At 48.9% G+C, this 243,793-nt stretch overlaps 5 protein-coding genes, 1 long non-coding RNA gene and 1 other non-coding gene across 16 annotated transcripts in view; 3 read left to right on the top strand and 4 right to left on the bottom strand.

Moving 5' to 3' along the window:
• The window catches only part of Odf4 (outer dense fiber of sperm tails 4), a 3,948-nt gene extending 3,288 nt beyond the window's left edge, over positions 1-660 (top strand). For both annotated transcript variants that reach the window (XM_060364997.1, XM_060364998.1), the window contains exon 4: positions 1-660. This exon is cut by the window's left edge and continues 238 nt beyond it. The gene's annotated coding sequence lies outside the window, so the exon portion shown is untranslated.
• A 10,194-nt stretch (positions 661-10,854) lies between these two features.
• Rpl26 (ribosomal protein L26) lies at positions 10,855-13,584 on the bottom strand. 2 transcript variants are annotated; one of them, XM_021642464.2, is made up of 4 exons: positions 13,448-13,584; positions 12,759-12,931; positions 12,223-12,363; positions 10,855-11,023 (listed from the first exon to the last, which is right to left on the bottom strand). In XM_021642464.2, the coding sequence occupies exons 2-4, from the start codon at positions 12,924-12,926 to the stop codon at positions 10,895-10,897; spliced, it is 438 nt and encodes a 145-aa protein (XP_021498139.1). In that variant the 5' UTR covers positions 12,927-12,931; positions 13,448-13,584; the 3' UTR covers positions 10,855-10,894. The 2 variants fall into 2 exon arrangements, with proteins under 2 accessions (XP_021498139.1, XP_060220983.1); XM_060365000.1 differs by having other exon boundaries at positions 13,395-13,465.
• Positions 13,585-19,322: 5,738 nt separating this feature from the next.
• Rnf222 (ring finger protein 222) lies at positions 19,323-25,243 on the bottom strand. The gene is made up of 3 exons (XM_021642513.2): positions 25,133-25,243; positions 21,901-22,083; positions 19,323-21,297 (listed from the first exon to the last, which is right to left on the bottom strand). The coding sequence occupies exon 3, from the start codon at positions 21,269-21,271 to the stop codon at positions 20,645-20,647; it is 627 nt and encodes a 208-aa protein (XP_021498188.1). The 5' UTR covers positions 21,272-21,297; positions 21,901-22,083; positions 25,133-25,243; the 3' UTR covers positions 19,323-20,644.
• A 14,577-nt stretch (positions 25,244-39,820) lies between these two features.
• Positions 39,821-93,601, top strand: Ndel1 (nudE neurodevelopment protein 1 like 1). 7 transcript variants are annotated; one of them, XM_021642484.2, is made up of 10 exons: positions 57,287-57,425; positions 63,877-63,982; positions 65,700-65,797; positions 67,233-67,386; positions 70,051-70,199; positions 71,733-71,869; positions 75,275-75,448; positions 78,032-78,123; positions 83,421-83,572; positions 90,182-93,601. In XM_021642484.2, exons 3-10 carry the CDS (start codon positions 65,712-65,714, stop codon positions 90,273-90,275), a joined length of 1,038 nt encoding a protein of 345 aa, XP_021498159.1. In that variant the 5' UTR covers positions 57,287-57,425; positions 63,877-63,982; positions 65,700-65,711; the 3' UTR covers positions 90,276-93,601. The 7 variants fall into 7 exon arrangements, with proteins under 7 accessions (XP_021498160.1, XP_060220975.1, XP_060220974.1 ...); XM_021642488.2 differs by lacking the exon at positions 63,877-63,982 and adding an exon at positions 86,931-86,965 and having other exon boundaries at positions 57,294-57,425; XM_021642485.2 differs by lacking the exons at positions 57,287-57,425; positions 63,877-63,982 and adding an exon at positions 39,821-40,124.
• A 2,305-nt stretch (positions 93,602-95,906) lies between these two features.
• On the bottom strand, positions 95,907-215,212 carry Myh10 (myosin heavy chain 10). Of its 2 annotated transcripts, XM_021642520.2 has the most exons (42): positions 214,944-215,149; positions 207,627-208,002; positions 187,997-188,153; positions 175,665-175,692; positions 167,040-167,142; positions 160,613-160,705; positions 149,012-149,075; positions 147,575-147,673; positions 146,168-146,311; positions 145,855-145,950; positions 144,537-144,655; positions 143,721-143,873; positions 140,392-140,565; positions 137,589-137,762; positions 136,493-136,607; positions 133,384-133,446; positions 127,152-127,345; positions 126,941-127,062; positions 125,344-125,413; positions 124,952-125,112; positions 124,607-124,715; positions 124,244-124,375; positions 123,022-123,228; positions 121,711-121,848; positions 121,192-121,315; positions 119,928-120,099; positions 118,466-118,678; positions 115,009-115,153; positions 114,023-114,229; positions 111,961-112,065; positions 111,110-111,262; positions 110,491-110,739; positions 109,968-110,180; positions 108,163-108,375; positions 106,007-106,168; positions 102,245-102,373; positions 101,000-101,088; positions 100,244-100,367; positions 99,962-100,170; positions 99,133-99,241; positions 98,030-98,202; positions 95,988-97,463 (listed from the first exon to the last, which is right to left on the bottom strand). In XM_021642520.2, exons 2-42 carry the CDS (start codon positions 207,969-207,971, stop codon positions 97,319-97,321), a joined length of 5,994 nt encoding a protein of 1,997 aa, XP_021498195.1. In that variant the 5' UTR covers positions 207,972-208,002; positions 214,944-215,149; the 3' UTR covers positions 95,988-97,318. The 2 variants fall into 2 exon arrangements, with proteins under 2 accessions (XP_021498196.1, XP_021498195.1); XM_021642521.2 differs by lacking the exon at positions 133,384-133,446 and having other exon boundaries at positions 95,907-97,463; positions 214,944-215,212.
• Positions 215,213-217,698: 2,486 nt separating this feature from the next.
• LOC132646448 (uncharacterized) lies at positions 217,699-243,567 on the bottom strand. The gene is made up of 3 exons (XR_009584746.1): positions 243,482-243,567; positions 243,173-243,314; positions 217,699-217,804 (listed from the first exon to the last, which is right to left on the bottom strand). It is a non-coding gene; the product is annotated as an uncharacterized LOC132646448 (long non-coding RNA).
• On the top strand, positions 223,611-223,752 carry LOC132646595 (small nucleolar RNA SNORA48). Its single transcript, XR_009584858.1, has one exon. It is a non-coding gene; the product is annotated as a small nucleolar RNA SNORA48 (small nucleolar RNA).
• Positions 243,568-243,793: the final 226 nt, after the last annotated feature.

Consider the following 243,793-nt stretch of genomic DNA (forward strand, 5'->3'; position numbering starts at 1 on the left):
GGCCCTGCCACCCCTCCTCCTCAGCTTGGCCTTGTGTGTCTCAGGTGTGTGGAATAAATTGTCCATCTCTTCTTCGTGTGTGACAGTCCTTGAGGAGAACTAGAGGAGGAGGGAGAGGATGGGAGAAAAACAAAAATTGTTGTGTTTGCTTGTTTTCCCTGACTCTTCGCGACCGTGAACTTTTGACACCCTTTGATCCCTGAACCTGCTGAGCAGCCTCTCCCATTGCAGAGCTGCTCGTAGGTGGGAGGGTTCATGAGAATTTGGGTTTGAAGCAACCGGACTGAAAACAGGAAAACAAAAGTAACCTTAGCCAGGCTTAGTGATGCATGCCTATAATCCCTGGACACTGCTGAGGCAGGAGGATGGCCAGCCTGAGCTCTATGAGACTATGGCCTCAAAAGCAGGAATAAAATGTAACAAGCCAAAACGTATATGTTATATGTATCTGACTGGAAAAAGCGACTGCAGTTTTTGAGGGATCACAAACAGATATGTTGAGGGCTGCAAAGGACACCATTCACCAAGTCTGTATATACTCTCTCCCTTTTAGTAAGACCAAGTTTATGAGCTATTCATTGTTGGATAAAAATTCATCCTCCCTCAACTGCCTCAAAGTAATAAACATTATTTTACATAGAGTCTAAAGGAGAGGAATCTGGAAGCACTTTAATTAAATAGTTCCTTTTTCAAAAATTGGATGTTATTTTTCAATTGACAAATCAAACTTGTGTATATGTGTATCATATATCATGGTGTTTGGAAGCATGTATATGATGTGGAATGGCTCAAGGAGATCATTAGCATATGCATTGCCTCAAATGCTTAACATTTTTAGTGGAGAGAGTACCTCATACGCCTCGGAATCGTTTCAATGGCCGGGCGGGCAGTGGTGGTACATGCCTTTAATTCCAGAGCCTGGGAGACAGAGGCAGGTGAATCCCTAGCTCACACGGAAGCTTGCCTTTCCAGAAAGCAAACTGCAAGTTACTCTCCTGTTCCGGTCTTCCGTGAGGCATGGTTGTTTCTTTTATATTTATTTCTTAGAAATTGCTTTTTAAGTTCTATGTGTTTGAACACACACATGTTATATGAGTGTGTGTGTACAGCTCTGCATGATTGTATGTGTTCACATAGAGACCACTGGATAGGGCATTGGAAAGATACGGATTGCTGGACCCTGCTGTTAAGGCCATTACCAGAAAGCCCCTGAGCCTGGTGCTAAGACGGACTCTGTACCTCATCTGGGTTCCCTCCTCTCCGCCTGATCTGTGGAGACCGCAGATCCTCTGCGGAGTGTCACACAGTCCTCGGAGATTACAGGCCAACCCTTTCCCGATAAGAAACCTGTTCAGTGTACACCTGGGATTCCTGGAAAAAACCTCCCCCCACGCTAATGAGATGTCTTGGTACCTTAGCTTTCAGCCAGTGCGCCGTTTCCATACCGTTTCTCCAGCACTGCGTTCCCCTTCTTCTAAAAGTACCACGTCTCTACAGTATATGAAGTATCCCTGGCACTCCTAGCCCCAGCCAATCAGACACATTCACCCCCAAAGCCCCGCCCACTGCCCAAGGTTTATAATGTCTCCGATTCACAAAATAAACACTCTCCTTCACTCACTCACTCACTCACTCACTCACACCATTCCTCCACCATGACCTTCTGAGACTCATCATTTATTCTGAGGAAAGAAGGGCTCCTCCTCCCCCGGGGAATTCACCCCTGGGCTTGACTGACTTCCAGGCTACCTCAGCGCTTCGAGCTGCTGACCGCAGTGGAGCAGTCGCCAGACCTTAATCCCAGCCGTGAACTGCCATGCTTCCGCCGTTCATGGCGTGGTCTCTGTGCATCACTACCACCATCTTTTCTTGCACTGTTCTGCCTACCACATCGCCCATCTTGGGCAGGCACATGGCTGTTTTTGCAGCATGTGGGTGCTGGGAATTGAACCCGGGTCCTTTGGAAGGGCAGACAGTGCTCTTAACTGCTGAGCCATCTCTCCAGCCCCCTCAGCCTGCTTTCTTAGACAACCCAGGACTCACTGGCCAGGGGTGGCACTGCTGACCATGGCTGGGCGCTCTCACGTCAATTATGGATGAAGAAAATGCCAGACAGACTTGTCCACAGGCCAGTCTGATGGAGGCAGCTCCTCAACTGAGGTTTCCTCTTCCCAGGTGTCGCTAGCTTCCCAGGTGTCAAGTTGACAACAAAACAAAACATCCTAACCCATGCATACAACAAACACTGCTAACCATCAAGCCATCTAGCTCTTTAGTCCCTATTTTCAAACTTATTTTTAGGCGGGCGCAGTGGTGCATGGCTGTAATCCTAGCAATCAGGGAGGTAGAGGCAGGTGGATCACTGTGAGTTCAAGGCCAGCCTGGTCTACAAAGCAAGTCCAGGACAACCAAGGTTACACTGAGAAACCCTGTCTCACAAAAAAAAAGTTAAATTTGTTTTTATTTTATGTGCATTGGTGTTTTGCTTGTATAAATATGTGTGTGGCAGTGTTAGGCCCCCTGGAACTGGAGTTATAGAGAGTGTGAGCTGCCATGTCGGTGCTGGGAATTGAGCCCGGGTCCTCTGGAAGAGCAGCCAGTGAGTGCTCTTAACCACTGAGCCCTCTCTCCAGCCCCAGGCCCTCTTTTCCCTTCTCTTCTTTTTTAACTATAACTCCTGACTTACAGATAAGTGTGGCAAGAACAGCACACACAATTCTCGTCTGTTTCCTCTGCACAATGGCTAACACTAACACTGGATGCCTTGGCTTCCTGCCATCCCCTTCCTTTCCACACAGTCTCACTGCCCTGTACCATCGGAGAGTAAGCTGCAGAAGCTCGCATGCTGCTCTTTACCCACTCCCCAGTATTTCAGCATGTGGTCTCTAAGCACAAGGCCATGCGCCCACGGAACCGGCACCTCACACTCTCTGGGGGTTAGGACGCCAACGCTGATGCAATCCTGCACAATCTTCAGACAGCACCGAGGTTTCCCCAGCGGTCCCACACTCCCGGGTGTGACAGAGGACCTCCCAGCTCCGCTCATGGCTGCCAGGTCTCTCTATCCTTCTTCGGTTGGAATAGTGTCTGTCTTTCAGGATGTTGAAGTGTTGTTTTGTAAAGAATACAGACCAGGTATTTTGTAGGATTTCTGAGTTTATCTCTTGTTTCTTTGTAATTAGACTCGAACGATGTATTTATGGAAGAATATCACAGAAACATTGCTGTGTTCTTCCCAGTGCCTCTAACTGAGTGCAGAGGTGAGCTTCCTAAGTGTGGCATGTTAACTTTGACGGCTGAATGATGAGTTTCTCCAAGTATATTCCCTCTGTTACAAAGCAGGCAGAAAGCAGGCTAGGGAAGTGGCTCAGCGGAGCCCAGAGGAAACGGTGCTGCAGGCACTGAGTAAGCCCTGAGCCACCCTGCTCCAGAAGCCAGATCATGGATTATTATCTGGGGTCTGTGGAGACGATTAAAGACATGCACTAGAAGAGAAAAACAACAACAAAAACCTCACAAATCTTGAGGCACTAGCCCAGGTCTCTTAGGCACCTGTGATGTCATCATTGGTGCACGCCTAGAGGAAAGGCACATACCCTCAGCAGAGCGGGAAGCGCTAACAGTGAAAAGGCAATCTTAGGCTAAGGCACGGAGAAGTTGTTCTGAAAACAGGGGCGGAGCACGGAGAAGTTGTTCTGAAAACAGGGGCGGAGGAATGCAGGCATCCCCGTGAAACAGAACAGTGAGGACTTGCAAAGGACAGGGCAAAGTATCAGCACCAAGTTTTAAAAGGAAAGGTTAAAATGCCCCCAACTATTCCCTCGAACCACAAACCGGTCGTGAAGAAGGGAAGTGGCAGCAGACACACAAGCTGGAAGGCAAAGCCCTGCTGGAAGGGCCGAGAGCTTCCTTTCTCAGGAAGCATCTATTTCCTGCCTGCTTTGTTTGCTTGGAAAAAACTCCAAGGAGTCAGGCATCTGGAGGAATTAATTGTAGGGTTAAAAAACAATAAAAACAGTCAAACAGTCAGAACCTGGGTAAACAAAGATTAGTACCAAGATAATAAAAAGGAGCAAGAAACAAACAAAGAAGAGAGAAAGAAAGAGAGCAAAGAAAAAAGAAACCAAGTTCAAAGGGATGAAACCTGAAACAAAAGCCTGAAGATTTCAGGCAAAACTTGCTCTGCAGTCAGGTAGCTTTCTGAGTGGGAGTTGGGACAAGACTCTAGTTTTTTGTTTTTTAATCTTTATTCTTATTTTATGTGCATGGACGCTTACGAATGTGTGCCTGGTGCCTTCAGGGACCAGCAGAGAGGGTCAGAGGGCCTGGAACCGAGTCCTAGATGCCATGAGCCACCGTGTGAGTGCTCATGAGTCTGAGAGGTCTGGGAATTGAGTCTGAGAGGTCTCTGGACGAGCAGCCAGTGTGCTTAACCACGGAGCCAAGGCTCCAGGCCCGTGTTTGGCTTTCCTTTTGTGGTGCTCATGGCAAGTCAGGACGGCTGGGATGCTGGGTGGTGATGTACCACCAAGCTACAGCCCACTCCTATATTTAACAGTATCTCAGGTTTCAAATCAATTTTTACAGAAGTTCAAAACCATTGGAAAGACCTATACACCGCACATTAAAATAATAACAGCAGAGCGGGGAGTGGTGGCACAGGCCTTTGACCCAGCGCTCTGTGAGTTCCATGCCAACCTGTTAATCCTGAGAGTCGCCCGAGAAAAGCCAATTCCACCATTTTGGGCTTTTTTTTTTTTTTTTTTTTCGAGGCAGGGTTTTTCTGTGTAACAGAGCCCTGGCTGTCCTGCACTCACTTTGTAGACCAGGCTGGACTTGAACTCTCAGAATTCTGCCTGCCTCTTATGAGGACAAATATATAGGCTACCATATTTCCCTGTGAGGCTTTGTTATTTTCTAACGATTGCAACTCCCAGCATTCCAGGAAGCTGCCTGGTCCTTGGGTAGGTGGGGTCTACAGGTTAATCTTAGGTATTTCAAGCCAAAGCTACAGGGGAGAAATTGCCTATAAACAAACAAACAAACAAACGAGCAAACCCCACAACAATAATAATAATGACAATTTTTAAATATGGCTTTTAAAATACAGTTATTTGAGCTGGCCTTTAATCCCAACACTTGGGAGGCTGAAACTGGATGATCTCTGAGTTCTAGGCCAGCCTGGTCTATAGAGTGAGTTCCAGGATATTTAAGGCCCACCTGGTCTACACAGCAAGTTTCAGGACAGCCAAGATTACACACAGAGATCTTGCCTCAAAAATAGATAGATAGGTAGATAGATGGAGGATAGATAGATGATATAGATAGATGATAAATAAATAGATAAATAGATGATAGATAGACAGACAGACAGACAGAGAAGGTATGTGTTGGGGGTGTGCAGCAAGAGAGTCACTACATCTGAAACAGTTAAGTGAGTGAGCAGAGGAGACCGTGTCTTCAGCCGCTGAACCCGACCTCTGCCATGGCCCGCTCTAGCCAGGTGCTGCACTGGTGTCCAGGGAGCATGCGCGATCTCTTGAAAGCAGCAGTGTGCCTCCTCTGCCCTTTCTCCTAAGTGCCAGCTGAGGGTGTCCCAGTCCTTAGTCTCAGGAAACTAGTGACAGTCGGACCTGAGAAGTGCCAGAGGAAAAGATTCTTTCTTTCCCATTGAGCTGCAGAAAAGCAGATTCAAGTCTCGATAAACAATGAAAGTGGCCAGGAGCGGTGGCTCGGTGCTTGGGGGCACCTGCTGCTGCTGCGTGGACCCGGGCAGCTTCCCAGCACCCACACGAGGCCTCTCTCAGCCGTCTGTAACTCCAGCTCCGGACAGCGGACAGTTCCCTTCGCCCTCCTGGGGTAATTGGACTCTACGAACATGTCCACACTCAGACTCACAAACTTGAACACAAATTAAACATAAAAATAACCAGGCATGGGGGCACACCTTTAATTCCAGCATTCATGAGGCAGAGGCAGGAGGATCTCTGTGAGTTCAAGGCCAGTCAGAGGTACACAGAGGGTAGTTGAACATGGTGTTGGGGAATGAACCCAGGGTCTCACCCATGCTGAGCGCTCTTCCAGGTATTTTTGTTTCACACAGAGAAGTCTTGTTTGGAAAGTGTCTAAACTAGCTGACAGCGTTTCTACCATGTCACACAAAAGAATTGGAGCAGGTGAAAATGCACGGCTTCGATTGGATGCCGCAAATCTAAAGCTGTGAGCTTACTGGGACTGAATTATCCCAACAGGGCTGCCAAGTTTAACCGTCTTCGTGTGAACAGGAGTGCACTGAAGATTCCTGGAAAATGTTTATAAGCACTGACAAATAAAAGGGTAAGTTACCTCACACACCTGTAACTCACTCCTACATATTAATCACACTTTGTAGGGTTTTGAAGCTTTAATTTCAAATATTAGTTTGAAGTGCTCCTTATTTCAGGTGACTCACGATATGGTCAATAATGGTGATTATTTATTCTAAGCTTCATTCAGTTCCAGAGATATGCTTATGAGAAAGCAACATTAATAGTGCTGTATGGGAGCTGGAGAGGTGACCTCAGTAGTTAAGAGCTACTCTTGGGGACCAGGGTCTGGGTCCCAGCACCCACAGGACAGCGCACAACCGCTTGTAAACTCCATTTCCAGGGGATCTTCTAGCCTTCTTGAGCACCAGGCCCTCACACATATATACATACAGACAAAACACTCATATTCATCAAGTCTCAAGAGATTAAAATTAAAAAAACAGACTATAGACTGCGTCATGATTCTGTGTGTCATCCCTGCACAGGGGTCACAGTAATCTCTTCTGCATCCTTCTGACTTTAGTGTTTTCTGCAGAAGCTAGCACTCTTACTGTCTTTTGAAACTTTCCCATTGATCCTCAGGCCTCCTCATGCCAGGATTGTAGGTGTCCACCACCAAGCCTGGCACAACAGTGATTTTTGTTTTGTTGTTGTTTTTTGAAAAACAAACAAAACCATGAGGACAAAATATATTGTCCATCTGGGAACAGCCTGTGGTGGGAGATTCCTGACCCTGAGATGGTAAAAGGGGAAGGCTGTTTGCGGGGGTGGGGGGTGGGAGGTGGGGGGGAGGGAGGGTCCACTTCCCACTCTGCTCAGCCAGCAGGAAGAAGCCAAGGAGAGAGGTGTCCACACCTGCACAGCTCCTGGGAAGAGAGCAGTGCTGACCCACGGTCCCGTCACTCCCCAGCACAGATGGTGGCCACATCTGCAGGGCTGTGCAGCAACCAGGAGGGGGGAGGTCCCGAGGGAGGGGACCTAGTTATCTTAGTAACCGGGCCTCCTAAACACCGCTAGACTATTACAAAGGACAATATCTTGGAAGGAGAACGGAATGTGAGCCCCTGGCCAGGGCCAGGACAAGCCCCTAGACCCTAGGACAAGCTGGGAAACGATGTCCTTTCCTGCCTCAAGATGATGCAGCTTCCTCTGATACAGTAACACTGGCTCATCAAAAAAAGTGATGGCTGGGGCTGGAGAGATACTCAGCCGTAAGAGCGTGTGTGTCACGCTTGCAGGGTGCTCACACACACCTGTCTCTCCATTTCTGGACCATCTGCTAACCCCTTCTGGCCTCCGTGGGCACCAGGCTCGTACGGTGTGCACACACAAGGGCAAGACATCCCTCAGTCCCTACCTGTTACAGGCATGGCTGGCGTATCCCACCCTCTACCCTGAACTTCCCAGCCCAGGCCTGGGCTTCCCCTCCCCCAGAGGCTCTTCCCTATATAACCCAGACCCCCCAAACCCTCGGTATTTCTCTCTCCCTATGTGCGCACACTCTCTCTCTGTCCCCCTCGCTCCCTGTCTGCATGCTGACTTCACTCACGCCTCCTGTGAGGTCAGTGAATCCTCCCAAGAGCTGCCCGCAATAAACCTGCCTTTATTCTTTAATTTGGCTTATTTCATCTGGGGAGAAAAACCTATTACAAGTTTCCAACTCTTTATTGAAGTTAAAGATCTGCCGGTAGCTGGCAGATCACGAGCCCCCACCGTTCATTGGTAACATCCGTTCACATGTGTGAACTTGTTTCTCAGGACTTGTCTGTCTTTGAGCATCAAGGCAGCATCAAGGCTGTTACTGGTCCCTGGAGAGGGGGGGCCCAGCATGAGGGATGCTCAGAATAGTGTTTAGTTAGCTCTGGAACACACAGGAAGACGGATGTGGGATGAGGGGGATGAACGGCTGTAAACCCTTCTTCCCCTGTGTACATCTCTGCAGAACCTTTTTTTTTTTTTTTTTTAAACACAGGTTTTTGTGTAGCCCTGGCTGTTCTGGAACTCACTCTGTAGACCAGGCTGTCCTCAAACTCAGAGATCCACCTGCCTCTGCCTCCCAAGCGCTGGGATTAAAGGCATGTGCCGCCATGCTTGGTTTGTAGAATCGTTTATTATTCTAGCTCAGGTGTTCCAGAAGCTACTTTCTTCTAGGCCTTGAGAAGGCAGTAGTACAAAGATCTTTTGCCTGGATCACAGTCATCCTGGTTCTGAATTGTGACCCACACTGTTGGCCTTTTCCCTCTCTAGCTAGAGCAGTGACCTCAAGCCAACTTTTATGTTTTGCTTCAGAGACCTGTGGTTTCCATGGTGACCACTCACCTCCTGGAATGCACTGACCTGTGCCAAGAACACAGCATGATTTTATATTCTTGAGGTGTACATGAGAGGCAGACTCAGGCCAAGATTCAGCCAGTTCTGGCCTACATCTAAGATGTTTCAAGCATCCCACACAGTTCTTCATGCATGTTACTAAGAGACACAGTTTCTTGAGTTAATGAGGTCGTGGGCTGCTGGGAACTCAGCTTGGGTCCTCTGTGTGTGCTCCTAGCTGCCAAGCCAACTGTCCAGCCTCCAATGTGCTTTTTTGTTTTTTATTTCTATGCATTTGTATTTTGCCTGTGTGCATGTGAATGCCCCTCATGCCCACAGAGGCCAGAAGATGGCATCAGGATCCTAGAAACTCAAGTTCAGACATTGGTGAGGTGTCAGCTGCCGTGTGGCGCTGGGAATTGAACCTGGGTCCTCTGGGTCCTGCTCCCACCCACACAGCTTTTTATTTATCAACAAATATCAAGTTCTGACCCATCTCTCCAGCCCCCATGCCCTTTTCACATGGGTGCCAGGGATTTGAGTGGTCTGTGCTGGTGGGGTAGGCGATCCAAGAGCTTGGTTCTCAGGTCATACTCACTTCCTGCTCACTCATTACCAGTTTTGGCTTTTTCTGATCTGGAATGTCATTCCACAGAGCTTTCTTTCTTGGTTTTTCGAGACGGTTTCTCTGAGTAGTCTTGGCTGTCCTGGACTCTGTAGACCAGGCTGCATGCTTCCATAGAGCTGTCAAATCAGCACCTTCCCCATGTGCTGAGCAACCCCAGCTGGATGCCACCCCTCCTTTACTGAACCTGCACCTCTCACTGAAGCCCTGGCCTTTATATTTTCTCAAGGGCTGAGCCGTGAAACAGCCTGAGGCTATGGAGCCGACTACAAAAGGAATTCAAGTCATTCAAGTCACAAAGGCATGACCTACTGCTCACTAGGCGACCAGGGCGAAGCTATCCGAGCATGGAGTGATGCAGCTGGCCATGCTGGATCTCTGAGGCCAGTCTGGTCTAAACAGTGAGGCCTTGTCTGAAGCAAGCAAAAACCAAACCAAATCAGACCGGGGAAAAACAAAACAAAACCCAAACAAACCAAACTGGGAAAAGCATTTGTCACCAAAGGCTTTGGTAAAGCTTTCCTACAGCAAACCCAGCTTATTCCTCAGGTCTGCTTTTGGCCTCACCTCCTCTCTGGGCCAGTTTATTCCAGGGTGGGTTCAGTGTCTCCCTGTGCACACCAGCCTTAAAATGAAGATGCAGGGCTTGGAAATCTGCTGAGCAGCAGCCATCTGACTTCTGGACCTGGCCAACCTTTGCCATAAGCTGGACTGACTGCATCAGCAAAGCCCTGGAGTGGGCTGTTCCACTCTCTCAGCTAGGCTGGCACTTGACACCCTCCTCCATGAACCTGATTCTTTTGGAAATTAATATTGCTAATATGACCCAGGCTTCTGGCCCCAGCTCAGCTGGCACCTCTGATCTACCCACTGCTGCTTACTATTCAAGCACCTCATACTACAGCCCAAAGGCTCGCACCCTGCCAACACCAGCACAGGAAAACAAAACCCTCATTGTGAGACCACAGCAGCCACTCTTGTCTAAGCCAGAGCTGGAGAGGCAGCTGCTCTTTCAGAGGAACTATGTTCAGTTCTGGGAACCCACAATTTGCCTCAAGGGCATCTGATGCCCTCTTCTGGCCTCTGTAGACACTGCAGGTATGTGGCACAGGCAGACATATAGCCTTAAACATAAATTTCAAGTTTCCCCAATGAATTTCAAATAGTTTAGGCCTGCAACATGGCACCAACCTCTGAGACTCACAGCTGGGAGAACAGGCACTTGAAGTTGTTCTGCCCTCCAGGGAGGGACCATGGTATGTCCCTATTCCAAAGGAAGATGCAATGAATAAAGTAAGGGCTCAGTCCAGACACCAGCCCATTAGGAGTACTTTCAACTGGCCATTCCTGTAAGACCCTCAGCATATGCTGAGACCAGCTATACATTCACTACCTCACAATTGTTCTGATTCCAGGACACCATTAGGAAACAGAAAAAAAAAAACCAAAACAAACAAACAAAACAAAGAACAGTTTCCGAAACATAAAAGACCAATTCTAGGTCCACAGACTGTCACAGTGCAAGTAAGCATGTGTGAGGATGGCTGTCCTTACGAGAGCCAAAGACTGCCAGAGCAGAACAAGCCACAGAAAACACCACAGAAGACAGAGGACTACGGAAACAGTCTTTAATGATAGCTGTGAGAGGCCTCTACTCCTGCATCTTCTCAATGGTTTCTTCCTTGTATTTGCCCTTCTCCTTTCCTACTTGCCGAGACTTGGCTTTCCTCTCCAGGATCTTCTTGCGGTCTTTGTCCAGCTTTAGCCTGGTGATAACCACCTGCAGAAAAAGGAACGGCCCATGTTGTAAGTAGCCACCCAGGCCCAACTCAAGGTCCCATCAGCCATTTCCTCACCAGTGGTGGATGCCTAAACATTACTTTCTAAAAGCCAACAAATGATCCTGTGTTTGGAGCAGAGGCCACTCAGGGACCAGTCTCACCAAGCGCTGTACTAAGGACAAAAAGACCAAGCCACTGTATGTGACCCTTGAAAACTGACCTAGTAGCAGGAGCCAAAGGCAGGCAGATCACCTTGAATTCCAGGCCAACCTCTACAGCTGCCTACAGAACAGCTAACCCACCTACACAAAGATAACCCACAGCTGGGCTTGCAGAATGCGCCTTTAATCCCAGGACAGGGGAGGCAGAGGCAGGCAGAACTCTGAGTTAGGGGCCAGCCTGGTCTACGGAGTTGCAGGACAGCCCCATTCAGAGAAACCCTGTCTGGAAATACCAGAGATCTCAGCTAGCCACAGCAGCAGGGATCTTTAACCCCAGCACCCAGGAGGCAGACCTGAACACCAGGACTATACAGAAACCCTGTGTTGAAAAACCTGAGCAATCTCCAGCTGGGTGGAGAGATGAGCAACAGATCTGAATATCTTTGACCTCCATGGACATTGCAATGTACTATGTGGTGGAGAAGGAAATCTTGACCTAATTTTAATATTGCCATTAAGTCCTTTGGCTTGTCTGTAGCTTGAAAATTACATTTTTAGCGCTAACACTTTTTAGTGCTGACCATGCGCCCTAACACCTGTTACTGGTCACCATGTACAGTGAACAATCCAGTAACAATCCAGGAGAGCGATGCTCTATCCTGGTTTAGTTTGTGGGATCACAACCCCAGCTTTGCCTTAACCCACTCCATAAGGGTGCTACAATGGGCCCACTGCTCACTCAACAGGCTTGAAGCTCTACCCCTTCTCAGACAGTTTCTCTCTCTGTAGCGTTGGCTGTTCTGCAGACTACACTGGCCTTGAAACCAGAGGCCTACCTCTGCCTTCCAAGAGCTGGAATTTTAGGTATGCACTACCTTGCAAGAAAAAGTTACTTCAAGGGCACACTAAGGACACAGATCTCAGAAAGTCTCTGCAGTACTGCCTTAAGATATGGGCCACTGTCAGGATGTCCTGCAGACAGGCAATCACACTGTCAAAGCCAAGCATAGTGGTTTCCTTCTCTCAAAGATACCCACCTTGCTGGGGTGGATGCCCACGTGGACTGTTGTGCCGTTGGCCTTTTCCCGCTGTACTCGCTCAATGTAGATGACGTACTTCTTCCGGTACACCTGGACCACTTTGCCAATCTGCTGGCCTTTGTAGTGTCCTCGGACAACCTGAACGCAAATTAAGGAAGGCAAGGCACGTAAGTTAGAATGTCTAAGCTATGCACACACCACTTACTTGGAACAGCTCCATACAGTTGAGGGGACTGGAGTATTACTAGGTCTCAAATCCAGGACTTGTACATACAGGGTAGAACAGAACCCCAAACACAGATCAAGCCGTTAGCTGCCAGAACAGTCAGAGTTGAGGCAGGGAACAAAAGGCAGACCGCTTTTCAGTTCTTTAATCCAAAGGTAAAGCAACCCTTTCAAACACCAAAAGCAGGCATTATTAAGTGAAAGGCAGGGAATGCATTTGGTCAGTGGAGAACTAGTAAAGAGAAGAGTTGAGTTTCCCCCCTGTAACTGCAAAGTTCTATTTAGACCCACCAAGCGGGGACACACACCTGAACTTCATCATCCTTTCGAATGGGCATGGAGCGAACATTATACTTCTGTCTCAGCTCTTTGGAAAGAGGGGAAGACATGATCTTCCTCCGGATGTGAGAAGGCGCGTTGAAGTGCCGCTTGCGGTTTTTGCTTCGGTCAGAGGTCACGAAGGGATTGAACTTCATCTTGGCTGAAAACAAAAACCAAAAAACCCTAAAGACCCTGGAAAGCCTCAGGTCTCAGCCAGTTCCCCGAACAGCAACAATTTCACTTCGCAGGCACAAAACGTTCCACTGGAAGAGGTCACGCTCAAGTCTATGCTTTTCTTCAGAGTGGAGCCTCAAGCTCCCGCTCCCAAGCATGCGGGCAAATGAACTGTTTTTGGAGGAGTCAGCCACCGGGGCTCCCCGCTGGAGCCTGGGAGCTAGGGCAGATCTCCAAAGCCTTCCAATTGGCGAGCAGAAGACTCGAGACTGACTAACGCCGTCTCCACAGGCCCCGCCGGCCTTCCAGTCCACGAATCTGCTCCCCACCCCTCTCCAGGCCCGCGGTCCCTGCCTAGAAAAGACGCAGGCCAAGCCCATCCCAGCATGGCTTGCGGCTGCCATCGGGACAGCAGGCCAGCCTCGCGGCCCCGGGACAGGAAGCCTCACCGCCTAGGTTCGGATGGCTGCGGATTGCCCGCGACAGGCCGCCGAACACTCACCGGCTGCGATCCAGCGATGGCCGCAGAAGGAAAGAGGTCTCCTCGCCACTTCCGGTTCCGTAAGTTGACGCGAGATCTCGCGAGAGTCTCGGCGCGCGAGAAGGGAGAGCGACAAGAAGTTGGGAGTGGACGACTGGCGTCACCTACCGGCCCGGAGGGGAACTGCGCGTAGACGCTAGGCCGAATCCTCTGGGGAAGGCAGTGCTCCCGTGGGGATGAAGAGGACCGTTTAGGGACCGTAGGCCGGGAAACGGAGGAGTGGGAGAAGATGGAGAGGACCCGGGGGACCCACCCTTCCACTCCTGGGCGTCGAGCGTCCCTCTAGCCGGGAAAACGCGAGCCCTGCTTTTAGCCGCCAGTGCCTCTGGGACATGGCCCTCACCACCCCAAAGGCGTGCCTTAGAGCTAGTCCCCAGCCATCTGCCTCCACATCCGGGTAGGTTCTGACTGCTCTGGGTCCTTCTCCAGTGAGAGCGTCCCCCACCAGGACGTTGGAGCTAGATCTTGGCTCCCTCGTGATGCCTTAAAGATCATGCGTAAAGGAGCAGACGTGGGCCTGGCCTGTAATCCTAGCACTCTGGGCGGATCTCTATGAGTTCGAGGTCAGCCTGGTCAGCTAGGGTTACTACACAGAGAAGCCCTGTATCAAATTGAATGAATGAATGAATGAGAAAGAAAGAGGGAGAGGGGGGCCTCTCAGCGCAGACTGGTGTACCCTTAAAACCACAACTACAAAACGCCTCCCCTGTTACCGGTTACAGATCTGACGAGGCTGGGCAAGGGAGCCCACCTCTGCGAAAGGACTCTGCTGAATGAATAACGTAGGAGTCATGCCGAGAGGAGACGCGTATTTCATAAGACACGGGGAGCGTCCTGAATGCTCAGCTCACTCCTCCATGGCCTTCCCATTACGTTTCCCATTAGGCTGACGTGGGCGTGTGGTCCTCACGGATTGGGCGACTGAGCCACACAACAGTGAGGGGAGGAGCAAGGACACACAGGTGCTATCACTCGGAGCGGAACCCACGAGGCTGACTCCAGTTCCCCTGAGAACTATATGGCTGGGTTGGTAGGGGCCTACTGTCAAGTGGACGAGGGTGAGACCAGCCCTCTGAGGGTTCAGACAGACTCTTGTGCTTTCATGATTTTAAAATCGTTGTGCTACGAAATATTCCGTAAAGGAAAGAGCCCCAATGTTATGTGTAATTGAAACATTGAAAGCCGGGCATGCCCTTAATTCCGGCGCTCAGGGAGGCAGAGGCAGGTGGATCTCTGTGAGCTTGAGCCAGCTTGGTCCACAAACCGAGTCCAGGACAGCCAGGGCTACACAGAAAAACCTTGTCTGGGGTCGGGGTGGGGAAGAGAGAGAAAAAAGAAAAAGAAGACTGGAGAGATGGCTCAGAGGGTAAGAGCACTGGCTGCCCTTCCAAAGATCCTGAGTTCAATTCCCAGCAACTACATGGTGGCTCACAGCCATCTACAGTGAGATCTGGCGCCCTCTTCTGGCGTGCAGGGGTACAAGAAGGCAAACTACTGTATACATAATAAATAAAACGTTTTTTAAAAAGAGAGAAATTGAACAAAATCTGCAGCAAACCTATTCAACGAATGCTTATGAAGCATCCTTCATGGGCCAGCCTTGAACACTAGAGTGACAAAATAACTCCAGGTTCATTCTTGCAGAACCTCATGCAAGAGCGGGGATAGAGAAGGGAAGCAACAAGCTCAGGGTCCCAGGAAACCTGAGCCTTTAGCTTTAGGGTCAGAGAGGTCACCCTTGACTGGGTTTTGAAGAATGTTAAAATTAGATCCACAAGGCATAACTCGAGGGAAAGGATGGAGGCGAGAAGCAGATGAAGTTCTCCGGGAACTAGGTTCTGTGGCTAAACAAAGACGAAAAGCCAAAGGGTTCTACCTTCCTTCCTCCTGACAGACTCACTAGCTTGCTTTCTAGAGGAGCTTTTTTAGTTTTCCCAACAGCCCCTCCTCCTAGAAAGGCCCTCATCACCTTCCTCTCTTCCTACTCCTCCTCTAGGGCTCCCATCATTCTCTGTGGACACCCTGCCCTGTCTGGGCTTCCCTGCTTCCCTCGGTCATTCTGAGTCATCCATCAGGATGAAACCTTAGCTCAAGGTTTGGACAGCACGGCCACCTTATGCAGCAGGGAGGTTGCTGTACAAATTGCCAGTAGCCTAGTTATGGTCTGTGAATCTTGCCAGTGTGCATTGGGTATCTGGCTCCTCCTCCTCCTCCTCCTTTTCTGCCTTCTTATCCAACTGAAAAGATCCTTCAATTATTTTGGCTTTGAAAGACAAGGTTTCTCTGTGTATCCCTGTCTGTCCTGGAACTTGCTCTGTAGACCAGGCTGGCCTCAAACTCACAGAGATCCACCTGCCTCTGCCTCCCGAGTGCTGGGATTAAAGTCGTGCGCCACCACCACCTGGCTAAAAAAGATCCTTTAAAGTTACCCGCCGGGATCACTCTGAAGCAGGCATTTGTAAAGCCGAGGTGTATCAAAGCCAGGATTTTTTTAAAAATATTTTTTAAATCTTTATTTCTATTTTTACGTGCATTGGTGCTTTGCCTATGTGTATGTCTGCGTGAGGGTGTCAGGTCTTGGAGTTATAGACAGTTGTGAACTGCCGTGTGGGAACTGAACCTGGGCTGTCTAGAAGAGCAGTCAGCGCTCCTAACCACGGAGCCATCCCTCCAGCCCCAGGATTTTTTTTTAAATCCGGATTTCACATCTAAATTGAACACTACATGCGTTTCCAGACACCGAGGCATCATATTCACTCGTGCATACATGTGTGCAGGTGTGCACTACACAGATTTTGGTGTCACGCTCACTACTAAACTCCTCCCCTGAAGGAGCACTTTCCTGGAAGAAGGAGACACAGGCAACAGAGGAGCATGGCATGCTATCCCCAGAAATGAGACGGGATGTGTGGATAGGATGCGGTGTGCACAGAAGACAGAGCAGCAGTCAGTTCACGCGACGGGGAGGCCCGGGGAAGTCTCTGTCCAGCACCTTTCCACTGTTTCTGGAAAGTCAATCCAGGGACGTTGGTTCCAGAATCCGGCCAGATGCGAAGCTTCCTAAGCTTGCCCGGGAAGGGGGCGGCGGCGGCCACCCTGGGGACCGTGTAGCGTTACAGGATCCAGTGACAGTGGGAGAGAACATCCGGTGCATGTTTCACGTATTCATGTGCAGGCGCCTCTGAAGAGAGGGAGAGAAAAGCAGTCCACGACTGGCTTTGCTGCTGTTTGGTAAGGTCTCGCTCTGCGGTCCAGGCCGCTCTGCTCTGGCCTCCCGCCTTTGCGCACCGCGTGCTGGGATTCCAGGCATGTGCCACCGTGTCCAGTTTTGTGTTCACCCTTCTGCTCATGTGCCTGGTCTCTTTCCATTCGCCCAGCTATGTGGCAAATTTGATCTTCCTGTGCTACCTTGGGAAAGGTAGTTGCTTCGATGATAGTTTTAGGAAAATAAAGGCAAGGTAGAGAAAGCAAAGCAAACACATTGAATGGTGGGACCCAAAAAAAATCCACAAGAGGGCTGGAGAGATGGCTCAGAGGCTAAGAGCACTGGCTGTTCTTCCAGAGGTCCTGAGTTCAATTCCCAGCAACCACATGGTGGCTCAAACCATCTATAATGAGATCTGATGCCCTCTTCTGACCTGTAGGCATACATGCATAAATAATAAATAAATAATTTTTAAAAAATCCACAAGAATTTTAGGAACACCACCAAGATGAAACATTTTTCTGTGCTTCTTGGTGCCAGCTATGCTCTGCACAGGACAGACCAGCCCCACACAGCCAGTAGCTGACGCTCTTGGACCACAGAACCAGTGCTTTGGCTGTTCACAATCGTTCTTTTAAAATTTATTTGTAATATTAAAATTATGTATTTATGTGCGTAGGTGTTTTGCCTGTACACATACATGTCTATGTAACATGTGCATTGCATGCCTGGTGCCTGTGGAGACCAGAAGAGGGCGCCAGGTGCCCTGAGACTGAAGTTCCACATTGCAGACGGTTGTGAGTCGCCTTTGGGTGCCGGGAGCTAAGTCTTCCGGAAAAGAGCCAGTGCTCTTAACCGCGTTGCCATCTCTAGCTACACTTTTAAATTATTATTTTACATGTATGAGGGTTTTGGCTGCATGTATCCGGTGAGCACCGCATTGCGTGCCTAGTGCTCATGGAGGCCAGAAGGGGGCATCAGGTGCTCTGCAATGGAGTTACAGATGGTTGTGAGCCACCGAGTGGGTCGGGGACTTGAACCCACAGTGTGCTGACTATCTTACATCAACGTGACACATAAACTAGAGTTACCTGAAAGGAGGGAACTAATTGAGGAAATCCCTCGGGATCAGTGGGGGAGGGCCCAGCCCACGGTGGGTGGGGCCACCCCGGGCTAGCGGTCCTGGGTTCTATAAGAAAGCAGGCTGCGCCAGCCATGAGCAGCACCTCTGTGGGCTCTGCATCAGCTCCCGCCTCCAGGTCCTGCCTGTCTGAGATCCTGTCACTGTTCCTTTGGTATTGAACAGTGATGAGGCCGTGTCGTCGGAATAAGCCCTTTTCTTCCCGTCGCTTTTCGGCCATGGTGTTTCACTAAGGTGATAGGAACCCCAACAATGACAAACACTAAGAGCCTCAAGTATTCTTGGGGGGCATTCCCATCTGGGCAAGAGGAGTCTACACTAAAAATTATCTTTAGTGTTGACTATTTTTCAATTTCATTTTGTTTACTTTTCTTTCTTTTTGGTGCTGGAAATTGAGCCCACCGTCTCTCTCCTGCTGAACGCTTTCTCGCAGCTCTGTACTTCCTTTTACAATAAACATTTTCTTGACTTAAAAAGAATATATTTATTATTCCCCATCCCACACAAATCGCTGTGTTCAGGACTCAGTGTTCTGGGTCGGCTCCTTCCCATGGTTGCTGCATCATTTGGTTCTTTTCTGGACCGTAGGCCCTGTACCTCAAGGTTAATAACAGTTGTCTGTTGGTTATCATTTAGGGGTTTTCTGATCCTTTGTTATTATAAACACAGCCTCAATTATATAATATTGTGTGTGTGTCACCATCCACCTAGACAGCTGCACCAAGAAAACACATTTCTAGAACACAAATTTCTGGGCCAAAGTGGAAACTTTGAGAAGAATATGTGTCCAATTTTATTTGAAGGCTTTTACAAATATGCATTTCTAGCTGGGTGATAGTGACACACGCCTTTAATCTCAGCACTCTGGAGGCAGAGGCAGGTGGGTCTCTGTGAGTTCGAGGCCAGCCTGGTCTACACAGTGAGTTCCAGGACAGCCAGGGCTACACAGAGAAACCCTGTTTTGAACAAAACCAAAACCCAGCAGGACATGGTGGTGCACACCTGTAATCCCAGCACCCTAGGAGGTAGAGGCAGGCGGATCTCTGTGAGTTCAAGTCCAGCCTGGTCTACAAAGTGGTTCCAGGACAGCCAAGGCTACACAGGGAAACCCTGTCTCAACCCAAAAACAAAATAACCCCCCAAAATGCATTCCCCCAACAATTCACCTGACACCCCAACCTCACTGGCAGAGCAGGATTTAATAAGTTAACTGGTAAAGGATACCAGAAATGCTTTGCATTTCTTCTACAAATGAGTCTCTGGGGCTGTGGGATCTGTGTATTCAGTCTGGAGAATCACTTTAAGAGTCTACACACGCTGCAAGATTTCTGGACTCTTTGAGAAAATATATACTTTTATTTTAAAAATGGCTTTCGACCTTTCTACAAGTTTCAGCTGAGCAATATGAAAACATCACAGGTGTGTTTAGAGAGCCTCAGCAAACACAACAGCATCTGAAAGGTCTGGAATCAGCTCCCCAGAAACTCAGGACACCGATTAATGCGGTCCGGCCGGGGTGGACTCGGACTCCTGAGTCTGGGAAGCTGACTCAAACTTTTGTTTCTATAATAAATATCACCCTTTGCCCACAGTCTCCCTGTTCCCTCCTGGTGCTATAAAGCAGCTGGTGAGTTCTTTAAAGCAATCCCTCTGACGCAAACATCCTCTCTGGTGGTCCCCGGATGTCAACCACTGGAGATGTAACTAAGATGCAGACCCCCAAGAAGTAGCTAAGAGGCCCAGTGTTCTCTCCACAGAGAGTGAACTTCTGTGGCGAAGGGTGCCAAAGCCCTTCTGTTTGTGACAGGAGCTGGAAAGGCCCTGTTGTTTTCAGTCACCAGGGACTAGCTTCCTTGAAGTCTTCCTCAAGAGAGACCCACTCTGGGGCTTTCCTCAGAGGTTTCATCATGAGGGGAGCGGCGCCGGCTCTGCACTGTTGAGACAGCAGTGTCGCTGACAAGCACATCTTCCCCACCCTTCCTCACCCAGCTCAGCCCTGGAGAATCCACCCGGGGAACTGGCCCGGCTGGTGCGGCCTCTAATGAGTGGTTGGCTCATGAGGAGGTGGACTTGGCAGGAAGGGGGGTGGGAGCCCCCGAGGGTTAATTGCTCACATAGCTCCCAGCTGACTCGCCTCACCTGTAGGGCACCCCCCTCCACCCCTTGTCTTCCAGTTCACCCTTGAGAACCCCAACACTCAAAATCGGGCCTGCTCCTTGGCCTGGAGGTTCACAGAAACCTCCGCTTCTTGGGGCGATCCTGCCAACTGTGGCCTCTTTGACAACAGGGTTTCCTGCTGGGATCGTGACTCTCCAGAAAACCCTTTCTGTTGTCTCCCCCCACCTCATCCCGGGCCACAGCCTCAGACCATCTTCTCCCTCTTTCAAGATGGCGGCCCAGCAGCACTACCTCGTGTCTTGGCTTCAGGTTGGTTACTGGGCAGGTCTGTGACCCTACAGGAGGGCGGTAGCCTCCCAGCTTCTAGCTTGCTCAGTTCCAGCCCAGAGGAGGGGGTTCGCTGGGGACACTCATGGGGCCACTGAGAGGGAGGACGCTGCTCAGTGCTAGCCGCAGAGGATCTTAGGCCGCAGCCTCTCCTCATGCCAAAGCCCCCACTGGCAAGGGACGGAGAGGGTGGAGACAAAGCCCTTAAGCTCCCGGCCTGGCCCCATCCTCTCCGAGCCTAGGACCTCCTTTGGAGCCTCATCATTCCGGGTCTGCAGCGGGACCCTCTGTCCCCTCCCAAGCCAAGGCCGGCAGGGCACGGGCACGGCCTAAACGCTGAGCCTCGCTCCCCTCTGCGTGCTGCTGCTCATGCCTGCTTCCTCACCAGCAGCACCCAGGGCAGGATGGCAGCCACCACAGCCACTACGGCGATGAGGGTGATGAGCAGGAGGGCCCGCGAGCGGCAGCAGAAGGAGCGGCTGGCGCTGGGCGCCGGGGAGGCCTCCGACAGCTCGGCCAGGCTGCGCCGGGGCAGCACGCTGTCCTGCTCCCCCAGCGGCATCCCGTGGCGGCTGATGATGAAGATCTGTGACTCTCGGGGCAGGGCGGGCAGCAGGTCCAGAGCCCCCTGGCCGGGCGACTGTCTCCAGACCGGCTGGGAGACAGCCAGGGGGTTTGTGTGGCCCCCGCGGTCCGGGGAGGCCACCGAGGGCAGGCCCACGGGCACAGCCAGGGTCTGCGAGCTCTTGTCCAGCACGGAGGGCCAGCGGGAGCTCTTCTTGCTGAGGAAGGTGACGTAGCGGCAGATGGGGCAGACGATCATCCGCTGCACCTGCCCGTCCACCCGCGTGCAGAGCAGGTACTTGACCAGACAGTCATGGCAGAACATGTGGCCGCAGCTCAGGGTCCGGCTGGCGCCCTCCAGGTCTCGGAACTTCTCGTAGCACACGGGGCACTCGCTGCCCGAGCTGTCCTTACTCTCTCCTTCTGACATGGCCCCTCAGAGGTAGCAGGCCTTACCTGGGGACGGCGGAGTGCAGGGCTGTGAACATCTCGGCGTGTTTCCTTCTCTCCCTGTTCTTCCCTGACTCCCACTCACTCCACACGGCCACCTGTCCTCTCTCCGCCTCTCCTTCCTCCTACCCTTTCCCGTTCTGGCTCTCCTCAGAGGCCTACCTGGATCAAACTAAGACGGAAAGCCTAGGACCCAGAGAGGAGCTGCAAGGCTCTCCCGGGCCGGCATCAGGAAATGGGTAAGAGATCCCAACAGTGTGAGGCTTGGGTAGGAAGTGTGTGGAGTGGGTCGATTACCTGAGGCTCCTGGTGCCTCCCCACAGCTATGACAAACACTGTTGATGTCACTGCCTCACCTCTTCCTGCTTCAGTGCTGGACTGGACTCCCAGGGCAAACAGGAGCTTGGCCAGACATAGGCAGCCTGGTCAGTGTCTAGTTTGGGTTTACTGTATAGTGCATGGACTGTTTTGCAAACCTCCCCTTGGCTGATCTGTGGCTGAGCCAGGCAGGAGCCCATGCCTCATGTCAACACGTCCAAGACTCTGTTCCCAGTGGCAGCCATAACTATAAAGTGATTTGAAAATAAATAAATAAAGCTTGGAACTTACCCATGCAAATGCCTGCTGGGCTCTGAGTAGTCACACACCAGCCATGTGCAAGCATCCTTAGATTCTCCTTATGTGGTGGCCGAGCCTGTCAGAGGGTCTGATTCACCTCAGTAAAAGCAGGTTTTCATTCTGGGAGGATGCGCCTGGTATTTTGGGAATGGACAAAGCCACTGAGATCCGAGTCTGGTGAGAAACCAGATGAGTGGTCAAAGTCCTAATATTGTTTGAAATCAAAGCTGTGGGTGCCTGAAGCCCACAGCGGGGTTCAGACTGATCTGAGAGGTAATGAAGGGCCAGGCCATCCTCTCACAGGACTGCGGATGACCTTGAAGGAAGCACCGGCTTGGATGACTGGCGAGGCCTCGCCTTTTCGTGCACAAGTCTCCAGAATCACAAGTGTGTAGCCTAAACTTACCCAGAATAACCAAAATCCCCACAGTTGATATGTGATGGATGACAGAGACCAAGGACCCCAAGATCCACTAGGGACTGCAGAGTTGCCGTGAGAGCTGGCAGGTGAGGTGGCAGGAGCAGGATCAGCTACCAGGAGGAGGGATCTAGTAAGATCACAGATCTCTTGGAACCACCCCCACCCCCTTCTTGTTTAGTCAAAAATCCCCTTTGCTGAGTTGAAAATGTCCTAACATTAAAAAATTTTAAAAGATGATGATGGGACACAGGACCATGGCAGCAGCCCAAAACCTCTGTGGAGGTTTCTTTGGTGTCTGACGTGACTAATACGGCCTCCGAGCTGGGAGATGGGGGCCTCAGGTGGTAGAACTGTGCTGAATACCTTATCTGCATATCCATATCCGCAGCAGCCATTGCTGCCTGTTACCTTGGAGGAGCTGTTTCGCCCTCTAAGCCTCTGTAGAAGGAGACCGAGAGCTGGGCATGGTGGTCCATGCCTCTTTACAGTTAGTTCCTGGACAGCCAGGGCTACATAGTGAGGCCCTGTCTCAACAAAACAAAACAAACGAAAACAAGGAGGTTGTCAATAGTACTATGTCCCAGAACTGGTGGTGGCATTAGTGACCAAGTGGACACAGCAAATGCCCAGTAACAAGGACATCACTGTCAAGGCAGGCTAACTCTTTTCCTGTCTTTTCTCCTGGAGGGGACTTGGAGATCCCCGTCAGGCATCTTGTCTACAGAGTCTCGCCTCTAGCCAAAGGGAGCTCTTCTCAAATTAGAGCAACCAGGCAGGATGACGCCTGGTAAACGCCAGGCGCTGGATTGGGACAGCTACCAAATTCTCAGCTTTGTTTTCTAACAGACCAGCAAAATCTTAACCGAATGGGCTGCTATCGGGATTTTTTTTTTTAAGACAACCAACAACCAAACTGTTCCTCTGCATTGTACAGTTCCCCAAGAGACACAGTGGCAATTCCTTCCATCTGTCCATTCATCCGTCTGTCCATCCATCAGATTTCGGCAGCTATTTGCCAAATACTGAGATTGTCCACTAGGGATAAAGACTAGTCATAGAATCCTTCCTAAAGCCTAATGGACATTTATGAGCTTTCTTTTTCTTTTTCTGCTATTTCTTGGAGACAGGCTCTCATGTAGCCCAGGTTGGCCTAGAACCAGGCTATATATGTATGAGTACCATGAACACTTAGTCCTCCTGCCTCTACTCACCACATGCTGGGATACAGGCTTGCGCCACCATGCTTGGACACAAGGTTTTTGTTTTGTTTTTAAATAGATTTATTTTAAAGGAGAATTGATGACCAGGAGCATAAGCCATCTGGATAACTGAGAAATGACACTTCAGGCGGGCAGGAAAACAAGTGCAAATAAAGAAAACAGGGCTTCCACATAGTTTAGTCAGCACTTCTAGCTTTATAAATGAGTATATCAGGCTTTAGAGATGGGGAGGTGTGTGTGTGTGTGTGTGAGAGAGAGAGAGAGAGAGAGAGAGAGAGAGAGAGAGAGTGTGTGACTCAAGGTCACCTGGCCGTGATGGAAAGAGAAGAGGAGAGATTCCTTGGGTGATGCTGAGAGCAGGATTAGACCGTGTTGATGGACTGGGTGAGCCTTTAGCCAGGTCAGGAAGTCATGAAAGGGCTGAGCAGGGGAGGAGCTGTTCCCCTGCTCCGGGTTCTAGGCAGAGTCAGAAGGCAGTCCAGGGAGTGTCAAAGACACCGGGTCACTCAGCAGAACCTCCCCTGGTGCCTCGGGAGAGCCGCACCATTCGGGCTTGGGCAACACGCCCCACCTTCTACCTCCTTTTCTCAGGGTTTTCCTGACCCTCCTTTCTCTCCACTCTGCTAAGTGCCTCTAGGGGGCCTGACTCTGTCTTGGGATCTGGGGTGTGGGAGCCCAGCGGACAGAACCCTGAGAGCGTGCTGTAGCCGGGGCACAGTCTGGACAAGTAACGCTGCAAAGCATTCTATACCAAAGATGTTCACGTTGGTGCCTTTAGGGAACCGGGGAGAGGAGGGCTGGGAAGCCTTCCCTGCTGAAGTGAGACCAGTGTTGCGCTAATAATAAATAATTATAACAGCGGCCGTTTATTGAGCACTAATTACGTGTTTGGCATTTCAAATCCCTTCCTCACCGGATCCTGACAAGTCAGGGAGGTAGGTATTATCTCCATTTTACAGACTTTACAGACGAGGGACCCGAGGCGTAGGGCTTAAGTAGAGTAACTTTGTCCAAGTCATAATGCCAGTGTAGGGATGACCTAGGACTCGAACTCAGGACAGCCTTGCTTGACAGCCCACAATAGCTTTACTTGGATTGAGATGGGCCTCCATGGAGATGCTTTCAGGCTTTAGTGAAAGGAGTAGATGGTACAGCCCCAGCAGGAAAGAGACTAGATCGGTTTCTCAAGTGCTCCTAAGCAGGGCTGTCTCTCTGTCCGTTTATGAATGGAGAAGACAGTGGGTAGCTGAATGGAGCCAACCTCACGAAGCTCCTGGACCCATGATCCTTCATAGGAGCATCGTATCTCCAGGACAGGGATGAGGAACAGATGCGGCCCACCCAAGGCTCCCCTGACCCCACAAGACAGAGTGCTGCATCTGAACCCCTGGGGTTCCCTCCCAGAGCCCTAGTGCAAGCTGGGCAGCTTCAGCCACAGCTGCCTCCCCACCCACAAGCAGCACACGCATCTGCTTCCTTTCTCCTTCCTGTCCCATCACTCCCAGCTTCAGCTCACAGCATCGCCCCAGCCCTTCCCGACCCCAGCCAGCAGCCCCTCCCCCACACAAACTTTGGTTGGTACCTGAGAGAGAGGGGTGTCAGTCTTCTCTGCCCAGGGCCTCCACAGAGCCGATGGGAGCCGCCCAGAGGTGCTGGGGCTGACAGCTGCTGTCACTGTACCAGCTGTGGAGGCATTTCCTAATGACTGAGCAGGTTCGGAGGACAGCGCAGGGAAGTGAATGCTGCCCAACCCGTTTGAGGCCAGGAGGCTCACGGTGCTGCCCAGGGGTTGGGCAGCTGCTCGCATCAGGTGATCCCAGCCAGGATGCGAGCTGAGGAGCCCTGGCCTGAATCAGAAGGTCCCACTACAAAAGCGTAACCCGGGGCCCCTTTGGCTGAGGCTCACCTGGCCATGGGCTTCCCTGTCCACCCTTGGGAAAATTACACATAGGGATCCCCACCTCTGCCCCCACGCAGAGAAAAGGGGCCAATAGGTCAGACCCTAAGTGGGCTGGGACACCCAGAGTCCTGCTCGAAGTTTGGTGTGACATGCCCATGTGCCCACTGTTTTTCATTAAATAATGGGCTTAGTGTGCCAACGGGCCAACCACTACCCATATGAGCAGCCATAAGTTGGTCTGGGGAATGACTCTGAATGTTCTAAAGTACATTTGGACAACTTTCACTGACCCTATTAGTTATGTATTTCAAAATAGCTGGTACAGGATTTTGAATGTTCTCACACAGAGAAATGGTTTATCATTTATATAGGAGTTTATGGACAGGCCAGCTGAGCTGGTGTACATTAAAGATTGTATGCGTGCTGAAATGCCATGCTCCACACTCCTACATGGGCACAATTATACATTAATTAAAGATTTAAAAATTAGCTGGCGCACTGGCACACACCAGTAATCCCAGCACTCGGGGACACAGAGGCAGGCAGATTTCTGTGAGTTCAAGGCCAGCCTGGTCTTCAAAGTGAGTCCAGGACAGCTAGGGCTACACAGAGAAACCCTGTCTGGAAAAACCACACACAAAGAAATAATAAAAATAGAAAAGAGAAAATTTAAAAAATTATTGAAATAATATTGAGGGCCCAGGGATGTCCATAAATTGGTAGGCAAAGTGCTTGGTCTTTGTAAGCCAACTTTGGTTGCACCTGCTCAGAGGGCAGAGCTGGAAGCTCAGGATCAGCCGGGAGGTGGTGGTGCACGCCTTTAATCCCAGCTCCAGGGAGGCAGAATTTGATGCCAGACTGATCCGCATAGCAAGTTCCAGGACAGCCAGGGCAGCACAGAGAAACCCTGTTTGGAAGCTTGCGTGCTACAACTGGCGAGGGCCGGGGGTCAGAGGGCAGGACAACTTTCAGGTTCTCTCCTTGCATCAGGTGGGACCAGAGGGTCCCTCAGGTGACCGGCCTGGTGGGTGACAAGTGCTTTCATCTGCTGAGCCAGCTCACTGCTTCTCTCTTTTCAAAACCTTCTTATTTTGTGTACATGTGTGCTGTGGTGGGGTCACACGTGTCATGGCTTGTGGGGGGGGGTCCGAGGAGAACTTTGTGGAGTCCCTGCTTGCCTTTCATTTTTACCTGGCACGGGGGTGGAATTCAGGGGTGGGCGTGTGTGGCAGACATCTTTCCTCAGCAACCCATCTGGCCAGCATGTGAACGTGTGTTTCTTTCTGTGATCACAAGCCATCAGGAATGAGGAGAATGGAAGGTGAGGGCACTGGAAAGTATTTTGGGGGAGGTTTCCTCTCAGTTCTCTCAGGAGGTTCCCCCAAAGCAATTTATTTTTTTTTCCTAGAAGGAAAAAAAAAAAGTTCCTGGGACGGGTGCGGTGGTGCACGCGTTTAATCCCAGCACTCAGGAGGCAGAGGCAGGCGGATCTCTGTGAGTTCAAGAACAGCCTGGTTTACAGAAGAGTCCAAATAGTCAGGGCTACACAGAGAAACAGTTTCGAGAAACCAAACAGAGAAAAGAAAAGAGGTTACTAGATCCAAAGCACAGCTATTGTGTGTGGCCCACAGTCAAGCACAGTCCTGTCTCAAGGGGCAGCCTGCTCTCAGAGGAGGACATGCCAGGGCTCCCAGCCGCGTTAGCCAGGGACACATGTCCAGGCAGGTAAGCTGTCATGGCATGACCCGACCCCAGGAGCTCCCCAAAGCCCCAGATTTAGTAATAAAATCACAATATGCCTAGTTAAATCTGGTTTTCAGGTAGACACCAAATGCTTTTTGTCATAATCTGCCCGCTTGGGACACACCTACATTAGAAAACACACACACAGACAAAGAAATAAAAAATCTCTAAAACCTAAATTTAGTTGGGCCTGGAGGTACTTCCTTGAGAAGCTAAAGCAGAAGGATTTAAAATTCCAGGCCAACCGGGGAAAATCAATGAGAACTTATTTCAAGGTGAAAGGTCAAAATGTCTGGGGACAGAGTTCCATGGTAGAGGGTTTATTTAGCATGCATGAAGTCCTTGGTTCAAAGCCTGGTGCCACCACCAAAAAATAATAAGATAAAATTGCAAAGTTCTCAGATCCTTCAAAGCGTGGCTTAGACTCGGTGTAGGGATTTCGGGGGGGGGGGTTCCTAAAAAGGCCCGGTCCCCAGTGTGTTTCCCAGACAGAGGATTGAGGTGACCCTTGGACTCAGACATACCTGATTTTTAGAATGATTGGCAGGCCCTAAGTTTCTCTTCTGTCTTCCCACCTGGCCAGCCGTGGAGCCTGGCTTTGGACATGGCCCCTAACAGATGACTCCTTATTCCCACACCTTATCCCAGCGCACATGTGCCCGTACCTCGCAGTGACTAATGGGAAAATTCCCTGTCTCTTGGGAAACACACGCCATCTGCCTGTGCCTTGGTGGCTTCACTCATAAAATGGGGATAATGGCCCCTACTCTGTAGGATTGTTGTGGCCATAAAATGAGTGGTACGCATGATGTGGCTGAAACAACACTGGCTTGTCGGGGTCCTGTCGGTATTGTCATCCCCGTCACCATCCCCATGACCATGACCATCCCCATCCCTATCTCCATCCCCATCCACATCCCCATCATCCCCATCATCCCCATCGCCACAAGGCAGAAAGGGAAGCAAGGAGGACTTGAGTGTCTCCTGGTGCATCCAGCAGCTGGATGATCTGGTCCTGGATAAGCTCGAACACTGGCATTACACCTAGGTTATCTCTTCAGCTGCATGGACTGTGGGAGGAGAATTTCCAGCTCTGGAGGTGTGGGGCAGGCACCTCTTCTCTGGACAGCCGGGCTAGAGAGTTGCAGTCCTTCCTGGAGCCACACTGGCTGTGCTCTCCAGGGCTTCTGGGGAAGAGGTTGGCCAGGAGTGGGTGGGTCTGGAGACTCTGATGGTTCTTTGATAAGACCTTCCTGAGGAGCAGGGTGTGGAGGTTTCTGCAGCCCTGGTACTCAGGCAGCTGCAGGAGGATGGAAAGTTTGGGGCCAGATTGGGCTATGTGAGATCCTGACGCAAGCAACAAACACCTTTCCTTGAGAGACATTTTTGTGGAGGTAGATTCTTCCAGGCTGAGGAAGAATCCAGACAAGCTGGCTGGCCCCTGGCTAACTACAGGTACTGTGTCTACACAGGACAAACATCTGGACAAGACAGAAGTTCCCAAATGCCAAAATCCCTTGAAAAACTAGTTAAGAAAACAAAGCTTGAGACAAAGTTAAGAAAGTTAAGAAAACAAAGTTAAGAAAACAAGCCTTGGTGAACAACTCAGCAGATATTGGAGAGGTTCAGGCAGCTACATTCTGTATTTATTTTTTAAATGTTTGAAGGGCCTGGTGGGCAGGTTTATACTAATGGTTGAATCCAGGCCTGAGCTGTTGTTTGAGTCTTTCAGTTTTACTGTACCAAGGTTTTTAAAATAAATATTGACAAAGGAACACATCCAGAGGATTCAAAATTGAGGAAATATTAAGACTGCAGCTAGGGTCCCGTCCCAGGCGCCCCTGCTGCTCCTGCCTTGGCATCCCTCCACATATCCTCAGAAAATAACAAGTGTTCCTGAGCTGTGGGTAAGCAGAAGCTCTTGTGTCCTCCCGGAGGCCATGACGTGGTGTCTGTGGAAAGCAATACGGCGATTCCTCAAACACTCAAGCATAGAACAAGCATACGATCTAGCCATTCCACCCCTGGAATGGATACAGCCACCCCTGGGGATTCAGCCCAAATATGTGCTGGGGATGTAGCTTAGTTGGTTAGGAGTGCTTGCTTAGTGTGCAAGAGGCCCTGGGCTCAGTCCTCAACAGTGCACGGAACCAGGCCTGTTGGCACGCTTCTGTGACCCCAGGAAGAGGAAGCACGAGGCTCAAGGTCTCCCCAACATCTCCGAGCACAGTGGCGTGGTTGTTGGAACAGGGATGGTTCCCATTCCCAGTTCACCTCACCTGGATCCTAAGCCCACCCAGCCCAACCTGACAAAATGCAGTAACCAAAACAATTCCATTTCCTTCAGAGCGCCTTCTGGCAGGCATTCGGAAGCTTCACACTTGTGGGCTTCTTTTAAAACTGAGCCCCACAGGGTATGGTGGCATATGCCTGGATCTCTGTGAGTTCAAGGCCAGCCTGGTCTACAGAGGGAGTTCTAGGACAGCTGGGAAAACTCTGAAGCACAGAGAAACTCTGAAAACAAGCAAACAAAAATTGAACCCATCTTATACTTAAATATCTACTGTAGCCTCATCCCTAGCATCCACACTTTAACAATATATGTATTTTTCCAAACAGGTCCCCCAAATGCAGGCATCCATGCCTTAGACAAGCCTTCTGTTGGAGGCATCAGACCTTAGGCCAAGCCTGTGAGGTCAAGTTGCAATTCTAACTATGTTTTCAGTAAATGGTGAGAGTAACACATACTTTTAGGTTAAAAACAAATTCATGTGGCCACCACTTAAAGTCTACAGCAAACAGTGACCTGGACCTGTGACTGAACGCCGACAGCTTGAGACCTCTGAGATTAAGATGAAATTTGGTAGCCAGGCTGGGAGGCCCACGCCTGTAATCCCAGCACTTGGGAAGACAGAGGAAGGCAAAGCTCTGTGAGTTCAAGGCCAGCCTGGTCTACAAATCAGGTCCAAGAAAGCCAAGGCTACAATAGAGAAACCCTGTCGCAAAAAACCAAAACAAACAAAACAAAGCAAAATGGAAGGACAAAATTTGGCAGGGTCCTGGTGGCTCACATTTGTAATCCCAGCATTTGGGAGATGGCGACAGGAGGGACCAGGAATTCAAGGTCAGTCTGGGATACAAGATTAAGATCCTGTTTTGAACAACAAACAGGCAAGAAGGAAGAGTTGACTGCTGGACTCGACCACAGAGCCCAAGGTCAGCTTTACACACTTGACCCGAGAGCCCTTAGAGGAAAAAAACAGCTTGGGTGCCAGGAGGAACTAACAAGGAAGGCCTGTGTTGGCGAAGGAGGCCGATCCAAAGTCTGGGTCACAGAGGAGCAGCTTAATGGCTTGGCCGTCCCTCGGCCCACTTGCAGGGGTGCTGGCTCCCTGCCCTGGGATTCTCTCTGCAGGTGCAGGGACAGGTGCTGGAGCAAGGGCGATGAGGTTTGCTCTCAGGAACGCTGGGGTGGCCAGCCAGGAAGGGGAAACAGGGCTGGAGGTATGTTGCCTGCGGGGCGTGATTTAGAGAGTCCTGCTCTTCACCCTGGAACCTGAATGCTCTCTGACAGCAGGATACCTCAGCTTCTGAAGGGGTTGGGCCAGGTGAAGGACAGTGTCAATAGTTTAAAAAACAACTTTTTAAAGATAATAAAAATGCTACAACATTGACATAAATGTGGGAGATTCACAAAAACACAGGCACAAAATAAAAATGTGTTTCGCTTCTACAGATAACTAGTCTTACTATTTTGGTGTTTATTCTTTAAAGATAGAACAGAACCACACATGACATGTTGTAACGCTAAAATAACTATGCATTACACACCCACAGATAATATATAATTATTTCTAAGGTAGGTGGGATTATATTGTATAGATTCTTTTAAGACCTGATTTTTTTTCAACTCTTGTCATGTGATCCCAATAAACATTCCTTTGTACTCTTGTTTTGGGTTTCATTGTTTATTTATTTTTGTGGTACTGGGAAGCCAAGAGCCTGCTGGGTGCGTGTGTCAGCCAAGCCCTTTTCCCAATTTTCTAATTAAAAAAAAAAAAATGTATGTGTTTGGGAGCTTGGCTGTTTGTGCATGTATGTTTGTGCACCCTGTGTGTGCCTAGTGCCCATGGAGACTCTAAGAAGCCATCAGCTTCCCTGGGATTGGAGTCACAGATGGTTGTGAGCGGCCACGTGGGTGCTGGGAAGCAAACCTGGGTCCCCTGACAGAACAGCCAGTGCTCTCACCTTCTGAGCCATCGCGCCCCCTCTGAGGTGGGTGCTGAGATTTGAACTCTGGTTGGTCACTGAGAGCAGCAGGCACACTCTGCTGCTGAGCCATTACTCCAGCCCCCAGCCATGATTTTTAATGGACTGTTGTACTTAGTTAATCTGATGTTGATTGATGTTCATATTGTTTCCAATTAGTCCCTATTATAAAATTTCTCTGCAATAAATATTTCTATTAAAAATCTTGGTTTTGGGTGGGGTGTGGTGGCTCATGCCTGTGATCCCAGAGCTTTCGGGAGGCAGAAGCAGGTGGCTCTCTGAGTTGGAGACCAGCCTGATCTACAGAGCAAGTTCAGGGAAGCCAAGGCTACACAGAGAAACCCTGTCTTGAAAAAAATAAAAAATTGCTGTTTTGGAACTAGAGAGAGAGCTCAGTGGTTAAGAGCACTGGCTGCTCTTCCAAATGTCCTAAGTTCAATTCCTAGCAAGCACATGGTAGCTCACAGTCATCTATACTGGGGTCTGATGCCCTCTTCTGGCATGCAAGTGTACATGCAGTCAGAACACTCAGACATAAACAAATTTTAAAAATCTTGGTTTTATTATAATGTGTATTTATATGAAGCATGTAGAAAAACATTTGTGAAATTTTGGTGGTGGTTGTAGATCTTGTATGATGGCGATGGCGTTGCTTAACAGTGTTTTTCTTGCCAGGCATTGGTGGAGCACGCCTTTACTCCCAGCACTTGGGAGGCAGAGGCAGGTGGATCTCTGAGTTTGAGGCCAGCCTGGTCTACAGAGCAAGTCCAGGACAGTCAGGGCTACATAGAGTGAGGGACCACCTGGGAATGAGAAACAACTGTGATTCTTTGAATTAAAGCCAGGGGCAGAGAGCTCTTGAAGGGCGGGGTGAACCGTTCTGAGAAACAACCAGCTGTGAACTATCTACAACCAGCTGTAAACTATAGAGCAAAAGTGACCTGATTTTCAGGTATAAAAACCCTGTGCTTTCCATGTTCAGGGTCGTCTCCTGTCTTTGGAGGGGTGACCCTATTGCGATAGCAATAAAACCTCTTGCTTTTGCATCGAGCTGTGGTCTGTGAGGGTTCCTGGGAAGGGTGCGATCCTGAGCAGTGAGACTCCAGGTCTTACAAGAGAAACCTTGTTTCAAAAAAAAAAAAAAAAAATAAAATAAAATAAAAAGGATACTCTGTTTATAAACACCAGAAGGGGCCATCAGAGGCACTTGCTGTGACTTTCCCCGAAGCACTCTGAAGCAACAAGCCCTCTCGTCTTGTGTGGTACTTGACATTGGGCATTTGCATCAAATTGCTGAACAAAGTTAATACCTACATTAATCCACCGACTGTAAAAGACTGTTTGGGAAGGGCTGGGTATATAATTTTTAAGCCCCATTGATAGCTCAAGATAGAAATATTCCATTTATATTTACTAGAGCTATTCAAGAGGCACACCCTTCTGTTTTATAGAGAAGGGAAGAAAAAGAAATCACGCAGAGAACGAACATTTATGCTATTCTGTAAATAAAAACCAATTTCAGCTTCCTGCAGTGGTGGACGGCACTGCCTCTCGTCACCCTGTCAGCTGGTGTGTATGCCATCAGGACTTTGTCAGAGCCCTATCTGTGCTTGGCCAGCTCTATTTTTGTCAGCATCAATATCCATGCTCAGGGTACCATAGGCTGCTTATACGGAATTCTGAATACAGCCTTCTAACTTCCTTTCCTGACTTCCTTTCTCTCTTCACCCACCCCGTGTGGTCAGTCTCCCACTGAATACTCGGAATTAGCTTTTCAAGGAGTGTGCATTTGCCAGGTGGTGGAGGCACACATCTTTAATCCCAGCACTTAGGAGGCAGAGGAGGCAGAGGGAGACAAACTCTCTGAGTCTGAGGCCAGCCTGGTCTACAGAGTGAGTTCCAAGACAGCCAGGGCTACACAGAGAAACCCTGACTCGAAAACACACACGCGCGTGCATGCACGCACGCAAGCACACACACACACACACACACACACACACACACACACACCACGCACACACACCACGCACACATAGCTGCTTTAGTTCATCAGAACAGTCAACTTGGATAGTGCTGAAGTAAGCAATTGTGGAGGGAAATGAAACTCTTTGAAGTATGGGAGGTCACTTCCATTGTGTTCACCTTCAAGGAAGTTGTCCATTTGCTTAGGAGACACTGAGGCAAAGCATACAATGGCCTAATCATCTGGCAATGCAGCAGGGCTCCAACACTGGGGTCCATGGTAGGGCAAGACGGCTCAGTGAGGAGGGGTGCTGACCCAGGCCTGACCCGAGTTCCGTTCCTGGAGCAGATAGTTGCTCTCCCACAGGCATGCCCTGAGCTCCGCAGGCAGGCCATCCAAATACAGTTTTTACAACATAATTTAAAAATTGGAATCCAGGCTGGCTGCAGCGGTGCACACTGGCAGGAGGATTTCTGTGACTCTGAAGCCAGGTGGTCCTCACAGTGAGGACAGCCAGAGCTACACGGAGAGACCCTGTCTCAAAACCAACAAAAAACCAACTAGAACAACCAGCAAACCAAACCAAAAACGGAATCCAAAGCAATCAAAAGGTGAGGAACAAAGATTAGGGAAAGGGCGCCAGAGAAACAGCCCCACCTCCCAGGTAGTCTTTTCGTTCAGGTAACTCACTAGATCACATTTGATGTGCGTGGAAGACGAGCAAGGGTAAGAAACAAGCAGAGCGCCATTGTTAGGCGGAGTACGGCTTTTGGCTTCGGAGACTTGCTAGTTGGACAGCTGGAACCCAGCATTTGAAGACCAGGCTGGGCCTTGGAGCTGATGGAGTGAAAGCTCCTGAAATCCCAGCACTCGGGATAAAGAAAGGAGAGGACCTGAGTCGAAGGGCCAGCCTGGTCTGCATATTAAGAGCCTGGGAGGCAGAGACAGGCAGATCTCTGTGAGTTTGAGTCTAGCCTGGTCTACAAAGGGAATCCAGGGCTATTACACAGGGGTGTTGCCGGGGAAGAGCCTAGGGAATGCCTGGGGCAGGAGTGGGAGGGGAAGAAGCAGTTCCAAAAGAGAACAGGTTATTCATATCAACATGCAGCTGAGAAACACAGCAAGGGCTGGAGAGATGGCTCAGTGGATGAGAGTGCAGCTGGCTCCTCCAGAGGTCCTGGGTTCAATTCCCAGCAACCACATGGTGGCTGCCATCTATACTGGAGTCTGCTGCCCTCTTGTGGCATGCAGATGTACATGCAGATAGAGCATTCATACATTAAATAAAATACATAATTTTTTTCTTTAAGAGAGATAGATGGCTGGGCAGTGGTGGCACACACGCTTAATCCCAGCCCTCAGAAGCAGAGGTGGGTGGATCTCTGTGAGTTCAAGGCCAGCCTGGTCCACAGAGAGAGTTCCAGGACAGCCAAAAGGGACACAGAGAAACCTGTCTCAAAAAACAAACATGCAAACAAACTCAAATGTAAAACTAGAAGAGAGGACTGGTAAGCTTGAAGACAGGTCAGTAGGAAATATTCATTCTAAAGCCCAGAGTGGAGAAAAAAAAATGAACAAGCACATAGCTGCCTACAGAGCATCATGGAAAGTTTGAATACGGCAGCTAGAATCAAGTACGCAGTCAGGAGCACTAGGCGGGCTGTAGCTGGCTGGATTTTGCAACACTGGTGAAAGACATTAAGCCATAGATGCAAAAAACTATAAATCTCAGGCGAAATGAATACGAAACTCCATACCTGGAGGTACTGTAAGAACCAAAGTCAAAGACATGAAGGGCCAGTGAGATGGCTCAAGGCTCCTGCCACCAAGCCTGAGGTCTTGAGTTCAGTCCTTGAGACCCACATCTCAAGGAAAGAGTTCTAACTTCTGAACATTGCCTTCTGACCACGACAAGCACGTGCGCTCTCCTTCGCACACAAATAAATAAATGTAATTTAAAAAGCTTAAAGCTGGGAAAACGCTTACCTTGAGAAGAACAGTGAACATGCTGACAACTCATTTCCAAGATAAATGACAATCCGTGCAAGTTATTGTCTTTGAAAGGCTGAAAGAATGTAGGAGTCGATTTACATTTTTTTTTCTTTGAAACATAGTGTCAAGAATCCTAGGCTGGCTGCAGACTCACTGCTTTGTCAAGGCTGTTTTCCTGAGCATTGAGATGACAGGCCCTCACCACCATGATCCAATGAAGGGCCTTCCAGTCAGACAGGCACTCTTCGCTAGCCACTTCCCAGTCCCGAAGGGAAGGAGATCTTCAGGCAGAAAAATGACTCCCACGAAAGCACAGGAATACAGGAACAAATCGCTTGAAAGAAGTAAGGACGGAGGCCACACCCAAGTATTGTCTTAACTTTACTAACACCTTAAATTTAAAAACACGAGCAGAGCTTTCTGCTGTTTTCTTGCGTGTCAGCCATGGTAAACATGAGTGTCCTGGCAGAGGCTCTCAAGAGAGTTAGCAATGCTGAGAAGAGAGGCAAACGCCAGGTCCTCCTCAGGCCACGCTTCACTGGGACCATTTGGTTCCTAACTATGGTGATGAAGCACGGTTTCGCTGGTGAACTTGAGATCACTGCTGATCTCAGAGACGGGACCGATGGAACCTCCCCAGCACCTTGAACTAGTGTGAAACTCCTGGAATCTATAGACTAGGCTAACCTTCGAACCCACAGAGCTCTGCCTGTCTCTGCTCTAGCGTTGGCCTTTCAGGAAGGTGTATTTTTGCGCCTGAGTGTTCTTCTGGCGTGGATGTACTGATGCGCACCACCTGTGTGCTTGGTGCCCAGAACACAGCACAAGGTGTTGGGTCTGTTCTGAGCCTCATGGTGGGTGCCAGGAGTTGAACCCGGGCTTCTTTGCAAGAGCAGCAAGTGCTCTAAACCTCAGGAACATCTCTTCTGACCCAAAACTAAACAAAAAGTTTAAGTGTCAGCTGAGCAGTGGAGATCCTTTTATCCCGGCACTGGGGAGACAGAGGCACAAGGATCTCTGAGTTCAAGGCCAGCCTGGCTACAGAGGAGTTTCAAGACACCCAGGGCTACACAAAGGGAACCGCAAAAAAACAAAAAGAAATAATTACCAAAAAAAAGGGTCTTTTCCCATTTGCATTCTTTCTGCTTTGAGTTTCTTGCATTCAGGTTTTTTTTTTTTTGGGGGGGGATGCTTTTCTTACTGATTTTTACCTTTTCTTTCTGAGGCGGGGTCTCACTGTGTAACCCTGACCGGCGTGAAACTATGTAGATCAGGCTGGCCTGGAACTCACAGAGATCCTCCTGTGTCTGCCTCCGGAGCGCTGGGATTAAAGGCCGCACCGCCTTCCCCGGCTCTTCCTGCCTTAGATGAGGTGGGTAACTAGGAACGCGTCCACGTGAATGCTAAAGGTGTTGCTGGGACCAATCTGACATCTTTACACCTTATTCTTAGTCGGAGCGCGCAGGGCGGGGTGTGGACTGCTCTGACTGGTTGGAAGAGAGTCTCAGCTAAGTTTTAAAGCCTTTCGCGCTAGTACAGAGCCTGGTGAACTAGGCCGAATTGACGAGGCTGAGGGGCTAAGGGAATGAGGAGTGGTGTTATGTAGAGAGCAAGGGATTATCTGAACCAGTCCCTGGGAAAAGGACCGGTGAGCATCAATAAACCCCGCAAAGCCCAGGACTCCTTCTGCAAGCGTAGAGCTGCCGGGAGGGAGCCCAGGCGGAAATGCGCACTATGGCCAGCAGGTGGCGCTCTAAACACAGCGCCTCGCTGCCCAGAGGTCCACCTCGCCCAAGGTCTTGATGAAGCTGAACCCGGTGTGCAGAGCTTCCCAGTTCCAGCTTTTGACCCTGCTTCATCCAGGGGTGAAGTTCTCAAAGCCAAGAGCCCTGTGAGGTCTGAGGCTCTGTTGCCTAGGCCTGTTTTGCTTTCAGACGCCTCCACAGCACCACCTGTTGATTCAGAGTGTGCGGGTGAGGCCTCTCACCGTGTAGACCGCGCCCTTCCCCGGGCTTTCCCGGGAAAAGGTAATCTCTGATTCCGTAGCTGTCGGCTGGGGCTCGATTCTGCTTTCCTAACAAATTCCCTTTTTGGCGCGCGCTCTTTGTACAAGGTCCTGTCTCTGGACCGCAGGGCGGGAGAGGACACCAGTGCGCCCGCGCTCTTCCCTGGAAGACTTTCCAGCAATTCCGCCTGCCCCTGCCTCCCAGATGCTGGGATTAAAGGCGCGCGCCGCTATGCCGGCTTCCTTTTATCTTTACTGTTGTTCTTTTCGTTTTGTGTGTGTTTGTGTGTGTTGTGGCCAGAGGCCACAGGGATGAGCTGAAGATGGGGGTGGGGGGGCTTGTGAGCTGCCCATTTTTGGTTGCTGGAAACTGAACCTCAGCCCTCTGTGAAAACAGCAAGTGCTCTTAACTGCTGAGCCGTCTCTCCAGCCCTAACACACTTTCACAGATGCCCGCAGATGGTTGCTTTGAACCCACCAACTTGGTGGCCTTGGGCAACTCTTAGGAACACGTTGGGTTTCCATTTCCAGATCTGTGCACGGGCACACCCTCTGCGTTAGTTTCTTGACATTAAATCAGAACGGGTAAAACCCTGAGTATGATGCCCAGCACAGAGCGAGGCTCAACAGAGCCTGGAGAAAGGAGCCTGAGGAGCAGTTCTGGGGGAGAGGATTGTCATGGCAGAGCCCACCTCAGGACAGGACAGCCATCATCTGAGAAGAAGGGGGTTGGCGAGGTGAGCACAGAGAGCCAGGGCCGGGTCTCTTGGTCAGCCGGGGATGACATGATTTGAGGGGGTGTTGGGTCTAGCAGGCTGAGCTGGTTTCATCTGGATATGAAGATCGGCAGGAGGCCTTCAGGCAGCTGGCACTCCTTTCCTCCTCCTCCTCCTCCTTCTTGAGACGGGGTTTCTCTGCACAGCCCTGCCTGTCCCGGAACTATAGACCAAGCTGGCCTCAAACTCAGATCCATCTGCCTTTGCCTTCCACGTGCTGGGATTAAAGGCATGTATCTGGCTAGACACACACCCTTTTTTCATCTTTGAGAGCTTTGGGGGGTGGCAGGGAGGCCGTGCCTTGCCTTTATGCAAAGCTTTGCCCCAACCTACAGAACCCTAGCCCTGCTCCTATGGATTCCTCAGCTGAGGGTCCTACGCATGTCTATGTACTTTTGCATGGATTCAGTTTGACATGACCGCAGCCATCTTGAGTCATAGCCACCATAATGGCTCCTGAGCAACCCAGGCTGGTTTTTCCTGTATGGTCCCCCAGCAAACCACAAATAGATAAATCCATTAGAGTCAAATATGGGGCTTTGTACAACCAGACCCTGGCCCCAGGAATGCACCCAACTCTTTGATATTACGTTAAGATAAACTAGATACATTCCAGCTAGGATGAAGTCACTTCTGTGCCAGCCCACAAACACACTCCTCTTTCTGACCCAGATTGCTGGCTACAGTTTGTTTTACTGCCACTCAAGACTGTACTGCCTCAGAGAATTTCTTTCTCTGCAGCCCTAGATGTCTACCTGTCTGTGATATCTTGTCATCTGTCATCTGTGTCACCTTGAGGCCAGTTCTCATACACTAGGACTGGGTTGGCCAAGGACAGCTTAAAATAGGGGCCATGTTTCCATCGGATTGCCAAGATACACAAATATCTGTAGACTAACTTCTGGCACTTGCTGCCTCCTTCTAGGCACAGAGAGACAGAATGCCTGCTTTCTCTCGGTGACCTTGGGAAGAAAGACACCCCACGGGAAAGGACTTCTCAGTGAAATGCCCTGTTTTGTGTGGTTAACTGCAGATAAGTCAATGCTGTTTGTTTTCTATCACATGGACATTTGTAGCCTAACCAGGACCAGCCAGTAACTTTAACCTGTTATCAGTGGCCGCTCTTACTGACAGTTCCTGTTTATGCGGTCACTGTGGAAGCAAGAGCTGTGGATGGCTCATGTGATCTGATAAAGACTTACAGGATGCACCAGCCTTGGAAAGGCAGAAAGGGGACGGTACTGACAGTTCAAGGGCCTCGCCGGATCTCGGGACTTACATGGAGATATGCATCATCCCATGTAAGCCACAAACAATGCCAGGAGCCAGTACTTGTGCCATCTCCAAGGCCTAAGTGGGAAAATGAGACTCAATGACGCAAAGTCTAAGCTATCGGGCTTTAAGCTTGTTCTCTCCTCCCTTTCTCTGTGTTCTGCTTTGATTTTCAGTACTGGGCCTTACACGGGCTGGGAAAGCGGTCTCCGACAGAGCCACGCCCAGCGGGAACTTTGAGCTCTCACAGGCTGTGTTGTGGTGTGCCTGGTTCAGCATTGCACTGGCGTTGACTGATCATCTCCACTGAATACATTAGATGGCTCTTTCACTTGGCTGTGTCCTCCCAAAGTCAGGGCACAGGCCAGAAGGTGGGTGAGGGAATGCATGCCGCGGAGGTGGCGTCTGAGAAGCCGTGACAGGCGTTTCATCGCCCTTTCCCAAGGTCTTGCTCAACTCCAACTGAGTAACAAGACTGTCAGGCTGTCTCACTTCTTGACAGCAGGCCCCAGCCTTCCTGGCTAAAGCCTACTTCCTGTCCCTGAGTCTCCTGTCAGACGTGACGGATTCTCGATCTTCCTGTTGACCTGCTTTGTTCCAGCTGGCCCCGGGTGGGCCCCAGATGCTCCTGTGAACCAGAGGACCCAGGACCAGGTGCCCTGTGACTTCGGGGGCTGGGGTGGGGGGAGGGGTGGGTGGGGGCCTGGCCTGAGAGATACCATAGCGGAGGCTTCTGGTGTCTGAGGACCCTTCCTGCCCGAATGGTGGTCAAAGGCTGGAGTTCTAAGGGTCATTATGTCCCTGCGGTAGGCGGCCCTAGGAGTTTGCTGTGTGGCTTTTTCCGAAACCAGTGCCTCCCTTCACCTAGACTCCCATCGCCTTGATTTGGCGTCTATTTCCTGGGCTGCCTGCTGGTATTTCTTGTGGGGCAGGGGAGTTCTTTGGGTTCAGACAAGTTTGTCCGGGGCTGGTGAAGACAGTCAGGATGAGACAGTGCCAGGCTGGACCGAACAAGTGCGGGGCCGGTGCTGAAATCTCGCCTGCTTCTAAATCACTTACCTGCTTGTGGGCCGGGCACATCCTTCGCTTTGTTTTCTTGTCGATAGATGCCAGAGGATCTATTCTTTTATTTGAATTTGTGTAGAGACGATGGTTGTGAAACTTTCCCAGACTGTAAGGTTGTATTTGCTAAGGCTTGGGGCTATCTTTATTTCATTTTCTAAATGGAATTACACGTACTTTTTCACGATAATAGCCTATTTGACACAATATAAGACATATAACAATATAATATTCTAGTTGATAAAAATATAACATATAACAATTATAAAATATGAACAATACAGAGACACTGGAAATCTTTGTATAAATATATCCCTAAATATGAACACTTTGACATACAAAGTTAAACATTTTATCTATTTTTATGTGTATGTATATATGTTTGTGGGTGCGTATATGCACACAGCCATGGGTGCCTTTAGAGATCAGACACTCGGGTCCCCTGGAACTGGAGTTACAGGTGTTAGTGAGCTCACACCCAAACCCGAACCCAGTCCTCTGCAAGAGCAGCCAGTTCTCTTAACCCTTGAGCCGTCTCCCCAGACCCCCAGTCCCTTTGAGACAGAGTCTCAAGTCTATACAGTCTTGGCGGGCCTAGACTTCGTTACAGACTAGGTTGGCCTTGAATCTGTCTTGGTTTCCTTGCCTCTGCTTTTCGAGCGCTAGAATTATAGGTCACCGTCTTCCAGCAACCTCACCTGGCTTCAAAATATACATTTTTCCCCCCTTAGACAGGGTATTATGTTGACCTTGACCTCGTGCTCTTCCTGTCTACACCCACCCAGAGTGAGGATTACAGGCATGAGCCATCGCGCTCAGCTGACAGTCAGGCTTTCAATAAATGTTTTTAATGCGGAATTCTGTCACTGTCCTGTAACTCTTTGCATTTAACGTCTTCTGAGTCACCTCATGCTGATTCACAAATACCCGCTGTGTCCTCCTGAACTGCTGTTAGGCATCGCGTATGCGGATGTGCCACGGTTTGTTAAGGCAGATTCCTATTAGCAGGTAGCCATAGGCTTCCAATTCGGGTCTACACCAGTGAACAGCACTACAGAGAACGTCGTTAAACATGCAGTTTCCTCATACCAGTTCCGGCATCTCCATAGAATGAATCCTCAGGAGACAGATTTTTGGATGAAAACACATATATAATCTTGCAAAAAATATGTATATATTTTTATATATACATTTATATATACATTTGCAGGTTATATGTATGTGTATATATGTATGTATGTATATACATATATATATATATATATATTACAGTTTTATTAGTTTGTTCAGATTTAAGAAATGTCATTTCAGGGCTGGAGAGATGGCCCAGTAGTTAAGAGAATGTGCTGCTCTTGTGGAAGACTGGGTTTAGGTCCTTCTGTCCCTCCTTCCCTCCCTCCCTCCTTCTCTATTTCCCTCCCTTTTTTCTTAGACACAGCTTCACTGTGTAATCCTGACTGGTGTTGAGCTTGCTATGTAGACCAGGCTAGTCTCAGATTCACAGAGCTCCCCGTCTCTGTGATGGGATTAAAGGCACGTGCCACCACGCCTGGCCTACCTAGCTATTTTTAGATTTTTGTTAATAAAGGGCAAAGATACAGTGCTCATCTGCCAGCTCCCCATGTTACTATTCGTCCTGATAGAATAATTTAGTTGGTGTTTATGTTGAGGCCATGTAGAGCATGCTCTGACTGTCACTGCTGTTTTCTGAACTGTGTAGACAGTGATAAGGATAATAACGGTGACAGTGTTCCTTTTCTTTGTTTTATGTTTGAGATGTGTGTGTGTGTGTGTGTGTGTTTGTGTGTGTATTCGTGCAAGTCTGGGCTCTCTGGCTGTTGGGCTGTGTGTAGGGTGCTCTGTGGCTGTGTGAACGGAAGACCCACTGAAGAACTGTCTGACTGCCTGGCCTGCTGGGAGGGAGTGAGAGGCTGTCAGCATCGTCAGAGGCTGCCCGGGACAGGAGCTGAGGCACAGACTGGGAGGAGCCCTTCCACCCCACCCCACCTTTCTCTTCACAGTGAAGTGACATAGCTGCTCCTTCTGGTTTGCTTTGGTTTGCCTACCTGGGCTGTGACGTCTGTGTCTAGATGCTCTGGAAGCACACTCCCTTCAGGGTATCTTCCTGTTCTCAGCCCAGTCCACACGCTTGCCGAGGCAGCTGGAGCCTGTCGCACGGGAGCTTTGGAGTTGGGAGGCAGCACCCCTTGCTAAGGTGAGCATACCGCTCTCGGGCTCCCTGCCCGGTGCACGGCCACCAGTGTCCACGTGCTTTCAGGCTGGCACGGTTATGCGTGAGCATCTCTTTTTGGCTTGTTTGGCATTCTGTGTGGTGGGAGTGATGGTGTGTGCATGCATCCTCTCATGGTCGCTGGAGTAGCTACAGCATGCTTTTGCTTGGATTTGAGTTGAGGGGGACAATCTCTTCTTATGATTTTACCAGCAACAGCCATTACTGTTTGTTTCAAGATTTGGAACTCTAATAAAAAGTGATAGGTAAATCTCATTTTAATTAAAAAATTGATTGATTGTGCTAGGGAAGACACCAGAGTCTTAGACCAGGCTATCTTGAATTCTCTATGTAGAGCAGGCTAGCCATGAACTCATCGAGGTTTTCTTTTTTCGTTTCTCTCGAGTGCTGGGATTCTAGGTGTTCGCTACCAGGTCCAGCAGCAAAACTAGAGTCTTGCTCACGCTGGGTAAATAGCACACCAGTAAGCTTGTGTCCCAGCTTATTTATCTGTTTGTGAGGCGGGGTCTCTCTTCATGTCGGGGCTTGGCTGGAACTCACTCTGATGTGCAGGCTGGCCTTGAACTTACAGCGATCCTCTATTTACTCACTGTGTGTAGTTTAAGCCATAAACATAGCGATGTAGATGCATTTGGAAAAGTTATTAGTGAACAATGGAAGACCTAGTTAGGTGTTTATTGACCATTCATATTTCTTTGTATTCACCTACTTATTTATATTCACTAGGTTAGAATAATTGTTAAGTTGCATAGCCAGCTCTGTAAAGAACCTATGGCTGATCTTCTTTCTCTTTCTTTCTTTCTTTCTTCTCTCTCTCTCTCTCTCTCTCTCTCTCTCTCTCTCTCTCTCTCTCTTTCTTCTCTTCTTTCTCCCTTCCCTTCCACTCCCAGGGGGTTTTAATATGAAGTTCCAGCTGGCCTGAAATTAGCTATGCAGACCAGGCTCAAACTCAGAGAGAATCCGTTTTCCTCTGGCTGTTGAGTGGGCAACTTGGCTGGCTTCCTTCTTTCTGTTCTTTCTCTTTCCTTTTGGGGAGGGTCGGGGTGTGTGTGTGTGAACAGGCTTTCTCTGTGTAGCCCTGGCTCTCCTGGAACTGGTTCTGTAGACCAGGCTGGCCTTGATTCAGAGGTATCTTGCCTGGCTTCCCAAGTGCTGGGATTACAGGTTTGCTCCACCACGAGTCCCCCCCCCTTGGGTTTGTACCTTGAACCTCCCGAACACCAGGCAAGGTCTCCAGCACCGAGCCATAGTCCTAGCCGTTTCCTATATGTGCAGACTCAGGGCCAGGCTTTGGAAGACAGCAGCTCTTAGTGACTCATCTAGGGTGGTCGATTATTTTTCATCCCTCAGATTATGAGAGAAATATGGGGTCACCGTAGGAAACAGAAAATACAAGCACAAAAAGAAACACATGGCTTTCCCGGGCCTCTCGCCACTTCCATCTTCCCAGTCTCGCTGGTCTGTGATTTATGAAAGCGGGAGTGGAGCCGTCCACTTGCTAAATCACATCATCACCCGCGGGCCAAGGCGCCCTTGCTGGCGAGTGTGCGGTGTCTGTCTCAGGCAGGGTTTCTAGTGCTGTGACGAAACACCATGACCCAAAAGCAAGTTGGGGAGGAAAGGGTTTATGGGCTCACACTTCCCTATCACTGTTCATCGCTGAAGGACGTCAGGACAAGGACTCAATCGAGGCGGGAGCGCATGCGGAGCCATGGAGGGTGCTGCTCACTGGCTTGCTCCCCATGGCTTGCTCAGCCTGCTTTCTTACAGAACCCAGGACCACCAGCCCAGGGGTGACACCACCCACCATGGGCTGGGCCCTCCCCCACTGATCACTAATTGAGAAAATGCCCTACAGCTGGATCTCACGGAGGCATTTTCTCAACTGAGGCTCCTCCCTTTTTGAGGACTCTAACTTGTTAAGTTCACACGCAAAACCATCCAGTACAGGAGCTTGTAAATGCAAATATGACCTCTAATCTCACTCTAGGTTCCATGCTGATGGACACTTACCCTCTTTCTAAAAGGATTTCTTTATTTTAAAGTTATTTTATTGATTATGCACATGTGTGGGTCTGGATATGAGTGTTCGGGTATCATAGAGGCCAGAAGAAGGTGTTGGCTGCCCTGCGGCTGGCCTTATGGTAGTTATGAGCCACCTAGCGTGAGTGCTGGGAAGGTCCACTCTTCAGGTCTATTATTTTTATTTCTGATTATGTGTGTGTCTCCATATGGATTTGTGCACGTCTGAGTGCAGGTGTCGCTGGAGTCCAGAAGGGGGCTCCAGAGCACGGGATTTGTGAGCTGCTTGACCTGGGTGCGGAGACCTGAGATGGAGCCCTCTGCAAGAGCGGTGCTGCTCTCCTAGCTGCTGAGCCGTCTCTCCTGCCCACGACTTGCAGTCTCGGCTAAGATTTTCATTAACAAGTGCCTCTCCTTGCGACCTCACCTGGTCATGTTTCTGTGAAGTAACTGCTTACTCTGTCTTTTGGAGGTAAACTCCCTTTTCTGTTAAACCGCAGCTCGATCCAAGGATGGAGAGACAGCTTAGCAGTTAAGGCATTTGTCGCCCTGGTAGAACACCTGAGTTTGGTTCCCAACACTTTCGTGATGGCTCAGAAACACCCATATTTCCAGTTTTCGAAGAATCTGGTGCCGTTTTCTGACCTCCTCAGGCACAAAACACACGTGGTGTAGTAATTATATGCAGGCAAAATACTCACACATAAAATAAAGTGAATGAATCTAAAAACTTAACGAATGTGGATTCGTGAAAATTCTCCCTTGTTCTTTCCTGTGCCGGGGGGGAAGGGTCAGTCTGGGAACTCCTTTGCTACCACAACACATGCTCTGATCCACAGCAAGTATCCAATATATGACAGCTATTTTTATCACATGCTGAGTGTTATGTAAGATGAGGATAATGATGTCACCCCACACTGTTTATGGAAAGAACTCTGTCTTCTCAAAAGTGGTTTCAAAGTTCAGGCTGCAGCTGGGAAAGCTGCCAAGAGGCCCCGTACAAAGTCACCGCTGCCCGCTGACCTCCCCTGCTGGCTTAGTCTTCCTAGGATCTGGCCGAGGTCCAGATGTGGGTCAAGAAAACAGGCTACTGTTGAACACAGATAAGTCAGATCCCCAGACAGAGGCCGGCAGGGGAGACAATGGGAAACCCCACTCCTGGAACAGAAAACAAAGCTCTGGGTACCCGAGAGTGTAACAAAAGGGAAGTAAGCTGGGGCTTATCTGAATCACAGATGCCTTCGATGCACATCAGAAAGGCTGATGTACTTTCAAGTTGTGATTAATGAGTACCGGGACAGAAGGGAGAAGTTGTGGGGGTGGCCAAGGTTTCACTGGTGTGCATTCTCGGACATTCTGATTTTTCACTGTAAAACCAGGAAGCCGGTTTCTATTTATAGTTTTTGTACTACTGGTGGCTTGTGGAGTGATTTAGATAGCACAGAGATAAGCATCTGAAGTCCTGAGAGTTACATATTTCTTTTCTCGGATTGAGGACTGTCCTCAATTCCTTTGCTTTGTATACATGGCGGTCTGGGGTGAGGCAAAGGTGGGATTTAAGTTACATTTTAGACACATGAGTCAGTTCAAAGATGATATTCAGAAATGACAAAGATCATATGGGTGGTAAAATGGGAATGCCAGATGTGGGAGGCAGAATAATGCTGCCTCAAAGATGCCAACGCCCTAGTTCTCAGATGTGTGTTACTGTGCACATCAAAAGGGACTTGGCATATACGAGGAAGGACTTTGAGGGGGAAAGGCTGTATGTGTAGACCCAGCCTAGTCCAGAGGTCCTTAGAGGAGGGATGCAGGAGACTGGCAGTGATGGAGACAGTCTGTGTGAGGTGATGTGCCCCACGCTTGTCCAGTGCCTTATAGAAACCAGGAGAGCCGAGGACCTCATTCTCCCCCTGGAGCTTCAGAAAGAGCCAGCACCTTAATTTTATAGCTCCGTGAGTCTCATTCAGAATCTTTGACTTCCAGAAGGGTAAGAGAATAAGCATCGAAGCCACCAGCTTGAGGTCACCGGTTACCATAGCCACAAGAAATGAATACATTGGGTGGTAGAGGGACTAAGAGCGGTACATGCCGCAAGCTCAGCATTTCCCTAGGGCAGAGGGATGGACACTGGCCGCCTACGCCAATCCATCCAGGAGGAGGTGGCCCACTCATCATGTCTGGCAGTCCGGTCAGGAGTAGGGAGGGCCCTTATTTCTACAGGGAGAATGCTGGGATTTGACCCCGTGGAGCCTGACTCACGGGTGCTGTCAACAGCAGTCATTCAGTTCATAGACAGAGACATTGAGGCCCCGAAACAGGAAAGAACCCGAGCGGAGTCGCTAGCAATGGAGCTGGTTAGGCCAGGGTGAAAAAGGCTTCATTCCTCAGGCAGCAGGAAGGAGTCACCCTGCAGAGACATGCCTGCCTTCCCACAGAGGGTGCAGAGCCCTGGTGAGGGGCAGGGCCCACGCCTTTGGCCGGGGGGTGGATCTTTCCACCCTTTGGTCACCTCTGTGCATCTGGCCTCTAGTTCTCACGCCACTCCCTCCTCTATCTTTTAGTTAGGGTTTTCATAGTCTGATAGTCAACACGTGACCTTTAGAAAATAGTTGAAACTGCCTCCTCGGCTCACCCCGAGTCGGGAGTTTCCCCTCTTCTGGGCCTGTTCCCCTCTGCAGAGATGCTTGTCTTCTTTTTAGAGCAGGGTCATTCTTCTGCAGTGAACGCAAAACCTTGGATGTTTCATTTCTGCAGCTCAGCCCGGGGAATCAAAGTTGGCTGCTGAACATTCCTGAATAAAGCCAGCTTTCTAGCTTTGAGCAGAAAGTGTTCTCCCTACAACACTTTCATCCCTGGATTTGGGAGGTAGAGACAGGCAGATCTCTTTGAGTTTCAGGCTAGCCTGGTCCACATAGTTGAGACCCTATCTCAAAAAACAAAACAAAACAAAAAAACCCTCAAAAAACCTGCAAGATTTTCGGGTAGAAGTGTTATGTCTTTAGAATGAGTATGTGTAATTATATACATAAGAGGTAACAAGCTACACACACACCAGGTTGGGAGCCCTGGCAGAAGGGAGTGAATTCCTTTTTTTTTTTTTTTTTTTTTTTCTAGATAGGGTTTCCTTGTGTATCCTTGGCTGTCCTAGACCAGGCTGGCCTCGAGCTCACAGAGATCCACCTGCCTCTGCCTCTCTGAGTGCTGGGATCACAGGCGTGTGCCAACACAATGGGCTGGGAAGTAAATTCTTATGGACCAAGCAGCAGAACCTCGAAACTTCCCAGTGAAACTTCAGGAATGTGAAGGCCCAGGTCACTCCCCAGGCCACTCTCGTACCTGCTGCAGTCACTCAGATCAAAGGCTGTAGGCTGGCTTGTTTGTTTTGCTTTGAGACAGGGATTTGGCTGGCCTCAGACTTGCAGTCATCATGCCTCAACCCACTGACTGTGATTACAAGTGTGAGCCAGCAACGCCTGCCTCAAAGGCTTCGTTGATAAACAGCCCTAAACCCATCAGTTTAAAAAACTGCAAAGAAGGTAAATGAGCATAGTGTTAAGTTTAGATGCAGTATTGCTGAATGAGAACGAGAAAATCGCACACTTAATGTATGTTTGGTCAAAATATACAGAAAGAAAGGAAAGAGAGAGAGAGATACAGAGAGAGACAGAAAGAGAGAGAGAGAGAAAGGTGAAGGAGCAAGTTGTATCTGAAGATAGCCACGTTTGACATCATTTCATGACTGTTTTCCTAGACCTTTTTTCTAACAGACAATGTATGTTTTTCTATGTTAAATGAAATCCTATGCATATCGTTAACTGATTTCTTCATTTAGCTGCACACCGGGGACCTTTTTATTATTGACATTCTTCTGTAAATGTTATTAACATATTATCCGGCGTGGCTAGCACACGATTCCACTTCACCAATGCTGTAATCTAGCTTCTTTCCTTTCACTAAAACATTTTGTGTGAGTGTTTCTGCTGGCACATACGTCTGTGTACCATGTGTGCGCTCATGGAGGTCAGAAGGGCCCGTTGGGTTCCCTGGAGCTGGAGTTACAGGCGCTTGTGAGCCAGCATGTGGGCGTCAGGGAACTGAACCTGGGTCCTCTTACATGAGCAGCTGGGGCTCTTAAATGCTGAGCCCCTGTCAACTGGTTCTTGTTGCTCACTTTTTATTCTTTTATTAGAGCTCTGAATTATAAAAATAATCTAGTAAAAGAGAGAAAAGGGCAAGATAGAGTAGCAGAAGAGGGCTGTGGGAATAAGTTGGGTTTTGAAACTATCCCCTGACAACTTTCTATTCATTTAGCAAACACTCAGTGCTTACTGATGCCAGGCATTGGGACTGGAGGGGAAAGTCACGGCTTTCGCCCTACATGCTGCCTTCATTAAATGCAAAACACTGAGAAACTGATTGTTCTCATCAGTAACATCACTGCCTGACATACTAATGTGATTTTGGCACTTTCTATTTCCCTTCTTTCTTCTTTCCTTTCATTGTTAGAAAACCTTGGGTGTGGGTTGGGCTGGAGAGATGGCTTAGAGGTTATGAGCACTGGCTGCTCTTCCAGAGGGCCTGGGTTCAACTCCCAGCACCCACATGGCAGCTCATAACTCTCTGTAACTCTAGTTCCATGGGATCCAATACCCTCACACAGACATATATGCAGGCAAAACCTGCGAGAAACTGGGCACGGTGGTGCATGCTTACGATCCCACACTTAGAAAACCGAGGTCAGAAGACTGAGAGTACACAAGGCCAGCCTGGGTCATTAGTTATGACTTGTTTCAAAATCCCAAACCAGAGGGGTGGTGGTGTCACATGCCTTTAAGCACAGCACTCCAAAGACAAGCAGAGCTCTGTGAGTTTGAGGCCAGCCTAGTCTACAGAGTTCTGGGACAGCCAGGGCTACACAGAGAAGCCTTTACTCTGAAAAACAACAACAAAACAACAAACCAGCCAACCAACCAACCAACCAAAACCCTCAAACACATCAAAATAAAACCCAGAAAACCTCAATGAAGGCTTTCTTCACTTCTTTGGTTGGTTGCTTTTCCCTGGGGTGCTAGAATAGTGCTAGGCACTCAATAAATATTTGCTGGATGGCTGAATACATAATCTTTGGGTGCTGCTAACTGACTCACTGGCTTTCCAACAGTGGGAATTAGGCTGAGATGGTGTGATACGATCAGCTCAGGCTGGTCAGAAACATTCCGTTTCTTTTCAGCCCTGTCATTGCACAGTCTGGGCTGACAGGAGGCAGGGCAGGTGCCCGCCCTTTCTGCATAAGGTATGTGAGCAGGCATCATTTTCCTCCCGCGACACAGTGTTCTTGTGGGTGCGGCATCAACAGTGCCTGGCGTTGCCAGGTGTGAACCAAATCAACAACGAACAGTGTTGGCGATTCTCGGGCAGGCAGCCGCCACTCTAAGGTACAGGCTACGGTTGGAAGCAGGGCTGTGCCTCAAGGCCGAAGCTTGGGAGTCTGGAGGCTCTGCAGCCAGGAAGAGCACACAGTTCCAGGCCAGGGAGAAGTCCAAAGCCAGGTAGGTTGCTGGGGAAGAAATCAGGACAGACTCCAGCGGATTGATGGGCGGGAGGCAGTGCACTGGGGCCCACCGGAGCTGGCAAGTGGCTGCTCGGAGATACTCCTGAGACCTTAGTTTATGTTTGTGGTGGGTAAGGAAGAGGGCTCTTCCCTTCCAGGGACCAGCCGTCAGGGCATTTTGTGAGAGGAAGGTCTGCTGCACTCCCAACCTAAATGCTCCTCCTTTTTCTCACCCCCCATCTAGTGACACCTGCAGACTTTAGAGGGTTAACACACCTCTTGACAAAGGGTCCCAGGGCCAGAAGCAGGTGGCACTGTCCATTGGGGACAGTGGGAATGAGGTTACAACAATGTATTCTGAGCCTGTCTTCTGACATGTGCCTGTGGCCTCAGCCACTTGGGACTCTCAAAGTTTTTAAACATTGCTTTCTTTTTATTCATTTTATTTTATGGATGTGGGTGTTTTGCCTGCATGTATATTTGTGTATGCCTGGTGCCCTGGGAAGTCAGAAGAGGGCATCAGATCTCCCGTCATTGGACTTGGGATGACTGTGAGCTGCCGTGTGGGTGCCGAGAATGGAACCCAGGTGCTCTCTGCAGAAACATCAGGTGTTGGCTCTTAACCGCTGAGCAAGCTCTCCAGTCTAGAGCCCAGGCTCTGAGGCCACCTTGGGCAACACAGCAAGACTTTGTCTCTTAAAACCAATGACATCAGACAAACCCATCAAACAAACACACCACATAGTAAGTTCACCCTGCCTTTCTGTTGGCTCCCCGACAGCTGGAGCTTGAAGGCAGAAGCCCTGATGGAAGAGCTGAGGAGAGTGTGGACTTCTTGGAAAAGTTTGTGGATGTTGTCAGTTCGAGAAGGTGCTGAGGGTGCAAGAAAGATGGCTCATGGAGCTTCCCTTTCAGGAAATACCCCAGGCACACTGCCTGTGGCCTCTCGTCGTCGTCCTCCTCCTCCATCTCTCCCTCTCCTCTCCCTCCCCCCCCTCGGTGGGGGCCGGGACCTCACTATGTTGTCCAGGCTGTCTTCCAACAATACTGCCATTTGCTTCTAGAGTAGCCAGCAGGCGCCACCATCCCAGGCTTAGAAGTGGGCATTTTTTAAATAAAACTCAACTGTCAGTCATAATCCTGGAAGAGGAAATGCCGAGTCTGATCAAAGGTCTGTAGGTGGCCACCCAGGCAGCCATGCTCATTGAGTGCCTGGTCCGTGCCAGGAGCTATGATGGAAAAGTAGGGTATTTCTTTAGGTAAGACGTCTGCACATATTTTTAATATATTTAATTTTACATATCTTTTACATCTTTTTGCTGAAAGGATACAATGTCATTAAGCTTGACAACTTAAAGAAATAAAAAGAAAATCCTATGGACACTATGTCCTGTTTTTGCTCGGAAAGCAGGATTTTTGAGTTAGGTTTTACTATGTATCCCAGATGGCCTTGAATGCACAGCGAGCTCTTTGCCTTTAGTGTCTTAGGCAGGCATAATCGCATGCTTGCCGAGGGAGCGCTTTCTGTCACTTTGTCCAGTGACCCTAGTTATTATTTTTTTGTACCGCTATCTATCTGTTTCCTGGCTGTCTTCTCCATTAGAACCTAAACTCCCTGGGTTGGGGGGGGGGGGGGAGTCATGGTAGCATCTCCAAGGCCTAGAAGAGTGCTTTGGACCCAGCAAACACTAAACTCATAGCATATGATTGACAGGCTTCTTCTCCGAAGAAAACCATTTCTTTTCTCCAAGCCTGTATTTGTTTGTTTTGTTTTCCTTTGAGACAGAGTATTGGGTAGTATGGGCTGTTTTTGAACTCACTAGGTAGCTGCGTAGCTGAAGATGACCTTACACTTTTGATCTTCTGTTTCTACCTTTTGAGTCCTGGGATTACAGGCATACTTTAGCATACATTTGCTTACGCCAGGCAGCTGGTGGGGGTCAGGCTTCATGCATGCTGGGCATCACGCTGCCCACTGAGCTACATCTGTAGCTCCAGCAACTGAGTATTTAACAGTAAAATACTAGTATTACAGCTGGATGGTGGTGGGGCACACCTTTAATCTCTTCACTTAGGAGGCAGAGGCAGGTAGCTCTTTACGTTGGAGGCCAGCCTGGTGAGTGAGTTCTAGGACAGCCAAGACTACACAGAAAAGCCCTGTCTCCGAAAACCAAAAGAAAAAGAGAACCACACCTAAATATTACTATTGTCTTTTATTTTTTTTCCCTTGAGACAGGGTCTATATGTAGTCCTGGCTGTCCTGAAACTATGTAGACCAGGCTGGTTTCGAACTCACAGAAATCTGTCTGCCTCTGCTTCCGGAGTGCTGGGATTAAGACCACCAGCCACTTCATCCTATATTGCTGTTGTCTTAAATGACGAGAGTATTGGTGCTAAAGAGCAGGTTTAAGTTTTGAATAAAGGAGAAGGCCTAAGTTATGACCTGAATGCCAGCTCCTCTGTAACCTCGCATCAGCTCATGCAGCCTTTTACACCACTGAAAGGTGTTTGTGTTAGTTTTCAGGGTTGGGAACATTTTCCAGGAAGTTCTGTTAGTCTTGCATTTGGAATTATAACTACCTAACCATGGATTCATTCTTTTCTTTTCACTGAGGTGTATCAAATGAGTGTTGGCCAAATGCCAGGTGCTGAGGGGCTATGACATCGAAAGAATGTGTCCTTATCATGCTAGTTTTTTTTTTTTTGTGGGGGGGAAGGGTTGGATACCTCCATGGCTAAAAGGCAGTGTTGAAAACTTTTAAAAAGTACTTATATTATCATTAATTTTTTGGCTTTTTGAGACAGGGTTTCTCTGTGTAGTGCTGGCTGTCCTGGACCAGGCTGTCCTGAGTGCTGGGATTAAAGGCGTGGGCCACTATGCCCAGTTTATTATTTATTTTTTGAGACAGGGTCTCACTATGTAGCTTTGACTGGCCTGGAACACCAGGCACCAGGCTGGCTTCTGCCTCCTTGCTGTGTGTGTGCGTGTGTGTGCGCGCACATGATGCTGGAGGTCAGAAGACAGTGTCAGCTCCCAGAGAGCTGCAGTTACAGGCAGCTGTGAGACACCTGGTATAGATGCTGGGAACAGAACTCAGGTCCTCTGGAAGGGCAGCGAGTGTGTGCTTCACTGTTGACTCACTCCCGTGGCCCGCGTTTATTCTTTATTTAGTGTGTGTTGTCTTGGTACATATGTTGAGGTCCGAGGACAAGCTGAGGAGATAGTTCTTCCCTTCTACCACGCGGAACCCATGGACCAAAGTCAGGTGGCCACATGGTGTAGGCTATCGACTTTCTTGGCTCAGTTGTCCCATTTGCTCCTAAAGGCAGTGCTTGTAAGTTTTCTTTGAACTCTGTGGCCCTCTACTTGTGCTTTGGGTGTTAGGGAAGGCTTCCTGGAGGAGGAAGCTTGTGAAATGGTAGATGGTGGAGAGAAGAGTGGCAGACCTAGCCTCAGAAGCAGTCATGAGTGCACAGGGCAGTGAGAGTTGTAGGATGGTCTTTGAGAGGAGGGGAATTATCCTTTGTGTGTGTGGGGTCAAGGGCATTTACTGAAGGAAGCACTTAATTGGGGGCCTGCTTATAATTTCAAAGTGCTAGTCTATGCTTAGTATGCTGGGAAGCATGACTGCAGGCAGGCGTGGCCCTGAAGCTGTACCTGAGTGCTTGCACCCTGATCCACTGGTGAGAAGCAGAGAGAAAGAGTGAGACTGGGCCGGTGTGAGCTTTTGAAACCTCAAAGCCCACCTCTTCCAAGAGGCCACGCCTCCTAATCCTTCCCACACAGTCCACCAACTGGGAAGCAAACATTCAAACCTATGAGCCTATGGGGCCATTCCCGTTCGCACAACCACAGTGGTTAGACTGCTTAGACTGAGGTAAACTGAGGAGCAGACTGCTGGGGTGGACTGGAGCCGCTGACTGGCCTCTGATCACCAGACTGTAGCTATCCTTCACGGCAAAAGTAACAAGGAGACAAATGAAGTTTTGAAGCTGGGATGCTCTGTAGGCACAGAATTTCAGTAGCTATGCAAAGACTGCTAGGGTGGAACAAGACGACAGTCAAGGGAGGGGACTGTGGGGTGGAGGTACAGGAAAGTAGGAAGGCTTGGGCTGGGGGAAAAGCAGGAGAATGAAGTGGGAAATGAAGGGACTTGAGGTTATAAAGGGAAGAGTGGCCGGAGCATGTGACCCCATGAGTGAATTGTAAGCCGGTGAGTGGGCTCGTTAAGGGAGATTTGATGAAGGCTTGGGGCTGCAGTGACTAGAAGGACACAGCACAGTTGACAAACGTGCAAATCATTCTAGAAATTTCAGATGACGCAAAAGGAAGATCTGTTAGGGTTTGGGCGGGTGAGACATGAAGTAGGCATGAGGCAGGTCGTTAGCAACCAGCCGGCTACCAAGTATTCCTCAGTCAGCTTCATTTCTGCCCTTGAGGATTAGTGGAAACCACACCGATTAGAGGAGTATAAAGCTAGACTGAAGTGTTCTTGTGTGTGTGCTTTGCTTTTCAAGTTAGGGTGTTCCTATGTAGTGGTTCAGGCTGGTCCAGAACTTTCCAGGGCTCTAGACATGTGCTGGCACGCCCAGTGAGCCAGCCTTTGATGCTGAAGTGTCTTATTTACCTGATTCATTAGCTAGAGATGTTCCATCTCTTCAGAGTTTCCGTAGCAGGTTTCTATGCACCACATTACTGTGCCGCCGGCTAGTCTAATGTCAACTTGACACATAAACTAGAGTTATCTGAAAGAAGGGAACCTCAACTGAGAAAAGAAAAATTGCTTCCATAGGATCCAGCTGTAAGGACTTTTCTTAATTAGCGATTGATGGAGGAGGGCCCTGCCCATTGTGCGCGGCTCCACCACCTGGCTGGGGGTCCTAGGTTCTGTAAGAAAGCAGTCCGAGTAAGCCATGGGAAGCAAGCCAGTAAGAAGCACCCCTCCACAGCCCCTCCATCAGCTTCTGCCTCCAGGTTCCTGCCTTGTCTGAGTTCCCAAGCTGACTTCCTTCAATGTTGAACACTGATATGGAAGTGTAAGCCAACTGCTTGCCCCTCAGCCCTGCCCCAACTTGCATTTGGTCATGGTGTTTTAGTGCAGCAAACAGAAATCCTAAGACCATTACTTTTTCTGAGTATGTGACTGGCCATAGTCCGGCACCCTCGCTAGCTGGAGTTTGGACCCAGATCCCTCCTCTGCCAGCTGATCACCCTCTATCCATTTGAGGGGTGGAACTTGATCTCTCGTTTCTTATATTTTGGGGTTTGTAGCAGGGATGATATTGGGGTACTTACGCATGTTCTCAGAGATTGACATTGAAGAACTTTGTACTGGAACCTATGCAAATTGCATTGGATGCTTTATTAACGCAGAAGGGTCCTTACCTTCTCTATCCTTCCACAGCTGAGACAGTCATCATCCTTGCCACTTTATTTCCCATGGACTTGGTGTAATGGAAGGAGGTGGGGCAGTTTGCTCACTCCTGCCCCCTATTCCAGCCCCTGGGCCAATGAGGAAGATCAGAGCATGGCTTTTGGCTTCTGAGAGTTCTGCCGAGCTAAGCCCATTCATTAAGGTGGGGATGACGCACTGATATTGACAAACACCAGTTCTAGGGCCAGGACAAATGGGAGGAGCAGCAGCTTGGGAGATGATGTCAATGTTTTCCCAAGAACCTGCTCTGCCATTAGGGTGACTCAGTGTGTTTCTTGGCACCTCAGCCAGGAGGCAGGACAGAAGCTGCAGCCTTTTTATCTTTTCCAGGGTGGGACTGTCCCTGTCTTGGTGGCACTCCGTCTGTGGGAAAGCCTTCATTAATCACTTCCTTGCCTGAGATTGATTAGACGGAGCACAGCTCCAGGCGGGGAAGCAGCGCTCCGGTCTGAGTTTCAAAGGTGTGAGAGCAGACCTGTTTTTGAGTCTTTGGAGGTTGCAATATAGAAAATGGAGCTAATGGTAGGGGCAGGTGGATCTCGGTGAGTTAGAGGCCAGCTTGGCCCAGGACAGCCAGGGTTAGACAGAGAAACTGTCTCAACAAAACAGAGCTAATGATTCCATCCTCATAGATAGCCGAGGGGTTAAGGTTAGTGTGTGGAAAGAATGTACCACCTCCCGATAAATGGTGTTCTTGTCAGCGTAGGAGGGGGTGCTAGAGTAGCTTCTGCGTTTGAATTCTCGCTGTAGTTGAGTGAGTGACCTTGGGCAACTTTCACGTTGCTGTTTCTTACTTGTACAAGGAGAACGGCAGGAGGTTACTGTGACGAAGCAAGGCAGAACAGCGTGACACGCCACACAGTGAATTCGTAATTCTTTGTAAAAACCCGATATCCTTCACAATGTAGTTCAAGGGGCTTCAGACCCCGCTAATCTGCTCATCGACTTGGGGTTCTCCTTAAAAATCCACCACACACCGTTTTTGTTTATATTCACCTCTCTCAAAAGCACAAGTGGGCTTCTTAGACTCACTTAGGCTACGTTGTTTTGTCTCCAAGCCTCAAAACCAATCCCAAGAGCACTGGAATTAGGATTACACTGAGCGTGATAGCAAAAGTTCCTAATATTGTTCCCCGAACGCCTTTTCCGTCTACGTTTCTACTCCCGGGACAGTGGCGCATTTTTCCCATTTCCTTTTTGAGCTAGTTCTTCTCTAGTCTCGCTTCCCCTCTTACCCTAGGGAACTACTCTCGCCAACAGCACAGCTTCCGGAAACCGCAGCTAAACCCCGCCCACCGGGGCGCGGGGACGCCTGCGCAGAATGGCGTCGCAGGCCTGACGTCAGCGCGCAGGGCCCGCGTCGCCTCCATGTGACGCTAGACGCCCACCGCTCCTCCCCCCCCGCCTCTTCGTGCGCATGCTCCCGACTCCGCCCCCGTGCGTCACAGAATGGCCTCCGACACCCAGGGAGCTCCTGACGTGTCGGGGAGGAGCCCGGCGCAGGGGTACGCGGAGTGGAGCTCAGGGCTGCGGAAGGGAGCCGAACTGAGCGGCTGGGCGGGCCTGGCCAGGCCAGCGGAACACGGACGTCGGCCGAGCGGCGGCGAACATGCGCTTTTGACACGTTGGCGGTGAGCTCCCGTGCGAGCGAGGCGGCCCCGGGGGTCAGCCGGCCGGGCGGCGCCGAGGCCTGCCCCTGGGGAGCCTGCCCGCCCGACGGCGGGGCTGCGGCTCGGGCCCGCTGGGCCGGGCCGGGCGTGGGTTCTGGGGCGGCCGGTACGGGGACAACTGTTCCAACCGCTCTAACTGCCCACCTCCCTGCCGGAGGTGTGGCCCACCGGGGGCGCCTGCCCGGGAGCGAGTCCGAGGCTTCCCGGGGAGGGACGGAGGCCCGGACGTGGCACTCCGTTGGGGTGGCGGCGGCGCGCCCGGCTCCTCGTCCGCCCCCCTGGGTTCCCAGGAGCTGCCAGGGTGGTTAGGAGCGGGGCTGGATTTTGCTTTCCCAGCGCCCCTGCGGTGGGAGGCGAGAGCGGGAGCAGCCCGCGTTGGCAGCGGCTGGCGGTCTCGTGACTGCCTGCCCGGAACTGCTAAGCACCCGCTTTGGAGTTGGGGAAAGTATCACCAGCCGGCTCGGGTTGCTTGGGCTCGCTTCTTATTTTTCTCTGGGAAACGATTGAGTTTAAGGCGAGTGGGGTTTCATTTCATTATTACGGCCCGTTCCTGTAGCGTGTGTAAACATTTCAGAACATTTATTGTTTGCACTTGTGACGGAGTCTTTAAGTCACCTTTTGCTGGATGGGGCATTGAAATGGTTTTTATTTGGGTCCCACTAACTGGTGTGAGGCTTAGCTTGGATTAGAGTTTGTCTTTCTAGGCTGACGGTTCTGGTTTCTGTTTTTATGAGATTTTTATACCTTCCTCATCCAGAAAGAGGGCCGCACGTTAGACATGTCAGAGATAAGAGCGGAAGTTAGTAGATGACTTATTTTCGAGTAAATTGACCAAAAAAGCCATTCGGTTTTTAGAAGAAGAAGAAGAAAAAAAAAATCTTAACTGAAGCTTGCTCACGAGTGGTTGGTTTTTAGTCTGAAAATGTTGTTTTCACTGCAGTTAAGAGAGGGCAGTGTCTGCCAAATCAGAAAGTTGATAGGGCAAAACTCGTAAGCTGAGGGGTCAGGGGAAGCAAAAGAACACCAAAGGAGAGATCTCTTCAGAATTGTTGCTAAGTCTTTATTTAGATTGGGAATGCATAAAGAAAGAAAGAAAACCTTTAGCCCCAGTTAGAGAAGGACCCCATCTCAGTAAAAGTTGCTAAATCTGCAGTGGCTTTGTTTTGAATTAGGTAAGTTGAAGTTGGATACAGAGCGTTTGAAGTAAAAGAAGACCTGAATACGCTGAATATGAAAACTTACTTTCATTTGTATTTTAAATCATGACAAAAATAAACTTGAGGACTGAAGACTAAAATTAAAATTACTTTGGACTCAAGTTTCTAGGCACTTCAAAAGGGAGAAAAATTTGATAGGACCTACTTCATTTTGCATATATCTTGATCTGCCGTGTAAAATTAATTTTCTTAATAGTGTACAGAGTATCGTTGCCAGTAAGTTGTGCTGGATTGGCTGTTTAAAATCCAAGCGCGTTAACTGTCAGTTGTCACATCTGCACAACTCCATATAGAGTGTGATCATGTCTGATGCAAAAGTTGTAATTTTGAGACTCATACTTCATAGGAGACTACTAAGGGAAGATTGGGAGGAGCAGAGGTGCTTATCTGCCTGCATTGCAGCTTCTGAAGATTGTAGATGTGCTGTGTGAGCACTTTTTAAAGCAGTGAAGAACTTGACATTGGCTAACTTTAGGTAGCCTTAACTTTCTCAACTTACATAATCTCAAATGGCAGTGACCACATCCTCCCTGTGTAACCGGAGGCAAACTCCACACACAGTCCTTCCAGTCTCTGAAACAATTTTGGGATCATCTGCAGTAGTAGCACTTTCATTATTTATAAAGAGCCTGCTTTTTTAAAAGGATAAAGTTGATGAGTAGGTGTGGAGGAGTAAAGCTGGGTCCTGCCAGGCAGGAAGCAACAGAGACAAAGTGTGACTGAAGGGTAAGAACTCCTGCTTGTTTTTTTAATCTAGTTCACAAAGTGTATTCCAGGGGAGAAATTTTAGACATACTTTTGTAGTGAAATGCTTTTGAGGAATCATGTGTTTTAAATCCAGAGGTTGTTGGGAGTACTTTTTAAAAACTTTTATTTACATTTTTTATATCTCTTTCTCCCTACTCACCCCAATCACTTCCAACACCCCAACCCCATGTAGGAAAGAGAAGGGGCAAGTGGGAGAGGGGCCGCAGTTCTCCTAGCTGCTTCCTGCTTGTCAGGGTCCTTGGGTTCCTTGGAGCCAGTGCAATCCTCGTTTCAGGAGATCTCCAACTTCTTGTCTCACAACAGCAACCAGGCACAGTAGGGGAAAACAGCAGCAGCCTTGTTCGTTCTTAGAGCTCCCCAACACTCTCTGGGCTCTGGCATTTATTCTTTCTCCAGAGTCCTCAGATTTAAATTCTGCAGCTGTCAAAGAGCTCTCAGAGCTGGCATGAGGCAGATAGTTTGCTGCTGTGGACTGTCTGAATCACCTGGAATTAAAACAGAAACATGTTACATCCACAACAGGAGGTCTGTTTGTGGTCTAACCTTAAAGGTCCACTTTTGTCCTACTAGTTTCTTAGAATTGAATTTACATTTATGCTGTGTTCTCTGTGTATCAGCTCTGCTCCAGGTGCTGTACAAATAGTGACTGACTGCATTTTCAAAACACAACTTGGTTTCCTGTTTTATAGGTGAGAAAATGAGGCACTGAGTAGTTGAGTAGCTTGCCCAAGGTCACCCAGCTAGGGCGGAGCTTGGCTGTAAGGGCTGGGCTTTTAAGCACTTTGTGTGCTGATTTTCTGGCTTACTCATTTTCTTTTTAAAACTCTGTCTGTCTGTCTGTCTGTGTCTGTGTGCATGTGCACATGCATACATATATGTGAGTATGTGTGAATGTAGGTGACTGCAGAGGCCAGAAGGAAGAGCTTAGAGGTACAGGGGTTTTAAGTTGCCCTGTGTGGGTACTGGGAATTAAATCCAGCGTTTGAAAGAATAGCTAGCTAGTGCTCTTAACCACTGAACCATCTCTTCAGCCCCCCTGACTTGTTCTTTTCAAAGATAGATATATTTATTTTTATTATATTTAATTATGTGTAAGCATGTGTCTGCATGAGGGCATGTTCATGTGAATACAGGGCGCACAGAGGCAGGAGGCATCTGATTCCCTGGAGCTAGAGCTATAGGTGGTTGTGAGCTGCCTGCTGTGGGTGCTGGGAACTGAACTCTGGCCCTCTGGAAGAGCAGCAATCGCTCTTAACTGAAAAGCCATCTCTATTCCTATATATATATTTTAAACTTTTGTTGTTGTTTTTCCTTTTTGAAAAAAGTCTCTTTGTAGTCTAGGCTGGACTTCCAACCTGCCTTGTAGCTAGGGACAACCTTGAATTTCTGATCCTGTTCTCCATCTGCTGAAGGCTGGGATGACAGATGTGCTGCACCCTGGTTTCTGCAGCCATGTGGATTGAACCCAGGGCTTCATGCTGTGCTAGGCAGGTGCTTTCCCCGCTGAGACATCCTCAGCCTCCTCGGACTTATTCTTGATTAAATATTGTTATTTTGTTTTGTTGTGTTCTGTATGTATTATATATACATATATATATTATATAAACAGGATCTTACTGGCTGTGTAAATGAGGTTAGCCTGAAATTTGTGTTGATCCTACTGCTTCCTTGGGTTCTCTTACCTCTGTCTCTTCAGTGTAGGATCACATTTGAGTTTGTCCTCTGGCCTCCACTTGCATGCATACACATGCGTGCAAATCTGCACACAAACACCTCCCTGACACATGAACACATACACAGAAGCACATAAAATGATATAAAAGAATATATAGCTTTATATAATCATTCTGGATTGTACATTTTAAAGAGCTAAAAGGATTTCCAAAGTTTTCACCAGAGAGAATTGGTAATCATTTAAGAAGGTAAATATGTTTTAACACTATAAGTAGCATGTACTATATTCATATATCAAACATTACATGGTGCTCTGTTAATATGTAATACTTTCAAGTTTTCTGAATAACCTAAAGAAATGTGAAAAAAACATGTCCCTACTTAAGGACCAAAAGCTGGAGACAAATGCATAGTTGGTAGTGTCTCAGCAGTGTAAACAGTGTTGCTCTCCAGGGGCCATTGCCAAGCTAAGTGCTTTTCAAAGCAGTAGCTACGGTAAGTCCCTTTACGTTGCATGTCAGAGTCCAAACAACAAAACCACCTCCACACAGAACAGAATGGGCAAGTGAAAGAAACTTATATACAAAACAGAATCTGACCTTATTGGTAGAAGGATTAGTTTCACATTCAGACACCATTCAATAAAATAAATGTTAGCTGTCCAGGGAGGCACTAGAAACTCCCTTAAGGAACTGGTCCATGGTTTACACAATCACCAGTAATAGCAAACAAATGTTGCATAGTAACAAAAGTATGTAAAACTCAAACGATAAAGTTTCTCTGCTGAATGAAATGTCAGTACTCAAGTGCAGCACCGTTTAGAGAAATGTAAGCTAAGAGCAGTCTAAAGTAGGGCAGAAAAAACAGGGGCCTCACGTGGCTGCTGAATATGGTGAAGTATTTATTTGAGGAAAAACAAGGCTCAGATGTTATCAGTGTCTGCCAAGATCAGACAGGTGTAAAAGTGGAGAACACAGTCTTGTTTACCAAATCTTGGAAGCCTGCAGCAGAGCAACGTACAAACTTAGAACACATTCAAGGGTGAAATTAGAAAGCTCATTGATGGCTGAAGTTAGTGGATTTATCCCAGTTGTTTAAAATAATATATAATCTGTTGAGTTAAGAAATTTAGATTTCGGGCTGGAATGGGTGCCTCAGTGGTTAAGAGCACTGATTACTCTTCCAGAAGACCTGGGTTCAATTTCCCACCCCCCACATGACATCTCACAACCATTTGTAACTTCACTTCCAGGGGATCTCATGTCCTCTTCTGGCCTCCACAGGCATTATACTTACATGGTGCAGACTGAAAAATCCACACATAGGAAACAAATATAAGTACAGCTCTAAAAATGAAAAAACTAGATTTCAAATCATGAATTAAAATTTTTACATACAGGCCAGGCAGCGGTGGTGCACACCTTTAATCCCAGCACTTGGGAAGCAGAAGTAGGTAGGCCAGGCTCTGAGGAGAGGCTAGTCTACAGAGAGAGTTCCAGGACAGCCAGGGCTACACAGGGAATCCCTGTCTCAGGAAGAAACAAACCAAAACCCAAGCCAAACCCAAACAGAAAAGTGTTTTTGTTTTTTTTTTTAATATATATACAGATGAAGACAATCTTGAATTATCTCACTCCAGAGTTAAGGGTGTGTGTATGTGTGCGCATGTTCAGGAGGGAGAGAAGGAGTGAGGGAGAGAGACGGAGGAAGGAGTGTGTTAGAGTTCAAAGCGTTCAGTTATAGTTTTGCTAATTGACAGAAGAGTAAGGACTTCTCAGTCGCTTATTTAAACAGCCTTGTAGTCACAGTATCTATTCTGTGTGAGTTCCCCCTTTCTTTTCAGAGCTATTTCTGTATTTGAGCCACTCTGGGCTATTGGCTTTGGCTTTATCCTGGGACTTCATTACAGCCCTGGGGTGGAGCTGCTGTGTCCTTCAGCCTGTGTCTTCCAGGTCATGTATTTCAAGTGTTTTGGATAGGTCCTGTCCTCAAGGAAATAACTAGAGAGACTTAGCCTTTAGTTTCTCTTACTTGGTGTCTTGTGGAAGACAGTGTCAGCAGTAGAGGGACTTTGCTTCTTGGGCCATCTCTGGTCTTTATAACACCTAAAAAATAATTTAAAAACACAATTTATTGCTTTTTTTAGAACCTGAACATCTGAGCTGTCCATTGACACATGGTGGCCAGTTTTTGAATGATTAGTCTGGGCTGGGTTTGTGTATTTAGTAGGGATGGTGCCCAGGGCTCTTGTACATGCGAGCTAAATGCTTGCCACTGACCTATACCCCCAGCTCTAGGGAGTATTTGTTTTTATTTTCATTTTTTAATTATTTTGTGTATATGGGTATTTTGCCTGCATGCGTGTCTGTGCGCCATTTGCATGACTGGTGCCCACAGAGACCAGAAGAGGCCATCAAACCCCATGGAACTAAAAATGCAGATGGTTGTGAGCTGCTGTGTGGATGCTGAGAATCGAACCCTGGTCTTCTGGAAGAGCAGCCAGTGCTCTTAACTGCTGAGCACTATCTCTGGCCCCTGATGTACAGATTCAGATTTATCACAATTTTCAGGACACTTTGGGAAAAGATCTTATGTAGAGCGTTAGAGGACACGGTCACAGGGACTGTTGCTTCAACAACAATTTAGATGCTGTCGCTTATTTGCTGGGATTCTGTCTTCATCTGGATTGTCAAAATGTATTTCTGTCCTAAGGATACTTCAGTATTAACCCTGAAGAGTTTCTGATCCCACAGGGTGATTCAGCACTTTGGATCTTTTGAAATAATGAATTCCTCTGGTTGCTGAAGAGCCCATCCTTACCCGTGGACTACCATATGTCAAGCAGTAACCTGTTTTTAGGCAAGTGATGGGAATTTTTGGGACTTTTACAAAGGGACAGAATTATAGAACCAATCAGTATTTATTAATCAGTACATATACTTAAAATATTTAGCAATCCAGTGTAGTCGACACCTTTATTAAGACTTTATTAAGATGAAACAAATGAACAACCGAAGCGAGCAGTTTGTATAAGTAATTTATTGGCAGAATTGGAACCTAGAACCCAGCCTCAACAGGACTCCCAGGCATGTGTGGTTAGCATGTTAACATGCTCTCATGCTATAAAGATACCTCCAAGAGTGAAGCAATACAGAGAAATCTGTGCGAGTGTAGGTGTAATCAGATTAGAGTTTGGTGTATTTGGCCAGTAACACATGCCTAGTGTTTAATGTCTTTAGTGTTCATTGCAGCATTAGGTCCTTCTCTGATCAGTCTGTTGTCTTCAGTGTCATGAAGAAATACACGCGGTGTCAAGAATCTGTGTCTTTCAAAGAACTTTCAGGGTGATTGGCAGTTTAAGATAACTGGAGTATTTACTAATCAGATACCAAGATAATAGATGATATGAGCAGCAAAGATTTGGTTAAGGGAAAATTGGCATCGTGCCTCAAAAAAATTAAGGTCAGCATATCAAGTTATTTTTAGTTTTAATCACCACTAAACATAGTCCGTGCCTCATCTCACACCTGGATCTGGAGTTCTGTGTGCTGTTTTCTGTGACTTAGTTCCTGTTAAACATCTGAGTTCATTTCCAAGGCTTTATTTGTTTAAGACTTTTTAATTTCTTACTGGCCGGCATACGTTGTGGTTTTAATTCAGTAGACATTACTGTGTAGTTCCTATTGTGTGGGTGTGGTGCTGGGACGGGATTGTAGGAATGACGTGGCAGGAATCTGGAGTGGGCCAGTCATCTTGGCATCTTTATCTGTGCTGTGGTCATTTGGGAATTTTAGCCAGTTGAAACCTAGTTAGCAAGAACAGCTAACTAGACTCCTCTCTGTAAATGCTTTGGGGAAGAACTGAGACAAAGGTCATGCAGCTGCAGATGAGTGGAGCTTGGGGGAAGCTTGGATGAAGGGTGACTGAGGATGTTTTCAGAAGTGTGATCTGAGAATGTGGGCCTTGCCTGGTGTGGTAGTCTCCCTAGGCATGAGGGTTCTGAGCAGGTCGCTTGCTTGCTTTTCTCTCCCTTCCTCTCTGCTCCCTCCTTCCCTCCAACCCCTTCCCCACTTTTTTTTGAGACAGGGTCTCATTTAACCCAGGCTGGCCTTGAACATCCTCTGTAGCTGAGGATGCCCCCGCCCTCCAGTTCTCAGTGCTGATGTTGCAGGTGGTGCCAGGGATCACACCCTCACCAAGCACATTAGCAGCCAAGCCACATCCTCAGACCCCTGCAGGGGGAAGTGGCAACATCACAGACATTTGTTTCTGTCGCTGGATTCCCTGAAGACCAGTCGGCCATAAACTAAGTGCTGGAACTGAATGTAGGTTAATTCTGTGGTCAAATTATCCAGCATCCAGTGCTTTAGCTGAAAATGCCTCATTGCCTTTGTATCAAAGGACCCTGTTGTCACCTCCTTTCATGAGCTCATCCACAATGTTGGTTGTCCTCAAGTGAGTTAGGATGTGCGCCTAAGTTCTAGGAAAGTGGCAGCCACTTCTAGAACCTTTGAAACTACCAAACGCAGTGCCATGTTTTCATTCACATTTGGGTTCTTTGTCTTTAATATCACAGGCTTTCTTGATCATGGATGGTGAAGATATACCAGATTTTTCAAGTTTAAAGGAAGAAACTGCTTATTGGAAGGAACTTTCCTTGAAGTATAAGCAAAGGTAGTGTTTGAAAACATATGAAAGTAGGGGTGGGGTTTGGAATATACCATATGGCTTGCACATGTGTTTTCTTCTGGAGCATAAGGCTAAATTTGGAGTTTCAGATTTAGGATTGTGATCCCATAGTAATAACAGTGTTTTAAAATAGTGCAAAACTACCACTGATCAGATATAGTGTTCAGATTGAGGTAGCAGGCAGCTGTAGTGCCACCCGTGATTTCTTCTGATTGCTTGCCTCCAGTGGCTCGTTATTAGTTGGGCTGTCTGTGCACTGGTGCTCCCTCGTCATTTGCTTATTTGAGAGGTTTAAACCAGACTTTAGTCTTCTCTGGTGTGCATGATTAGTGTTGGGGGGGCAGCTGAGCTTCCAAGCTGTGGAGCATTTTATATAAAATTATTACTTCACTTAGTTGGGAAGAAAATAGCTCTTTGGCCTCAAAACTTACCTTAAATTCCTGTTATTTAATGAATCTTTCTTATGCTTTTTTTTGAGATTTATTTGTTTTTATTTTATGTGTGATGTTTTGCCTGCATGTGTGTGTGTGCACCATGTGCATGCCTGGTGACCATACAGACCGGAAGAGGGCGTTAGGTCCCTTGGGACTGGAGTTAAAGATGGTTCTGAGCTGCCCTGTGGATGCTGGGAATTGAATTCCAGTCCTGGACAAGCAGCAAGTGCTCTAAACTGAGCCATCCCTCCAGCCTTGAAATCTGCTAAGATACTTCTGTACTTGACAGAGCTAACGAAGCCTGCTAAAGTCCCATTGTTCTTTCCTTGTGGTTGTGTCAGGCCAGGGGGTAAAGACTGTCCAGTAGAGGTTCCTAATTTGTTCTAATGTTATAGATTCTTCCAGAGGCTGGGAAGCCTGTGAACCCCTTCTCGGAATACTTTGAAGTACTGAAAATGAAGTAATGAAGTTATAGAGGAAACCAGTTATTCCAGGGGTTATCTAAATAGTAAGCTAGTTTGTGACGTTGTAATAATGTATCAGCGCAGTAAGTGAAGAGTGTAGGGAAGCGTGGCAGCCACCTGATTCTGAATTAGCGATAGGAGTGGCAGGTGTGCACTAGCTGTTGCGATCTGAGAGCGTCTGTTGATCTGTATTGATGGAATGGAGAGTAATGCTCAGGTGAGTGCGCGCGCACACCCTCCTCTGTCAGCCCTGTGGAGGAAGGAGCTAATGGTTCTGAGCCGTGTAGAACTATTTTTTGTAAATGTTGTAATTACTGATTTATGTGGGCTTTTTAGGGGGGGCTTATAACTGACTTTTACTGCATCCTGAATACATGTGGAGCAAGACATACAGAACATTTTCCCTGCTGTGTCACCTTTTTTCTGAGGACGGTAACTTTCAAACAGAAATGCTGGAATTGCTGTGTAGTTGTGTGAGAGGACTCAGCTATTAACTTGTCTTTCCACTTGGCTTCTGCTTAGCTTCCAGGAAGCTCGGGACGAGCTGGTTGAGTTCCAGGAAGGAAGCAGAGAATTAGAAGCAGAGTTGGAGGCACAGTTAGTACAGGCTGAACAAAGAAACAGAGACCTGCAAGCTGACAACCAAAGACTGAAATATGAAGTGGAGGCGTTAAAGGTAACTGGCAAAGCTATGTCCTGGGTGCCATCTAGTGCCCTGGCATTTATGAAAGTGACGATGTGAGCAGGACCAGTGAGATGGCTTAAAGGCACTTGCCACTAAGCCTGACACCCTGAGTTTGAGTTCTGGGCCCCACAGAGTGGAAGAAGAGACCTTTTTCCTTAAGTTGCTTTCTGATCCCCACACGTGTGCTATAGCCTGGGCATAGACATACTGCATGAAATAGAGGAATATTTAAAAATGAGAACTGTATTAAGGAGTACTTAAGAGAATCAAGCAACCAAAAAATATTTTTTAAAGCTTGATAGAATTTTTTTTTTCTTCTTTTAAATAGAACCAAAATGTGGTTCAGAGCTTAGGAATGCTCATAGCAAGTTTATGGCTGGTAGTTTTCTGTCGGTCATGCTCTTCACTGTATTTTGATTCCTATACTTTCTAAAGCTTTCTGGTTATTTGTTTAGACAAATTGCTTGTCTCATTGTGTTCTGCCTTAAAATTTATATGACACATACATTTTTTTTTTTTAAACTTCTTTTGGTATTGTTTGTAGCTCTTGAGTGTTAGAATTTAATTTGGGTTAGAAATCTTCCTTCCAAAAGGAGTTTTCAGGCTCCAGGGATCGAGTTCAGTGGTTGGTAGATGCTTGCCTTGCATGTGGGTGGCCTTGGGTTCAGTTTTTCTACGTCAGTTGCCCTGGGGGCCTAGGAGTATTTCTTTTCTTAGAAATAGAATCTGCTTTAAAGAGGAAGTAGAATATCTTTTATAGTCTTTGACCACTTCACCTAACAGTGTGTTAGGATATCCACCCCAGTTTCCCTCTCCTGCTCCTCAGTTGCTCCCCACATGCTCTTCCACCCCCTTCTTGTCTTTTTCCCTCCTATATCCCCTGAGTACAATTCTGCCTGCTGTAATGTTAACTGGTCTTGTTAGCTTGCTCTTATACAGGTCGTATGTAGGTAACTATGGCGGTAGTGATTGCAGATGCCATGTTATATCCAGAAGACATTTTAAACATTTTACAGAGCTCTTTCTCATCCTTCTTTTGTGCTTGTTTTTAAACTATTATATTGGGGCATTTAAGCCTTTACCTTTCTTCCACCAACCCTTTAACCCTAGGTAAGAGAGAGAAGGTTAGTGGGGAGAGAGGGCCGCAGACCCCTTTACTTCTGGTTGTTTAGGGTCGATGGGTTCTTTTGGGGTTACACCAATCTCTGTCAACAACAAACACAGCAAACAGTCTCCACTCTGCTTCATTGAAACACTTCTCTCAGTTTGTCTCCTCCAAGCTGCCACACCTCTCTTCCTGGGCTCTCGTATCTATATCCTTCAGAGTTCTTGACCACACCCCTCTCTGTGCTGCACAAAGCAGGCCGTTCGCTGGCAAAAGACCATGCTCCACAGGAGGCAGTTACGGCTGTGGACAAACTAAAGCCCAACTAAAATCTCACACTTGGCATTAAAACAAAACATATTTATATAACGTAACTGAGTTTTTAAAGACACCAAAATTTCCATTTCATCCTTTAGTTCTTACATTCTTTGTACCCTCTCTTCTGTGGTGTTCCCTGAGCTTTGGTGATAGGGTGGGATGGTGGTGGGCTGAGCCCTCAAGAATCTGTTCTCTGGCCACTGTTGAAGACAGTACTCATTTATGGCATAAATACATGCTTAGGCAGATAGTCATATAAGTAGTTTCCCACTAGGGCCTGCAACCTTTTGACCAGAGTTACAATACCAAGCATGAATTTCCTCCCATGAGGCAGGCCTCAAATCCCACCCAGAAGTGGTTGGTTACTCCTGTAACCTTCATGCTGCTGTTGCATCAGTGGGCACAGCTGGCCCTGCAGGTCATTGCTGTTGCATGTGAGGTACTCTGCTGGGTGCTGTGGAAGCTGGTCAGCAGGGAGGACGCCGCTTTCACTTCGGTTCTGGCTGGACTTCTCTATGTCCTGTAACCAGTGTGTGCTGTGTCTTTGTAGTAGGATTTTCATGTCAGGTTCTGGTGGGCAGCCAAGAGTCATATCAATGGCTGTGTGATTTGGGGGCCTCTGGGGAGAGAGCATTTCCGTGGGAATGAGTGTTGGGAGCTGGGAGGAAGGCAGGGAAAAAGGAGGGCTTTGCACTCTGAATGGTTTGTGCTTTACCTTGGGCTGCAGTCATCCTGCAAACCTAGAGGTTACCTCATCAGGCTTAGGTGTTCTTTTTAAAGGTTTAATTTTAAATTTGTGTCTGTGTACCTGTGCCATGTGAGTACAGTACCCGTGGAAGCCAGAGAAGAGCAGAGTTTCTTGGAGCTGGAGTCAGAGGTGATTGTGAGCACTTGACATGAATACTGGGAATCAGACTCTGGTTCTTTGTAAGAGCATTGCGTTCTCTTAACTGGACTCATCTCTCCAGCCCCAGATTTAGATTCTGAAGGAAAGATTCTATTATTTTACTTTTTAGAAAGATCTTTTTTCTGAGAATGGTTACTATATGTTTTACATGAATTCTGGCATTTTGAATGGCTTTCCAAGTTGTTTTAAAAGTATTGCAGAAAGGAGGGGTGCCGTCACCTCGGACCGTGGTGACGTCATCTGACCTTTCCTCCTGCCTGCACTGGGAGTTCTTTTCTTAATAGGTGGTTGTGTGTGAACACATGCCCTTCTCTTCTCCCTTCAGGAGAAACTGGAGCATCAGTATGCACAGAGCTACAAGCAGGTCTCAGTGCTAGAGGACGACCTCAGTCAGACCCGGGCCGTGAAGGAGCAGCTGCACAAGTATGTGCGCGAGCTCGAGCAGGCCAACGATGACCTGGAGCGCGCCAAAAGGTGAAGGACGCTGTGTGTGTGGGCATGGCCTCCACACAATCCTTTTCCTCGGTGTCTCATGTCTTTTGTGACCCATTGGATCGAAAGGGGCTGAAACACAACAGACAAGGCTTGCTAGTACACACCTTTAATCCCAGTACAGGGGAGACTGATGCAGGAAGATTTCTGTCAGTTTGAGGTCAGTCTGGGCTATATATTAAGTTTCAGTCCTGGCATGCTATAGATGTAGCGAGATGCTGACTCAGAACATCGGCACCTTTTCCGTGTACCGGATGCCTGCACAACTTAAGCCTGGATTCAGCACACTCTCTTACTTTAATACTAGCCAGCAGGTTCTCTATTTCCTGTTTCCACCCTACAGCTGTTAGCTGTTACTGTTGTCAGGTGTTCATGTTTGTTTTTAGAGACAGGGTTACACTGTGTAGCCTTGGCTGTACTGGACTCATTGTAGACCTGGCTGGCCTTGAACTCACAGAGAGCTTTCCTCTGCCTCCCAGAATGTGGGATTGCAGGCATGCACCTCTGCACCTGGCTTGTCATTTTGGTTTTTGAGACATGGTTTCTCTGGGTAGCCCTGGCTGTCCTGGAACTTGTTCTGTAGACCAGGCTGGCCTCAAACTCAGAGATTGACCTGCCCCTGCCTCTTAGTACTGGGCATGCACCACCGCTGCTCATCATGTCTCTATTATCAGTTGTTTCTTAATCATTCTAAACCTAGCTCCTACTACTTTATAATTATTGCCCAGTACTTTTTCTTTAGTGCTTACCAGTTGACTCTTGATTGACATGATGCTAGTCCCTGTCCTTGTAGCTGGTCCCTAAGAACACTTAGCTCTGATAAATCCTCTGGTGAGAAGAATGTGTAGGCTGCTTAAGGGAAGTCATAGCATAGCCTGTGGGAACTGGGGAGCCTTTTTACAAATTGGGGCTGAGTCTGCAAAGAATAAAAGTTAACTAGGCAGAGGACCAGGGAAGAGGCTGAGAGTCAGGAAGGTGTTTGAAGTACTATATAAGAGGTTACTTTAATTGGCAGGTCTGGTGACAGCTGAAGGACATGAGAATGGAAGGTGCTGGGATCAAGTTGTGACTAAACCTATGTGCAATGTTTGAGTCTCTCTCTCTTTTTAAACAAAGGGGTACTATCAGATCTTGATTTGAGAAGACAATTCTGAGAATTTAAGTAAAAAGGAGATGACAACCATGAAGCAGTAATCCAGATGAGAAATGAAGTATTAAGGCAGGAGAGGGGAGAAAGATTAAAGAAGAGACATTTGTAAGACATTCTGGCACCGACTGTAACTGATAAGATTGGAATTGGCATTCTGAGTTCAGATTCTAAGTTGGGGAATTGTATTTCTGTAGCAAACAGCAGTGACTGGGAGGCACAGAGTAGATACATGCTAATTTTTGCTGAATGTAGTGAGATCATTCTCCAAATTGGGTCTGGCTGACTAGCTGTGGACTGGTGGGAGCTAACCTGACTGCTGCCTTTTGTATGCATGTTATTCATGGGCTTTTACAATTTTTTTAAAGGGCAACAATAGTTTCACTGGAAGACTTTGAACAAAGGCTAAATCAAGCCATTGAACGAAATGCATTCTTAGAAAGTGAACTTGATGAAAAGGAATCTTTGTTGGTCTCAGTACAGAGGTTAAAGGATGAAGCAAGAGGTAAGCTTTATAATTTAGCAAGTGTTTATCTGTTGCCTTGTCCCTGAGCCCCAGTAAGCCCAAGGACCAACTATTTTGACAGTGCTGAGAGTCATAGCCTGGGCCTTGAGCATGCTGGGTAAGCATTCTGCTTCTGAGCTATACATCAGGCACTCATTTTCTCTGAAGCTCTACTTTTCACATGCTTTTACATACCTTTTCATCATTGCTCCAGTTGCTTTTAAGCTGGTAATTTATTTCATGCCCATATCATCAATGCTAAGAAGTAGGTATGACCTCCATATTACAGATGAGAAAAATGAAAGTTTTTTTCATTGTAGTACTGCTTTTCATTTGAATTTTTTTCCTTGATTGATTCTAGTTAATAACTTGATGTTATCTACATAGAACCGTGTGTGGGTGTGTGGGTGTGTGGGTGTGTGCTGCTGTTTACGTTATACATCGAGCTAGTGCACGCTTTCTTTAAAACTTCCCTTTCTCATAGAAACACAAAATTGAGAACATTATAAAGAAGGAAAGCCCACCAACAGTGTGGCATACTGGTTAATGTTTTTATGATTGTACATACAAATGCCTGTGTATTTTCCCTTATATAATTCCCGACTTTCTTCCTATGAGTAAACACACACATATTTCCCTTTCCTCTGCCTAATATAGGGAATATTCATGGCATCACACATTTTTAAACAGGCTTTGGATCTGAAGAGATGGCGCAGCTGTTGCAAGCATTTACTGCTCTTCTCTTGTTTCCTTTATAATATTCTGAATCTCATTGTGCTGAGGAGGAGTGAGGGAAGTTCTAAAGAAAGTGTGTTTTAATTATATGTCATCTCTTTTTATAGATTTTCAGTGCTTTTTAAATTTTTTTCTGATGGTAACGTCATCTGAATTTTTTTTTTTTTTGAGTTTTAAAAAGATTTTATGTGTAAATATGTTTTGGCTGCATGTATGTGTAACCACCTGCATGCTTGGTGCCCTCAGAAGCTGGAAGAGGGCATCAGATCCCTGGAACTGGAGTTACAGATGGTTGTGAGCCACCAAGTGGGTGGTGGGGATCAACCCCCCGCCCATCCTTTGGAAGAGAGTGTGCTGAGCCGCCTCTTCAGCCCCTGAAGGATTGTTTTAGTTTATGTAATCTATCAAGGATTAACTTGGCCTTGTTTATTGACAGCTTCTGTTTGCAGTGCTGGAAATGAACATAGGGCCTTGTGCATGACAGGCACGCGCGGTCCCGCTGTGCTCCGTCCTGTCCTGGCTCATTCGTGGTTTGTTCATTTGTTTTGAGGTGGTGGGGGCCTCAGTGTGGCCAGGCAAGTGCTGCTCCTGAGCTGCATTCCCAGTCCCTTACTTACTTTAATTGTGTTCAACAACAGCAACAACAAAGTGCGCAGAACAATGCATTTAACGTCTGCCATTTTGTTTTTTGAGACAGAGTCTCACTCTAGCCCCCGCTGGCCTGGATCTCACTATGTAGACATACTGGCCTCCAAGTCAGGGAGTTCCCTTCCTCTACCCTCTTGAGGGTGGAATTAAAAATTGAAAGTGTGTGCCACAATACCCGGCTGATTTTTAATTATTATTATCTATGTGACTGGCTGACTTCATTTTCTGTAGTGTCCTCATGGTTTCTTTATGTTGTAGAGACAAACTTTCTTTATTAAAATTTCTTTTAATAAACTTTCTTTATTAAAAGTTTTTTTTGTTAAATTGTCTTTGTGTGTGTGGGGGGTGTGTGTGCGTGGTTGCGCCTCGCCTGTGCCTGCCTGCGTGAGTGCAGAGGGATGAGTGTGGAGTTCAAAGGACAACTTTTGGGAATTTGCTCATTCCTGTCTCTTATAGGAAATGGGTTTTCTTTCCTCTGAGAGTGGACTGTGGGGTTGCTTACACCTCTTGTTCTTGTGAACAAAGATGCTGTTGATATAGGTTGCATATATCAGTTTGTAATCCTGTTTTGACCTTTTTGATCTCAAAGGTGGAATAACTTACATACTTTTTTTTTTTTTTTTCTCTCTCCAGACAGGGTTTCTTTATGTAGCCCTGGCTGTCTTGGAACTTTCTCTGAAGCCCAGGCTGGCCTCAAACTCACAAACATCAGCTTACCTCTGCCTCCCAAGTGCTGGGAGGCACTACCTCTGCCTGGCTTGTTTTTCTTTTTTTGAAATAGGGTCTACATGCCCTGGCTGTCCTGGAACTCACTACGTAGACCATGCTGACCTTGAGCTCTCAGAGGTCCGCCTTTTGTATCCTTTTTTAAACATACTTTTTTTCAGGCTAGTTGTATAACTGGAAACATTAAAATTTCAATATGAAGGGCTGGAGAGATGGCTCAGAGGTTAAGAGCACTGGCTGCTCTTCCAAAAGTCCCAAGTTCAATTCCCAGCAGCAACATGGTGGCTCACAACCATCTATAGTGAGATATGGTGCCCCCTTCTGGTGTGCAGGTGTACATGCAGACAGAATACTGTATAAATAATAAATAAAGTCTTCAAAAATTCAATATGAAAAAAGATTTCATAATGGTAGTTTAAAAAGCTGAGGTGTGGTAATGCACACCTGTAATCCGGGTACTTAGGAAGCAAGGACAGCTGGATCTTTGAGGTCAGCTCATCTGCACGGAGAGTTCCAGACCCACCAGAGCTGCATCGTGAGAGCTTGTCTTAAAAAAAGTGCAAAACTTTTTTTACTTCATTGGTTTTTGTAGTAATCTTGAAATTACCACTTCAAAACGTGACATGCAAGTATGTGTGCAAATGAGTTGGCTAGAAATATTTTGTGTTAGTTTCACGGTGAGTTCCATTTTGTGTCCTGCTCTATTTTTTCAGACTTATTATTTATGTATGTATGTGTGCACCATTTGTGTGCAGGTGCCTGCAGAAGCCAGAAGAGGGTGTCAGATCCCCTGGGGCTAGAGTAATAGGCAGCTGTGACTGATGGACTGGGAACTGACCTTGTCCTGTGGAAAAGTCATCTCTTCAGCCCTCACGGCTCAGTTTCTTTTTGCCTTTGGGCATAATACTGTTCTTTGAGGTCCTAGCATTTTAAAATTCTTTTAAAAATCATGTTTACTTATTTAGTGTGTGTATGCGTATGCACTGCTTGAATGTGGAAGTCAGAGGACCCCTTGTAGGGTTGGTTCTCGGAGTCTACCGTGTCGGTCTCAGGGATGGAGCTCAGGTTGTCAGGCTTGGCAGCCAGTGCGGTAATCCGGGAAGCCCTCTCACTGCCCCATGTGTGTTAAGTTCTAAGAGGTTATTTACGTTGTTCTGAGAGGAAAATGTTCAGATAGGAAGTTTGTTTTGAGAAATAGTAACTTAGGAATGTCTTTACAGTGTTTTGCTTGGGACTTTGTGCGATACATATTTCCCTGTAGTGAGGATTCTTGTGTTTGTTGGCAACGTTTTGCAGATTTAAGGCAAGAGCTGGCAGTTCGGGAACGACAGCAGGAAGTGACCCGGAAGTCTGCTCCCAGCTCGCCGACTCTGGACTGTGAGAAGATGGACTCTGCTGTGCAGGCTTCCCTCTCGTTGCCCGCAACGCCTGTAGGGAAAGGAACAGAGAACAGTTTTCCTTCACCAAAAGGTGTGTCTTTTCCCCTTAAGCCTGTTCTAGATGATCAGTTTTCATGCATTTGCTGATGAGGCAAGAGCTGCCTCATTTAAGCATGAATTGCAGTTTACAAGTCACTTGTCTATTCATTAAGCAAAGGAAGATGGTTATCCTAGGCCATTGGTGTGCAGCAGATGAGATGGTGTCTACACTTAATGCAACTGAAGTCAAGCATTTAGACAGAAGTTTTACTTATTTATATATTTTTCAAGACAGGGTTTCTCTGTAGCCCTGGCTGTCTTAGAACTCACTTTGTAGACCAGGCTGGCCTTGAAGTCAGAGATCCGCTGCCTCTGCCTCCCGAGTGCTGGGATTCAAGGTGTGTGCCACCACACCCAAATTTTATTTTTAAAAGTTAATTTTTGTCTATTGTAAAAATATGTGTGCATACAGATTTATTATGTTTGTTTATTTGGAGGTTTGGGGATTGAACCCAGCGTGCCCTGTGTGCTTGGCAAGAGCACTGAGACTGATCTGTAGTTTTCAGTACTGTGCAGAAAATTTGAAAGCACAGAAAAGATAAAAAGTTAAAGATTACAGAAGGTTTCATTTTTATTTTTTTATGTGTGGGTGTGTGTTTTTTTTGGTTTGTTTGTTTTTGTTTTTTTTGTGTTTTTGTTTGTTTGTTTGTTTTTTGTTTTTTTTGAGACAGGGTTTCTCTGTGTAGCCTTGGCTGTCCTGGACTCGGTCTGTAGACCAGGCTGGCCTCAAACTCACAGAGATCCACCTGCCTCTGCCTCCTGAGTGCTGGGATCACAGGCGTGCGCCACCGCGCCCGGCATGGTTTCTAGTTTCTGTATTTGAGTTATTCCTTACATATTTCTTTGCTACCATAGGTTGGTGTTTGGTTGTGAGACATGGTCTCACATAGCCCAGGCTGGCCTGAGAATGACCTTGACTTAATTTCTGATCTTTTTGCCTCTGCCTCCCAAGTTCTGGGGTTACAGGCATGTGCTATCACATCCAGTCTCTCATACTAAGTTTTTTGATCATACCTGAACAATTATTTTTTGCTTTTTCCACTTTGTAAGTCCTAGAAAAGAGGCTTTACACACAGATATGAAGAGCATCTTAGTTACTGTGTAGATTGGTATGTGTGTTAGATGTTTCACGAATGCCCACAGAAGAGCACGGGGAGCTGAAGAGGTCCTCAGTCAGTGTGTTAAGTCCACGCACGGAGGTGAGCCATTTTGTAGCCAGTCCTAGAGGCTTGCAGTGCGGTCCAGGCTCTTCACTCCTATCTCAGCCTCCTCCACCCCTCACATTTCTCTCACCTCATTTTACGCTGTCTGTCCTCCTGCCCTTCTTGAAGTGCAGACTTTATCCTCTGGCCTCATAAGAGGTTGTTCTCTGGGCTATTAGGACCACATTTCCTGTGTTTGCTCTGCCCAACAGCTAGAAGGGGCTGTTACATTTTATACTATTTGCATGAATAGTGAAATCCAGTGTCTGTGTCAGTCACATTTTATTATTGAGAGTGTTATCATGCTGATTACTGGTTCTCACACCTCCCTCCCTCCCTCCCTTCCTCCTTTCCTCCTCCCTCCTCCCTCCTCCCTCCTTTGTGAGAAATGATTTCACTCTAACCCTGCCTGCCCTGCTATTTGATATCTAGACCAGGCTTGCCTCACCCTCACAGAGATCCACCTGCCAATACTACACCCAGTTTGGCGTAGTATTCCTTTACTTTTTAAAATTGCAAGTAATTTTTTTATACAATATATTATGATCATGGTTTTCCCTTGCTCATCTTCTCCTAGATCCTCCCCACCCTTCCAACTACATACCTTCTTTCTCTCTCTGTTCCGAAAACAAACAATAACCCCACAAACAAGAATAAAAAAAAAAACTAACAAGAAAAAGAAGTAGAACACACACACCATTAAAACACAAAATTAGAAATGGTAAGCAAAATTGGAAATGTATAAGCAAAAGATAGATAAGGTAAAAAAAATGCTCAAAGTAATATGAGACAAAAAAAAAACCCTCTAAAAACATGTTTGAGTTTGTTTTGTGTTGGTCATCTAGTGCTGCTGGGCATGGGGCCTGCCCTCAGATGTGGTGTGTCCACCCTGTGAGATGCCCTTAGAGAAACTTAATTTTTTCTTTGTGAATAGTTGTCAGTTGAAGATTGCTTCTTGGGTAGGAATACAGGCTCATGTCTGCTTCCCCATCTCAGCACTGGGATCCTGTCTGCTTTGGTCCTATATAGGCACTGTGTGTGCTGCCACAGTGTCTGTGAGTTCATATATAGCACAATATTCTTAGTGGAGCATCATGCTGGTATCTTTAGGTGACAAAATGGGCAGCCCTCTGCCCTCACAGTTGTGTTTTTAGGATCTTCAGAAATACCTGTTGATGCTGAAGGCTCTCTGTCTTTGCCAGTGTAATGGTTAAGCTCCTTTATAATGCTTCTCTCTATAATTTGAACCTTGAAACAGTGTGATTTTGCTTCAAATGTATTTTTCTTTGTAACATCATCAATACAATCCAGTTATAAAGGAGCTGCTGATGTCATCACTCTGCCTTTTTTTTTTTTTTTTTTCTTCCCTGTAGCTATACCAAATGGTTTTGGAACCAGTCCACTAACTCCTTCTGCTAGGATATCAGCTCTAAACATCGTGGGGGATCTCTTGCGGAAAGTAGGGGTAAGCATTCAATTACTCATCATCATGTGTTTCCACTGCCGAAGTAGTACTGGACTGTTTCCTTCCCGTGGTGAGAACCATAATGAAACTGAGAAGCATTGAATCCCCTGATGAGCAGAGAAAGATTTGGGAAATGCCCAGCACTGGCTTAAGGTGTTTCTGGAAGGGCCTGGGTATGAGGTTACCTGTGGGTGCTTTTCCTCTTCTCTATTGCTGTCCTGTCTGCAGTGCAGCTTCTCAAATCCTGTTCTTCGCCCCGGCTCTCATCCTTCTGGTTTTTCCTGGGATAGTATCTGGCTTGTGGCATTGCCGGCCACAGTTTGTTCTAGGGCTTACTGCTCTTGGCCACTTCAGCTTTAGCGACCCATTCTTGGCTCTAAGCTTGTTTTCAGTAACTTGACTTTTGAAATATGAAACTAGTTTTTTCTTTATTTTACATGTGTGAGTTGGATGTATGTCTGCACATGTGTGTGCCTAGTGTCTGCCAAGGTCAGAAGAGGGTGTTGGATTCCCTAGGGCTAGAATTAACAGATTTGGGCTGCTCTGTGGCTTCCGGGATTCAAACCTTGGTCCTTCCTCTGCAAGAACAAGAGCTTTCACCTCTGAGGCAGCTCTCGTTTTGTTTTTACAAAATGTTTCTAAAAATTGTGTCTCTGTGTGTTCATGTATTTGCATGCGCGTGCACGCATGGGCCGGGAGCATGTAGAGGGCAGACCAGTGTTCAGGTCTGCTTTCCACTCTACTACATGGATCCCAGGGATCAAAGGCAAACCCACTGAGGCAGTTCACGCCTGAACCCGAGTTGTTTGCTGATGGCTTTGAGTTGTCTGAGACAGCATCTTGTTAGGCTGAAGTCCCTGAGCTCAGGTTATCCTCCTTCTCGGCCACCCACGTAGCTGAGACTGCAGGGTGCGCCCACTGTGCCCAGCCTTTCACTGCTCAGGGCCCAGATCTTATCAAGAGTAGTGCTGGTGGTTGGTCTTTGTTGGCATCTTTTGCTTGTACTTGTTTCCTACTCCTTCAGGACTCTCAACATTCTTGTCACTGTCGATTTCACAGTTGTCAGCTCGGTCACAAAGGAGAGCAGCCACCGGGAATAGCCAAGCAAATGGAAACAGTTATGGGACCTTGTGATTTTATTCTGCTGCTGTGTCACCGGCATGTCTGGCATTAGTCATGTATTTCTATCGGTGACTTCTTTTTAATAATCAGCCCTTACAATGTCTTACCATCTGCCACTCCTTCACTTACTTGTGTTAGTGTTCACGTGTGTGAGTGAAGGCACTCATGTGGAGGTCAGAGGACATCTTTGTGTGTTCATCTTTGCCTTCCCTCTTTGCCCATCTTTGAGACAGGGTCTCCTGCAGCTCACTGCTCTGACCCGGGATCGTGGAGTCTCTTCCTCCCATCTCCGGGACTCTGCTGTGGTGACAGACACTTGTGCTGGTGTTTGGATGTGGGCTCCTGGGGTGAACTCAGGCCATAAGGTTGGCGTGGCCCGTGCTTAGCTTGCTCCATCTCCATCTCTCCTCCGCTCCCTTCACTTAGATTGATGCAAGACTCCATGAAAAAACAGAAGTTGGACCATGCTCTTCTAAAGAAGAAATGGGGCTGGGTGTGATATTATGTACCTGTAATCACAACACGGCAGGAGGCTGAGGCAGGGGGATTGAGAGTTTGAGTCAAGCTTGGTCTACATAGTTAAGACCCTAACTCAAAGATGGAGTTGTGGGGGAAGATGTTCTAAGACATGGGTCCTGTGCTCCACTCTTAAAGTGGACTACTGTCCAGCTGTCACGTTAGCTCCCAATCCTCATGCAACCCTACCATAAAAAATTGGCTTGGACACAGTGACCTCCTCACTCCTGGATAACCATGTGGGTTTATACACACAAACACACACACACACACACACACACACACACACACTTATTTATTTATTTTAGTTTTTGAGGCAGTTTCTCTGTGTAGCCTCGGCTGTCCTGGAACTCCCTCTGTAGACCAGGCTGTCTCTGCCTCCCAAGGGCTGGGATTAAAGGTGTGTGCTACCCCCACCCAGTGGTAACCATGTTTTAATGCTATTTGTTGTAACAGTTCTAGTGTCCATTCCCATAGTTTAAAACAATGTGTTTATTTTTGCTTTAAGAAAAAAAGGAACTTAACCTGCTTCCTCTCAGTCCAATTTTAATAAATATATTTATTTATTTATGGTGTTGTAGATGGAGCCCAGGGCCTCATGCGTCGTAAGCATACATTGTACCCCTGAGCGTTATTCCCAGCCCTAATTAACTTCATGAAATCTTTTTCTGGATTTGTTAGGCTGCATCTCAGTTCACGCTTCTCTTCCTTCTCCCACCTGTTCCTTCTTGAGCTCAGTTGTAAATTGTAACTTGAAAATTAGTCAGGTAGATGTCATTTCTCGTACAACTGTAAAAACGGACAGTATTTTTTGTCTCATCATGAAGCCCAGGCTAGCCATAACTGGAGATCATGTTCCATCATGCTCAGCTACCCTGTGCGTTTATATGTAATGTTTCTGTGTGTGCATGCACACACACGTCCCCGCTAGTGCTGCTGGGCACCGCGATTGGCTTTTTGTCTTCAGAATTTCTCCTTATTACTTAATTATGCGTGTACATATGCGTGAGCAAGTGTGAGGCCAGAGGGATCAGACCCGCCCGAGCTGGGCTTGCAGGTTGTGAGCCACCTGTGAGGGTTCTGGGGCCTAGCTCAGGTCCTCCGGAGGAGCTGTACACTCTCTAACCCCAGGCTGCCTGTCTTGTCTGTTTCTAAACATGAGTTCTAGGGACCGAGCTCAGCTTGTCAGGCCGCACGGCAGGCTCTTTGACCTGCTGAGAGAAGTGCTACCCCACCGCAGCATCTTGTTGGGCCCTGAACTTGCTGAGCGTTGAGCTCGTACTCTGCCACTGAGCTGTACATTCTTAAGCCTTTCCCTCCCTCCCTTCATCTTCCATTTTTCCTTTTGTTGCGACATTGTCCACGGTGTACATGGTTCACACTGACCTAGAACTCATTATAGCCCCGGCTGGCCTTGAATGCTCCTGCTTCTGTCTCTGCCTGCCTAGAGCTTGGGATCACTTAGCACACCTATCTTTTTTTGTTTTAAAGACAGGGTTTTGTTGGCATACTTTTAAACTCAATCATATTTTAGTTTCTTATATGTCTTTCTCCCTTATCCACCCCAGTCCCTTCCAATACCTCAGCACTGGATAGGAGAGAAGGAAGGTTAGTGGGGAGAGGGGCAGAGTTTTCTTTAGCTACTTTCTGCTGTTTAGGGTCGTTGGGTTCCTTCGGGCAAGTCCAATCTTTGTTTCAGGAGATCACCAACTTCTTGTCAAACTGCATCAGCAGCAACCGGGAGCAGCAGGGGAAGGACTAGCAGTCTTCATCTTTCTTCTCTGAGCCCCCTTTCTCTCTTTCTGGGCTCTGGCATTTATTCCCTCTCCAGAGCCCTCAGATTTAAGCTATCTGCAGGTGCCAAAGAGCCCCTCTCAGAGCTCACACAAGGCAAATAGTTTGCTGCTGTGGACAGTCTGGATCAGTCCCACGTCCCACACCTGGGATTAAAACAAAAACATGTTTACATGTCATAAACCCAAACTACAACAGGGTCTCGCTGTGTAGCCCTGCTAGGTAGACCAGCTGACTTCCAACTTAGAGAACTCTGGCTGCTTCTGCCTCCAAAGTAGTGGGATTAATGGTGCACCCTGCCATGCCTGGCTTTTTAAGTTTTACAGAGTGAAAATAAAGGCTGTTCTGTATAGTCCATCTCTCTTCACCATCACCCTTGATGGCACTTTGACAGCATGTGTGCTCTAGACATTCTGGTCTGGTCTCTTCCCTGATGAAGCCCCTAAAACTGCGTGGCGGTATCAGTGTGGTCAGAGCCAACTTGGGTGCTGCTCTGAATTTTACCTGAAGCACTCAGCACCAGTGCGCTTCCCCCGCCTTGGAATGTCCTCTTTCAGGCATCCCCGAAGCTGTTTGTTGACTGTTCCCACCCTGCTGCCCACTTCTGTCTGCCATCTGTCTTCATCTGTCCATGTTCAGTGACGGTCTTACTAATCACAGTCATGGCTGCACCTACCCCTGCCTGTAGAGCGTTTGGAAGTCTTACCTGTACCACCTGTGTGGATCACTGATGCTGGAACATAATTGTTGCCTGCCATGTGGTAGATGCTCAGCAGATATTTACATGCATGGAAAAGTCCCTTTGAGTATAGGAAATGTTTCATGGTGGATGTATTTATTTACAGAGTCACTGATGGGTGGTCCTCAGAGCATCCTAGAAGGTCACTGTTTCTGTCATTCTTTAGCTCATGAAAAGGAAGTATCAGCTTGGTTTTGGTACTGTTTCATATGTTTCTGTTGAAATGATGGGGTATGATGTCCACTGGGATTTTGAATGTGTATATTTCCTGTGGATGTCTAATCTTTTAATCTTGTAAATTGGAATGGAATATTTCTTTCACCATATGTATCTTTTTCCTTTTTGGGGGTCTAGTGGAAAGGTACTTGACTTGGGAGAAATTTTGTTGGGAAAGACAGATTTTTATGATCTCCAGGTGTGGAGTGATCAGGAGTTCCTGTTCTTTTCACATCATCTATTTGCTGGTAGATCATGCACACGGCAGGCGTAAAGGAAAGTGCTAGACTTAGAGGTAAATGGCAAAGGGCCAGTATCCTTTGCAGGTGAATTAATGATAGATAAAAGGTATCAGATGTACAGTGTATACTGCATTATCACAAAGAAAATGGCTTCATTTTATGTGAGATTGGAAATGGATCTGTTCTGATGCAGTGGGAAGAACAGACTGAACAAAACTTTACAAAACAAAACGACTGAATAGACTTAACAAAACTTTACAAAGAATAGACTTTACAAAATGTGGACCGCATTCTCAAGTGATTATTCTTTGTAATACTTGCTACAGGAATGCCCAGAGTCCCAGTCTCAACCAATATTGTATAACTTTACGAATAATGGATGGGGTCAAAGGTCTGGAGTCTTCTCTACCTACGGCACCTTAGTTTTCTTAGTTGTAAGGTGTGGCTTTTATTTGTCCTTCAGTGAGACTGAGAGGAAAAAGTTAAATATTTGAGCTCATTAGAAAGGGGGTCAGTGTAGAGGTCTACCAGAAAGACAATTCATTATGGCTTAACTAATGGCTGTTACCCTGGAGGGTAAGGGTTGAAGCCTGAAAGAGAAATGGTTTAGATGCAGATGTTTTCTATTCAGCCACTGTTTTGACAGCCATTCCTTCTTTTTTTTGTAGGCTTTAGAATCCAAGTTAGCAGCTTGCAGGAACTTTGCAAAAGACCAAGCATCCCGGAAATCCTATGTTCCAGGGAGCGTTAACTGTGGGGTAATGAACAGCAATGGCCCAGAGTGCCCAAGGTCAGGGCGTGCTACTTTCTTCCATAAAGGGTAAGTCTTTGACTTTTTTTTTTTTTCTTTCTTTCAGTTCTAGAGATAAAACCTAGTGCTTCATGTGTGCTGGACACTTATTCTACCACTGAGCTACAGCCCAGTCCTTGGACTGTTTTAAGTTTACAAGTCTTAGGTGAGGTCACCAAAATCTTGAAGGTTACACACACTGATGAGCTTCCCCGGCTCTTTTTATTCAAGTCCCAGAGGATAGAGGTCTGTCACTGTCTTCTGGTTCCCACAGAGTTTGCTGCCCCTGGAACATACAGTGTTCTGGGGGTAGACTCTTAAAAGGCTACTGTGCTGAGCTCAGGAGAATCTTCACGGCTCCAGTGGGCCTGCTCTCCAGGTGCATATAGCTTGGAGACTCTCAGCAAATCTCCTTTAAGAGACGGGGGGAGCCTTGCAACTCTTGGTATGCAGACTATATGCCAAGCCTATTTATTTTATTTGTATTTTAGAAAACTACAAGTGTTTAGACACCGGGTCAAATACAAGTGAGAGTTCAAGGCTAGCCTCGTGTACATAGTCAGTTTCCAGCTAGCTAGAGCTACATAGTGAGACTTAAAAACAAAACAAAACAAAAAACAATGTATGTGTGTGTATTCAAATTAAAATAAAAGCTTTTAAGCTTAAAGCATTGGTATATTAGTAAAAAAAAATTGGTTGGTATAGAAGTATATAAGTAAGAAGTAAGTTCTACATTCATGCTATTTTGGTCATTCCTTAGAGTTAATTTTCAGGCATGTAAAATCAGATTTTTATGTATCCGCTCTCAAGTTCCTTGCAGTGCAAGAGTGCAATTTAAATATTGCTCAGTAACTTGCCTGTTTTGATTTACATTGCCAGTATCCTTCCATGTCAGCATGTTTCATTCTGCCTTATTTTGTTTTCTCTCTAATATGCATAGCAGTCTTCTTGTTATAGACATGACTTAATGTAGGGAAGTAGTTAGGACCTGTAATCTGTCTGATGACCGTGTTACCTCAGGTAGTTGTTGCTGAAGCAGCAGCTGACGTACTTGTTCATGATTGCTTGCCGTTGTTCTTGTGAGTGGAAAAGGCAGCTTTGAAGATAACAGCAAGTGAAGCAGGGACAGTTCTAGAAAAATTGGAAAGGTGCTTGTGTTTCTAATGCCTTCAGTTGTTACAGCTTGTTTATGGAAGACCTAGTTGTTTGTTTTTTTTTTTTTTAAGATTTATTTATTTATTACATATACAGTGTTACTCTTGCATGTGTGCCTACAGGTCAGAAGAGGGCACCAGATCTCATTATAGATGGTTGTAAGCCACCATTTGGTTGCTGGGAGTTGAACTCAGAACCTCTAGAAGAACAACCAGTGCTCTTAACCTCTGAGCCATCTCTCCAGCCCACCTAGTTGTTTTATGCAGTCTACTCTTTTGTTGTTTTGAGGCAGTGTCTTACTATCGAGCCTTTGTTGTCCTAGAACTCTCTCAGTAGACCAGACCAGAACTAAGACTAGACTCGCAGAGATCTGCCTTCCTCTGCTGGGTCTAAAGGCATGAGCCACTATGCCCGGCTACGTAGCGTCTACTCTTGAAAAGAATTTTATTGTTCAACGCTGTAGTGGCGCATTCTGGGCTGCTGCTGTTTCTTACAACACTTCTGTCTTGAAAGGCTACAGTGAGGACCTCCTGGAAGACCACATTGTGAATCAGTGTGTAAGTCAGAACTGTTTTAACCCTTAGGGTTCCTCAGGTGGGAGAAGTACTTTCATCGGGCTTGGGAATGCCCATTTTTGAGGTGTTTTGGAACATGGCGTTTAGAGGAAGTCTTCAAGAGTGTTGGAAACTCCAGTGGGGTAGTTGTTAGTCTCTGGAGTCATGTTTCTGGGTGGGCCGCATCTTAGTGTGAGAGGAGGCACGAACCGCAGATAGATTGGGTAGGCAGGGCTTGGGTGGTCATAGTGAGGGAGAAGTAAATTATCATTCAGGCTCACTGCTCTCCTCTACCCGCCTCTGCCCCCCCATCTCTTTTTGGGTTTTTGAAACGGGGCTGTCTGTGTAGCCCTGGCTCACCTGGATTTGCTTTGTAGACAAGGCCGGCCTGGAACTCACAGAGATCTGTCTGCCTCTGCCTCCCGGAGTGCTGGGATTATAGGCGTGCACCACAGTGCCTGGCTCACTGCTCTTGCATTTGCCTCTCATCCCAGAAGGCCACACAGCCATTGCTCAGAAACGATGAACCTGCCCTTGCATGAGGAGCTGAGAGGATGCCGAGGGAGCTCTGCCCGAGCTCTTGCTCCAGGAGCAGCTGGATGCCGGGTTTCCCTTATTCTCTGAACTGAGTAATGGAGACAGTGCAGAAGAGTGCTTCTTCCTGATGAGCACTTAAGCGCTGCTTGTGTCTCTTCCTGAATTATGAAAGTTCTGTGTTGTTCTGTTTCGGCCAGCAGCGAGATGTGCTTGTACAGATCGGCTGAGAGCGTCTCCTGGTTCACATGTGGATGGTGGACGCACACTGCAGCGCCAGCCTCCTGTGCTGCTTGAGGAGTGCTCTGGAGGGTCTCCTCCGTGGGTGTGCTGTTGCTGCTTCCTTGCTGCTTTGCTTTCATTCTGCCTTTCTTGTAGTCAGCCTGGCTTTTTACCTGTGGCAGTTTTAACCTATTGACTAGATAGACACCAAGATGGTTTGTGCCAGCTGTAAGAGGAAAGGGCAGACAGCCTGGTCCCCAGACACATTATTGACCCTGGCATGCTAAAGAACAGCCAGGCTTTGTGGAACCAGAGAAGTGTGGCTTGGGACTTTGGCATGTGAAAAGCCCTATCTTAAAACCTTGGCTGTGTGCTGGCCTTGCTTGCCCTTTGCTCCTGAGGAGTGTCTATGGCTCCATTACTAGCTTACTAGTGACGAGACTGACAGGTGGGTTTTCTTGGGAGGTTGTGAGTGTTTATTTCATTGGCTCGCAGCCTTCCTAGGCAGCGTAGCTTTGCTCCGTGAAACTGCACACAGCTGATCTGGCTCCGTGGCCTTATGTGAGTCACAAGTATTTTTGCAGATTATCTGACTATCTAAGGACCTCTTAGAACCAGGAGTTTGTTCTCTGGGGCTTCTCCCAGTCCCTGTGATGCTGGCTGGTTGCCCGAGCTTCTCCCACTCTGTAGTCTAGCCTCGAAGATACTCAGTTTGTGTGTTTCTTGAATTTGCTCTAAAACATTTTTTCTTCCATGAGTTTAATCTGGCTTTATTTGTATTGCTTATGCCTGGTGCAAATTGTGGGCAAACCAGTCAAGTTTTTCTGGGTCATATGTTGGTAGGTGTGGGCTGATTTCAGGGCACAATATGAAAATGTGATGTGCTGTTTAATGATTTTTTTTCCTTTTTTTTTTTTTATTAGGCAAGAAAAAGTCATATTTCCCACGTTGTTCATGGGTAACTCAATTTGTTTGCTGTGCTATCTTCTCTGCCTTAACCATGCTGTGTGCTGGAAGACCCATTAATAGACTGGTCTTTACTAACCGCATGGGGCTGACAGCTTTAACCAACTTTTAGCTCACGAGTGAGCTTTCCAGTTTCCGGTTTGACTTGCTTGCACCATTGCTGTTAGTGTGCAGGGAAACAGCCCACCAGGAGGGGGGTGCCTGTGATCTCAGCTAGTTGGGGGCCGAGGTGGAAGGAGGTTTGAGCGCAGGACTTAAGGCCAGCTTGGTAATGAGCGAGACACCACTTGAACAAACTAAAACAAAACCTCAGTGCAGTGGTCCTGGGTGGCTGAGCATCTGCCCAGTGGCATGCCCTGTTATATAACAGGGTGATGTTTGCGGTGAGGGGTGGAGAAGATGCAGGATCGCATCTCTTGGTCTTCATGGGGATGGAGCTCCTCTTGCCCCGCCGTTGCTTGTTTCCTGTCAGCAGCTGATGATAGTGAACTCCTTGCTCTGTGCTTGCTTTTGTTTCCATATTAAACTGAGATGATAAGTAGGAGTGTGTACAATTTACCTTCTTTTTGAACTGTTGGCATAGCCTAGGAGCTGGAGCTGCCTGGAACTGCTCCATGCTTCTGTCTTCACTCGGGCTTGGTCTCGGGCTGCCCACCCCCTCTCCTCCCTGCCCTCACGGGTCCACTCCTCTGGCTGCTGTGACAGACCGAGCCCTGCTTTTGTCTTGGTGGTGGCAGAGGCCCTTCCCACCTGGCTCCAAGGTGAAGTTTCCGTTGCTAAACACTTTCTGGAGTTGACCTCAGCTTTACCTTAGCTAAACTTGGCTGTAAGTTCAGGGATTGCGTGTCTGGAGCCTTCTTCACACTTGATTCTTAGGGCTGTCTCCATCCCTGCCTGTGCCCTTCATTTAATTTGGTGTGGTCCACTGGGCATTTATTTCTCTACACCTGCACCTGGTATTCAAAGGCTTTTCTTCTCTTGGGAACCTTCCCCATTGAATAAGTTTAGTTTCCTGAAAGGGCCTCTCCAGACGACTCTTCTGGAGGTCAGCTCTCTTTTCTTCTGCTTTTAATCATTTGTGGGTCACAAGTGATTCAGAAGAGAAATGCTAGGTGAGGCCCTTTTTCCAACCACCCTCCAAGTTTTCCAGTCCACACAGAGATGTTACTGGCTTTCTACTGGAGCTCATGTGTACTGGGAACGTGGAAGTGTTGCTCATGGAGGGCTCCTGGGTGGCCTGTGATTAGAGGAGGCTGGGAAGGACTGGGATAGCTGGAGGCAGTTCTCAACAACTCACTAACACGAAGTGGGTGAGCCTGGGCTAATGACTGGTTTGGTTTCCTCCGTAACAGTGGGGACAATTGCATTTCATTTAGTCCTGCACCTGTTCTGTGTGAGGGACAATCCTTGTGGCTGCTGCTTTTGCACACCGGGGACCATATGACAAATTTGTGGCAACCTGCAGTGTGCCCCTGTGGGGTGAGTTGGGCTTTCTGTAGTGAAGCTTGCCTGCCCCTGCCAAGGACAGGGTGGAGATGTGTGTGTTGATGCCAGGTCTTCTGTAGCTCTTCCCCTGTGGTCGAGAGCGTCAGAGCTCTGGGTCTGCACAGGCAGGTGGCAGACAGGTGGGGTTGTGAGGTGCGCAGTGACAAACACACTGGCCCTAGGCTCAGGAGAAGCCAGGCACGCAGCTGTTGGGAAAGAGGATCTAAAGGCAGAACTCTTCTGTCTAGTGTAGAGGTAGAACAAGGCGTGGGGCCAGGCCGGGGAGGGGAGGTGGCTGGAGTAGGGGGTAGCCTGCTTGTTGGGTTCTGTGTTTGGCTTGATGCAGATTCCAAGTATTGGCTGTGTTCAATCTCCTAAAACATGCTCGCTCTCTGTTTATTTTCTTTTTGGTTTTTTGAGACAGTATTTCTCTGTGTAGCCTTGTCTGTCTTGTAGACCAGGCTGGCCTGGAACTCAAAAGAGATCCGCTTGCCTCTGCCTCCCTGAGTGCTGGGATTACAGGGGTGTACCACTGCGCCTGGTTATAACATGAACTCTTATTTCCTGGAAGTCCTGGGGTTCTTTGTCAAGTCCCTTTGCATGTGTGCTTCTGTGTGCCACTAGTGACTGCTTATGAACCAGTGGCCTTTGCAGAATGTCTCCTTGTGAGTCTGGTTTCAGCTCCTTGGATCCTTCCACAAGCAAGTGGGTAACGGTGCACAAGAGTCACGGATTGTGGCCCTAAGCATCACCGATAGGATAGATTCTCCCAGCAGGTGTCTTAGGGTAGAGGCTGAGTGGCCTCCTGAGAGAGCTTGTGCTCTCCCTCTCCTTTCTCCTTCCCCCTGCTGCCTGTGGCTGCATGCTGGAGTGTGGGTTGGGGGTGCCCTCTGCCTTGCTGGGTGTGCCTGGATGCTGGCGCTTGTGTGGAGCTGGGTTGCTCTGTGTAAGTGCAGAAAAACAAGTTTTCCATCTGGCTTTAATTGCTAGCCATTTTTCTTTTCCTTTTTTCTTTTCTTTTCTTTTTTTTTTTTTTTTTACCTTGAGATACTGGCATTGCAATAGATTTATAAAATGGACTAGTAGAATACATTTTGTTAAAACTTTCTCCTATGCTATAGATGATTTCATTATATATGTATATATAAACCACACATTGTATATTTACATATGTTTATGTGGCTGTATTTATTCTACACTTAACTACATAACAGTGTCTATAAAAGAGGCTGGAATAGAATAGACTCTAGGCTATATACTGCTTCCATTTTCTTTATTTTTTCTAATTAATTCATTTTTTTAGGTAGCCTCCCTCATTTCCCTTATATTATTAAATAATTCTTAATATTCTCTGCTGTTAAAATACTGTAGAATACATTCTTAATAGTTGTACTTATAGTTAATTGTTTTGTTGTATAATTATTTAATGAACTCTCTATTGCCAGACATTTAGACCTTCTAGTGGTTTAAAGAAAAAGTCAGAACTGCGGTTACAGTGGCCCATCTGACAAGGGTAGATGGTGTCCGTACTCAAGGGCTGTGAACTTCCCGTTCTCTTATCACAGTGCCTTCTGCGCAGTCACTCAGCAGGGGTTTGAGCAGTTGGGGTCCTGCTGTAGGCCGGGAGGAGGACTAGTTACAGAGGGCTTCCTATGTGAAGAGTGATTTTTAAATGAGCCTCTTTTTCTTCTCTTCCTCCCTTGCTCTTCTGGTCACCCTACAGGGCAGTAAACGGCTTTGATCCGGCTCCTCCTCCTCCTGGGCTGGGCTCCTCACGCCCATCGTCAGCACCGGGTATGCTGCCTCTCAGTGTGTGAGTGTCCGGCCTCCAGGGGGGCCCCTGCCCTCTTCCAGCAGCCCACAACACCTACGCCTTGTCCCTCGGTGCCTGGGTCCAGCCCTGTGCCCCTGTCTGCCTTTCCACCGCTGGCAGAGGGCAGGCTGCATGCCGTGGCGGCCGCTGGGCCCCGCCCCGCCCCAGGACTCTGCGCGATATCAATACTGGCTATTTTCTCTTCTCGCCGTAGTGCCGTTGGTTTCACATGATTGCACTTTTTGTGGGTTACAAGTGATACATATGTGTATCGCTCGATTACTGGATGTGGAAGTACCCGTTCATCACACCTGCCTCCAAGCCCCATTTGCTGTGCGATAGGATTTAGTTATTTAACCATTGCAGATCTTCTAGAAGTTTCCCCTCAATCAGGTTGACAAGGCTTGCTCCTGCCGGGCATCTTCAGTGCTCACAATCATGTGTCCCCCAACCTCACCCTGCAGTTCAGGCCTGTTTCTGGCAGAGTCTCTGAGTTAGGGAGCATTGTCTGTACCTTCTGACTTTATGTACGCAGTCTATTCCGTTGCTTGCTTTCCAGAGCATTGAGATGTGTGTCTAAGCTGCAGGAGGCACGGGCAGCAGGGCACCCTGGGCAGTCCAGGGCCCAGCCTCTGTCAAGGTTGCCCTCTCCTCTGTGTGCCTCAGACTCAGAGGACGCAGGCGGCAACCTTCCTGCCAGCTCAGTCACTGAACATCTCAGAGCATTTTTGGTTTCTCCTCTGAGGGTCCGTCTAGATGCATCCGGGAAGGGTTGAGGGGCCTGATTCTGTGGTTGGCCGGTGCCAGCTCGTGGGGGGCAGACTCGCCAGAGGGGTTTGTCCCTTGCACCCTTGATTATTCTCATGCTGCACTTACTGTTTACATTTGTTTTACTGTACATAGGTTTGTAAACATTATTGCCTAAGATATTTGTATATAACTTGGGCGTTGTAGCTTTTATTTATTCAGACTCATATGGCATGTTAATGACTTATGATGGTGTCCTACTCTGGGCAGCTGTATAGGATCATCATGTGGTTTAAAGAAGATACTTCCCTCCAAAAAAATCTTTTAATGTGGAAACAATAAATTTCACAGAAAAAAAAAGGGTCAAGATTGCTTTATTTGGTTCCTGCCATCCCGTGAGAGAAGACATTTGAAAGGCAGTTCAGTGTGTCTTCTCCTACATGGGATGTGATGGAGAACAGGTGTAAAATAAGACAATTGAGGCCTCAGGAGAGGCTTTATTCACACACACTGCTAGCCTTGTACCATCTCCAGGAGCAGCCTGAGGATGGCCCAGCCCCCACGGGATGGTAGAGAAAAGCCAGGCACGGAGCACTGTATGGGCCCAGGAACTGGCCTCCTGGTTGCCCTGCACAAGCGAGAGCGGAAGGTGCTGGGATGAGGGGAATTCCGTGGGCATGGGCTTCTTCTCATCCTTTTCTTCGGTTGATGTTGCAAGTGAGACAAGCTCCAGGTGCCACGTTGAGAGCATAAATGTGACGTGTGCTTGACCCTGCCTGCGGCAGCAGCACAAACAACAGTGTATCTCATAGCTTAAAGCAGGTGTGCGGACTGTGGTGCCAGGGGCAGGTGAGTCTCTGAGTTCAAGGTCGAGGCCTCCCTGTTCCAGGACAGCCAGAGACCCCGTCTCCACCCCCTCCCCCCAGATGAAGCCATAAAACAACAAAACCATGTGAATGAAAGTTCAGGGAGGCAGACTCCTAAGTGAATAGGAAGCAGTGAGTAAGGTAAGGTTCAAACTTTCTGTTAACAGAAGACGCATCTGTTGTTTGTTCTTGGAGAGTTCACCCCAAGCTGACTTCACCGAGAGGCCCCTGCAGCCACCTGACCGGTGCAAGGCAGTCTTAACTGTCTCACTGAACGCTGGCATTCTGTGCCTAACAGCCCCTGGAAGGATGGATTAGGTCAGAGGTTTGAGCAGTGAGCAGACCGCTGTTTATGTGGCAGCCTGACCTAACAGATGAGGAGCAGCCTCCTGTGGTGCAGGCAGGCTTGAGCCAGAGTCCCCTCCGGCTCCCTGGGCTTACCCAGACCGCTCTTCAGCTGCTGTTCTCATCATTGGGGGTGGGGGTGGGGGCTAGGTAGGGATGCTGCTGCTGCTTTAGGTCCAGGTCCAGCAAAGCAAGCAGTGGGTGTTATCCTTCCGGGCTTTTGGTGGGATAGTGTCCGTTTGGTGGGTTTTTATTTTTAACCTGTAGCAGCCCTCTCCACATGACCTTTTGTAGACACTGGTCTGTGAGGCCTTTTCTTTAGCACTCCATGAACTGGGTGGTTCAGGATACTTTGTGCTTGCTGGTCTAAGCCTTTAAAAGTTGCCTGAGTGTCTGCTGTCCTGGAGGGTGCCTGTGGCCAGGCTGTTGTTGAATCCCTCAGGGCTGAGAAACGGTTGAGCTGGGTCTGTGCTTCATTCTCTTGGAAGACCTGATCTTGGTGTGCCGCATCCCCCCCCCCCCCCCCCATGTCTTCCTGACCAAGTAGAAGACAGGGTCCCGTTTCTTCTTGGCTCAGAATAACTGGAAACTGCTGGCTAAGTCAGCTGAGGGGCTGAAACCTAATGTGAGCAAGGCCAGGCCTGGAAAGAGGCCATTGCCTTTTTCCGCCGTGCTCTCTTCCCACAGCGGAGGCCTAGCAACTTGCTGTGTGTGTGGACCTGGGCTGTTTCTGCTTCCTCTGCCTCCTGGGCTCTGAGCTTTATAGATGTGATTCCCTGTGCCTGGCTTAAGGAGGCAGATGTAACAAGGCAGATCTGGTAGCGCCTGTGCTGGGGACCCGATGGGATTTGTTCTGTTTCATGATTCTTTGTCCCATCTGCACCCACAGGAATTCTGCTAGCGTTTCCTGTCAGCTCTTTAGGAAGCCTTCCCTGAGGCAGACGTGACCCAGAGGAATGAAGTTTAAACTTTTCACTGGCCGAGCAGTGTCATGCCCCGCTGCCTTCTCCACTAAGATGCAGTACGTAGATCCTGCCGGGACTGTGGTCATGGGTGGATGCCCGGCAGGAGGGCGGGGCTCATTTGTGCTGGGCTGCCAGTGTGGGCTGAGTAAAGACAACCTTTGAGTGACACACCTGAGTGTGAGGCTTAGTGGCCAAGCCTGCTGCACTGAAGGACGGAGATGGGAGACATTTATCTTGATAAGTTTTAGCTAGGAAAAAAACTGATCCCACTGTGTAGGGAAGACATTTTATTATATTATTCTCCATGTCTTAATCTAGCCTAATAGTGGGATAGCCATATCACTTTTGGGATAATACCTGATGATATCAAGAATATGATAAACTTCAATAAAGTGCAATAAATGTCATTGTCTGGTGGCAGGGGATGGTCAGGAAGTACAGTGCAGCCATGCAGTGCTGAGGCAGTTGGTGGGAGGGAGGCGCACAGCAACAACACAAGTGCACCCTCAGTTAAAAACAGTCTAGTCGTGTGTGTTGGTGGCTTACTCTCTGCGTTTTAAAATTGCCCCCGACGTGCCCAAGAAAAGTCACACAGAAGCTTTAACACCAGTTTTCTTTTACTATGCAACTTGGCCTGCGGCCGTGCTAAGAGGTAGACTGTGTGTCTGCTCTGACCTGCCCAGATGGCCACCCCAGGGAGTATTAAAACAGCTGCCCAGGTGTCCCCTGGAACCTGAGACACCATTAGTTACTAGATGCCCCTTTGTTTTCTGAGCCATTGAGAACAGTGTGACAGAACAGTGGAAACCCTGAGACCTTTATGAAGATCCCGTTACTTCGGGTGTTTTGCCTGCCTGTGTGTGTGTGTGCACCGTGTATATGCCTGCTGCCCGAGGTGGAGGTAAGTTAGAGGGTTGTGAACCACCATGTGTGCTGGGAATCGAACTTGGGTCTTCTGGAAGAGCAGCAGTGTTCTTAACCACTGAACTGTCTTCTCCAGCCCTGACTTAGACTTTTAATATTACCAAAAGGTTTGAATCTCTCGAGACAGATTTGTGTTTTTGAGGCAGGTTCTCAGTTGGTCCATAGCTCTGGCTTCCCTGGTGGGCGTGGATTTCTAACCCTGTCACAGTTCACGTACCATGAGAGAGTTCTAGAAGGTAACCGAGCCTGCCTTGTGAACCATTCTTTTGACCCAGAGCTGCCCTTGTCTGTTTTCCCAAGCAGTGTCAGCATTCCTGTGCTGTGGTGTTGGTGATGGGTCATTCCCAAAAAGCACATTCCATCGTCACTTCCAGAATTTTCTAAGTGGCTGACAGCTGTTCTGCAAATTTTGATGCTGAGTCTTGTTACCACGAGCCAGGCAGTGACAGCCATATCCCCAGTGCCACCTCCTGACAGTGACTGATTCATGAGAGTTGCAGGCATTGTAGATCTCTACCAGCTATGTCATCTCATTCAGTTGGAATGGAGCTCATTGATTGGCCTACTTTGAAAACAAATGAAGACTGGACTGCTGTAATGAGTAAAACTGAGTTTCCAGCCACATAGGGCTTGAACTCACTTCTTGGCATAGCACATAGGCAATGTAAGATCATAGACAGCTGGCATCAAGACCAGCCCCGGGAACATAGCTCCATGTCACATTCCTGACAGTCACTAGACAGGAATGACTGCAGGCCTGGTTCTGAGCGGATTGGAGACAGCCTTTCAGTGGAAGGTGGGGAAGCAGAGGGGCCAAGGCAGCTCAAGGGGTGCTTCCTCATGGTGGCCACAGGCTTTCTGCTGGGCTTCTCCCTTCCTGTGTCCAGTATGCAGCCATTCTCATTTGTGTGTGGGGGAGGTGGGCAAGCCTGGGGCAGGAAGGCTTGCTCTGTCCCTCAGTAGCGTTGGCTTTGGGGTAACAAGTGGTGGGGGCCATTCACACTGGCAATAGGGCTGTTGGCTAGAGCGCCTTCGTCAGGTTCCAGCCCTGGAGGAAACTGACGAGAAGCCGAGAGCCTTCCTGGTGCGGGCGGGCGGGCGGGCGGGCGGGCGGGCGGGCAGGCAGGCTAGGGATGCGTTCAGTGCTGCACTCGCAGTGTGCACAACCATGCTAGTCCAGCAGAGTGTTTGCAAACCAGAGAGCAGTGGCTCCTCCTGCTTGGCACTTGTGTGGAGTCGGAACTAGACTAGCTCCACAGCCTGTCCTTCCTGAAGGCCAAGTTAAGAAGCCGACAAACAGGCCAGACAGGAGGGAGGAACCGTTCCTGAGACCAAGGCCCTGTACATCCAAGGAGCGTCAGGACTGACACAGCTGCAAAAGAGAACTGTGCGTGGGACGCTGCAGCGCCGCCCACATTTCTCTCCTGTGGTGGGACGGGTTTCCTGCGTTCTTGATGCACCGCACCGGGTGCGAGCCTGGGCTCACCCTGTGCACTGCTCTCCTGCTTCCCCGGGTCCACACCAGCAGGGCTGCCTGTGGGGAGGCTGAGGTCCAGTTCCCTCCATGCACCCTGTCCAGACATGCAGTTCCCCAGCATTGGGGAGCCTTGCAAACGCCCTCACCCGAACACTCCTCCACGGCTCCCTGCCTCAGGCGGCCAAGCCCTGAAGCAGCGAGCTGTCTGCTCGTTTCTGGGAGCCCCCGCATCAGGTGGGTCCGCATCAGGGTTCAGGTGTGTGTGTGTCGCAGGAGAGCCCAAGAACAGAAGGTGAGGAAACAGTCCATGGTCACATGATTATTCTTGTTTATTGAGGTCTGTTTGTTCTCAACGGGTGCTTTTGCCTCCAAGTAAACAGAGCAGGCGCAAATATCTATAATGAATAAATTTATTGTCTTACAAAAATCATTGTCTAGAAATATGGGAGTACAAGAAAAGATATCTGCAGTCAGGTGTCTGGTGGTCAGCAGCCAGCACAGTTCATACACGGGAGATCAGATTCCGAACCCACGTGACCAGCTCTTCCTAACAGGTGGTGAAGCTCAAACCCAAAAGGTCCGTGTTTTCAAGCACATTGCCAAGGGTCGGGATTTGTCGTTAACACTGATTTGCTGTCACTGAATGTTTACTACTTCACTAGAGAGGTACATGATATGAAGCACAGTCAAACTTAATACATTAAGTTGTTACAGAGGCAAATAATGTATTAACATTGTCTTAGTACTGTAGTGTCTAAGGCACTTTCTGTAATGTCGACCAGAAACAATGCTAAGTGTTCACTGTAACACTGTCCGAAGGGAGGGAGAAGGAAAAATGAAGGGTCACACACCCACTGGCATCAACATTCAGGCAGATGACATCTCTTCTCGAGGTCCTACAGCCTCACTGACAAGCTTGGAGCACACCTCCGACACACAACTAATATTCCCATTTTGGGCTCAAAGCAGTGGCTGCATTTGCAAGGTCAGCAGGCGGGTCTGGCCGGCTGGCGAGGCCTTCCGCCCCACCCAGCGGCTCACTCCCGAGGGTGCCAGCAAGCCAGACACTCAGGACACCGCCTGGAAGTCACTGGTGGCTGCCACCCGGCACCTTAGGTGTGGCCGCCAGTATTGTCTTTGTGCAGATAGCGCTGGGACTGTTCACTGGAGTGGTGGTGACACCGTAAGTTTGCGGGGCAGGGTAGCTCCAAATGGATGCTGCTCCCCCAATCCAAACCCACCCCTCCTAAGCCGCCAAAGCCCCTCACAGTTTGCTCACTATTCAAAGGGAATGAGACACGCGCGCAGGTTGGGTTCACAATTTTCTAAGAGACTGGGTGTGGTTGAAGGGGTAGGGCCACGTGAACACAGAACTAAGGAACCTGTCAGTACAGAGCATGCAGAGCAACTGAGAATGGGGCAGGCCCAGCGCTAGGACTGGCAACAAAGGGTTCTTTCCTCTTACTGCGTCATGAAATGGTCTCTCGATGAGGATGGAAATAGATGCAACGTTGGGTCGGTCTGGCTGCGCATGTCTGTGGAGGTGTGTGTCTATGAAAAAGGGGCAATTGTACCTAGTCTGAAGCAGGGCACGGTGTGCAGGCCGCAAAGCCTTCCAACACAGTTGGTGTTCGTGGGGGGAATCCCGGAGCTTGCCACTCCCGAGTGCAGGGCTCACGCAGACTAGTGCTGGGTTGGGTTTGTCACCTCTGACTTCTCGTGTCTACTCTGACTGGGGCGGCTGCGTCTCGTTGATGTCACTGGTCTTACTTTCTGTGTCGTCATCTGAGAGCTCCAGGGATGCCCCCTCAATGTGGAGCTGGCGCCGGCCAGATCGGCTCGAGGAAAAGCTGATGGGGCCGCCCCGCCTGGGAGAGAGATGCACACCACCATGAGGCAGACAGTGCTCACTCTCCAGCCTACTCACTACTGGGGCATCTGGGCCTTGGTGGGCGGCTCTTCTACCCCGTCCTCCCCCACCACGGTGCCCATGAGCACAGCGGACATGGACAGGGGAAGGCAGCCAGGCTCCCGGGAAGACCCACCTCCCAAACAGCCTTCCCTGAAGGGGGCCAGCAGAGCTTATGCTCTTTTCCAGACAAGCCGTGCTCGGCCCTTTAAAAACCGAGGCTCGGTTTCCTGCCTCCACACACGCGGGGCACTGGCAGCCTGTGCCCACACAGACAGACCTTGCACTCTGTCTGCCATGCTGTGCCTCATCACTGGCCTGCAGGGAGCAGGTGAGGAGCTGGAGTGTCCGGGTTGCCCTGCATGAGTGCAGGCTGTGTGCATCCGGATGTGTGTGCGCCACTGATCTGGTCCACAGTCAGGGGGCCTGCCCTTCCTGCTTTCTCCCACTCACTATTACAAACACCAGTGCATTCCACAGCTGGGGCCTGCCATCATCATCTCCATGTCCTCATCGAACACTTACCTAAGCCGGTTCTTGAGTGTGCTGACCTCGCGGCTCAGGCCCTCATTGGCCTCCGTAGCATCGTCCAGTTCCCTTTGGAGTTTACGCCGAGAAGCGTTGGCACGTGTAGCCTCCTCTTCCGCCTCTTCCAGCTGGCGTTTAAGCTGCTTCATCCTGGCATTGGCCTTCTCCATCTTGGGAGTTACATGAACGAGAGGCGAACAGTGAAGCCGGGTTAGTCTCTGTGCTGGAGGGTCACGTGGCCGTATGCTCTCTTGTAAGCATGCACGCACATGTTTCAGGGCGCTAAGGCTCTCCCCTCACCCCACTCAGCAAAGCCAGGATTTGCAGGGCAAGCTGCACAGCAGCACCTTAAAGCTGCCTTACCCAGAGTGTCTGTCGAAAAAACTGACCTAGGGACTGGGGCTGCGCAGGACAGCAGCCTGGACCAACACTGCCCAGAGCTTTCAAGCCCATGAGCGCCCACAGCCGCTCTGGGAGAGTGCAGTATGTGCCCGCTTCTTAAAAACCCGCCTGTGGCCTCTTTGCTTTCAACTTTTGGGACTAGCTAGTGCCTCCTGGCTGCAGCTGCTGCTCACCTGGCAAGTGGCGAAGCAAAGGCCCTGAGGGACTGGACCAGAGGCTGGAACCTCTGTGTTGCTTTAGCCCAGTGTGCGCAGAGGGCAGCAGGAGGGGCACAGACAAACTGAAAGCCAGGCCTGTGCTCACTTCCCCCAGGCACACCCTGCCTGTCTTGTGACAGGGTCTGCTAGTCCAGGCTGCCCCCGACCCCTGCCTTCCTCTCCTTGGGCCACAGGCGTGTGTCACTGTGGGAGTGAGCACTTGAGTGCCTCGTCTGCTGATCAGGTTTCTGCTGCTCTTTACCGTCTCCCAAACTTTCCTCCAGCCAGGCTCCTGTGCTGACTGTCCGGGAGAAGGGAAGATGGGAAACTGGGAGAGCTTGTTTGCCCGTGAGGCAGTGGACGAAGCTGAAGGTGACGGAAAACCTCGTCCAGGGCCCACACCTCGACGCCTCACGTTCCTCTCCACAGCTGGTGGGTCCACGGGATTCTGCCATAGCTAAATGTTCCCAGGAGTGTCAGCCCCGCCGCCTGGCCTCCTACCTGCTCTTTGTACTGGTCCGCGTGCCTCCGCTCGTCTTCCACCTGCATGAAGATTTCCTTCAGCTTCTTCTCTGTACGACGGGCAAGTTTGTTGGCAGCTGCTCGTTCCCTGTCAGGATGACCACGAGAGTTTCAGGTCTTGAAGTAATTACGATTTAAGTGGGGAAATATTTTAGCTCCTTTTCTTTGGAAAGTGATGCATACTGGGATGATAAACCTCCACACAGTTCCCTGGGACTGCGGCCCACTTAGAGGAGACTGCCGTGGGGCGTCCCTGAACACAGCAGCCTGGTGGGGTCAGGGAAAGGCCACTAAAGCTTGCTCGTGACCGATGCCTTAGCCGCCGGCACCTCACTCCTGCCCAGCCAAGTGGGAGGAGGGGTGGGAATGGAGGGGTGGCGGGACTTGAAGGCAGAGCCTGCATTTCTGGGCCCCACGCTCCCCAACAAGATGCGGGTTGGGCCGCTGTAGCTCTGGGAGGTGAAGTGCAGCTCCCTGCTGCGACACTCGCAGTTTAGCTGGGGATGGAACATGCTTTTGTGCCACAGTGCATTCTGTTCTGCCAGAAGACAGCACCCCACAGGCTGCTGCCAACAGAAGTCCGCTGTGGAGAAAGATGCTGCTCTGGGAAGTCATGGGGCCGTATGATGGCTTCCGGCAGCGGGCAGGCAGAGCCCCAGCCTGTGTGCATGTCCCTCACGGGGCACATGTACTGTGTCACCTCATCCCCTGCCCCAAGTGCTCCTTCGGCTGGGGGCACTTCTCTTGTGGCCTGGTCAGTCTGCTGCAGCAGACACGCAGGCATCCGAGGCCTGCAAGGACATCTTACTTGGCTTCCTGCTCAAGCTGCTCCTCCAGCTGCCCAATCTTAGCTTCCAGGGCCGAGATGGTGGCCTTGAACTTGGACTTGACAGCCCCTTCTAGCTCCTGCAGCTTAGCCTTGAGTTCCTTGTTCTGTCGCTCCAGCTGCTGGCGCGCGTTGTCGCTCTTCTGGGCGGCACTGCGCTCTGCGGCCAGCTCCGTGTTCAGCGTGTCCACCTGCGAGAGGAGAGGCGGTTCAGACAGGCTGTGGAGAGGCAGACGGGCGCGCCCTGGCCGCGCCGCACGGCACCTGGAGGGTGGTCTTCCGGAATCGGTCATTGAGCAGCTCCATGTTGCTCTGCTCCTCCTCCAGCTCCTCTTCCAGCTGTGCGATCCGAGCCTCCAGGCGGCGCTTCTCATCTAGCAGGGCGGACCTGGCACAAGGAAGGGGCGTCAGCTTGGAGCGGTGGCACGGGAACCGAGTGGCCAGCACTCTCCCCGCCCACCTTTGTCTCCCCATCCTGGCACTGTCCTCTGAAGCACTGTGTTGACTTCCCGCTGGCCTCCGTGCTGCTCTGTCTCTGAATGTCGCCAGGGTTGAGGTGAGCCCTGTAACCTCTGGCCTAAACTCATGCTGTCCCCCAAGGAGACAGCAACTTAATGGACTTTGAAAGGATCTTTAGTTTAAAAGAGAGAAAATCCAGAGGAAGCTTACAAGGAAGCCACGCCAGTGAATCTGAAAGTGCAGAGGGGTGCAGCCTACGGATGCCTGCTGTCTGCGAGGCCGCTGGGACCGGCACAGGCGTGCATAGGCATGTATATGACCGTCTACAGGCATGCACAGGCATGTGAGCGCCCTGTCCTATGTATGACGAGCATGGCTGAGGCTGTGGTCATCCTCGGAGGCCTGACGGGCTGAGCGAGCCCACTCACTCTTCTTAGCTGTCAGGTGGCTGTCCCCATCTGTGCAGTGCACACGCTCCAGGGCAGAGAACCGTGGTTGTGCAGACAGTAGGCCGAGCGCCACCACTAAACCCATCCTTGTGCCCGCTGCCCAGACACTCACTTGCCAGAGGCGCTGTTGGCGATCTCATCAGCCAGCTCGTCTCGTTCCTGCTCTGCATGTCTGCGGGCTCGCTCAGACGAGGCCAGCTCCTGAGCAAGTTCAAGCTGAGTTAGACTCTGGCCACATCCTTTTCAGTCACGCTCCAGGCATGCTTTCCACATAACAAACAAGGTGAGATGTGCGGCCAGACCCGTTAAACAAAAGGCCGCCCAGGTCTTTGGCGCTTGTGTGGGGTGCCCATACCCCACCACCCCTGCCTGTTCCCCACACTCAGTCATGGGGCACGAGCCGGAACTCTGAACTCTGGGAACACTGGCCACACCAAGTCACAGCACCTTCTAGGCTGTGGAGCTACTGACATGGTATGCTTAGTAAGCAACTAAAAATTAAATGCCATAGGTTTGGAAGTTTAAGCCACACTTTTAAATTAAATGTAGTTGTTAAGAAACCATTAATAGAAATTAGAAAAATATAGAATTAACAGAAAAATCACCCAGTATCAAAATTCCTGAGATGAAGTAAAAGCAGAGCTCTAGAGGGAAGTCTTGTGTCTTTTGTGAAGATATTAGACAAGAGCCTCACAGCTCAGGGCCATCAGCTTAGGGAGACACACATACACCCTCACAGAAAGAAAAACAACCCAAGGGAAATAAACACAAATAAAAGTAATAAATTGAAAACAAAGGACTGAAAGCTGGCTCTCAGGATAAAAACCCAGGCTCTCCTCCATGTCTGCCCCGTTTTTTCTTTCTTGGCCTTTCCCTGACTGGTGGGGTATAACTAGCTGTAGCCCGCGCTGGTGATCTCCCATGGGAACTGTTTCCAGGCCAGCATTGTGGGTCACGAGTTTGAGAAGATCTTGAAAGTTTATACAGAGATGAACACGTTAGTAGAGAATTCTATACTTCCCTACTGCTTATGACGGAGACGATGGATGGATGAAAAATCTTTGTTGTAAGATGGCCCACTCCAGAATCCAGTGAGATGGGTCTCTGCTGTGGGAAACGGCAGCCCAGGCTGGGCAGCGCTCACCCATCCTACAGCTTAGTGACCACCTCTCTCACAGGGGAGCAAATTTGCGAAGGCTGTGGACAAGCTCCTGGTGAGCTGTCCTGCCTTCAGCTAGGCAGAGGAATGGACATGAGCAGGCAAGAGAGCGCCATCACCGCTGAACTGAAATCGCACTGTCCCGTGACAGGCTGGTCTCAGAGTGCCCTCAGTGACCAGCACTTGCAGGACACGTACCTCCTGCAACTGAAGGATCTCTGCTTCTAGACTCTTCAGCTTCTTTTCGCTCTCTTTGGACTGAGCAAAGATCTCGTCTCTAGACGCTCGAGCCTCTTCCAGTTCACGCTGGTAATCCTTCATCTGTGCCTGAGGTTACAGAAGAATGTCCTTTTAGTAGTTTTCATCCTCAGGAGTTGTTTCCGTGTGAACAGGACATGGAAGTGACAAAGCTGTTGCAAGATCAGACTGATGCCCTTGTAAATCCCTCAACAGGAGCAAACTGGTAACACGCCAACGTGGACTCTCTACCACGACCAAGGGTGTCACCTGTCCTGTGACAAGTAAATGCACTAATACAGCCACATCCGCCCACTAGCCATAGGAGTGGCGCTTGCTGTATTCACCTTCTCATAAAAATATTCAACACACTAGGAAAAGAACGAAGCTTTAATCTGTGTGTTTCCCCCTGAAAGAGCATCACGTAGGGTTGTCTGGTCTTGAAAATCTGCCTAGTTTTGAACTGGCCAGTCCTGCTTATGTAATTCAGCAAGGGACCAGAGAAGGAAGGAATAAATCCAGTGGGTTTGTAGCATCATCGTCACTTAAGGGATCCACTAAAGACATCACAGTTGGCAAATGACTGCAGCAAGATTGATAGCTACAGCTGGATGGTGGTGCACGCCTGTGATCCCAGCACTCAGAAGGCACTGGCAGGCCGATCTCTGTGAGTTCAAGGCCAGCCTGATCTACCACAGTCAGTCCAGGACAGTCAGGGCTACACAGAGGAACCCTGTCTCCAAACAAAAATCAGAACACAGGTTGATGAATACACAGAAGCTGCATTCAACATTAAGCATAAAGTTAATAGTGCAGCGAGGCACAAACATAAAACTAAGAACACATCCACCGAAGACTACAAAATGTCAGACAGGAACTAAAGATGCATATACATGGCAAGAAATTAATGTGGCAAACTGGGCTATACAGTCAACAACTGAAAATCCAACATCGCTTTTTTTCCCCCTGCTTAGTGATATATAAGCAAATCCCAAAAACCCATATAGAACTGCAAGGAATCCAGCCAGAATAGCCAAAATCCATCTTGAAAAAGAATGAACCTTGACCAACTGTACTTTCCATTTCAAGCTACCGTAACTAGAACTGTGAGGTAGGTGTGCAGGACAGGAATGCAGAGCGAGAGGATGGAAAGCCCAGACGCAGACCAAGGTTTGCCGAGAGGATGCAGTGGGGCGGGCGGGACCGCCGGGGCCAGCACAGTTGGGCCTGCCTATGCAGAACAAAGCTGTTTCTTCTGTGCCCAACCACACAACACAAACTCAACACAGGCCAAAGGCCTCTGAGTTGGAAGAATGAGACTTTAAAAACCTTCGATAAACCTCAGGTCAGCCATAAACACAAAAGGGAAAAGAAAACTAGACCACCAAAAATCAAAACCTGTTTTTGGTCTCCAGGCCAACCAGGCTTGCCTCACACTACATGCAGTGGTGGAGGAGAACTCACTTCAGTCTCCCTCTGACTTCACAGATGTGCTGTGGCGATGCCCCTCCTCATTATGCACACACACACAAGTCTTTAAAAATTACAGCCAGAGAATACATAACATTTAAATGTTTCAACTAAATCAACTAAAACAGTGCAACTGAAAAGCTACTCACAGGCAGGATCAGACGATACATCTTTTTCTATAAACGATAACATGGTATGCAGAGATGATGTTCATTACCATTAGTGTATCGGCTGGCTTTGTGTCAAGCTGACTCCAGCTAGAGTCATCAGAGGGGAAGGAGCCTCAGGTGAGGAAATGCCTCCATGAGATCTACCATAAGGCATTTTCTCAATTAGAGAGCAGTGTGGGAGGGCCCAGACCATTGTGGGTGGGTGCACTCCTGGCTGGCGGTCCTGGGTTCTATAAGAGAGCAGACTGAGCAAGCCGTGAGGGGCACGTCAGTTAAGCAGTGCTCCTCCATGGCTCTGCGTCAGCTCCTGCCTCCCGCTCCTGCCCTGCCTGCCTTTAGTGATGAGCAGGATATGGAACTCTTTCCTCCCAGCTTGCTTTTTGGTCATGGTGTGTCTTTGCAGCGATAGCCACCCTAAGACAATTAGTAAAAACACGCCAATCAGGCAAATGAACAGCAGAGCGAGGGGCTGGAGAGCTGACTGACAGTGGTTGCCACACAGGGTTAGCTCCCTGGCACCTACATAAGCTCAGTCCCCGTATGCAAGCGCACAGAACGGAGCCCACGCAAACCCATAATTAGGAACTATTTCACACCCACGGAAATAACTGCAACCAAATAATGGAGATTAGCAATGTTTGGAAAACAGAACAAAATGCTCATGCATTGTTCAAGGCTTGGTGGAACACACCTCTAATTACAGCAGGCAAGAGACAGAGGCGGACAGAACTTAGGTGGTCTAAGTTCAAGACCACACAGAACTACACAGTGAGACCTTGACTCTAAAACAAAATGTAAATACAGATACTGTATTGTCTGTCACTCAAGTGAAACAAAAAACCAAGAAGAGGGAAAACACAGCCACACAAATGGATGAAGATGGTGATCTGAATGGGAATAGCCCCCACGGCTCCTATATTTTAAGTTCTCAGTCCCTAGTTGTTGGAACTGATTGGGAAGGACATCCAGAGACACAAAACCAGGGGAGCAGATTTGCCCTGGGCATGGCAGAGGTGGGCTGAGGAGATGGCAGTGACAGCTGGGATGTGGCTGCTTTTAGGGGGGAGTGTAACTAGAGCCGGGATTCCATGGCTCAGGATAAACACATACCCCAAGCCAAAGGAAACAACAGATCCTGTGGTATGTAAACAGATCTTGATAAACACCCCTTAAATAAATTTAGTATTTTGGTTTTTTTTTGTAATGAACAGTATTTTGTAATTATCAAGTCAAAAGCGTTTGTATTCATTTACATTTTGTGTATGAGAGTTTTGCCTGTGTCTGTGTGTGTGTATGTGTGTGTATACACCACATGCATGCAGTACCCATGGAGGCCAGAGGAGGGCAACGTGAGCCACCATGAGGGTGACCACTGGGAAGCAAACCTGGACTGTCCTGGGCAAGGGCAGCAAGCGCTCTGGTGCCTTAACCCTGCTTACCAGCCTGCTGGCACAGTTGTTTCCACCAGGGCCTGTGGCCTGTCTGCGTGTGCGCAGTTGTAAGCAACAGCCCCCACCGCACCTCCGTTGTCAGGTGCCTGCTCCTGTTCACGGCCAGTGGGTCATTCACATGTCTAAGGGCTTTGGCTAAGCTTGCTGTTGAGTGCAGTGCTCAAGGTGTAGAATTAAAAAGTTAAAACATTTTGCTCTAGTTCTGGTCACGGTTCACACCCCTTCCTAGCCATGTCAGTAAGAGAGGGGCCACCCCACACTGGCCACACTGGCTTGTTGTTGAGCAGATCTTTTCTCATCATGGCCATAAACTGTATCAACTGAGGAGCAAAAGTGACGCTTGGCGCAGCGGTGTGGGAGGAAGGTCACAGCACCGCCCGTGAGGACGTGGCTGGGCGCTCAGGTGTTACTCAAGGCTCTTTAGGGCCTCAGGACCAAATTCCAGCAGGGGTGCTCCTCTTGGGCCCCACCCGGTTCTTTCAAGAGAAAATCCAGTAACCAGGGGAGAGTGCTCTGGTCCTCAGCGTGACAGAGGCCCAGCCACGAGGTGACAGCTGGGTGCTGCACTGTTCTCCCAGCTGCACAGCTACATGCACGGTTCCAGCAAGGCCACACGACCCTGCAACACCCACCTGAAGTTTGCGGAGCTGCTTGATGACTTCGTCCCGAGCTTTGTTCGCGGCCTCAATCTGAGCCTCCAGGTCCTTCAGATCTATCTCCATCTTCTTCTTTGAAGCCACAGCAAGTGCCCGCTGTTTCCGCTCATCTTCTAGCTCTGCCTCGAGTTCCCGCACCTGAAGGACAGGGCAGGTCACGCTAGCCACGCTCGCCACGCTCTGGCTGCTTTGTGGGGAGCTAGCTGATTTGCTGGGAGCCTGTCGCTTTGCAGAGGTTCCTGGCACCAAACAGTCCCTATGTGTTACTAACAGAAAAGACCGAGACTGAATTCAGTTCACAAGGTCTTGGAAACCATTACATGGCATAGGGCATGCCTACTGGTGGCTGCTAGGGGACCCAATATGGAAGACCTCAGGCTCACAGTTTAGGTGACCCAAAGTCAGAAAGATAGGGGACACAAGATAATGATTTAACAAGTAGGAGAGATCAGAGAGATAACCAGGGCAGTGGGCCAGAGGCCAAGTAACAGGAGGGGGCCGTGGGGGCCAGGCCTGACTCATGTGCTCAGCAGACCTGAGATTTAGGCTCTAGAAGTGGGCTCACTCAGGTTTTGGTAGAGACCCCACTGGATCCACCAGCGAAGAGGGAGGCTAGCAGCCGTGCCCTAAGTGAGACACAGGAGACGCTTTAGAGAACACAGGTGGAGGCTCTCCTCAAGCTCTGACTACCGCAGGACCGGGACAGTACCAGTGTGTACCCACAGGGCCGGGACAATGCCAGTACGCGTCCCCTTGTGGGAGGCAGGGAGAGAAACATGCTCCTTATCAGTCACCGACAGTGAACTGAAAAGGCCCGACTGGGAGCCGGGTTGGCCGGGGAGTTGCTGGAGCTGTGCCTGAGCTTCCTGGTCTGCCTGCCTGGCCGTGCACCCAGGAGTACTCCGGACGCCAGGGCCCAGGTGCTCGTGCGGGGGGCTCTGCGCAGGTCAGCTGCCATCAGCGGCCAGCGAGCAGCAAGGGACCACCAGGGAAGCAGCGCCACAGCAGGGGGGGAGGTGTTCTCGGCGGCCCTGGGCAGAAGACCAGCGGGGGCTGTGCGGCTCCCCCACCCGTGACGGACTGTCCTGCAGACTGGGGCTGCTGTGCCCAGGCTGAGGAGACTCTTTAAAAATGGGAGCGGCCCCGAGATTCTTCGGGTATGGTTTCAGACATGTGTACCAGTTCCTGGATGATCACCCTTGAAGAGTTAGAGCCCTGAGTATGGCTGGATGTGGGCACTCACTTCTAGGGAAGGTCATCTGCACAGGACACACGAGCAGCCTTTGGACGGGCTGCTAACACGTGCTAGGGCCCCAGTCGATGCTGGGAGGAGCACATAGCGCTGCTGGCCCAGGCCACAGAAACAGGGACGCCAGATACGAGGCTTCACCTCACCAAGTTTGGGTGTAACTTACTCAGCAAGAAAGAATGAATCAAGTTAATGTTAAACAAAAATAGTGAAATAAAATTAAATAGGAATCGAGACTTGTTTTCATGAACTCGAGTAAACTTTTCAAATGTTAATCAGAACGATATCAATCATGAAATTCTAAGATTTATGTATTTTATGAGTGCTCTATCTGTGTGTACACCTCCACACCAGAAGAGGGCATCAGATCCCACTGTAGATGGCTGTGAGCCATCACGTGGGTGCTGGGGCTAGAACTTAGGACCTCTGGAAGAGCAGAGGTCTCTGAATCACTGAGCCATCTCTCCAGCCCAACCATAAATAATTATAAATTAAATATCAGCCAGGCAGTAGTGGTGCACACCTTTAATCCCAGAATATGGGATTAAACTCTTGAGTTTGAGTACACACAGAGAAACCCGGTCTCCAAAAACAAAACAAAAAGCCCCCAAAACAAACAAAAAATGAAATTGTCAGCCTTGTTCTTTCCCTCGTGAAGAACCCTTTACGGGCAGGGCAGCTCAGTGGTAGAGTGCTGGCGCAGTGTGTGCAGGGTCCTGGGTGTGATCGCAGCCTTCCAAAAGAGTGCCTTCCCTTTGGCGGACAGCCTGGTGAAGCAGCAGTGACCCTGGGGACAGAAGGTCTGACCTGCCTACATCCTCAAAGCCGAGCTCTCCAGCCAGGGTTCCCAGCGGAGCTGCAGCCAGGCTCTGCCCTCACCCACCTGCTTCAGCAGCATCCGCTTCTTCTCTTCATTCTGCTCATCTCGGGTCTGCAGGTCCCTCTCAAACTGGGCCTTCATGGCCTGCATGTTGACCTCCAGGCGGAGCTTGGCGTCCTCGGTGGCCTGCAGCTCGTCCTCCAGCTCCTCCAGCTGGGTCCTCACCTCCTCCACCTGCTGCTCCAAGGCCCGCTTGGACTTCTCCAGCTCGTGCACCTGCAGCAGAGGCAGCTGCTGAGCACAGGCTGTGTTCCCTGCCTCAGAGACCTGGTTTAAAACGGAGTTCTGCCTTCTGTGTCCACACCCGCCGGCCACGTGAGACCGAACTCTGTTCCCAGCCACTGCCTGCTGAGTGTGAGGAGGAGATCACTCACACTTGTGCAAAGGCTCGTGAGCAAACTTGCGATGGGGGTGCCTTAGCCTGAATGGCAGGGCATGGTCCTAGGAGGCCCGACCTTGCCCTCAATAGTGTCCTCCAGAAACGCAAGTCTTCTGAGCCCGGAGCTGCACTGAGCATCCCCACCTCCTTCCCGGACAAGCTGCCTGACCCCGTGAAGCAGAGCCATGCTGTCTGTCACACATTCCCTTTGGGCCCCTGATCACGCCAGCTTTCATGGGTGAGCAGAGGAACTTGGGAAGGTCTGCTGCTCTCCTAATAGTGTTTGCCAACTCGGGAGTCACAAAGCCGCATGCGGGTGAGTGTTGGCCACTGTGGAGGCTATGAAGCCACTACAGAGTTTTCATGATGACACGCTTGGGTCTACCCCGGCTGGCTTCTTGGATGCAGAAGGCCCGCAGGCTGAGGGCTGCCCCTGTCACCTGTGGTGTGGTCAGATGGCCACACCCCACGCAGGCGACACCTGTTCTTCATGGCGGGATCCACACTTTTCAAAGCCAACCAAACAGGGCAAGTCTACACAGCGCACATGATAAAAGGAGAAGCAGGGCATGCTAGCAGTCAGCTTTCCATGAGTTCAAGGCCAGCCTGGTCTACAAAGCGAGTTCCAGAACAGCCAGGGCTACACAGAGAAACACTGTCTCAAAACAAACAAACAAAAAACCCCTAACAAAACAAAAGTATGGAAGCTGGGAGAAGAGCCAGGCTGGAGCCACATCCTTGACTGTGCTAGTCAGACACTGAGGGCGGGCACAGGGCAAGGACCAAGCATGGGGACTCTTCAGGAAGGCACGCATGTGAGCGCACACAGAAGTCTGGGAACTGTGTCCTGACAGGTCCAGGCACCTGAAGGTCAGCACAGGCCTCAGGGAAGGTCAGGTGGGAATGTGCTTCAGCGCCCGAGAACCTCTGTCTCCCGGGACTCTGGAGGATCCTGGTTTGTAACCATTGGCAGTGCAGATGTGAAATCCCTTTGCGGGCTGCCTCTGCCAGGATGAACTGGGTGGGCCAGGGCACGGATAAACACCTGACCTCCTGCGATGGCAGCTGCAGGAGGGGGCTGAGGAGGTGATTCAGCAGTAAAGAACACTGCTCTTCAGAGGACCTGGCTTCAATCTGCAGCCCACGGCAGCTCACAACCACCGGCAACTCTAGTGCCAAGGGGTCCAGTGCCCTCTTCTGCCCTCAGGGCATTAGGCACACACACAGCACAGACATACGTGCAGAATACCACGTGTGTCTTGGCCAAGATAGTGGGCTCTGCGGTGGGCCTGAGCTCAGGCCCTGGCCCAGCAGCCTCAGAGACTCCAGTGCGCTCTGCTGTAGGCCTGTGCCCTGACCTGGCCCTGGAGGAGACTCCAGTGCGCTCTGCCGTGGCCTGGGCGCAGGCCCAGCAGCGCAGGCAACTCACGTTCTTCCCCACGTCATCCTTGGAGCTCATCAGGTCCTCCATGTCTGCGCGGAGCTGTTTGTTCTGCCTTTCCAGCTCCTCCTTGGCCTCCAACGCTTCTTCCAGGGCCCGCGCCAGCGACAGCGCTTTGGTTTCCTTCTCTCTGGCCTCGGCCTCAGCCCGGTCCCGCTCTTCCGCATAGCGAGCAGAGATGCTCTTCTCTTCCGCTAAGAGCTGTGAGAGCAGAGGAGGTGAGCACGTCACCACCGACCGGTCACGCGGTCACTGCTCACTCACACCAGTCCCACAGCTCACACTGCTTACTGCGCGCTCACACCGCCAAGGGCTGACCCTCCCAGAGAGACTGCAAAACTGTCAGCAGTGCCACAAGGGGAACGCTCCACACCCGCCCTCACGGGGGAGGTCACAGTCAAAACAAAGTGTGCAGCCCGTAAGCAGGGCTCACGTGAAACCTGAGTGAATTTCAGGGTGACAGTGGGGCCTGTGCACAGACACTTGCACTTAGGGCCAGGCAAGGCCTCACCTGGTCAAACTTCTTCTGCTTCTTCTCTAAGCTGGACACGATCTGGCGCTGGTGGTCCAGGTCCACCGTCAGGTCGTCCAGCTCCTGCTGCAGCCGGTTCTTGGTCTTCTCCAGCTTGTCATAGGCCAGGGCCTTCTCCTCCAGCCGCTGGCTCAGCGTCTCCACGTCCTTCAGCAGCTTCTTTCTGGCCTCCTCCAGACTCTCGATGGTTCCCAGGTCCTCATCGCCTTTCTTCTTGGTGTCGGCCAGCTGCGTTGGGGGTATAGAAACAAGGGCCGTCAGAACTCATCCCATTTTTGAGTTTCAAGAGTAAAAACCTGCTTTCAGTAGTATAAAGCAGTCTGATTAAAAGCCAAAACGAGCCCGGGAAGAAGCCCTTAGCTGAGATGTAGAGGGCAGCTGGACTGACCCGCAGAAGCCATTGTGTCTGTAAAGGCAGCGATCTATGCCAACGGGCATCAGTGTGGGGCTAGGTCAAAGAAAGACCAAAACCAAACCAAACCCCAAACCATGCTTGATTTACCTGATTAGCTGCCCAAATGTAGTGCCAGAACCCACATGGGCAGGCGGGTCGCTGTCCCGCACACGCCCGGGGCACACCGCACCGGAGGACACGCACCTGCGCCTGCAGGGCCAGCACCTGCTTCTCCAGGTTCTTCCTGGCCTCCTCCTCCTCCTCCTGCTGCTCCTGCAGGCTGTTCTTCTCCTCCTCCAGCTGCCGGATCCGACTGCTCAGGTTCAGCTTCTGCCGCGTCTCCTCCTGAAGCAGCTCCTGTGTCGAAGAGCGAGTGTCCACATTATCTGTGGCCAACGCTGCGGCTTGATCCCCACCCGAAAAACCAAAGGCCCCAATTACAGTAAGTCTCCTTTGATGGTTCTGCTATAAGTATGAAAGCTCCTCCATGGAGTGGACAAGCAGCAGCCAGTGACAGCTGGAAACACGCAAGATCATTTTGTAGCCTGAGCCCTCCGAGCTCATTCTTGCCCAGGCCAGGCCATGGCCTGGGATGCGGTCCTGCCACAGTTCCCCCCTCTGTCCTCTGTCTCAGTCCCAGTGCTCGGCAGGCATTCTCTTTAGGATCAGTCTCGGCCAGTCCTTTGCTCAATTTCCCTTTCCATTTTTTAGCTTGGTTTACTTCCCCAAGATGTAAATGCAAACGTCTTTGTTGCTTTCGGCTGTGAGCAGTTAGTTTAAGGTGTGCCAGGGCGTTTGCCCTCTGGGCTCGCCGAACGGGCTGGGCCTCACCAGCGGTCTGCACTGGGCGCTGAGCGTGTCCCGTGGGGCTTAGTGACTGCTGTCTGAGACTTTCCCCCATGTTTTGGGCCCCTTAGGCCAAGCCCAGAAACAGCATTTGCCTCCTCGGCTGCTCTCTCACAGCAGCGCCCTCAGCACATGCTCTGGGCGCATCTGTAGCACTCTGTGACACAGCCTCAGAGCACCGGGCACATACCCTCCCATCCCCCGGATACCTGTGTGTCCTGGAGCTGAGACTCCAGACCAGCTGCATCCTTAGCGAATTTAATGCCCTTCTTCTCCGCCTCTTCCAGGAGCGTTGACACATTGTCCAGCTCATTCTGCAAGGAGTAAGGATGGAATTCAGACCTAACACCGCAGGGACACAGCAGTTCCTGGGTGCACACACGAGCGTGTGCATGTCTCGTGCTCCTGTGTACACGTGAGAATTTTACCCGGCAACTTCAGTGACGGCTCACCATCACAGCAGTGCTGAAACCTGCTCCTTAGCCACCTCACCGCCGTCTCCAGCCAAGAGAGCAGGGGTGCTTGGGCACTACGGTCCTGTCTGTGTTTTGCTTTTACCACAAACAGACAAAATGAAGCCACATCTGTTGAAGCTGTGCAGGGCCAGTTTGGGCCAGCAGGTGTTTTCTTTCATGTAACTGCATTGGGCACACATGGAATTTTTACAGAACTGGGTATTTTTGTTAAGGAAAGAGATCGGCTAAAACTTCCGACTGTTAAAACAGGTATATATTCTGTATGAAAAAAAGTCCTTGGTGGTCAGATTTTAGGGATGTGATGTTTTCCCTTTCTCCTCCTCAATGAAAGATTGTCTCTGAAAGGGGCTGGAGAGAAGGCCGAGGGGCTAAGAGCACTGGCTGCTCTTCTGGAAGACGGAACCAGCACGCACATGGCGGCTCGCAACCGTCTGTAACCCCAGTCCTGGGGGATCTGACGCCCTCTTCTGGCCTTGGTAGGCATCAGGCACACAGGTGGTGACAGGCATACACGTGGAGAAAATACTCACAAGATTAAATAAACCAATCTAAATAAAAATATCTTTTATAGCCATGTAGTGGTGGTGCACATCTGTAATCCCAGCACTCAGGAGGCAGAGGCAGGCAGATCTCTGTGAGTTTGAGGCCAGCCTGGTTTACAGAGTGAGTTCCAGGACAGCCAGGACTACACAGAGAACCCTGTCTTAATTCTGCCCCTCCCCGAAAAAAAACAAAATTTCTAAAAGGGGAGAAAAAAAGTCCAAGATGCCTTTTTCACATTTTAATTTTTTTGTCAGTGGCGTGGATACAATCTTAGTGGAGGGACTGAGAAGAGACGGCATGGCACCCTGCATGCTCCTGCCTTCTTTCTACCTGAGCCCTAAAAAGGGCCAGAGAGCAGGCCCTTAGCTCCCATGACCTGCATTAGCACACTGAGCTTCCTTGCTTAGCACATGGAGCTGGTGTGAGGATGAGACAGGGAAGCGTCTATGTCCACAGGAGCCTCGCTCTTCCCAGGAAGCCACTGACGTCACTCACCTTGTCTCTGAGCCAGAGTTCACAACACTGTTTCTAACACCTTCCTCCCGAGAGCCTCGAGAGCCCCCTCACAGGCGCACAAATAAATACCCTGTCCACGGCAGCCCAAGGCTGTTCTCAGAAGGCCTGCTTGTGACGTCCCTAGCTAGGATGTGCAAAGTTGGATTTCAGCTGGGCTCCTACAGTTCCCAAATAGGTCAGCATGGTACGTGGTGCTTAGACCATCTGGGCAAACTGTGTGGCCTGTGCCGAGCCCCTGCTGCCCTGCAGCCACAGCCGATTCTGTCCTTTGTCCATTGGGCAGCAGCACACACTCCTCTGCTAAGTTGCTTTCCTGGCTGCCCCGGAGTCCACTGCTAGACACCCAGGGCGTCTCTGATCTGGTGCTTCTCCCACAACTCCACAGAGAGCAGCTTTAGAGCTGGGCCTGGGCGGGGCTTTACCGCTCCAGGAGAAATGAGAAAGACGATGATTTGGGCGGTCTCAAGGGTATTCAGTTTTATGGCTTACAATACATGACAACCAAACTAGGAGAAAGAACCTGTGCCAGTTCATACTGGTAAACACTTGTGCGTACAGCCAGTCTCTTGTCTGCTGGAGCAGCAGAGAAGGTGAAATTGTGCTTCAAAGCCCTCAGCTACAGCCACGACTGGCCGGGTCTAAAAGGAGTAAGGTGTATAGCCTTACTCTTTACACACACCGAGAGAGGCCATCTTCGGTGGGGTGCCACTTCCCGGGCACGCGGGGCCCAGCTCACCTGCAGCTTGTTGGCTTTCTCGGCCAGCTCCACCCTGAGCCTGTCTCCCTCTGCCGCCCTGGCGTGGAGCTCCTGGACCTGGGCGTCCAGCTTCTTCCTCTTGTGCTCCGACTCGGCTTTCACCTGCTGCAGCGCCTTCACCTCACACGCCAGCTCCTTGTTGTCCGTCTCCAGGCCCTGCTTGTTCTTTTCCAGGTTGGCCTTGAACTAGGAGAGGGGAGGGAAGGGTTCCTCAGCAGTTGCCTTACAACACTCCACAGAAAGCACTTCTCTGCAGGATGCTGCGGGTGCCCGGTGAGGAGGGGCGCCCGATACCACTGTCCCAGTGTGCCCGAGTTCCGGATGGGGACACCTCGTGCGCTGTTGGGGGACCAGCCATGGACAGTGAGGGACGCCTCATACCGTGTAATTCTTCTTGTCCATATATGGCAGAGGGAATAGACTGCGTCCAGTAACAACTTGTGAGAAACATTTTCCTAAACTTAGTTTGGAGCAGGTTGGGTCCCTCAGCCTTTGGCCGAGGTTGGAGGAGCGGCTACCCAGGCCTCTGTGGCTACACAACACGGCTTTCCCCTTCCCAGCGGGGCGACCCGAGCTTACGTGCTGAGCCCCGTTTTCTCAGCCTTGAAATGACAATGACGTTACCCCCCAGTGCTGAGGTCAAGGCTCACTAAATTTAGGAGAGTGACTGGCTGTCACCAACACCATAACACCATCGCCCTGTACCGTGAAGGGCAGCCTGCAGCTGAGTAGGAGAGAGAGGGGAGCAGAGCCCTCTGCAGGAAGACACTCTTCCTTGTGGGGAAGGGTAAGGAAAGGCCTGTTCTGGAGGAGCAGACTGAGGAGGGTAAGGGAAGGCAGGGGAGGGAGGAGAGGGGGAAAAGGAAGGGGAGGAAGCGGCTAACAGTGGGGCCGCGGCTACTGGCCTCCACTCAGCGAAGGACTGGACGGAGCGGCCGAGGAGGTGTGGCGTGGCCCCGGCTCACCCTCTTAGCCTGCTCCAGCTGCTCGGAGAGCTCCTCCAGCGCGGTGGCGTGCCTCTGTCTCATGTCCTGGATTTGAGCTTCGTGGCTCTTAGTTTCGTCCTCGAGAGCCTTCTTCAGCTCTGCTACTTCCTGTTCACGCTTTGTGCTGCAGACATTTTTAAAGTATGAAGTTCAGAACTGGCTAACCGACTAAACGCAAACACATTTCACATGCTGCTCGTATTCAGCGCAGACCTCCGGCAAGTCCTGTGACAAACACCAGACACTTCTATAGCAGGGCAGCGTGCCCTCCACGCTCACTGACAACCAGGAGTCACTGTGACAGCCACAGAGGTTGTCAAGGCCTCTTGTGCAGCCTGGCCTCACAGGTCAGAACTGCTTTAAACGCGATGCCAAGCTGCCTCAGTCTAGCCAACTCCCTAAGGTAAATCCAGAGGCTTATGGCTGCTCAGGTTATGGAGCGAGACAGGACCTCGTGAAGCAGCTACAGGTAACTACTGCCTGTCTTTCTGCCCTTTCTGGATGACGCTGGGGGCGGGAGGGAAGGAGGTTGAAGGATTGTGTCTCTTCAGAGAAGGTGTTGGCGTCTGGTGCAGGGACACAGCAGCTACAGCGCCCCAGGACCTCAGTGCTGAGTGAAGAACGCCTACATGGAAGGCAGAAAGTCAGCACTACTGGACATCCTGTGTGGCTCTCGAGCATTTTCTATGACCTGTGGGGCAACATGAGTGACCCAGGTGGACTCAGCTCCCACACAGAAGCCAGTTTTTAAGTGTCAGTCCGAGCATCATGCCAAAGAGCACAGATCGGCAGAGACTGAGGTTGTGACATGGCTCTGTGGCAGAGCTCTGGCCTGTGGGAGACCCTCTGACTACCCTCGCCCTGCCCCCTGAAACCAGCAAGGCGAACCCCACTCCTGCTAAGAGCTACATTAGCATGCCTGGACTGTCACCCTGAAGACTCGCTGCTTGCCTTTAGATGTTCTGGGGTCCTCCTAGGTCCAACATACCTCAAACACTAGGTTGATGCGGATGTCAGAAGTTTATGGTAATCAAGCCATTACTGATGGATCAGGGCCGCAGAACAGACTCAGGAGCCGAACTGTGACCCAAGCCAGAATATCACAGAGTAGTTCAGCTTGCAAACCACAAACTCTGTTCCAAGTTATTGTTACATTTTTCCACCAATCAGGATTTAGGGATTAAGAACTCTCCTTACGTACTTGATCTGTGTCAACCCATACAGAAAGTAGGTTTTACATTCCAACCAATTAAATCCACTTGTTCTTTTGCAGTTAGGAACAGTCATTTTGTTAGAAGTCCCCGCTTCCCTAGGGCCCTGGGACCTTGAACTTAGTTTCACCCTCTGATTAAAATGGAGTCTGAAAACGAAATGGCAGTACTTTGGATAAGTTTCTTTTGCTTGTTCCCAACACAGATCATAACACCCATGCCAACAACATGCTTTCCTCCCTCTTCTCACCAGAGGGCAGAGGTCACCGTCAAGAAAGGGCTGCTGCTGCCAGCTCTGTGGTCGGATGTAGCCTAGACGAAGTGTCACAGAAGCCCAGTTCTGCCCCTGCTGGCCCACACTTGGACGGGCCTGTCCGCGGCCAGTACTCTGTCAAGGTAACTTTGACTTAGCTGGTGGCCAAGCTCTTGCGTATCAGATGTCCGGTAAAGGCTCTGCTAGCAGGTCATCATTCTTTCAGTTTGTTCCTGGTCTCTGCTTGAATCCCAGAGTCACAGGACTCTTCAGCTCTTGGCTCTCGCTAACTCAACAACCCTGCTCCCCGGAGACTTCCAGCACAGAAGAGAACCCCGTACGACCCCGTTCACACAGTCGAGGGAAAATGAGTGGCTGAGGTCAGGGGTTGGTGAGCTCTCAGCAGGCTTCGGAAAGAGCACACACCTGGGCTTTGGAGAGCCAAAGCCGTGCCTGGCGTGTGCCGCCACTAAGGGCACGCTTGGTTTTTGAAAATGCGCACACATCAAGATTTTAATCACAGAGTTTCTCTCTAGCCCAGGCTGGCTGCAAGCCTGTGACAACCCTCGTGCCCTCCGGGTACCTGGGATTACTGCTGTGAGCATCCATGCTCAGTACAGTGTTGACTGCGAGGAGTGAGTGGAGCTGTGGTCAAGCCTATCTGAGGGGCTAGAACCCCAACTCGGCGGCTGAGAGAATATTCAGCTTTTGCAGACGCCCTGAGTTCGGTTCCCAGCCCCTCCATCAGGCTCACGCCTGCCTGTAAGCCCAGATCTAAGGAGAGGCAACGCCCTCCTTTTGGCCTCTTGTAGCTCTGGCTTCAGGGGATCTAAGTGCTGAGTCCTCCTGGAACCTGCACACACAGGCATACCCTCAACCCCCACTTAAAAAACAAATTAAAGAACACCTCTTAAGAGTGCGTACTTCTGCAAAGTTAGATTTTTGTAAAGCAGAACCTTTGAAAAGCAGGCTAGAACTTGAAATGCTAATGCGCATTCAGGGCCCAAATCCTGGGCAGCACGTGGTGCTGGCTGCCCCTGCTTCCCCACGCTCTCCTGCAGCCCTGGTCTTTCTCTGTAGCCAACCTGCTAGCTAGACACCGATCTGTCGTTCTCCCCAGGGCCTGGCTCCTGGGCCACAAGTCCTAACCTTCCTGGAAAGGGGGAGGACACTGGCTTCTGGCACAGCAACCCCCACCCCCATGGTGCTCGAAGCCACGCCCACGGCTCCTGATTCTCTTTTCAAAAAACGATCCCTCGGTCTTTCCCAGATACTGCAGCCTTCCCCTGGGGCAGCCCTGCCATCACTCACACCCTATAGCTGTTGGTGGGTGACACTGGGTTGGTCCCCTTCTGTCTGGATTCACAGGTACAGGGAAGGCACAGTGGCCAGGGGAGGCAAGGACAGCGAGGTGGGACATGTCCCAATGGCCTCACAGATGACACTGACATTGCAGCGGCCTCGCCTAGTCTGTGAGCTGGGACTTTCTATGGGCTGATGGCTACAGGTTCCTCGCTATGCCCCACTCGGGCGTGCTCGCCTGTGCCTGCTGCCGGGAGACACGGGTAGTACACGCCACGGCCTTTCATGCTCGGCCAGCTCTCTACCTGTGAGCTGCCTTGCATCTGTTTGTACGCCCTTCTCATCTGCTTGACTTCCGCCGTACATGGCAACGGTACTGCCAGCAGGTGCTGGCCGCTCCATCTTCTGTCTATCTCCTCGAGTAGCTAGCCCCGCCCTTCTCTGGAGTCCCCTCCTAACCTCGGTTTCTGACCCCGTCTCACATCTCCGTGTGCGGTGTGTGGCTGGCCTCTGACCCAGCTACTTCATCAGCAGCCCCCCCGCCTCCCCATCATCCTTCCAGGGGGAAGCGGGCTCTCAATCAGAATGGCATCCCGTATGGAATGGACTGAAACCCCGCCTGGCAATGGCCCGGCAGCCACCCAGCTCGCCCCTTCCCCACGCTGCTCACCGAAGTTCCTGCTGAGCTGCGGTGGTGTCCAGCGTGTCCTCCAGCTCTGTCTTCAGGGCCTCCAGCTCCTCACTCAGGTCGCGTTTCTGCTTCTCAGCCTTGTTCCTCGCGGCCTTTTCAGACTCGAAGTCTTCCTGCAGCTCGGCGATCTGGGCCTGCAGCTCCCGCGCAACCTTCAGCGCGTTATTCTTGTGCAGTGTCTCATCGTCTCCTCTGGGAGAGATGCGGGTAGAGCACTCAGTGGCTGTGCCCCTCCCTGACACCAGCCCTTCCCTGCCGCCCGTGGACGCAGTCGGTGCCCAGGGGAGTGACCTGGACGGCCCTAAGCTAGCACCCGAACAAGGCAAGACCTGTGTCTCTCTCCTTCAAAACGTCCTCTAGAGTGAAATGCTGGGTCACCAGGCTGCTGGAGGGGAGGGGCCCGCCAGCCGGGATGAACCCCCGTGTAGCTCAGGGTCTCCAACCTGCACACCCTGAGCCCACGCGCATGGCTTAAGCGTTGGCAGGGCTTTCCGATGGGGACCAGTGTTAGCTCTGGAGTCTTGCAGGGAGAAGTGTTTCCAAGCAAGAAGCACCCGGCAGGACTCAGCGACAAGGGACAGAAACATCTGCTATAAGATCTTTTTCAAATTTGAGATGCGGCCTCACGGAGCCAAGGCCAACGGTGGACCTTTCACCGCTGCCTCCTGGCTGGCAGGTGTGCGCCTCTACTCTCAGACCAGGCTCTGTGCATGGCCACAGAGCACTCGCCACCAGCCGTGGCCGTCTCCAGCCCTGCACGAGTGGTCTTAATTAAAACATGCTAGAAATTAAACTCAAGACCACTGGAGCCAGCCAGTTAACTCTTTAAAAGTGGTGGATTAGACAGAAATAAACAGTTGAAATAGTGTCAATATTCCAAATGGCTTTGGACTAAATATCAGATCATGGAATAAAAGAACTATTTCTGAAATGTTATTTCCTCTGAAGTTCCAAAGCACACGGAAACCAATCCGTGGCCCACAGAAAACATCTGGCGTGGTGCAGCAGCTTGCTTTCCGGGCGACCCTCCCAGGATTTTGTGAACTGACAATCATGTGTAAGTCTAAATACTGACAGTGTTTGAGGCCTCGGTGCTCTGACTCAAATCAGGCTCCGCTGGGTTTTCGTGAACTTGTGTCATAACCAACATCAAAGAAAGCACATCTTGGGCTGGAGATATGGCTCAGAGGTTAAGAGCACTGGCTGCTCCTCCAGAGGTCCTGAGTTCAATTCCCAGCAACCACATGGTGGCTCACAGCCATCTATAATGAGATCTGGTGCCCTCTTCTGGTGTGCAGGCAGAACACTGTATACATAATAAATAAATAAATCTTTAAAAAAAAAAAAAAAGAAAGCACATCTTGCTCCCCGCATGGACCATGATGCAGGCACCCCGGCTGCCCACCCGGCCGGCTCCCCCGACTCTGCTGGCACGGCAGACCTGGCCAGCGCCCCCTGCAGCTCCTCTTCCTTCTTGGCCAGCTGGATCTTGAGCTCGTCCACCTGCGCCTGGAGCTCCGCGATCTGGTCCTGCAGGTCGGTTGTCTCCCCGTCCAGCTTCCTTTTGGCCTTTTCCAGTTCCTGCCGCGTTTTCTCCTCCTTCTTCAAGCGCTCTGTAAGGCAAGGCAGAAGCAGCTTCACCACCCTGCGGAGCGCACAGCGAAGGGAGTGATCGCTGCCTCGATAGCCCGGAGACCAGGGCTGGATGGAGCGAGAGGAATGAGCACGTGGGTCAGATTTCAAGCAGAGAGTGGGTACTGTCCGCAGATGTCTGCTTTTTTGGAAAGCGAGTCCACGCTGCGAAGGCCAACATGTCTGGAACTGCCTCATACCACCACTGCACCCAGACCTGGAAGGAGCAAACACGGAGGGCTGCCCAGGTCACTGCCTGACTCTAAGCCTAACCCCAAGACGCACAGTGGAGAGCAGACAAGGGGCAGCAGAGGCCACACGTCTCCCCAGCCTCTCTGCTGCCATTCCTTAGTAAAGGCTGGCGACAACTTCTGCTCCCGTGGTTTGCTCTAGTGATGTGACCCGTAAGTCCACGGAGCCCATCTGCTAAGAGCATGCCAAGGCATGGGCACATCTGCCTCATGGGCAGCTCTTCAGCAAACAGTTGAGGAAAGCAAGTTTATACTAACACTCCACCTTTTACATAGACCGGCCGGCCAACCAACCAACCCACCAACCCACCACCACCAAAAAACAAAACAAAACCCAAAACACACACGTGCACTCTCCTCACTGTAAAAGTCTGCAATGACAAAGCTGGCGGTCCGCTGCTGCAGGGCCGGAGTAGACGGCACTCACCAGCCACCTGAGAGGGTCAGGGTCAGACGCCCTTCACAGCTCCCATGACATCCCTTCTGCCAGAGCTGCTGCCACGGCTATCCTCCCTCACAGCCCTGTCCCAGCAGGCTCTGCCACTGGCCAGCCCCGTTATGAGGTGTCACCTGGGCACTTCCATGCGGGGTTTAGATCAAATGCCCAGAATGCCCATCAAAGGCAAATTAAAAACCAACCAACCAACCAACCAACAAACCAACCAACCGAAAAGGAAAAGCCCCCTCACTCCATTCTAGCGAAGACTGCGACGTGACCTGTGAGGAGCTGCTAATAGTCTCTACTGTGTTGCGCGACTGTCTGACCAAGTACGAGCTCAGCACCGAGAGTCCCCGTCCTGAGTGTCTCAGGCCGACACCAACCTTCTAAATCCGAGATCATCACTTCTTGCTTATTCCTGATTTTGGCCAAGTTTTTTGCCTTTTCTTCCTCTTCAGCCAGCTGAGAGGAACATTCAGCAATGCGGTCTTCCATGAGTTTCTTTTCCTGAGTAGAAAAAAATCCTCTACTTCAGAAAAGACGTGCAAAGTTACAGCCTGGGTTTGGGGTCACTCTGAACACTTTTTCTCTGAAGTGAGAAAAAGTGGGTAACTGGACCCCACTGCTCCTGTGAGCTGTATCCTGGGCAGAGGTGGGTGCGCTCCTGGCGGCTGCCTGGTGCTGGCCTGGTGCTCAGAGCCCGGACACCAGATGGAGGGGCACAGATGGGATGACGGGAAAAGGTTGTAAGGACATTTGGCTAACTAGTATCTGCCTTCAGAACTCTAGTCAGGAGGCCTCACACAGAAAGTAAGTGTAACTAAGACTTTCTCCAGGGTCTCCTGCCCTCTCGTGGAGCCTCCTCCCGGTTCTAGCCACAGCGCCCACCAGAAATGTCTTACTTTGATAAACTTGGAATTCTGGTCCTCGAGAAGCAGAACTTCCTCTTCCATCTTCTTGATCTTCGCCTCTGCCGTCACCTTCTCCAGCTGCAGCTTCTGCCGGGCCCCCTCCTCCTCATCCAGTTGTTCTTCTAGGTCCTGGGGAAGAAGAGTCACATCAGTCCTCTGCCAGCTCCAGCCACAGGAAAAGACACACACTTGTGTTTTCAAGGATGAGGCAGGTATTTGTGTCTTTATAAGTTCAGGTATAAACTGGGTCAATCCAAAATGGCAAGTATTGCAAACACACTTTCAAACACAACTGTAGGAAACTGTCAGGGTGATTTGGATAAACGCACACACAAACACACACACACACTAAAAATATAAGCTACAAAGCTGGTGAGGTTCCGCAGGGAGAGCCTAGTTAAGATTTACAAGAATGCTAAGGTAGGTGTTGTGTGATTGGACACACTATTTCTGTAACTCTCTTTATTCATGGATTATGGACACCGATGGAAATAAATACATTTAACTCGTACCTGAAAAAAATTGCTAAGGCCCGACCACACCCTATTCGTGAATATAGACTTATCTTTTACATAAACCTTCGATTAAAATTGCTAAGAGCCTCTCCTTTGTACAGCTTTTGCGGTACTCTGCTAACTGTAGAATACTGGGGCACTGTCTTGAAGAAAGGAAGTATCTGGCTGATTTAGCATAGTGCTTGCTAAGGAAAGAATATGCTATCAGTGGTCATTCTGACAAACATCTGATCGTCTGTGCTTTGCAGTACAAATGTTAAGGGAGGAAAAGTCTGGTGCTGGTTCAGGAAGCTGCAGTGGCAGGCGCTGACACCAGAGACTGAAGGCCTGGGTTCATGTGTAGGGGTGGTAGCAGCCAGGAGGGGAGATGTGTGTGTGCCGGGTGCACACAGGACGCCCCCTGGCTGTCGTCTGTCCAGGCATTCAGCAGTGTTTGTAGTGTGCTCTGTGGCTAGAGCTTAAGGTGCCAGGGAAGGGATCATGGCTCTCCACCAGCACTGCACACTCCTTATGAACCACACCGGCAGGCGGGGCCCGCGGCACCACTTGGGAGAGCTAAGGATTAGGATCACAACGCAAAGAAGCACGAGGCTCTGTACGCTCCAGACCCTGGGCGGCTTCTGACCTGTGGCTTCATATCATAAGATGCCACACGGGAACATACAGGACTCCTGCTTAAAATAACACCCTGCGTCTGCAGAACACTTGGCAAATCTAAGGGTCAAACGACCAGTCGGCACACATAGCCCACATGCGCAACAGACCCAACATACAGGACGCGACGCACCTGGATGTGCGCTTGCATTTTCTTCTTCTCGTTTTGGAGGATCTGGTTTCTCTCCTCCTCCTCCTCCACCCTGGACTCCAGGTCATGGAGAATCTCCTCCAGCTCCTGCTTTTTGGCAGCAAGCCTTGCTCTCATCTCTTCTGCTTCGGCAAAGAGCTCTGTCTCGGCTTGCAGTTGCTCCGCAAGAATATTCTTTTCTTCCAGCAGCTGAAAGCACAACAGTCCAGAGCCGTGACTTGCCCGCATCACACGCAGACCACGCACCAAAGAGCCTGACCACGGCTTCAGCGTCAGGGCCTCAGACACAGCAGGTCACAGGAGACACAGAGGCTGTCCTGTCTCTGTGAGCTCCAGGCAAGCCTGGTCTACGCAGACTTTCCTGACCAGCCAACGGCTCACAGAGAGACTGCCTCAAAACAAACAAACAAACAAACAAACAAACAAACAAACAGCATACCTGACAGAAATTTCAAGTACGATTTATGTGTGCGTACATACAAAATGAACCACATGAAAATATTTTGGGTTGTTCCTATTGTCCTGTTACCTTGAATAATAAATAGTAAGGTCTTACTCTTACCACGTTAAGAATTATAGTTTGCCCCTTAGGTTAGGAAGGGAGCAGTGAGTAGGAGAGGGGACCATTAAAGAGTTAAAGGTTCCAGGAGTGGTGGCTCATGCCTGTCGTCCCAGGACTCAGGAGGCTGAAGCAAGAGGACTCCGAGTTTGAGGCCAGCCTGGGCTACAAAGTGGTACTCTATTGAGAAATCAAATCAAAGAAAACTAAAAACAGACAAACAAGAAACCCCAACAGAGTTCTTGGGAACTCCCAGTGCCTAGCACAACAGCACCAATGGTATTCCTGGCCTCCAGCATGGACTGTCCCTGTCACCCACAGATGTTTCTGAGCTCTGGCGAGAAGCGGGAGGGGGCCTGCCTAGCCGTGCCGTCCTGCCATTTTCTCTCTCCTCACCAGCAGGCATGAGGAGGCACCATGGGAAGCCCCAGCCCACACAGCATCAGACACAGCTCCCCAGCAAACACTGTGTGTCCAGCGGAGAAGAGGAGGTGCGGGAGCCGAGGTTGACCTCAGTTTACCCGAGTTTAAACCATAAGGCCCAGCGTGGCTGCACCTCTACGGTGAACCGCCTCCCCTAACACCACGAAGCGGTGGGCGTGGCCGAGTCAGGACGCGGCGTGGGGGCGCGGGGTGTGCGCACACCTGCTGGTGCTTCCGCTCCATCTCCTCAAGCTCCCCTTCCACCTTGGTCTGCTTCTCCTTCACCTTCAGCAGCTCCTCATCCTTCGCCTGGAGCTCCTCCTCCTGGCGCGTCACTTGGAGGAGAGGCTTCACCTGCAAGAGGCGGAGAGTTGGTCACTGCAGTCGGCCCCACCGCTGCGGCCGGTGGGCTGCCACGCGGGTGGGCCTCCCCAGGACGGGGGCCGGCCTCGCCAGGACAGAGGCCAGCGGGCTGCCACGCGGGCGGGCCTCCCCAGGACGGGGGCCGGCCTCGCCAGGACAGAGGCCAGCGGGCTGCCACGCGGGCGGGCCTCCCCAGGACGGGGGCCGGCCTCGCCAGCTCACCTTCGTGAAGACGCGCCACCACTGCCAGTGCCGCAGCTTCAGGTACGCCGCACAGTTCCGCTGCAGGACCTTCAGGGCACTCAGCTGTTGCTGCTTCTTGGCAAAGGCCCTGAAGGACAGTAAGGAGAGCGCACCCTCACACGTGTGCACTGTGAGGCAGATGTCCCCCCGCGTTGGCCTGTGTGCTGTCTGGGACGCGCGCCTACTCTTCCAGACGCCGCTCCCATGGGCGGGCACCGTCGGCGAGGATGTCAGGCCCATGTCAGTCCCAGGCCCTCTTGCCTCGCAGGCACACACAATGCCCGGCCCAAGACTGCGTGTGCATCAGAGACCACGGCCACTTACTTTCTGGCGAGGTAGCCTCTGCACACAGCTTGGAAAAAGATGATGATGTCGGTGATCTTTAAATCTCGTTCTTCTTCCAAGTGCGCCAAGACTCCAGCTCGGAAAAATATCTTGCTCTGTCCAATTCTGTACAGGTTAGGGTCCAGTTCTAAAGCCCGGATCTAAGAGAGAAGGAGCCTATTTGTTTTTGCTAAAGGAAAGTCATAATAATAATAGTAACAGCAATAATAATAATAATAATAATAATAATAATAATAATAATAATGTGCACCCTTTTAATCCCAGCACCTGGGGGCAGATGCAGGTAGATTCCTGAGAGTTCCAGGACAGAAAGGGCTACACCATAGAGACCCAATCTCAAAAAACCCAAAACAACAACAAAGAAATCTTACCATTCGCTCACAGGCCTGCTTGCCATCCATGAAGCCTTTAGGAATAGCATTGGGAGTTAGGATCTCATATCTGGAGAAAGAAAAAGGTAGAAATGATGACGGGCAGGACACAAATTAAGAACAGAGCAAGAGATAGGCAGGTGACAGATAACCCCAGGCCCTCTGCAGGTTCGGCTCCTACTTGGAAGTGGAGTTAAAACAAGGTGAATTCTCTCAGATCAAAGCAAAGGTGCAGGGGTCTGGCAGAGAAGAACCAAATGTTGGAAACCTTCATTTTCCACAATGTTCGCTCACAGATATCTTTACGGAGAGGCTCTGGCTCTTTGTACTTTCAGCCAGTCAGCTTGTAAGCGTTTATCAGACAACAGAAAAGGCTGTAAGAGCAATGTCCATGGAACCCCTAACAGGGTGACGCTCAGCAGGGTGCTGGTCTGGGTGCACTTATGGTCCCTGAGTTGTGTGCTTAAATTAATGGCACCTCATTTTACACACCTCCGCGAGAAAGCCCTGTACAGAAGGGCAGCCATGGTAAGCTGGTAGCCCAGATGCTTTTCCTAGCAATACAGAGCAGCTAAGGACGAGACAGTGGGCTCCTAACAGTGGCGTTCCTGATGCCACCGAGGACTGCACCAGCTTCAAGGTGATTCTTCGGAAACTCAGGTGCCTGAGGGGTGGCTAAGGCCATGGGGAGTCTTCTTTGACCTGGAAGCCCCTAATTAGTTTACTGATCCATAATGGATTTTTTTCCCCTTGAGATGGGGTTTCTCTGTGTAGTCCTGGCTGTCCTGACCTCACTCTCTGTGGACCAGGCTGGCCAGGAACTCAGAGACCCACCCGCCTCTGCCTCCCGAGTGCCGGGACTAAAGGTGTGCAGCCACCACTGCCTGCTAACAATGGAACTATCTTGAAATCCAAGTTCCAGAAGGAAAGGGAGAGAAGCGACTGAGCTTGAGCAGCTTTAGAGAAGTACTGAGCAGGCATCTCCCACCACGTCTGTGTCAGTCTGCTGCACACCCATCACGCTCCGCTCCCTTGTGTTCAATCATTTCCCATCTCTTCCTTCCTCTGCTCTTGTAAAAGATCTGTAATTGCGCACACGCACACACAGAGGAAAAATTTGTAGATAGATTCATTTACTGAAGAAAGATGGAAATATTCTTAAATATTTTCAGGAATTCTTACTGGAGGATTTTAAATTTCTTTTTATTTGCACTTAACATGCACTACTCATCTATTTTTAAAATACATGTTTTAAAAATATATTAAGCCTGGGGGTGCATACCTTTAGCCCAGCACTCAGAAGGCAAAGGCAGGTGGATCTCTGAGTTCTAGGACAGCCAGAGCTACAGAGTGAAACCCTGTCTTCCTGTCTTAAAAAAAAAACCTGCGTGTGTGTGTGTGTGTGTGTATAAATTTCAGGTAGACTTAAGTTTTCAGCTGTCTGGTACACCTCACCCCTAACTTCCAGTCTCTGAAGATGGAGTAGGCCCTTCAGTGCTCGGAAGCTGCTTTTTTAGCACGGCAGGAAAATCAGGCGTTTTCATTCGTGTTAAGGTAAGCCTGGACACACAGACAGAAAGGCAAGAGCTGGCGGTACCTCTGTCTGAACTCCTGGAACACTATGCGGTTGGGGAAGCCCTGGCGGCAGATCCTGATCCCTTCCAGCACTCCGTTACAGCGAAGCTGGTCCAGCACGAGGTGAGGATCCAGTTTTCCAGCCTAGTCAAGCGAACAACAGTTTTCCAGGTCAATCCCGGCAGCGCGGCTGTGGGAACGCAAACCGCGAGTGCGCCCTGCCTCACACGTACCCGCTTCTCATGGTTTGGAATGATGCAGCGAACGAAGTTGGGGTTGGTGTTCCGGAGAGTCGCCATGAGCTTGGTGAGGGACTCCTTGTAGAGCTGGCCGACGGTGCGGAACATGCCCTTCTTGGTTTTATACGCAGAGCCAAAGGCTGTCTCAGTCATGCCAGTGACTTGATCCAGACCTACAATGCGGTCCACTGCGGGGAGGGGCGAGAGGAGAGGACGGCTGTGACCCAAACATGACTGAGGGGGAGGACAGACAGTGAGAACTCAGCAGCACAAGCTTTGTGGACGGATGGTGAGAGGGGCCGTCTAGGAAAGGCAGCCAGCACATTCAGACACCGCACAAGCCGAGGCACTAACAGCCACACGCTTACATGGCAGGGTTTTGCAGTGCCACACAAGTCCTACCTACCACACCGCGCTGGGCTTGAGGCCACTGTCTGCTAAGTTCTGCCGGGAGATCTGGACGGATCTCTGGCTGGCATTATTGATACACAAATGATGCTGGGAAATGTCTCACAGAAGAAATGGCTCATCTACACTCATCAAGATAAGCGTGCGGATCCGCTCAGGGGACGCACTCAGCGTACAGGAGCAGAGTGACCCCGAGCCAGCGCCTTTTCACTGAGAAAGCCATCTGAGCCTGAGGGACAACGCGGGAAGACTACACGGCTTGATTTTGAGCAATGTGTAAACCTCAGTCGTCTCCTCCAAGTGCAAGCAATGCAAAACCACAAAGTGGGAAGGAATCTTCTGCAAAGCACTGAACCTCCTCCGACATTCCCAAACCATCAGAGCAGATGCTGCTCACACGGCCGCACGACAGGCCGCCTCATCGCGAGGCCGGAAGCACCAGCCACGCACTCTGCTCTACAAGATGCCGTGTGCTTTCTCGAAATACTTGAAAGGACATCAGAATCTGAATTGACCCCTCCTTGATACTCTCCTCATTTCTCTGGGGATCTGGCCTGGGTGGATCAGTGTGCAAGACCTCAGCTCGCTCCGGGTCCAGGGTAAAGTGCCCTCGAAGCGGGTCTGGAATGGAAGCTGGGGGATGGGTGAGGAAGTGTGGCTCCCAGGCCCGGGCACACAAGCTATGCCTCGAAAGCCACAGACTTCAAAGTTGGTGTCAAAGCAGCTCCCTGTGCTGTGCTCGGGAGGTCAGCGTTGAGTGCCGCTGAGGACTCACTCTTTCCACTGCAGGAGGGCCCGCCCGGCACCAGCCACGCCTCCTGTCCCATAAGGGCAAGCCACATCAGCTCTGCATCACTCTTTCGGTACCACCAGAGCCCTGCTTCTTTCTAGTGGTCACATTTGTCACTGTCACCTCCCTCCACTGTCTTCCCAGTATTCGGCCAACTGGCTTCCAGGACAGTGCTTCCTGGCCTGCCGCCAAGGCAATAGATGCTGCCCAGGCTGTTTCACTTGCCCCTGAATATTTTACCTGTGGGCCATCACAACAGCCTCCTTTCTGGCCTCTTCTCACTTCTGGCTTTAATGTTCCTGCCCACTCCCAGCTTTTCCAGTGTGCCCCTTCCCCTCTTTCAGCCTTGAGATCCAAGATGACTTCTCTTCCGCTGTCCATCTTGGCATTCTCCAGAGACCTAAACTCATGAGAAATCCTTCCAGGATGTGCCAGAAGTGAGCACAGATGTCAGCACTTTGCCTGGCTACCTAGCACCTCGTCATCAGATCCACGTGCTCTCTCCTGTCCGGCTGTCACAAAGGTACCTCTGTCTTCCAAACTCTTATAAAGTGCCTATCATGTCTGCTTTTGCAAGGCTGCATGTGCTCTCATGCAGTATTATAACACCTGTTACTAACATTCTTAATTCATGTGTTTATGAAGGGGCAAAGTATATTTTTACATATATTTAAATCACAAAGTGGGAAATGCAGGGAAAGAAAAGAGCAAGATGCTGGGAGATAAATGCAGTTGAGATCTCTCTCTGGGCATTGCCATCTAAATCATGAAGACTAAGGATGAGACAGTAGGCGAACACGTGCAGGCCAAGAAGGCGGTGCCCAGCAGGCACTGTGAGGAAGAAGGCGGTGCCCAGCAGGCACTGTGAGGAAGAAGGCGGTGCCCAGCAGGCACTGTCATCAGGGCCGTCACGAAGGCAGGAGGGTCCACATCCAGGAGACGGCTAAGAAGAGTCAAAGCATATTCTGATGGCAGGCTCTACTGTGCTTGCACAATTCACTCAATATGAAAAGGAGACACGTCAAGCACCACTCCTAGGATTCTGGCTTGAGCAACTGCATGGCTACTGGGAGAGATCCTGGGTTAAGATGGGCTTGAGGCTGGGTAGGAAGGACCTCAAGTCTGAGAGTGGGATGTCTGTGAGCCATGACATGGAGGCGGAATGCCCAGGACAAGCTGCAGCCTGTTGCTGAGGAGATGGGAGCAACAGAGGTAAATCAACAAGTTGTTCAAGTTATGGGACTGGTAAGCTGCCCCAGAGGAAGCAAACACACGAGGGCCCAGGCCTACTCTCCACCGTGGAAAGGGAGGAAGAGGACAATGGCCAGGAGGGAGGGGACAGAGGAATAGCGTTGACCCATCTGTCCCATGTGAGCCTGGACACACTCAGTCCAGGTGGGAGCCGGGAGTCACGGAGTCCTGCCCCCGCTGCTCACCCAGCCTTCCATTCCTGCCTGGCCGCTGGCCTGGCTGCTGGTCCAGCGCCTGGCAGTCTCCACTCCCTCACTTCCTCAGAGACCTCACTTCGGCTCCTGCCCACAACACTCTCACACACAGGGCAGGCCAGTCCCTCCCCACAAGAAACTCGCCCGGGAGAACACCCTACACTGCCCTGAGCATCTTCTCGGCCTGGCTTAGCTTTCCACACAGGACACTTCCCCAGCAGCTCACATTCACAGGGCCCTGGGAGCTGTTCCTATGGTCACTCTGACTTCTGACTGTGACTGCATTCCTGACCACCCAGCACAGGCCAGCATGGTGGGGGGCTCCTGGTAGCTAGGAAACAGCTACTGGTGGAACACAAAGTTGACCAAAAGAACCAATCATCACTACCATGAGAGATGGCGCCATGCTTACTGTCCAAGGATCGATCCTGTTAGCTCTGCAGTGGGCTAGCGGCAGGGGCAGGTCTTTAACTCTGCCTGTGGCACCGTCCAGTGCAACGCCAATAATCAAAGCCCGTCACCACTGGCCTCATTTCCAACTGAACCGCTCTGTATCACTTCTTAAAATTACTCAGGTTTACCAAAAATCAATGCTTGAGATTTTCAGGCTGATTTGTCTTAAAATTTAGCACTTAAAACTCAGGGCTGGGTCCTGCCACCGAGAGAAACTATCTTCAGGAAAAGCCACGTGATGGACCTGGAGCCGATCACTGAATGTGTGATTTCACTACAAAGCACGACTCCGATAAATTTCTGTCCGAGAAGGGTCTTTCCTTATGCAAATGATGAGAACAGAAGCAGAGAAAGGCAGAAAATCTAGACACAAGAGCCGCACGAGCTGCAGCAGGCAGTGCCGGTCCCGTGCCAGGCCTCGCCGGGGCTGGTGGAGGGCACCTGGGTCTATGTGTGGTTCCTAGAAGGCTGCAGGCACCTGCACGTGTTTTGCACTACAATTTATTGCCCTACAAAACTTAAAAAGTCAGAAATTAGATGGGTTTTATATTCATAATTACAAAAAATAGGATTTGTTATCTATCTCCCTGTAAAACTGTCAACACCTGTTTTTATAAAGGATGATGTTGTCTAGTGCCAGGACTCTTCACTGGCCCTTCCAGCGGGGACAACCTCGGAGGCAAGGGGAGAAAAGATGCTTTCACTTGTTTCACTCTGGCAGAATATTAGTGCTTACCAAGCTTTTGGAAGTATCTGAAATTCGCTGTGGCTAATAAGTGACAAAACCGTCAGGGAAACTATTCACTGTCCATTTCAACAGCCATGCAGGGATGGCTGAGCTCATACTCTGTTCTCCTGGCCAGGGCTGCCAGCAGGCGTGAGGTTCGGGTTCCCTGCAGCGCTTTCCCCAACGGGATACTTAACTGCTGTGAGAGCCAAGAGACACCAAATAACATCTTTATGACCTCTACACCGTAATTACAGATTTACAACCAGTACATAACTGCTGGTTAGAGCCAATCTGTTAGCATAATTTTAGCAGAGCTAGAAATTTTTAGGAAAATTCCAGGAAGCAGGGAGGTTGATAAGATCACATGTTTTAAAGAGACAGCAATCTTTCTCAGCCCCAGCACCGGTGAGGAACTCACCAGAAATGCCTCCCTCGTCCTTCCCACCTGATTTGGAGGCCTTTCCTCTCACTTGGCCACCATTTACCTCTTCCTGTCAGGATTTGTGCTGCCACTGGTGCTGACTTGCCTATCAGCTGAACCTGGGGACACTATGAGTTAATGTGGATTTGATTTAAAAAAACAAAAAACAAGAAAACAGACCGTTGTTACTTTTTATAATTAAAGCAGCTGCACACCCCTGAACATCAAGAGCTAGGACATGCTGGGTGTGGGGGCACACACCTTTAATCCCAGAATTTGGAAGGCAGACCTGGTCTACATTGTGAATTCCAGGATAGCCAGGGCTATTGTAGAGTCTCTGTCCCAAACAAATAAACAACCACAAAACAAAACACCCAAATCCCAACCCCCCCCCAAAGCCAAAACAAAACCACCCCTTCAAAAAAACAAACAAACAAACAAAAAAACCCAACCAACCAACCAACCAACCAACCAGCCAACCAGCCTAGGGCTTCCCATGCCCGATGGCCCTGAAAGCCAGGTGCCCTGCAGACGCGGTGGGCGCAGGTGCAGCACCTGGATGACAGCTCTCCTTGAGCTTTCAAATGGTAGTAAGACTCAAGATACAAAAGCATTAACTCACATGCTGTAATGCCACCACGCCCCGCTCCCTGCAGACTGATACTCAAGTTTACAGACTTGGGACAGGCCCAAACCCCCAACCCTAAGATGGCACTTGGCACAGACCCCGTGGCGTCTGGATGGATGAGCAGACTCGGCACTGAGCACTGTCCTCTCCTCCCACTGCTTTCCTCAGCGGGCCCCCTCTTGGGCTTTTTTACATTTGAGCACTGTGCAGTCCAGGCTGGCCTTGAGGTCCCCCTAAAGAGGGCTGGGACGGCAGCACTGCTCTGGTCTTCTCATGCCTCCCTGAACTAGGACAGGGAAGGAAGAGTGTGCTTCTGGAGTCAGGAAACTGTCATGTTTAAACACGGCCCAGGTAGAGCTTTTCCTCTCAGCTAGGTCAGTGCCCCTCGGCGGAGAGGGGGCAGCGCCTGCTGTTAGGCCCCTCGTTTCCCCAGCGCCAGGCACGGGCAGCAACGGTAAGTACAGGATTCCCCGCAGCGCGTCAGCTAGAACCGAGGGCAGGAATCCTGACGTGATTCAAGAGCACAGCCCCGTAATTTTAAGAATTTCTGAGATGGGTTCAGAGTATAGCATTCTCATGTTCCCAAGTTCACACGCTTTATAAGATGAAAGTGACTTGACCTTCAAATATTCATCAAAGAACTGGAAGACTAGCTGAGTTTTATATTCCACTGGGCTTTTGGGAACCCTCTAGTCATGGCTAGGATATATCTGAAAATAAGGCTGAGGACACAGTACAAATGTAAACATTTGCAGCTCAATTTCAAGAGCAAAGTATAAATTCTAAGAGCATTTCACTGTGCCTCAAGCTCAAAATGAACACATCAAGCCTTAGAGACAGGGTCGGTGCCTCTAGTTCAAAAAGACAGATAACCAAGTCCAAGTCCAACGATGAAAACAACAATCCCGAAGGAAACAGTGTCGTCATAAAGAAAGGAACTTCCTTCAACAATTCCTCAGCAGATGGAAACGTAAGAGGTGGCTCAGGGATGGAAAAAAGATCTCATTTGGCAGACCAGTTCCTAACAGTTCTCTTAGAGAAGCGTGTATCAAAATGGCACAGTCGGAAAAGGTAGTGACATACCTTTTAATATGCAACGCTGTGAGGGCTATGCGTAAAATAAGAGGCGGTGTGTAGGCAGCAGCGACTGAATTGTTTATGCAAACAGTGGCCTTGAAGTATAATAAAACAGAGCATGAAATGGGACGTTCATGCAGGCCTATGAGCAAAACGAACAGAACCCCCGAAGCGCCCCCACCTCCCAGGCCGCCCTGCCAGCCCCCGCCCGCCCTTTCTCCTGTGGCCTGAAGACCCTTCTGTTTTGGAGGCCCTGCAGGCTGCATACAGTCACCTGGCGGCTCATGAAGACCAGAAACACTGTCATAGAAAGAAGCTCTCTGAATATTCTGAATCTCTAAAGCAGAGAAACAGTGAAAACAGGACAGAAGAGCAGATACACAACGCTTCAGTTAGTGTGAAAGACATTTGACATCACAAGTAAACTCTGAAAGGGGGCTACCAAAGCAGCCGGCCCACGGCACATCTATGCAAAAATTACTGTTTCAAGAATCTGTGCATTTGGATAAAGTTCGTTATGTAATAGATTTCAGCTGGATCAAAAGAGTATATTCCCAACACCAGGTGTGAGCATCATGCCATATTGACAATATTTAAGAGCAATGAGGTTCTAATTCATCTGTTTTTCAATTAGCAAATCAGGGCAAGACTGCGTTCAAAACAGAGTGCCGAGATACATGCAAAGCCAGTGGCTTTTCTGTCAAAATTTCCAGTACAGATTTTGGAAACATAATTTATTTCAAATACAAATTTCTAAAAGATTGGTTAACTACTCAAGTTCTGCTGTAGCAAATGGTAAAGTAGTTTTAAAGCTCTGATCATGCCATCACTCAGGACAAAGCCCGGGGCACGAGTGCACGCCAGCGCACTCTTCAGTGTGTGTCACTGTTTGTGCGGTCGGCGTGAGGAAGGCATGGGCTCCTGTGCAGCTGGCTGGCAGACCCCGAGCAGCAGCTCTGGACAGCAGCAGGGCACTTCGAACCTCTGAGGCAGGGCTGCCGACAGAACACTTATCCCTTCTGGTCTGGCCTTCAGACACTGTGTGAAACTCTCACACAAACTCGACTTTCACACACAGTGTCTTCCGTTCGTGGGGAGGGGAATGCACCATCTCAGGCAAGCTGTAGATAAGCACTGTCCATTCCCCACTTGTGGTCAGCTAATTTTCGGTTCTTGCATTTCAGCAGCACAAAAAGGAAATCACTGTTTCACCGGGGCCATTTTTCCCTAAGGAAAAAGTTCCCCTTAGCCCAAGAGATTTCTCCACCTTGGGGGATGATGAGGATTCTCCACTCTGGTTCCCTCACCTAACTTCCTGCCAGTGGCCATATGTGTGACCCACAGCCCTCAAGCCATGGATAGCCTCTCCACCTGCACTCAGCTCCCCAAGAGGACATGGCCTCTGAGATCAAGTAAAGAATTTATCTGTGTTGGCTAAGTGTCACTCACAAAGATGTAGGTAGAGATTCGCCACACATGGCCCCAGCTGTAAGCCCATCGTCTGGGCCCCCTCGAGGACTCCTCACTCCCGTCACCCTAACCTATCAAATCTAAAACCTGATCCTCTCCAGGATCTGCGACTAAGGGGGGATGGAAGGAGGAAGCTGGGAGAAAAGACGAGACAAACCCAGTTTGCCCAGGGTCCTCGCTGCTTGACAAGTTTGTTGGGACAGGGGACGTGTCTTTCATGCTCACAAAGCATCTTCCAGGTGGAAGTACCACTGTGGCTCTGTACACAGGTCACGCACTGAGCCAGGGTCTCTTGTGACAATTTGGGTAAGGAAAAGAGACAGGAGGTCAAATGGGTTCATGGCAGCAGAAGATGCATGCGAGGACAGTACTTAATCCCTTTCTCATTTGTCTCTGGAGCCTTTGTCGGCCTCTCTGCTCCTTTTCCCTCTTCATTCCGTCTCAACTGTCATCTCCTGCATCATTCACTTCCAGGGGCTTTTACATTTTGACTGAACAGATCCACCGAGATACACTTGTCTAAGCATCTCTCCACCTGGGTGAGGCCACTAGGGTTGCGCTTGGCCTCATGATGGCCTCACTTCCTACTTTCTGACCTTTTCTGCCTCAGCCCTATCTAGCCAGAATGGACTGAGTGCTGGCTGTTTCCAGCAGATCATCCTACTCCCTTCCCTGCCTCAAGCTGAGCTAACTTGTTCTTTGACCCAGGAGGAAGAGGGGCTGAGTATGACCTACCCCCAAGAGGGGTAAACACTTATGTCAGACAACACTGCCTCTCCTGAGAGCCGTTCCACACCCCCACCGCCAGCTTTGCATTGCTGGGCTCTCTAGCCCCAGGGCTCTGGGATGACCTGAGGCTGGCCCTTTCTCCTGCTTTGTGTTCAGCTCCTCAGATTCCATGGTGACATGACTTATCATCACCGCGCAGAACAGCCCCTCTGTGAAACTGCAGCCCACGGGAGGCCCTGGCTCGTTGCTGTGTATTCAGGCCACTGCAAGGGACACTGTGCACCTGCTGGCGAGCCAGCACCTTCTCTCAAAGCCCCTCTTGTACAGTCTCAGGCACACCTATTCCCAGGGCACAGGCGTGCATGTCAGAGGCGCGCCCCACACCTACTCGCGCCCTTGCCTGCCTGCTGCGCATGGTCACTATTCAGCAGACTGCCCTTCCCATGGTCACGGTTCTACGGATTCTCTCTTTGTCCTTCCTTTGCTAGCTCTTTCCTTTGCCATAATGGTCCAAATCCCACTAACACACCTTAGGATGTTACCAAGAAAACGGAAGTGAGCTGTGTGTCTGAGGCCCAGGAAGAAGAGAGACCTAACTGGGATGAAGGGTAGCAGGGAGCTGAGCTAGATGTGGCCCTGCTAAGTACACAGAAACGCAACCATTTTGTATCCTAGTAAAATCTAGCCTGTGGCAAATGTCACCAGAAATCAGAGATCACTTGAGGTTCACACACACAAAAGAACTATGAGGATTAAGGAAAACAGAAGCAGGCAGTCTGTACGCAAGACCCTGAAGAGCTCACTTGCTGGCCACTGCGTGTGTGCGCCCGGGAGCGTGCTGGAGGACGCAGCTTGCTGGGCCCGTGTGCAGCACCAGGAAAGGAACTTCTTGGGTCATTTGTGCCTGTGTGTCATAACCTCAACTGTCACTGGGGAGCCTGAGGGACCCTTAGCTTTCCATGGCTCTGAGTGCCTACTCTTTCCACACGCCACACCGCATCTGAGGGAGCAAACGGCTTCTATTTATTTCCTAATCCAAGTACTCAGAAAATGGGTACCTTCTGACAGTGGCAGCCCTGCTCCAGGGAAAGATTTTAATAAAAACGTACGGATATATACAAACACACACGCAAGAGAACCATAAATAGTCTTAACTACGGGAGCTTTGGGCAAACTCATCTCACCATCCTTCCACAGCTCGGCCACAAATCTGTCCGATGACTGGTGCAGGAGGGTGGCCACGTTGTCATTCAGAGGGTCCATGTTCTTCATCAGCCACTCGTCTGCCTTGTAGTCCACCTGTCCATACCGAAGCCGAGTGGGATGACATAAAGAGCGCAGAGCTATTCAGCATCTTAAGTTTTAATCAAAGGGCTTCCCTAAACAGCCCCACGCTGGACCATTTCAATGGCTAGGTTTCTGTAATAATATATTAAAACAGGCACCACCTGTTCATCATCACCTTATACCACAAAATGTGGCAAACCTACAAACAGTGGTCCTTTTTCTTTCCTCCTTCCTTCCCAAGGACAGGGTCTTTTTCTGGGCATAGCAGTGCACACCTTTAATCCCAGCACTGGAGAGGCAGAAGCAGATGGACATCTGAGTTCGAGGCCAGCCTGGTCTACAGAGTGAGTTTCAGGACAGCCAAGGCTACAAAGTGATAATATCCTGTCTCGAAAAAAAACAAAAACAAAAGAAAGACAAGGTGTCACGTAACCTAGGCTGGCCTTGGCTTTCAGCTCCTGCTGACTCCGAGGGCCAGGGCCACACCCCAAGGGCTGGGGTTGCACGTAGGAATCACACATCCAGCCCAGTTTTTCTTCTTTCTGAGGCATGGTCTCACTATAGCTCGGGCAGGTCTGGAACTCACTCTGAAGAACAGGCTGGCTTTGAATTCACAGAGATCTGAGCCCTGCATCCCGAGTGCTGAGATTAAAGCCGTGTGCCCCCATGCTCAGAAGTTTGTTCTTTCTGTATGTGTGGTGTACACACGCATGTGTGAGGCCCAGGTCTGCTTGGGTGTCTGTGTCAATCACTTTCCACCCTATGTTTTGAGCAGCCTGTCACTGATCCTATAGCTTATCATTTCAGCCGCACTAGCTGGACAGTGATCCCTGGGGTAACTCCTGGCATTGGGGTTTCAGGGGTTCTCCACCGCACCAGACCGAGGTGGGTGCTGAGGATCCTCACTGTACGGCAAGCACTTCCCGGCTGAGCAGCCCCAGCCCCACCAAACAGCATTTGAATGGCTTTACTCAGCCACACACAGGCTCTCACCTTCCCCGCATAGTGGATAATGCAGAAGTCGGCCTTGTCTTTCAGTTGCCGTGGCTTCTGAAACTTGGAGTGGGAGCCTTGCTCTTGAACCAGCTTTTCAACAAAAGTTTTATCTGTGGCTTTGGGGAACCAGCATTCTTCATCCAGGAGGGCCAGTACACCAGGAGGATTGGCCTGAGAAGGAAAGGCAGTGAGGGCTGATGAGGCTGACACTGGGTGACAGCTCACTTGTAAATGATCAGCTTTATGAAGATCTATGAAAACAACCGATCTCTAGAATTGGGAATATGCCCAAGCCAGAGCAAGCTTAAAATTCAAACACAGGTCATCAAGTACTGGGCAGAAGTGGCTAACTTAGCAAGTAAGTCCTTAAATACAAGGAACCACAGGTGGACACTCCATGAGAGCACCAAATACAGGAGGAGCTGGGGGAGGGAGTGGGGAAGGGTAGAGGGATGAAGTCAGTCTTTTAGGTTCAGCGGCTAGATGGATGGACTAGAAAGCTCAACTAGCCAGCTACACGCTAAGCAAGCTTAAGCATCTGTTTAAGTGATGACTAAGTAGGCGGCACCATTTCTCGTTGGAAAAACATCTGAAGCTATTACTAAGTACAGCACGTTTAGTGTAGCTGTTTCAATAAAAATCTCCCCAGACTCTACCATTTGACTAACTGGTCCCTAGCTGGTGGTGCTGTCTGGGAGAGGCATGGCCTACTGGAGGAAGTTCTTGAGGTTTCAAAGCCACACACTCTTCCTAGCTCACTCTCAAGCTGTTCTGCCGTCACGACTCCCCGCCACGATGGACTCTTTGTTTTGTTTTGTTTTTTTTTTGTTGTTGTTGTTGTTGAGACAGGGTTTCTCTGTGTAGCCCTGGCTGTCCTGGATGCGATCTGTAGACCAGGCTGGCCTTGAACTCACAGAGATCCGCCCTCATCTCTGTCCCCACGTGCACCTGGCTCCACCATAGACTCCTATCGCGCTGGAACCATGAGCCTAAATTAAACTCTTCCTTCTGTAAGTTGTTCTGTTCTACCACACAGCAGGAAAGTGAGTAATAAATTACCAGAGGTGGTACCATAACCCATCGGTCACTCTAAAGGCCTTGGCAAATCCAGGGACAGAAAGCACAGCAGCGGTTCCATGCTGGGTATGTGGGGTTGGTGGGTATGAATATTTTAGTGGGGTGAGGTTATGAAAGCATAGAATTAGTGGTGATGGCCACAAAACCACTGAATTCCAGCCTTAACAGGTGCACTTATGTACGTGAATTATGTCTTAATTAAAGAGAAAAGTTAGCCATTCTCTTGGCTGACTTTCCTTTTCAGTGTAATGACTGAGGTCTCCTTACTGGCACTTTTGGGCATCGTTTCCTGCTCTAGTGCCAGGACGGCCAGCCAGCACGTGACACAGGACTGAGCTCACAGCCTGCAGCACTCTTGTAAAATTGCTCCTTTTTCTCTTTTTGTAGAAAACCTTAGAATCTACTGCTTCACGGTTTACTGGGTGAAGAGCTGGCTGATGTGCAGAGACAGAAAGGCAAGTAGAGCATGTAGTCAAGTGTGAATGAAGCAGCGTGATGACAGACCCAGGCATGAACTGACTGGAACGCACGTTGCGGAGGACCTAGGAATCCTTTCTGCAGAGACCGTGTCACTGTCGGCCTGCTGTGGCCTTTGACTTTCCTCAATGCGATGCACTGAGCATCACGGAGAGCCCACGCTGTCCACGCCTGAGGCACACAGCCACGCCCTTGGCTCTCCTAGCTCCCTCCCTCTGCACTTCTAGGGCATAATAGTCAAGGATCTTAAACACCCTGTCCTAATCTAACAGTAGTTATACCTGTGTATCTGTAAGAACAACTGAAAACATAAACAGTAAATCCTTTCTGCCCACGCGCACTCCTGTTTGCTGTGAGTTTATGCAGGTTGAGGTGTCTCCGGAGAGGACTGCCGCCTCTTACTGGTGCTGCCAGAACCTGGAAGCAGGTCTCCTCAGCCAGGGCTCGCTGAGACCTTCTGCTCTAAATACATAGCTATGGTGCTTTGAAAGGTAAAATAACTATTTTTGATGCAAGCCAAATAAAATTTTCTGTCATATTCCTTAAATGTAAATGTCTAATGTGTTAGCTAGAACCACCCCACTAATTGGGGAGACTGCTTCCTGGTTCCTCTTCATTTGTCACTCCCCTTCCTGACTGCTGAGCTATTTGAGTCCACAGACATTGCCTTTGCTGCCTTAAAGCGAGGACTGTGGTGACTCGGACCTGAACCCCCCAGGCAGCAGAGTGAGGTCGAGGGTAATCATACTCCTCCCCAAGTTTGGGCAGACACCAACATGCAATAAGTCAAGTCAATAGCTTGGTGCTCACAAGCTAACTGCCAGGCAACAGACACCCAAATCAAGAAAATAACCAAGTAAATAAATTCTGATGCTAAGATTGTCCTTCAACATGTCTGCCAAGAGAATGACCTCTCAAACTACTTCCAAAACAAGTAACTGTCAAAATAAAAGATTCTTACAAAAGAGCGAGTGTGAATTCAGTTATTTAGAAGCTGAATTGATGTGATGCGCCTTGTTCTCAGGGTGCCAAGCGCTCCACAGGCCCTTTGACTGGTGCACCCAGCGCCACGCCCACAGAGGTCTCTGCGGTCTGTGGGGACCAGGGCTCATTACCCAACACACGCACACACACGGGGGCGGCGTGGTCACAGCTGCACGTGAGCGCGACCCAGCACTCAGCTGCCGGGACACTTGCCCACTCGTAGGCTGTCATTCGGCGGCTGGGGGGAGGGAGCGGCACTCACAGGCCTCTCGATGAGGTCGATGCAGGGTTGCAGGTCCAGGCCGAAGTCGATGAAGTTCCACTCGATGCCCTCCCGCTGGTACTCCTCCTGCTCCAGCACGAACATGGTGTGGTTGAAGAGCTGCTGCAGCTTCTCGTTGGTGTAGTTGATGCACAGCTGCTCGAAGGAGTTCAGCTGAACGGCCACCGTCAGTCAGGGAGGGAAGACAGGGACACTTAGCCACCTGGTCACCCCCCGCACACTCAGAACCATTCATTCACGAGGCAGCAACGGGGTGCCTGAGAGCGCTCAGTTCTAACAACGACAGTGAGGGAGGGCCCGTCCTCCCATCACCCACACAGCACTGGAAAAGACGAGCACAGGGCTGGGGAGGCTCCGCAGTGAGGAGAGGTGCCGGGCCTGGAACCACGTGTCAGAGAGAGAACTGACTTCTGTGCGTGCTTTACCGTAACACACACACACACACACACACACACACACACACACACACACACACACACACACACACGAACACACGCACGCACAGAGTAACAAAAAAAAAAAAGAGAGAGGAAAGGTAGGAACAACAATAGCTAGCTATATCACATTACCACACATCTCAGTGCTTCCTAATGAAAGACGAAGGAAAAGAAATTAAAAAGGTGAGGTGGGAGAAGAGCAACAACAGAGCCTCGGGAGGGCAGGAGGCCCTGGGCACCCTGGGTCAGCCAGCGGACTGGGAGCAGAGAGGGAACTCTTTGTAAGGGCAGCGTGTGGACGGTTGCTGGGAGCACAGCCTGACACACGTTCTCAGCGCGTGCGAGGCTTCAGAGTGCTGTTCTGTGAGGTCCTTCTGTCAGGCGTCCGACCTCAGCACTGGGACACAGCTCTGCTGTGATGAGTCCTGGCGTCCCTCACTCACTACCGCCATCGCCTTTACTCTGCTGCGCATGTTCCCTCCTTCCCGGTTGTTCTGCTCAGCAGAGAAGACATGGATTTTCTTAATTTAGCCATCCTGGAAGTACAGCCCATATTCTGCTTCTACCTGGTCACCCACAAATGACCTCTTTCATTATAAAAAGTGGCTTTCAATTAGGGAGGCTGACTCAATCTGCACAGATAGATTTATGGCTTGGAAAGGCCATATCCCACAGCCCAGGAGGCTGGTTTGCTGTTGAGAGCGAGGTCATGCTGGAAGGGCACACTGCTCGCCTTCCGACACTGTAATATTGCTAAGTCACACAAGGACAAGTTACATGTACATTTGTTTATATAAACGAATTTCGTTTTGCCTCTGGGTTTAAACATGCTCTTGTTCTCAGTTACATGCAACAGATTTTTTAAAAAATGAGTATCTATATTTAAACTACCAAATATATTTTAAAGATTTTATTAATGAACAAGAGAGTGAGTGAGAGAGTGTGTGTGTGCCTGTGGATGTAGGTGCTCAGAGGCCTCTTAGATACCCGGAGATGGAGTTACTGGTGGCTGAGACCTGCCCTAGGTCTGGAAGAGCAGCAAACAGTGTTAACCACTGAGCCATCTCTCCAGCCTCAGCTCTCCTTTAAAGTCATAAATCACAGCGCTGGTGTTTGACCCCAGAGTGCAAGCATAGGAAGCATACTCTCCACCCTCAGGCACATCACCATGGCAAAACCTGCTTTGTTCGTGTTAGTTTTTTTTTTCCTTTTTGTTTTTTATTTTTGAGACAGGGTTTCTGTCAGCTCTGGCTGTCCTGGACTTGCTTTGTAGACCAGGCTGGCCTCAAGCTGAGAGGTCCGCCTGCCTCTGCCTCCCCAGTGCAGGGATTAAAGGCGTGTGGCACAGCTGCCTGGCAAGACCTGGTTGTAAAATTAATGGCATTAATTTTAGATGGACAGAGCTACACTGATATAAGCGTCATTTCATTTCAGCTGGATCATTCGCTTCGGGTGACCTTTCTAGAAATAGTCTACGCAGTCAAAAATGTATGTGACCTTAATTCTCTTACTTCAATGCCGTTTCTTGACTTCTCTATCAATATACAAAACCACCTCACTTTTACTTATTTGTATTTACTGCATTAGTGACATGGTAGACAGAATCTGTCTGGTAAACTCGGTGTCCTCTCAGCCCTGTCTGAGATGCTCCGACCTGCCTTCCGCAGAAGGTTCTCTTCAAGCACATGCAACAGTGTCTCACGATGGAACGGTTACGGCTTACCAGATCTCATGCCTCGGCCATAAGGGAGAAGATGGCACCCAAAAATCTTAGACTCACACATACTGGATTCAACTAACGGCAAGAGCCAGTTTCTAACGTCCATCATGACCCTTCTGTGCCGGGGAACAGCTTCCAAAGGCTGAGATTACGGGCCAGCACCAGGTGAGGGCCCGCCCTTTCCAGCAGTGCTGCTCCTTCGGGAATGTGGCCTTTCTGCTTAAATTCTAATTAATAAACATAATTACACCCTTAGAAGCCCAGCACACAAAGCAGTGAGCTTCATATGGCTACGAAATTTTGTTTTTCTTAGCCACTGTGTCTACCACGAGGCTTGGCTACTCCTGAGAGGCGCGGCCTGTTGAAAGAGCAACTCCACAGGCTTTGCTGAGGTATTTAAGTTACAGGCGCTGCGAACGACCAGGCTTAGCTCTAAGCAGACCAACATCGTGAGAAACAGAACATCTGCTTTAGGAAGCTAAGGAGTTAGCCAGGAAAGGTAGCAGCGCTGGGGTTACTGATGGTGGCGAGCCGTCCTGTGGGTGCCGGGAGCCCAGCATGGGTCCTGTACATGTGTCGCTGCCCAGCCATCCCTCCAGCCCTCGTGGTTCTATTTCTTTCTTTTCTTTCTTTCTTTCTTTCTCTCTCTCTCTCTCTCTCTCTCTCTTTCTTTCTTCACTCTGGCCTTTACCCGGCCTCCTCGGTATGGCTCAACCGGCCTCCCTCCCTCTTCCTTCGGTCAACTATACCTAGACACACGGCATCACAGCAACCTCTCACCGTGATAGTCTCGCCCACAGAGCCACTAGGATTCTCTGTACCCAAAAAAGAAAGGCTTTCTGAGCAGGCAGCTCGAGACTGTCTAACACCTGAACTCACACGCACGGGCACGCACGCGTGAGCACCAATGCAGACTCTTCCTGGACACGCAGCCTCTGATGGCTCCCAGCTCTGTGTCACAGCTCTTTCACTGCTGTGCGCAAATTTGTGAGCCAAGTGGTTATCCGCTGTCTATTGTCTGACTCTAGTCAAAGAACAAGGAATGCACCTGTTTATTTCTGACCGCCTGGCACTAAACCTCACACATAAATGAACCTTAATGTTTGTTGGGAGAATGAACAGAAAGCAAAAAGAACAAAAGGGAGGAGTACCTCAAAAATCTCAAAACCAGCGATGTCCAGGATCCCAATGAAAGAAGCTCCCTGGCGTTTGGTCCTGTCCAGGGCTTTATTGATTCGGTGAACGAGCCAGCGAAACAACCGCTCATAGGTAGCTTTTGCCAGCGCTTCCACCGCAAAATCTGCCTGTAATTAGACATCAACTCTTAGCAGGGCGAAGCCTCAACAAAACATTTGGAGCAGTCATGTCGATGCCACACAGAACGCCAACACCTGAAATGGCATCGACTGCTTAATTACACCTACATCTCAACAGATGCACGAGGACACGTAACGAGAACTGCGGCCAGTCACCTCATGGTCGGGCAACCTCCCCCCACACACCCTGGTCTTAGAACCTGGGGCAACTGCACCTGTCTTATTAGCCTGGTTTTTGGCATTTTGCCCCTGAAAAAAAAAATCACCTTCGAACCTTCTTAATCAAAACCATCACAACCAAACAGCAGACACAGACCCTCTGTTCTTGCTGCTGTACTACCCAGAAAAAATACAGCGCAGTGGTGACCTCTGTCTTGTTTGGCTGTTACAAAACACAAGACTTCTCAGTCAAATTATTTATCAGCTAGGGGACAACTGGAGATGACATTTCAATTTTACTTACAAAAAAATCAATTTAAAATTCCTTGAATTAAAAAAAAAAGCAAATCACTACAGAAAACCAAAAACCAAAACATTCATTTAGCTTCAAGATGGTTACAGGATGCGCTTACGACCTCAGTCTGGTGGAAGGCTAGTCCGCCACAGCTGAGCACGGCAGCACATCTTAAGGACCACCCCTCCCGGACTCACTTGCTCTTTGGTCTGGGCTTTCTGCACGTAGTCTCGGCCGACCTTGATCCGGGGGGTGAGGATAGCGCGGGTGAACTCCATCACATTCATCCCAAGCAGGTGGCACAGCTTCTGTGCGACTGAAGTGCGAGAGATTCCTAAACTCCAGTCATGGCATTTAAGCACCGGAAAACTCTAGAAACTCAGGTCTCCAAGTGTGACAGAAGTCTAGGTCTAAGTCTGGTGAAATGCCTGCTGCTCTTCTGGATCAGTAATGGATCCAGAGAGACAGTAAGCCTCCTGGCCTTCTAGAGGAGTGAGCGCCTTGGCCATCTATGGCTTGGTTCAGGATCCAAACTGTACGTCTCACCTTAAATCGTAGGCACTCCACTGAGTTGGATATGACCGAGTGGGAGGCGCACGCACCCTTCTGCTAATACAGCTAAGTGACTGGATTATGGCACAAAGGGTCCTAGTCGCCAAAAGCTCTAGGAAGACGGCCCATTTCCTGGTCAAGAAATGGTGACCATGACCTCCATAAGGTGGCGCACGCCTTTACTCAGAAGCAGAGGCAAATGAATACCTGGGAATTTGAGGCCAGCTGGTCTACACGGTATGTTCTAGAACAGCCAGGGCTACACAGATAAATTCTGCCTCAAAAATAAAAATAGGGACCACGATATAGAAGGCGAGCCATTCCTTCAGGGTTCACGCAGAAATAAACAATTATAAAACCTCAAGGGGCTACCAAGAGAGGGATATGTTTTTGGCATGTGCTCATGTGTATGTCCATGTACGTGTGCATGTGTGCATGGAAGCCACAGGGCACCCTTGGGTGCTGTTACTCCGGTGCCGCCCACCTTACTTGAGGCGGGACCTCTCACTAACCCAGCGGTTATGGACAGGGTTAGGCTGGCTGGACAGGAGCCCCAGGGACCCACCTTGTCCACACTGCTTGATTACGAGTGCGTGGCCCACACCTGGCTGTTTCCTGTAGGTTTGGGATAGAGCTCCGGTCCTTATGCTTACATTGTGAGCATGTTAGCAAATGAGCCATCCTCCTACCCCAAAAAGACCACTTCAATGGTGAGTGATGTGACCAGGCTGGCCTTGAACTCACAGAGATCTGCCTGCCTCTGCCTCCCGAGTGCTGGGGTGAAAGGTGGGCACCGCTGCCCAGCCACGACCAGTGTTTAGACTTTCAGTGAGTGTGGCGCACTGCATCCCTGCACGCAGGTGAGGCAGAGGACTGAGGTCTGAGGCCAGGCTCAAGTGAACAGGGAGACCCACGTCAGGCTCCAGCCAGAGGAAACAGGAAAAAGTACGTTCTTTTGTTTACCTGTGTTTTCCGGCATGGAAGCCTGGTCGGTGTTTCTCTCCTTTTTGAAAGAGATGTTTCCAAACTGCAGCACTGAAGACACGACTTTTAGCATTGCTGGAAAGCGATAAACAGAAAAGAAGACAAATCAATCAAAACGCAGCAGGGACACACCCTAACTTACATGGTGTGAAGAGCTGGCTCCATGCAATGTTTTGTAATTCTTCATGAAACTAAGGCAGCTCTGACTCCCTTCCCCGCTGTCTAACTTGAGTTGTTTGTACCGAGTTCCCGGGAACGCTAACAGCTAGGCGCGGTCTTAGAACCCACGTACAGAGAATCTCGTCGTGGGAGAAGCCCATGATATGCATCGCCTCCATGGTCTCCTGAAAATTATCCTTGTCCTGCTGGCCAGGAATGGGAATGTAGCCGTTGGAGAGGAACCTGTAGTTATTAAAACCTTCAAGGAGCAAGTCGGCTGAAAGAAAACACAATGAGGAAAATGTAGTTACAGGCAGGAACACTCTCCCTCCAGACACGGGGAGCTCAGGAGGGGGCTTGCCGTCTGACCATCACTGGCGCGAGCTCCCTTCCTTCACACACTGTCAAGTGTACAGTTTCCCAGTGCTTGTCTCAGTGAAGGAAAAAGAGGCGAACATGGTTAATACCCTGCAGGCTTTAGCTTGTTTTGTTTTGTTTGTGGTGGTCTGTACGGTTTTCTATCTGAAACCGGGCGGCAGAGAAACAAGTAAAAATTCCAGCTGTAAATATTTTCACCATCACTTGAATGAAAGCTCCGCAGCTCTTAGTCTGTATTTTGATCTCAGCAGGTAGCGTACAGCAATTCCCCTGGGGTCTACAGCAACACTTCCATGAACTCAATATCTGGCAGCAGGGGTCAGGCCCCCGAGCCCTGTGCAGGAGAAGCTTCCTGCAGGCCAGCTGTGATGCTGGGGACGCGCCGTGTACATGCTAACACAGGCTCTCCCATGGAGGCAGCCCAGGCCCCTGGCCGGTCTGCTCAGTGGTTATACCGCCACCAGAGACAGGCGGCTAAGGGATGCCCCCAGCAGCCACTCATTCCACAGGAGCCCTGCCAGGCCCTGCCAGAACGCTCTTTCGGCGAGTACACTCAGTGGTGCTCAGGGATGGTCTTTACTAGTGACAGAACACAGCAGGTGGGGCCGCTTACCCCTGCCCTGCCGCCCCACTAAGCTCTCTTTCTCCTCCGTAGAGAATCCCTACAGACCACTCCTTTCCGATTCTAACTATACCTCACTGAGCTTCTCACTGTTTGCTTCCCCTCACCTTCTTTCAACACTTTGACAATCTTTTGATCAATTCCAATTGCAGAGTCATTACCTGTCTGCAGATGAAAACCCCGGAGCCTTATTTATTCTCTTCAAATGTGTCATCTTGAGTATTTGGTTTCTTTTTAGCAATACTGTGTATAACTGAGTTCTGACTCCTTGCAGGCTCCCCTACTCAATTTCTAGCTCCATGTATTCCCCTGGCTGGCCTGAACTCTCTATGTCTCTATGTAGACAAGGCTGGCCTCGAAATCACAGAGATCCTCCTGCCTCTGCCTCTCAAGTCCTGGAATTAAAGGTGTGTGCCTCCATGTCCAACTCTAATTTTACTTAAGAAAATCTCAAAAGCTAACAAGGCAAAATTCACAGCTGCCTCTTAAGTTCAACAGTGAAAAAGGTAACTGAATGTAGAGGGGAACCCCATTACTTACACCTCAGGTGCTCCCCTGCTCCGGAGAGCAACTGGTAAAAGATGTGAAACGTCCGTTCATCTTTGGCTTGACGAACAGCACGCGACTTCTCCAGGAGGTCTGAGCAGCCGGTTAAGGATGGGCCTTCAGTGCAGTGCCCCCACAGCCTTCCTTCCTGGCTGCGCAGCAGCTTGCAGGGAAGCACTCTAAAGAAGAGAACGCTGTACGAGAAGGGGCAGCCTATGATTCCTGCCAATCTGCTCGACTCGCTGGGCTGGGAGGGATCTGAAGGGTGGCAGGAGTATCCTCAACCTCAGCGCTACTCTACCCGGCACACAGCGCCACAGGCTGTGATAAAAGAACACAGAACCACACGGGAAGGCAAGAAAGCTAAAACCAACAACGAATGTGGCTGATTAAGGTAGAGGCTATTCAACACCAGACTATCACACGTTTACAACTAAGGAACAGGCAGAGACGTGAGCCAGGAGACAGGCACTGCATGGGAAAGCGACCTCACTAATCAAACGGCAGGTTTCAAGACAGGATCAGATCCAGGCTAGGCAAATGCTCTACCAACTGAGCTGTGTTCCCGGCCGCCCCAAACTTGTTTCATAGCCACCTATTGTTCCCTCGGGCCACCTACACAATGACGCTTCTTAGGATTATTCTATACATCTGTCATGTTCTGTTTTGCTCTTACTGTATTAACACAAAATAAAACTTAACTCCATAATTTCATAGGTTTGTCTCATTGAGTAGAGGCACAGCGTAGGGCTGTCCTAAGAATATGGTAGGGGCTGGAGAGATGGCTCAGTGGTTAAGAGCACTGGCTGCTCTTCCGAAGGACCTGCGTTCAATTCCCAGCACCCAAACGACAGCTCACAACTGTCTGTAACTCCAGGTCCAGGGACTCTAACACTCTCATACACACACAGGCAGGCAAAATACCGATGTACATTTAAAGAAAGAGAAAGCGGTAAACAGTGGCCAAACAACCACAGCCGTCCAGTCTATACCACAGCTATGGGAGTCTCTACCCGCAGGCCCACAAGTCTGTGCCTGTCTTTAAGATGTGTTGTTTACTTCTTTGAGTATACATCGGAGCCGTGTGAGTTCCTGAGAACCCTGTGCAGGCCAGCCACGGAGGACAGGAGGCCGCCAGCCCCCTGGGAACCGAGCGGCATGCAGTCATGAGCTGTCTGACCTGGATGCTGGAACCGGTGTCCCCTGCAAGAGCAATGAGCTGTCCACCGTCGAGCCATCTTCCGGGCCTCTGTGGCCAGCTTTAGAGAACAGCACCAAAATTATCCATGCCATTTTGGAGCTGATAATCAGTAACTGAAAGCACTTGCGTGTGTCACAATGTCGCTTAATTCTCCCACTAGGTATGATATCATGACTAAAGGCTGCCAAAAATGAAGCTATTACTTTGGACTGAACTGTGAGAAAGGATACATGTTTCAATGTTGGCCCCAACAATATAGCCAGTTACATCAAAGTTGATTCGAATAAACTTGCCCTGAAAATAGAGAGAGAAAAATGGAGATGAGTAAGACAGAGGACCTGAGCATTATAGTAAAACAAAACAATATGGCTGCCGCAAAAAAAAAAAAAAAGCCTCGTTAGTGTAAATTATTGATAGAGAGACCACTGTCCTAGACTGTGCCAGAAACTGATAAGGTGGACCAATACAGCGCTCACTGCGCGCCTACTGCTTGGACAGCCTGAGTTTGGTTGGAGCATCCACATCAGGTCCACAACCACCCACAAACCCATTTTCAGGGGCCCAGCAGCCTCCTCTGGCTTCCACAGGCATCCATGCCCATGGCACACACTGCACAGATATGCACACGTAAGTGGGAAATAATTAGAAAAATCTTGTGTGTGTGTGTGTGTGTGTGTGTGTGTGTGTGTGTGTGTGTAAGGGGATGGGGCACAGGGAAGGTAGCCTCAGCCAGTTACAACTTGAAAGCTTTTTCAAAGTAGTCTGAGACAGAAGGCATCTTGGAGGAACATTACACAACTAGCCTTTAACTGTTAGGTTTGAAATTTTAAATACTAGAGATTATTTTGTGAGAAAACAGAAATCCATTAAAAAGTGGAGAATGAGGGAACACGAAGAGACATAAAAAAAGTAACAGAGTAATTTCTTCTAAAATGCTGAATGTTTTCCATACGCCCGGCACCTTGAGCGTCTTCCATAACCCTGGGAGAGAAAAGGCTGGGTAAGGCTCGGCACCACAATATTGGCTGAGCAAGCACAAGCTGGGTTGATGGCCCCCATTCCCACCATAGACAGACAGACAGACAGACAGACAGACAGACGAGAACATTCGAAGAGAAAACAGGCTCGTTTCCTAGTTCTTTGATAGTTTCATTGCACTGAGTGCCCAAGCTGGTAAAGAAAGCTTAAAAATGAGAAAGCGAGACAAAGATAAATCTGGGTGTAGCTTACTGTAGTTTTAGCCAGATCAGACACTTCACAGAACAGGAACACGAGCAGAGACTGGGAAGGCCTTGTTCTAGAACTAAGAACCTGGACATGTGGAAACCCTGACATTCGCCGGCAAGGTCCCAGCAGCCACCCTGGGGGAGCCAGCCCCACGGCTGGGGGCAGAAAGGTTTGACCAGCAGCTATACGGAACACATGTACAGTTGCCTTTGGTATCTGTTCAGTGACTCATCGCACACATTTATGGACAAGAGCGCACAGGGTGGCTCTGCTGGCTTTTTCAACTGTGTTCCTGGAAAGCTAAAAGTGGGCTACAGGAAAGGTGTCTCTCTCGAGTGTCTTTCACACTTTTTACATATTGAGAAACGGCTGAGGTGGTCTGAATGAGGATGGCTCCGGAGGCTCACACAGTGTTTAGTTCCTTGCTGGTGGACTGTTGGGGAAGAACCATGAGCTGTGGCCTTGTGGAAGAGGGGTGTCACGGGGCTGGGCTTGGACGTTTCAGGAGCCCACACCAGGCCCAGTCTTGCTTTCTCTCTGCTTCCAACTTGCAGATCAAGTGTGAGTTTGCAGATCTGCCCTAGCGCCTGCCTGCCCACCGCCCTGCTCCCGGCCAGGATATGACCCTCTGAAACCGCGAGCCTCCAATTAGACGCTTTCTTCTATAAGTTGCCTTGGCCATGGCGTTTCCTTACAGTAGTGCAACAGTAACCCAGACAAGGGCCAACTTAAAAACGATGCCATCGTTACTACAGCAGCCGCCCAGGTAATCGCACCCTTTAAAAATCTGTTTATACATATGTATGTGCCTACACGGCTTTATGTGGACCGCGTGTCTGGCAGAGAGGCCAGCAGAAGCTGTCAGATCCCCAGGAGCTGGAGTTACAGGCTGTCCTATACTCTTATCATTTTAAACGTTGGGGGTGGGGTGGGGCGGGGCGGGGCTTGAACTCAGTGTCTTGACATGCTACATTCCCAACTGTTATTTTAATCTTTTTAGTATTTTTGGTAATACTTACAAACAATGATCCAATTCTTTGGAAGATGAATCAGTACAATGTTTTAATACAGAATGAGATCACTAACACACCATCTGCTTCTAGGGTTTAGAAAATGGTCCAGTAGATCCATATGGTAATTACAAGACAGTGCATTTTATTCCACTTTAAAGATAAGTTTATTTTGTCTTTGTTGCTGGGAAGAACCCCCATCCTCCCTTAAGAAGGAAAAAAATTAAACCATTACGCCAGATGGATAGTTAACTGTTCAAAAAAAAAAACAATTCAAAGTAAAATTGGGTCCTGATGTTATAAAAGAGGGTTAAAATCCTCCATAAATCTTAAACAGCTGTTCCATCCATCTAACAGCTCACTGAGTTAATTAAGAGCTGCTATTTTAAGAGACAGTAGTCAAAAGACAGTGTTCTGATTCCAAGGCTACAAAGCACACATTGCCAGCACCGCCGGAGCACTTGACTCTGGTTCAGGCCTCTTATCTCGACACGATTCCTACGTGGGAAAACAGTGCACTCACAAATTCATTATATCCCGGAACACGAACTTCCAGCCTTCACCATCATGTGGAACTTCTTCCCTGAGTGCACAACAGCACCACCCCAGGATTCTGTGCACCAGGCCTGGGTACGCGCCCAGAGGAAGTGAGGTCACATTCAAGGGACGCCTTCGTGCCCATGTTTATCACAACGGTATTCACAGGGTGTGATGCGGAATCAGCCTAGGTGCCTGTCGACAGATGTGTGCGCATACTGGGTGTGTGCTATGTAGTATGTGCTAATGGTGGAGTTTTATTCAAGCAGGAAGAAGAATGAAGTCATGCCACTTTTAGGATAATGTGGATGGAGCTGGAGGGTAAAGTGAGGAAGCTGGTTGACCGAGAAGACAGGTTTCCTGGGAAGAGGAAATGGGTGGCTGGAGAAAGGGTAAGAGTCTGAAGAGAAATGGAAGAAATTCAGGTTTGGGCTTTCCTACCTGCTGACCTGTGAGGGAATGTTCTGAAATAACTGAGCGGTGGGGTCACCTGCGTGGTAGCACTGGTGTTTCCAGCATGGAGTGCTCCATCTCCCCATCAGTTCCCTAGCTCAGTCTTCTTTTCCTGACTGGGCCCACGGTCACCCCAGCCATTACAATGCGGGCCAGATAAAGATCCTTGGGGCAAATCAAAAGATCTAAGAGAGTCAGAGAAGGGACTCCAGCGAGGCCAGGATGCAGGAGTGCAGGAAGGAAAGGGACTGGAATGCCCCCTCCCCTTTCACTTTTTCTATATGCCCCTCAAAAGAAACTAGCATTTTAAAAATCAGTACATGCAAAGTAGCAGAGTTGATTCTTCCTCAAAAATATGAAACAACAAATTTTTAAAGTTGAAAAACTACCCACTTTAAACCAAATGGTATTTATGTGCAGATATTATACAAGATGCAGCCAAAGATTCTAACATGAAAAAAAAAATGAAATAAAACTCAAAAACCATTTTACTGAATATCCTCTAACAACGCAAAAACTTAAATTTCAATGTTAAGCCGTCAACATTGATTGTCCCAGAAAATTAGGTGAAGAGGTCAGAGGATGTGCCACCATTCCAGGTGAGGCTGCCAAGAACCCGGGGTATAAGGGATGATATTTGCCTTTGGGAGTAGAAGGTGGACAGAATCTGTGAGTTAAAAAGCATTCAACACACACACACACACACACACACACACACACACACACACACACACACACAGAAACTCATTCCAAATGACTGTGTCTAGTGAAACACAAATCCAGACTAAACAGACTCTAGAGCGGGTCCTTTATTTCTTAACTATTACGTGAAGAAATCCATGCTAAACATACTATCTCCATGAATCTCAGATTGTGGCACTCAGAACGTTCACCTAGAGACTCGCCAACCAGGGGAGAAGGCCACAGAGGCTGTTCACTGTAGCCATCGCAGCATCTCTCTGATGGACAACACTCAGGGCTGTCCAGGGCAGTCTGCACCGCAACGAGCCCTGTGAGGGACTAAGCACAGCGCCTTCAGAAGGCTGGGTGGTACCTGAGCTACACCCAGCCTGAAAACACAAGTTCCTAGGACAACCTGGACATTGCCTATCTTAATTCTATAAAGAAAATGTAATCTTTCTTGTCTATCTTCTTTAGCTGTATAGATTTCATTATGTTAATCATATTGTATAGGTCTATATGAGTTGGGATACCACTCAGAATGATAAACAAGAAAGAGGACCCGGGGTAAGATGATCAATCCTCACTTAGAAAGACAAGTGGGATGTGCATTGGACGTAGGAGAAAACAAGTAACAGGACAGGAGCCTACCACAGAGGGCCTCTGAAAGACTCTACCTAGCAGTGTATCAAAGCAGATACAAAGACTCATAACCAAACTTTCAGCAGAGTGCACGGAATCATATGAAAGAAGGGGGAGTTAGTCTGACGTGGGAAGGATAGGAGCTCCACAAGGACCAAATATATCTGGGCACAGGGGTCTTTTCTGAGACCGACATGCCACGAAGGACCATGTATGGACATAACCTAGAACCTCTGCTCAGATGTAGCCCGTGGTAGCTCAGTAACCAATTGGTTTCCCATAGTAAAGAGAACAGGGACTATTTCTGACAGAAACTCAATGGTGGGCGCTTTGACCTCCCCACAGTCCTGCTAGGCCACAGAGGAGGACTTTGTAGCCAGTCCTGAAGATACCTGATAAAACAGGGTCAGATGAAAGGGAAGGAGGTCCTCCCCAACCAGTGGACTTGGAAAGGGGCAGGGAGGAGATGAGGGATTGGGAGGGAATGAAGGAGTGGGATACAGCTGGGATACAGAGTTAATAAAATGTAACTTATAATAAAAAAAAGAAAAGGAAAAGAAGAGAAAATGTAATCATCTTATTTAGTTAACATTTGCTCTGAACTGACAGACTTCTGGGAAAATATCAGGAGTGGCTATCAAAACACCTAGAGTAACTGAGACGAATGAACTACTGGTTAGCAGCTACTACAGGGAAAAGCAGCTAGTTTTACACTGCAATTATTTCCCCTTCCTAGTTTGGCACCGAACACCATTACATTTGCGCCATGTTTTACTTGAGCAAAGTTTGTGACGTATGTGTGCTCCGTTTGAAGTTCCATTCCGGAGGCTGCCATTTCCCTTCAACAGGAAGGTCCTGTGAGGAGTACTGGCTAGGGTTTAATCCAGAGGCCAGATGGCCACGGCAGTATTTCAATTATCCTAATCTCCTAACCACTCCAGAACTTTTGCTGCCGCACGGAGTCTGCATGTGAACTCCGTGGCCTGTTACTGAACGTAATGGACACAGAAATCACCAGGATAGCGCGAGTGTGCTGAGATACAGGCCGACCTGTGCAGAAAACCACGTTCTACCGAGCTGTGACTCCGACTAAGGCTCTACGAGGGCGAAGGTGCACAGTGCTGCCCTGCCGTGCTAGCTTATGGAACAGACTGTCACACCAGCTACAGTTGGTGGACTTTTCAGGGACAGTTTTGGTCAGAAGACTTGGGGATGTTTGCAGCACACACGAGGGTGTAAACCTGTGATTTGATTTCAGTATAATCAGGCCAGAGGGAGGCCCCGCACCTTGCCTTGCTCCAACTACTGGAGGCTAATTATCTACCAGAGGCACAGCAGAGCTGAACGCCTAAACTGGCTCAGGTTGGTTTAACAGCAGAACACAATTAGTAAACAGAGCACTCGTGCAAACAGCTTTCCGAGAGCTGTCTGCGGCTTCCAACAACAGTCCTGTTTCAAAGGCTCGATGTGAGAGCCACTGTCCGTAAACCGCCTCCATCTGAACACATTCTGCTTCTCATAAAGAGCACTGTGATGATTATTTCCATACGGTAACGCTCTCCTACAGAATCCCTTAACACGGAACACATGCCGGCATCTTCAGAGGAAAAGGTATCTTCAGGAAATTAGCCGGCTATATCAGATCAAAGAAATGGAACCAAATGGCTTCGGAAGCTCGGAGGCTACAGCTTCAGTATTTTCACTGCAGTAAACATGACAGCATGTCTTCTTACTGTGCATACGGACCATCTTTTGGCATCGCATCACTTTCAGGATGTCCTGTCCTGTCCACGGAGCCTCCCACATAATTCCAACCCACCCTGCTCCTGAGACAGGGGCACGCGCGCTCTTAGGGGTGCAATGCAGAGCGAGCAACCACGTGACGTGGCCTGCCGGGGATGTTAATGTTTGAACCAGAACGAAGGCGGGTGCCCCGGAAAGGGCTCTCGCTGGCCCAGTAGGCATTCTGAAGTGGCATCCAGGGCGTTTGGTGGAATGGATCCCACAGACACATCCCTGTCCACTGTGAGGTGCGCAGTGGGCACACAGCCTCGAGGGCCCTCCCGGCTCGTGCACATCCCCGGGGGAGGGCGGCAGGCACAGTAGCTGCTACTGACTGTGGGCAACCGGCTCCCTGACTGCCTTGAGAGAAACATGGAGGCTGTGAGAGTAACAGCTTCCTCAGAGGGTGCTCAGACAGCTGGGGGCAGGGAGCAACGTGGTCACGCTCAGGCACACTCAGGAGGCTTAACCAACCAGGTTCACTGCCCCCTGGGCCATGGGCCACGAGGAAGGCTCTGAATTCCTAGGAATTTTGATTTCCCAAGATTTTGCCGTTTTATTTTGCTTTAATAAGCTTCAGTAGCTTTTTGATGCCATTCAATTTACTGATATAAGACATAATGGAACAAATTCTGAACGAAAAAATTTTCTATTCAGAGTACGCTGAACCTTAGAGACCTAGAAGACACCCACAGACACAACCGCTGGGCAAAGAAGAGATGCTTAATAATTAATTCAGCTGCACAACAAACCAGCACTCAAAATTAATTTGAAGTTGAGTTATCACTGGTTACTCTCAGGCCCCTGAGGAGTAAAGGCAAAGGAGTATGTACCCAAAGGCAGAGGAGTATGTACAGGAACATGTATAGAAAGGCACCTTAACTGAATGGAACTCAGGCAGCAAAACCAATTACAAAGTTATTCTTTATGAAGCTACTAAAATCAAGACAGCTGCTTTAGTGCTGCTCCCCTTACGATCCCATCAGAAAGCTTCTTAGAAGCCAGGCAAACCAACAAAGAAATCTCCAGGACTGTACAAAAAGTGAAAAAACTGGAAAAATAGCTTTGCTTTTTGAACGAATTCTATCTAAGAATATTAATATTGCCTTGATCACTAAGGCAGGAACTTGTGAGGCAGGAACTACAGCACCGAGCCCAGAGGAATGCTGTCTACAGGCCTTTCGGCTTGCTTTCCTGCACAGCCACGCCCACCTTCCAGGGGTGACACCACTCTGCTGGGCCTCCCACGGCCATCAGTAATCAGGAGAGTGCCTGCACGCGCCCACAGGCCAGTCTAAGAGGAGCAATTGCTCTTCCTTGCACCCAGGCGACACTGTGTCTAACTGACGAAAACCAACCAGCACGCTCATGTCCTTTAGTTTGAGCTACAATTTGAATGTACAGCCAAGAGCAGAAGTTTGCAACTTCAGCGTCACTGACATTTGGGTAGCTGTATTATGGGTCTCAGCAGCCTCTCTGGCCTCCCCCAACAGAAACCAACAGCACATCGGTACTTCCCCGTGGCTGACTATCTCTTGGGGAGCCCCAGTGAAGAACCAGCAAGGGAAGCGCTGAGGCTGGAGAGGCGGCTCAGCAGTTGCGAGCACCGACTGTTCTTCCAGGTCTGTAACTCCAGTCAGAGGGAATCCAAGCCCCTGCGCTGGCCTCCATGGGCAGCAGTACCTGGTACACACTTAGAAGAATTGGGGGGCGGGAAACCAGACGTTGCTGCTCCTCCATACTTTTTCGCACCCTTTAATCCCCCTATCACCTGGATTCATCCCTTATCACTAGATGAGAGAAAGGACAGAGAGGAGATCCTTGAATCTAATTTCTTTCTTCTTGTAACAACTGCAACCAACCTCCACCCCAGAACAGCAACCCACTCTGTGAGGCTCCAGCATTTCCATAGCCTCTGAAAAGTTCTCAGAATTCCAAATATCACAGTCACAGAAACTACCTGCAGCTGGCAAACCCACACCTTTGCTAGAGCACGAGGCAGATCATAGCCAGCTGCTGCAGACAGTCCAAGGCAGCCCCACACCTGGGATTAAAATGAAAACATATTTCTGTGTTTTAAAAGAAATCAAAATCCAAACTTGTCACTACAGCCAGGTAGTGGTGGTGTATGCCTTTAATTCCAGCACTCGGGAGGCAGGTGCATCTCTGAATTTGAGGCCAGCCTAATCAACAGAGTAAGTTTCAGGACAGCCAGGGCTACACAGAGACACCCTGTCTCAAAAATAAAGTAAATAAAATAAAATTTAAGAAGAGTAATGTCAATTATACATCAGCACCTATTATGTGTCAACAAGGAGATCCTCTAAGGATTTGAGGTAGCCAGATTGTAAGATGGACACCAAAAAGGACTGAAATGCAACTTTTAAGATGCTCTCATACAAGACACTTAGCAGGCTCTGTCTTCTCTCCTGGCTCATTCCCTACAAGGGAAAACAGCAGCCATGTGAGGTCACTCAGGGAGCTCCAAAGAGGCTCAGCTGCTGAGGCCTGAGGCCTTCTACCTCAGCTGATGGGGAATACATCTTCTGGTCAGAAGCTGCCTGCAGGCGCCCGGAGAAGGAGCTGCCAGCCTGCCAGGCCTTCACGCGATGCCAGCACTAACCAACAATGTCATAATGACAGCTTTAGTCAGAATGACAGCTTTGTGTGGCATGGTTCCAGAACCCCCAGCCGGGCTATGACCAATCTTCCAACATCCTCCCAACATCCAGGGACCGTGAGACAATGCCAGTATCTTCTGGGTTATTTGCTGTAAGCAACTGAATGCAAGAAGGAGTGAAGTCATGCCCCTGGCAGGGGGTAAATTCTTCATCAGTTTAATTACCACCAACAGACACAAATAGTGTTTTAGTAGCAACTTCTCTAGGTAAAAATAAGACTACAGTGTATCATACAGTTTCTCCTGGATTTAGACAGGCAGTGGGGGTGGGGAGGTGTCAAAAAAGATGAGGGGCTTGATTTATGTGGTAAAATAAATGATTTTCCATGAAGCTGTACTTGCAAATCTTCACGGAAAAAAAAAAAAAGCCACATACCAAAACTGGGAGCTCACTGCTTCTCCCATCCCACTAAACACAGGCTTTTCAGGAGGGAGAATTTAAGATTCAGTTATGGCATAGATTAATTTGGATGGTTCTGGGAAGGCCAAGCCTCTAGTTCAACCCCCCCCCAGACCTTTTCTAAATGCAGGCACAGGCATTCTCAGCCCACTTTGGACAAACAATGCTAAAGGAATTACTAAATGAACATTTAATTAAGCGAATCTTCAAACGTTCCTCACTAGGAACAAACAATATTCCAGGCAAACAGATCGTGATTTCCTACATAATGTGGAAAGCCTGTCACACTCGAGCTCTCAGGCTGAGACAGACCAACAGCGGTGACCTCCCCTCATGTTAACGTTCTGACCCTAGCACTTCAGGATGCAGTTGGAGGAGAAGGCCTTTAAATGATGACTAAGGGAAATGGGCCCTAGTCAGCAGACAGGTGTCACACAAGGAGACCGAGACACAGATAGAGGGAGATCTGGAAGAAAGTGGCCATCTGTAAGACAAGGAGAGAAGTCTTACAGAAAACCAGACCTACTGATGTCTTGATACAAACTTTCAGCCTTGAAAAAACACATCTCTTATCTCCTGGTTACAACCTAGACAGCTAGAGGCCCAAGTTTACCGGTCTAGGCCTCTGTGACAACTGAACCCAGTCCCTTCCACTAGTCAAAGATCCACACCACCAAAAAACATACACGCAGCCCACAATATCACACACACACACACACACACACACACACACACACTCAGTTTTAAAGAGCAGGTAACAAAGATACTGCTACAACTAGAGAGCCCCTCTTCCTGGTGTTCTTGACCATCACCAACGCTTCAGGAGGGAAAAAATAGTCAAATTTGAACAACTTAAGTGAAATAACTGAACATTAAAGTTTAAGTTTCTTGGATAATAGAAAATAAAAAGCCCCTTAGTCATTAATTTCTTAGCTATTAAGGGGTTAGCAGAGTTTAACAGTTAAGAAAACACACTGTAACCCAGTGGTGAGTTCAAAGCCAGCCTGGTCTATCACATGAATCACAGGACAGCCAGGGCTGCAAGAGGGACCCTGTCTCAAAAACAAAGAAAAGTAAAGAAGTTGTAAACAGACGCCATCCTAGTGAGAAGCGCCCTGTCTGTGCCCCACAGAGACACAAAGTTGTAACAAGGACAACTCATTACAGTGACACCAACGTCATCACACCCAGTGACCTGCTAAGTACTCAACACACATACCATTTGTCTTAGGGTTTCTATTGCTGCGATGAACACCAGGACCAGAGCAATTTGGGGAGGAAAGGGCTTATTTATTTGGCTTACATACCCCACGTCACAGCTCCCTGAGGGAAGCCAAAGCAGGGACTCAAGCAGGGCAGGAACCCGGAGGTGGGAGCTGAGGCAGAGGCCATGGAGGGGGCTGTTAACTGGCTTGCTCCCCATGGCTTGCTCAGCCTGCTTTCTTAGAGACCCCAGGACCACCAGCCCAGGGGTGGCACCACCCACCCCTGGGCTGGGCCCTCCCACACCAATCACTAATTAAGAAAATGCCCTACAGGCTTGCCGACTGCAATCTTTTTTTTTTTTTAATTTTATTTTTTTCTTATCAGTTACATTTTATTAACTCTGTATCCCAGCCGTGTCCCGCTCCCTCATTCCCTCCCAATCCTATCCCCCCTCCTTCATCTCCACCGTGCCCCTTTCCAAGTCCACTGATGGGGGGGACCTCCTCCCTATTCATCCGATCCTGTTTTATCAGGTATTTTCAGGACTGGCTGCGAAGCCCTCCTCTGTGGCCTAACAGGACTGCTCCTCCCTTCGGGGGTGGGGAGACCAAAGAGCCAGTCATTGAGTTCCTGTTAGAAATAGTCCTTGTTCCCCTCACTATGGGAAACCAATTGGTTACTGAGCTACCACAGGCTACATCTGAGCAGAGGTTCTAGGTTATATCCATACATGGTCCTTGGTTGAATGTCAGTCTCAGAAAAGACCCCTGTGCCCAGATATATTTGGTCCCTGTGGAGCTCCTATCCTTTCCCCATCCTACTAACTCCCCTTCTTTCATATGATTCCCTGGACAGCAATCTTATGAAAGCATTTTCTCCATTGAGGCTCCGTCCTCTCAGGTGACTATAACTTATATCAAGTTGATATAAGAATAGCAAGCATACCACTACCCATGTCAACCCCATAAAAAGAGGGCCTGGCAGAGGTGAAAAAGTAAGCGGAGGGTTCCCATACAATCATGTGTCCACATAAAAACATAGGAAATGAAACACAACTTCAATTACTTTCAATGTGGCTACTGGAAGTATTACTACATCCATTAACTAGCCTTTCTTAACTTCTAAAAAGACCTATCAATCCATTTGCTCAAGTCATAGGAGACATTTCATGGGAAATCTGAGGAAGTCCAAGCTTTGGGGCTTTTCTACTTACAAAGCGAGATGAGTTATCATTTTTCACAGTCTTCGCATTTCCAAATGATTCCAGAATTGGATTTGCTTGTAAAAGCTGCCGTTCAAGTTCCCCCTGAAAGACACAGAACAGACACATAGATACACACACGTTAATGTCACGTCTTTACTTCAGTCCTTGGGTGAAAGAGAGGCTACAAGACCACCCTCTCCCTGACACTTTCACCCTGCCGCCATCCAGTGACCTCTGCCGGCTCCTCATTCCTGGTTATGGTGACGGCTTCTGCTGAGAGAAAAAGAGGCCAGCATCCAGAGAGGGACCACAGGAGGAGCAAACAGCATGTTGGACAGACAACAACTTAAACTAGGCAGACAGTAAGACAACAACCGGTGTTCCTGAAGCGGAACTGAGCATGACACTGCTGAAGGAGACTCCGCCCCCGTTGTTACTTTTGATTCTGCTTTGGGTGAAGGGCTTAAGGTGGCTGACTGAATAATCTCCACCCTCCCGAGTGCTTTCAGTCAGCGTCGCCACAGGGAGGATGGGAAACAGCCCCACCAACACGTCAGCGGCTGGCAGTGATGGCAAGGTGCTCACGTCACCCATCAGGAGAGCACCTGGCATAAAGTGTGCTTTAGTCAGTCTTCAGAACAGATTTCACAAATGAGAAGTGTAAGCTCGTGAAACCCCACACAAAGCTGCGGGAGAAAGCGTGATACCAGAGGCCAAGGAAAACACTGCAAAGCCACGTTCCGCTTAGGGAATGAATTCTAGAATGATCTTTTACGATCTAAGTCTACCCCCCAATCTTACCTCTGTACTTTAAGTTGCCCACAATATTCTAGTCCTAAAGAAAACAGAACCCCGAGCAAATGTGAGCAAAGAGAGTGAAATATAAAGAACCTCATGCAGAGTTTCTGGAGTTTAGTGGTCATCACGATGCATGATGCAGGCCACGATCGAATCTGAAAACGGGAGCCAATGAGTGCGGCATTACCTCACTCACGGATCTGGGCATCAACAGGGCCCACTCACGGTGTCAGCATCCCCTGCTGGGACTCTGTGAGAAGATGAGTTCTGAAGAGCAGGGCAGTGTTCCCAGGCCACCTGATGTCTATCTGGACGGCCCGGACTCGCACAGGCCTTAACCGCAGTCCAGCACTGTGTTCAGCTGAATGCAGTCAAGGACTGGTGCTGTCTTGTGAATTCATTGCCTAGTATCACTCCACTTCCTGGGCATTAGGCAACCTCTCTCCACACTGATTCTCAGTTTATCGGCTTCAACACTTAGAGACTGTTTTTATGGAAACTTCTGTATATTACATGGTAACAATTTTCTTTCCTTCCTTCCTTCCTTCCTTCCTTCCTTCCTTCCTTCCTTCCTTCCTTCCTTCCTTCCTTCCTTCCTTCCCATCCTTCTCTTCCTCCCTCCCTTCCTTCCTCCTTTCCTTTCTTTCTTCCAGACAGTCTTATTATGCAGCCCTGGCTGTCCTTGAACTTACTATGTAGAATAGGAAGGCTTCCAAATCAGAGATCCACCTGCCTCAGCCTCCTGATTGCTGGGATCAAGGGCATGTGTCACCACTCTCAGCCAGTAATTTCTTAAAGGTGACTGGAATCCTGACCTAACTTTGATTATTGAAAGCTCCTGTTACTAATGTCTGGTGTGGGCTGGGGATGTAGAGGAGAGTGCCTGCCTGGCATGTGCAAGGTCACAGGTTCAGTCCCTCATACTGCAGCCTGCAGGGGACGCAGGCAGACTGTGAGTTACTGCTCTGTGAGCTGTCACCTCCATCAATATGTCTGAGATCTTCCTTGCAGTGTGCGGACTATACCAGCTGTCTGAACCTCCAAAGGCTCCCTCTCTCCTCTGCTGTCCAATTCTATTTGCAGGACTGTAGGTATAATCTCTTGTGTACTGTATGGATTCTTCCCCTGTCAATAAACAGTTGCTGGACTATAGCTGAAAGGCAGGAAAGACGAGGGACAAGTTCCAGTAGACAGAGTGAATGCTGGGAGAGAGTGAAGTGTGTCGGGAATTCACTCCAGGACACTGAGGACAGGTGCATGAAACCTGAGCAGAGGTAACCAGCCACATGGCAGAACATGCCTAGCTTTAGTGGCCTAGGCTTCTGCAAATGTTTAGGACTCAAGAGTCATTATGTCTGGGAACAAGGATGTGGATGAAAACATGGATTACAGAAAACCCCTTTTTACATGGGATCAGAGTGCAGAAATTGTCAGGGAAACTGAGACTCTGGTAAGTGAGGCACCTACTGTAAGACAGAGTTCTGAAATACAGATTCCTTAAAATCACACGCTGTCTTCCAAACCATGATTAAAAGATTAAGGTGTTTTCCTAACTAGGAAGTGAAGCAAGTATAGCATTTCTGCTTTCATGCCCCTAAGCATGGCAACAGGGAACCTTTGGGTCACATTTATCTCGCTGGTTCCTTTCCCTTATCTCAGTCAGTATCAGGTCAAAATGACACATGGAATGTTAGAGCAGATGCGTAAGTCCAAAAATGTTCTGGTAGTACCTGGGAAGGGGTGGCGGCGAGCCAAGGCTGAGGTCTCAGTGTCACCATGCACATTAGTGTCCTGAGTCACAGCTGTTGGCTTTCCTAATGGTGTCATGGGATTGCTTCTCTCCTAACTTAGCTGAGACATCAGTGAGACCAAGCAAATATCTTACAAAGCGCATGTCTCAAAACTGCTATCACAGTCTTATAATTAACTAGGAAAATGGTACTTCTGTCTCTAAAAGCTACTAGGGAGCAATGGCAACTTACATCCCTCCTAGAAGTAGGCACACACCTTTGCGTCCATTCTAGGTGATGATAAGCGTTCTCTACGGATATGGGGAAGCAGTATTTAAATCATTTACAAACGTCTAAGGACTTAGTTATACAATGTTTGAAGGTCTACCAACCACAGTGAAAACCATATCCTCGTGTTTATGGTACAGCGTACAAGAGACCCTCAGAAGAAGGACCCCCACACTTGGCTGGGCCAGGCACAAGTGTTCCAGGCCACGGAGGGTGGGGCAGGAGGCCTCAGAACAAGCGGAAAGTCACATTCCAATTTCAAGCAGGCTCTGGTGTCCCTATCTGCCTTGTCACCTCTGCCTCAGCCCAAGGCAGTTTAGAAACTGAGGAGGGACACGGTCATCTGAAGATGTCGAGAGGCAAGTGACTGGCTTGAAGCATTGCTCTTAGAGGTAGTTTTAGAACTTAGTCATGCCTGTACTGGGGCTTGGAGAGTGATGGGCACCGGAAAGCTTCCAAACGACCTGTCAGGAGAAAAGCCGCACTGGTACTGTGCTTGCAGCTGCCTGGTGGGCGGCACCGAGGGAGTAAAGCCAAATATAACTTCCAATTATGTTATACAACATATCTAAAAGTTCAGACAAATCTTCGCTTCAAGTTTACTTTTGTTACTTAAATTTTATTTATTCATATTTTCAAGGAAAACATAAGGGACCCGCCGTACCACTTGGGTGGTGGTTATGGTGAAGGGCAGGCTCTGCCAAGCATGGGTCTGAGCATAGAGAAACAAACGGCCATACATGGCTCTCCTGCATTCACGTGATCCAGCAATGCAGTTCCAGGTGTGCGCGCATGCGCAAGGAAACAGTGTCCCTACAGACAACGTACCTCAACGTTCAAAATGGCACAGATGGAAGCAACCCAAACGTCTGCCAGCTGCTGAGTGGACCACGAGTGGACAGGGCATATTTAATACAACAGAACGTTACTAGGCCATAAAAAAGAACAACGCTGCACTCGTAACGGTACAATGTCGGCTGAACCGCAATCACGCCTAGAGAAGAACAGCCGGACTACCATTCTCATTCACACACAAGGCCCAGAACAGGCACATATGGAAATACAAAGTGGGTTAGTGGCTGTCAGCGCAGGAGGAAACGGGAGGTGATGGCCAGCAGGCACAGGGGTTTCCTGTGGGAAAACAAAAAACGAAAATGTCCAGCACTGTGATGACGCTCAACTATGCAGCTGTGAACACAACAGCTGTGAAAACACGGCGTTCTGTGTGGATGGTCAGACTGCACAGCATGAACTATACTGCAATATTTGACCAACAAAGTTCACTGTAAATTCAGAAACCAATGAAAGAAGCAGAGTGGGAGAGAAAAATGAAGTAAAACAAATGGAGACTTTGCAAGGTCAGCACGTGTAGGCTCTGCCCCTGCGAACTCCACCAAGAAGCCATGAAAACATTTTGTGGGGAGCAGCACCTGTACCGGACATAGGGGTTCTCCTTTATCATGGTAACAACTACTTACACGCACCTGTATTGGAACAGGCATTGTAAGTTCTCTAGTGTGACTTAAATGACACACAGGGCTGCCCAGGCTAGGTTTTACATGCGGTACCTGAGCTTCTAAGGGAGCCAACCCCACCGGGGTAGCAAGGGACTGCTTTATAAGTTCATATTCTTCAGGGTGTTGGAGGGAAACCGAGGACCGATACTCGCTCATTTCTAAACACCCACACAGCTACTACCCTACCAACTTGACGAAGGTAGCAATGAACACAGAAAGGCAACCCTGGGGCTCGTGTGCACAGACAGCACACGCAGAGGCCTGCAACTCAGCAGGGACAGCACAGCCAAAGCGCAGCTTCCTCCTTTGGGAGAACTTGCGACCAGGGCTGGACTGGAACCCGAGACATCCAAGGGCGACATGCTGCTCGCATACAACTGGGATGCAGAGCGGGTTAAAATGGCATCAAAAGAAAACATAAGTGACAGTGGCTTCTGGGTCTCAGAGAACCTGAAAGATCTAAATCCTCATCTTGCTTTTTTAACGTTATCTCAGTGCTCTGCATAGATTAAAAGGCATAGAGTGTGCCTTGAGTGCAGAGAAAACCTGGTTTCCTGTCTGTGTTGTCCTCCTTCAACTACCAAAGAAGCCCTTCTACCTCCCACAGCCTGGTGATTCCTTCGTTAACATCCAAGCTCTGCTGCTGGCCTGGATAGCAGAAGTCACAAGGAACATTGCAGGCCTTCATAGCGGAACAACCGGGACGGACAACTTCTCACCTCAGACACTAAGAAAGACCCTCAAGCTCTCGGCACCGGTGACAGCCCTTCGGGGAACAGAGGTGTGTGCGATCTTTCCTATGTATGTTAGTCCTCAGCTGTGCCAGCAGCTCTGCTTCTTGTTTTAAATGAACGACACCATCGTGCTGGCAGAAGACAGGCAAACCAAAACAGTCGCGTGCCAAGGTGAGGATCAGGTCCAAGGCCATGTCCCACTTTTCCAGGCCTCCTGGGAAGCGGGGAACAGAACCTAGCTCTGGTTTGTGGTGTTTGTTCAGTGTTGGTAATTCTGGGGTTAAAAGGCACGCAGCTGATAACTCTTCCACTACTTGCCCAGCACAAAGAAAATTCTAATTTATTGAGGATATTAACTACAATAAGGAAGTCTTCAGGCTAAAACACACAGAGCCATAAAAATCTAACAGATTAGAAACGAGAGTATAAATTCAAGACTGTATCCCAAATTTAAAATGTGATGCTCAGCACAAAACAAAGCTTTCGTGTCCCTGCTAAATAGAAAGGTGATTCTAGCTAAGATGACAGATGATGTTATCTTAAGTTTAAAGACTTCATTAACATGCATTTCAATGTCACGATAAAAGGGGAAATGTTCAGATTTATCTAGAACACAATGGGACGCACACATGCATGCTGAAAAAATAGGGCTCTAGCAATCAATACATTTTCAATACTATATCTCGGTTTAGAATAGACTCCATTCAGAACCAAGAGTGCTACTTGTTTCTAGGAGAGCCTGGCTCTAAAGACAGACATCGTGCAGGCCCTCAGGACTGAGAGGAAGAAAGGTCACTTGCCTGGGGTCTCCCTGGCTTCAGCAAGTCCTGCTGCTCGTTACAAACAGGGAAGCAGACATTAGCTCCAAGCCAGCGTGCAGCAGAAGCTGGTTCGGCTGGCACACGCGGGCTTAGCAGAACCATCACAACATCTCAAAACATGAGGGATTCACTGGCACCCATATTCTGTGTTTTTTACCTTCTTATCATCCATCAGTTCTTCCCACAGACCCCTCAACCCCTGGGGCTGCTACAGGCAGCAGCCACAGCCATTCTGCAATCTGGAAAGAACCACTGAAATTACTTACAGACATGCCTTTGGTGGAACTAAATCTTCACATGCACTGCTCATTAACTTATAAATTGGGCTCCAGGCCACAGCCATAATTCCCGTTTGCCTTGTGAGAGAGCCTACTTAATTTCCTTATATTGTGCCTGGCTCCTCCTGACCACAAGGAAGAGTGGGGCTGCTGGGTGTGTGGGCCAGGGAGCCTCGAGCCAGCAGTGTGCGGAGCAGCTGCGCTTTCCTGCCCGCGTCTGTTACATAGAACAATGAAATGCAGACAAAATGCAACCAAGCAAAGACTTACAGGAATATTATGGTCCTTTCTTCCTTTGTGTGAAGAAGCAACGTGGGCAAGGTACTGAATGACTTTCTTTGTATTTTCTGTCTTCCCGGCACCCGATTCACCCCTGTGAGAAACATCAACAGCAGCCACTTAAAAAGAGATGTAGGGAGAGAAAAAACAAGAGAAAGCAGGAGAAAACTTACAGGCAGCAATAACAGAGAGGAAAATGTGTTATTGTTTTAAGTTATCAACTCCTTATTCTTAGAATGAACCTTGTCACCACACTGAAACACCTTGGAAATCGCTTTCTTTCTGTATGTATCAAAAATGTACCCCAAATGTGGGCTCTGGGCTGCAAAAGAGAATTCGTTTACTTTTGCACTTGTCTTTCATCTTTCCTACCACTTCAATAAGCGCACATAAGAGCTATTCTCGTGTGTGTTTGTTTTTGTGGTTTTTGAAACAGTCTCCCAGTATAGCCAAGGCTAGCTTATCATGTACACTAGGGCACTCGTCACTTATAATGTACACTAGTCTTGAAATCACACTGATCTGCCTGCCTCAGCCGTCCAAGTGTTGGGATTAAAGGTTTAAGCCATCATTCTTGACTAAGAAAATTACTATTATTTTTAAAGGCTAATTAAGCTAGGTGTGATGGCATGTGCCTTTAATCCCAGGACTCGGGAGGCAGAGGCAGACAGATCTCTTAGGCCAGCCTCGCCTACACAGTGAGGTCCAAGACAACCAGGGCTACATAAACTGTCTTGAAAAAGAAAAAAAGGTATAAATCAAAACTGAATAAATATTCATTGGTAGTACTTTTAAGAAAACACAGGAAAATACCCAGACACGTTTTTCCTGCACCTAGCGTTGGAGCCTCCACCTGCTGCCCCTGGAGAAAGCCTTCCCACCGGTACTGGCCTCACACACGGGCTCCTGCTCTCGTGACCACATGGCCTGGTTCCTCTGAACCCACAGAACCTCATAGTATGGTACCTCATATTTCTGGACCAAGCCTGAACTACAGCAAGCCCTCTGCGTTCCCAGGGACACTCAGATTCTTGCCTCTCTGCTTAGAATAAATAGTTCAGGTCTCCAGAAAATGAGCAATGGCTTACTCTTTTTTAATTTATTTTTTATTCATTCTACATTCTAGTTGTAGCCTCATCCATCCTCCCCTCCCCGTTCCACCCTCCCTCACTCCACCACCCCCTCCCATTCTTCAGAAAAGATGGCTTCCTTTCCCAGCTCATCAAGGTGCATCAGGACTAAGCATGTCCTCTTCCCCTGTGGCCTGGCAAGGCAGTCCTGCCAGGGGAAAGTGATCAAAACACTGGGCAGTGAGTCCATGTCCGATGTAGCCCCCCCTTCCTTTAGTAGGGGACCCACATGAAGCCTAAGCTGCCCATCTGCTACATCTGTGTAGGGGTCTTAGATCCAGTCCATGTGTGGTCCTCGGTTGGTGCTTCAGTCTCAGCAAGCCCCTCTGGGCCCTGGTTAGTTGGCTCTGTTGGTCTGTGTAGTTCCTGTCCCCTCCAGGTCCTTTTCCCTTTTCCTCCCACTTTTCCACAAGACTCCTTAAGTATCTCACAATGTTTGGCTGTGACTCTTTTAATAATCACATATATTATATAAAAACATATATAAGATATACCTTTATATACTACATATACAAGATTATATATGAAAATATACTTGAACTATAACAAGACATTTAATCTCTAATTTAAATTGTAGACTCAGTTCACCCGCCGCAAGTGCAGTCTTGAAGAGCTCTGGCTGGACAGCAACTCTCCCAGCAAATCCTGACGCCCTCCTTGGAATTCCATGTAAACTGCCCACACCTCAAGTTTCCAGCAGGTCCCCAGTTACACTGTCTCCTCAGCTCTCCTCAGCCACAGGAGGGCTGGGCAGAGGGCGCCTACTGAGCAGCTTCCCTGAGCACCAGTCTCCCATCTCTAAAGTGTAGGTGGTGGGTCTGATCCCCCCCAGTCCCAAAGTCTGATGATCCTAGATACAGTGCCTTACTGACCCACAGCCACACTCTACGCTTGGTCATCAACGTGACTACATAAACCTGGAATCGATTACAACGCAAGCAGCTTGTGGGGGAGTCTCCTGATTGGATCGTTTGAGGTGAGGGATCTGAACAGCTGCAGTCAGCAGATGCACCCAAAGTCTGGGCTACCCTTCTCCTGGCAGCCCTCACGAAAGGCCATGGAAGGAAGCTCTTTAGCTTTCGCTTGCTTGCTCTCACTCTTGCCAGTAAGATCATCCATCCTGCTGCTGAGGTAGCTCTTTACTGGTATTAGAACCTAACTCTTCAGAATTCTACACATTCTGAAGACCAGCTGAGATATCCAGGCTACAGAAGCGAACAACTACCAGATTCTTGGCCTTTCCATCAGGAGGCAGCCATTGCTGTTTTAGCCAAATGCCCCACAGCCTGGAAGCCACTCTAATAAATCCTTACACACACACACACTCTCTCTGTGTCTCTCTCTCTCAATTCTGTTCTTCTAGGGAACCCTGACTAATACACTGGCCACCTCTTCTTCTCCTCCTAGGGGTTTCTGAGTCTTAGGTACTCAAACCTACCAAGCTTTTAATAAGGGTCCTACCCACTTTTGAAGCTCTGCATTTAAGTTTATTACATCCTTCTAAATTCTCATTTTATGTAATCTTTATTATTAAGTCTATCTGTATTTTCTTCTAGACCTCTCATAAGTTTCAGATTTTATGGCTGAATCTTTAGTCAACCTGAAAAAAATTATAGTTTAAGGTAATGTAATTCACACCCCCACACACGTGGCTCACGTCCCATTCTCCAGCTATCTGAGATGCAATTTCCCCTTGCCTGCCTGTTTCTCATACATACTGCCTCTTCAAGGTCAGCACCACCGAGCAGAGGTTTGTGAATACAATTAGCAACCGTCGGCACCATTCTTTGCAAACAAAAACAATGAAAAGAAAAAAAATATTCCCTGAGGTTCACTGCACAGATAAACTTCAAATAATTCCGACCCACTATACTTGATCACTTCCTGAACCCAGCTGACCGCTTCACCCACCGCTGTACTTGATCACTTCCTAACCCAGCTGACCGCCTCACCCACCGCTGTACTTGATCACTTCCTAACCCAGCTGACTGCCTCACCCAGAGTAGCCAGGCTGAGTTACCAGGAGTACACGCGATGATTCTCCTGCACATAGAGCTACCAAGGAAGAAAAGCAGCATCTAAGGACATCAGCAGTGTGTGACAGTACCCACACTGTCCATTCAAACACTGACTGATCAAAAATGGGGGAGCTTGCGTCCCGCACTAAGCGCTTTACCATCCTCTAGTGTTGATGCAGGGGTTAAGACCGTGAACTATGGAATAATATGACCTGTGTAGACTTAAGTCCTTCCTTTACCTGGAGATACTGAGTGTCCCTGAAAGCTCAGTTTCTAACGCATGGCACTAGCGGCCATTAGGAATGAGACTTCGGGAAAGGAACGGAAGTCACTGAGGTCTGTCTCGGAAAGGGATGGTGGGACCCAGCGCCTGCTTGTCTCATTTACCCTTTGTTGCAGTGCGTGTTCCCGCGAGATGCTCCACAGTGCGTTCCCTGCCAACAATGGAGCCAACCAAGCAGGAGACGAAGCTGGGATAAGCCTTTCCCCTCTACAAATGAATTTATCTCTGTTGTTAAATAGCAAGAGAAAGGCCAGAAACACATTACCTACCTGTAGTGCTCTAGATAAGTCACTTGCTCTTCTGAGCCTTAGTATAAAAATTGAGAAAAAGTTATTTCACGTCACTGATAGGATATGTGAGCGTCTAGACTGTGCCTGGCAGTGGTGTGAATAACGATAATGATTATGATGACAATGCGATAGTAACAGGAAGTAACAAACAGCGGAAGGTTTCTTCTGTTAGTGAGACATTCTAGAGAAATTGGAATACAATTCTTGTGGAAAAGAAAAAGTGAACCACAATGGAAAATGACATATCTCAATAGACAGAAGCTGAAAAATAAAAACACCCCAAATGACAGCAGTGGGAGGGCTGGGAGATGGCTCGTGGGCTGTCTTTCAGAGGACAGGGGTTCCAGTCCCGGCACCCACATGGTGGCTCACAACCGTCTATCACTCCAGTTCCAGGGGATCTGGCACCCTCTTTGGGTCTCCATGGGCACTAGGCGTGCAAGAGGTATATATGCGCCCATACAAATAAGAGTAAGAAAATTAAAAGTTAAACTATTGGAAAAAAAGGAAAAGAAAACCAAAAAGTCAAGCAGGTACCAAGCATGTGAAATCTCTGGCCTTTATGGCCACCTGCACTTGTGTGTACAATACACACATACACAAACACACACACACACACACACATTTTAAAAGTAATGAAAATACAGTGACTTGGAAATTTAGAAATGCCGGCTGTGGTGGTGCACAACTATAGTCCCAGCACTTGGGGAGGCAGAGGCAGGTGGGTCTCTGTGAGTTTAAGGCCAGCCTGGTCTACAAGTGAGTCCAGGACAGCCAAGGCTATACAGAGAAACCCTGTCTCAAAAACAAACAGACAAACAGACTGTCAGATGTCCATCTGACCACACAACGGCCTTTCAGTGACACTCTACAGTCAGGTTCACTGGCCTAGGTCACCTTCAAGCTCATGTGCAGCCAGAGAAGACCTTGGGATTACAATCTACCTGGGATTACAATTCCCCAGCAGGCCTGGCTTGTGTGATGCTGGCATCACCCCCAGGGCACGGGGCATGCTGGGCGAGCACTCTACCCAGCGAGCCACTTCGTGGCACAGAGTTAATCGATCCATCCATTTGTCCATCTTGAAACTTTAAGGTATGTTACTGCTGGCTGCACCTAACAGCCAACATAGGACTCACTCGGATATTTGTATATGGCAGATAATTGCTACACAAAACCAAAACAAAACCATAAATGGTCACATCATGACTGGAGACAATTGTTACACTATACTGAAATATACTTAAAAGGAAAAGGAAATGTGAGGTTACTGGCTTGTCTAAAATTAGAGTCTTGAAGTGTCAGCGTCCTCTCCAGATGGATCAAGTTTGGCTGCGTTATCAACCTTAACACTAACACCACGGGGGCCGAGGGGAGTACCAGGAGAACTACACTCCTCCTTGCCGCTCATCAGTGGGAGCTGAGCACGAAAGGCGTGGCCCTCTTCAAAGACACCTGGCACGCCCTCACAGTGACCCGCAGTGGGTCTGCAAGTGTGGGCTGTGGCCTCACGCTGCCAGGCCAGTCTTCAGGGCTCACCCAGGGGAAACATGGGCAGAAGAGGTTCAGGGATAAGCTGGAAGTTCAGCCTTCACAGGAAATGCAAAATAGGAACTAAATGGCCACAAAAGTACGGCTTAAAGACAAACTCAAACAATGTAGGTATTTCTATGTGTTTGTATTCATTTTGTGTGCATGGGTGTTTGGCCTGCATGGGTGTCTATGCACCACATGCGTGCCCCTGGAGTCCAGAAGACGGCTGCAAACCAGCCGGCAAGCGGATGCTGGGACTCCGACCCGGGTTCTCTAGGAGAGCAGCCAGAGCTCTTAACTGCTAGGCTACCTCTGGAGCCCTGTGTACTTACATAAAGAAAACCCACATTGCCTCTATTTTTTGATTTGTGATACTATGTAAATAGCCACTACTAAATAATGAACTACTACTAAATAATGAACTACTAAATAATGAACACAAAGTAACTTCCTCATAACTTTGACTAGTTATTTGCATGTAGGCAACTTGAGCTTGGCTATGGAGCAGTGTCAGGCAGATGTGGACACACTCCTGAACACTTGGATTTCAAAAGCACCAAGAACACTGTCTATTACACTAGGATACAATGTTTCACAATTTCATAGTTTTGGGTCACTTTATAAAATAAAATGTTACCTTATAAAATAAAAACGAAAGCTATTAATATCACAATTGTTGTGCCTACAAACAAAAGCAAACAAAAGGCAAGGCTGAAAAGAGCAGGGCGAATATTTACTAGGATGGGGGAGGACCTTTCCGGGGCGACAGGACTGTCTTCTGTATCTTGATAAAGGTTTAGCTGATATGAGGGACTCACAAAGACTACACTGAAGATGTGTGGACCCTGCTCTACAGAGTCTGCTACAGAAGAAAGGACCAGAACGCTGGACCTTCCATAGTACCCTGTATATCAAAACCTCTAGGAAGAGACACACTGATTTGTTAGTTAACAACTGGGTGTGGAAGGCGCTAAATGAAGGGAGCCACAGCTTACCAAAGAAGTGAAATTACTTTAAACTACAGAGCTAAACATTTGGCAACCGCCAAAAATAAACCTGCCTGAACTTAGGAGAGCCTCTGTCTGTGAGTAGCTGCCCCTGACTCTCCCAGGAGTTTCCTGGCTGAGGAAGGCCTGACCCTTTACGGAGAGAAGTGGGGCCTCAACTATCTCTCAGTACAGAAAAGCTGTGGTAATCCTCCAAGCTTCCCAAATGAAACCCTAACTCCCTCCACCCGACTGTTCTGGCTAAGGTTAGAGTATGACCTTCATGGGGCTGGAGAGATGGCTCAGCAGTTGAGGGCACAAGCTGCTCTTCTAGAGAAGCCGGGTTCAATTTTCTGTACCCACACAGCAGTTCACAGCTATCTATAGCCCCAGCTCCAGGAGAACCAACACCCACACAGACATACATACAGGCAAAACAACAATGCACATAAAAATAAAAAAAATTAAAAAAGAAAAACAACAAGCCTTTCGGAGAGCTGCTGCAGCTGATCATCTCTGTCTTAGGTTTCTATTGCTGTGATAAAACACCAACAAATTGAACTTGGGAGAAGAGACTCAGCTCATCTTATACTTCTAGGTAACACTCTCTCCCTGAAGGAAGTCTAGGCAGGAACTCAGGATGGGCAGAAACCTGGAGGCAGGGGCTGAAACAGGGTGCACACAAGAACAGTGCTTGCAAGACTTGCTCAGTCTCCTTTCTTACGCAGGAGCACCTGTCCAGGAGTGCCACCAGAGTGAGCTGGCCCCCACATCATTTTCCTGGGCTGGAGAAGCAGCTCAACATTTCAGCGCCCAGTTCCCACAAGCTGACCTCTGACCTCCACATATTCTACTGCATGTGCACACTCCCACACACGCAAACAGACAGACAAATGGTAATGATGTAATAAGAAATTTCAGGAAGGCTCTCTCTTCCCAGATATGTATAGGTTTGTGACACGCTGACAAAACCAAATCAGCATATCATCACTGACCACCATTTCTGTGTAGACAAACCTTCTCTTTTCTATTTATCTGGCTCTTTCAGTAAATATGCAAGGCCCAGACCACTCCCCCGCCAGCATAAACAGAAAGATGGATTGATGGGTAGAGGTCTGAACAACAGACAGACATGATAAATTAACTATGGTAAAAATGAGTATTACATAGGTGCTCACTGTAGAGTTTCAACTTCGCTTTAGGTCTGAGAATATTAAAGATAAAACACTGGGAGACGGTAACAATTTAAAACAGAATGTGTCCTTCCTCATTGCTTGAATCATAAAAGAGGATGGCAAGCTAATTGTTTTTCTAGTTTTAACTTTCTTTTATTTATTTTTTGGTTTTCTCTGTGTAGCCTTGGCTGTCCTGGACTCCCTTTGTATGCAGGCTGGCCTTGAACTCACAGAATTCTGCCTGCCTCTGCCTCCCTAAGTGCTGGGATTACAGGCATGCGCCTAGCTCTCAAGTTCTTTTTTTTTTTTTAATTTAAAAATATTTATAATTTATTTCAAGTTCTTTATAATGAAATTTTAATGTTTTCAAATGAAAAAAGAATGGGAAAGAAGCAACATTGTTCATAATGGCGGCTACTTGAGTCAAGCAGAGCCAGCTAAACCACCAGAAGACTAGCTCATGAACGCAAGCCTCTGAGTGGAACCTACTCTCAGTGAGGCCACCAGCCCCCGCAGCCCACACAGCAACCAGCAGGCACTCAAACCAGGACCTTTATGTCAGCCCTTGCCTGGCATGTCACGTCCATCCTGGGTCCAGAGCCTGACTTCTCGCCCCATGCCCTGGAACCGGTAAGCTTGCCCAAGAGCTGCACCAATAAACCTTACCTTGTTTGCTGGCAAAGAAAAAGGCAGCAGAGGGAAGGGTTCTCAGTTCCCAGTCCTCTGCCCTGTGGACCTGTGCTGGGAATGTGGCCTCCCCTGGGGAGAGCTGTGGTGCCTCCCAGCCCTCCCAAGTCCTCCACCCTCCATCTTACTCCTCTTAAACAGCCCACGCGCAGCCAAAGCCATCTTTCCATCATGTCCTGCCCTGGGTGCTGCTCCATCCAGTGCCACACACCACACAGGCACGAGATGATCCACAAACACTTCCTGAGTAAAACTCCTCTACTGCAGAACTCTCTGGCCATCCTACACTTAGACATATAAACCAACGAGGTGAATTTCCCAGATTTAACTTATGAAATGTGAGAAGTCTTGTGTGGAGGCGCAGCAGTGACATCAGCTGTGAGAGAGCATCTCGGACACTCTCAGCCTGCAGTGTTTGTCACGCCCTTGCTCGGCTCCCGCCCCCAAACACAACAGCAATTCTCTACTTTCCCAAGGAATCAGAAACAAGTCTGAATAGTCAACATTTACTTACGTGCAAAGAATTGACTGGTCCTCACGATCTATAAAACAGAACAAAACAAACAAAAGTGACCATTTGCCTGATCTTATGTTTTATATAACAGATGCAACAACACATTATAGAATAGTAGTGATTTCTCCTCAAGTCCAAGTTGAATCTGCTGAACCTGATCACAGTCCTAAATCTAGTCGGGGCCACTCGGCTGCCACTGCTGTCTCACTCTCTGGGGTAGCAGGGACCCAGACAGGAAGCACTGCTTTGGAGACGATTTCCTGAATACCCGCAACCAGTGAGGGCAGTTCTGTGAGGCGTGGCCACTGTCTCAAGCCAAGCTGTACCTGGTTTTTGGTGTTCTGAGCCATGGTCTCATGTAGCCCTAGCTGGCCTTGAACCTGCTGTGTGATAGAAGATGGCCTTAGACTTCTGACCCTCCTGCCTCTGCCTTCGAAGCGATGGGACTGCAGTCATGTGCCGCCATGCGGATATACCTGGGAAGTTCGTGTGTCAGGTTCTGGCTGCCAGCTGACGGACTCTCTGGATTAATCCCTTGACAGACTCAGAAATGACAGCACTACTGGGACATGGAATCTCGCTGGGAAATGTGGGTAACTGAAGTATTCCCTGGAGAGAAACGCCTGGCCCCCAGCCCTTGGCCCCTTCTCTCTCTGCTGAGCTGCTTGGCTCCATGTGCTCCCTGCCATGACGTCAGGCCTCCCCTCTGGCAACAGTGGAACCAGCCAACCAGACAGAGGCCTCTGAAATATGAGCTAAAACAAATAATTTCTCCCTTAAACCATTTTTCTAGGGTATTTGTAATGGAGACAAAAGCTGACTAACAGATTCCAAATAGGAATGCACAATAACACTCTAATACGGTTTTATGCTTATTCAAGTTTTACTATTTCAAAGTGATTTAATGAATTAAGCATTCAGGCTTTTCAAACAAACAAACAAAAAACTGAATTCACATCTACAAAGTTATTAGTCTACATTTATAATTACTAATTCCTGGCAAATATTTTTGTCCCTCCTGCACAGGGGAGCTTGAGAACTGCCAGAGTCACACAGCCAATGGGGAATGCAGACCGGGTGAAGACCCCACGCCCTCTGCCCCAGCAGCTCTTTTGTGTGTGTATATGTGGTGTTGGGAAATGAACCCAGGGCTTCGCGCACTTGGTCAAGCAAGCACTCAACCACTGAACCTTCCAGCTGTTGTGTTCTTAACAGACCGAACAAGTTTCTACTGCTGTAAGAGGCACTGTGGGTCACGGGGCCTGGCATGGGTAGCTGCTCCATCGCCTCCTCTCTCTGCCCACTGTTCCTCTAGCAGAGGCCACCAGGTACCCCAAGGAACAAAACTGTTCATAGAGTCTACATTTAAACTGCACAACACAAAGAACCTGTGTCTACACCTGGTCTCTCAATGGATTCTCTCACAGCGTGCCACCGTGCCTGGCTTCAAGACTGTTTTTAACAGGTAATTGTACTTATGTATGAGATGACAATGTGGTATCTTGATGTATGCATACAACAGATATGATTGGTGACTAGAAGGTCCATCAACTCAGACAGCGACTGCTTTATATTAAAAAACCCGGAGAGCTTGTCTTTTAGCTATTCTGTCATAACTGTCAACCACAGTCACCCTCAAGCTACAGAACTTTAAAGATGGCTCCTCCTATATTCCTGTGCTCATAAGCAAGTCTCCCTCCCTCCCTTTCGTTACTGCTGCTGTTGTTTTAACTGCAGAGTCGGATACCAAGCTGGCCTGGAGCTGTGATTCCCTTGCAGCCACCTCCTGAGTCACCAGAACCACAGGCGGGTACCACCAATAACTAACTCTTACCATCGGCTAACGGCCCTGGTTGCCTCCACCTTGGCTGCCACGGGCAGCACTCAGTTACAGGTCAGTGTCTGTCCCCAGGTCCCATGCGGCCTCTCTTCCACAAAGACTCAGGGCTGCCGGTGAGGCTCTGCTTCTCACTGCAGCTCGCCCTAAGGAAAGCTCCTCACGCCTGGCGAGGCTCCTGCCGCTTCCTGGAGGCACGTCCTGGCTGGACAGGCAGCGCCTCTACTGGCACCCCCACTGAGCTCTAGGATGGGCGGCTTTTGTTCTGGGCATTTCCAGCTTCGACGGCCATGGCGAGGGTTGGGGTAGAAGGGAAGGGGGTATTAAACATCCACTGGAAGAAATCTGGCGTTGACAAGCATGCTAGTATTGGCAAGATGGCAGAACTGCAATCTTTTGTTCTAGGCCAAGCTTGCACCAACTGTCTACAGGGACCACTGCTCCTGCTGGCCTGTCACCTAAGGATCTGCACAAATAGTGTTTTTTGCTTCTACTCAAGTCTAATATTTTAAAAGTCTAGAAGGGAAAAGATGGCGTCATGTAAAAAAAAATGGGGATTTTTGTGAAAAAGAATTAAAAGCCACTTATAAAGCAAACAGAAGAGAAGCAGGATTATCAGGTCTCCTCTACTGCCTTGCTGAGTCATGGTCTCTGTGTAGCCCTGGCTGTCCCGGAACTCTCTATGTAGACCCTGCTAGCCTCAAACTCACAGAGATCTGCCTGCCTCTGCTTCCCTGCAGGGATTAAGGGTGTATACGAACATTCTGGGCTCATGTTCAATATATGAACCTTCAAAGCCCTTGAACTCTCCTGGTCTGAGCAATTTCTATACAACACCATGATACCAAGTTTTGAAAACAGTTTTTCTTAAGAAGGGATTTTTTTTTTTCTACATTAAAGAAAGTGAAACACTGGGCTGGGGTGTAGCTCAGAGGAACTGTTTGCCCAGCATGTCTGAGTGTCCTGAGTTCAAGAATCCAACAGCCAGTACAGAAAAGAAAAGATGAAAGGGGTAAGGAAAGACAAAGAAACCAAACTACATACACAAAATAACCAAGTCACTAGGACCGCCTCCTTGCCTGCGTCTGTGCACACCGCGCTGTCTGTCCCGAAGGCTCCACAGCAGGGGGTCTCCACACCCTCCCAGGCTGCTCACCACCCTCCGCAGCACAGCAGGGAGCGCCCTTCCACCCGGCTCCTCCATTTCTGTCTCCCTGGCCTTTTACTGATATTGAGCCCCAGTTTCTCTACTAGCACAAAGGGGGACTGGGCCAGAGTGCCCCCAAGATCCCTCTAGCCCTATCCTGCTCCTCATCAGGGTTCTGTTCCACTGACTCCTCCTGAAGCGCGACCCTCTGACTCTGAAAACCTGTAACTGTATCTAGACGTTTGTGGTGAAAAGAAACTTCAGCAGCTGTCTAAAGAGGACACAGCAAACTCAGTGTTTTCCACAAACCGCAGGAGGAGGCACTTAGCCACTCGCTTAGCGGTGGGAATGCTCAAATCAACAATCTCAGCTCCCACCATAAAAGCCTAGGAGAGGAGCAAACAAAACCCTGAGAGAGAACAATAAATAACAGAGTAACCTAGTGGAAAACGGGCGGGGGCGGGATTTACTAAAAAACAATCCAAAGAGCCCTATTATAATTACCAAAGAAATTGACTATGTAATTAAAATCCCTCCCATGAAAAAGTGAGTTTCGAGAAATACTTAAGATTGACATAGTATCGACTTTCTACAGTCTTCAGGAAGAGGGAAAAACAGTTCCCAGCCTCCTCTAAGAAACGAAGTTTACTTTATCCAGATGCTACACTGGAAAGAAAAAAAATGTACTAGAAAACATATATGTAATAAATAAGCACACAAATTCTTAACACAGTGACAGCAAATAACATCCAGCAGAGTAATAAAACAAATATAGCAGGCAAGGGGTGCTTATTCTTAATCTAATTCACTGTGTAAAGAGAGTAAAAAAAGCTACTTCATCAGGGAACAGATGTAGAAAAAGCATTTGGGGGGAAAAATCCATTCATGATTTTAAAGGGGGCGGGGAGAGGACCACACAGCAAAGCAGAACACAAAGGAAGTCCAATCTGTAACGGTCATAAACCCAGACCACCCCAGCCCCATCATCTCCGTGAATGCTGGGCACCTGAGATCAGGAAGGTGGCAAGGGTATCTGTTCTCATTACTTCCTTTTAACATGGAAAAGCAAAAAGGAATGAAAGGTGAAGGCACAGGAAAGAACCAGGTTTTTCTTTGAGGAGAGAGGAGTATCTAGCAATCTTCAAACACAAATTGAATACCCACCCAGAGTAAGTCAGTTTAAAAATATTTTAAAACGAAGGGGGCCGCTCTAGGGCTGGTGGGATGGCTCTGAGGGCAAGCCTGCCGCCACGCAAGCCTGACTCCTGAGCTTGATCCCTGGAACTCATGTAAGGGAAGACAAGTCACCTCACATAAGCTGCCCTTTGACTCTCATAGGCACATTCACAATTATTCACACACACATATACACCAAAAGTCAAACAGTCAATGTATATTAACTTAAAATCCTATTTCCATATAGTAATAATGAAGTTCCATTTAAAAATACAAAAAACACACAATGTTTCAACTTTACTAAGGTATGGATTCTGTTTAAGTGTTAGTCCAATGAAACTCCAACACTGTGAATATTAGAGATATCAAAGACAGACAGCTTAGCTTGTTCATGGGCCGGAGGCCTCAGTGGTATTGTCAGTTCTGCCTCAACTGACCCACGGGGTCAACGCTGACCCCTTCAAAGAACAATAAGGGGAGACATTTCTGATTTCAAAATCTATTGCATGGCTACCTCTGCCAACGTGACAATGATAAGGTAGATATTTAGATTAAAGGAAGTCTTAAATGAGACCTTTGGTGACTTACAATGAAGATACAAAGTCCAGTGGAGAAATAGTCTCAATCAATAGTGCTCAACCAACAAAGAAGCATAGGAAAAAAAAAAGTAATAACTCAAAATAGATCAGATTGGAAGAAAAACCCACAAATAATTTCTTTAATAAAGGACTATAATTGGGCATTAAGAAAATAAAATATTCCCCACCCCTGAAAAACATCCATGTACATCAAAGATACAAATACCAAATAAAGGTCAGTGGTGGCACACACCAGCCTGGTCTACAGAGTGAGTTCAGGGACAGCCAAGGCTACAAAGAGAAGCCCAGACTGGGGGTGCTGGGACACCAGAGAGGCATATTAAAATACAATAAACTACAGCAGATGGGCTTGCTCAGTGGTATAGGACCTTTGGGAGCGCGTGTGCACACGCACACACGCACACACACACAGTGAGAAACTACAGCAGACCTCTGAGAGGCTTCACTTAGCTGGCAAACCCGAAGCTGACAAAGATTTGGAAAACGTGGAGCTCACCACTGCTGCAAGGGAGGCAGCCTGTTCTCTAAGCCCCTACGTCTGTGCCTACTCTACTACGTAGCAGTGCAAACTCAGGTGACATGAAGGCCTCACACTCATGCAGCCTGCTTAGCTGCCCAAACCCTGATGTCGTCCAAACGGCCTTCCCGGGGTGAGGGCATAGCTGGGGACACGCTCCAGTGGGCACCCCTCTGCTCTGAGGAGAAGTGAGCGCTAGCGAATGGCCTCAACCGCAGCAATGTGCTGCAACGGCACTCAAGGCTGAGCTGGACAGCACCATCCCTGTCCAGAGTTTTACAATGACACTGCGTATACATCGTAGCGCTTGCTTCTCTCTGGCTATAATGGGGATTGCTGAAAATATATAAGCAAGCCAGAAACGCTTACACCTTTCCAATTACTTGCTCTGTGAAGTCAGTTTCACTCCCCTAATCCTTTCATTCTCCATACTCACCCCACTTCTTAGCTTTCTTTCTAATACTTATTATTTGCCTCCCAAATGACATAAAAGTCCCAACTAGGAGGGTTCCCCTAAATCCCATGCTTCGTAAGCTGAGGGATCTTTCCTGTCCACTTATATTTCAGAGGCCAAAGGCAGCTATTTATAAGATTCATTTTCCCAGCATAAAATGCTCTTTTTTTCTCTATTTTTTTATGTGTTTTATGAGGGATATCAGTGCTTTGTCTGGACGTACGCCTGCATATCAGAAGCAGGCATCAGATCCATTACAGAAGGTTTAATCCACCACATGATTGGTGGGACTTGAACTCAGGTCCTCTGGAAGAGCAGAGCAGCCAGTGCTCTTAACCTCCAAGCCGTTCCTCCTGCCCCCTTTGTCCTTATTTGTGCTTTGAACTGTACTTGTATGGGTAATTCCTTTTTGTATATTATGGGCTACGGTGCCCGCCCATGCTCAGCTGTTTATTATTTGGCTATATGAGGTGTCTTTCTTGTGAACGGCAGTGCTTTTGCTAAGCTGTCTTTCACCTATACACAAGGCATTAAAAGTACAATTACTGCGGGGGCTGAGGTACTTGGTGTCATGGGCTTTCTGACTTCCTAAACATCTTGCCTTTGTTTCTCCTGATGTAGGAAAGTTGTATTCAGTTTCCCGGTTTATTTTAAATGTTTCAAGGGCCATTTCTGAAGTGTGGCAATCCTGCTCTTACGGTGCTCGTGCTCCAGCAGAAGGAGGGTATGGGTGCCTGTCACGCCAGGGAGAGCTCAGCAGAGCTCTTCGTAGCTTTACATCTGCCACGGAAGACCACTCTCCAAGTCCCCACTCAACAGCACAATGACCAGCGGCTTCTAAGATGTGTCAGGAGCGACCGGGCTTTCCTCCATGCGAAGCAAGTCTGACCTGCATCACTAAAAACTACAACCAAATGAGAGGTCAAATGGACTTCCTCGAGGCTACAGATACTATTTTGCACCCAGTAGTGGTCTAAACTCACTCAGAGAACAGGAACCGGCGAGACCTTAAATTGTAATAGCCTTCGTCTCTCACACTCTTCAGGCCTTGTGAGTTAGACAAGAAGGTGGAGCCGGTCAGCTCCCCAGCCCTGCCAAGGGCACTGCTCCGGCTGAGCTTACTGCAGGTCAGCTGGGTCTTTGTAGAGGTGTCCGGCCGCTACCATTCCTGGAGGATCTCCTGGGCATCCTTGCTAAACTTCTATTTCACAACGCGCTCACGGTCGCAGTTTTACTTATGAGTTCCACAACAAAACACACTCTTCCAATGCAGGAGGCTTTTTCTGCGTCTCCCTTTGGTTCAGGTTGACTGCACTGCTATGCCTTTGAAGGAAGGTCTATTTTAATGCGAATGAAACACAGAGTAGCTCACCTGACAATGCACAGGCCGACAAATGGCCATAAAATACCTTCTTCTGTCTTCCTCGCGGTAAATGCCTAACTCTGCCATAGATTTTTGTTGACTAATAAAATTTCTGTGTTTCTTAAAGTGATTTTTGCCTCCACTCTTCCATTTTAAAAACAATTCTTTTATTTTTATTTTATGTGCCTTGGTATTCTGTCTGTATGGCCGTGTGAGTGTCAGAGATCTCCTGGAACTGGAGTTACTGTTACTGCCAGTCGGGAGCCGCCATGTGGGCGCTGGGAATTGAACCTGCACCTCCGTTTCTCCATCTCTCCCATTTTTTCATATATGATATTTTGTCGGGGTCAAGAATTGACAATATACTTCCTGATGTTCCCCTCTCTCCAAAGCCCATACAGAGACACAGGGAAATAACAAGAACTTATTATACACACTCCCACAACAGCCAACCCGCAGGGAAGTCCTAGCATTGATAATTTGTGTCATTACTCTACGATCAGGACTGTGGCCTGTCTTTCTTCCTTTAGGAACTGAGGGTTTTATTGGTGGCTTGCTTCAGAACTTGCTTCAGGTTTGAAAATGTGCTTCTTGCTTGACAGGCAACTGTCTTACACATTTATTTCCCACTTCCCACTTACTAAACTGTTAAATCCCATCTTTCATATTCTTTTACACTTACTTACTGCTAAATTCTGAGAAGCGTGTGGAGAGGCATGTGTTATCTCCCTCTACAATCATGGATCCCATTCTCTTTGTTTAAGTATCTGTTTCAATGACAAGGGTGTAAACAAAAGTGTTATTTATCTCTCTGGATGATCACGGCTACACTACTTTTCCAAAATGTGATTGATTCCTTCCTTCCTTCCTTCCTTCCTTCCTTCCTTCCTTCCTTCCTTCCCTCTCTCCAGCGAAGCCTGTTCTTAAGGTCTTTGAGAAGACAGCCATTTTCAAGATTCTACCACGGACCCTAGCAACCTGCCTGCCTAACCACTGACAACGCTTCAAAAACATGACAGTGACAAGAAAGAGGAAACGTGATAATAGATTTTTTTAAGCTGAGGAAAGTTATTAGTACAACCTGTCGGGAAGCTGTCAAAAGCAAGGCAGGAGACAGCCACAACCAGCACTGTGGCATTCCTGGGAGAGATGGAGGGACGGGCAGGCCGCCTTGGGCAGCAATAGACACAAAGCAGATGGTCTGTAAATCTAGTTGGGGAATCTGGGACAGTTCTCTGGTGGCTTCTACTTTCTCAGAAAGAAGAAATAAGTTGCTATATGGGAAGCCAAGAACACATAAGGAGCCAGAGGCCAGCAGCACACAGGGTCGCAGTCAGAGTGTCAACATCTCACTTTCCAGGTAGAGCTGGCAAGTTCTACTCACTCACTCACTTCCGGCGTGAATTTACAGCAGGGCCAGTCTGTTCACTGGTAGGAACATAACTCCGGAAGCACCAGCACCCCACGCAACAACACCATGAGGCACAAGCAGCCTCATTCACCAGCGTGAGAGCTCTGACAGACAGGCCTGACAAAGGGCGATGGGACCGAGGGCTAGGGTGTGAGAAAACTGCCGAAATGAGAGAGCACGAACTCACTCTGAGTGACACGGTCCACAGGAAGCGGCATGGGTTTTACTCTTCCCGAGTGGACCACCAGTCTGGAAGGACACTGTAACAGAATCTGTTTAATATTATTGAAAAAACAGGTGACTCAAGAGATGAGAAAGTCTGCAGTGTTGCCACAGGAGCTGGTGGCACAAGCGAGACAAAGCTTTTTGTGAGGTTCACGGAAAACTAGGGGCTACCTCCTAACACAGGGTCACAGCAAAGCCGGGGGAACGCGAGCCCTGTCCGAGGTGAGCGCCATCAGAGAATGAGGGGAACCAAGAAGAGGGCTTCAAGGGCAGGGGGAAGGACACAGCTTTCCCAAGGGCACAGAGAAAAAGGTTTAGCGAGAATCAGGGCAAGTTAAGGACACAATTCCCATCTTGCAGGACACAGGGCTTCAAAAGCAGGGTAGTCTTCAGTGAGCGGGCTCAAATGGCATATTCAAGGAGAAAGCCAGGAATCGATTAAATCCTGGAAGAAAAATCAATGCACATTAAGCAGAACCTCTGGGGACGCTGGCACATCCGAGCGAGGCAAAATGAAAAGGAAACAGGAAGATCAGGTGTTCAAAGCCATCCCTGGGTCTTAGTGCACAGACACCCTGTGCTCCGTTAGATAGCCAGGGAGGGGAGAGCAGGGGAAGGGCGGGAAGGGGAGAGGAAGGCCAGCACAGATTCAAATACAACTAAGACACATAGCACAACAAGGTATTTTGGGTTTCACTCTGAGACGCCAAGACAGCACTCTACTCTTACATGGCTGCCAGGAAGGAGGCCTGTGAGGCCGCCGCTGTCCCTGCCGCTGGATCAAGGTCTGCAGTGGTGCTGCCATCCCTCACAGGAAGCCGTCTGCAGTGGAAGGCGGCAGGGACAAAGGAAGGGGAGCCAGACGCTGGGAGAGCCGGTACACAGGGAGATAGATCTCCGTGCTGCGGCTGTTGATTGCAGAGTCTCAGTGCTACAAATGCGAGTCCGACACTAGCGATTCCTTCCCGTGGAGACCCCTGACCTTGGCCTGTTCGCCAAACTGTGCAGATGGGTATGATTTTCCAAATTATCATTTCTAGCATCGAACCTGAAAAGACTCCGTGTCGCCAACTCTCACATGCAAGTTCCCCTGCATCCTTCTTATTTGTACCTCGTCTTCTGGCTGCTTTAGGCTCTGGTAGTGTCAAGATCGCTGCCTCAAACTTCTGAACATGACAGTTTTGCAATCAAACTCACAACCAAGAGCTCCGCTTTTGTCCATTCACTCACAAATATTTACTGAGCAGCTAGTATGTGCCAGGCACACCCTGCATCTTGCTAACATGGTAGACTAAGGGTAGCCTCCAAACAGACAGCTGTGAGCTGCCATGTGGGTGCAGAATTGAACTGGGATCCTCTGGAAAAGCAGCCGACACTCTTATCCACTAAGCCATCTCTCTGGCCCTTACGTTTCTTAAAAAGCAAACCTTCCAATCTGAAGATGCAGACTAATTACACAACATAAAACTCGGATGAAACTTCACTGATGAGAAAAACAGAATGTTAAAGGATCCAGACAGGGGAAATGGGGAATTGATTCTAACATCAAAGTTGAGAGGAAACTATGCGCTTTGACCTATGCACATGGTCTCCTCTCGGGCTTTCTGTCAGGCAGCTGTCTGTCCACATGGTCCCCAGCTCTCTGGAGGGTGGAGCAGGAAGATGTGAATTTGAGGCCAGCCTGGGCTACAGAGGCCCTATCTCAAAACCAAAACACAAGATACAGGTAAGGTTCCAGGTACCTGTTCTCGGTCAAGTTATTTAATTTCTTTGTGCCTTGGTGCAACAGAGACAAATACAATGACTATTACAACTGAACCGTCCACCCAGCATTGATAATGACCACGTGCTCGCTGACCTCGCTGACCTCACAGCTTGCTCTTCTGTATCTGTCCAGCCGGGGACCGGTCCACGGGACCTAACATTCAGTCTTGTAAGCTTTTCTAGTAGAGTCAGCAGCTCTCCGCTCAACCTGGCAAAGGTTAACATTTCTGTGTCTTCTCCTCAGATGCACTTGACTATCCGGGTCGCAACTGCACAGGCACACACCCGACACCCTCACAGAGATGACGGAGACGCTGATAGGGCACAGCCCTCTGGGGCACGCCCTGACAAGCCCCGCAAGTACATACATTCGTCAGCAGCTGCAGAGCAGCTCAGCAAGGATCACACACGGGGCTGTGCGATGCTGTGAGCCTCGACCGTCTGATGAAACTGTCCGGGTTCCTATTGTTGTTAAGCTGATCTCACTGTTAGCAGATTCTATAACCCTTCCTGGCACACACCTTCTGCTCAGAAGACTGCAATATTTTCCCCTTTTAAAAGAAAGTAGAGTCATGTATGGGAGAGCCCAGCCCCAGTCTTCTGGGAACTTTCCTTCTCTATAGTGACCCAGGCACCAGAGGGGCAGCCTACGTTGGAACGAGGAGCTCAGTTAAAAGGGGCCTCTGACCTCTTGTCTCATGAGGCATTTTATATGGCGGACTTTCAAAACAAAAAGCAAAGTCCTTCCATACATCATTGCCCAAAGTCAGGGCTGAAATGAAGGACTCAACAAATCTATAATTCATTCTGATCCAAAAGCAATTAATGTCAACCAATCAATATATTTTGAATCTTTTGTTGTCTCTTTATATGCATTTACTACAAGATTTTTCAATTCTCCCTCACTCAGCAGTATATCCACCTTTCCTATTATTCTTATTGGTTGGTTAGTTGGGTATGCATATATGTATGCATGTCTGTCTGTATGTATGCATGTATATATTTGCCAACGCACCTATATTTGGCAGCACTACAGACTGAACCCAGGACCTACACATTCATTCACTCATTCTTAGCATTTGTTTGTTTGTTTTTAGCACTGCTACAGACTGAACCCAGAGCCTGTACACGCTGGGCAAGCAGGCTAGCTGCCTCTGAGCTATATCCCCAGCCTATATTTTCCTTTTGAAATAGCACCTCAGTAATTTACCTAGGCTGGCCTTGGATCCCATCCTCTCTCCAGGCAGGTCTTGGATTTCTGCTCTTCCTAGGCAGCTGGAATCCTGGCCTGCAGTACAGGCTCAGCTGGTTTTCACTGCAGATGACTTTGCAGCAGCACCAGGGATGCACTGACCCCTGGGCTCCGCCCACCCAGCCCTTTCCTACTGGTGTTAAAGCCTAGTACACCGGAGTGTTACTTGTTCTTGTTTATGTTAGAGATCAAACATGTATTAAAAACTTGGTGATTCTTAATATTAAAATGTACGTGAAGTGTTTTGTTGTAATGAAGCAGCAGGCAGAGTTCAGCTTCCTATAGAAGCCTCATCATCTATTCTAACCCTGAAAGGAGGTTTTCAACAGTAAGTATTTACTTAATGACTGACTGATAACTGACTGAGACAAGCTCTCACAGTGTAACCCTAACTGGCCTGGAACCTGCCCTGTGGGCCAGGCTCCCCTCGAACTCAGAGATGCACCCGCCTCTGCCTCTGAAGTACCACCACACCTGGTCCACTTTTAATTTTTAAAAGTAAAATTAAAACCTTTTGTAGGTCAGAGCAACACACTGAAAGCATTATCTAACAGCTCCCGGCTGCGTCCTCTCGCACGCCCGCTCACCTTGAAGCATGCATCTGTAGGCAGACTCTGCTATGGCGTAGATGTGGGGGGGCATCTCATGGCGCTTCTTCCCTCTATACATCTCAATGATATTCTCCGAGTAAATTGGGAGGTTCTTGTAAGGATTTATCACCACACAGAAGAGTCCGGAGTAAGTCTAGAATCAAAACAAACACAGTTAAGAAGCATCGAGGCCAAAACAAACAAAACCTGCATCCATCACTCAGTCCAGCCACAGGCCAGAACCACCACGGTGAGTCAAACAGCAGGCTTCCTCACCTGCTCCCAGACGAAGCCCTCTCACCAGGACCATCTCCTGCACTGACCAAGCAGCTTTAACACAGCACTTACTCAAAGTACTGTTCTGGAGTCAATCCTGTAAACCACCCTCACCTGAAATACACATGTCTCACAGTTCATTTCAAGATAGTTCAAACATGTATAAAAGAAAAGCTTTTCTTTTCACATGTGCTCTCTCATGAACGCGCAAGTTAGAAAAGCTTGTTATATAGTTTAGACACAAAGTTATAGTTAACCTTTAAGAAAATACCATTTGCTGAGTTTAGGTATAATGCCAAGGAAGAATATCCCCAATTTATCTGAAAAGTGATTAAAACATTCCTTTTAAAGGATTATTTACAGAATTACTTCCTTTAATGTGGATGAATGTTTTGCTTGCACATTTGTACAGACATCACGTATGTGTCTAGTGTCCATGGAGGTCAGAAGAGGGCATCAGTTCCCTTGGAACTAGAGTTAAGATGGCTGTGAGCAATCAGGTGGGTGCTGGGAATAGAACCCAGGCCCTCTGGAAGAGCAACAGTGCTCCAAATCACTGAGCCCCACACACGTCTCCTTCTCAAACATCTGTATAAGGCAGGATTTCCTCAAGTAACTTCACAAAAATCAAATACAGAAGTAGACCTGATTTGAGAACCCAACTCTTTTGCTAAGATATGAACAAGAGTTACAAATATATATATATATAATAAGTTTTTACTCTGAAGCTCTTTTGATTTTAAATTAAAAAAAACTTTATATGGCTTTATTACTTTGAAATGAGATAATACACATTAAATTTCATACTTCTAGCATGGTAAACATTGTCACAGGAGCCCAAATTCTCCTCAATAATTTATGAATAACCAGATTAGAAGACTCCAGGAAACATTTCTGATCAAAGTGGCGGTCATCACTCCGAATGGCACTAGGGCTGGAACACAGGCTCAGTGGTTAGAGCACCGACTGCTCTTGCAGATTCAGGTTCAATTCTAAGTACCCACGCAGCGGCTCACAACCGTCTGTAACTGTGGTCCCAGACAATCCAACGCCCTCTCCGATTCCCCAGGCACCAGGCACACATGTAGTGTACCTAGATACAAGAAGGCAGAATACTCACACACACAAAATAAGAAAACATTTAAGAAAAAGGACCAGCACGCTGGGCACTTAAGACTGAGCTTTCTCGTCTTCTCAGACTGACTTCTGAGAAGGGGAACAAGGCAGGAAAACCTCCTTCCAGACGCGCCAGGCCTCTGGGGACTGTGGCGCTTGGAAAGGACATTCTTTTCAGCTGCATAGGAGGCAGATCTTTTACTTGGTGTTAGACCAAATAACCAGGGAGAAGATGCTACCAAGAGCCAGAGAGAGAGAGAGAGAGAGAGAGAGAGAGAGAGAGAGAGAGATGCTTTCAGTTCTCGGCTCCCACGTAACAGCTCACCATCTTCTGGAACTCCAGTTCCAGGGACTCTAACCTCCTCTTCTGGCCTCCACAGCGCCAAGCATGCATGTGGTGCACACGCAAACAGCATGCAGCCCAAACACTCTTACACAGAAAAGAAAAACACATGAATCTTTTAAGGAAGATGGAGGCGGCTGGAAGACTAGAAGTGTTGGCTGGAGCTGTGCGGCCAGCTCCCGGGGGACAGCCGGGGGCACTGTAATGAACAGCTGTGTTCCTCAGGGCTGAGACCTTGGCAATTGCTGCAGAAAGCCCTCTAGAGACCACTCGAGTTTGAATGCTGCAGTTACTAACGCTAAAACAAGAGGAAAGCTTGCCCAAACAATCCAGTGACCAGACCATCTCTGTCACTGCTCTTCACGGTTCTCCCTGATGTCCTACTGCGGGCTCAGGGGTGGGATGCCAGTGAGATGCGGCTGCCTGGGGGCCACTGGCTTGACCCCTTGGCATCTTGCCTGTGACCTGATGAGATAGAAAGCTGCCCCCTGTCTGCCTGGGGCTGGCTGGATCCAGGGAGCCGCCCTTGCTGCTTGGCCTTGTTCGCACAGACACAGGCAACATCAGCTCCCTGCCCTCCCAGACCACCTGCTCTCACTTCCTCCCAGCAAGCCTCCCATTTAACTAATCCAGTCTCAGATGACAAAAGATGGCCAAAGATAATGAAAACAGACTTTACTGCAACGGAAGCTGCTGCAGTATGGGGTGATGACTTTATCATGACTACAAACCTTGAATTCCAAAAAAACTGGAAGAAATTAATTATGAGTATGACAAATGTTTGAGACAGATGTATCTGACCGAAGTACACAAAGTATGCATGGATGGAAGCATCATTGTGCTTTTAATGTGTCTGTTATAAAAGAGACTTATTTTTAAAAGTATTTTAATTAAGGATGAAACAAAGAAAGGTAATCTCAATTGTTAATGGGTATTTACAGTCATATAAGTTATAGCTACACATTAACGAATTCTTAAAGATAACATATCACTTTTCATTCAAGTTTGGTCATAGCCTGTCAAGACACTACACATCTGCGCTACACGTCACGTTTTTAAGAGGCAAAGACTTATGGACGAGGAAACAACAACAGAAGTCTTAGTTAAAAGTATACAAATTAAAAGTGACATCCTGTAGTTTAGACGGCAGCAACAGATTATAACAGAACACACCAAGAATGGAGCCCAACATGTCTTACGCGGTTTTCTGAGGACAGGATTACAAAGATGAGTAAGTCTCACAAATATGAATTAGGTCATCAAAAAGAAAACATTAAATAATCATTAGCCTCTCATGCTTGCCAAAGACAAAGCTAACAAACGGCTAAACAGAAATCTTATTAAAGTACTAACTTCTGGGAACCCGAAAAATTAGCTCAATTAAAATTAAACTGATCATTAAATTAATGCTGTATCTCTCCTGGCTTCGCCAGACACATGGGCCTGCAAGCTCAAATACATTTTCAGTATTTGAATGTGTACACAGGGTATGAAGCACCTTTAAGAAGCGTGCATTCTAGCTGTGAAAACAGCGGGCACTACCAAAACAAGCCAGTCAGACCTCGAGGCAGCCAAACAGGGAAGAGGAAGGTAAACAGGTGTCCTGCTGGAGCAAGCTCTGGCCGGGATGCCCCGCAGACAGCAGGCACCGAGAGCCTCGGCATCCTGTCCAGAGCCGTGAAACTAGACATAATAGCCGCAAAGGGTCTTTGATGTTGTTCTTCCCTCGGACGCTGTTAGGTCTAAAGGAGGAATGAAGAATTCCTACGAAACAGTGGGATGTTAAGACTCTTCCAGGGACAGACTGAGAAGAGGGGCATGGCTGAAAACAGTTTGTACAACAGACTATGAGAAAAGTCTACAGTCACACTCAACAATTCAGACTCTGTCCCCAACAGGTGACAAAGAGTGACCTGAGGAAAGAAGCACTTCACACTAGGTACAGATCTGGCAGCCACCTGCGGCAGCAATTAAAGGAGCAGGAGAGGGCAGCAGCAGGCGGGAGGCTGCCGGACAGTCCTGGCGCAACACAGCCCCGGGAAGGGTAAGTCACAGAGAAGCTGGACCTAAGTCTCCCTGGATGTACTGAGGAATCCACAGGGAAGAGCACTGAGGGCCCCAGTCAAGGAGGAATGCATTGTTTAAGCTTGAGCAACTGGAAAGATTATTGAGACAAGAGAAAGACGGCGTGCTTTGTGGGGAAAAGACAACATGCTTTGTGGGGAAAAAGCACGCCGCCCCCTTTAATGTTCTGAGACTGTGGGGCAGCAGATGAGCCAAGTAGCATGCTCAGTGAGCAGCTGGACATATTAAATTGCCAGAGCCACAGAAGAGTCCCGGAGCACTGAGAAGGCTCGAGGGAAAGGTCTGTGTAATAACGAGATTGCACATCTTACCTAAGAGAGACATACAGAAATATTTGCACACAGAAAAGTCACAGTTTTGTAGGTTTATATTATATTGCTTTATGCTTCCTTCCAGGCTCTCGTCTTGGCTGCTCGCTGCCCAGAATGCTACCCTCTCCCAGATGCCACTACCAGAAATGCTGCTCACTCATCTTTTAAGTGCCAGGCCAGCATTTAAGAAAGTTGTATATAGGCCTTTTTCCAAGGATCAAAGGACTAGAGAGCTAGGAAATGCAGCAGGTGTGGACCCTAATGCCAGGAAGCAGAAACAATGCTCTCCCATCAGGAACAGGGCAGAGGCCAGATCAGATCATCCTCCATCCTCCCTGCAGCTCTCAGAAGCAATCAGTCCAGAGCAAAGCAGCATGGGGGTGGGGAGGTGAGGGACCCACCTACACCACCTAAAGGCCCCACACCTGCATAGAAATCACATGTGTATCAAAACCCAAAGACGTCCCGACAAACAAGAACACACTAGGATGAGGAAATGGCGATCAGAGGCTCTGGGGAAAGAAGTCGTGTGTGACAAGCCTACAGACAAGCCACAAGCGAGCCTTCGGCGGGAGATTCACACCTGCAACAGAATGTGCTGTAACGGTCTTCACACCACACCAGAACTGGTGGCGAGGGCAAGGACAGACTAAAAGCTCACAGCACAGAGTGGCTGGGCACAGCCCAGGACTCGGGAGGCTGAGGCAGGACTGCCAGCACTCTGAGGTCAATCTGGACTACGGTGAGTTTCTGGCCCATCAAGCTCCACGGGGACACCCTGTGTGATGATGGTCTCCCTGTCCGCTTGCCTGGATGTCGAGTCCTATAGAAAAACATGCCTATGCGAATGTCTGGGATGATTCATGGGCGAGAACTGAAGAGAGAAGACCCACCCTGGACGTGACCACCCCGCAGCTGAGTCCTGAACACAGTGAAAAGAGGAAGTGGAAACACGGAGCCCAGGACCAGCATGCACTTCTCTCTGCTTCCTGGCCGCAAGCACAATGCCCACTTCTGCTACCTTCCCTCCCCGGCTTACACCTTCAAACTATGAGCCATGGAGTCACTCCTCCCAAAAAGCTGCCTCTGCTGTATTCTGTCATCGAAACAAGTAGTTACTAATCCACCCTGTGCCAAACCAAAGACAGAGTGGAAATCAGGTGATCAGAGAACCACATGCACACCGAGGCCATCTTCTTGTAGAATAGGTCCTAAGAAAAATAATCCTCCAAAAGTGAATTACACAGATAAAACTGATGAAAACAACACAGAGAAGGCAAATGAATGTGGATGAGAAAGGACGATAACTACATTCTTAAGGGTTATTGCTGAGGAGGTGATGATACAGGAGGCACACAGAGAACAAGGCGCAGCTGAGGTCATATCTGATCTCCCACACTATGGTTTGTTTGTTGGGGGATAAAACTTTTTTTTAAAAAAGTGCACTCCTTTAATCCTTCCACTCCGGAGGCTGAGGCAGGGGATCTCTCTGAGTTGGAGTCTGGTCTACACAGTAAGTTCAAGGACAGCCAGGGCTACACAAAGAGATCCTGTCTCAAAAGAATAAACAAAAACAAAAACAAATTCCCAAAAATGAACTTGGGAAAAAACTAACTTGAGATGACGTAAAAACCCTTCCTGTGAGGCGACTGTTTATCTTAAGTGGAAAAGAACTCAGCAGCCGGAGCTCCTGCAAGCACCGTGGCAGGAAGGGAAACATCCAGAGAACACCTGAGTCCCTCCCAGCAGCTATCCAAAGCAATGGACCCCAAGGAGCTGAAACTCCCCCTCCCCACCCCATTGCCCCAGTCAGGGTGACTGCCTTGATGAAACAACATGACCAAAAGCAAGCTGAGGAGGAAAGGGTTTATGTGGCTTATAATTCACTTCACAGGCCATCACGAAAGAAAGTCAGGACAGGAACTCAACGGCAGGAACCCAGAGGCAAGAGCTGATGGAGAGGCCATGGAGGGGTGCTGCTCACTGGCTGGCTTGCTCCTGCTCCCTGCTTTCTCATAGTACCCCAAGACCCACAGACGTGGGATGGCCCCACCCACGAAGGGCTGGGCCCTCAGCTGTCAATCACTAATTGAGAAAACGCTGCACAGGCTTGCCCACAGCCTGACCTTATGGAGGCATGTTCTCAGTTGAGGTTCCTCCTGGTAGATAACTCTAGCTGTGTCAAGCTGACATAGAACTAGCCAGCACACCCACGAAGCTCTGTTTTACTTTATTTTATACACTCAGCAGGGAGGGTGCGCCACAGCACACACGGAGTCAAGAAGTGGTCCCTTCTTCTACTGGTCCTCAGGATTGCTGGCAAGCACCGCTGCCTGCTCAGCCACCTTGAGGTCGACTTGGAGTCTGTTTTTGCTGACTAATACTGTTGTCTTGAATGTTAACAAGTGTGCAGCTGATTAAAAAGTCAAAGTTGAGAATTCTGGTAGAGAACTGGAAATTATTCAAATAACATCCAAATAAAACTTAATAGAATGTAACAAAAGCAAGGAATTCGATGGCCATGTTTAGCAGACACAGCTGGAGAATGAGTTCCTTGACGCTTTAATCAGAAGCAGTCAGCAGACGGCACTAGTCAACAAGGTTAAGTCTGGAAGCCGGTCAGAGCCAACGGGATGTGTGGACCACAGAGGGCGGAAGGACAGGGTGGAGCAGATTCACAAGAGTCATAGCCAAGAAGGTTCTAAAGCCTACAAAAGGCATCAAGCCACAAGTCCATAAGCACCGCAAATGCTAAACTGAATAAAAAGAAAAAATGCCGCGTGTTTACTAAGTACATCACTGCGGAACTGCTGAAACCCAAAGAGAAATTTTGAGAACTGGCCCTGGGCTGGGGAGCAGCAGCGGGGGAGATGGCTGCTCTTGCAGTGGGCCAGAGTGTACCTTCGGGCACCCGCACGTTGGCACAACTACTCTCAACTCAGCTCCAGGGGATCGAACACGCCTGTAATTCTAGCGTGGGGAGGTGAAAGCCGGATCCCTGCAGCTTGCTGGCTGCTCAGTCTCTCTTCCTCAGTGAATCCAGGCCTCCCGTGCAGAAAGTACCTCAAACACGAGATAAAGGGCCAGCGAGGGGGCTCTGCACGCAAAGGTGACTGTCAACAAGACTGTGGTCCCCAGTCCCCAAGGAGTAAAGGAGACTAAATCTTTGCAACCTGTCTTCAAGGAGAGATGGCTCAGAGGTTAAATAATACTTGCTATTCTTCCAAAGGTACTGAGTTCAGTTCCCAGCAACTACATGGTGGCTCACAATCATCTATAGTGAGATCTGGTATGCAGGCAGAATGCCCTATAAATCATAAATAAATCTCAAAAAAAAAATCTGCAGCAACCTGTCTTCAAGCCTCCACATGTGCAATGACACACACATGTACACACACAACAGATAATAGGTAGATGATAGATAGATAGACAGATAGACAGATAGCAAGTAAATGTAATAAAACATTTTATAAACACAAGGTAGGTTGAGGAGGAAAAATACTCTGGCCTCCAAAGGAAATGTGTACACACATGCACACTCACACACACAAACAGAAAACAAGTTAGAAGGTGAATTAAATGTGTATAGGTCATTATATTGCATGTCTATAAACTAGTATCAGCTGTTACATTGCATGTACATAAACTACATGCTCTTTTAAAACTGTCAGCCTGCCTACATTACTTTGATTTCTCATTCTCCTTGTTTAAAATCTGTTGATCAATTCCTAATTCATTACTAATTAAATTATAAATTCCCGCCCTAAAAGAAATAAATAAAAGACGGTCGGGCTCCGGAAACCTGGGTGAGCTACATAACTGCCCTTCCCTTGAGGCATGGAGGCAGGAGAATTCAGCGCTGCCCTGGGCTATAGTAAGACGCTATTTCAAAGGAACAAGACTGAATATTGTCAGATTTGAGAAAAAAATAACAATTACACAACTGGGCAGTGATGGTGCACGCCTGTAGTCCCAGAACTCAGGAGGCAGAGACAGGTAGAGTTCTGGGCCAGCCTAGTCTACAGAGAAACCCTGTGTCAAAAGAAAAACACCCTCCTCCGCCTCCACACACAACTACAAATACTTAATGAGACACTTAATTTGTCCTCTTCAGTAAGAGGACAAATCAGTGCTGAGACTGGAAAACAGGGATTGTGCAAACACTAGGGCTGTGGAGACCTAAGAGGATTTCCTGCGTAAGCACAGGGCCCAAATTCAAACCCCTGAACACTAGTGGAAACACGTATGCTGCAGGATACTTGATTACTGGACAACGGAAACGTGACTGTCAGCAAAATAGGAAAGCTCAATGGCGGTCAGGTGCAGTCAGGAGTGTCCTGGAGAGAGGCAGCCGGCTGAGCTCCGAGGCCTCTGCACTAAAGAATGGACAGCTCCCGCCTGTTTTAAGGCAGGTTGCTTGGGGGAGGTCTTGCGGTCTTCGCTCTGCCAGGAGGCAAAGTCAGCCAGGTGGCCTTGAGCTGCCCCTCTGTAAAGGTGGAATGGTTCGGCCCCTCTGACCTGGCTGGGAGCCCCCACCATGGGGGTGACAGGTTCAGAGGAGGTAAAGGTGTGGAGGAGGAGCTAGGGACTTCTTTTACAGCAACTGGGCCTCTGAGGGCTCGCTCTCCTTTGGCTTGGAAGGGCCCTCACGGAGGGAGCTTCAGGTAAGGGGTAAGAGACAGGCATCCTCTCTGTGGGCTTGCGGGAACAGCACGGAAGCAGATGGCAGGACTCAGGTGAAACGGAATTCTAGGAAAGAAAGCGGAGCCCTCGGGTTTGGAGGAGCTCGAGAGATGCAGACTAGCTAGGCAGAACGACACAGACAGAAAGGGATTTCTACAGGGCCAGCAGTTTAGTGTAGAATCAGGCTTGCCAATAGACATATTGTATATAGTTCAGAAAATAAAGTTACCTCGCTGAGCGCTGAGCTAGGTTTTTACCTCAGTTTACGTCTCCGTGTCCTTACTGGTACAAATATTAGATTACTTTAAGAAGATAAATATTACAGGTGTGTGTGATGGCTACGCCATAACCCAGCACTGCTTGGGCAGAGACAGCTGGCCACAGCACGCACGCGCACGCACGCGCACACACGCACACACACACACACACACACACACACACACACACACGCTGGCAGCTAGCTCCAGGCTTGGTAAGACTGTCTGTGTGGAGGGTGGTAGGTGGAGAGTCACAGAGCCAGGCACCTGTATCTTCCTCTGGCCTTCACAAGCCTTCCTGCATATATACACACATAAACACACTTGCAGAACACTAATGTTGAATCAAATTAGCAAGTGTTGTCACTAAAAACAGACACCACCTCATGATGATTCACCAAGAAGTTATAAAATTTCTACATCTCTATACACGTGATAACAGTGTGAGTGTGGGCAAATACTGACAGGACTAAAAAGAAACACTTCTCATAGTAACTGACAGAAAAGCAGATTTGAAAAAGAGAAAATCAGGGGGCTGGAGAGATGGCTCAGAAGTTAAGAGCACTGACTGGCTCCTCTTTGAAAGATCCTGAGTTCAATTCCCAGCAACCACATGGTGGCTCACAGCCATCTATAATGAGATCTGGTGCCCTCTTCTGGAGTACAGGCACACATGCAGGCAGAGTACTATATAAACAATAAATAAATAAATCTTAAGAGAGAGAGAGAGAGATCATAGGACCTATAGGAAGACCAAAAGACACTGCACACATACACTGCTAGGCCCAATAACTTCAGAGTGCACACGATTTTCAAGCTCACCTTCTCCCATCCAAGTGACCATAAGATAGAGCACAAAGCAATCTGAAAATAATCAAAGGACTGAGCTCATTCAGGACACACTGTCTTAATCAGACAGTATGGGGGTTTATGCTAAAATAACAAAGTAAGCCTGAAAATCCCTATGTTTGGAAATTAAGCAATTCACTTCTAAATAGGAATCAAAGGAAGCATTCTCATTATTTTTAATTGAATGATAACTCAACATAATAAAATTTACAAAATATTGCCAAAGCAATAGAATGAAATTTATAGCTTTCAAAGCATGTATTAGAAAATGAATAAAAAAATCAGTAAGGTCTTTATGATAGAATCTACAGGATGAATTTAATCCACAGAAAGTAAAAATAATTGTGTAAAAAGTAGAGAAGGAGGTAGACACATAGGAAGACTAGAAAGACCTAGAACAAATCAAAAATCTAGATTTGAACCTCTGGTGAACCATTTTAAGAAATAGAAAAATTATTAATAGCAGAATGAAGGGCCAGAAATAGCTCAGCGGCAGAATGCCTGCAGGGTATGCGTGAGGCTCTGCTCCTTGGTCCGTCCCCGTGTTGGAGAAAAACACGAGGAGAAGCATGAGAAGAGAGAGAAATCACTGGAAATTAAAAACTCCACAAGAGAGTACTATCAAGCGTCCACAGCAATGAATTCGGAGTGTCCATGGACAGACTTGTAGAGAAAGGTAACTGCCAACCGAAACAAGGCAAGTCTGAAAAGCTGCGGATCTACCGCAGGAAACACTTCCAAGGAACACTCTACCATCGCTTTTAAGCAACATGAGTTCTACTCAAACTCTTGTAGAAAATACAGATCAAACAGCCCCAGCTCATTATAAGAACAACATAGTTTTTGGTGTGGGGCTGAGGATGGCCCCGGAGCCTCCTGGCATGAGCTACGCAAGAACCACAGAGCCACATTCCCGATGCAAAACAATCTCAACATAAGATGTGATCAGAACACTTCAGAAGAGGGAAATGGAGTTGTTGTCACTCATGAAGATAGGCACAGAGCCTGCATATTAGCTGGGGAAGGGAGAAGACGGGGGGGGGGGTAAGGACCCCTTGGGAAGGTTATTTAACACTCCGAAATATGCAACAAACTACAATGAAAGGTCATACTATTATCTCATTGATAATAAAAAAATATTTGCTAAGTTAAAACTCAATTCAAGATTTAAAAAAGATATATCTATTCAGGATAGAAAACTAAGAATGGAAAGAAATTTCCCTTCAGTTGACAAAAGAGCATTTTTTTAAAATTATTATTTTTGTTTGGTTTTTTTCAAGACGGGATTTCTCTGTGTAGTCTTGTCTGTCATGGAGCTCTCTCTGTAGACAGACTGGTCTTGAATTCAGACATTCACCAGCCTCTGCCTCCAGGAGTACCTGGGTAAAACGCCACCTCTGCCCAGCTTAAAAGAGTATTTTTGTTTTGAGACAAGGTCTCACTGTGTACCTGGCTGACCTAGAACTCAGATCTCTGCGTCTGAGTTGGCGCTGAGCTGAGATTAAAGGTGTGCCCACCAGGCCCGGCTGCAAATGTCATTCTTAATTTTGAAATTCTGAAAACTTCCCCTGAGATTCGAAATGATACAAGAATGTCTCCTATTTTATTCAAAAATATCACACCAGGGGTGCTAATAGTGCAATACAGCAGGCAGAAATGTGTAAGAATTGGGAAGAAAAACAGGCTTGTCATTTGCAAATGATGAATCTTCAGGGAACTCTCCTAAGCAATGAGTGGACGCAGCAAGGCCTGAATTAACCACAGGACAGAACCACACAGTGGCAATAATGTGAACATATTCTAATATGCTCACACTGTATGTACCAAAACGGTAAAGTTTCAAACACTATTTCTCTTGGTTGGGTTTTGTCAATTTGACAGAAGCTAGAGTTAAGGGGAAGAAGAATTTCAATTGAGAAAGTTCCTCTATTAGGCTGCCTTAGGTAAGTCTGTCGGGCATTTTCTTGATTAATAATTAATGTAGGAGGGCTCAGGGCCGGTGGGGGTGCCACCCGTAGGCAGTGGGCCTGGGTTGTACGAGAAAGCAGGCTGAGCAAGGCCTGAGGAACAAGCCAGTGAGCAGTGTTCTTGAATAGACTCAGCTCCTGCCTACGAGTTCCTGCCCTGCCCTCCCTTCAGAATGGGCCGTCAGCAGCTAAATAAGCCCTCTCCTCCCCAGGGTGCTTTGGTCATCCTGTTTTATCACAATAACAGAAAAACAAACTATTTAACGAGTAACTAGAAAAAAAGCTTTCAAATACTCAAAAGATAAATTTAACAAAACTCGGGCATAGGGGCTGGAGTGCCGGCTCCCGAGCTCCAAGCATTGGTTGCTCTTCCCAAGCACCTGGGACCAGGCCCAAGCACCCACAAGGCAGCTCACAACCATCTGCCACTCCAGCTGCAGGGGACCGGATGCCCTCCTCGGCCTCTCCGGGCACCAGGCTAGCACACGGTGCACAGATAGACATAAAATAAGATAAAAAATAATAAAAGGTGCTTTTTAAAAAGATGGACACAGCTTTTGTGAAAAAAATTCTAACTAGGAAAAATAAACAACTAAATACATGAGTTTATCAGGAATTAAGGTTAATTTTGTAAGTATGTAATTTCTTCCCCAAATTGGTTTGTAAAAATTCCACTTAGCCAGGCTTGGTGGCTCAGGACTACACAGAGAAACTGCTTCAAAACAAGAAAGAAAGAAAGCAAGAAAAGAAAAAGAAAAAAGTAGGCCTCACAGAGATATTCCGATTTCCACCACCAGATGTGGTGGCACACACCTGTGAGCCCTGTGCTAGGAGGCTGAGGCAGTGGCATCATTCAGCAGACAGGCCAGGCCCGGCTGCGTGTTGGCTTCTGTATTTAACCTGTCGGGACAGAGTGTTGTGCTGCTGGTGCACACCACGGAGATCAGACTCGCCAGATATTGATTGGCTGGAAAGAGGAAACTGTCCCAACAAAACAAAAACAGCTGGAAACCCTCAGACTATACACTGACAACAAAATACCATCAGCTTTTTCCATTTCAAGTGACAGCCTCACTTCAGTTTCAATAAAGTGCCTGCCAGGCAAGCACAGTTTACCTCTCAGTCCCTCCAGCACACAGAAGCGCAGCCTACAGTTCAGACACGCGCCACACACACGTCCCTAGACAGAAGGGCTAGCCCACACTCAGCGCGTCACACAGGGTGCTCGAAAGATGTGTTCTCAGGGCTTGGGTTAATAAAATCAATAAATTCTCCTGCTTTACCAAGGGCATTCTCAAGTAAAACTGGATTTGTTTTTAAACTACCCACAAACTCAGTGAAGAAAGTAAGTGTGAGCACAGCCTGAAGCCACTCCCTTTCTCCGGTGAGCTGTCATAAGCTTTGGTCGTCGCTGCCTTTGGACCATCGGGACAAATGTCAGTGGTGAAAGGGCAGATGACATCTGACCATGAAAATACTTTGACCTCTCAGTTTCCTAGTGAAGGACTTAAAGAAACCTCACTGATCACACGATGGGAACTAGGGAAGCACACCAACACGGAACAGTGTGGCTCCGTGTTTAAAGTATAAGGCCAAGCAAAACAAAACCCACAGACGCTGGGGAGACTCATTTACATGAACACATGAGGCCAGGCAAAGCCAAACTCCAGTGTTTACAGGTGCACACGAGAAGCTAATAAAACACGCTGGGAGACCGTAACACATTCCTCTGTAACTGACAAACTAGAAGAGGAACATTAGCTCTCAGAAGCTGTGTGCATGCAGGTGTGCACCTGCGGAGCCCAGAGGACACGCTCTGGTGGTGTCCCTCAGCCACATCTCCATGCAGGTTTCTGCGACTGAGCCTCTCACTGGCCGGGAGCCCAGAAGGAGGCGAGGCTGGCTGGGCAGCAAGCCCCAGGGTCTGTATGCTCCACTGTGCCTGGCACCCACAGCCTGGGTCCTGGGGGCCAAACCAGGTCCTCACCCCTGCATGGCGCACTTTGCTAACTGAGCTGTGTCCCCAGCCTCAGACTGAAGATTAAGCAGTACAGTTAGACGCTTGATCTAGTGGCCAAAATAGAACTGTACACCCGGCCTCAAAAACAAACAAACAGGTCAATAAGGACTGGTGGTATATGAACGCTATCTCTGTTTTGTGATTACTTTAAAAAGAAAACCAATAAATAAGAAGATGACTAAGAGCTGCACTTGAAACTGAGCTTGGTGGCATGAGCCTGTCATCCCAGAACTTGGGAGGCGGAGCAGGAACAGCAGGAGTTCAAGACCAACTTTGTTACACACTGAGCAGGAGGCTAACCCAGCAACAAAAACACCCTGCCCTCAAAAGCCAAAAAGCAGGGTCAGAGGAGACAGCTCAGCCAATAAAGCGCTTGCATCCCTAACACACACCTAAGGAAGTCAGGCACCGGAGGATGCATCTCCAGTCCCTGCGCTAGAGACAGGTAGATCCCTCAAGTCCGCCGAGCAGCCAGTCTGGCCAAACTGCTGAGCTCCAGCTTCAGCGAGACCCCGGCTCACAGACACAGGGGCTGGGAAGATGGCTCCGTGGTTAGGAGCACTTACTGCTCCTCGAGGGTCTGCCTTTAGTTCCCAGCACCCACACTGCTACTCACTACTCTTCCCTGATCTCCACAGAGAGGTATGCAGGCATGCACACCACAAAAGCATACACGCAAGCAAAACTCTCACATATAAAATAAAAGTAAGTAACTCTTAAAGAAGAATTGACTAAGATACGCTGACGGTGACCTCCAGCCTTCGCAGGCACCCTCACATGCATGCACACACATGAACATGTACATATATAATAAACACAAATAAATAACAGGAAAAACAAAACAACGGCAACCAAAACACCGGCTTGTAATCCAAGCACTCAGAAGCAGAGGCAGGAGAACTGCTGGAAATTTGAGACTTGACTGATTTATATAAGTTCTGGGCCAGCAAAGGGAAGAAGACCCTGCTTGAAAACATATCAGAACATAGCAAATCGAACAAAACAAAAGGAGAGAAAAGAAGGAAGGCAGGAAGGCAGGAAGGCAGGAAGGCAGGAAGGCAGGCAGGCAGGAAGGAAGGAAGGAAGGTAGGAAGGGGAAGAAAACAACAAAAACCCTTGGAAATGTGAAAAGCAAACCTCTAATGGTCCAAAGGCTGAAGTAGTCACAGAAATTAGAAAACACTTAAAACTGAGTGACAAAATACCACACAGCCAATCTGTAAGGCGAGCTGAAGCCTTTTAGAGAGATCTTTACAGTTTTAAGTGGAGGCAAGATGAAATTTAGTGATCTGAGAAAAAGTCCAAAGGAAACACAGTAAACCTGCTGGCGGCCACGCCCGTCTGAGGGGAGCTGCTTTATCTCAGCCACACAACACGGCCACAGCAGAGCCATCTGTCTCTCAGGGCACCTCAACTGACATTTCAACCACCCAGTCCACCCCAAATGCTACAGCAAGTGCAGCAGCGGCAGCTCCCCCACCCCAGTGTCCGCTGCTCCGACCGGAATCGCGGGTGGGAGCCTTCCTCCATCCTCCCTGACCCTTGCTGTGAACTTAATACACTGAGGAAAAACTCAAATTGTCCTTCTGTACAGAGCTAGAAACCATGTGGGAAAGAAACTCAAAAATTCACTTAGGTTGTCCCTGAGTTATATTGGAGGAAAAAAAATATATCCATAAAACAGCTGCATAGACTTTGAATTATCTTGAGGAATGTTCACAAATCCTCGTGTGTGTGTGTGTGTGTGTGTACATCCATGTGCATGTGCGAGATACATGCATGTAATGTGCCTGCGTACATGTGGGGCACCCAGACACACTGGTATCTTCCTCTATCATTATCAATTTTATTTATTTTTCTGTTTACAAGTATGACACAAACATGCTCAGTTTCACTTTTCTGAGGCAGGCTGTCTCAAAGAACCTGGAGCTCAGTGACTGGCTGGACTGGCTGGCCAGCGAGCGCCTCCATTCCCTCCTGTAGCCACAACCTCTTGCATGCTGTATGGATTCTTCACCTGTCAATAATCAGCTGACTGGCCTGTAGCTGAGGCAGGAAACAGGACGGAAGAGTTCCAGTAGACAGAGTGGATGCTGGGATAGATGAAGCTCGGGGAATTTGCCCCGGACACTAAGGAGGACAGACACATGAAACCCAAGCAGAGGTAACCAGCCATGTGGCAGAACAAACAGAATAATGAGCAAGTCAGGAAACACGCCTGGCTATATTGGCCTAGGCTTTTGTAAACATATTTAAGTCTCAGAGTCTTTATTTCTAGGAACATGCGTGTGGGTAAAAAATATGGGTTACAGAAAAACCCCTTCCACAGCCTCCTCCTGGCTCTGCCTTTGAGTGCTGAGCTTACAGCATGGAGTGTCACAACCAGTTTCTTGTGTGAGTGCTGAGGACACAGCAAGCACTTTTTCCTGAGCCACTTTTTCTTTTATTCTTTTCCTTGTACCAACGCAGTATCTCCCCTTCATCCTCCTTCTCAAAGCTGTCTATGGTGCCCACTGATGAAACAAGGTAAAGCCTCCTGTGGAAACAGCCTGGCTCTTTTCCATACTCACGTCCTGTCTTATGTGTGTGTGTGTGTGTGTGTGTGTGTGTGTGTGTGTGTGTGTGTGCGCGCGCACGCGCGCACATGCGTGTGAGATAGGTCGACCTCAAGTGCTGTTCCTCAGGACAGGGGCTCTGACTGGGAGGGACTTAGGGCTTGTCAATCAGACTTGGATAAGTGACTGGCAAGCCCTAGAGATCCTCCTTCTCCATCAGCCCTGCACTGGAATCGTGAGTTTGTGCCACTATCCTGAGCTTTCCAGGGGGTTCTGGAATCAAACTTGTGCCCTCTTGCTTGTGCACGCTGTATGTTAGGTGGGAAGCTAACCTCTCAGTCCTCCAGTGCTGCTTGGTTGTGCTCTCATCCCCCAGTCCTGCATTAGTCACTGTACCAGGCTTCAGTCCAAAACTGATGTGCTCTCAAAGCTCCGAAGCTCACGTCACCAGCTAACTGCAACACCCTAAGACTCCCTCAATTTCATCAGCTCTGTCCTTCAAGGCTATTAAAACCTCAGCCCTTCATCCCTGTGATTTGAATGATAAGGGCCCCATTCGTTCATTTAGTTGAATGCTTAGTCACCAAGAAGTGAAACAGTTTGGGAAGGATTAGGGGTGTGGCCTTGGGGGAGGTTTCCAAAGCCTGTGCCAGTCCCAGGTTCTCTCTGACTGCCGCCTGTGCTCCATAAGAGGTAAACTCTGCCACTGCTCCAGCACCATGCCTGTCTGCTTCCTGCCATGATCACGGACCAACTATAAGCAAGCTCTGAATTAACTGTGTCCTTTTCTAAGACTCACAGCAATAGAACAGTAGCTAAGACAACCAGAGTACTCCTACCTAGGCCTTCATCCCTCCTCAGTCTGATTCTAAAGGTGATCACCAAGCTCACTCTCTCTGTGCTAGGAATACAGATGCATGTTGCCTGGCCCTCACAGGCCTAAAGCTCAGTCACACAGCCAGGAAAAGGACATTGATCCTCTGTTGTTCTCTTTTCCCCAGCTCCTCCTCTTTTCTAGGCTAGTCTGCTCTCCTAACCTGCTTTCCCAGCCCTGCACATTGCCTCTTCCTCTCTTTTTCTGTATCCTACTTCACAGAAGAAAAGGAAGGGGGGGGGGGAGGCTCAAAATCTACTCATTTTCAGCCTTTCCTCTGCTGGTTCCCTTATCAGCTAGACTCCAGTCCAAATGCCACCTTGCCAAAGAGCCCTCCACTGAGCCACTGAGGTAGCCGTTCTGCTTCCAGCCTAGTTTCTAACGCGGTTTCATTTCTTCACAGGACATCTCACACACACAGGGTGCTGAGCGGCACCTGGAGGGCAGTACGTGCTTGGTAACATTGCTTCAGCGCACTGGTTCTTTGGGAACCCTGGTTCCAGCTGACTGAGTTTTGAATTACTTGTGAGCTTCAAGCAAATTCTCTGCATAAAATTCAACCATTTCCCAATTTCAGCGTCATCACGCTGTCAACTTCTGTCTCCTCCATGCCACCTTCCTCAGCCACTGTCACCTGCCCGTCGTTCCTCAAACTCATTTTGTCTGTTGTTGCTGTTTCTTAAACTTTTATTTGATGTGTGTGGGAGTGTCGCCTGCACGTGTGACTGTGATGTGTGTGGGAGTGTCGCCTGCATGCGTGACTGTGTACCGCTTGTATGCTGGTGCCCAAGGAAACTGTAAGAGGGCACCAGATCCCCTGAACCTGGAGTGCCACCATGCGGACGCTGGGACTCTAATGCGGGTCCTCTGGAAGAGTGCTCAATGCTCTCCACCCTGGGGTCATCTCGTTAGCCCTCGTTACTTTCTGAAACAGGGTCTCACTCTTCAGACAAGGCTGGCCTCTAACTAATGGAAATCCTCGTGCCTACACTGCTCCCCCATAACCCCAGTGCTGGGACCACAGGCATGAATCCTGACATCTAGCCCACTCTAGGTTCTTTGCCTTCTCTGTCTTTCTTCTCCTGTCAGGGGATGGTCTTGTACATGGTGCATTCAATGCTGATTTCTGTGCTGAGATCTGGCTGCAGTGAGAACATGCTCATTGTCATCTCTAAGAAGAATCTCCTGTCTCAACGTTGCGTAAAAATCATTCTCCATCATCTCTGACTGGTTAACAAAGAAGCTGATCAGCCTATAGCTGGGCAGAGAGGACAGGAGGCGGGACTTCTGTTCCCAGTGAGGAGGTCTCAGGTAGGGACCAGAGGAAGAAGAGGAGACAGAGCAGGAAGGTCGCCATGAGGACAAAGATGGAGCAGAAAGCTGGGTGTGATGGCGCACACATTTGATCCCAGCACTCAGGGAGGCAGAGGCATGTGTATCTCTGTGAGTTCAAGGCCAGCATGCCTACAAAATGAGTCCAGGACAGCCAAAGCTACACAGAGAAACCCTGTCTCAAAAAACAGAACAAAAAGATGGAGCAGAAGCAGCCAAGGGGAGACTAAGATGGCCAGTAACACGGGGCACATGGCTGGGAAGTAGCCAGGCCAGCACAGACGGGTTAGAGTAGATCGATATCTGCCCCACAGTAGGATTCTGTGTCATTACCTGGGAGATGGAATAGGTAACAGAAAAAAACAAAAAGCACTATAACATTCCTATACCTCTGCCTTACCCTAAATTATTTTCAGTAATTTCTGTGCAAAGCCATGATCAGTGACTGCAACATAAATGGCAACCACAGGACAACCACAGCCTCAATCTCATCCCCAACTGTTGACTCTTAAAAGCTTCAACATTCATCCCTCCCACTTCCCTTCATGCAAGTGAAGCTGTTCTTGCTCTCCACCAAAACCTGAGCCTACAGCCCCTTGCTTTTCTCATCTTCGTTGCCTGGCTCCTCCTGGAAACTAACTCTCAATTATCATTAACTCCCTGGCCTTTTTCCATGTGCTCTCTTGTATGTTACCCTCCAGAGCATCACGTTAAGTCTTTAAAGGCCATTTCATCATCTCTAACCACACACTGAATCATTTAAACTTTGCACTGTTAAAATGTGAAAAAAAAAAAAAGAGCAGGAACCAGCTGAGCAAAAATCTTCCCATTTTAGACAGAAATACAGTGTCAAACAGGGTATTGGGAACCTCTGTTCCCGAGTGGTTTCAGCATTGTGTGTGATGGGGATGATGTGGCCTCCCAGGGACCACTCCCGGTTACTGGGAAGAAACACTCACATAGATGAGGCCCGAGTAGTAGCGGTCCTTCAGGTTATGCAGCACAGACGCTTCATTCAGGCACGTCAGCTCCGCCATGTCTTCCACCTTAGAGAACTTCGGCGGGTTCATCTTCTGAATGTCGTCCTTGTTGACCATTGCTTTCTTCCCATTCTCCGCCAGCTCCACCATGACTTCATCTCCCCGCTCTTCCTTGATACTAGCTGCCTCAAAACCATGGCGTTCTGATGGAATCCACACCAGCTTTTTAGCTGTCCAGTCAGCCTGAGTGGCAGGGTTGTAGATGACAGCCCTGTCCACAAAGAGATACCTCTCGGGATCCTCCAATCCAGTTCTCTGGGCCATTGTAAACAGAAGGGTCCAACAGGAATCGCCTCTAGAAGAAAGGGGCAAAATTAGACGCTTATGAGATATAAAATCATTTACAAGTCTGACTTTCTAAGGAACTAAGACCATCGGTAAACATAAAACACACAGTTAAAGAGCTGAGTATCCCTCCCCACAGCCACATGGACCCCACTTCCCAAGGTAAACGTCAGGGGAACCACTAATCATGACTGCTGGTCTGGTGACCATTCAAGACCTGCCCACAGTGACCAAATGCAGCGGCAAGCAAGGAACTTTCCAGGTGACCTTTTCTCCTCTCCATGTCCTCTTTCACCCTCACCACAAATCAAGCAGGGTTCCGAAGGGGAGAGGCAAAAGGAAAACAACAAAACAAGATACATAATAAAGGCCCATGGAGTGGTAGTGGAATTAGTGACCACAAAAACATGAGGAACCAGGTCCAGGATGTAGCTCGGTGGTGGGGCATTTGCCTGGCATGGACAAGGCCCTCAGTGCCAGCTCAGTACAGAGGCAGAGAAGGGAGAGACAGGAACACTGTGAGGATATCTGAATGAATAAGAGCTAAATTTTGCCTTCCAGTTTACCCTCGGAGGAGACGCAAGCCAACGGTGTTACACGGGGCCACAGAAGGCAACTGCGACTTGGCTTCAACTACGCCTTTCAAGTATGTCCCCACATCTCTTCAGGCCTCCATCCACAGCCCACAGCTGCTCCCACTCCTGCATCTCCACTTTCCACTACCCTCACCTCTCAACAGAGCATCTGTATGGTGGGCAAGTTTCCAGATAAAAACATTCCATTAAAACAGTTCCTTAAGCAAGATGGTAATAAAACAACTCAAAAGAGAACCAGGAAGTCCCTGAAACCAACCAGGTTCACTAGGCCCCTCCCTGCCAGAGTAAGCAATAAGAGCTGAGCGAGAGCTCCCCTCAGATTCGGCACAGCCAAGCTATAAAGAAGACCCTCACGCAAGCTGAGGGGCAAAGAAGACTCTTGAGACCAGACCAGTTAGTTGCCTGGAAGAGGAAGAAACCAGCCAAACTGTCTGGAAGAGGTTTAGAGCAACTGAGGCCCCTGGAAAGGACACTGTCCCACCTGTTGAGCTGTCGGCAGGCTGTGCAGCGTGCTCCAGCGTGCTCCAGCGTGCTCCAGCGTGCTCCACGTTCCCAGCTCTGTGAGCTGGGGTGGGCTTCGGCGGTGCAGCTAGCTGTCTCTGACTCACGCCTGCTCCTGTAACCCAGCACCATACTCCTATACGGAGCTGAACTCTGGTGGTCTCCGTTCTCTGGCCTGAGGTGGGCTCCCTGTCTGGGGTGAGCACACACGTGTAGACATATGTCTCAAGGAAAAGTTCTGTAACACCACACCGTGTCTTCCATTAACAGTTGTGGCGCCAAAAAGCAAACCTAACATTCCAGAAATGATCTAACCGGAACAAAAGAGAAGAATCCTTAGTAACTCAGGCCATATTGAGGAAAGGTCTGCTCTGCGAGGGTTACAACAGTCAGACCTCGAGATATATAAATGGCCTGTTGAGCCGTTCACTATTGGCACGCAAGGAGAGAAGTGACATCTCCATGCGTGTCAAGGCGAGGCTCCTCTCCTGTACTCCAGGAATTAGTCTTTTGATCAGAGGACATCCCGCACCTTTCTGATGTGACTTCTTATTCCTTCCTGGCAGCATCTTTCTAGAATCTAACGCCACAGCAAACATTTCTTGCTATTACTCCAACATCCACATTATTCCAAAGTTCATAGGAACAGTTTTCCAAGACTTCATCCAAGTCAACCAAGACACGAGTACCTGCTTTTACTCTATCATGTCCCTTCGACTTCTCCCCTTTCCCTGCTCATGGGAAATACTGGGGACTCTTTGTAGGTGAGGGTCAATACAAGGCACCCTTCGTATGTCGCATGGAAAGGTCATAAAGTCACCCCAAAGTTGTAAATAGGTCATTAACTTTGACTCTGTAACTGACCCTTAAGCTCCATGAACCCCGTGAAATGGTAGAAGCCATGAAGCACACTCAGCGTGTGCATTTGTGCATTACCCTAAGGGGCTGATCATCACTTTCTTCAGATTCTCCAAGGGCTAGCCACACCCAGAAGGATTCAGACTCCAGCGAGTTCTTTAACCCCCGATAAGAGTTTATTTCAGTCAAATAGCTATGATCCTTCAGGAATTATTTGCTACATAAATCCCTTTGCTCTGGAGAGTGGGTCTCAAACTGTAGCATTTATTAGCAGCATAAGAAAGGCTTATTAACATATGATTGCTGGGCCATATCCCCAGAGTGTCCTATTCAGTAAGCCTGGGGCGAAGCTTGAGAATCTCAATTTCTTCCTCCACCCTTAAAAAAAAAGGTTTCTTTTATGTGTATGAGTATTTTGCCTGCATGTATGTGTACCACATGCAAGACTGATGCCCAAGGTGGCCAGAGAGGGTGATGTGATAGATAGTTGGGAGCCAAAATGTGGGTTCTGGGAATTGAACCCAGGTCCTCTGCAAGAACAAGGGCTCTTAACTGCTAGGCCATCTCTGTAAGTCCAACCCAGATTCCCAGCTGATGCTAATGCTGTCATCTTTGACAACCACTACTCCAAAGTTCTCACTGGCTCCCAGTATTATTGGCAGGCATATTAGAACAGAAAAGGAAATTAAACGCCAATGTCCAAAACCCAATTATAGCCAACGGAAAGAATGTGCTGATGTCTTACAGAATATAGACTTGGATTTAAAAAAAAAAGAAGACAAAATGACCTCCACCCCTCTTAAAAAACATGATAGGAGGGAGGGACAGAGGAAGAGTGGGCCTGGAGGAAGTGAGGGAGGGGGCTACAACTGGGATACAAAGAGAATAAATTGTAAAATAATGATAATAATAATGGCGATTCATATAATTAATATATCTACAAATACACAAGAGGGCAATACAGAAAATATTTGTGGGCACACGTTCCATCAGAAGTATGTTAGCTTATTAACAACTCTTTCTAATTTAGACTGCAGCAGTAAGGAGCAGCACAGGGATCATCTCAGGTGAATCTGAAGGCAAATAATAGGTCACACACCCCACCTTTTAGAAGTATAGAATCTATTAAAAGTGGGGAAAAAACAATTATAACAAACGAGCTTGTCTTTTACCTGGTTAAAACGCATACATAGCACTTTGGGATGTATCCTTGTGTCTGTAAGTTTGCACACAATAATTTGCCTTGGGCGTGGAAACATGCTTGAGTCTGCGAGGCAGCTATAAACTGGACTAACTTAGCAAGTCTAGAGAAAGTAAACTGTATATTTTTTTGTTACTTTATCAAATGAGAGAATTCATTGGTGCATGTTGAAGATGCTGAATGTGAATTTTATGGGAAAAGACCTAGTCACTGATGGAACTGTTCTTACACAGCCCCTAGTTTCCTGGGAGAAAGATAACATACTCACACCTTCCGGTTTTCTGAGTCCCAGGCAGCTGCCTTAAAAGGTGAGGCTGGTTTTGAACTCCTAAAGTTTCTGCTTCCACCTCCCAAATTCTAGGATTACAGATGTGTGCTACCACACTCAATCTATTTCTTTAATGGAGTCAATTCTTTGGGTCTCCAGCTGAGCAGCAGATTGTAAATTATTTTTATTTTTAACACGTCCACGTTTTTTGCACCACACCCTGTGGGGATTGGTTACCTGTCCCTTGCTGCATGGCAGCAGCTGTGGCCTGGTCCCTGGGACATAGCAGAGACTCCAGATCTACCTTACACAAACGGTCCCACCTTTAACCAAAAGCCTTCCCTCCTGACCCAAATGCTACCCTTTCACACTTTCTTTCCAGGTCAGTCTAGCAATTTAATCCTTCCTTCTCCTAACCCTCCTCTGCCCTTCTGGCAGACTCCTCAGCCTCCCAAACAGTGCACTACAAGGCTTCCTTAGCAGGCAGAGGTGTTCCTGCGGCTGCTGAATTCAGAGTTCTTAAGGCCAATACAATGTTTTAGTTTAACTCTTATGCTTGCCAAGTATATTGTATTTTTTTCACTCCACTGCACACTTGGTATTAGATCTGATTTTAAAATGGTATTTAACATGTACCACTTGCAAGTATTCTGCCTTGCTGAAAGGCTAATACCACAATTTTTAAAACAAATAATCTTGTTACCTAATTACATCGAGGCACTGCTCCAGCTACACATATCAAGGTCCTCACAGGATTGCTTCCATAAATAACTCCATTTTACAAATGAAGCATCTGAAGGATTCTGAGAACAGACAGGTAGCTGGCCCAAGGTCACTCACACAGCAGAGGCCTCACAGCAGAGTCAGTCTTAAGCCCAGAGATGGGGCTACAATGTTGAAAGCGGAGTGGAAAGGGAAGAAATTTAGGACACATAACATACATATTACCAAATTTAAAAATCCTGTCTACCAGTAACGGGTTAACGCTTATAGGTTTAGAGCTGGAGAGATGGCTAACAAGTAGAGAATACTGGCTGTTCTTCCAAAGGTCCTGAGTTCAATTCCCAGCAACCACATGGTGGCTCCCAGCCGTCTACAGTCAGTTCTGGTGTGCAGACACACATGCAGGCATAATGCCGTATAAATAATAAATAAATCTTTACAAATGTATTTAAAAGGAATATAGATTTAGTCAACGAGCACATTAGGACGCTCTGGCAAAGACTTTATACTTTGAAGGAAATGCCGTCATTTAAGAAAAAAAGGGAATAAAAATCGCTGTAGTAGACAGACATGCGGAAAATTTGGAGGTGTTTGGGGTCACCTGAATTATCAGTGCACATACAAATTTGCCTCCTAGAGTCAAAGCTCCGCATCCCTCTCGTTGGCTGTGGACATCCGCCCAGGTCATTTTTCACTTCCAATGAAATGCCACCTGGCAAAATTCTCAGCTATCTCCCAACGCCCAAGGAGGGTGACCAAACGGAACAGAGAAGAGCAAACAAAATAATGGCAGGTTTTCCCCCCTAGAGGATGAGGACTGGCCCAATCTGTGGGATGCTCTCTGCCACGGAGGTCACTGGCACTACAGGGCTGCATACATCTCTTAAATTGTCAGAATTCTACTTGGCCAAACCATCACAAACACAGAAGGGAGGGCTGCTGTGAAGCACCAGCTCCCAATTAATAAAATACTTCCGCAACTTGGACCGCAAACCAGGCATTTTAATTCCTCAAATGTGATAACAATGTACATCAAACGCCGCTGAGGCGTGCAGTCTTCCGCCCCACAACGTGCCCTTCAAATTTTCCTCCATGTCACTCTCTCGCCAGACTCTTCATTGTAACGATTCCCGAAGGAGCCCAAGCGCACAGCCAAGCACTCCCAGGCCACATCCTTCTGCTGCAAAAGCTCGTGGTATGTCACACAATCGTACCACATGCGCTCTGCCGACAAGGATGGGAATCGAAGATGCAGAAGTAAGGAGACACATAAAATGGCCACTTTTCCAGAACGGAGGCAGACGGGGCACACTCAAACATCAAATGCACGGGGCTACAAGAGCAGTTAATAGAGGCAAACTGATAAAGGGGATGAGACAATGAATAGATTATAAAGTTTTCCAGAGTCGGATACAGGACGGAATAATTAAACCTCACCCAACGCATCCTTAGTTTCAATGTTTAAAAAAACAAAAACAAAAGCAAAATGTCAGCATAGCCAAAGCATTATATTTAGTATTATTTTATTCAGCAAAAACAGCAGTCTTTGTTTCACCCGCAGTCTGGATCTACTCCGCCTGCTTTTCCTACCCCACCCACCCCACCCCCTTCCATCCACCGCAGTGATCTTGAAGAGAGCTGCAGAGGCCCCAAGAAACAAGATAACGGTCGTAGGCAGAGACCCGGCTACCCAAACCTCACCAGCTCGGGTCAGACCCGCCGCCGAGTGGCCACCTCCTCCCCAAGGCCCCAGTTCCCAGGCAGGCCTGACCGGGGGCCTCTCGGGTCCCAGGGCCGCATCCGCCCACCACAGGCCCACAAAGCCCCGCCAATGCCAAGGACTCCGCTGCTTCAACTTCCCTCCGACCCAATTCCGCTTCGATTCCATGGGATCAGGGTGTGACCACCCGCCACCCCCCAACTGCAGAAGGCCAGGGAGAGATTCTGCGGCGAGCCATCACCAGATCACTTACACAATAAAGCGATCCAGAGGCGAGGGCTGACCCTCCCCCCGGGCCGCTCCGCTACAACGCGCCCGGGCCACATTTCCCGCCTCGCTCCCCTCAACGGCCCAGGCCTCGCCCGGCGTCCACCCCGCGGTGTCCCCACCCCCCCCACCCCGGTCCCCAGCGAGCGTGGCATGCCGTCTGGATCCAGCCCTCCTTCCCCGGGCCCCGCTCTGGCGCCCCTCACCCGTCGCACGCTCCCCGGACCACGCAGAGCTTCAGCCCACCGGTCCCTAAACCTCCCAGATCCAGGGTCCGCCTGCAGAGTCCGGGGAGACCCGCTCAGCCGCGCCCGGGGAAGTCTCCGCCGGCCTAACCCACCGCCCCTTCCCGCGCCCCCAGCACCGAGATCACACCCCAGGACTCAGTCCTCCCCTCGGAAGAGGACGCGGACACGCCGGGCACCTCCGGCCTCCCCCTGGGGCCGCTCAGCTCCCAAACCCACGCTCCCAGGAATCCAATGCAACCAGGAGTGGTCCCCACCCCCAGATCTCCATCCTCATCCCCCTCCGAGGGTCGTCCTCACGCACACCCCGGCCCCGATCTCTGCACGGGGTCTCACTCTCCAGGACCTCGTTTCCGACCTCTCCGGGGGTCTCTCCGTCTCCACACACCGGGGTCCGGTCCCCTCCACAGGCTCCGCTCTCCGCAGCCCACCGCCCGCCCTTCCCAGCTCCCGCCCGGGCTGCATCTCCACGCTCCAGCGTCCCCCAGCCCGGGTTCCCTCCCTCCTGGCCGCCCGACCGTCCCGGCTCCCGGGGACGCCGGCCTCGGACCCCGGGCCACCGCACCTCTCACCTTCAGCCGAAGATGGTGGCGCCGGCGCACGTCCCCAGCAGCGACCACAGATCCAGCGTCTCAGTTCCAAAGCCACCGCTGCCTCCGCCGGGCTCCTTTAGCACCGCCGCTCGCGTCTGCCCCACCCACTCCCACCCTCATTGGGCCAGCTCCACGCCCATCACCGCCGCCCCCAGACCCACTGGTCGCCTTGCGCGCCCATCTCCCAGGAAAGACGTTAGCAACGCGAACGCAGCCACCTTCCCCAGCCCCGCTCCCTCCACCCACCCGGGAGGATGCTCATTGGCTCCCGCCCCCCGCAGGCCCCCAGGATGATAGGCTGGTGCTCACGCCCGTCAGGGGCCGCGGGAGGTGCGGTCGGGCGGGCGGCTGGCGATTGGCCGGCTCGGGGGGAGGGCGGAGATGGACAGCTGAAACGGACTCGGGGCCGGGCGATCCCGCGAGGCAGTGGACGCCGACCGGGTCGCGGCGTGCGCGCCGCTCGGGGCCGCGGGAGGCCGGGCAGGTGTGCCGCGGCGCGAGCCCCGGCCCCCACGGCTCGCGCCCCTCGGTGGCATCGCGCCGCCGCTGCAGCCCGCTCGAGCCGGCCGCGGCCCGTTGGCTCGGCCGCCGCCGCTGCGTCCCGCTGCGGGACCGGCTCCCGCGGAGGAAAAGCGGGGACCTCCCCCCCCCCCCCGCCAGGCGCCCGCAGGGGCGGGGCCCGGAGCGCGGTCCTGAGGCCTGACGTCACCCTGGAAGCCGCTGCGGTGCGGCTCACCTGCAGTGGAGGATGGGTGCCGCTCGGCCTGGGCGCCAAAGCTGGTCCCGACCCCGCTGCCGTCCGCGTGGAGGCCTGCCTGGGGCCCCGCCGGACACCCTGCTCTTTGTGGCCCGCCACAGTGGGATGTTTGCAAACGGATAAGAACCGCTTGCTCAGCCTCCTAGGCAGGGCTGAGATATCCCAAAAATAAGAGCCGCAAACGGCCCTGGCGGAGAAAAGGAGAAAGCGACTTCATTAGTTCATTTGTCCGCTCACTCGTCCGTTCCAGTCCCCTAAGGAGGAGGAACCGGGTTGGGTTTGCAGGATTCCTGTGGTGTCATATGCCCTAGAACCAAAGCGCTAGTGGTTCAGTTGCCTTAGAAAATGTCTAGGGCCTCAGGTGGGGGTGAGGTTCCAAAATAAGGAAAATGGAAGCAAGAAAATGTAATGAAATGTCCATAGAATCTAGTTAACTCATAAAGTTTAAAAAAAAAAAAAACACCCAAATGAATGGCATGTTCTTATAAAAAGATAAATATTTTCAAAAAATAATGTCTCGAGATTTTTGGTATTTAGTATTGGGTATATGTATATGTTTTAATAGATATCTGTAAATGCCTGAAACTTCTAGAATGATTTTTTTTTTTTTTTGAGTGAAAAAAAATCAAAAACAAGGCAGGAAGTGGTAAGGATTGGTGGAATTCAGAGAAAGCTGCGAGGCAGCTGGATGCCGGCCTTTCCGGCGGAAGTCAAAATTCTTTGTCCTTTGTCCTGGTGCATCTGGTGCCTGCCCTCACCTGACCGCTGCGGTGCTGCCCCTGTGACTTCGGCATCCGTGGAGAGGTCTGTCCTGCTGAAGTCTACAGAGGAAGTGTAAGGTAGTGATACAAGCATCTTCTGAATGTTTTCCTATTCAGAAAGGACTCGGCCATCTCTGAGCCCGGGCCGAAGCTTTGTTAGCTGGTGAAGTCATTTCTAAGTGCAGTATGCCATGCTTGGAGCGTTCGCACAGATAGCTCCAGCAAGCCCTCAGCTGCGGTTTCTCATAACTTCAAACGTCCTCCTAATTTTACAACAAACTCAGTGGACCATCAGAAGGACAGAACATGAAGTTCACTGGCCTCAGAACTCAGAGACATTCGTTTCAGGGGGAACTCAGTAACAAACTGTCCCCAAGTTCATTTCTAGCTCTGTAGTGTCTTCCCTGTTTTCATCTGCCAGATATCTCCCACCCAAGGACGAGTCAGGCTGGACCCCACTTCTCTTCTGGGATCAAACAAGGTCTGGTTCGACCAGAGTAAGATGTCCATGCCTGTGTGCCCCACATCTCTGCCGGGCGGCAGGGCAATTACAAAAACAACAGGCACCAGGTCTGCCTTCTGCCCATCCACACTTCAACCACCACACAGGCATTCTTCCCAAGTTCCCGTGATCGCTTCCTTCTCCCTTATCTATACACGCAGCCGCCACCCCCCCACCCCTTCTCCACCGTCCATCCCAGACCGGCTTCTTCAGCTCCACCCTCACAGAACAAAGGAAACAGGATTTCGAACCAGACCTGGCTCTGGATGCAACTCTACTGCTCTACCTGTATACTGTACCAGTGCACCTACATACTGTCTAATCTCTGACAGATTACCTCGTCTCTAAGGGGACGATACAGAAATGGACCGGAAGGATTCAGTTATCGAATACGTTGAATTAATGGGTTGCTGAATAAGATGACATCACAGATTAGTACATAGAAAATTGCCTTTCTCTCTTGTATGAATTCATGACGAAGAGGGAGGAAACCCTTGTCTTTGTCGGTAATAATTTTAGCTGGTGACTAGGCTGCTTTTACTCCTAAAAGCAAAAGTTCACAGACCATTGTTTGGCACAGACCAGGTCAGAAGTCCAAACTCATTCCCTCGGGACAGCTTGAGCTTGTTTTGTTTCATGTGTACAGAAGTGATAGGCAGCTTTTTTTTTTTTTTTAATGAATTCCAATATTTGAAAATTAAGAGCTATCCAACGGTGTTAGTCATCAGGGAACTGTGAATTGAAAGCACAGTGAGATCCAACTTCATGCCCACAAGATCATAATGAAAACGTGCGCGCCATGGACCAGGCTGGTGAGGACCTAGAGAAACAGGAACTTTGCAGTTATTACTGGCAGGAATGTAAAATGCTGCAGCCACTTTGGAAAATAAGCATTTTCTTTAAGAGTTAACCATGTTGTGTGCTTTGGGCCATAATAACAAAAAAGAAGAAGTTACATATAAATTTACCATACAATCTCATAATTCTACCCTTAGGTATCTAAAAAAATGAAATAAAAAGTGGGGGTTGGGGAGGTCCTGTGTGGATGTAGAAAACATACACAGAAATGTTCACACAGCATCATTTGTAACAACCAGAACATAGAAACAACCTATATGAGCATGAACTGAGGAACGGAAGTGGTAGATCCACGCAACAGAACATAAGACCCGGACAATGGATGCAAGCAACACGGCCAACCCTGAAAACCCACGCTCACGTGAAAAAAGCCAGGCACAAGAGTACACGCCAAATCATTCCGTCTGCATGAGATGCCCATAAAAGGCCAAGCCAGAGAGAGAGAGTAATATGGTGCTTGCCTGGGGTGACATCTGGGGTCAGAGAGGGGGGACAACACAGGACCCAACAATAGAGGAACAAGGAGGTCTAAGTGGGGCAGTGAAAACGTTCTAAAACTGGCTTTTGGCACCAGCTGCACAACTTGGTAAACATACGAAAACAAAAGAAAAACCCAAACCACTAAGTTATAGTCCCTGAATTATGTAAGTATATAAATACACCTTGATAAAATAATTTTTACAAATAATGACAAAGGTTTCAGTACACACACACACACAAAAAAATAAAAAACAAAAAACAAAAAACAACAACAACAAAAAAACCTAAATTTCAAGCTTTTCAAAACTAGAAGGTCTGGGAATCCAGAAACCATTTGTTGGTGTCATGGCTATTGCTCATTTTTAGACAAAGCACATATCACTTGGGATGTCCCTGTCACCACCCTTCCACGCCATCTTTTACCCCCGACCTGATTTACTACTGAATTCATTTGTCTGGTTGTGACTGTAGTTTGTTTATTTGTCTTGTTTTGTTATTACTTTTTCTTTTTCAGTGTTGAGATCAGACTGAGGGCCTTGAGTGTGTTAAATAAGTGCTCTTCCGCTGAGCTACATCCCAGGCCTCATTAATGTATGTTTTTTTAGGTTTTCAGGCCCCTGGTTGCTTTGCTGAGGAAGGGTACAGGGCTCATGCCAAACCCTCACAGAGACATGAGAAGCTGTTTCTGAGATGTGCCTGTCACGGTGGTGAGGTAGTGGAAAGTTTGGGGTGGGAGGAGCCTAAGCAGTGCCGAGAAGTCCACCCTACAAACGGAATTTGTAGAAATGGGGTGGGGGCTTGAGGCACACACACCATGGCTTCTACTCCTCAGTCTTCCGGTGTTGCCTGACCAAAGGAAAGGGGTCAGGACCAAGGTAAAATTGAACACTGGTTCACAGAAGATTTTAACAGAAAGTGTAATGACAGAACAGTCAACTCCAGTGAGCTAAGAAAGAAGAAACTTCTGGAATTGTCTTAGGTCCCTGAGCTCCCTCTTGGGTTCTCAGAAAATCCACAAGAAGAGAGTCCTGAAAATTACTAATTTAAGGTTTCCTATCAACCACACAGAACCTGGCTCAGTCGTGTAGTACTTGATTTATGAAACCTGAGGCTGGGAGTGGAGCTCAGGGTGTGCTTAGAAAGCATTGGACCCTGGGTCAAGACCCAGCACTCAAAGACAAATAAGAAAGAAAACAGAGACTTGATAATCCTTGACCTTAATATAGCAAGCTGCACCCATGGCAACTGGTCAGTGATTGTCTTTTGTACCTAGGGCCGGTGCCATGTGCTGAAGGGGCAACAGTAATTACACAAACACGGTGTCTGCCCTTAAGGAGATTGTAATCCAATGAGAAATATGGGGGGGGGCAAACAATTGTAATAGGAGTTTGGTTTTTTAAGGGTTCTGAAATTGTGTGCAGATTTTATTGTGTGCCCCCCAACCCCCCGGGGGAGCTGAAGGGTTTTGGGGGGCAAGAAATTATCTTCATTTGTTTGTTTGTTTTTCAAGACAGGGTTTCTCTGTGTAGCCTCGAACTCACAGAGATCTGCCTGCCTCTGACCCCCCCACACCCCCCGCACCAGTGCAGGCCTCACAGGCATGCGTCACTGCACCCGGCTTGAGATCTGTAGGGTTTAATAGCAGGTTCCCATAAAGGCCTCTAGATTTAAAAGGGTTGCAAGCATTCAACATAGTATGTTCATGGCTTGGCTTAGAGATATCTAGGGGAACAGAACTGTTAGACTTATAAAAGGGAGCAGTCCAGGGGCAGCCATCTTCATTCTGGAGACTGAGAGAACCCAACACGAAGCCTCAGAGCACGAGGGACCACGATGCCGTGCCCTTCTGTGGCTAAAGTCCTGAAAGAGCTCTGGAGAGCTGCTGGCGTGAGTTGAGCCTGGCGTGCACAGATGACGGCAGCCGGAGTAGATAATCTTGGTTAGGAAGAGTGTGTGAGCTGGCTAGTCCATTCTTCCCATCTTTGTCCCACTGGGACCCTCGCCTGTTGAACTACGCCCCTTCCCAAGGTGGGTGCTTGCCCTCAGGTTTACCCACGTCGGTTTTCTCTGAAAGAGGCCTCACAGATGAATCTAGAAGTGTGTTTTGCTGATTTAGGCATCAGGATCCAAGGGTGAGGGGTAAAGAAATGAACTCAGAATAGGGTGCTGGAGTGATTTTGTGCCCCGTGTATTCAAATGCCGATTTCTGCGCCAGGATGCTGATCTGATTACAGGCCAGACTTTAGCATGGCCACTGTTATGAAGCATTTCCTGTCTTAGTATTCTGTAAACACTGTTCTCCATCACCTTCTAATTGGTTAAATAAAGAGCTGAAGAGCCAGTAACTGGGCAGAAGAGGATAAGGTGGGACTTGTCTGCCCTGTGGGAGGGTCTCAGGTGAGGTCTAGAGAGAGTGTGTGCAGCCATCGGAACACGGATGAAGAGGCAGGCGCCAGGGTGAGACTAAGATGGCAGGTAATGGGCTACGTGACGGGAAGTAGGCCAAGGAAGTAGGCCAGGCCACAACAGTCTGGTTAGAACAGCTGAGTATCTGCCCAGCTACGGTGCCTGAAGCTTTTAATACATATAAACGTCTCTGTGTCATTATTCAGAGCAAGGGTGGGCATAGAAAGTCCATACTTTTACAATAGGGGCAGAGAAACAGCCCTGGAAATTGATTTAGTGGAAGTAATATTGAAGCTATAACCCAAAGAATAAAAGGTTAACCAGACGAAGAAAGAAGGCGTTCTTTCTGAAAAGGTGGGAGATGGAAAACCCAGGAGGTAGTTAGGCTGGGGTCAGATCTTATCTATGTACCGCAAGGAGGAGGACAGCTGGGGAACTGCGAGAGAAGTTTAATTTGAGGAGTAACACAGTCAAGTTTGTGGTTTATCGAGATCATCTGGCCATAGGTAGGAGATGAAAGAGGCTGGGAGGAGAGTTCTGAATGGTGCAGCCACAGCAAACCATGCAGCCAAGAGGCAGGCTGGAAAGTCAAGGTCAGATGGCTGAGATTGCTGCGGCAAGGATTACATGAGGTATTTAAAGCGCCAAGCCAATGTGTGAAGATGTTAAAATGCCTACCATCACACAAGGGGGTATTTATAGTGCCCAGAACAGTGAGTGACACACTTTAGAATGACGTCCTTCTTCCTTGCCATGGCCTCACGCACTGAAAAAACAATCCTCCCTGTGCCCTACACTTTCATAAACAGGCTATGAGACCTGTTGACTCACTTTTCCCCATCCATGTTCATCCCGGTAGCCTGTCGGAAGACCAGCTCATCAGATATAAAAAGTGAGCCACCGATGCAAGCCACGTAGCTGATTAAAAGTTTCAGAAGCTCTGTCTAAAAAGAAAAGCCTCATTTGCATTTACTTTAATCATGTTATCAAATTTAAGTACATGGAGAATATAACATTTCAGTGTATCCCCAGCTGAAAATCACTCATTGTTTTTCCAGTTCTAATGCTGTCATGAAATTTTCACTTTTTCTGATAGACAAGTTCATAAAAATCTATTCATCGGTGAAAGTTTGAAGTCCAGTGTGAGGGGTCATAGCTTCCGAATGGCTATTTTAAGTGTGCAGAAGTCTGTTGGGATGTATAGACTTTGCGTGTGGTTAGTTATTGTGTGACGTTATTTACTTTTCTAGTTATTTGTAATAAAGTTTATTTAAAAAAAAAAAACATTCACAGGGAGCCAGAGATGGCTCAGGGTTAAGAGCGCTTGCTGCTCTTCCAGAGGACCGTGGTTGATTCCACACCCACACAGAGCAGACATCTGTAACTCCAGCCTCGGACGAGCTGACATCCTCCTCTGGCCTCTGAGGGCACCGAGTACAGATGTGCATGTGGGCAAAACACCTGCACACAGGAAAATAAATGGACAGATTTAAAATATTTTTTAAAATGAATAGAATGCTTCACCCATCATGTTAGGTGTCCGTAGTGGATGTATAGCAGAGATATATAGCACGTGTTCATTTAAACTGGCCACGTTGTAAGTGCTAAACAGCTACACACGGCTACCAGATGGGATAGCACAGTGCTGGACTGTCAGTTCTTGTCAGGCAAGGCCATCTTGTATCCCTAAGAACCAGCTCTAAACTTGCAAACGGTAGGTACCTAATCAAGGTTTGCTGGAGAGAAAGATGGTAGGAGGGACGGTAAATAGACAGACAGAAGATGGATGAGTAATGAGGTCCCTTCAGCTCTGAGGAGGAGGCATTGTAGCGGAGCCTGAAAGCCAGGCAGGAGGTCCACGGCTAAGGACTAAGGAGGGTGGGCTGCAAAGAGCCACGGCATGGGCAAAGGTGGTGCCGGAACACGGAAACAACAGGGTTGGGCTGAAGCACAGAGTTCTTCCAATAAAGACAGTGGGAAACGGCTCTAGAGGTCCCTGAAAACGGCCCTCATCCAGGCTTGGTTCAAGGGCAACTAACTGCCATGCCAGAAGTTTTGACACTCCAAGTCAGACCACCAAAATAATCACGAAGCAGATTACAGGTGACACGTATGATAATTAGAAAGTCAAATGCTGATTAGCTATTGAAAAAAACAAATGCGCTGTTTGTTTTTAAAGGCGCAGTGATGGTATTTTTAGTCTACAAACATGTTTTTTTTTTTTCTTTTAGTGGTGTACACAGAAATATTTACAGTTAAAGGCTATAACGTCTAGGCTGGGAGTGCAGCTCAGTGACAGAGCATATGCATGGCATGCAAGAAGCTCTGGGAATATAGTTTCTGGGATTTGCTTCAGGATATCGGGGAGCTGGTAGAGCAAACAGTTTGGTGACGACCTTTTGGGACAGGGTTACGGGAACACCTGTCTCCCTAATTTTTGCATATGTTGGAAATGCCTTACAACCTAAAACTGCAGATTAATCTGTTGCTACTGCTTCTACTTGGAGGACTGAATTTAAAAGAAAACTGGGGAACTGTGGGTTCTGCAGCCCCCGAGTGCGGCCCGGTGGACCATGGGAGAGGCTCTCACACCACTGGCACACTGACTGGGTGACACAAAATAGAAGGTCCTGTGGCTGTTTTCCCCGTCTTCAAGGAGGTTCCCTCTGGTGCTGGTGGCTTGGCATCTCCCCACAGTGCCAGTGGGGTAGCTGGATACTCCAGAGGTCCTGTCTAGTCCCCATTGGTCCAAAGGAAGTATAAAAATGGTTACTGCTGCTCAATAAAATAGATCTGAACCTCCATGCTGGTCTCCAGAGTTTGTGTCCTGGGTTCGTGACTCCACCTCTTTCACCCCCTCCTGGATCCCGGTTCCCACAGGGAACCCCTGGCAATGGGCAAAGAGACACCTTGGTGGTGGTGTGTTCTTATACCAGTCAGGGGCAGAGCAGAAGGCAGTCCTTTGTCATTCTAGCCTGATGCCTGGCTTGGTGGCCAGAGCTATTTCACGCCTAGGACTCCTAAAAAGCAAGCAAAGCAGATCCAGACAGCACAGCGCAGGAGAAGGAAGACCTGTGGACTGCCACATCCCCACAGACCCGCCCTGGCACACGGCACAGGTGGGCCGCACACACCTGTCTGCTGCCCGGCCATGCAGTGGCACAGGAGGATGATGTCACTCAGGGGCCCGCCAGCCGTGTGGCCGGCCATGTGTGTGGTGGTCAGATGGGAAAGAGAAGGGGAGGAGCTTGAGCACTGTGAAGAGAGATGCAACTGGAGACCCAAGGGTGCAGAAAAGCAGCCTGTTGTGAGTGGCCAACCCTGCCACCTGGGGCATGGTGAGGTCCCAGCTTCAGCTGCCACTGAGGGCCGTGTCTGAGTCCGTGGCTATGCAGCGGCATGGGTCACGGTTGATGCCTATGGCTCAGAGCATCACTAGAGAACAGAGCATATCCTTGGTCAGGACAGCCACCAGGAACCAGGTGGATCCCAGAGATTGTGCAGAACTGGCCCTGTCCCTCACTGGCTGCTGTACTCTAGAGAGCTGGCCCTACTTCTCACCAGCTGCAGCCCTGCACCTTGAGAGAGCAGCATAGTTGAGCTGTCCCTGGTGGACGGGGTGTGAGGTGGCCCCAAGGGCAAGAGCTTGGGAGAGCCAGCCCCAGCACTGGTCTGCTGTGGGGTGTCGTGGTTGAGGGGGTGATGCCCCACCCCAGTCCCGCTCCCCTCACCACCTGAGGCAGTCAGGAGAGCTGGCTCTGGGGCCATGACAGTAGGTGAGCTGGCCTTGTCCCTCAGCCGCTACAGTGTTTGCAAACGTGGACCCTGCGCCTCGCCTGGACAGCACAGCAGAGTTGGCCCTGGTGAAGGTGGTGCAGGTGAGCCAGTCCCAGGGGCAAGAGCCTGGGAGAGCCAGCCCACCACTCCTCTGCCTGCTGTGAGGTGGTGTGAGTGTGGGGTGATGCCCCCGCTTGACACCTGCAGTAATGGGAAGAGCTGGCCCCAAGGGCATGAGAGCGAGATGGCTAGCCCTGCCCCCTCACCGGCTATAGCACTCAGGAGAGTGGGCTTTACACCGGGTGGCCTAGCAGGAACAGTGCTGGAGAGCTTGCTTGCCCTGATGGCGTGAAGAAGGGAGAGCTGGCAGGACACACTGTCACATACTGCAGCTTCCATGATGACAAGTTTTCCATGCTTTGGGGTTTGTTGTTGTTTGTTTTAATTTGGGAAGGAGTTTGCAAGGGCAAAGGCAGATATGAGGGCACAGGAGATGAACTGGACTTGGGTGCATGATGTGAAACCCACAAAGAATCAATACAGAGTTATAAAAGAAAAGTTAAAAAAAAATGGGGAGGGCTGGAGAGATTGCTTCTAGGTTAAGAGCGATTGTTGCTCTTACAGGGACCCAGGTTGGATTTCCAGCACACCTGCGGCTCACAGCTGTTACTCCAGTTCTAGGGGATCTGATGCCTTCTTCCAACCTCAGTGGGCACCAGGCAAGCATATGGTAAACACACATACATGCAGGCAGAACACTCATTCACATAAAATAATAAAATAAAAAGTTTAATTGTCCGGTAGTGATGGTGCATGCCTTTCATCCCAGCACGCAGAAGGCAGAGGCAAATGGGTCTCTGAGGTTGAAGCCAGCCTGGCCTACAGAGTGAGTTCCAGGAGAGCCAGGACTACACAGAGAAACCCCGTGTTGAACAAACAAAGAATTGTATTGATAAAGTAGAAGAAAGTGAACTTTTGTGACAATAAAGAGGTCCCTGGCCTTGTCTTTTTCAGTCCTCCAAAATGTGGAGGATTCAGGTCTCTTGGCTTCTCAAAATCCTATTTCAACCCTCCCCCAGCACAGTGATTTCTCCTGGTAACTGAAATGTCTGCTATTGAAGTGAACTGCCTAGGGCAGTGGTTCTCAACCTTCCCAACACTGCGGTGAACCCCAACCATAAAATTATTTCATTGATATTTCAAAGCTGTGACCTTGCTACTGTTATGAATTATAATGTAAATGCTGAGGTGCGGGATACCTGGCGTGCGACCCCTATGAAAATGGCATTTGACCCAAGGGGGCATGACGCAGAGGCTGACAAACCCTGGCCTCAGGCCAGAGAAAGGGTGATTCTGGCTTTTGGTTCTGCAGGTTCCAGCCCAAGGCTGAGTGGCTTCATTGTTTTGAACACTGACAAGGATGGCACATCAACGTTACAGCGTGGAGCCACTCACGTCACAAATTAGAAGGCCAATAGAAAAAAGCGGAGAGCGGGGTCCCCAAATCCTCTTCGCGGACGTGGTGGTTTAAATCAGAATGGCCCCTATCGGCTCACAGATTTGAATTCTTGGTCACGGGAGAGTGGCAACATTTGAAAGAATTAGAAAGTGCAGCTTTGTTGGAGAATGTGTGTCAAGGGGGTGGCTATGAGGGTTCAAAAATCCCACTCTAAGCCCAGAGTCGCTCTCTTCCTGCTGCCTAAGTGTCCTGTCTGCTTGCCTGCTGCCGTGCTCCCCAACACGATGACAATGGACTGAGCCTCTAAAACTGTAAGCCAGCCCCAATTAAATGTTTTCCTTTATAAGAGTTGCCATGGTCATGGTGTCTCTCCACACCAAGAGATCACTGACTAAGACAAAGGACATGACCCCAATTGCCTACGAATTTCTCATCTTCTAAGTGTCTTTAACACCCTCCATAGTGCCATACTGAGGCCAAGCTTTTGAAGGTGGATTTTTATGGAATACTACTATATTTAAACTTTAAAAATGCCCTCTCCCTAATACTTGGCCAATAACAAATAGCAATTCAGTTGTTGATCCCCCAACTCACCTTGACTTCCTTACTTTCGTACTGGATTGGTCCTAATTCCCTCTGTGGCCCCCATGCTTTCCTGTCATTCAGATTCTGATCACAGCACTCTCTCTGGTTGGGGCCTTCTGCACATCTCCAACTACTCAGATGCTAGCTACCCTTGGAGGTTTAGCTACCAAAAAGTTCTCTTTAGAGCCAAGTGAGTTTGAGGCCAGCCTGGTCTACATATCAAGTTCCAGGACAGACAGAGCTACCTAGAGAGACCCTGTTTCAGAAAAACCCCCACCACCACCAATGGTTCTCTTTAGAAAGTCCAGTCTAACGTGACCCTTTCTAGCTCGTAATTTCTAAAACAGTGCGTCTTCTGGTTGGCATTGAAATCACTAACCACATCACAAGTCTTAAGAGTCTGTGGAATTGCCTTTCCACTCCAGACTGGCTTGGATGACAGTAAGGATGATTCTGGTGGGAATGACTCATGGGCCCAGCCCCCCTCTCCCCCGGTCTCTCTCTTGAGACACTGTCCTGCGCCTGATGGTCCTGGTAAGTGTAGACAAGGCGTTTTCTTCTAACCTGGGATCATCTTAGAGGAGAAGCTTTGCATCTGCTAGGGCACCTGCCATGATGCTGCATCCATTTTTCCCGAGGAAATATTTGTCGGGCTTGGTCAAGTTCAGCTGGGAAGGTGATTGTTGTAGCTTCAAGTTTAGTAATTGTGAAGTTAACTATCACCTGTTATCGAAAGTCTGTCTTGACTCATATTTGTTTTCCTTTCAGATGTATTTTGTGTTTTAAAGGTTTTTTTTCTGCATGGCTGTATGTGCACCACGTGCATTTTTGATGCGCCAGGAGGCCAGAAGAGGACACCAGACCCTCTGGAACTGGAGGTATGGATGATTGTGTGGCGCTGTGTGGATGCTGGGAATCAAACCCCAATCCTCTGCAAGAGCAACAGGTGTTCTGTGGGATTCTGCTGCTCAGGTCGAAGTCTGGCATTTCTGGATAGCCTCTGAGCTTGGTATAAGATGACGGACTCCCTCTCTGAGCTGGGTTCCCTCTCTGCCTGATCTAGGGAACTCCCGATATTCTAAGGAGTGTACTTAATTATCCAGTGGGTGGGGAAGAACTCCAGGTACAGTTAAAGGCCATTGGTTGAAAGCCAAGACACCAAGACATCTCATTAGCACAGGGTGGCTGTTTCCAGGAATCTCCAGATGCTTGCTGAATGGGTTTTGGATCAGGAAAGGGTTGGGCTTATACCCTTCCTGAGGGCTGCGTGACACTCCTTTGCATGACATCCCCAGACATTTGTCCCTAAACTTCCCACCATCTAAATCATGCCCCAAACTTCCCACCATCTAAATCATGCCCCAAACTTCCCACCATCTAAATCTTTAGCTCGTGCTGTAATAATGGAAGATGATCCAATTGTAGAAATCACCTGAGAGTAGGAGGATGGGTGTCTGTGTATCACCTTTTAATACACGCCCAACTATTCTCATCAAATTAGTTCTTTTTCTTCTTGGAAGGTCACAGGAAGATGGGGAGCTGCCCCCAGGACAGCTGGGTTCAAAAGTCCGAGAGACTCCTCTTTGCTTTCTGCTTCTTCAGAGCTCTTGGTCTGTGTGGTGATCAGTACTGATTGTCCACTTGGCAGGGTCTAGAGTCACCTGGGAGAAGAAACCTAGGCGTGTCTGTGAGGGAGTCTGTAGACTTGATGAGCAAAGGTGGGGGCACTGGGTGTGAGCAGTGCCATGTGACATTCTGGGGTCTTGGTCTGGATGAAAAGGCAGATGCAAGCTGAGCGCCGGCCTTCATCTCTCTTCACTCTCTAATCGCAGATGCAGCGCGACAAACTCCCTCAAACTCTTGTCACGCCTTTCCTGACACGATGATAGTATTCACTTCCTTCAGTTGCCTTTGTGAAGTATTTTGTCAGGAAAAACAAAAAAACAAAAACAAAAAAAACCAAAAAATCACAAAACGATCTGAGACCTATAACCGGAAGCAAAGGCCCACATTTCCTAAAGCTCCATGGCTCTGCAGCCGTGTGCACACCAGGAAACAGTGGTCCTTGCTTTGCTCTTTCACGTCAAGGCAATTTCCTAATTTCCTCCGATGAGAGCCTTAGTGGTTGTGAGCTCCCTAACACTGTTTTCCACACACGGTTTATGAATGTTGGCTGGGTGGCTGTCAGGAGACACAGAAGCTCTGTGAACAGGCCTTCTAAGGGGCTCCACAGCCCGAGGCTGCCCTTCAAATCGACAGGCGGCACTCACCGAATGCAGACCCTTCACAAGAGGAGGCCGTAGACATTTCCTAGTCATCCTTTCACAGTGAAGGATGGACAGGGGGACTTCCCAAGACCCTGAGCTACACACCCACTGGAAAAATAAGACATCGTGTCCCAGTAAAGGTGCTAGAAAATGATTGTGCGTTGCAGCAGGCTGCTGGGGGCCGATAGGAATGAACTCAGGGGCAGAACTTACATCTGATCCTCACGGAGCGGACACGGGGTGTTGCAATGATGAAAGCCAGATCTACAAGTCTGCGGGAGAGTTACATAAAGGGCTGCCCACGCTTTTTCCAAAGCAACTATTTATAAATCACAGAACCCTCTCTCCCCCGGTGCCTGCCAGTGGCGAAATACCTAAAACCTTTCCCAGGTCCCGCCCAGAGAGTGAAAGGCGCTTGGCTAATGTTGTGGAACAGGTAAGATGTGGACAAGGCCCAGTGCAGCCTACATTCACGTAAGGGCTCGAGGCCTCAGCAAAGTCGCTGGGCTCTGTCGGTCCAGGTGGCAGTGAAAGCGGGAAGAGGCCACTGTTCCCTGCGTAGCACACAAGCAAGGGCAGCCCTTATTATTCCAGAACTTTCCTGCTCTGTCTCCCGAGCCTGGCTCATCCCGAGTCAACAGGAAGTTAGCTTAGAGACAGGGAGGCCCCCCACCCCCGCCCCCGGAGCATACCTGGAATGAGTAGCTATTAAAAGCCTATCTCTTCAAAGCACATCTTTCATTTCAGAGGGGAAAATGAGGAGCTAAATCGGGAACAGAAAAGTTACATCTGACCAAAGGTATGTGCAGACACATGTTTGTAAATGAGGTCAAGCTTTCAAAATACCCCAGCCCGGACAGATGAGGCAAGCCCCAGGCGGCGGGCTTACGACTGCCACGGATGATGATGATGCCACATTTCTCTCCCCTCCCCAGGGGACTGCTTGCCAGGGAAGGAGTTACTCAGGGGAAAACGTGGCTGCAGTGCCTGGTTGGAAAGGCAAAGTTGGACTTCCAGGGATTTGACCCCCAAAAGCTGAATCCCTCAGTCAAAACTGTCAAAGAAGCAGTTGAGGAACCTGCGTCCCAGACCAGCTCTGGGGCCAGCCCAGGGGACGACAGTTAAGTCCGGGAAAGCAGAGGGTCAATGCACTCATCGGATGCTCATAGCTTCTTCCATGTTGCCACCCCATCTGTCCTTCATCCTTTGATTCAGCTTTTTTCTTTTTTTTTTTTAATCCAATCAATGACTATTTTTAAATAGTGTTTTTCAGATTTGTTTATTTTCTGTGTATGGTGTTTTTTCCTGCATATGTATTTATAGCATGTGTGTGCTTGATGGCAGCAGAGGCCAGAAGAGAGTGCCGGATCCCCTGGGACAGGAGTTACAGTGATTTTGAGAACTACCAGGCAGGTGCTGTAGTAGAACCCGGGTCTTCCGAAAGAGCAAGTGTGCTTAACCCCTGGGCCATCTACAGCGCAGCAACTGTTTTACTGTCTGAGACAGGCCTTCGAGAACCCCAGGATGCTCTTGAAGTTACCATGTCCCCAAGGATGGCCTTGAACTCCTAATTTCCTGCTTCTTCCTCCTGAGTGCTGGCATTGAAGGCATGTGCCATCACCCCATGTAGGCAGTGCTGAGGGAGGAGCAAACCCAGGGCTTTCTATGTGCTGGTTAAGTTAGTGCTCCAGCAATGGAGCCTCGCCACACTCTGCCCGATCCTCCCTGCCCCTCCCCCCCTCAAGCAACTGTTTTCTGATCACAGAATATCAACTGCTAACACACGTTTAATACTTTCATACTACCATCAGCGTGCTAAGCCCTTTCCATGCACTGTCTCTTGTTTTTCCTTTAGCAGTTCTGAGATAGATACATGTCTCTGTGTGCCCAGGCTGCCGAAGACATGAGCGTGTGGCTTCCTTTCTCACAGTTCTGAAGGCTGAAGTCCGAGGTCAAGGGGAGAAGCTGACTGGCTTCTGCTGAGGGTCCTCTTTAGACTGACACATTTTCCTTCCATCTTCCCACGACAGACAGACACAGGAGTTTCTGGAGTGACTGTTATAATGAGGTCATTCCGGAAGGCTCCGTTCTGATGATCCAGTCCCCTCCCGACTCTCCTACCTCCAATTTTATCAAATTGGGGTGAAGGTTTCAACGTGTAAACGGAGGTGACGGACACATTTTAACCATTGGAGTGCAGGTTGGGTTATCTTGTCAGGTACGCTTAAATGTCTTGGATTCCAATATTTTAGAGTATGTGCACACACATGATGAGATCCAAGTGTACACACGAAATTCACTCACGTTCCACACCTACTTCACTCACAGAGCCCAAGGGTACTCTCCTACATTTCATGTGCCTCATGGCACACACGTCATGGGTGGAATTTTCCACGTGTGGCATTGTGCTGTTGCTCCCCATAGTTTCAGGTTTTGGAGCATTTAGGGTTTCAGAGTTTAGAGCCGCCTGACCTATGCCATCTCACAGCAGAGTCAATCATTTTAGTTCACGACACAACCGAGATGTGTGGGAAAATGCGGGTGTCCTGTTTTGTATTTACTGTCCCATATCTCTCCTTCTTCCATATCTCTCCTTCTTCCTCGGCCCCTGTCCCAGCTGGCGTCAACGGTCAACGGACACAGCCTACACCTGAAGAAGCGCGTCCATCGTGTGACTGTCTTCCTCAGGTCGGTTTGTGGACGTGTCAGGGAGGGACTGTCCTGATGAGTAACTGACACAGGAAGTCCCAGCTCCTACGTCCATTGTGGTTGTGTCCTTCCAGCAGGCGGTCCTGGGCCGTAATCCCACACAAAATGCTCCATTTCTCTCCTCAGAAGAGCAGTAAGGAAGCTGAAGGTGGTGGCGCACGCCTTTGATCCCAGCACTGGGGAGGCAGAGGTGGGTGGATCTCTGCTCTACAAAGGAGGCCAGCACAGCCGGGGCTACACAGAGAAACCCTGTCTCAAAACCAAACAAAAAGATAGTAAAAGAAAAAAGAACTACACAGGTACTGCCTGTAACCTGTCGGAGGGGCCAAATCCCGTAAGTTTTGTAACACGCTCCTAGCAAGGCGGCAGGGAAGCAGGCACACGCTGCATTAGTCAGGAAATGTTATTTTATTCTGTGAGACTCTCCTGCAGGCACTGGAGAAATAGCTCGCAGGTAAAGTGCTCACCTGGAGACCTGCATTCGAGCCCCAGCACACACGTAAAGCGCCGGCTGTGGTGGCACACACCTGTGTGTGCATGCCCGCAGCCCAGCACTGTGGAAGCGAAGACAGACAGATCCCTGCGGTGGACTGACAAGCTGCTGCGCCTACTGGGTGAGCCCCAGGTCCCACGAGAGTTCCCGCCTCAACAAACAAACAACAAGCAGCAACAGAAATGAATAGCAACAACAAAAGCCAAGGCGGAGAGCTCCTGAGAAATGACTCCCCAGGCTGACCTTCAGCTGTGTGGGCCTACGAATGCCTTTGATCATAGTGCTTGCAAGGCAGAGGGAGTTCTCTGTGAGGCAGGCTGATCTCTATGAGTTCGAAGCCAGCCTAGTCTACCTATTCCCAGGACAGCCAAGAGCTGTGCAAAGCTCCCGTGTCAGCAGCAGCACAAACCACACACGTTCCCGGCAACAGACACAGTCTCCACTGTCCCCAGGCCTAAGAGCGCGAGCCGAGAAGTTTTGGCCCGCAGGCTGAGCAGTGCTGGTTAGGAGACGGACGCATCTCTCTGGGAAGTGCTGGCTGCCCGTTACCCCAGGCAACTGTAGTCTCTTTGCCCGTGTTTTACTTGTACCTGTAAGTAAAGGCCTGCACAGCGCCTTCTGGTACTATGAACGCTAAAGCAGGTCCTTCTTAAAAATCTAAATCAAATGAAAAACAAATGAACTTAACTTACATTGAAAAAAATATTTCAGAGGACTTTTGAAAAGTTGAGTGTTACAGTTATTTCTTGGGCTCTAGAGAGATGGCTCAGCATCTTCAGAGCTCACACTGCTCTTCCAGAGGACTGTCACACCAGCCAATTCACAATCACCTATAACTCAAGCTCCGGGGGGATCTGACGCCTCTGGTCTCTGCAGGCCCCTGCACTCATGTGCACCCACACAGACACATAATTTTTTAAAATTACGCCATTTATTGTGCCAGGGATCGAAAGTTTAAGCCCCAAAAAGGATTACTAAAAAGGATGTAAGATTTAAAACTCCTCTTCCTCGTTTGTCAGGAGACATTCAAGTAATCAAGACTTCTGTAAAGTGGAAGCTACCAATCTCCCTCAGCCCCTCTCCCACCTGACAGACAGTTGTGATCTTTCAGACAGTCTTACTTTGAGCCCTGGCTGTCCTGGAACTCACTCCGTAGACCAGGCTGGCCTCGAACTCCCTGAGACCCGCCTGCCTCTGCCTCCCGAGTACTGGGATCACAGGTGTGTGCCGCCATGCCTGGCTCCAGTGCGGTAATTTTCAAAGTTGTTTTTCTCACAGGGCTGGGATGGAGGCCAGCATCTCACGTGCCCCAGCCCAGCAGCACTCTGCCATTGAGATGTACTCCAGCCTGACAGCGCGTGTTATTCCGGAAGTCACTGCCCCTCTGAAGACAGAGGTTCTATTTGCTCCATTCTCCATTCTATCATGCAACACTCCAGAAAGCTGGATTCCAGTGTGCAGAGTCCAGACTCACAACAGCACACATGGACCCCGCTGCACAGACACACATGATGGACCCCACTGTATAGACACACATGGATCCCACTGCACAGACACACAGGATGGACCCTGATTTGTAGACACACACGGACCCTGCTGTGTAGAAAACCTTTGCTGTGGCACACACTGAAGCTTTCTGTTCGTTTGCTGAGACAGTCTCACTCTGTAGACCTGGCTGCCCTGGAACTCACTCTGTAGACGAAGCTGACCTGAAACTTTCATAGATCCACTTGCCTCTGCCTCCCGAGTGCTGAGATTAGAGAAACACACACCATATCCAGCCTGAGCTTTGAAAAGATCTGTTCTCTTTTTATTCGTGTACTTATTTGTGTGCATCCTGTGCGTGGATCCCGCAGAAGCCAGAAGAGGTGTCAGATAGGGATGCTGTGAGCCACTTGGAACTGAACTTCTGTCTTCTGAAAGTGCAGCAAACCCTACTCACCTCTCAGGCTCCAGACATTGCATTTTTGTTTTTTTGTTTTTTTGAGACAGGGTTTCTCTGTGTCGCCCTGGCTATCCTGAAACTCACTCTGTAGACCAGGCTGGCCTCAAACTCAGAGATCTGCCTGCCTCTACCTCCTGAGTGCTGGGATTAAAAGCATCTGCCACCACCACCCGCCCATACATTGAGATTCTAAAGGTCACAAATATGTGATTTGTGTTTTGAAATCTATTACTACTGAGTGTGTGCACGCGCATGTGTTCAGGTGCTTCGTTCACATGTACGGAGGTCAGAGCAGTCAGTTCTCTTCTACCTTTATGTAAGTTCCGAGGGTCTAACTCGGGGCTTCAGGCTCCCATGACAAGCAACCGTACCTGCCAAGTGATCTGGCCCGACCTCTGTTTTGTGGGACAGTGTTTTAACACGTAGCTAGGCTGCTTCAGGATTTTCAGGTTGGCCTGTAGCTCCTGATCCTTTGGCCTCAGCACCCTGAGTGTTGGAACTGCAGGTGTGTGTCCCTGTGCTAGGCAGTTTTATGTCAGTTTGACATGAACTGGAGTAATTTCGGAAGGGGGAACCTCATCTACTAGATTGTGTAAACTGTTGGCAAGCCTGTGGTACATGATTAATGGTTGGTATGGGAGGGCCCAGGTCACTGTGGGCGGTGCCACCCCAGGGCTGGTTTTCATGGGTGCTCTTAGACAGCAGGCTGTACAAGCCAGGAAGAACAAGTTGGTAGCAGCCCTTTGCCATTTCTGCATCAGTTCCTGTCCTTCCTTTGATGACGGACAGTGATATGAAAGTTACAAACTAGAATAAATTCTTTCTCCCCAGGTTGTTTGATCATGGTGTTTTATCAGTGGCTTTTTCTTTGTTTTGCTTTGTTTCTAGAGACAGGTTTTCTCCATGTAACTGTTTTATCAGATTTATCACAGCGATAGAATCCCTAACTAAGACAGAAATGGGTTCTGAAAGTGGGGCCTTACTGTGACTTCATCCTAGGTTTTGGGGAGGAATGTAGTGGCATTTGAACTTTGGGCTGGAAAAGCCATTCAGCTGTCACAGTTCCGTGGGCTGTTCTGCTGGTGTTTGGAAAATAATGTCAAGAGAATTGCAGGCAAAGGAAGCATCTTCAGAGGAGAGTCGAGAGTGCCTCAAAGACTATCTGGACTCCTCATTGTGGTGTTTTGAGCTAAGAACTACTCAAGTCAAACATCACTTTGTTGGGACAACTGATATTGGTCAGTTGAGGCTGAAGAATGAGTGGTGGTTAAGAAGAGGCCAGCACTATTGAAGCAAAGATTTTCTCAGGGTCAGCATACAGAAGCTGTGTTCCAGAAGGGGCCAAGATCGTACCTCGTGATGGCAGCCCAACTGCCACATGGTTGGAGCCGCTTTTAAAGGCATGGATGTGTCATGACAGCAGCAGAGGTGTGGAGAGGTGTGGCAGGATTGGCGTCTCTGCAGAGAGGCTGGCAGAGGGCGTCGGTGAAGATGCAGCCCCAGCTGCAGTCAAAGCCCCAGGGTTTAAGGGGTCATGGAGAGAAGTTAAGGCACCAAATGGTGGAGGCAGAGTCTGCAAAGAGGGCCCAGGAGAGGCTACTGCTGAAGGCACAAGCCCAGCTGCAAAGTCTACAGCACAGTGTTTTGGAGATGCCATTACCGTGGGACAATCACCAAGGACAGGAGTAGCCACGGAGTAGAGCCGGCCTGAGCCTGAGAGACGAGCTGGGTGTGTTGCAAATGGCAGGTCTGAGAAGTGCAGCTGGCTGCCGGGACTTTTTGGAGCCCAGAGGTTGAGTCACAGATGTCAAGCACTCTACTTTTTATTTTCTTGACCCTCGGCTTTCCTTTGATTGGCTTGTAACTATGTCCTGGTTCTTTCCTTTTGGATTAAGAAAGTATTTAAAATTATTATCATCATATTTTATCTTACAGGAGTCCACATCAACAGACTTTGGCTATTTTAGAGAGAACTGAATTTAGACTGTTTTAAAGAGAGTTCAAATTCGTAAAGATGTGGGACTTTTTTAAAGCTAGAATGTTTTATATTGTGATGTTAACATGCCATCTTGGGGACAAGCAAGGAAGGAAGGGATCTAGTTGAAGAGGGATGCATTTGCTTGTCAAGTTGGCAAGGGGTCAATGTGCTGGTCAGTTTTACTTGACACAAGCTAGAATCATTTTGGAAGAGGGAGCCTCCCTTGAGAAAAGTGTCCCCACCGCACTGTCCTCCTGGTAAGCCTGTGGTGCAGTTTCCTGATTGATTATTGATGTGGGGGGGCCAACTCAGCAATTGATTATTGATAGCGGGGGCCGGCTCAGCGATTGATTATTGATGTGGGAGGGCCATCTCAGTGCGGGGTGCCACGTCTGGCCCGGCTGTCCTGGGTGCTACAAAAAACCAGGCTGCACAAGCCATGAGGAGCAAGCCAGAAAGCAGCACTCCTCAAGGCTCTTGCTTCAGTCCCTCCTGCCCATCCCTCCTCTCCGTTCCTCTCACTATGCCCCTCCTGCTCTGCTTGCGTTCCTGCCATGATTTTTCTCAGCAAAGGACTGTTAACCGGACATAGAAGATGAAATAAACCCTTTCCTGTCCCGTTGCTTCTGGTTGTGGTGTCCTATCACAGCAACAGAAACCCTAGGACGGACGCCATGCTCAGCCTGGAAGTCTTAACCCTATGTATCCTGCCTGCCATGGTATCCTCATTCATACCTTTTCCTATTCACATATAAATACAAGTTGCAAAAAAATGAAGTTTTTTTTTTTTTTCGCAAAAAATGTGATCCATAAAAATAATTTTACAATTTGACTTAAAAATTTTATGTGTATTGGTATTTTGTCTACATGTATGTCTGTGTATGAGGGTGTCAGGTCCCCCAGAACTGGAGTTACAGACAGTTGTGAACTGCCATGTGGGTGCTGGGAATTGAACCCAGGTCTTCTGGAATAGCTGCCAGTGTTCTTAACTGCTGAGCTTACCACCTCTCCAGCCCCTTCAAGTTGCTTTTTTTTATGTGTTTGTTTGTTTGTTTTTGTTTTTAGAAAGGGTTTTTCTTGTAGTCCTGGCTGTCCTGGACTTCTCTGTAAACCAGGCTGTCTTTGAACTCACAGAGATCCACCTGCCTCCAGCGTGCTGGGATAAAAGCATGTAGCGCCATCACACCTGGTTTTCAACTTGATTTTCTTTAAGGCCAGTGACTTACATGTAGCTATTGGATCTACTTTGCAATAAGACTGAGATTGAAAATGCCAAAGAGTTTTCTAACTCCATAAAGTTCAGTTTCTTGAAGATGAGGAGTCTCAGGAGAGGCTCTCAGGTTACCGTGCTAGAGTGAGTGAAGCCAAGAGTAAATTCCAACATTAGATGCCCCTGCCCAGTTACTGGAATGTTATTCCCATGATTCCACGTGCCTTTCCTGCCCAGGAAGGCAGGAAGTCTCTGAGGCAGAGGTTAGAGTTGCCCGGCCCTCTCTGTAATCTCACAGGCCCTGCTTGTGGTTTGCAGTGAGTCTTGGATTTCCTCAGTAGCGTAGAGTCGGAGGGCTGGTCCTGTGGTTGTGAGCTCAGTCCAGTGCCAGGAGGAGTGAGCATTTAGTTTCTTGGTTATGCTGTCACACTTGCATCCAAACTGGCCTGTTGGACACTCTGTTCTGATAATGTCACCACCATGTCTCTGGGGACAGCCAGGGAGCTCAGCACATCTCACTGTCTGACTCAGCTCAGAGCTCCGTGGAGGTAAGGATTTTTATCTGCTGGGTTTACCACTGTGCCCTCAATGCTTGTAACACTGCCCGACAGAGCACACACCCAATAAACAGTCCACAAATAAATGACTCTACATGGTTGACAGTCTTACGGCTTCTCCCCTTACAGGTTACACACTGTCTGTCACCCCCTGTCCACTTCCACGGACCCTGCTTACAGTAAGTCACAGATGATCCCCATTTCTTTTACAATGTTCCAGTGAGGAGCAAATATCCGTTCCTGGAACCTGGGTGGGTTCTGTACCTGTTTCAAGCCTCACGGTGGCAGGTGTGGTGCTGATAACCTCTGGGCCCAGGGACCAAGAAGCCCCCACTTCTTGTTTCTTGGAACGCTTACCATCTTACGTCGTTAGATAGGGCCCAGAACCAGGTTGAAAATAAAGGGCTCAGCTCAGTTCAGCCTTCCAAATATTTCTTCCAGGAAGACAACCACGAGAGAAAAACCATCTTGGCTCCTTCGAACCATCTGGGTCTTCCAGAGCAGTCACCCAGCTGAGCCCTCCTGCAAGGGTCCGAAGAACACGCTGCACGTTTTTGGTGAAAACTGCCGTCCTTCTGAGGCAGAAAGGTTTTTATTTTTGTTGTCCTTAATCCAATAACAGCTTATCCTGCGGCTTGTCAAGTAGAAGGCTTTGTGCTTTGTCGTTGTGCCTTCTGAGACGTGCAGCCCACTGGATGAAGAGATACAGCCCAGGGAGGCACAGCGAGCCTCTGCAGAGAGCACAGCGCTGGGGGTTAGAAGAAAGTCTGATGGGAACACCACAGGATTGGGTGTGCCACCCCGGAGAGTACTGAGACTTCTGAAAACTCTCCAGGAAAGCAGCCTCCGCCTTCCTGAACTTCTAGAAAGATGGAGAAAACAAGAGCGCCGGCCACGCTGTGCCGTGATTTGTCAGAAGAGTAATAACTGGGAGGTTGCCCTGCACAGGGCTCTAGAACTCTACGACTTGTTGCTGCTTTTGTTCTTGTTCTTCCTCCTCCTCCTTCTCCTTCTGCCTCCCAAAATTCTTTCCCTGACGCCAGATTGTTGGGTAGGTAGTGAACTGGGTCTACCTTCCCTCTTGTGCGTTAGCTCAGCAGCACACATTCCAGGTTTGTCCTCTCACAAATCCCAGATTAATTTCTTCATCTGTGCGTGAGTGGACATAACATTAATTATAGTACTGGTCTTCCTCTGAAAATCAGATGAGATGTGAAAGCTAGGAAGCACTGACTGCAGAGAGCCTACATGGGGCCAACAAAGCCGTGGTGACTAAAGTAACTGACGAATCAGTTAGCTGGAGCAGTTATGAAGATGCTTGAGGGCAGGAGGAGAAACAGATCCCACAGCCTTCTGCCTGCCACACCCGAGGCTGCCAGAATTCACCACAGCCCAAAGCTGAGGCATTCTAGAGCAGCAGCAACCATGGACTGGGATCTGGACTCTCCTGAAATCCTGAAATCTCTGAGAAATCCTCCTCACACCAGCTAAATCAGACAGTTGGCTCTGGTGGATTCTGGAGCATGCCTGGGAAGCCGCTCTCTTTAGGCTAGGGCCAGATGCATTTGCACAAGCCTCTCAACTCTGCTCTCCTCTGTCTCTACTTGCTGCCGAGCCAGGCTGTCTCCTTTCGAGGCACAGATGGTCCCTAGCAGTCTCACACATCCTACAAGCTTAGCACCCCTCCCCCCATGGGGAAAAGAGCACTTCTCTTTCCCAATAGTTCCAGAAAAAGGCTCGGGATTAGCACTTGCAAGACACACAGGAGGCCTTTCCCTGAGCCTGATGCAGTGGTCAAGGGGATGAGCTCTCCTGGTTCAGTGTTGGAGATATCTGAAGACTCCAGGAACTGGAGGTGTGGTGATGAGAGTTACCCCAAGGAAAAGGATGGCTCTGCCCCCAGTATCAGGAAAGGAATGGCAAACAGAATCTGGGTGGGGAAAACAGATCCAACGCCAACAGTCCTGGCGGAGACATCAGACGCTACATAAAGAGGCTGTTCTCAAGCTGGATGTTGGGCATGCGTTCTTTACCTGACCCTTTAAGGAGAAGTATCCCAACCCGGTAACAAGGTGGGGCCTACAACTGCCCCACTCCGTTGGCGTCCCCCTCTGTCCTATCTCCACCCTTCATCTCAAATATCTCTAATTTGCTCTTCATTGGTTTTTGTGTTACTTTAACAAAACACCTGAGGCAGGTTAGCTTTTTAAAGAAAAAATGCATAAAATTCAAATGACACGGTACAGCTTCTGGCTAGGACCCCAGAGTCAGTGGTAGAAACACACTCAGGAGATAGCATCACATAACCCACAATCTCTCCTGAGATGGGCCTCCAACTGACCTACTAATCTCGGCTTCCTGTGGAACCTGCCTCCCAGGGTGACCACACTGAAGGCCAAGCTTCCAACACATAAATCTCTGAGGGTATAGGCAACATCAAAATGGCAGCACCTGACTGTAAAATGTTGTTTTTATTTCCCCAGAGGAAGGAATGAGATGAGAGCTGTTCCCAGGCCTTTCTCGTTCTCTCACTGGCTGGTTCAGTTCAACTCTTCTGGCCCAAACTCCTCTCCAAGCTGACTGATTCAAACTGGCTACTTTTGACTTCTCACTGAATTGCTCTGCCTGGCCTAAAACTAATTCTCGCAACACGTTTTAATCTTCCGACTCTTTCCTATTCTCTGGCTCATTCTGATGTCACCTGTGTCTAGCTTGATCTCTCTGCAACCTGTCTCTGTAAAACTGTCCTGGTAAAAACAAAACAAAACAAAACAAAACAAAACTCTCTTCTCTCTGCCTTGCTGCTCTTAAGTAGCTTCTCTTTCCTGTTCTGTTCTTATGAGAGTCGGGCGTATCCTATCTCTGACTCATTCTGTCAACTCTTTCTCTGATTCATCTCTTTGCCTGTCTCTCAATTAATATAGATGTCACTTTCAAACATGGCTGTTAGCTTCTATAAACCCTACCTTCATTGTTTGGGATTAAAGGCGTGTACTAATGGTGTGTACGTATTCCAGCCAGATCACATTGTAATCCAGAGTGTGTCTGCATTCTAGCCAGATCTCATAGACCTGGAAGGTCTTTGGATGTGATCCCTTGTCAGAGCAGCCAAGTTGCTGGATTAAAATTTCTATACATTTGACAACCATGTCTTGTTCTTCTTTCCCTAATGTACCATTTCTCCTCAGCCTCCATCAACATGAAACACAAAAGCTCTGCCTCTTCTCTTTCTCACCTCCTACATGCTATTACCATGTAATTATATCTGTGAGTTTCTGGTGCCATCAGCCAGGAAGCCCATCTAAGCACCGAGAAAGTCTGATGATACTGCGCAGGTCATTGAAACCAACTATTCCTTTATTTGGGGTTTGTTTGCCCCAAAAAAATATATCAAAGTCACAGCCCAATACCCATAAATAGGACTTCCTCTTCATTTCAGATTCATTGCCAATGTAATCAAGTTGAAAAGGACTACTTCTAAGCCCTTGACCTGAGAGCAAATGCATTTCTATTGTTTGAAGCTATATAAGTTTGTGGTCATTTGTTACAGCAGCTCCAGGGGATACATACACCCTCTAATTTTGCGCTCCTGTTTGATAAGCCAGTGAATTTCCTGGTTGCTCAAGCAAAATGATTCCCTTAGGCACAGCTGAAGTCTTGAATAATACAATAAGTTACCTACACGGTGGTTCATGCTAAGAATGCAATGATAAATTAGGCCCTGCTTCTTCTACCTTTGAGTCACCCATCCGTGGGCCAAAACCATGTAAAAGGACAAAAATAAACCAGATTCATACTAATTTGGCAATATCTGATGCCTGGGGGAAAAAAAAAGCATTTATCTTAAGCACAGTTATGGCCTCAGTCAAAAACACTCAAGGCTCCCAGCTCTAACTTGTTCTTTCTTTCTTCTTTCTCTTCCTCCTCCTCCTCCTCCTCCTCCTTCTCTTCTTCTTCTTCTTCTTCTTCTTTTGGATATAAGGTTTCTCTGTGTGTAGTCCTGGCTGTCCTGTATCTCACTTTGTATACCAAAACTAGCCTCAAATTTGCAGAGTTCTACCTGCCTCTGCTTCCAAGATGCTGGGATCAAAGGTGAGTGCCATCACGCCCACCACAGGTTTGACTCCTTAGCCTGGTGTCAAAGGTGCAGGCCTGCATCTCCTCGGGGCTCATTCTGTTCAGCTCTTTCTTTTCACTTCCTCCCTTTGCTACAGTCAGTTAAATCACTAATTTATTCCCCCGAAGACTCCACACACTTCAGAAGTTGTTGTGTTTACTCATCGTGGCTGTCCAAATAAGAGTATTTTCCAATAATTCAAAATCCTGCCGTCAGTCCAGGCCTGCAGTGACAAAGCACGATATGCCACGTGTCTCAACCATCAGAAATTTAGTCTCTTCTACTTCTGGAGACCAGAAGCCTAAAACGAAGGTGGTAGCAAGCCATGCTCTCCCTGGAGGAGGCTCTGGAGCAGTGATTTTCAACCCGTGGGTTGTGACCCCTTTAGGACTGCATATCAGATATTCATATTACAATTCACAACAGTAGCAAAACTACAGTTATGAAGCAGGAATAAAATAATTTTACAGTTAGGAGTCACCACCCCATGAAGCACTGTATTAAAGCGTCACAGCATTAGGAAGGTTGAGAACCACTGCTCTGCAGAGACATCTTCCTTGCTTTCTCCAGCTCTGGCTGGATGCCAGCAGTAACTGGCAGCCCTGACCTGAGGACCCACCTCTCTCCTCCTTCTGTTGTCAAACAGCACTCACCATGTATCTATGTCTGTGTCCTGACTTCTCTTTGTATTAAGGTACCAGTCACTAATCCCAAATGACCCCTATCTTATCTTGATTTCATCTGTAGGGGTCCTATATCCAAATATTGCCACATTCACAGACAACAGACATTAGAACGTGAGCACATCTTCTTGGGGGAACAGAATTCAATCTACAGGACCAAATGCCATCCTTCACAAACATGCAGCACTCCTCAGCTCTGAGGCAGTGTGATTTAATTGGCTCTGCAGTGTGGAGCGGGTCTGCAGTGTGCAGCAGCTCTGCACTTGTGAACTAACAAAAAGCTTGTGAGGGACAAGACCTAGTTGCAGTCCTTGTGTGTGGAGCCCAGAGACCGTGGCCAGTATCTATTCCTTCCATCAGTAAGCAAACTAGAAGTGCTTGAAGTTCTGAAATAAACTGAGAAGGACAAGAGATAAGGCGAAAGACTAGCTGTGGGGACCATCCTAGAGTGGTCTGGAAGCCATTCAGAGAAGGATAATAAAAGCAAAGCTGTCCTAATAAAAACTTCAAAACAACTCATTCCCTCTGATTTTCTACTTGCAGTGGTCAGAGCTTTGGAATATTCCAAAGAGCCGAGAAGAGTCTTTGAGGCCCCAAAAATCTGACCTTAGGGTAGTGGTCTTGCTTATGGCTGAGGAGAAAGCTAAGTCAGCAAAGCACTTACTTGGAAGCATGAGGACCAGAGTCCAATCACCAGAAAGCACGTTTAAAGGGCAGGTGATGTAACTCACCTATGACCCCAGCACTGGAGAGGCGGAGACAGGCAGATTCCCAGAGACTTGCCATCCTATATGGGGAACAGTAGGCTGGGAAACAGTAGGCTGTGTCAGAACACTCACACCTGTGCATGCGCACGCGCGCGAACACACACACACACACACACACACACACACACACACACACTTCTCCCAGCTCCAGATTTTGACCATCTAGTTGAAAACCCCAAACCAAACCCCCACCAGGATGAGCTTACCTGTGCTACACCCCTCACAGGACGGTCTAAGGTGTTAGAAATTCACGGAAAAGTTGTCAGCTGCACACCGGACCCAGCTAGTGCTACTCCCCGCACTGAGAGGAAACAGAATGGCTGGCTCTGAGCCCAGCCTCGCTCTCCCCATAGTCGAAGCATTTGACAGAAGTGGAGCTATTACTGTCTGCCTCCAGACAAGCGAGTCAAGAATAACTCTGCAGAGGCTGTGCTCCACAGGCCTAGTCATCCTGAAATAGCTGAGACATGACGGCCCGTTACCTTGAAGCCTGTCTTTCAGGGAGGTGTGCCGAGTGG

The sequence above is a fragment of the Meriones unguiculatus genome, chromosome 11 (genome assembly GCF_030254825.1).
Source record: "Meriones unguiculatus strain TT.TT164.6M chromosome 11, Bangor_MerUng_6.1, whole genome shotgun sequence".
NCBI lineage: Eukaryota > Metazoa > Chordata > Mammalia > Rodentia > Muridae > Meriones > Meriones unguiculatus.

Coding starts and splice junctions, on each gene's coding strand:
- Rpl26 (XM_021642464.2), bottom strand. CDS start 12,926: ATGAAGTTCAATCCCTTCGTGACCTCTGACCGAAGCAAAAACCGCAAG. Junction 12,364..12,758: donor GAAAGGATGATGAAGTTCAG/GTGTGTGTCCCC, acceptor ATTTGCGTTCAG/GTTGTCCGAGGACACTACAA. Junction 11,024..12,222: donor TGGGCATCCACCCCAGCAAG/GTGGGTATCTTT, acceptor CTTTTTCTGCAG/GTGGTTATCACCAGGCTAAA.
- Rnf222 (XM_021642513.2), bottom strand. CDS start 21,271: ATGTCAGAAGGAGAGAGTAAGGACAGCTCGGGCAGCGAGTGCCCCGTG.
- Ndel1 (XM_060364991.1), top strand. CDS start 57,244: ATGGCCTCCGACACCCAGGGAGCTCCTGACGTGTCGGGGAGGAGCCCG. Junction 67,387..70,050: donor ATGAAGTGGAGGCGTTAAAG/GTAACTGGCAAA, acceptor TTCTCCCTTCAG/GAGAAACTGGAGCATCAGTA. Junction 71,870..75,274: donor GTTAAAGGATGAAGCAAGAG/GTAAGCTTTATA, acceptor AACGTTTTGCAG/ATTTAAGGCAAGAGCTGGCA.
- Myh10 (XM_021642520.2), bottom strand. CDS start 207,971: ATGGCCCAGAGAACTGGATTGGAGGATCCCGAGAGGTATCTCTTTGTG. Junction 175,693..187,996: donor CTACAGATGCATGCTTCAAG/GTGAGCGGGCGT, acceptor TCTGTTTTATAG/ATCGTGAGGACCAGTCAATT. Junction 110,740..111,109: donor TGCTGGCCCTGCAGGCGCAG/GTGCGTGTCCTC, acceptor CCCCCAACGCAG/CTGGCCGACACCAAGAAGAA.